The sequence below is a fragment of the Mauremys mutica genome, chromosome 5, assembly GCF_020497125.1.
Source record: "Mauremys mutica isolate MM-2020 ecotype Southern chromosome 5, ASM2049712v1, whole genome shotgun sequence".
In the NCBI taxonomy this organism is placed as follows: domain Eukaryota; kingdom Metazoa; phylum Chordata; order Testudines; family Geoemydidae; genus Mauremys; species Mauremys mutica.
The window spans coordinates 84595320-84883677 of record NC_059076.1 but is presented as its reverse complement, the minus strand read 5'-3'; the positions used below and the strand labels follow the sequence as shown (position 1 = coordinate 84883677).

Below are 288358 nucleotides of genomic sequence, written 5' to 3'. Positions count from 1 at the left end.
TTACCCACCCCTGCCCTGACCGATTAAGCTCATTAACATATATAGGAAGAATCAGAACTAGGCGACATATAAAGTCACAGCCAGAATGTGCCACCATCTTTCAAGAAGGCCAACAGAAGGAGCTAAATCTTTGTTTTATCCAGGATGGTCTCATTCTGATTTCTGATCCTAGTGAGAATGCCCTGCCCCAGACTCAAGCACATTCTAACCCCCTTCTATCAACCTTACTATCCTAGTTTATTTGAATACAACTCGACTGAAGGGTTGAATGGTGAAAGGAGGTAGGCCCAAACCCATTTAAAGTTTTGAAGGTGAGGACCAGGACCTTGTAATGTACCAGATACTGGAAAAAAATAGCCAGTGCAAAATACACAGCATTTGATGTGATATGATCCTGATTGTCTTGCTCCCTTAGCAAATGGACCACTGCATATTGAATTTTCTGGAATTAGCTTATACTATTCAGTCAGCCCACTACTCCATGCTTCAGGTGACCAAAATATGGATAATATGCCTGAGTGCAAACTTGAGAAGTAGTGGCATGATCTTTTGACTACCTAATGATGTGAGAGGGAAAGCAGCTCTGGCTAGAGCTACTATCTGGGCATCAAGGAGCAGTTTTAAAAGACTCATAAAAGAGTACCCCACCATGAAAATCAAAGAACATAGTCCCTAGATTGAGGGTGAGGCTATGACTTCTTAAACTGTTTCTCACTTTCAGCGTCATGACGATCTTTCCTGAACTGAGTGTGAGCCTGCTGTTTCTCAGGCAGGGCGCTATGTCCCTAAGATACATTGGATATTAGAGTGAAAGCAAAGTCTACACTAGGCAAAAAGAGGTAAAGTTCAATGTCTTTTGCATATTTCTGATATGATATAGTCCATGGCATTTCATGATTTCTCCCACTGACCTCACATAAGTGCTGGACAGGACTGAGCCCTGTCAGACTCCACAGGACTAAAGACTTGATCCTCCATTACTGAAGTCAGAGGGAGTTTTACCATTGATTTTATTAGGTACAGGATAAAGCCCAGAGTCATCAGCAGCAGCTGCCCACGATAGTCCAGTGGAATTTATTTCAGATCCATTGTGAGGAAATTACATCATTAGCATGACAGGATACTGTCCTCTGTACAACCCAACAGGCCCATCAAAGAACCTCATGATAGTTGTATGTCTGTCTGCCCTCAGCCCATAGCCCTTATGAGATTGTTCATCAGCATGACCAGCATTGCCTCTGCCAGCTCTTGTTCTGTGGCCAAACTGAAAGATGTTGTAGGAGACAAGATGCATGACAGTATTTTTGGGTGATAGTTTGATTCCAGTAATTAAAGGGGAAGTTTTGTTATGATGCTAATTTAAGAATAATACCTTTAAAACTATTCAGATGAGGAAGTTACGGCCTTGACCTGGAAAAAGGATAATCTCTGACACACGTATGGATCTTGAATGTATTTCAGGCCCTTGAATGTATTTTTTTAAATTAAAAACAGATGGATCAAGTCTGCAATTCATGGGTAAATAATAATGGTAAATGAATGTAATTAAACAGATGCTATCTACAAAATGCTAACTTTTTTTCCATTGGCTTACCCAAATCAATCAGTTGAATGCAATATTTATAGGGATTTTTAACTGATCTCAACAGTTTCTATTGGAATAGGCGCTAACGATGGTAAGTGTACATTGGCAGATCCCAATAAATTAGTTGGCCTAGAGGGCAACACATAATACTAGGAAATATTTTTGTTATTGGGGAACTTGATTGATATTTCTTCCTTTTTGCCATTGTTCTATTTAGTGAACTGTTTTCACACTATTACCTTCTCCCCTAAGGGCAGGTCCACACCTAAAATGCTGCAGTGGCACAGCCATTGTAGCACTTGAGTCAATATGCTACTATGCTAACAGAAGGGGTTCTCTCCTCAGTGTAGTTAGTCCACCTCCCCGAGATGTGGGAAGTACTCCCATTGACTTAGTGCTTTCTACAGAGGGGTTTAGGTTGGTATAATGGCATCGTTCCTCGGTGTGGATTTTTCAGATTGTGAACTTTGCATCTGTTCATGTTTCTGGACCCTCTGTGCATGGATCTCATTTTTCCGCTACATAGACAGGATAGTCAGCTGCTGATGCTGCTTCTGCAGCATCATACTCCACATTTTCTTCCAGACTTCTTTGTGGGTCCAAAGGATATGAGTGGGAAGTAGGGGTTGGGAGCGGATGAGAAGGACAGAGGACCGGGTAAACAGTGTCCCCTCTGTACCCAGTGTGAACACAAGAGAAGAGTTAATACAGAGGCAATAGTATTCACTTTCCTGTGAAGCCCCATCCCTGCTAAGTAATTCTGCTAAAGGAAGTCTAAAGGGCAGACACTGGCTGGGGAAGTCCTAGCAGCAGAAATATTGGGCAGAGTCACAAGAGACCCAGAACCAATGGAGAAGAAGAGGGAGCTGCAGGGTTTGTGAACCAGACTCTCAATTTCTTCTGCAGGAGGGGCACAACCCCCACACTCGCAATAGAGGGATACAAAAATAAATCCAGCAGGTTGCTCTGGTAATTTCTCTAGCAGTTAGATAAGAATTTCCACATAAAGATTATATATATTACCCTGTACACTACAGCAGAAGAATGACATTGCTGTCTCAATGTAACCTGTTCACGAACCCATCATTCTCTGGGGAGTACCATAAATCCACAAAACATCTCTGACTGATGAACTTTATATTTGATCTTTACTTACACCGAAGGGTGTATGAAAACTTGTGTAGCCAGTAGTACTGCCAACGTAGTTGAAGAGGCACAACCCTTGCAACAAGAGTTTGGACTAAATCAAAGTCTATAAATAGGCTCTGCTATACCAGTTTCAGGAACAGGGTATAAAACACTTGTGCATTTTGTTAAATCCTCCTCCTTGTGGATGACCAATGCGTCCTTTGAGAGCTGGGGTTTTTTATTTAATTTGTATAGATCCAAGAATAAAGCCCTCCACTAGATAATCTCAAGAACTGTGGTTTCAAAAATAAGAATCTATGAAAAAATGGTTTCATTTTATATTCAGATTTTTTTGAGGTAGAAATGGCATTAGAAACCATGATTGTTTACTTCTCGCTTCCCACATGCTCTCTTTGCACAAACAATATTTACATTTAATATACATTTATTAAAAAAACAGATTAAATTTAAATTTGAGCTAGAGAGTTTTTTCTTCAACAGCTTTTCTCTGAGTGGAATGAATAGCCAAGAAGAGTAGGAGATGAGTAATGGAATATGGGCTTATCTCCTTTAGGTTACTAGAGTGAGTATATCCCAACTTGTTAGTGACCAAAGCCTGGTCTACACTAGGCGTTTAAACCGGTTTTAGGAGCATAAAACCAATTTAACGCCACACCCGTCCACACTAGGAGGCACCTTATATCGATTTTAATGGCTCTTTAAATCGGTTTCTGTACTCCTCCCCGACGAGAGGAGTAGCGCTAATATCGGGATTAACATATCGGAATAGGGTTAGTGTGGCCGCAAATCGACGGTATTGGCCTCCGGGCGGTATCCCACAGTGCATCACTGTGACCGCTCTGGACAGCATTCTGAACTCTGATGCACTGGCCAGGTAGACAGGAAAAGCCCCGCGAACTTTTGAAATTCATTTCCTGCTTCCCCAGCATGGAGAGCTCATCAGCACAGGTGACCACGCACAGCTCATCTGCACAGGTAACAATGCAGTCTCCTGAGAATCGAAAAAGAGCCCCAGCATGGACTGCACGGGAGGTACTGGATCTGATCGCTATATGGGGAGAAGATTCAGTGCTAACAGAACTGCGTTCCAAAAGACGAAATGAAAAAGTATTTGAAAGAATTTCTAAGGCTATGACGGATAAAGGCCACAGCAGGGACTCAGTGCAGTGCAGAGTGAAAGTTAAGGAGCTCAGACAAGCCTACCGGAAAACCAAAGAAGCAAACGGAAGGTCCGGGGCATGTCGAAAAACATGCCGCTTCTATGCTGAGCTGCATGCAATTTTAGGGGGCTGCGCCACAAGTACCCCACCCCTGACCGTGGATTCCGAGGTGGGGGTTGTAATCTCTGCCATGTCTGAGGATTATGCGGACGGGGAAGATGAAGATGAAGAAGAGGAGGACGACCTAGCAGAGAGCACACAGCACTCCGTGAGCCCCAGCAGCCAGGAGCTTTTTCTTACCCTGACGGAATTACCCTCCTCCCAGCCCTCCCAAGCAACTATCCCAGACAATGACGCCATGGAAGGGACCTCTGGTGAGTGTACCTTTGCAAATAGCAAACATTGTTTTTTAAGCAAGCGTTTTTTAATGATTGATTTGCCCTGAGGACTTGGGATGCATTCGCAGACTGTATAGTTACTTAGAAAAGTTTGTTAACATGTCCGAGGATTGAGAGGAAATCCTCCAGGGACATCTCGATGAAGCGCTCCTGTAGGTACTCCAGAAGCCTTTGCAGAAGGTTTCTGGCCAAGGCAGCCTTGTTCCGCCCACCATGGTAGGACACTTTACCACGCCATGCACGTAGCAAGTAATCAGGTATCATTGCATGGCAAAGCATAGCAGCGTATGGTCCCGGTGATTGCTGGCATTCAAGAAGCATCCGTTCTTTATCTCGCTGTGTTATCCTCAGCAAAGTGATATCGTTCAGGATAACCTGGTTAAAAATCAGGAATTTAAGTAAGGGGGATGGCCATTTTCCTACTGGGTTCGTGGACTGCAGCAGCTTAAAAAAAAATCCTTTCCTGCACGTAGCCAAGCGGGGGGAGGGGAGGAGTGAAATGTCGATGATCTTTTTTGTGTTTGGTCACCGGGGATCTTCCCCAAGCTACCAGCCACGCAGTGGGTGGGGGGGTGGGAAGGGTGTTGATTAGCAGGGAGCTAGCGTGGTACTAGCCATGCGTTGGGGGGAGGGGTAAATCACTACAGAAGCCGAAAGACAGTGGCTTACCATGGCCGCATGCAAGCTGAATTCTGATGCCCGGACCTGTGTCTGTGAGATCTGTAACTCCAGAGCTGCAGGCACTCAGTATTAAGATGAAAAATGCGACCTTGTAGGGAAATCACATGTGCTATGTAAGGTGAATAGTGCTGTTCACTGTGAAAGAGTATAACCATTGTTCTGTAAAATGTATCTTTTTAAATATTTCTCTCCCTCATGCAGCTGCAAATTTTTCAAGCGTCCCTCCTCCATCCCAAAGGCTAGCACAGATAAGGCGGAGGAAAAAGAAGACACGAGATGAAATGTTCTCGGATATTATGGAAGTTACACGCAATGAAAGAGCTCATCTGAATGAGTGGAAGGACGTGGTATCAAATTACAGGAAAGATGCCAGTGAACGTGAGGACAGGACGGACACCCGAGATGAGAGGTGGCGGCAGGAAGACCGGCAGGAAAATCAGCGGTGGCGGCAGGAAGATCAGCAGTGGCGGGATGCAACTCTGGGGCTGCTGCGTGATCAAACTGACATGCTCCGGCGTCTGGTGGAGCTTCAGGAACGGCAGCAGGATCACAGAGTGCCGCTGCAGCCCCTGTATAACCACCCTCAACCCTCACCATGTTCCACATCCTCCTCACCCAGACGTGTAAGAACGCGTGGGGGGAGGCTCCGTGCACCCGCCCACTCCACCCCCGTGGACAGCCCAACCAGAAGGCTGTCATTACTGTGAAATTTTTTTAATGGCCTTCTCCATCCCTCCTATCCTCCTCCCAAACCACACCCTTACTTCTCTCCCTCTTTTTATAATGAATTAATAAAGAATTCATGTTTTTTAAACGAGAGTGACTTTATTTGCATAAGTAAGCTGTACTCGAAGGGGGAGGGTGAGTTGCTAACAGGGAATGAGTCAGTCAAGGGGGGGGGTGTTCATCAACAAACACAGCAGTCACACTGTACCCTGGCCATTGATGAAGCTCGTTTTCAAAGCTTCTCTGATGCGCACCGCTTCCTGGTGTGCTCTTCTAATCTCCCTGGTGTCTGGCTGTGCGTAATCAGCGGCCAGGTGATTTGCCTCAGCCTCCCACCCCGCCATAAAGGTCTCCCCCTTACTCTCACAGAGATTGTGGAGAATACAGCAAGCAGCAATAACATAGGGGACATTGGTTTGGCTGAGGTCTGAGCGAGTCAGTAATGTGCGCCAGCGCGCCTTTAAACGGCCAAATGCACATTCCACCACCATTCTGCACTTGCTCAGCCTGTAATTGAACAGATCCTGACCACTGTCCAGGCTGCCTGTGTATGGCTTCATGAGCCATGGCATCAAGGGGTAGGCTGGGTCCCCCAGGATAATGACAGGCATTTCAACATCCCCAACTGTTATTTTCTGGTCTGGGAAGTAATTCCCTTGCTGCAGCCGTTTAAACAGAGTAGTGCTTCTGAATACGCGAGCGTCATGAACCCTCCCTGGCCATCCCACGTGGATGTTTGTGAAACGTCCCTTGTGATCCACCAGTGCTTGCAGCACCATTGAAAAGTACCCCTTCCGGTTTACGTACTGGGTGCCCTGGCGCTCCGGTGCCAAGATAGGGATATGGGTTCCATCTATCGCCCCCCCACAGTTAGGGAATCCCAGTGCAGCAAAGCCATCCACTATGGCCTGCACATTTCCCAGAGTCACAACCTTTCGTAGCAGCAGCTTAGTGATTGCTTTGGCTACTTGCATCACAGCAGCCCCCACAGTAGATTTTCCAACTCCAAATTGATTCCCGACTGATCGGTAGCTGTCTGGCGTTGCAAGCTTCCACAGGGCTATCGCCACTCGCTTCTCTACTGTGAGGGCTGCTCTCATCTTGGTATTATGGCGTTTCAGGGCAGGGGCAAGCAAGTCACAAAGTTCCATGAAAGTGCCCTTACGCTTGCGAAAGCTTCGCAGCCACTGGGAATCGTCCCACACCTGCAACACAATGCGGTCCCACCAGTCAGTGCTTGTTTCCCGGGCCCAAAATCGGCGTTCAATGGATAGAATCTGCCCCATTACCATCAGGATCTCCAAAGCGCAGGGGCCCGCAGTTGAGAGAATTCTGTGTCTACGTCCTCATCACTGTCATCGCCGCGCTGCCGTATCCGCCTCCTCCTCGCCTCGGTTTGAAGGTCCTGGTTCACCATATACTGCACGAGAGTGCGCGAGGTGTTTAAAACATCCACGATTGCGGTATTGAGCTGAGCAGGGTCCATGCTTGCTGTGCTATGGCGTCTGCACAGTTCACCAAGCAAAAAAGGCGCGAAACGGTTGTCTGCTGCTTTCAGGGAGGGAGGGGTGAGGCTGTACCCAGAACCACCCGCGACAATGATTTTTGCCCCATCAGGCACTGGGATCTCAACCCGGAAATTCCAACGAGGGGGGGAGGCTGCGGGAACTATGGGATAGCTACGGGATAGCTACCCACAGTGCAACGCTCCAGAAATCGACGCTAGCCTCGGACCGTGGACACACACCACCGATTTAATGTGTTTAGTGTGGCCGTGTGCAATCGATTTTATACAATCTGTTTTGCTAAACCGGTTTATGTAAATTCGGAATAATCCCATAGTGTAGACGTACCCCAAATCACATTTATGCACTGAAGTCAAATGGGAGTTTGCCTGAGTTTAGACTTTGTAACAAAACCTACAACCAGGAAAGTTTCATGTGGCCTTGTGTTTCATTGGAAACATTCCTGAAAGTGAATACTTTTCTCTCAATACAAATTCATTAACTTTACAGTAGTCAAATCACAGTTGGGCATCAGAAGATCTATCTGTCATTGCCCACCCACCATAAATTGGGGTCCACCTAAATGTCAAGCTACACTACCCCTCACACTGTTGCTAGGCTGCTTAGTATGGTTTACATCCAGCTCCTGTTAGTAATGATATGCTAACATGTCACAATTTCACTCAGACAGACAGCGTAATGGTCAGGGCCATCCTTAGGCATACAGAGCATTGTGGTTGCATAGGGCACCTGAAAATTTGGGGCACCACTGAGTCTTGGTGTTCACCTCCCAGCTCTTCCTACCCTTGTTCTGACCCTTCCTGCAGGCTCCCACCACAGCTAGCTGCTGCAGCCTGGTGACTCTTACTCCAGAGGGGATCTCTAACTTAAAAGTGAAAAAGCCTTCCAGCCTGCCAGACCTATTAGCACAACATTGAAACGGTTAAAGAGCCATTCAAGTGATAATTAAGCCATTTAACAGGCATTTGCCAGCCCCTAGGTATATACTGTCAGTTTCTGAATTTACTGACAAAAACAGTTGTGCATTACTGTAATATTTACTCAGAACATGTTAGTCTACAGGACCTTAGTTTAAAATTTGCTTTAAAAATATTTCATTAGAAGATTGCTGAAGATTATAAAATCACATTTCTAAAAAATCCTTGCATAAATTTTTAGATGCACAATCTGAGTATTCATCTGTAGCCTTAAACGCTTGGATCTTCAGACATATAGTATTTTTAAATAAATCCTTCAAAAGACCACCTTTATCTAAAATACATGTTTTAATTTTAATTACTATAGTACAAAAAACTTGCTTCCAAAGTCTTCCTGTCCTTTCTGTTCATCCCTTTCTCCCATCACCCACCTGTTGAAGAGAGCCCTTAAAGGGACAACACCCCTTTCTTTCCAGATAGCTGGACAAACGAGTTTCCCTTTCTTTACTTCTGACTATTTGATTAACTAGTTTTAAGAGAACCTTAATATGATATAAAATCCTTTGTTATGCCTAAAATCTTTGGAAACATTTTTTAAAGTTGGTGAAATTTCATAAACATGTCTATTGTTATGGAGATCACACAAAGTAAATTAGTGTTCCCTTTTGTTACGAACACACTAAACCTAGGCAGAGTAGGGGCAGGGCCTAGGGCAGAGCAGGGGTGGAGTATGGGCAGGGCCACAGGCAGGAGAGGTGGGCTGGGAATTTAATTTAAAATAACGTATTTTTTTCAATGAGTTAAATATGTAGTAATCTAGTATGATTACTTTGAAGGCATAAGGGTCAAGGCCGCCCAGGGGTGGGGCAAGTGGGGCAATCCCTTCCCTGGCTAGAGGCGTATTTTTAATTTTTACTCACCCGGCGGCGGTCCAGGTATTCGGCGGCACTTCGGCGGCGGGCCCTTCACTCGCTCCGGGTCTTCGGCAGCACTTCGCCGGCAGGTCCTTCAGTGCTGCTGAAAACGCGGAGCAAGTGAAGGACCCACCACCGAAGACTCGGAGCACTGCCCGGTGAGTACAAGCGCCGCACCGGGTAGCGCCTTTTTTTATATCCGCTCCCCTGCTTTGCCCCAGGCCTGAATCCTCTGGGCGGCCCTGGTAAGATACATTTAAAATCTAAAATCAATTTAGAAATACTGGTTAAGAAAATGTAAAACAGAAGAGTTGCATCATGTATTCCATAATATTTAATGTTGTATTCAGCAGGACAGCTGAATTGCCCCTACTACAAAGTTTTTGCAAATAAATCTCTGAGAGACTTCAGGGTATATCAAAATACTTGTGACTGACATTCTTTATTCCCAAGTTTAGTGCTTTTAATTAGGTACCTTCTGCATGTCCAGTCTTCACCATCTGGCATGCAGTGGAAAACATGCCCCATTTTCTTTTGGGGGGAAAAAAAAACCCACCACACTCTTCTGCAATTTCTTTCTAATGTCATTTGCTTCATTTGGGTTCAGGGATTTGGCTGGAAGGGGGTGGGCAGGCTGGGGGAGGGAAGAGAGGTGGGAGACAGTGGGGAGAGGGCAGGGCCTGGGCAGAGTAGGGGCAGGGCCTGGGGCAGAGCAGGGGTGGAGTATGGGCAGGGCCACAGGCAGGAGAGATGGGCTGGGATGCTAGCCTCCCCAAGCAGCAGCTTCACCCACTGCCCATGACAGCAGGTAAGAACAAGTCAGCTCCTGCACACCCAGAGTGCGCTGCAGTCTCCTTAGGCAGGGGCTGTATTCACAGATCCAAATGTGCCGGCACCGCGCATTCTGCATAAGGAAGAGGATACGGGGGTCCCTGTGGGGAACTGTGACTCTCCACCACCGTGAGGCGGGCCAGGCAGCTCGTCCCTTCCGCCCTGGGTTGCGAGCCCAGGCTGCCTTCGGGCATACGGTCACCAGTTTAATAATACTGCATAGGGCCCCATAAATCCTAAGGATGGCCCTGGTAATGGTATAGAGAGACAAACAGTTAGTTCCACTAGTGAATGAAAAAAAATGGCAGCAACAGATAGAAGCTTTTTAAAACCAAGACAGTTACGTTTAAATACTAAAACAGATCGAGAGGGAATTCAGCCAATGTTCATTATAGCAAGTTGTTTCGACAATGCACAAGTTCTTTTCGCAAGCAAAATCACTCTCTCTCATCTTAATGGTTTGATCAATATCCTTTCATTGAATAGAGTATACCTTATGATGCTGTATTTTGCTATCCCAGTATGGATTATTATGTTTCAGAATATGATAATAGGTTTGCAGAAAAGTGTGAGACTGGAACAAGATCTTTGAGAAACTGAGTAAATATGTCAAGTACAGTATATGAAAAAGTGGCGAGATTACCACGCAGCTAGTAAATTGGTCTCAGTTGGATCTTGTTTCTAGTTCTCACAAGATCACTGTTCAGGAAAACAGAATATGCAAGAAAAATTACTGATTTGCTATGTTACCTTTCACACCAAAGTCTGGCCCTTTGGGGCAGCAATGCAAAACAACCATCGGGGGGAAAAAAGGGTAATTTTCTGGATCTCTGTTCTCTTTTTATAAAATATGATGAACAATTTGAATGAAACTGCATGGTACATTTAACTTAACAAGCCATGAAATTCAAAATAAGTTGCTGTACATCGCAGCTGACCTGGTGAAGAAACATAACTGAGAAAATGCAGACTATCAGATTTTATTGTCTCCTTGCTAATGAAGGGTGGTCTTTTAAACAAGGACCTCTCAATCTATGTTCATTATGTAGGTGCTGATTTAAATGTACATGCATGATTGCTCCTGTTTAATGACTGCTATAGATCACAAAATGCAGAGGAAATTTACAATAGTCTTAAAGAAGGAATAGAAACAGTTGGAATAAGCGTCATTCTTAGAGTGGCTCAAATTTATGATAGGGAAAGTATTATGTGAGGCAACATTAATAGGGTACAGCAAAAATTAGAAGTGACCACCTCACAGTTATTTACATTGTATGGCTCACAAGCTTAACAGTGTCACTGTAGAGACTTTATAAAATAAAACCATGTAGGGATTTTTCAGCTTTTTGGAATCTCTCTAATGCTATTTCCTTAATGCTTGGCTTTTTTGCAATAGACAGCATGCACTAGGAATCAAGCCCATTGAATTGACTAGTTTGAGTGATACACATGGGGCACACATGTGGAGAAGTGTCAGTGCATGTAAATCCACTTTGAAAGCAATCATCCAATAACTGAATAAGCTCAGCCAGCCTGGAAGTAATCAAAGCTTTGTTGAAGCAAGTGGTTCACTGCAGCAAGTGCAAAAGATTGAGACGTATAATAAAATCTATTTTTGACCCTCTACTGTCATTAATTCAAGTTGTTTACAAGGCACTGCAAGTCAAAAAGGCCATGCTCTCCTCAGCAGCAACTTCAGAAAATATGAAAAACCATGGAACCATGCCTGGAACAATGTCACGCATTATGCTAAAAATATTGGCATTTTGATTGAGGAAGACAAAAAGTGTTTGGTGACCAAGTAAGAACTTAAAAGTAAGCAACTTCATTGTTTATTCCAGCTGTGGGGAAGAGAGAGAGTACATGTTCTAACTGACCCATAGATTCCTAAGCAAAAAGTAGTGCTAACAACTTTTCCCTCAATTATTAATGCATTAATGAAGAATTAAAAGAAGATTTTGCTGAGGAAATGTTAGTGCATGCTGTAAGGATGCCATTCTGTCTAGCGAGCCTCTTGTAGTTGACAAGGTGCTGGAAATCCATGAGAAGATTATAGGAATCAATGCCAATTTAGCAAAATCTGAAATGCAGGTTTCTCAGACTGGACATGTCATAACATATCCTGTTTTCATATCCTGGACATGTCATAACATTAGAAAATCTGAGTTCTATGCTGACAGCCTCAGAATACCCCAAATTCTTTAAATTGGGTTAGTTAGCACTTGTGCTGCCTGCTGGTGCAATGAAGTCTGAAATGTCCTTGTCAGTGATGTGTCGAATTAAAACATACTTGACAACCATGAGCCAGAAAAGGTTTTTGGCTTTGGATATCCTGAACATTGTATCTGACACCACCTAAGACATTGAGCCTGCAGAAATTGTCAAAATTTATGCTTCCGAAGAAAAAAGACAAACTTCTTCCAAAAGAAGATAAGAGCAAGATTTTCATTATTTGTGTTCATGCAAACAGAATGCATTTTACAACAGATTTGAGTGGACTAACACAAGCTAAATAGATTCACCGCTAAGATGTGTCCAAATGTTGTACAGAGTAAACAGGAAACATTATTTAGTAATGATCCCTTGGTTTAATGTGCAGCTGTATAGCTCCATGGTTGGGTCTCATAATAGCCTTGTGTCTGGCTGTTCACATTCAGCAGACAAGCTAGTCCTCCTCACCCCTCAACCCTGTCCCAGCCTTTCCCCCTTTGCCTCAGATATTGTGCAGTACACAACATGCAGCTATAATGATTGGATCTCAGTGAGGCCAACTGTCAAGGCTAATTCCCCACTCTGGCACTTCAAGTGCAGAAGGTGGGGGCCCACAAGGATTCTAAAAATTAATACTGGCCACTCCAGGCTTGTATTAAACTCCCAAGGTTACAGCTTTTCTCTGACCTAGGATTGGTAGATGCTGTCACCACCCAAGTTCAGAACCCTTTTGAGAGCCCAGGAAGGCACACTTGGGAATTCCTTCCTGTGGGGCACCCTCAAGCCCTTTCACCACCACCACCCACTCCCGGGGAAGAGCTGAGAAAGAAAAAAAAAAGGGAAATCAGCTGGTGCCACCAGCTAATTAAACAACATGTGCACAAACCTCTTAGGACACAAAAATCCAATTCTGTTCTTTTAAAAGGTAAATTTTATTTAAAATAAAGAAAATATATCTGGGAAATCATGCTATTGATAGATTTAAAAGATCAACTACAAGAATTAAGCACCAAGAATACCTTTCTTGAGGTCCAGCTTAAAGGATAGAGGCAAAACAAAAGCACCTGGTGTTAGCACAGAGGAATCTACAAGCCATAACAAAATAAAGGGGATAAACCTAATTGCATCTTCCTAGATATTTCCTGATCTACTTACATATCTGGGGTTTTAAATGAGTAGTTTCTAGGTATGATACTGATGATTTTTCATACCTGGCCCAAAGCTTCTTATAGGATAGCTGATGCTCTGTCCGCCTCTCCCTGGGAGAACAACAGACAGACAGACAAAAGGGGAGTCTTGTTTCAATTTTAAAAAGTTCTAGCCTTCCCATTGGCTCTTTTGGCCAGGTGACCACTCACTTCCTTTTACCTATGCATAGCAGTGAGACTTTTTAACCCTTTACAGGTAGAGCAATTAGAGAACAGCTACTAAGAGGGATTTTATAGCTGACAGGCTGGCTGGCTGGCCATAAAAGGGAGCTATCCCCCCCTCCCTTCATTTATCTCACCAATATTCCCACTTAGTCAGTAAATATCAGTGACCTTTTAATCTACCAAAAGCAAATTCAACAGTCATCCTGTACCTGCTCAGCCAGTAGTGGAATCTTTCCTTGTCTCTGTCAAGGTGGCTAGCTTAATGAACCAAGGGAGTAATAGGTAAGCTAGGTCCCCCATAATCTCTATTGGCATTTCAGCATAGAGTCAGAGTCTAGAATGTCTGAAACAGTCCTCTTTTCTTAGAGATGTGAACATCATTCACCTTCCTTGACCAGCTCACATTGATGTCACTGAAGCATCCCTGGTGATTCACCAGTACTTACATAACTATTGAAAAGCAACCATTTTTGTTTATGTATTTGCTGGCATGGTGAGAGAGTACCAGAATAGGGATGAGTGTCCCACCTATCGCTCCACTGCAGTTTGGGAGCCCCATTGCTTCAAATCCATCTACTATTTCCTGCACGTTGCCAAAAGTCATAGTCCTGTGTAACAGGACGTGCTTAATGGCTTTCCACAGTGGGGGCCATTGTCATCCAAGTGTTCATATTCCAACTGCAAACAGTTTGGCCACTGACCAATAGCAATCTGGCATTGCAAGTTTCCAGAGCATGGTCATCACTTGCTTCTCCATTGTTGATGCAGCTCTCATTCTGGTGGGCTGGGGTGAGCTCAGCACATACCTTCAAGTATGTGGCCTTTCACATCCAAAAGTTCTGCAGCTACTTTTTATCATCCCAAACTGCATCACGATGTGATACCACCAATCAGTGCTAGTTCTTAGGCCCAGAAGAGTCAATCCAACATATGAAGTTGCTCCATGAATGTCAACCAAAACATAACATTTTTATTTTCCATGTCAGTCAGTATCCAGTCAAATATCTCCTCTTCTTCCTCCTCACACCACCAGTTGTAGTAGTACTCAGGGAAGTGCACAAATACAGTAGCATCATGTGTTCTGCATTAGCAATGGTCATTAGAACTGCGCTGAGCTCAGCAGGGTCCTCACTTCTGGTAAGGGATGATGAAGACTGAAAAGCAGTGTGCATGACTATGGGAGTTTTAAAAATGGCTCAAATATTACAGGATGGAATAAGTATTATAGATGGGAAAAGTGGCATTTTAGCAATTTGACCCCTAGTTCCCAAAAATCACTGGGTGAACTGCTGGTATCCTACAAAGCACTGTGAAAATGTCCCACAAGGCATTGCATTGGACATTGGCATGGAATACACTGGGATATCTACCTATAAAGCACTGCATTTTCCATCAGTGCAACCACTTATGGTGCAGATGCACAGCACCTAAGCAAGCAGGCAATTTTGGCATATTGCTTGCAAAGTAAATTACATTAACCAAACTCTGTAGTGTAGTCATACCCTGACTGTACAGGCTCTTGTTGGCCTCTCTAATACATAAATCATTGCAATTTTTGATCTGCATTTCTGTGTCTGGCTCAGCCAAGGTTATTAGTTTTTCCTTTTCATTAGTACTGCATTCACCCCACACTTAAAAAAAAGTACAGCACAGAAAGTATACTTGACTAGATATTTTTAGAAAGCAGGGACTGTGTAATTTCCTTTTAAAAATCTATTGGCAGGTTTATATTTAAATAAGTGAAAGGGAAGCCATTTAAGCTGGTGTAACAAAATGGTAATTTTAATCAACTCATGACATCAATGGAAATACTATTTTAGTAACTCTGTTCATTAAATGACTGCAGTGTTGCTTTAGATCAGGTGACCATTTGCTTTAGATCAGGTGACCATTTCTAAACTCATACAGTGCACCATATATTGCATATCAAAGATGAAAGCAAGAACATGTTTTGTATTCAGTTTCCCTATTTGTTTTAAATTTTAATTAAGTAGCAGGTAGAGAAAGATTTAATAATTAGTCATGTATATATTCATCCTTTAGTTAAAATGGGGGATTACCTAGAGGACAGAGCTTCACAAAACTTATGCAGAGTGGTGCTCACTGCTCAATATTCAGCATGCTAAAATCTTTACAAAATGTTTTTGAGCTCTACTGATGTAGGAGCTTCACAGCCTTGAAACTCACTTGCTCATTTCCTTCAAAATAAAGCTACTTGAGTAAAATAATTGCATGTGTCTCTTAATCCATAACATTTTCCTATGAGTGCTTTCTAAGATATTTTACCATGTCCAAAAAGAGTGTGGAGCTCTGGGAAATCAGTGAGTGAACAGATGTGTAATTGTGAGCTCTCAGAATTTACATTTTCATTTTAGCTATCTGGATAATGGCTGAAGAGAATGGTGATGAATGAGTCCTGTAAGCTTTCACAGCTTTTACTCATTTAAAATAAATGATCCAATAGACCCAGAATCATTCAGGCTAACTCTGTATTACTATAAGCACTGAACATTCTCAATTCTCATTGCCTTCAGTTAGTTTCAAGCACTCTGTACAGATCAGGATTAGACCCATAGAAGCTAGATTAGGTCACTAATCCTACTCCTGGGGGAATTCCATGCCAAAAAAAAATTCCTAAATTCTTCATATTTTATTTGTCAAAATAATGCAATATAATCACACCAGTTTCACTTATTTTGGTAATTTATCTAAATTACCATAGAGGGGGAAAAAATCACAATAACTGATCAGCATTTCCTAAACACATGAACATGAAGTTACAAGTACTTGGTAACCAAGACCCTGCATTCCAGTTATAATCCTGGATTTTCATTTAAATTACACTACTTTTATTTCAGTGTTCTGTAAATTAGAATGTCGCTTTAAATTGCTTAGACTTTTACAAATGAAAGTCATACAGTTTTGCTAATCGCTGTCCTGCATTTTTTTTAAATGGAGAAATAAAGTAGATCCTGAGCTGTAATCTAACCCCATTGTGCCTCTCTGGCACAGGGGAAAAAAAGCCAGTAAGCACATAGGCCTTCCTAGTCGAAGATTCCGTTACTGTCATTTACCGTAAGGCTCCTTTGGAATGGGAACAATTAAGTAACAATGGAAACATTAGCAGCCTACCTTTTTAGTTGTTACATTTCTGCTGTGCCTCAGTGTATGTCTACACTACGGGATTATTCCAATTTTACATAAACCGGTTTTGTAAAACATTGTATAAAGTCGAGTGCACGCGGCCACACTAAGCACGTTAATTCGGCGGTGTGCGTCCATGTACCGAGGCTAGCATCGATTTCTGGAGTGTTGCACTGTGGGTAGCTATCCCGTAGCTATCCCATAGTTCCCGCCATCTCCCCCGCCCATTGGAATTCTGGGTTGAGATCCCAATGCAAAAACAGTGTCGCGGGTTATTCTGGGTAAATGTCATCACTCAATCATTCCTCCATGAAAGCAACTGCAGACATTCATTTCGCGCCCTTTTTCCCTGGATTGGGAGCTCAGCCAAGAATGCAAATGCTTTTCGGAGACTGCGGGGACTGTGGGATAGCTGGAGTCCTCAGTACCCCCTCCCTCCCTCCATGATCGTTCATTTGATTCTTTGGCTTTCCGTTACGCTTGTCACACAGCACTGTGCTGTGGCCTCTGTCTATCATAGCCTGGAGATTTTTTCAAATGCTTTGTCATTTCGTCTTCTGTAACGGAGCTCTGATAGAACAGATTTGTCTCCCCATACAATGATCAGATCCAGTATCTCCCATACGGTCCATGCTGGAGCTCTTTTTGGATTTGGGACTGCATCGCCACCCGTGCTGATCAGAGCTCCACGCTGGGCAAACAGGAAATGAAATTCAAAAGTTCACAGGGCTTTTCCTGTCTACCTGGCCAGTGCATCCGAGTTCAGATTGCTTTCCAGAGCGGTCACAATGGTGCACTGTGGGATACCACCCGGAGGCCAATACCGTCAATTTGCGGCCACACTAACCCTAATCCGACATGGCAATACCGATTTCAGCGCTACTCCTCTCGTCAGGGAGGAGTACAGAAATCAGTGTAAAGAGCCCTTTATATCGATATAAAGGGCCTCGTTGTGTGGACGGGTGCAGGGTTAAATCGGTTTAATGCTGCTAAATTCAGTTTAAACGTGTAGTGTAGACCAGGCCTCAGGGACAGAACCTGCTTTACACAGCCCTATGCCTCCAAGCCCAGGATGCTGCAACAGCGAGGAAAGGGACAGAGTGAGTCGCATGCAGCCAGGTGCCCAGCCCCATCCCCTTAAGATCTCTCCTCAGGTGCACACAGGCATGCTCAGCAGCCTTCCTCCCACCCACACAGTGATCTGCTCTCTGCTGCCAGCTGCTTCCAGCAGATGCGCCCAGGATGCCACAGAAGCGGTGTGTGTTCCCCACAGATTTCTTTACTCGCCCATTTTTCTGTGTGGGAGCCAAGGAATCATAGAATATCAGGGTTGGAAGGGACCTCAGGTGGTCATCTAGTCCAACACCCTGCTCAAAGCAGAACCAATCCCCAACTAAATCATCCCAGCCAGAAGATATGAATTCTGAGCCTTCGGCAGGGTGAAGAGTTCCCCCAGGAGTATAATCCATTTTCCTGACAATGCAAGATTGTTCCCTATTGTACATTTACTAGTGTTTTGCCACATTTAGTTTGAAATGTGGCAAGTGATGGATCTTCCAGCACTTCCTCTGGGACACTATTCTGTTCTACATCCTAGTAGATTTCACTGTTGAGGAGATTTTCTTAGAATACACTTTAAATAATCCCTTTCTCTACATCATACCACACTTAGCTGATCTTCAGGGCATGCTGATCTTCAGGAAACTCTGCAAGGAGGATCATCTGTTTTGCCCAGATAGCTGAAGAGTTTAGGGCCTGATGAGAGTGACTGCTTATGAGTGTGGTGGAGGTTTGGGGGCACAAGTTCCACCTATTAGTAATAGAGATAGAATTGTGCTGGAAATTTTCTGGGTGTCTTGCTGATTTTGTTTTTTTGTGGTATTGTTATTTTAAACATCAGAAAGGTGCAGATTAGCAGATGGGTTCCTCTTAGGGTCCTCAGACTGGCTGTAGTCATGTAAGCAACCCCTGTACTCAGCAACAATCCTTCAGAGGACCTGAGCTCCATTCTCCTCACAGAGATACCACTAACTAAGCTGAGTTTCTCCTCTATTAAGGCCTTTCCTCTAGACCTGACATGTCTTACAGGGTGGGTCTACTTGAGTCTATAGCAGGTCCTTAACACTGTCCTGTTTGGTCCAGGCTTTGTACAGCCCAGCACTTGCCCTCCCACTCAAAATAGGACCTGGAGTATTGTTAGCCAATTTTCCCTCACTACCTTCACAAGAGAAGTTATCAGCATTGTGGTGCACCTTTCCAGCCCAATGTTGTACACAGAAGTTATAAAGGTGGAGGCATCATTCATGGTGGTCAGCCACCAAAGGGGGACATAGATATTACTTATTAAGGAATCCCTTGTTGTAGACTAAAAGCATCCAGGGCCCACTTCACTTCCAAGGCTTCCTTTTCAATCACTCAATATATCTTTTCTCTAGGGAACATTTTCTTGCTAATGTAGACATAGGTGCTGGAACTAGAGCTGCTGCTGCACCCCCACGTTGAAGCTATTTCCATTATACACAGTGTTTACAGTTTGGTTTGATGAATCTCAGCACCCCCCACTATACAAATTGTTCCAGCACCCCGAACATAGAGGACTGGATGTTCTTCATCTTTCACTTGGGAAAGGACAGTCCCTAGCCCTACATCCAAGAGATCTGTTTGAAGAATAAATTTCAGTGTGAAGTCCAGGTGTAACAGCATGGCACCCACTTCTCACAAGCACCCCTTCTGGCCAGGTGTGTCTGCAGTCTTTAAGTAGTCCTGACATCATGCCATACCCCTAGGATTTCCATCCTGCAGGTAATGGTTTCACCCTCTTGGTCTATTTTGGCCCCAGCTCTCTAGCTGGGCCACTATGTAAGTTTAGTTCCCCTTCTAAGGGTGTTGCACTGTCCAATTATAGCCCAGTTCCCCAGTGGCCTATGGGGGACCCAGACCCACTCACTGCTCTAGGTCCCAGCCCAGGGACCCTAAGAATAGCAGCCACATGCCACCATATCCCTTTAACTATACTGCTTTCAGTTCCCTAGGCCACTTCCCCTTGGTCCCAGCCTTTGCCAAAGCTTCGTCGTTACCTCAGGGCTCATCTAAGTTCAGGCCCAGCAGCCAGTCAGGGGCTCTTCCTCATGGTCCCAGTCCCTGCCAGCACTAAGTTCTCTCTCCATGGTACTGCAGCTCCCTTTAGCCAACTGGGAGCACCCTCTATTCTCCTCTACCTCCAGCAAGGAATTGACTGTTTGGCACTGCAGCTCCTTTTTATAGGCCCTCCTGGGCCCTGATTGGCTGCTACCTGCAGCCTCTGTGATTGCAGTGGATGCAGCCAACCACTCTAGGCTGCTTGGAAGACTCATCTACTGCTCCATTCCTGGGATGGGTATGGCAGGACACTGAGGCCTTCAGCAGGGCGCCTCTGTGTCTAGTCCACCCCATCATACCAGGCTAAAAAGGACCAGTTCACAACATAAACAGTCTTATACTGTATTAAAGGCTGTTTTCCAGGCCTCAGACTGCTTGACTTTCTTTGGTTCATGAGGTTTGTGACAGTAACTGTAACAGTAGCAAATGCTGGTACAAACCATCAATAGCACCCCACCAATCCCAGCAAATAGCCCATTTGCCTTTTCATGTTGTGAATAGAACAGGCTATTATCCAGACCCTTACCTTGTTGCTAAGTGATTGGAGTTGGCCTCTTCCTCTCATATAGATGAGCTATGTGATCTCCCAGTTCCCCACATTACACTTAGTTGGGTGAACTGTTAGACCTGCATCTGCTGGGAACCGAAGAACAACCATGACCTGTCTCACATGATCCTTCCAGTTGTAGCAATAAATGACTATCAGATAGGTAAGATATAGCATATTGTCCATCAGGTCAGAGAACTCTGACCATCAGCTACTGAAAAGTCATACCCACCAAGTAATCACAAGAAGAGATTACTGAGCAATAAATGGCACACAAGGAACTTGTCAATAGCAAGGTACAGAGAAGCCAGTGTGCCACATGAAACAGATCAACAATTAAAGTCCGAATAACACAGAGATATAAAGCAAAAGCTGAACTTGACAAATGCAAAATGACCTGTGCTGCAGCAGCTTGAGAAAATTTCTTTTGATCATCCACCTAGAATTAGAGTCCAGGAATAAAAAATGATTGGAACTATAGAGATAAAATTACTGCATATCAAGAGGTTTTGTACAGTGGACATAGGCCCAGATTTAAAAAAAAAAAAAAGTTATTTAGGCACTGCTGTGCTCAACACTGCGATGCCAAACTGACTAAAGAGCCCAAATCTCATGTTCAAAAATATTAGGTACTTAGGAACTGATGGGATTTAGGGTCCTAAGTATCTAAATCACTCTTTAGAATGAGATTTGGGCTCCTAAATCAGTTAGGCATTGCAATGCTGAGCTGAGTACTGCCTAAATACCTTTAAAATTCTGGGCTTTAATGTCACAGTTCCACACAGTCTGAGGTAAAAAATATTAAGCATTATTCATAGTGTCTATCTGGATATGTAAATGTAAAATCAGAGTCCATGTTGCAGATCTATTTGAATTAAATTGGAAAATTACCTCTTATTAGTGAACTGCTACTTACATCTTTCTGAAACTGAATTGTTGCAGAACACATTAAATAATTATAGCATATTGCATATCATAGCTCGCTCATATAATTTTGTTGGTTGGGGGGGAGGGGTAAATGTGGTTTTTTTCTACATATATCCATCTCTTTAAATCTGGAACTCTGCTCCCAGGTCATCTCAGGTCCGTGGAACTGGAAGTGCTTGGCTGCTGGTGTCCGAGATCCCTTTACACTTCCTTGACCCAGAAATCAATGGGAAGTCTTCCAACTGACTTCATTTGGATCAGGCCCATAAAGAGCCATGTCTTCTTGAAGTTGCAGATGTATTAATCAAGTGTATCTTGCCTACACAACACCATGGTATTTGAGTAACAACCTCACCCCCAGGTCTGTTTGGACTTTGCAAGGTTTGGTCACAAAGGAGTTCACCTTACTGGATCTGCTTGAAGATCTGAATTAAGAGACATGTAAAGTTATGGGTCCAAATGCTACCTCCCACTCTGTGATGCAAAGAGAAGGAAAAGAGTGAGGAAAATGAGCAGAAAGGCTATATAAACAGCTACATGACAATACATAGCTGTGTGTCGAGTGAGTTGGCTGTCCAGCTAGTGAGGCAGTAGCCAAGAAGCAACAGCAGCATGGTCACCTTAGCAATTGGCACTGTGATTGGGTGTCCACCCCATACAGGTCTGGAAGAGGTGAAGGTGGCCAGGTAGGCCTATTAACTCTACAAGAAGCATCTGCAGGAAGACCCAGGGAACAGGGAACTGACTGCAAGCAAGTTCAGCTGTGCAGGAACAGGTGGGGCCTATAAAGCCAGGAAGCTGGCAACAGACAGGGGCAGTTGCTAGGGAAGGGCAGTCACTCCCTGGGAAGAGGAAGAAGGGTCTGGAGCTAGTATTCCCAAAGAAGGGGGGGAACTAGAAGTGGTAGGAAGGAGCAGTGAGGTCTGGGAGAATAAATCCCATTACTGTTGGGTTGAGGGTCCCTGGACTGGAACTCAGAGTAGAGGGTGGGTCTAGGTTCCCCTGCCAGCCACTGAGAGAGTGGTACCTGAGGCAGTGGATGGGAAGACTGCCCAGGACTGCTGAAGTAAATACTTTGATATACCCCCAGAAGAGGGAACACTGAGTGACCTGGGCTGAGTCATGAAAAGGACTCTGCAATTCCTGGACTGAGAGAGGGGCTGCAGATCTGAGAGACAGAGAGATGAGTGAATACATGCAACTATGGGAAGGGGCATCTGATGAGTGGCAAGCTAATCCCCAGAGTGGCCAGGAGGAAGCACCAGACTAGCAGTCAGTGAACCACCCTGTGACAGGCATATTTCCCAGTATAAATCTTCATGAAAGTTTAAGGCTGCTACAAGCTGCTTTATGTTCCATCCTTAGCTCCCATTCCCTTAGAAAAGAGAGAAGTGACCAATCTTTGTGCAGGAAAAAAGTGGCAGCCTGGCTCTTGAGTGAGCCATGCTGCCAGAGAGAGGTACAGAAAGGCATAATGTGGTGGGATGCTCAAAACAGGCAGCTGTTTTAGGATCTGTAGGGACCCAATTTCCCCTATTGTCCAAAATTGTTTGACTACACTTGCGGTTCATTCTTAAAAACGCTTGAGAGATCAAATAACCAAACTTAATCAAATTCTTTATCTAAAGACAAAACAGTACAATACAAAAAAAGAGATATGTATTCATCTTCCAAGAAGCAAATTCTTGCTGTGTGTTCACCTTACAGAGAAGGTATGCTCCTAAATTAAGCATTTCAGCTTGTAGTATTTACAGGATGATTTCATAAGTTAAACTCTTTAAACACACAAAAATTCAACCCTCCAGTTTTTTCCAGTTCCCTAACTTGTTCTGTACCTATTTTATCTTTATTTGGATTCTAGCATTCGAGGAACAGGTCTGTGAAGGTACCTCCCCAGCTTGTACCAGGCAGAACAGTAATGTATTTTGCCTTTGACAAGTTTCCTAATTTCTGTTGCAAAAATTGACTTCAGCTTTGTAAACTGTAGTAAGATGAGGCCCTGAAACATCAACTCTTGTGTCAGAGGCCCATTCTGAAGCCTGAACCAAAGTACTTCCAGGCATTGCTAAACAAAAGCTGGGCTGTGAGCCAGAGACAGGCCCCACTCACAGAAGTTGGTGAGAAGAGGGTTGCTAGAAGCAGGTGCATCCACACGTAAGTGCTAATAAGAGGAACTTGTGCCAAGATGACATCAGAATACTCCAGAGATAATGAGGAATAGGCAGGTGCATCTTAAAGACAGTGTCAAAAGGACATCACAATGGATAGATCTGTTTGAAACAACATGATCAAAGGAGGACACAGCCCCCAGTGAGTCAAGGGGTTGTACTTCAATACATCAGTAGGGATGAGTAATCTGTCCTGTAACTGTATAAAAGTAGGTCCCGGAGTGCGCATCTTTGTCTGGCCTAGGGGGCAGTGGAAAGTCCCGCCACAGACTGAGCCAGTCCATTGCCAGGGGGCACAAATTCATAGTATGTCTTGTAGAGTCTACAGGAAACTATCACTGTGCTTCGTTTGACAATAAACCTGGCTCGGGTTCCTTCGTGCCTTACTCGAGTCTGTGGTCTTTGGGGTTTCTCTCAGGGTCTGCTGTGTCAGCTCTCTGTGCAGAACTGGGGCAGCACACAGAGTGAACGCGTACGCAGCCGACTGTTATCATCATTGAACAAGAGCAGAGTGCCGCACTGGTAGCTACTGACAGCATAAACTATTGTGAAATACTTGACATGAGTGAACAGAATTATCGGGAGAGCATAATATATTCAGTTAACATAACTTCCCAACACATATGTAATGTACATTCGTATCATGCACATAATACTTAATGAGGTATATTCTATGCCTAACATTTATGTATTGCCTAACATGCCATGGACCTTTTGAATCCATAGGGTGTCAATGATATGACCTCTGTTTTCTGTGCATAATCACAACCCTAAAGGGCTTTCCATATTAGAAGAAGCAGTTGGCTTGTGATTCCCATTTATCAATTATAGTATGCAAAAGGAGCCCATTTTTAAACAAATGATTTCTAACAGAGTGAAATTCAGCAAAACTTCACTTATTAAATCATTTATTATGTTCTGCTTGTTCAGAGCCCATGGATGATGGGACGACTATATTTATCACATTTGTTCTGCCAGTGTGACCTTCACTAATAAAAATGTGTGAAATTAAAGAATAAGCATTATATGCAAAATGAGATCTTAATTGAAATGTTCTCTTGTTTTTTAAAGAAACTCTGTAAAAGTTGCACACTATGCAAATATTTTTATCATACTAAGATTCAATAGTACTTCAGAAATAGTTCCACTTTTCCTTTGATGAAAACACAAGAGAATTCACTTTAGGTCTTTATGAGGGAAAATTGATTTTTTTTTTTATAATGCAGATGTTGACTTTCTTTTTATGTCAAACTCTTGTGTGTTTTCTTACAGGGTTATATTTCATCATTTACATTTGGTGTCCTTCCAACAAGGCAGAGTTTTCAGATCTTAGCTTTTGCATCAGAATTTCAGCGCTACACAGTCAAAATGCAGGTATTAAGAATATTTGTATTAACAATATTTGCTGCCACTGGAAATTAACAAACAACAACAAATCAAGTAAAAGTTTGCTTTTTATATCCAGACAAGAAATTTAATTTCTTCCCTGGAAGATTATCAAATAATTAATAGTTAGCTTTCCCACCTATATGAATGGAAAATGACTGTTGCTGTGGCACTGTAACAGAAGAAAGGCAGAAATGAGAGATGAGCTTTCTGTCTTCTAGAGCAGGGGTTTCAACCTCTGGTCTGCAGACCCCTGCAGGTCCACAGACTGTCTGAGTCCATGAAAGGTAACTATGAAAATAAAGTTTCAGATCCCAGAAAAGGCATTCTGTTTTTCTGAATAGCCCCACCTACAGGTCAAAAGCCAGAGGTGGTGGTGTTACCATAGAAGCCCACAATTTAACGCCCTTTCTTATGCTGCACATGCTTGGCCCTGCATTTGACACAGCATTTATAGTTTAATGCTGTTCAGTTTTCAGTCTAAGACTACTATGATAGGGGTCTGTAGACCACAGGTTGAATTTCTAAAGGGGTCTGCACCTCCATTTGAAAATGTTTAGGGGTCCACAAACAAAAAAAGGTTAAAAAACAGTGTTCTAGAGGAGTAAGTAACCACTCTGAGGATTGTTCCCTTATGAGTTAGAGTTTCTGATTCCTAATTATCAGTCCTATGTACTGTGTAACCTAAGGTGACAGACTGTTCCTGCTGCAGTGAAATGTGGGATAGAAAACTTCACTATGCAGTAGCAAGGCTCTAAGTGAACAACAGAAAATGCCTAAATAAAATTAAAAGGTAGCTTGCAAGTGTTGCGTAGGCAGTATAGATGCCAATGTGTAAATGCTCACTGGAACATCACCACCTCTATTTAAATTATCCATAAAGTAGGACAAGCTTTGCAGTGCTGCTGATTGATATGCACCTCATGCCACTAATTTTTCCAGGAAGCACTTTAATCAGCATTAAGACAGTGTGAAGTGTTTGTTTGTAACTATAAAATGGACATTAAAAAGACCATGTCTAGTGTTTAGACTAAGTTAATTGTTTCATAATAGAAAATCATTCGTCATAATTAGAATGGCTCCTAATAAGAATTCATCTATGGAACTACTGTATAGCCCTTCCTGGGTTTCATTTAAAAGCAAACTGGAACATAGTCTGAAGGAACACCAGGGAAGCCTCTGCCTGGCAGAGCACTGAAGAAAAACAAACAATCTGTCTTCAATTTCAGAGTCTGAAGGTTTCCCAAGCACTTTTCCCATAGTCCAACCAGATGGTATATTTCAGTTTGTATTTAAAAAAAAAAACCCTCACTCAAGAACATTAAGCACCTTGATGCAGAACATAATAAAATAATGTTAATTGTTTCATTTTATATTACGATCAATTCAGGCCATATAAAAAGTGCTGAGGAAATATTCAGCCATGTCTAGAGCAGTAAAGGAGGGGAGAGACTGACAGTCTATACTGTTATTGTCATCATTTTTACAAGACTATGACAAATTTTCTACAAAGTATGCCTTGTAAGATATCATTTGAAAACTCAATCTGCTGAATATTGTTCTCCTTGTAAAATATGTGTATCAACATCATATGAGAAGTTATTAGATTCTACTATGTATCATTGTTGTAACATGCTCTAAGGCAGGGGTTCCCAAACTTGGTTCGCAGCTTGGTCAGGATAAGCCCCTGGCAGGGCACAAGATACTTTGTTTACTTGAGCATCTCGCAGCTCACAGCTCCACAGCTCCTGCGCCACTTCCCACAGCTCTCATTGGCCGGGAACGGTGAACCGTGGCCACAGGGAGCTGCGAGCAGCCATACCTGCGGATGCTCAGGTAAACAAAGCATCTCATGGCTCACCAGGGGCTTACCCTGAACAAGCCATGAACCAAGTTTGGGAATCCCTGCTCTAAGGTTAAGACAAGCAGACAAACCAGTTTTTCAGAGACAAAGACACATTAGTACCCCGGCCAGGTGTTGGAGTTATCCCTGACTTAAGCAGCCATTATTCAGCAATGGGAAGGTGTGAATAATAAATTTAGATTTCATCAATGAGACAGTTCAACCCACATGTCCACAAGAGACTACTTGTCGCCTGCACCCCAGTTGGGGGTAATCCTCAAAGAGGCGATGGTAGTATAGGAGAGGGAGAGACAGTGGCCTCCATTTCACCTCTTCTCCTCCCATTGCTCTGCTCCATGACAAGAACTCTCAAAGAATTGAACTAACATGGAGTGGTCCTAGGATGAAAGGAGACCTACCCTGTGAAATTTACAACAGCGTATGGTGAGACAAAATGTTTGCTTTTACGTTCACTTGGCTTGTTAAATTAGGTAATAGCTTGTGTTTTACTCTATTTTCTTTTTGTAACCAATCCTGACTCATCACTTAAGTTTATTCAATACAATAAAAATCTACCTTTCTGTAGTTGTCTATCATAACCAGTGTTTTTGGATTAAGTTGTGTGGGGATAAAGCTGGTGCATATATCATTTTCCCCTGATGAAATGATGGACTTTCTATGAGCTTGCATTGTTCAGTAGTGTACTGGATAGTACAAGGTGATCATTTCTGGGGGAACAAGCCTGGGACTTGAATTTGTGGATGTAACCCTGTATGTAATTCATGAGTGATTGGTCAGAGTGCTCATGTATTTAGCTCAGGTGAATATGCATGTTGACACCTGTGAGAGCAGGTCAGGAGTGGCTGTTCTGAGAGCAAAGCAGTGTAAAAGGCACCCTAGGCTAGAGGATTTAGGGGACACAGCTGTTCAGATGACCAGATTGTACCATAGGTAATCTCACAGAGACACGCAGGAGTAAAGCAGAAAGAAGGTGCAAGGTGGATAATAGACAAAGCCTGATTCAAAGCCCACTGAAGTCAATGGAGAAAATCCTATAGGTTTCTTCAGACCATAAGTCAGACCCTGATGAGCCCAGATATATATAGTTTATAGCCCAGCTATAAAAACTGCACCAAAAAAAAAATCGCAGTTCTCATACTTAGAATCCACAGAATTTTGCTGCCAGACTATCTGCAGTGAGCATGCTCCCTCCCCATAGAAGAACCAAGTGTGCTCTAGCCCAGGGCTGTAGGAGGTGAGCAGGCCTTCCCTTGCAATTGCTCCACTCAGCACCTGTGAAGTGGGGATAATAATACCTTCCTACCTACCAGGGGTGTTGTAAAATAAATTGATTAATGTTTGTGAATCACTTAGATGTCATAGTGATAAGCACAGAAAAGCCCATGAGGTAATTATGAATTCTGTATTAGAGTAGGGTTTTGATGGTGTACAATAAATAAGGCCCAGGGCTACACATTGAAAGATAAAGATAAAACAAAAGATTTAATGGCTGCTTGCTCCGTGAGCACTGTCCACCTGTGCACTCAGTAAGGCTGGGAGCCTGTGGGGAAAAATAGTATGTGATCATGTAATTAAAGACTGTCACATAATGCATATGCACAAGTGGAATATTTAAGATTTCACAGGCAACCTTAATTTTGGCATTTCCTAACTTTTGAGTGCTTGATTTTGGAACCTTAATAATGTGTTTTAATGGAGTTGTTAATGTTATATATTTAGACATCAGAAAAGTCCTACATTAAAAACATTCCTGAGTGCTTCGTTATTCCACTTTGACAGCTAGCAAGTGCCAGAATTAAGGTGGTTCATAGTACCTTAATTTTGCCCCTTTGTTCATACATATTGCTAGATATAGTCTTTAGTTATATGATTCCATTATATCACAGTGGTTGTTTAACTATGTAGTGTAAATAATTCTAAATGGTACACTATGTATTTTTATTCCTGATTATTGTAAGTCAAGTTTGTTTGTTTTTTGTTATTAGCTTTGATTATGTATCCCTTCTGGGTGCCCAGTATAAAAAATAAAAGATCAAGTTATCCTGTGCCAGCAGCTCCTTGGGACGGGGACTACTTTTTCTGCGGTGCTTAACAAATTATAACAACCACCTGCTAGGAGCCCAAGAGCTGTATTTACCATGAATTGCACATAAAATAAATGAATTGCATTAAAAATAAATGTACCCAACCAGAATATTTGAAATGTTTCCTTGCACTTGTACCTCTCAGACTGATTGAATAAAAAATACTCGTGGTTTGAATTTACTAATGCTGAAACCCTGAAGTTGATCAGCTTTGCCAATATTCTAGTTCTAGCAAGATGGCGGTCTCAAGATACATTTTAGGAATTGCCTCTGATCCAGAGGGAAGCTTTTTTCAGTCTTCATAGAAGAAATAGTTATTTCTGCTGTGACAAAGTCCTAAGCAGCTGTCATCTTGATTCTCCTATGTTTTGGCAAGGAGATGGAGACAGACATAATCAGCAACAGTGAATGAGTAACTTCTGAAACTAGACAGCTTTACTGACATCTGAACATAAAAGTTAAATACTGTATCTGATGTGATACTTCAGCCCTAGGGGGGGAAGAAAACTTTCAAACTTGTCATTCTATTTATGGTCAAACTCCTGCTTGTTGTACAAATTTATATAAGCCAAGAAATCTATATATCCACATTTTCATTTCACAGAAACAGTAAGATCTCTCTCCTTTTAAACAAAAAAAAAATCTCACATTTAAAACCTAGTCTGGTCACATTATAAAAATGATTTACAAGTAATTAAAAGATGTTATAAGTGTGTTACAGACATGAGTAGTATGTGTTTGGATGGTTAACTTTGAACACATTCTATTGATGTGTTCATATGAGACTTAGGCTGATAAGCATCTGAAATGAGATTTAGGCACTTAAGTCGTTTAGGCACAAATCCTCAAAGAGATTTGGGTGCCTAAATCCCCCTGGTTACAATGGGAGTTAGGTACCTTTGAGCATCTGGGCCTTAGGCACTTTTCAGAAATGTTGCCTATGTAATAATTTCAAATTCAAATTATAAATTCAAATGCCAGTATCATATTAAGGATAATAATGTCTGTCTGAATTAAAATCTAGGTCTGACAAATTACACTAGTCTAGTCCTCCACTAGTGCTGCCTGCTGTTGCATGTTCTCTGCCAGTGTGTCCACAAATATATTTTGTTCTCAGTCCCCCTGGCCTGATGGGGCTGGAAGGCTGACGGCACCAAGTCCTAAAGTATACTTTGCTTCACATATGGGCATCGGCTTGATTTGATTACGCTCGTTCAGGAAAACAAATCATACTCTATCACGACAGTGCTATAGGACAATAAGAAAAATATTCTTACCAAACACACCTCCCCCTGAAGGGCAGATTGCCCAGTGGGTAAAAGTTACATTAAACATTTAAGCACACCGTTCTTTATTGAGAATTTGATGGTATTAGTGTAATCTAAGCCAACTACTTCCCTCAGTACTAATACCACAAAGTGTTAAACACCCTCACTCCCCATTGACTTCAGCACTCAAAACCAGGGCCGCCCCGGGGGGGGGGCAGGGGGAGCAAGTGGGGCAATTTGCACCAGGCCCTGGGCCCTGCAGGGGCCCTGTGAGCCGCTCTGGGTTTTCGGCAGCACTTCGGCATGGGTCCTTCACTTGCTCCAGGTCTTCGTCAGCTGGTCCTTCAGTGCAGCAGAAGACTCGGAGCGAGTGAAGGACGCGCCACTGAAGTGCTGCCGAAGCCTCAGCGTGCCGCCCAGTGAGTACAAGTGCCACAAGCGGCCGGGGGGGGGGAGGAGGGGAGAAGCCACGATCAGCAGCACTTAGGCTGCTCTACCGCCACTGCTTCATTCTTCGGCTGCATTCAGCGGCGGGTCCTTCCCTCCAAGAAGGACCCACTGCTGAACTGCCGCCAAAGACCTGGCCCTTCCCCAGGCCCCCTAAATCCTCTGGGCAGCCCTGCTCAAAACCTGTGGAAAACAGACTCATACATTTTAGGGTTGCATGTCCATTGTCCTTGCAGCATAGAAAAGAATAAGGACAGAAAAGAAAAAGGAATGAAGTTAAATTTCTGGTTCGCCTCTTCTCTTCCTCTTTCCAGGAATACAGAGAAAATGCAGGTCTCTTGGGATCACTCATACAATTAAGGAACGTGCTCAGATACCACAATGATGGGTGCTGTATGTGTGAATGGCAAATGGACAGACAGATCAAGAGGGACAGAGGGAGATTACTAATTATACTTGTAGTTTAAAATAGTTATGGAGGCTATAGGAAAATTATGGAAAGCATGAAAAGTAAATGCATATTGTACACATTTTCAACTTATCATAATCTTTAAGAATTAACTGAAGAAATGAAAAATGAAAGAACCAAAAGCAGGTAAAACAATCATGTAATAGCTGCTCTTCCGTATGCTTTTTTATATAAAGAGATTCATCCTCTTCCTTAAAACTTTCAATGTTTTCTTCACCTTCCATCAAGGAAGAGTTAGAAACACCTTGTAGAGGTAACTGCTCACCCAGGGTAAATGATGAGGAACTAATTTTAATTTGAAAAGAGAATATTGTTTTTCACATGTCCCTAATAAATTGCTTTCTGACCAGGCAAGCTGACTTTGACATAAATGCTTTTTCTGACAGGTGGTGAAACCACAACAATGCTTAAGCTTACATTGGAACAAAGTTGTTATTTATCTATCACAAGATGGGGAATATAATTCTTTAATACTTTTTTCCTAGCACATAACCAGACTTCATTTAATGTTTAAATATATATATTTATTTAATGGCCCATTACAGGATTTACGTCTGACTACCAGGTGAAAAGTATTTGCTAATATCTTATTCTAAAGAGTCGGAAGACTGATTCAAATTTCTCCTCTTTGGACCCTGAAGAATACACAATAAGCTTAAAAGCCTCGATTCATTTATGGTGTACAAACTAGACCATTGTCCCCAAAAAAGCTCCCTTCAGTACTGATGTCCTCAAAGACAGGTATTCCCAAGCAACACAACTGGTCCTACAACTATTCTGGGGACATACAATAGCCAAGGTTGGGGTTGCGAGATAGACATCAGCAACAAAAACTAACTATTTGTGGTGGGGGGAGGGAGAGAGAAAAGGAGTAGCCTAAAAACTTCATCCATTTTAATTTGAGATCTTAGATTTTTAATACAGCAACATTCAGGTCTTGAGTCCCAAATGAGCCTCCCCTTACTTACCACACCCTCCCTCCCCCATTCACTGTAAATATCAATTTCACTTTCCATTATTCTACAAGGATTTTAATATAACAATGCATGTTTTCCATTAACCATGAAGGAAATACCATAGTCATTACAGCAGACACCAACAATGAACAAATAGGATATTTTGTTGTAGAATAAAATATTGAGGCAGAGTATCATTAAAATGTCACAGGTGATTGACTGGTAAGTAAAACTGGGTTTTGCCAACATCTCACACTGCATGAGTGATTTCCACTATAGGACCAGTTCCTTGGCAAGCATAGACCATCATATCAAAATGATGATGTATTTAGGCCCATACCCAGTCTCTGACAGTGGCCATTACCAGATGCTGAGAGGAAGGAGCAAGAAACCCTCTTGTAGTGAATTATGGAATAAATTGAAAAAAAGTCAGATTGGTTCATGACCTGAAGCATGATGGTTTATATTCCATATAAAAAAGGGAATAGCTTATCCTAGTAGAACTGAAGATGTTCCCATAACTCTCATACTATGGCTAATCCTTCTCCAGGGTGGCCACTCACGCATTCCCAGAATACTGGACATTCCAGTACCTCCAGGAACAGTGTGGACCTGCTCCTGCCAACATGGTTCAAGCAAGGTCATGCCGATGGGGGCAGGGCAGCATGCTCTTCAAAATAGCATCCCCATCCAGTACTGGACAAAAGAACATCTGTTTTTGTCTCTATGAGACAGACGAACCTTAGAAAAGCAATACTGTCCAGCATAAAACCAGACAAATGGCCCGCCTATGTTGTGGCACTGAGTTCTGCAGATTAAGTATATGTAAAATATATTTCATTGTATTAATTTTAAATTGTTGCCTTTTGATTTAATTGATATCCTTGTTCTTGCATTGTGATAAAGGGTAAATAGAACCATCTGATTTACCTTGTTTTACTAATAGTTCTTCCATCAATGTGTAATTCGTCCTGTGTAGACATTTAAAGACCTCTTAGCACTTTTTGTAAAAAAATAATAGGATTTTGCCTTAGTGTCTTGGGTCAAAGATATCCAGTGTCATACACTGTGTTGTGTACCAGTTTTTTAATACCCTCTACCTCCAAGGAGCCAAATTTCAATGGTTCTGGACGTACCAGACGTTTGGACCCTGCAGTCCTTTCTGAATGTCAATGAATATTTTTATTTTAAAAAAAATCACAGAAAATATATATGCTGCATATTTTAAAGTTACATTGGTACAGTACATTCAAAATTGTATGATACAAGTACAATGCTGTCCATGATATGTAATTTGTCATCTAACAGCATTGAAAGACAAAGCATTTATTAGTAAACTCTGGCATGCATTTATGTATTGGGACAAAATTTGCTGCATAAACAGCAGTTCTCTTACAAATGCACTACATCACCTCATCTGCCAGCTGTGGGCAAAATGAGATGCAATTAAGGACCATATTAAATCACAGCTCAGAAAATGGGCCAGCCAGCTCCTACAGATATATACGCTGATATCAATAATTTCCCACAAGGTACATGGTACATGTATCAGCTATTTAAAGTTCAATACTGTACTGGAGATTTCCAGTTCAAAATGTGGGGGCTCTATTGAGAGCTTGGGTGATGGCTCAGGAGGCCTCATTTGGGTGTTGTGTTTGTAATACTTGTTCCAGGCAGGTTTTGCAAAACTAAAACCAAGAACAGGTCAGACTCAAGGTTCTGCTTTATCGGAAATGAAGTTATTAAAAGCTTTTGGTTTCTTCACTCACACAGCAACAATACAACCTTTTGTCCAAGGCAAAAAAGTGTAGACTATAGGAATCACAACATTAATCATTTTGTATTGCACTGGCACCTACAGGCCCCAATCAGTGATGCCAGACACTTTAGCCACATGTAATTAAAATACAGTTAATTAATGTGTTACCTCCCTTGGGGAGGGATAGCTCAGTGGTTTGAGCATTGGCCTGCTAAACCCAGGGTTATCAATTCAATCCTTAAGGGGGCCACTTAGGGATCTGGGGCAAAAATTGGTCCTGCTAGTGAAGGCAGGGGGCTGGACTCAATGACCTTTCAAGGTCCCTTCCAGCTCTACGAGATTGGTATATCTCAAATTATTACCTTTTTATTACAGTGCCTGCCTTTTTATTCTATGTGTGTGACCCCTGATAACAGGAAGAATCCTGCTGAACTTTTCTCCATTAAAGATAATGGAGACTCATTCAGTATCCCTCGTATCAGCTAAAACAACCTCATTTGGAAAAGTTCATGAATCGAAATGTGGAACTTTCTACATCAGATCAGAAATGGGATGGGCGTGTTGTTGGCCAATCCTCACCTTGCAAGACATTGGTACAGTTGGTTAAATGCAGTCTATACCACTCTTCTTGTTGCTCATCAGAATTTCAAAAGGCCATTGAATTTAAGGTCAATCTTTGGGTCTCATTGTTACATTGACTTTACCATCTCATGCAAACTAAGACCTTCACCAAACATTATTGGCAAGCTGCAAGACTTTACTCAGCCAAACGATCTCATTTTGCTCATTATTGTGTAGCCACCATATTCTAGCTCACTTATTGTCTGACCTTGGAATTAAGTGTCTTCTTTTGGGGGGGAAGAGCTATGCAATCTTTTTTCCCCCGGCCCTAGAGCGTCCTATTTCATACTTGTTCCTAACCACCCCAGAAAGCAACACTGATATCTGTCACTTAAAAAAAAAAAAAAAAAAAAAAAAAGGACTCACCCCTTGTAGAATCCAAAGTCTCTTGGTAGCACTGAATCTGAGACGGAGCTAACTGCTGTCCTGGTCACTTGGCAAATCAGTGGCCAAAAATAACAGCTTGGACCAATTTTATTTCACCTGAGATATTTTACAAGACTTTATAGCTGCTTGTCTCCATTTTTGTGTCTTTTCTCTCCTTTTATCTTCTTACTCTAACTTTTAGGATATATTCTATTGGCCAGAGTCTGCTGTGACTTAAATCTGTGAGACTCCATTTATTTTAATGATACCGACCTGGAGTATTAAAATCCCACCAGTCATGCATGGAATATCCTGCCCTGCAAACTGAATCACATGGAATAAGACTAAGTTCCTGACAAAAAGGTGGTGGTTTTATTTTTAGGCTCCGCGGCTGTAAACTAGGGCAAAATTTGCCCCTTGGCATCTAGGTCTTGAATCAGAAAAAACAACATTTAACTACATGCTTAACCTTAAGAATATGTTTAAATCCATCCCTATTCAGCATGTACTTAAGGTACTGAATTGGGGCCCTACCGGTAATCTTACATATAGACACTTAGATAGGGCAGAGTTACGTGTGTATTCTGTTTGGAGTAGGGTGGGAATTCCACATGTTTTAGCTGTTATACAAAGTTATTTTTTAACCAAAATGCATTCCATCAAAAATTAGGAAATTATGTGCTAAATAATCATTCATAGACAGCCATGCACAGTGGCTTTAAACTTTAATTAAAGTTGCCTTAGATTATTTCAATTTAAAATACCTATCTGGAAAAAACACATAGCTAGAATTGAAAACTCTGTGCATAGATTGGAGAGATTTTCTACTTCCCAGAATATGCTATGGCAAAAACACAGTACTTCAAAGCTAAAGATTAAGTAATGGAAGCAAAATTTATGTCTGGTATCTCTCCACTCGCTTTTAAGCAGTTACACCAAAAATGAACTTGACATGAAGAGCCCTATTTTGCCCTATGCTAAATCCTCTTACCACCACTCCTGCAGCACAAAAAAGGATTGAAAGCCACCTTAAAGGGGCACCTTGGGACTTTGCTTGTGTAGGGGAATCTCTGGGTGGAGTAGAGCTGGCATAGCCAGCACTCTGCCACCTGCTCCTGCCCCCCGGAGTACAGGTTTTACCGGGGCAGGAGAGGGCGTAGCTGGAATGTGCTGCACTGACAATCCTTGCTGACATGGCAGTGTGTGCTGAACCAGCACCCATCTGCTCCAGGGATAGAGAGGCAGAAAATAATATCCTTGCTTCCCTTCTCAGATGCATCAAGCACAGCTCTGGTTACCTGAGAATTAAACCCAGAATTCTTCAGTTCAATAGCATTTGATAACCTTTTAACAAACCAGGCCTCATCCTTTTCCCAACACAGTCAATGGAAGGAGAATTTGGACCATAACAGGCTTACAAAAAAAATCACACTGAAATATTAGTTAGTTATACCACCATTGGTGCAATAAAATGCTGATGCTGAATCTACCATAACACAATGTCTTTTTTCCTCCGGAAGAGAAATGCTGCTGTATCAGTTCTGTAAGTCTTGTCATTTAACAATGATTCTACTGTAGAAAAAAAATATTGTTTTTCAATATTTATGACTACATTTAAAACACAATTTTTAATCTAGTCTGAATGTTGCACCTTCAGTTAGGACAACATTTAGCTATCACTTTATTTGTTAAATTTAATTAATTAATTATTTTCTAAGCCCAGTTTGGTCCCCAGTTGTTCTTCCATTAACCTTTCTAGGAGTAGAAACAGCCCTCTGCGTATTATACAGATTGTCTGCCACTTAAATACCAGGTGAAATCCTTCCCCCACAGAAGTCAATGGGTTTTTTGCCATGGACTTCAAAGGGTGCTAAGATTTCACCTTCTGTCAAATTCATCCTTTAATTCTTTTAAAGTCACACTGAGGAAGAATTTGTATTTCATCTATAATCTGAGAAATAATGTTATATGCCACAGCAAAAAGAAAGTCTTTTACATTTATACAGCATTTTGAATTCCAGAATTTCTTTTTCCTAATGAGAAGATATTGTAATGATTCAAAATAATTTAAATCCGTTTTTATTTCATTAAAGTTCCATCACTTATATGCAGCTTTATCAAGGCATTACATTTTCTAGTTTTGGATTGAGTGGATTTTGAAAAAAACTTTATAACAGTGTAAGCAGATGAAGTTCTCACCCTGCTCCAAGTACATGGTGTACACTACATTAAGTTCCACATTTACCAGTTTCCCAGGCTTTGCCCTTATTGTTAAACAACAACAGGTAACATAGGGAGGCAACACAGCCCATGATAGGGCACTAGAATGGGAATGAGGATACCCAAGTTCACTTCCCAGCTCTTCCATTGGCCTCCTGGGTGACCTTGGGCAAGTCGTTTCTCTCCCTGTGCACAGTTTTCCAGTATGTAAGACAGAGATATCGATACTAACTTCCTTAGTAAAGTGCTTTGAGATCCATGGATAAGAGCGAGGCATTATTATAAACATCAGCCCAAGCTTCCTTCTGAGTTTGGCTGTACCTAGAGTTTGTCTGCAGGACACTTACTCTCTCTGTCCTTACCCTTAATTCCCTATGTCTCAGAGCAATACTCCAACCCCTCTCATATTTCTAGATTGGAGTTAATAGGACCCACCTGACCTGATAGGCATGAACTACAACACTTTCACAAAATTCCAGGGTGAAATACCTGGCCCCAGGTATTGAATGAAGTCAATTTGCCTCTAGAACCGACCATCCTCTTTATATGAACTCCTGAAATGTAATATATTCTCACTCTATTGCAGTAGCTGATAATAGGAAAAGATTATCATGGCTAATTAAATTAAAATTTCTGAATTAGTAATGCTTACATGTTAATAATTCAGTGGCCTCAAATTTGCATGATCTCCATCACAACTTAATTTCTTTAACAGTTAAACTGGTGTATATATTCATATTCTTTGCTGGATGTCACTATTTTTAAATAGTAAATAATTAGTAGTTTAACCATACCAAGGATGCTGTTCTTGCAGTACTTAAAATTCATTGTGTTATAATTAGCATATAGTAGCACAAAACTATCAGCAAAAAGGAGTAAAAAGGAAAAGAAAGGCTTCTGGACTGGGTGTGGACCCACAATATGGGGGATCAGTGCAACATAGACTATCTGGTACTCCTTGTTATTGGTGGAGGATGTGTCACTTTCAAAGATATATAGTATGCTACCCTCACAACCAGACTGTGCAGTTAATACTGTTCCTGAAACCATGGGACTGACAGGTGCCTTTAATGAAAGATACAAGGTGGCTGAGGTAATATCTTTTACTGCACCAACTTCTGTTAGTGAAACAAAAGGTGTTTTTAATTAATTAAACATACAAGGTCAAAGGAAAAGCAGAAGCTCTGCCAATTAAACACTGAAAGTTCATGAGAAGAGAAAGACAACTGGTAAAATTATGGACAAATAAAAATGGTCATGTATACAGGGCCTCCCATACACATGCATCTCCAAACACTTAAAACACAAGGGGTATGATTCTGTGCCATACCCTTTAGTCCCTGGCAGTATAAAGGAGCCTTAGTGTGAATGTCACTTCCACATTGCTGGAGCAATATAAAAGAGACTTAATGTGCAAGTGAATCAGGTCCCGTGTGTCAAATCTTGCCACATTTGAAGTTAATGGGACTGGGATTTGTCCCTAAGTGTGCATGGACCACTTCACCTGCATCTGAAATGCAGCTAACAGTTGGGTGGAAAGGCACTAGCAGCCATTCTCTTCTAATAATGCTTCACAGCCCCCTTTAAGATGGAAAGGCAAGAAAAGCTTCTCCAAATGAAGCTGCTACAAAAACATAGATGGGGATAATGTGTAATCAGAGCCCAATGTTGAAATGAAACTAGGATACTAGCATTAAATACCCCTGCTCTAGCAAAAAGCAAGACAGTAGTTGTAAGTAGTCAGGTCCTGGATCTTGCCTCATCTGAAGTTGTCACACAGTGCCCACTAGCACCATTATCTGTTCATTTCCCTCAATTACAGACCAATTCTGTGCAGTGTTCAGGACCTGATGGAACTGGGCCCTTGGTATCATCTCTCTTCTCCTGATTGTATTTATGGAACAATTTAACTCCAGATGCTAGCATGTCATTTTCCTTTCTTCCCTGCCTTATTTGATTCCTGCACTCTGACTGCTAGAATATGTTTAGTCCTTTCAGTTTCCTCCCTTTCTTATCAATATTTTGTTTGTGTAGGTAAGGTTCCATCAATCTTCCTTTCAGCCACATATTTGTATCTTATGTGTATATTTAAAGTTCACTGGAATGACTAGTCTTTCTATCTGCAGTAGTGAGAATTTGTGTTTCCACTATCCGGTCTCTATCCTCTTTCCTTGTGGGTCAGATTAAATTCCTATCTTCCCAGGTACTCATAAAGGTAGCAGAACCCTTATTCAGTCCTCCCATACCAGTACCTCTACTATGCTGCTGTACTTTGATTGTAAATTCATCTAGTAGATAAAGTGGCTTAGCCTGTGTTTATAAAGCACCTTGTAAATTTATGGTACTATGAAAATGATCTCTGAAGTTAGAGGGCAATGATCCAGAAATCAAGGGAAATTTTTATATATAGAACAAGCCAAAAAAACTAAGAAGTTTTTAGTTTAAGCATCAAAATTTGGGTATTCATATTCTTGAAACTGTTTACAATACACAGTGAAAAAGTGTGGGCTCTCTGGATTCTAACACAGGAATGTAATCCTCCTAGGACAAAAGTTCAACACTTAGCACCTTCTGAGCACATGCACCTTCTGCTTAACTGTTTTGGTGGGTTTTTTGCTCACACACACACACCCACACACACACACACCAATAGCAGCTCTGTCTGCAATTTGTGCCTTGTCTATATTCAGGCTACGTGCACTCACTAGAGAGGACCCCCTATGACAGGTGATGAGTGGTTCTAGGATTTAGTCAGCCTACAATTTATACTCTATCCTAGAACTGTGACTTCAGTAACACTGAGCTATCCCTCCCGCCTTAACACTTTACTCCTCAGCACAGTGATGCTTGCAGTGAAGCTTTCAACTTCATCCATTTGTTAAAAAAAAAAAAACCACCTGTAGTCACCAGATGCCTGATCCTCCACTCTTCAGCTATACGCGTATAGCTCCATTGACCTTGGTGGAGTTATTCCTGATTTAAACTAAAGATCAAAAATCAGGATCTGTGACTTTAAAGGAACCTAGTCATATCTCTGAAAAGTGGGAAGCTATTTCATTAGTCACATATTGCTCCATGTCCTGAGACGTTGGGCATGTCTCACCAAAGACAATGACTTTAGAGGCCCTTATGCACAGTGTTGACACATGTAGGCTTTCTGTAGCCAACAATCTAAAGTTAATTCAGGAAATCTATATTTATTTATTCAAATCCCACAAGGAAAGCATTTTTTGCTAAGCTGATGGGCTAACTAGAACTGGATTTGACTGCTGAAGTAACAATCCAACCCTTTAAAGCAAGAAACAGGCTTTTCTGTAGAAAAATAGAAAATAGACACTCTGGGACAAATTCATCCCAGATCTAACTCCATTGGCTACAGAGCAGTCTTCATTTATTCACTCTAATTTAAGGTTTCACATGCCAGTAATACAGTTTAATGTTTTTAGAAAGTCTCTTTCTATAAGTCTAAACTATTGTTGTATGTAAAGTAAAAAAGGTTTTTAAAATGTTTAAGAAGCTTCATTTAAAATTACATTAAAATGCAGAGCCTCCTGGACCGGTGTGAGTGCCACTGAAAATCAGCTTGCATGCCGCCTTCGGCACACGTGCCATAGTTTGCCTATCCCTGCAATAGAGGATACATTTGCAGTTCATGGTTCTTGTCACCTTATTTAAGACTGTATGTATATGCCAAGGCAGCTCACTTGGCTGCAGAAAAAAAAAAGTATTCATAAACGTTCATACAAATAAAAGCTGTAGGTCTGCTAAGGCAGTGTACAAAAGCCCTCTGTTCACTTTCCATAAACACTGGTATGAGTGAATGTATTGACAAATAATGTTTGTGAAAAGCAAGTGCACCACAAATACCTGTGTGAATTCACCCAAATATCCATACAGACATCTTGAAAGCTTTTTGTGAAGAAAGTGTTTTGTTATTTCTATTTTTAAGCCATTGTAATGTGGATGCAATCTATGTTAATCAGAGAAAACAGCTTTTTAAAATCATAGGCCAAAACTTTCAAACTTGAATGCTTAAAGCTAAACGTTGACTTAAATTGCTTAGGTACATAAATAAGTTGCTGCATTTTCAGAAGTGCCGAGAACCTGTACTTCTCATGGAAGTCCATCATACTGTAATGGAGGGTGCTTCGCACTTCTGAAATTCTGAGCACGTATTTAGGTGCCTAACTTTAAACACTCAAGTTTGCCAACATTTTTATCATGACAATATTTTAACAAATATACAAAGCCTACTAAGGCATAGTCTCAAGCATGCCTTATGGTTTCTGAATGATCAAAGAATCACTTAGTTTTCAAAATATGGCTTATCTGTAGTGCAGACAGATATAGACTGTTAAAGCACATTAAATCAGACAAAACTAAATGAATGAATTTTTTCCTGAATATACATTTAACTAGAGACTGTAGCAATTGAAACATGCCAAATTTCTTTGTTTGTTTTTTTAAACAAGCTTTAAACATTCATAAATAATGCAGTGTACAAACACTAGGCACACCAACTTCATCGTAAATGACTAAAAACTTGATCTAATACTTTAAAAATTTTCCCTGATTTTGTTAGATTTGTTTACAACATATTTTTAAAGGGGGAAAAACGCTCCATTTTCTTTCATGTCCTCTAACTTGCTCTTAACAGGCTAACTGTCACGTACCCTAATATGATTAACATCTATCTGGGTGTTTATGCATTAGATACAGAATTTATATATTTTTTCATTTGTATTTAGTAATATTCTGGTGAACTTAACTATTCTTTTGAAGTAAAACTATAAGTAAACCTTCAGAGCTGTGCATTCATTCTACAAACTGCTCTAATTTGCTCTAGTACATCTGTTTACTTGGCTTGATTAGTGTTTGATTCCTTTTAAACATTTCATACTCTAAATGTAGGGTTTCTGTTTTTCAGGGTGTATTTTATTTTTAGCCATTTGAATTCTATATAAATGTCAAATGTTCTCAGGACTGATACTGTAATGAGAAGACTTTCTGGTACTTCCCAAATTATCTATATAGGATCTATTTTTATTATAGATACAATAAATGAGGTTAGTTTAAGCTCTATTTAGTTAGTGAACCCCTGGTTTAGTGTTTGTTTCCTAGTGTACTTCAACATAGTACTGTTTCAAATACCACTACATGAAAGCAGGGCCGGCTCTGGCGTTTTTGCCACCCCAGGCAAAAAAAAAAAAAGTGGGGTGGCCAGAGCCAGGGGGACTCCCTGCACTTCAGACGTGCCCTGGCTAGCGAAGGGGAGGACGAGGGAGCGGGAGGAAGAGAGAGAGAAGAGAGGCGGCCAGGGCTTCAGTGGGGTGCTCACCACGCTGCCCCAACTGCCGGGTGGGCTCCGCGCTGCTCCGGTCGGCACGGAGGGAAGGATGCGGGCTGCCGGGCTTGCTGCAGACCTGGCACTGGCTGGGGCAGATGGAGCACGCAGCCTGCTCCAAGCAGGGTGCTCCCCTCCTCCACGCCGCCACCCCCTACGGGACGGCTGGATCAGCGAACCAAAGTGTGGGGGTTGGAGGGATGGGGAACCTAGCCATGTCTGGCTGGCTGGCGGAGGAGGGAGAGAATCTGATGTGACAGTGAGTTTTCCCCCTTCCACTGACTTTTATTAGCTCTGGATTTAAGCTGTGCAGTCAAATGCCTATTTATTCTGCGCCTGCCTTGGTCTCACACACACACCCTCCCCTGCTCCCAGCAACAACCCTGAGTAAAATTAACAAGGATGCCAGAAATAGCCCCTAATCCCGCAGTTCAGACCGTGAGGTGAACAGCTAAATTTAAACTGTTCTTATGCAGGCAGCAGGCTACCTGGGAATGCTTCTCCCTCAGCCAGTCCCCCTGCTACAAGCTAGAGGGGAGCCCCTGCTGAGTGGGAGGGTCGGGGGAACGTGGAGCCTAGCTGCATCGGGCAGCCTGGCTGAAGGAGGAGAGGGAGAGAAACAAACCAATGTGACAGTGAGTTTTCCCTTTCCAAGCTTTTATTAGCTTTGAGTTTGAACTTTTTGTTATGCAGCCAAAAGAAGTGAAAGTAAGCCAGTACTAAATGCTCCACTTATTTGCCAGTACACTACTGCACCTTTTTTTACCGGTACTCCATACCGGGCCATAGTGGCTTACTTTCACCCCTGGCCTTACCATCTCACTTCTCCCACAGGTGTAAACTATTGGGCTAATTAAGCCAGAAGACTGTTAACCCTTTATTTGCCAGTGTGGGGTATTCATCTCATCAGACCCAGATCTTAGGTTCTTTGGATCTGAAGTGTATGTTTAGCCCAGTCTAACGATAAGGTCCAGTTGTAAAATTCAGATCCAGCTGTAAGTTTGAATTCCAAAATATGTCACTTCTTTCCTCAAAATGTATATTATGTCATTTGGGATATTGGTTGGAGCCAACTGTAATGGTACATGGTAGGCATGTTATGAATCTACCTTTTTGACTTCAGATATTGTAGCAAATAATAAGCTGATTGGATGTCAAGTGCTCCTCCAGGTAATAAGACTCTGGAAACAATTGATTGAAAATAAAAAACGTCTCATTTACAAAGCATTTGAGACTCACCCTGGGATGTGTATCCTTTGCATTCACATAGGGCATTTAATGGGCCTAGTTTTCTGTCTGGAACCTTGTCTGCAATAGATCATATCACATGGCCAGAACCATTACAACCACATAGCATAAGACACCACAATCTAGAGACTGGCAGAAGCCATTGGTCCACCAATACCAGTGGCATAGACATCAGCAGTGAAGTTTTGCCATACTTCACTAATTATTGATTTTTATGTTATAGTAGCATATGGAGGCCTATGCAAACTCATAGTAAGAGATAGTCCTTGAAGCACTGAAAGATTATTACTTGCATGAGGAAGAACAGGAAGTCTATGACAGCTGGGAATTGAACCCAGTTCCCCTGGATCCCATTCTAAACCACAAGATCAGCCTGCCTCTCGCATCTTCCAGTAAGTTTCTACCCTGCCCTATTTAATCTATTTATCTAGGTCAGTGGTCCCCAACCTTTCTGGCTGGCGGGTGCCAGCCAAAGGACCACTGCGGCGGTGGAGCACCTGCCAAAATGCCACCGAATTTCGGCAGCGACGCCTCTCGATGACGCCGCTTGCCGTCGACAAGCAACGTCATCGAGAGGCATCCCTACCGAAATTCAGGGGCGACGCCTCTCGATGACATCTCGTCGGCAACAAGCGTCATCATCGAGAGACATCCCCACCGAAAGGCCGCTGAAATTCGGCGGCATTTTGGTGGGTGCGCTCCTGGGGGCCAGGACGCGGGCGCACCACGTTGAGGACCACTGATCTAGGTATTTCTAATGTTGAACTAAAGGACTGCTTCATTCTGGAATGAAAGTGTAATTATATCTCACTGCCCTTTCACCTATTGCCTCTGCTGAGACTGCCAAAGGCTCTCAATGGTGGTGGTAAGTTTTGTGATGTGGACATTTGTCTATGGAGAATTGGACAAACCACTAACTGTTTTGGCAGGGGGAGAACTTTTTCAAACTTGCAAAGGGTTCTGGTTAGATTTGGTTTAAGTTGAGTTTCGGTGGAATGTCTAGTTTGTATTTTATCTAAACTGACTTCCTCTCCCTCTGGTCATCAGGTATACAAAGTATTGCCAACCCTAAGCATGCAAAAATCATGAGTCAGGCCTCAAAAATTATGATTTATTATTTAAATAATAAATTTGGAGCTCCTTTCTCAGCCTTTATGCTGCACTTGAGTAACATTTCTCCACAAACATGAGGGCTGCAAACTTACTTTAAAAGTTCACAAATAACCTGAAAGCTGAGATTCTCACTTAATCCCATGAAGCCAGGAGCTTGGGCTTTAGGCGAAAAATCAAAGTACTCTGATTTTATCAAGAGATTTGCTATGAGAGTTACCATCATGGTATACATACCCTGTAAAACTCAATATAAAACATTTGTTACATTACTACTTGCTAAGATAGGTCATTGCAGCACACACCTGCATATAAAACATAACAGGATATAGATTTATAGGTTAATTATCCTATCGTTTATTATTTGTATTATACAAGTGCCTATAGGCTAACCAACCAAGAACAAGGTCCCATTGAGCTAGGAACTCTACAAGTAGAATAGTAGATGGTTACTGCCCTGAAGAGCTTACAGTCTAAACAGACTAAACACAAAAGGCCAGGGGAAAGAGATACTACAGGCAAGTAGAGTGAACAGAGTGATGACTGACAAACTTCAGGTTAGTGCCATGATTATTTTGTTTTTAAACCTTTAAGGTAGGGGTAAAGTTCCAGATTAGCTAAATAAAAAGTCAAAGGGGGGCAAAGGCGGGGAGAACTGGAGGCACTTGGGGCAGGTGAAATGAAGTTGAGGTGAGGAGGTTGGCACAAACATCCAGCCAAAACTGGAACAAGAAGTCTGATGATATCCTTGCTGTCTGAAGGAACCCTGGGTGCTTCTGGGGCTGCTCCTGGCAGCTTGAATTTGTCTGGCTCCTCCCTGCCATTTTTCTTCTTCAAGCCCACATGTCTGCAGGGAAGGGGAGCCCAACATGGGTCCGAGTGCCCCCCCCCCCAAGATGATGGGTCATCTCCCCAGCACTGTTCTGGGAGGCTTGGAGGTGGGGGGGAGGGAAATGGCCCTGGGTGAACACATATTACACCGTGTGTTTGCACCAAAATAAAAAGTTATTTTTTCCTCTGGCTGTTATGTTTATGGTGAAGGGTACTCAAAACTTATCTTTGTACCCTAGCCCTTGGGTTGGCTTTCTGCTTGGATGCCTCTGTTCCCACAGGTGAATCTTCAACTAGATTGCTAGCCCATGCCTGCATATTTGTCACATTTAAGCCCGAATCCTTTCTTCCTACCTTTCATTTCCTCCCACTCCACTCCTTTTTATTTGTTCTTTGTTACTTTCCTTTTCTAGTGTTAAAAAATTTCAATTAATTTTTAAAACAAACAAAGACAAATGAAAATGCCCTAAATGTAAAACAGTTATTTAAAGTAAAATGAACTGAGTGAATAGGCAAAAAATGTCTAAAAATAAAACTGATGTTCTTTTCTGATAATTCAAGTTTGAAAAGTTTGCATATATTGAAAGAAAAAGATGCATCTTATTAATTTTGATTGTCTTGTTTGTTTACATTATAGAAACTTTATTCACCTCATCCCCCCAACACCTACTAAAACTCTTCATCTGCAGTAAATGGTGCCACCCTTAGTAGGACCAGTAACTTTCTGAAACACTGAACTAACAGTAAAATTGCAACATATTTACCTTTTCTTCCTGAGGGAAATACTGTAAAGAACATCTTTCTTGAGGTATTTGAATGAAACATTTCTCAAACGTAAGTTGCTCGGACATTCAGATTTGTTTTTATCTCTAATTATGTAGAAACCAATTTTCAGACAGGTACGTGTAAAAAACGTAACTAGCTAAAGAAGCTCTTGTTTTGGGTGTTGAGAACAAGAAATATATTACTAATGAATCTTCTAGATTAGGCTTAAAATGTGATATACATTGTATTTGTTGTGCCTGCTGGCTGAGGAAATGTGTCCAATGTCCCCACCACCTAGCCAACCTGTCTTTCTAATCAGAAAGACACTTTGTGGGCACACTGGCACCCACTTGATGGAAGGTTTCAGTCACTCATTTCCATGGTACCTTCCCCACCTCCTCTATCAAACTTTCTTCTACGGCCTACACTGGTGAAAGTTGGTGTAGATATAGACTGTAAAGTGAGTTTGCTATGTTAACTTCTTTGCAAAAAGAACTATAACTAATTCATAGTACTTAGTCCATAGGCATGCGCAGCACATTTCATTAGGGTGTGCACTCAGGGAATTTTATTTTTTAAGCAAACATTTATTGAATACTCAATCATAAAAGACATTTTTATTCAAACAAACTAAAGGAACTAAAACAAACAATTTTTAAATTAACTTTACTTTAAAAATGAGACAAAATACCAAATTTTCGCTGTAGTGCTAACCAGGTGTATACAAAGATACAGTCAATTTTCATGATCTTGATCTTTAAGCCAAGATCTAGATCTTTGAGCTAACCCAAATTGACCAAAACAGATTAAGGTTTCTTCATCTTCCTGTCCTAGAGAAAGACATCGCTCACCAGGTGTTATGGATTTAAATTCCTCAATCACATCATTGTAATTAACTGACAAAGCCAATTCTTATTCAATGTACAAAATCATGAGTTGGATGCTGTTGGGACATTGTATTACTTAGGTTTTGTTTGTTTGTTTACATATGCTAGTTTCAAAAAGACTCTTTCACATGAACAGCTTGGCTGCTCCTTTTCTTATCTTAACAATGAACCAATCCATATTTTAAAATTAAAAGGGGGTATCATATGATTGAATTAAAATGTAAAGCCACAGGCTTGTTATGCTATTTCAGTAGAGTACACGCAACAAAGATTACAAACACTGTAGACACTGTGCTGGGCACGCCTGACACGGCTGCTTGTATAGGTCAAAGAATTTTCTAGAATAGTAGTCAGAGGAGAGGGGGGAGGACCAATGGTAATGCAGTGCCACAGTAGTGGAGATAGCCTACGTTTGTCACAGCATGCTTCTATATAGAGTACACCATGCAATTAAAATGCAAAGCCACTTTTGTTTTTTTGAGACATTAGGGCAGGCGTGGGCAAACTTTTTGGCCCAAGGGCCACATCGAGGTTCCAAAATCATATGAAGGGCCAGGTAGGGAAGGCTGTGCCTCCCCAAACAGCCTGGCCCTGCCCCCTATCTGACACCTACCCACTTCCTGCCCCCCCGACTGCCCCCCTCAGAATCCCTGACCCATCCTGCTCCTTGTCCCTTGACTGCCCCCCTGAGAGAGACACCCCCCCAACCACCACCCTGGGACCCCACCCCCCACCAACCCCCCCTGCTCCCTGTCCCTTGACTGCCCCAACCCCTATCCACACCCCCACCAAGTCCTGACAGACTCCTGAACACCCACGAGCCAACCCCGTTACCCATCCCCTGACAGCCCCCCCAGAACCTCTGCCCCATCCAACCCCCTTCTCCTGCCCCCTCCCTGTCCCCTGACTGTCCCTGGGACTCCTGCCCCTTATCCAACACCACCCCCTTGTGGCCCTAGCCCCTCTCCTGGGGGCTTAGCATGCCATGTCTAGGAGCTCCTGCTGCTCAGCCCACCAGAGCTCACAGCCCCACCCCCTTACCATGCGGCTCCGAGCGGCTGCAGCTCAGGTCCTGCCAGAGCCATGCCACTGCAGTGCTGTCCATGGCTGCTCCTGGACATGGCACGCTGAGGTGCTGGGGTATGGGGGAAGGTGGGAGTGGGACCAGCAGGGAGCCTCCCTAGCCAAGTGCTCAGACAGGCCAGGCAGGTTGAGCTTGCCCACCCCTACATTAGGGTGTACCTGGGCATACCCACCACACCTCATACACATGCCTATGACTTAGTTTCAAGTCTACAGGTACATTGCAGCACAAGGAAATTACATTTTCAGTGACCTTCACCCTTGTAATGTACAGCTAATAAAAAAGGTGAAGTCATTCAGCCTAGTAGAAAGGCAGCTAAATTAGGTAGAGCATAGGCTGGCCTGGATTCCAACAATGTCCTGACTCTCTATGTGACACTGAGCAAGTCTCTAAACTATTCTGTACCTCACTTGCACCATATGGAAAAGGATGGCTAATGACACTGTAGCGAGGCGATGACTCACCAGCGCAGCTCCTCCTGCTAGCCATGCTGGGAATTAGCTCTCCAGCTCCAGAGCACCCTCTGCTGGCCAGTGGCTCACATGTCACTGGCCCCCTATGTCCCTCCTGGACACCTGTGCTCTTTACCCTGGGGTTCTGCCCACTGCAGCAACCCCCAATCTGGGTCTCCCCATCAGGTGAACCCTCAACCCCCTATCCCCACTGTGCCTCAGCAGCTACTGCCAGTCACCATCTAGCCCCCACTCACTGGGGCAGACTGCATTCTGTAATGGCCACTTATCATTGGCAAGGGTGGTTTGGACCTGCCTATTCCCCATCTATTCCCCTGTAGCCCCAGTACCTTTCGTAGACCTTTAGCTAGGCCTGCAGCCTGGGGGTTTTCCAGGCTGGAGCTCCCCAGCTCCTCTAGCCTTCCCCCCGCCCTGCTCCACTCTCAGTACCTTGCTCAGCTCCCAGACAGGCATGTCCTTCTCTCTTTAGCACTTGCCTAGCAGTTCCTTTGTAGAGCCAGCTGTGGCCTGATTGGGGCATGGCCCCAGCTGAGGCTGTTTCCCCAATCAGCCTAGCAATTGGCTCCTGAGGGCAGCCTTTTTCCCCAGGCTGCTTTAAGCCCTTTCAGGGCTGGAGCGGGAAACCACCCCACAACAGACACCAACCATCTTAAAGCCCTTGGAGCTCTACAAATAAAAATGCTACATATTAACTGTCATTTCTCTATGGTAGATAGAGGTAGAAAAATGTTATCCTCTCAGATCTATGCCACTTTTACCAACTGCTATAACAAAGCCCTATAAAAATGTGAAAATAATTTATCTCTTCTCACCATTTGTTAAATGCAAGACAAATTAGAGCAAAAGTGCCACCTAGTGACATATGGCCACAATGATTTCAAGTTATTTAGGAATATATGAAAAGCAATCTCCCTTTGCCTATAATTTAATTAAGCATCTAGTGGACGATGACTAAGAAACCTGACATTTTCAGATATCTGTGGTAACCTGGATGAGGGCTCCTTTCTAGGGAAGAAATTCATGCTGCCTCTTCTCCTAACATTAAAGTGGTGTTTATAATTTTTAAATGCCTCCATCCGCCCATGCTGACAAGTTCATTCTTCACTATCTGACCACTTACTGATGAACAGAATCAAAACTTTGTTAATCAAACCCAAGGTATTATTTCTAGAAATATAAATACCATGCAGTGAAAGGGATGCATGGATTAGGAGGGTCTGAGCATCATCAGTGGAGCAGACCCTTCCTACCTTAAGGCTACTTTTACTGCTACAGAGGCACAAAGTGGACTTAAAACTGGCCTGAGTGGCCTACTGAAAAATCCACTAATGTGGAATAGCAGAAGTTGACAACTAGCTCCTGCCATCACCCCAGTTCCTGATGTCAGGCTATGTGGGATAACTGCTGTGCTCCAAAAAAAAACACAGGAGTACTTGTGGCACCTTAAAGACTGTGCTCCAGTGATTCCCTAGGGGTTGCTGCTGCAAGGCATCACTTCGATCAGTTCCTTAGCCTAGTCTAAAGGAAGCCATGAAGACCAGGGAAGTATAAAGATGGCATATCTTTGCAACTCACCATCTGGCATGCAGCCACATTCACTCCCTCCTTACCCAATCACCTTGAGCCATTGGCTGGATCCCAGGTCTGGAGTCGTCATGTTGATTGAGGCTCCAAAAGAATATTGTATCAATTGGGTAGCAAGCCAGGTAACAGGCGGAAGCTTCTGTTTTCTCCTTTTGTCTTATTATCCCTACTGGTTTACAATGTATCTTTCATATTGCACATACACAAATGAGTCTGAAGCGGTGTGGCTGGCTGGTTTCACTCTTTTTAATGAGGTTCCCCCCAAACCCAGTTCAGCTCACAAAACAAATTTAAATTTTATACTCAGTACTACTGACAAACAGTAATAGCTTTTTCAAGAAACTACAACTTCATTCACAACATAAAAATCACAGGAAAAATCTATCCACTTATTATTCAAGTAGATGCTGAAGCATGAATATTTAATATCCTGTTTCTAGTATGTTATTGTCCAAGAGAGCTATACTCACACAGCCCTCCTTTGGAAGGGAAGTGAACTTGAAATATTGTATAACAATTATTTTTTACAAATTAAATCAGCCAATGGATTCTCTCTACAAAGTGGAAACTAGACAAGAATTGAGAATCCACATTTCAATTTAATTGGGCAAATACTTCCACTGTAAAGAACTGCCTCACAAATAATTTGTTCTACCCACTCCCATGCTGTCAAACATTTGATGCACAGCGTTTGTCTCAACAGAATAGTCATTTTCTATTGTAAATCACAAACAGCATCCCAAAAAGATTTCCTTTAAAAACATTAAACCTTTAACTTGTAAAATGAGAACATCCTGATTACAATAATTTTTAATCACATTAAATTCCTAAGCATCATTCTTATTTCATTTCCACTTTTTAATTTCTCCTCTGCATTCTCTCTGGGCAGAGGCAGTTGTTTAAGGCAAACTCAGCTATTAAACTGATGGGGGGCTATATATGAACCTAGCTAGCCAAAAGAACAAGAGAAACAAAACAAAGCTATAGCTCACCAGCATATGAACTCCCCATTCTTGAATAATGGCCAGGTTTTTCAGCTGAATAAATAAGCAACCTTATCATTCCTTCCCCTCAATGAACTTCTGCAAAAGGAGAGAGTCAGGCAGTAAATGTCTTTTGATCTTTACTATAGATCATTTTCTTATAATGCCTCCAGGCATCAAAGCTCTGAGGGTGCACCTGTTTCCCTCCCCAATGTGGGTAAGCCTTCAGCAAGCTATAGTAGAGCCCTGAATTATATAAGGTACCAACAATGGTAGGGAAAGGCATTTAATATAACTGTGAAAGGAAGTAGGTTGTTTCTGCATGGTTCATATCTCTTGCTAAAATATGATATCATTTACATTATTATGAAGGGTGGCCTGAAAGTAGAATAGGCTAGTGGCCGGTTAGCTAAAAGGAGTGCATTTTAGAAAGACCTTGGTGGAGAATTAATTTGCTGAATGCATGCAGGGGAGAGTGGCAAAGAACAATTGAGGCCCATCCCTGACTGGAGGCACTAGGACCCATCACAATACAAATAGTAAGTAGTGATGATGGTAGTACAACATAACTGGTGCTAAAACAATTCTTTCACCTTATTAAAATTGCTGGCTCTTTACCAGTTGCACCCACTGAATTGCATTGTGTTTTCAGCATGACTGGAGGCCATTATGAATGTTCCTTTTTGAGAGCAATGTTATTTTGGAAGAGTCCACTATATAACTTTGTTTACTGCCAGAAAGACATTTTTGTAATAACAAGGGTCCAGATCTTTATACTGTAGTCAGAAAAATGTTAACTCTGGGAGATTTAGGAGGTGATGCAAGTGTCAGTTTAATCACAGAACCTTAGTTCGGGGGTGGGGCTATTCTCCAATTAACATACATAACTCCCACAAATGTAACTTGAGGTTGCACTCATAAATCCTTCACACATTAATAGAAGAATAAATTAGTCTCTTTGACTGTAACTTCTATTTTTCAAGTTTCATTTGTAGACCACTCAGCTCAGTCAATCCTCCAAAAAGGTTCATCTGGGTTTTGATTTACAAAGAGTTTTTACTAACATTCATCTTATTCATTCTGCTGTCTATATGAACTCTACAACTGTGGTTAGGAACTCAGCAAGTTCTTCATTTAAAAAAAGAAATTAGCATAGAAATCTCTACATCTCTACAGCAAGAGCTTCATTTGCTGAGAAATCTCAAATTGCTGATCTAAATTTGTCTGAGGCTTTTCATTTTCTGACTGAAGTTGTTGGAATTCTTGTTCCTTTTGTGTATTGACTTTTCTGTATTTCTACCTCTTCCTCTGCCTGCACCACTACTAGTTATCTGCATGGAGAATTATCATCTGAAAGCAGAGTTTCCAAAGATTCTCCTTTTGATTGAAGAGTGGTCTCCAGTTCTGGCTCTTTCACACAAATGCCCCTAAAGAATGGAATTTGCTTCTTTTATGTGCTCATTTGAATGTTCAGCAAATTTTAGCCATACATTAATTTTATTCCTAGTTTAAGCTGAAAAAGCAAATGTTTTGTTATAGCTGGAGCAAAAATTGAGTGAAAATAAGCAGCAACAAGCACGCTGTCTTAGGCCTCTATCTTCTGAAACTCCAAAGTGACAAGGCTAATCCAACTTCTGGTTATTTTATGAAGTAAGGTCTTTAAGCATGCTTAATTCCTATGGACTTCAACAAGACTCAGATCTGATTCCCAGTCAATGCTCTATATGCTGGACCAAACTTCCACTCATAGAATTATATTGTCGCAGCCCTTACACCCCAATTCAATAAACCTTTCCTTTTCAGCACTTAAAAGTGCATGCTTAAGTGTTTTTCTGAATTTTTGCCATAGTTAGCTGCACAGGGAATCAAGGGGGAGTAGAGCCTTATTCCTATCTTTGGCCCTGCTCAGATTGTGACTAGCTGTGGGGAAGAGACGAGGAGAGTAGAGGCTGCTCCCCACTGCAAGCAAATAGGCAGGACAGGAGGAGAAAGACAGGGAGTGGAAGGAGCCTTGAGTGTCTCAGTAGCTGGCTGAGTGTATGGCGGGGAGGGGCAGAATAAGCAGCTCCTGCAAAGGGTTGAAGTAACTGGGGTGTTACAACAATGAGCATTGAGATGCTAATTTTAGGCATCTAGAAAAGCACTGGAAGAACAATGGGATCCACAAACCCTGAGTTGGGCATCCAGGCTTTCAGTACAATGAATGGGAAGAGAGATGCCTAAGAATGGGATTTAGAAAAGCCAGCATGCTGTGCAGGGAGCCACCTAACTAACCAAAGGGAGATGCCAAAGATTCCTACCCCTCTTACAGATTGAGAGGCCTAAATCTGGGCTGCAGGGAGGTGTCTATCTCTGCTTGTGATCCACAACTAGGAACCCCTCTTCTGGAGTCAAGCAGCTTGGACATCTACCTAACTACACACAAAATTGAAGAGGAGCAGGAGCTGCTTATAACCTTTAGCCCAGTGGTTAGGTTACTTACCTAGGAAGTGGGAGACTCTGGTGCAATTCACCCTTCTGTCCGATGAGGCAAAGAGTTTCAGACGCAGGTGAGTGCCTATAGAACTGGGTTATGCGTTATTCTGATGTGAGGTTTCTCCTGTTGAAGTTATTTCACTTTAATTGAGTATCAATTGAGCTAAAAAGAGTGGAAATCACTCTATAGTCCAGTGTTCAGGGCACTCAGCTGAGAGGTAGGGTAGCAAAACCCTGCTCAGATCCCTTGTCCTTGTTAGGTGGAGTGAGGAATTGAAAGGGGCTCTCCCAGTTGCTGGGTGAGTACCCTAACCACTAGGCTGAAGGAAGCATCTACTCCTTTGTCAGGGTTAGGCAGTCTCTAGGCATGCATACCAGATCAGGCAAGATTGGCAGCCCTCCACCTATCTTCCCCTGTTTTATGGATGGTGCTGGCAGTTAGGTAAGAAATAGACATCTGGACACCTAAAGTAAGGGAGTGTGCATGCCCAGAGGCAGAAACTTAGAGAAGCCTAGGGAACTTTTGCTCCAAAACTAACTGAGTTTTGATGCCTCCAGGGTTAGGCAGCAGCAAAGTAGGGGATTTGTGAATTGAAATAGTGCCTAGATCTGGGGGTTAGACACCTACTGGTATGTCATCACAGTGCTTTAAAGTTGTGGCTTGGGCCAGAGGTTGGTCTCTGAAGCCCGCCTCAATCAGTGGCACGAGCCCTGAGAACCTGAGTCTGCTGGCCCAGGCTGGGAGACTCACTGCCATGGGGTGCATGGACATCCCTGTGCCCCTTTGTGGATCTGGCCATTACTTCCTCCCCTGCCTTGGGACCAGAAGCAGCTTTCCACCATCTGCAGCTGCTCCATAAACACCTTGAATTGGTTTTTGCTATGTCTCACAGCAATCTGTCCTCCACAAAATCTTCATGTTCCTCACTGCTACAGTTCTTCTTGCAGCTCTACATGTACCGTAGGATCATACATCCTGTATTTGCAACACTCATGACAATAGTGAAGAGCTGTGCAGCCTCCATGCTTCTGTCAGACAGTGAAAAGTGCCATAAGGGTTTCTGGGATTATTTTAAAAGGTGCAAAAATTATGGGATGGAGAAAGTTACATTCCATTGACCCTTCACTCCCAGTCACCCCTGCACAATTTGTTTCTACCCTACCATGCATCGCCCAAATTTCCCAAAAGAGAGTGCCAGACAGTGGCAAATTGCACACTAGGATACCTACCCAGGGTGCACCTCACTGTGCATGGACACAAGCACTCCTGATGAGAACATGCAGTGCCAGTACAAGGAGTTAAGTATGCATGTGCACAAATGATATACTAACTGTGGCAGCTTCATGCCAACATAACTTACCTCAACCAAAGTTTGTAGAGTAGTGTAATCGGGTGCAGACTCACCTTCTGCTGGTCATCTCGGGAATTAGCTCACCAGTCATCAGAGTGCCCTCTGCAAGCCAGGTGTCCTGCCTGTCATTCGCCCCCCGTATCCCTCCCAGACCCTGGTGCCCTTGTCTTGGGTGCTGCCCCCCTGGCAGTACCTCACTCTCTCTGGGTCTCCCCACCCAGGGGAACCCCCATCCCCTAACCCCATGTTGCCTCAGTCGTGGCTACTGCCAGTCATCATCTAGCCCCGACGCCCTGGGGCAGACTGCAGTCTATCAGCTAATCATCACAGGCAACAAGGGGTTTGGACTGGCTGTCTTTACCCACCCTCAGGCTGCCCCCTGCAACCCCAATACCTATGTGAGCCTAGGACCAGGCCCGGCAGCCTGGAGAGTTGCTGGCCTAGGGCTTCCCAGCCCCCAAGGCCTTTCCCCAGCCCTGCCTCACTCTATGTCCCCAGATGTGTTTCCCCAGAAGCCCAACCGACAGGCCGGCCGGCCTCTCTCTCTCTGAGAGACTGCTGAGCTTCTGGCTCCCCTGGCCTTCTTATAAGGCCTAGTTGCTCAGTTTGGGGCATGGCCCCAGCTGCAGCCACTTCCGCCAATCAGCCGGGATTTTGCTCCCTTCCGCAGCCCCAGCCCTCTGCAGGGCTTTTCCAACCCCTTCAGGGCTGGAGCGGGTGTTCACCCCGCTACAGTAGACACGGCCAAGACAAGTTATTTGCAGAATCTGTGAGAGAACCCAAGAGCCTTGACTCCCAGTTCCCTATTCTAATCACTAAAGGGTAGGAGCAGTATAATAGCAGTGATTGTAATTTACAAGTGTTGTCCAAAGAGCACTTTTCATGGTGTAATGATAATTTGTACAGCAATTTCCCTCTCATTAAGTGAGGGATATTTCACCTTACAACATTTAAAAATAATACTTTCTTGCTGCCTATTCTCCTCACAGTAGTTTGCTGTGATACTGACAGTGAAATACGTCTGTTATCTGTCACACAAAATATATTTGTGAAAAGGAGAAAAGCAATCTCGATGTTTTAAAGATAAAAGTGACCAGGATTCTTCCTCAAGCAATGATAAGCTAGAAACCTGCACAGTACAATATATTGTGCTAAGGAAATAATAACATAGGATGTCTCTGAATAGAGTGATACTTGACTTCTCCCACAGATAGATCACCTATTTCCCTTGCTACCCACACACTCACCAAATCACAGACCATGATGGCCTTACCTTGTGTAAATAGTACCATTTCAGCACTTGGTCGTGTAAGTTTAATTGCTATTGACTGAGCTTTAGCTGGTCTCCACAAACCACCCAGAAGTCCAATGGCATAGAAATAAGTCACCAGGTCCTGATGGTATTCAACCAAGAGTTCTGAAGGAAGTCATACATGAAATTGCAAAACAATTAACTGTGGTATGTAACTGGTCACTTAAATCAGATTCTGTACCAGACGACTAGAAGATAGCTAATGTACCCCTTCACATAACTAAGAACCAGGAGTCGCCCAATTAAACGGATAGGTAGCTGTTTAAAACAAATAAAAGTAAATACTTCTTCACATAATGCACAGTCAGCTTGTGGAACTCACTATCAGGGGATGTTGTGAAGGCAAAAAATATAACTGGGTTCAAAAAAGGATTAGATAAGTTAATGGAGGATAGGTCAATCAATAGCTACTAGCCAGGATGGTCAGGAATGCAACCCCATGCTGTGTGTCTCCCTAAGCCTCTGACTGCCAGATGCTGGGATTGGATCACTCAATAATTGCCCCGTTCTGTTCACTCCCTTTGAAGCATCTGGCACTGGTCACTGTCAGAAGACAGGATACTAAGCTAGATGGACCATTGGTCTGACCCAGTATGGTTGTTCTTATAAGTTCTGCTCCAACCAGCAATTAGTCTATAAGTGTGGAAGAGAATAAACCCTGGTTAGCACCAATTCAAGAAAAGAGAATGCTACTGTTGTTTTTACCACCCCATTACAAGGTTGAAATCCTATTTCAGATTTCAGTCTTAGAAGTAGCCATCGAGGCAACTTTCTGGCAAAGTTACAGAACATTAAAAAAAGAGATACTAATGTTAAGATGTGTAAATACCCCATTCCCTGAAGGAGCACCAAGAGCTCTGACAAGATTCCCTTCCCATCCTTCATTAAAAAAAAAGCATTGAAGAAATAAGTCTAAAGTAAATATACAAAACACAATGTAAAAATTTGCTTGTGCAGCGTTTAGCTGCTACAGGGATGGCAGTATAGAAATATCTTTGTATGAAGTTTGCTAAACAATTATAGAAATTGTGTGCCCTCCTTCCTTGTACTAATCTAAATGTTACTTCAGGAGACTACATATTCCACTAACAATGATCCCCTATCCTATTAACCTCTTCTCATCACCAATGGTAAATAACCATCTTGTCACCAAACAGAGACCATGAAAATCCCAAGAAAGGAGCTGAAAAATGTTTTGATATCGAATCCCAGCCTGAGGCTAATGACTACTGAACCTTGTACAGGCAGCATCAGCCAAGACTGTCTTGAATTTTTTATGCTTTTTTTCTAAACCCAGAATGTATCTATGTCCATTCACCTCTTTCTTATGTTACAGGCTGAGATCCTTCTCTCACTGATGAGAAAGGCAAATCTTCTCACTGATTTCAGTGGGAGAGGGACCAGGTCCAGCAGAACGATTATTGGTATGCATGTGGAAATCAACAGTTTAGAACATAGTCTTTATTATTCCAGATCAGTGACTATAAAACAGGATTTTATTTTTATTACTCTTTTTATTACATACAATTGTAAATCAGTTCATTCTTGCATTTCTGCCTTACTAAACCTATCTGCTGTGCTTTAGATTAAAGAAGACCACAATTTACCATATTTCAACATGTCACAAAATTGCTTTCAGGATTATTGTTTCATGCCATGATTTAGGTATCCACATATTTTCAAGAATTTTCTTATGCTACATGGTTTTTTCTAGAATCCAGTCAGCATATTCCACCACTTTTGTATAAACACCTGGTTGCTCTGGGCGAGCGCATCCTTCACCCCAGCTGGTAATGCCCACCACATACCAGATTTCCTCATGTTTGCATGATAATGGCCCACCTGAGTCTCCCTGTATCACAGAAGAAAAAGACAGGATGTGCAAAAGATGGTTTTGGTTAGTACTTCTTTTACAAAGAAGGGCCAGATTCACCACAACATTACTCCCATTTCAGACCATTATAAATCAATCCATTTCCATGGAATTGCACTGCATAACACAGGCCCAGATCCACGAAGTTATTAGGTGCTTAATTCCAACTCATTTCAATGGGAGGTAGGCACCTAAATGCTTTTGAAGATCTGCGCTACAGGAGTTTGTATCAGGCTCATGTGTTTCAGGAAAGTTAACTTTTACATATTTTTCATTCCGTTAGACAAATTTCTACTTAACACTATCGAGCAGCGTTCCAACCAATATCTACATCTTCTTGTTTAAAGCCTAATGAAATACACATTTGTATTTCTAATTTAGGGGTTTCCTCTCATTTATATGCTAGTGAGAGGAAAAAAGATGCCAATTTACAGGCATTTATCTTGCGATCTTGATCTTAACATCTCTTTGTCCTAAGCTTTTTGACTACGGTCAAATGTAACATAAGCTTTCTATCTTGTTTGTCCTCTGTTAGGGAGACCATCTCCTCCCAATCACTACTGTGCCAAAAAAGCAGGTGCATTATTGTCCCTGCATGTTAGCTGAAAAGAAATCTTTGTCTCACTTATCTATGCTTTTGGCAGATACAAGTGAGAATTTATGTTATAGCCATGTATATATCCATGCACCCATCCACTTCTTAATAGCTGATGCTATTTTTAAAGTGTTGCTACAAGATTGTAGCCAGTGATTAGAATGCATGATTGTGCACTTATCGTCCCATTACCTTACAAGCATCCTTTCCACCTTCTTTATAACCAGCACATATCATCTTGTCGGTTATTCTGTCCTGCTGGTATCTTGTCTGGCAGTCTTTATTTGATATTAGAGGAATAGGAGCCTTCTGAAGAATATCTTGCACTTGATCTATAAGCAACACAATACATGCCAAAGATCACAGAAGTGTCAGTTGTATCAAAACAAGGAAAATAAAACTCTAGGAATCCCAACGTAGAGTTATTACAAAGAGGACGCACTGAACAAGCCCCATTCAACATGAACTTGCAAGCACCATGGGCCAGATTCTGCTCAGATAACACAGTGTAAAGCCAGAGTTATGCCATGGATTGTTGTCTTCTTTGGCCATTTCAACCCAAAGTGAATATTTTTTAGCAAAAAATTTACTCTGTTTTTTTTAGCTGTAGATCAGTGAATTAAAAAAAAGGACCTGATTTTTAGTGAGGCCTCAGCCATACTTATATAATTCTAGCAAAGTGCAGCAGCAAGGTTGGCCAATAAGTAGCAAGACCCAGTTCAGAGGGGTTCTTTTAAAAAAAAAAAGCTCAATTTTTTAAAATAATTTTTTTAAGGAATACATTCCATAACACAACTCTAGCGGGCCCAGGTTCCTCCAAGTGACCCGTCCTAATGCAACTCCCACTCTCAAGTGGAAGCTGGGGAGTTTTACAAAGGGCTCCCCTACCCAGAATCATTTGATAGGAAGAGAAGATCCATCCCTGTCTCTCTGGGTGACTGACAGCTCAGCCAGCCAATCAGCTGTTTTCCCCTCACTCTGGGTTCTACAAGAGCTTCACACCCGTCATAATTATGTTCTGAGAGCCACTTATTTAAGATATCATCCCTCACCGCATTTCCTGCCATGATATGGAGGTTTGCTGAAGTGCCTTGACTCAATAAGCTAGATTGTGAACCATGTCCTCACACTGGTATGGAGAAATATTCATGTGAATAACTGCTCACTAGGATGAGTAAGGGGTTCGCAATCTAGCCCCATGTAAGAAAAAATTACTAAAATGTGTAAACATTTGAAGGACCAGGCCCTAAATGTAGAACAGGTATATGGATGCACTATGGAATGGATGGATATCCTATGGACAAACAAACTGGCATCATCTACCTCATTATCACATTCCCATCAGTGTATGTGACGTATATTTATGACTTGTTGGGAATTCGCTGAGAATACAATGTGAAGTGACACACCACAAGGAGTAAATTGCACTCTCAGTTGTAACATCAGTAAGGCTTCTAGAAGACATATATGTATACATATAAAGGGTTCTTGTATAGTTTAGGAATAGTCTTATTCATGCACACTCATTCTGCTGGAAGCTCATATAAGTAAAATAGTGAGCAAATGACTGCCTTACATGTAGAGTGAAACCTCAGTTCCTGTTCACAGGTATCAGTATGACATGGTCCTTGAAAATATAGGTATTCATGGGTTAAATATTTGTCTGTACCTTGTTCTTTTGTGTAACCCCATCCAATCACCCAGCAGTTGGTATAATTTGTGTTTCTTTCTTCTTTTGATGGCAAGCATATGGGATGTTGTAAATCTAAAATTTAATTAAAAAATATTAGTTTAGTCAGAAGAAAGATTTAACTTTAAGGTTCTTTGTGTCCCCACTGAAGCCCTGATGCTATTCTTCTCCATAGGCTTCTCCCTGGAGACTGTACAGTGCCACTATGTTTCTGTCCAAGGTGGACAGGGTGAGTCTCATAAGAACATAAGAATGGCCATACTGGGTCAGACCAAAGGTCCATCTAGCCCAGTATCCTGTCTACCTACAGTGGCCAATGCCAGGTGCCCCAGAGGAAATGAACAGAACAGATAATCATCAAGTGATCCATCCTGTGTTGCCCATTCCCAGTTTCTGACTCCCCTCAGAACCCATCAGCTGTATATTCAAGTAAAGTAACCCTAGCTTCATGCTCAGCAGTGCTGAGAACTACCGTTAGGTCACCCTACCAGGCTTCCAAATTTAGAGAAATAATTTTATTATAATGTAATATTCTATGTACCAGTAAAATTCATAGGCTTATCAAGTTTCATTAAGGCAATGTCATATCCAGTTTCTGCAATCACATATTGAGGGTGAATAATAATCTCTTGGACTTTGAAGACAGGTGTATCCTCATTTATTTCTGATAGTTTTAAAATGCCAGCATAAACACGCCAAATGTTGGGATTCTCGAGACTAAAGAAAAAAGACAAACAAGCAATCTCAAGTTCAGAGAATTTCACTATTTTATATAGTTTGCAGGTGCCAATGTTTTCAGTTACCCCTGGGTGCACAGAAGTGAGCACTGATGCCATTCTTTCCATTGCTGCATTTTCATAGTGTCAAACTAAAAAGAGATTCAGCTTTTCCCTCTCCTATGCTTTGCATGTCTCCTGTTCCTCTTCTCATTTATATTCCCATCTTCACATCTGCTTTCTCTCTCCTTTATATTTAAATTCTTTCTGGTCCTTTTTCATCTTCTTTCTATCTCTCCCTTCTGGTCTCTTTTTAGTCTCTTCTTTCCTTATTTTCCTTTCTAAAGGCCTGATCTAACCAACACTGAAGTCAATGTGAGTCTTTTCATTGACTCAGTGTGCCATTTTTTATTAGCCAAAATAGAACTGAAAATGTAAATTCCAGTAGAGTATATTCAAGGACTTATCTAATATAAAGATGACTCTTACCACTAAAATTTTTGCTGAAAATATAGAGGAGAAAATGTAATTACATAGAGCTATATGAAAAATTCTGGTTCATTTCTCTAGATTCAAATTTCATATGAGTGCATGTAATAGTGACGTTGTATGCGATTATTTGATTTCAGTATTATACTATTAAGTCATTGTTAAAAGTTCAGTAAGTGCATAAATTAAGTAATATAAATTATCTTAAATTGATTTGCTACAGAAAGTTTATATGTGAACTGGCAAATATCAGTTAACTAATTTTCCATCAATGGAGTGAAGCTATTTTTCTTTTAATAGGGTGCCCTCTTGTCTTTTAAAACATTGGAAAGATTCTACTCCTAGAAATAAACTTTTGATAACATGCATGTAAAGATAATCTTTACACTATTGGACTTGTCATTCTGGGCCAGAGTTTGACAACCTTAGGTAAGATTACTTGCAAAGTAAGGTGCCTGATTTTGAGGTCCATGTGACTAATGGTAGCCATGTTACTGGATCAATGCTCTCCTTCTTTTGGGCCTGTCACCTGTCATCTCCTTCATGTTCAGCATGGTTCCCACAGCACTGGGGGCAGCATCCAGAGACATCACTTTCATCAGTAACTGACAGGATGAGCTGCTTTTTTAAAATGTAGACAACACAATGAGGCAAAGGGAGCAGCTAAATGTCAGTTGTGTATATCTGGTCTCCAAAATATTAATGGCTTCATGTGTACTCACAAACTTGTCAACCATTAAAGGTATGTATTGTATGTTTCTATGCACTCTAGCATTCAGTACTTGCTGGCTGCACTAAATTCCATGGTAATTTTACAAATCACTAATAATTAGAACATAAAAATAACTGATTCATACAAAGAAGCTTTTGAAGTGGGACAGGCTATACAATGAGTCACTTAAATTGAAGCATTTCAGATGTAACATCCTAGTAATTATGCTCTAGACATTAGTTCCAGTGTAAGTCCCTGTTTCCAGGAACTTTTAAACAGAGTAGGGCAGAATCTCTGAGGTGCTCTGGACCCTTGACACTACTCCAGGCAAACAGAATGGAAATTGACCAGATCTTGCCAGCTGTGAGTTCCCCTAGCATGGCAGAGTCCTCAGTTAGCAAAGAGCTAGTTCCTATGTCTCACAGCCAGCATTGTGGAATGTGCTGTGGGAAGAAGAGTGCAGGGATACAGTGCTGCTGTATTCTAGTTATTTTCAACTGGCAACCAGATGCTAGGGGCTATAACCAGTTGTCATAGATTAGAACAAATTAGAGCAATCCCAGAAATTAGCATACAGTTGATGTTCAACACAGTATGCAATTATTCAACACTTTATCTGTAGGCAAACTTTCTTAAACATGTCAAAGACACTAATCTCCATTCATGTCCAAGTCTTTGACAAATTTTGTCTTCAACAAAAACCCTCAGAACGCAACATCCTCTGGGGGGGAAATAACTTGGTGAAAAATACATTTTTTTTCACACTCACTGTACAGTGGCCACACAAAACTTGACAACATTTTCCAGTGAAATTCACCTTTGAGCTGAAAACAAGCCAGAGAAATTTCAGTCTGTGGGGTTTTAAAAGACATTATAAATGACTGAAAATATTGGTACAGGAAGTGTCTTCTCATATAGGACAACACTTCTGAGCTCCAGTTGTGGAAACCTGAATTTTCTGCTTTAAAAATCTCACCTTTTGGTTTCATTAAAATAGTTGCTTCCTGCCTACTCCTCATTTTTACTATTTATATTTATTTTTTGTGAAAGACAGGTGTTAACTGAGACCTCACATGGTGTCAGAAAGAGCTTACACTAATTCATTCCTTTATGACTAGTACTCACTTATCAGTGCAATGCGCAGCTGTTAGAATCCACTGATTGCTGATAATTGACCCTCCACAGAGATGTCTCTGAGTAGATAACTTGACTTGCAAGGTCACTTGCCATGGCCATTCACCACGAAAAGAATCCGTTCCTCCGACAATTCTGTCATCTGGTTTATGACACACTATGGAAAGAATTAAAAGCCTGTATAGCTTTATTTAGCAGTTTGCATCCCAAAAGATCTGAAAGTGTTCTGCAAACGATATATGAACTATATGTTGGAAACATTTCACCCACCAGTGGAATTTCAGCCACGTCTGGAGCCTGAGCTAAGTACTAAGAGGAAGAGTGACACCTACTGAATTCTGATCCCTTTATGAGTATGATCTCAGTGTAAATCTATTGTTTTAACACCGTGCACATTATTTACCACTAGATTTTGCCACTCTTACTCTTGTGGAATAACACCTTGTGGGACTATTCATGGAAAAAGATACCATTTATGTGAATAATTGTGGTAATTAGGTTTACTCATATTGATGTCAATGGAGCTATACACCATTGTGGAATTTTTCCCATTAACTTTGCACAGCTTTATTAAGTGAAACTTTTGCTTACCAGTGCTTACTTTTCTTTTACATAACCTTAAAGTGTAGCCAGAGATCCTTCCTTTCTCATACACTATTCCAGTTGGGGATCCATTTGAGGACATTCTCAAGTAGCATTTGCATTTACTGTAAATCAAATGAATATACAGATTAAATTATAATTTTTTACCTAATATACTTGCTGTATGACTTCTTCAGCAAACTTTAGAACATTACAAAAAATTATCTTACCCTTCTTTGTTGCATGATTCTTGGAGTGGAAAATAAGTAAAAAACTGGCAGCGGACTGTGTCTGTGCAAACTTGCTGACAAGCTTTGTGTCCTTTAACATAGGTAACATTCAATTCATCTCCCAAAAAGTTTGTGTCCGTGTAAGTGCGAGAATGGCAGGCTGTAAGGCATTAACATTGCATATGTCAATAAATCAGTGTGTTCCCTGCACTGGTGTTCCATTCTCAGACTAGTTTTCTATTGCTCATTAAAATTAACCATTGAAATTGATGTGGGTTTTTATTGTAATGCATGCTTTACCAGAAAAAGATCTTCTGCAGTTTAGAAGACTAAAACCGGACATAGCATTTTCCCTTTCTACACGTGCATGTGGTACCCCAGTTCTCGAGGTCTTAAGGAAACAAAGATTTCTAAAAGAAAAATTAAAAATAGTATTAAGTCACTGAACATGGCCTAACACTGATCTCCCAAACTAAATGCCCCCCCAGTATAGATCAAACTGTAAATTGTACAATCTGGCTCTAGGGAAATTAGACATTGTGTAAATTGGCATAGCACAGCGCTGTACCAGCTGAGGATCTGGCCTGTTATTACCAAGGTTTTGAAAAGCAGAAGCGCTTCCAAGTCCTAGCAAGTGAAGCTCCTTTTTTATCTGTATTGTTTTACATTTCTGCAAAAATAATTCCATATAAAAAGACATTAAGAGAATGCTAAGGTTCCATGGTTCGACATCAAAGGTGCTAGATACAAAAGTGTATGGTAGTATTTTTGTGAAATGCCGTGTGGTTATGCTATTAAAAAACTGCATGGTAATAATGATTATGCAAAAGGGGTGAGTTTAGGTTCTGCACAGCCTTAGCTTTGCAAGGAAAGAGGAGGTTACTTACCTGTAACTGGAGGTTCTTTGAGATGTGTGGTCCCTATCTGTATTCCAATAAGGGTGATGCACATATGCCATGCGCCCAGAGTCAGAGCTTTCCAAAGTAGTTTTGCTTGTCGATCTGCACATGCACCCTTGAAATGACAACCTCAACCATAGGCACTGACTCTGTGGGTGCTCTGGTCCCAGAGCACCCGCGGGAAAAAATAGTGGGTGCTCAGCCCCCATCAGTGGCCCCGCCGATCAGTGCTGCTCCCTCCTCCCCCCTCCAGCACCTCCTGCCCACTGATCAGCTCTTCCCTCTTCCTTCCAGTGCCTTCCACACACCACGATCAGCTGCTCAGTGTCAGGGGCAGGAAGAGGCAGGCATGGGGGGGGGCTTGGAAGGAGGGGTGAAGTGCAGGCAGGGCCTCGGGTGAAGCTAGGGTCAAGCACCCCCCCAAGAACTGAGGAAGTTGGCGCCTAGGACCTCAACATTCTTCTCACATAAGACTTTATGGGTATGTCTACACAGCCCACAGCAGCAATTTGCCCAGCCTGGACTGACAGACTCAGGCTAGCCGGGCTTGTACTAGTGCTCTATAAATAGCTGTGCAGACAGTGCTTTGAAGTTGTGGCTCAGGCTGGAGCTTGGGCTCTGAAACCTAGAGAGACTCGTCCAGAGCCCGAGCTTCAGATACCTGTTTAGTAAGGATTCATCTTTATTTAGGAGAACTGGAAGTTTATTCCCCCTTTGATATGTATTTTCTGATTAACTTTTATGGTACATGCCTCTAGATATGCAATTTCAATAATAGCCTCCTGTGCACATCGGAGGAAAAAAGTTGGTCCTTTGAGAGATTAAACATCCCTTTTGATATCATACATATATAAATAAAACATTTGTAAAGCTGTACTTTAGTGAGCATTTCCACAGCTATATTAATAGAACTTTTATTGTTATTAAAATGGACATAAGTATTTTTAATATTTCTAAATAGAATTTTAAAAATTAACTGTCGTAGTCACCTTTGTGTTTCTACTTTCCATTCCCTGGTGAAAAAGGTAAAGAATAAGCAGTTTGGATAATAAGTACAAATCGTTCGACAAACAAAAATATCAGGAGTGAAAACACTTGTAAGATCAGTGCCTGAAAATGTTGTTTGTTGAAAAATGTCCATAAGACAATCTGTATAAAAGAAGGGAGAAAAAATCTAAATTCTAGAAATTACTGATATCAGAAAACTGAGATGCGTTTATATACAAGCCTTATTAGTTTTCCTCTATGTTTGAAGGATAGCATAAGATTTTAATAAGAAATCATATTTTTATGAACATCTTAAAAAAAGATCTCTCTGTGCTCCTTCATTCCTTCTTTCTTTTCTCATTTATTTCAAGAAGCAAAAGGAAAAAGACAAATATTTTTAGGGCTGTCAATTAATTGCAGTTAACTCATGTGATTAACTCAAAAAAATTAATCATGATTAATCACACTTATAACAATAGAATACCAATTGAAATGTATTAAATATTTTGGATGTTTTTCCTCATTTTCAATATTGATTTCAATTACAACACAGAATACAAAGTGCACAGTGCTCATTTTATATTATTATTTTTATTACAAATATATGCACTGTAAAAATGATGAAATAGTCTTTTTCAATTCACCTCATACAAGTACTGAAGTGTGATCTCTTTATTGTGAAAGTGTAACTTACAAATTCAGATTTTTTTTGTTACATAACTGCATTCAAAAACAAAACAGTGTTAAACTTTTAGAGCCTACAAGTCCACTCAGTCCTACTTCTTATTCTGCCAATTGCTAAAACAAACAAGTTTGTTTACATTGACGGGAGATACTGCTGCCCGCTTGGTACTTACAATGTCACCTGAAAGTGAGAATAGGCATTCACATGGCACTTTTGTAACCAGCGTTGCAAGGTATTTACATGCCAGATATGCTAAACATTTGTATGCCTCTTCATGCTTCAGCCCACATTTCAGATGACATGCTTTCATGCTGATGATGCTCGTTAAAAAAGTAATGCATCAATTAAATTTGTGACTGTACTCCTTGGGGGGAGAATTGTGTATCCTGCTCTGTTTTACCTGCATTCTGCATACATTTCATGTTATAGCAGACTCAGATGATGACCCAGCATGTGTTAGTTTTAAGAACATTTTCACAGCAGATTTGACAAAATGCAAAGAAGGTACCAAGGTGAGATTTCTAAAAATAGCTACAGCATTCGACCCAAGGTTTAAGAATCTGAAGTGCCATCCAAAATCTGAGAGGGATGAGGTGTGGAGCATGCTTTTAGAAGTCTTAACAGAGCAAGACTCTGATACAGAAACTACAGAATCCAAACCACCAAAAAAGAAAATCAATCTTCTGCTGGTGGCATCTGACTCAGATGATGAAAATGACCATGTGTCAGTCTGCACTGCTTTGGATCTTTATCAAGCAGACCCCATCATCTGCATGGAAGCATGTCTTCTGGAATGGTGGTTGAAGCATAAATATCTTGCAACGCCAGCTACAATAGTGCCATGTGAATGTCTTTTCTCACTTTCAGGTGACATTGTAAACAAGAAGCAGGCAGCATTATCTCCTGCAAATTGTAACCAACTTTGTTTGTCTGCATGATTGGCTGACTGTAGTGGGGTGGTCACCCGCTCCTGCCTTAAAAGGCTTAAAACAGCCCAGGGAGAGGGCTGTGGCAGGGAAGGAAAATCTAGGCGGATTAGGGGAAACAGACACAGCTGGGGCCATGCTCCAATCAGGCCACAGCTGGCCCTATAAGAGAACTGGGGGCCAGCGGCTGACAGACTCTGTCTAGTGTTGAGAGGGAGGGACTTGGCTGCAGGGAGTTGAGAAAAGGTACCTGGTGTGGAGCAGGGCTTGGGGAAGGCCAAGGGAGCTCTGGCTGGGAAACCCCCCAGGCTGTGGCCTAGTCGAAGGCGAATTAGGTACTGGGGTTGCAGGGGGCAGCCTGGGTAGGCAGAGGCAACAAGTCCAAACCCCCCTTGCCTATGATGAGTGGCTTTTTACACTGCAGTGAGTGGGGGCTAGATAGTGACTGGCAGTAGTCAATGACTGAGGCAAGGTGGAGATAGAGGGTTGGGGGTTCCCCTGGGTGGGGAGACCCTGAGCTTGCAGGGGTATTGCCAGGGGACAGCACCCCAAAGACAAGGGACACTGGGTCCTGGGAGGGACATGGGAGCCAGCGGCAGTGGGACACTGGCCTGCAGAGGGTGCTCTGGAGGCAGGAAATGCTAATTCCCTGAGATGACCAGCAGGAGGCGCCACAGGGGTGAGTCCCACACATCTACACTGACCAAGAAGTAGGACTGAGTGGATTTGTAGGCTCTAAAGTTTTACATTGCTTTATTTTTGAATGCAGTTTTTTTGGTACATAATTCTACATTTGTAAGTTAAACTTTCATGATAAAGAGATTGCACTACAGTACCTGTATGAGTTGAATTTTAAAAAAAAATGTTTTTTACTGTGCAAATATTTGTAATAAAAAATAAATATTAAGTGAGCACTATACACTTTGTATTCTGTGTTGTAACTGAAATTAATATATTTGAAAATGTAGTAAACATCCAAAAACATTTAAAATAATGGTATTTTATTAACAGTGTGATTAATCATGTGATTATCACAATTTTTTTTAATCACACAATTATTCATGATTAATGTTTTTAATCGCTTGACAGCCCTAATATTTTTCAAATGTATTTAGCAGTTTGATTTCAGGACATTTGTGACAGCTACTTGTGACATCACAATTACTGTAACTCATGCAATTCTTTTGATAAGATTTCAAATTGGTCTCAATTTTTTCTCATACTTAAACACATTATATTGCCATAGATCTTAGCCTCCCATCTATGATGGCTAAAACCAGTGAGTGTGAATACACTAAATGTCAATGGAATTTCTTCTATATCCATGTCTGTGTCTATCTAATATAAACTAAATGTGGACAATGTGAAAAGCCATTCCTTAGTTGCTACTGCTTTACGGCTGGTATGGGCACTGATACCACTTAACGTCTTCTCCCTTATTCACACCCCTATCCCATTTCTTCTTCATTATCTTCTACACTTTAGTGAGCAGGTGTCATCACTGATAATATTAATATTGGATTATACTATTTTTGAGATCGTTTCCAGAGAAAATTTCTATAATGGGACTAGCAGAGTCTGATAAGATACTCTAATGCAGAAAAAGACAAATAACAAAAAGATCAAGAAATACAAAATGGTGTTACAATTATGGGAAGAGATTTCTAGTGAAGGAAGTTCTATGGCCTGTGTTATACAGGAGAGATGATCACAGATCTCTTCCGGCCTTGGAGTCTATGAATCTGTGAACTAAGATAATGCATGAAGAAGAAAAATGTCACAACTAAGATAGGAGAATGCCAGACAATATGAGAAGGATGAGAGAGATAAGAAAAGGATGAAGCAGGATGTTACAATTAAGTACAGGAGGGAATAATACCCAGAATCTGAGCCTGCAGTCCTGAGAATTTTGCCTGGATAGTAGGAACAGGCTCAAATCGTACATTAGGCTTAGCAACAGGATTTCCACATTTTACAGAAAACTTATTCTCTGATCAGTTTTATGCTTGCTTTAAAGATCTTCAAGAGCTAGTCTATACTTCCCCACTACATCGGCACAGCTGCACCGCTGTAGCACATCTGGTGAGGATGTGCTATGCCGATGGGAGAGTGCTCTCCCATCGGCATATTTACTCCACTTCAATGAGAGGCGGAAGCTGTGTCGGGAGCGAGCAGCTCCTGCCTACATAACATGGTGTGGACACCGCTTTAAATCAATACAACTTGCGTCGCTCAGGGGGTAGCTTTTTCACACCCTTGAGTGACATAAGTTACATTGACTTAAGCAATAGTGTAGCCAAGCCCCAAGTGTATACACTGCACATAATTTGAAGCAACAAACTTTATTCTATTCCTGATCTGCAGACTTTGATGGAATTTTATCTTACAGTTTTTGTATCTATGATACAAAGGTAAAGTGCAAAAACAAAATTTTGAGATCTTCATCTCCAAAGGCATTTTCCATAGCAATGATAAGAAAGAAAAGTTAAGAGTCAGAACCTGTAATCTGAAGTTTACTACTAGCTACAGGTTCCAAAAAAGGAATGAGTTGATACTAGTGTCTTTTTACATCATGCATATAACGCTTCTACACATGAGGTCTGTATAGAATACCTTGTTCCATTTCCTTTCAATCTAAGTTAAATCAATAGATGTAAATAGTTACCTGTTTGAGAAAGTTGGCAGGGTTTTAATGAAAATCCAGATACAACATTATTAAGCAGTCTTATACTGGTTGGTGTTCCCATCCTGCTATTTTTCAAGAAGCATTTGTTACTGAATTGGGGGGGAAAAATGTATTTAGTATGACAACAAACCAGATTCTTTGATCCAAGAAGTCAACTTTGTGCTACTCAAGTGGACTTAAACTTGGCAGAAATGGCCATCGGAGAATTCTCCCTGCACAAGGTAGCTCTCTGCTCTTGCACCAGCACTACTTGCCAGCCACAGTACACAGGGCAGAACAGGCAGTGAGGGGTTTGGCAGAGCAGAGCCTCCCATACAACAACTGATTAGCTGAACCCTGTTTAGCTTGTAAGATCTGACAGGATCACAGCACAAACACAGTATAACTACTAATCATGTAACTTCTCAGGTCCCAATTCATGGTACCCTGTTTTATAATCACTTCCTAGAGCACTAACCAGAGCTTTGTGGGGTAGGCCTATGAAACAGTGTTTTACTCCAGTCCTCAGCAGTAAGTGATCCCTATTCACCACTGTGCACTGAGCCTTCCCTGGGATTTTTGGGCAGCTTAAGAGGATTCTTTGTGGTGCATTTTAAATTAAATGTATGGGAAGGAGAGGAAGAATATTCAGCCAAATACTGGGGAAGAAGTGGAGCCCAGATACCTGGTCATAATTGTCACCATTTTAAAAGTTTGCGAGAGACTTTGAGCCTATTAAATAGGGAAATTGAGAGCCACAGACCCATAGCTACTGCAGGATTTGGAGTGCATTGGGAAACAGTAACACTTTATATAGGAGCATTTTACAAGCAGGAAATAATTGAACAGCACAATATTCCTGTTAGCAGAAAATTATTATTGTCTCTAAGAATCTGGTATAATATTGCCTTAAAAATGTAGGTTGGCAAATGAACACACTGACATATTGTGTTGGGGAATGAAAGTAATAAAATGTTATATTTAAAAGGTCCAACTTTCATGTAAATTTCACAAAAAATATGCGATGGGACAGAAAAATACAGAAGATATTCACTAATAATGCAATTTGATTATTGGTAATTATTTTTATTATGGTAGTGTCTGTGACAAACATAGCAATTTCCTGCCATATCCTTGGAAAAACCTTATTGTATTAAATGCAAAGTTTATGTATTTTTGTGGGCCAGGATTGTATGTAACCTTTCTAGGAGAGAGATGTGATATGAGGCTTGGGAGTTCAGAGGATTATATTGAAATTGTGCCAGACAAAAAAATGGATTTTTGGATAAATAACCTGATTTTAAAGTGACTTGGGGCCTTCCTTCTGATATAGAAAATGGATAGGACCTTTTGTCCAAAGCGGGGACCCCAACCCTTGCATCAAGGTTGGAAGGACTTGGTCTTCTAGGGCCCTATAAAACTAATGGGTGACTGCTGGTAAGCTTTTTAGCATGTGTGTAAGTTCTTTTATTATTTTTAATGTTTTTTGTAATGCTTTAACCTTACAAATAAATGTGCTAGCTTAGAAAAAAGCTGTGTGATAACTTGTAACTGCTGGCAATTACTCTCTTCATAGCCTCTGGAGAGGAAGCAAAGTACAGACATTGGTTTGCTTAAGCAGTCTGGCTTGCTGGGAATATCACAGTGTAGGAATGGAACTGGACAGCCAAGAACAGGAACTTATTGTGCTGTTCAAATATAGAGTAATAGGATAGGAATAGAATATTTATCAAAGTTTTCTGTAGTGCATCAGAAGTTGTATTATTATAATTGAAACTTAATTTACATTTTTAAATATGACAGCAAAGAAAAAATAACAAACTTTTGGCTGGTCCGAAGGTAGTGGGTTATCTCAATTGATTGTTCACAGTCAGTTACAGATTGATCTACTTGTAATCATAGTAACACTAATGGCAATAATATAGTAGTAATCAATAATTTTAAATTTTAAAATTCATCATAGGTTCCTGATCTTGCACTGAGCTGAATGCATGTGGATCCCTGAGGTCAGTGGGACACTGTTCAGGTGCTGTGCAGATGGAGCTTAGTGAAGGATCAGGGACATAGCTTCCTGAATTGCTTTTTCTGTTAAATAAAACAAAATACTCTAGTAATAACATTAGAATTTAACAATATCCCCATTTTAACAACAACAATTACACCTCTCTCTGATCTAGCACTTGTCATCTAGAGATCTCAGAGTACTTTACAACGGAATGAAGTATCATTATCCCCATTTCACAGATGGGAACACTGAAAAAGAGGGGTGGCAATAAATTGCAATTAACTAGAAAATGATAGCCAATATCACGTGAAATCTTTACATCTCCCCTGCATTTTAGGCTCTCCAGTACCAAGCTTGCCTTTGCACCCAGGAATAAATCTAACTTAAACCATTACAGACCTTTTTCTACCTTTCGGGGGGAGGGATAGCTCAGTGGTTTGAGCATTGGCCTGCTAAACCCAGGGTTAGGAGTTTAATCCTTAAGGGGGCCACTTAGGGACCTGGGGCAAAAATTGGTCCTGCTAGTGAAGGCAGGGGGCTGGACTCAATGACCTTTCAAGGTCCCTTCCAGTTCCAGGAGATTGGCATATCTCCAATTATTACCTATTACCAATAAGTCTAGACCTGATTTGAATAGGGAAAAAGATATTTGTGATTAATTTCTACATTTCAAAGAGAACAATGCAATGTAAATGCTATTTCCTTAGCTTCCCTTTTCTTAAATTTTTCCTATGAATTACAGTGCTAACCCATACTGCTGTTCAGTTAGAGTCAAAATGTTATTTACCGAAAATCTGCACTGTGAAATGCTCCTGAAGCGTACGTAAAAAAATGACAGCTGTTGTCATTGGTGCATCTCTTTTGACACTGTTGATAGTTGTCAGCAGTAGTTATATTATAATTTGTCCCTTGCATATCCAGTCCTGTATGGACATCCATGCTGCAAGCTGGGGAATACAAACAAACTACTATTCTGGAGACATTCTGTTTTAGAAGTGCCAAAGATACAGCAGTTCACATGAAGCAACCTTACCTACTTGATTCTGCAGCTCTTATACACTTGAGTAGCACCTTATTTTGTACATAGCCCTATTCATAATACTGGGATTGCAGAGTCAGGTGCTACTTGATACAAATAAGAGTGACAGAATCTGGTCTTAAAGATGCAGCTGTGTCTTTGCAAGAGGAGAGAGCTGAGGACAGTCAGATCACTGAGTCACCATGATGGGATTTCAGCCATGTGGCAGCTCACATTTGATACATCAGAGTTTGTCTTTCTACTTTCAAAATTCACAAAGCATAAATCAGCACTTTTAACAGGCAAATTCTGTCCTCAGACACAATAGCCAACTCCCATTGGAGTCCATCAGAGTTGTTCACATGCTTCCAAAGGGAGAATTTGGACCAAAGAAATTGAAATAAATCTCTTTCCCCCCCACCTCCTCCCCCAGTAGATGGAGGCTTTACTTTTTACATTTTGGGGCACCAGGTTGTATTCACCCAGCAAATTTGTCAGCTAGCCAGAGCTGTTTCCTTATCATGAATACAAAGGGCCAGATTTTGATCTGAACTACACTAGTCTGATTCCAGAATAACTCCAGAGGCATTAATTAGAATGAACAGCAGGAAAAATGTCCTTATAGCGAGATCTATTAGACTGGGCAAAAGCAATTTAGAATTATGAATATGAGTTATATTCATATTCTCATATATATATACTCTGGCATCAGTATATAATTCAACAAAAAAGGACTTCAAGATAGTAGTGAATGCTCTGTCAGATGAGTGCCTGTAAGAGGTGAGATGCTGAATTTTGAATAAGCTGCAGCCTAGTGGTATATAATGGGCCACATTTAACCTTGATGTAAGCAGGCCTCTCTCCAATGAAGAAAATAGAGTTCTGCCCAAATATGCCAGGCTCTGCTTGGCCCAATATCAGCAAGGGGTTCCTAAAAGAAATAATTGCAAAAAATATAATCTCGCATGTGCAGTGAAAAAGAATTTACCAATCATGCAAAATCTGTTTTGCTGAGCACTAGTCTCAGCTTGGTGATATCTTGATGGTGGTATGAAGAAGTTTTAATAATAGATTTAAAACATGCATCCATTGATATGTCTTAGATATGGCACACTGACTCCCAGACTGGGTTAAATATTTAAAGATGAACTCAGTAACGAATTATCAAAGGGCATCATCAAGGTGGGAGCATCACACAGGAACAACACAGAGCCAATATTGTGAGCTTCTGTTTTGACTGACATATTCTCCATAGAGCTATGGGGCATACATTGCCAAATATCTCATAAGCAATAGGATGGAGTAAAAATGACAGAGCACTCAAATGGAGGAGCAAAATATATTTGAGAATAATCTGGAGAGCTGCAGCATAGAATTGCAGAGTGCTCCGCCTCGTAATTAAACCAAATGGAAGAATAAGGTTGTACTAATAGGATTTCCTTACTTCCCTGTTGTTGGGAATCTAGAAGTCAGGAAGCTGGGATTCAAAAAGAAGCTAGGAAAGGAATTGTCAGTTGTTATTTAAAAGAGTTCCCATGAAGTGATTATCCACCATGGTTATCTTTCTAGTTCAGTTTTTAGTTCCATTCTAACTCTTTGAAATATTTGTTGTGTGTCACACTGTAAAATAGATTCAGTTGCACAGTAGATGAATAACCATATCTTACCCGTGATTTGTGTGTTACATTGTTTTAAGGAATGTCCAGAGATTGCATCTGCCATGCCCACCTTTGGTAATATTTCAGTATCACTGTCTTTCAAGAAGCAGGTAAACCTGTATTTAAAAAGCAGTGCTAGGTAAAATTAACCTACAAAGCCCAAACGCATGGAAAATAGCTTGTGTTCAGTGTAGGGTGACCAGATGTCCCGATTTTATAGGGACAGTCCCGATTTTTGGCTCGTTTTCTTATATAGGCTCCTAGTCCCTCCCACCCCCATCCCAATTTTTCACACTTGCTGTCTGGTCACCCTAGTTCAGTGTTTCTATTCTCAAAGAGCAAAATGTACTTTCAGGGCCAGCACCTCAGCCTCACTTTAGCCCCTTCTGGTGGAAGAAGAATTTAAACTGCCCTAAGGCAGCAGTTATGGGGTCCCCTAACCTAGCCCTTCCTGACCCCTTCCAGCATAAGGGATGTTCTGGGGTAAGAAAATCTAGGCATTCCCAAATTCCCCAGCATCATTATATCTAGGCACCAAATGCTTGCAGATTTAAAATCTTAGGGCTGGATCATGCTGTGTAGTCCATGCTCCATTTTTGGCAGCACTTACTATTCATGTGGGGATTCCAGGAGGCCATGTGGCTCAGGGAGGCAAAATACCTCTAGAATATTCTGTGTGGGGTCTAACCACAATCCTTTTTGCTATATCCCTGGGTGTGAGGCACACCCCACTGGGAGGGGCGCATGCTGGGTTAGATATGGGAAGGGAGTATCTAAAGAAGATCTAGACATTAAAATGAGTAGTCCTTTAACAACACACAGCAGATCTGAAGGGGTGCACAAGTGGTTTCCTTTCTTGAAGGGGAAGTTCAGCTTCCAAAGGTCTGGGAAATGCTGCTTTAGATGATCATTTCTAAAGAAATGTGAGTGTTACCCAAAGCAACCTGCTCTTCTACTGTGAGAGCCACCATTGTGTTCTTCCTTTAAGCACATTTCAGCATTTCCTATGTAATAATATTACATCGATGGAGTGGTGCTGAGTGCCTAAAATACATTATGCATCCGTAACACAGAAAAATCTGCTTCTGTTACAGAGACGTGGTATTTTACCTTTTGGCAGGATCTTTAGTCCATGTTGCTGGAAGGTAGGTGAACAACAGACACCTAGGATGGTAAGTACACACTATTCGACAGTAATCAAGGTTTGGTGTGAAAATTGTAGACACGTCTCCTCCTTTGAAGTACGTATTTTCATAGATCTGAGTTATACATTCTGATATAGAATAGTGAAATGCATTAGTTTGTGTTACTGAAGGTGGTAAATCTCACAATATGTTGACCATATTGGTCTAGGACTAAGGCAGGGTCCCAGAGCCAAATTCACAGGTGGTGGAAATCTGCATAACTCCAGTGGACTCCAACTTTTGATGGACCCTCTATTTCCTCTTAATCCATCCAGGATCTAGCTTTACCTGCTTTATACCAAGGAACAAAACACTCTCTAACACAAAACTAAATACTGAACTTGAAGTGAAGTGAAAAAGTAAAAGTTTAGGAACTGTAGAGAACCTAAAGAGCGATAATATAATCTCAAATTTATAGGCACACATCATCAAGCATGTAGTAACTCTCCTACAGCAAAACACATCCACATAGCTTGTATGTGTGAATAATAGAATAAAGGCTGTAGTGATCTGTTCATATGTTTCAAAGAAGGGGTAGGTGCTAAATCTGAGGGCAGATCTACACTACCGCTTAAGTCTAACTTACGTCACTGGGGGTGAAAAAAACACACCCCTGTGCAATGCAAGTTAGATCGACCTAAGCGCTGTCTAAACTGGTGCTAGGTTGGCAGGAAACGCTCTCCCACTGACATAGCTTCCGACTCTCATGGAGGTGGAGTAATTATGCTGACAGGAAAGTGCTCTCCTCATCAGCATACAGCATCTTCACCAGAAGCACTACAGCGGCGCAGCTGCACCAATGTAGCACTTCTAGCGTAGACCTGCCCTCAGTTTTAAAACACACACAATGCAGGTTTAGAGATGCATACACTATGCTGCTTGTTGTTTTGCCCTCTGGAGTTCTAAGAAGTGTTGCTATGTATATCCATGTGTACATATGAGAGTTTTGCTCGGGATGCAGTTCTACTATTAAAAGAAAAAATGGATAAAGGGAAATTATTCTATTCTGTATGGACTGGAAGGAAATTCCAGTGAAATATATTTACTAAATTGATTTTATCCATTTATTTATAAATATAGCATGTGACTATGGTCTCTCTCTCTCTCTCTCTCTGTATATGTGTGTGTGTGTATATGTAAATAAGTTCTAGTGATAATATATTTTGATATTTTGAGAAAACATATATATATTTATAAAATGCTTTTTTACATAAACAAAGAGATGCACTTATTTTTTGACAAATTGTGAAAACCAAAATAGCTTGGATCCTAACCGATTGAATTCCTTTAAAATATGTATTTTCACTGATATACCTAATCCCCTAAAATATGTTTTATAATAATTCGTATTAATGCATCCTACATTTAATATGTTAGGGGATAAAAATGGTTTTAAAGTCCTGGAAGGGGTTAAGATTTAAAGAGTTTAACTGAGATGAGCATTTTTAAAAGGGTTAAACTTAAATATATTTAATTATTTTCTTTTGTTTAAAGTGTTTTGGACATGGTTTTCAATATAGTGTGAAGGCTGTCAAATAGAGTTATATATATATGTTTTCTCAAAATATAGTATCACTAGATCTTATTTACATAAGCTTTAATAATGACAACAAAAGGAATGCCATTTGCTACAATTTGAAACATTTAGCATAGTAAATACATTTTTAAAATAGTACAAATGATCTGATTCAGATGCTCAGTAACTTATTTACCTTTTTGTACAGACTACAGAAGAAATTAAGAATTTAGCATTCTGATTTTGGGGTGCTCTAATTTAGTAGGGGGCATTGCTTCCACAACCTTTCGACAAAGTTGAGTTTTTAGTTTTCTAGAGCTTCCACTCCAAATATATTTATTTAAAAATGTTAAATGAAGCTGTCAGTCTGTTCTTGTTAAATACTCTATTAGCTAACTCCATCCTGTGTGAAAATAGATAATTCATTAGGAGAAATACCAATTACAGTTTTATGCTTCCTAACTTATTGGCATAGTGCTCATCATGGAAACATGATGGAATGTTTGCCAATCAAGTGAAGTAAATCATTAACATATGCTGACATTGAAAAATGTACACAAGAGTTTTACTTTCCTCTGACTGCTACCTTTCAGCTATTTCAACAGAACCATAATGCACAGTCAGATAAATGGTTTGAGTTATTCAGACTTCTTACAATAGAATTTTCCATTTAATAATAGGCAGATGTTATAAGGATGCTACTAGTATCCTGAACTGTTTCCTCAGCTGTGGGGGTTTTTTTTTTGCTTGTTTTTTTTTAAAAAGCATAATAGTGTCACAAAAGAAATGTGTAAGACTGAAGCTTTTTAAAAGTATGTTGCTGACTTTTAGGCCAAGTTTCTCTCTTCAATATGGCTGCTTGGCTGAACCATTCTTAAACTGTACCCTTCCTCCTACCTGCTAGCATTGGGGAGTGACCAGGGGAAAGGAGACTTGTCTGTGGCTTCCTCACACCATGGAAAGCCACAGCAATCTCCTGCTCCTGCTATGCAGACCCCTTGACAGCCAGCACAAGTTACAGCAGCTTTACGTTGCTCTAACTTACACTGGGTGACTGGCCAGAAGGAAAGTCAGCCCAGGATCATGGGAGCAAAAGAGGTGGGTTAGAACCCCTACCCACAGGAACTGTGCTATGCACTCTTCAGCTGCAGCAAAGAATCTGGGCCCTAGTGTTCTGGGCTAGATATACTTGGTCTGATTCTAATCTCACCTACACTGGTTCATAATAGTTATACTGGAGTTACTTCTAATTTACATCAGTGTAACAGGAGAATCAGGTCTACTGTACAATCAGGCCAGGCTGTACAATCTTTACTAACGTGATTTCAAGCGCTATTCAATGGGATTGCTCAATGTGGGGTAAGAGTAGCAGAATCTAGGACCCTCAGTTTGCATGCAAGTATTTAAGCTGTCATAAATATGATTCCCCTTACTCTTACTTTTTTAAAGTTATATTACTCTGCATGCACATTTTAGGAAGTATGCATAAACTTACCACTGTAAACCGAAGTGAATAAGAAAATGAAATTAAAGGTCTGATAAATCCAAACCATCCTAAAAAATAAATACATCAAAATGTTTCTTTAGGATATAATTAACATGTGATGCAATTAATCTTAAAGAGTAGTAGAGCTACACATTATTGGGTGATTTACATGCAATTTTTCTGCCAGACAGTCATTTAAATAACATGCAAAGTCATAGGATACAATTGGAATGACTGTGCTGGTATATACAATAGCATGCATTAGCAGCAGAAGTTTCATACAGTGTTATGACTGCAAGAATGAATTACATTTACAAATATTGGGACAAACTCTGCTCGGCTCTCCAATGGAGTTACCCTGGATTTTCACTTAATCAAACTGAGAGCCAAACTGGCCTGCTAATTATACATTTCAGTATTACAATATGACCATCTCCTGCTAGTCATTTATTTCCAAATGGTTTTTAATCTAAACAGCTGCTAGCAATCATGTAGGCATTGCATTCATCCTTAGTATTTTAGCAAAATATGAAATCTTACAAAATCTTAAATTCTTCACTTCTAAAAATGTTATGCTGCAAATTTTAGGAGCAGCAAATGAATGTTTGTCAGCAATATAACACAACCCATAACCAGATCAACATGCATTGTGTAGTGGATATTGCCAATCTTTTATTTAATAGCAATTAAAATAATGGAAGTTATTTACCTGAAAGCACAATAGCTGCACATGTGAGAGTAATTCTGGCTGGTTGGATAATGTGCGTGCTCTGCTAGGGTAAAAACCAGCACTTCCAATTGTGTTAAATATTTTGCATGCAATGTTTGCCTGACTTGAATATTTACTTTAATGGGTACTCACAATGTCAACATTGTTTCTGTCTTTGGACCAGATCCTTAGCTGGTGTAAAGTGGTAGCGCTCCAGTGAAGTCAATGTAGCTACAGCAGTTTACACCTGCTGAGAATCTGTCCCTTTTTTAATAAATGTCTAATCCCTGTTTTACAATAGTCAAATCTTCTGCTTAATGTGGGGCCCTGCACAAACTAGTGAAGATTTATGTTTAAGGAAATCTTCAGGGCATAGGCAAAAGAGAATCCCCCTTCCTCTATTCTGTTCTTCCCTCCTTGCCCCCCACCCCAGGAAATAGGCCTGATCTCTCCTCACTTAAGTATGAATCTTACAATTATATGTGTGATAGTGAAATGGTGACTCGAGCCCAAGTGAGTTACAATGGTGTAAATCTGGTGTAACTGAGGAGAGACTCATGTCTAATGTTTCTTTCCTTTGATCACAAATTCCTGAAGTGCTGCATTTAGCAAGTGGAAACCAGTACCCTTTTCATGAGGGGAACTGCAGTCTGCTGTCTCAAACATATATTCAAATTCCTAATTTTCAAAAGGCTCTCCATCAGCTACCCCACCTGTGTCTCCAAACTCAATTTTCCCTACTGTTTTTTCTCACTTGTTATGCCTCCCAACATCCTCTTTCTTAACCACTTCCTTACTATTGGCTTCTGCATTGGGACCTTTCCATTTCTCTCTGTGGTTGATACTCTACTACAAGGGTAGGCAAACTATGGCATGCGTGCCAAAGGTGGCACGCGAGCTGATTTTCAGTGGCACTCACCCTGCCCGGGTCCCAGCCACTGGTCCTGAGGGCTTTGCATTTTAATTTAATTTTAAATGAAGCTTCTTAAACATTTTAAAAACCTTATTTACTTTACATACAACAATCGTTTAGTTATATATTATAGACATAGAAAGAGACCTTCTAAAAACACTAAAATATATTACTGGAATGCAAAACCTTAAATTAGAGTGAATAAATGAAGACTCGGCGCACCACTTCTGAAAGGTTGCCGACCCCTGGTCTACTACCTCTATGCCCAGTGACTTTCCTTTCCTTCTCTAATTTACCCCTGTAATGAGACACATGGCCTTTTACAAATAGACCACAGGTGTGCAGCACTATTCTGTTTCACCCAAAACAATGGCATTCTGGAGGCTGTACATCCCAGAGGGACCATTGGATTATAGGCGATGGGAAGAAATAGCCTATTATCCCTAGCCTACTCTGCCACAGACTCCCTGTGTGGTGTTGGCTGCCCTAACCTTTGGCTTATAGAATGATTCTTGCTCTTACTCTCTGGCCCAATGAATCAGGCAGAGGAGGGATTTGGCCAACAGCCTCCCACATCATGGGTCAGTGGCACCACTTCTTCTGGTTGTGCTTTGTGCAGAGCTCAATCCAGTAAGCATGCTCTGAGACACCTACTAGACTGAGGGCCTCCAGGCAAGATAGGTGGGGGAATGCAGAGTTTCAGAATTCAGCTAGGGTTTAGGCATGAGCTATATGCTGGGCATCTGGACTGAGACAGCACTCTGAATGCTCACCTGCAGAAAGTTAAGTGTCCAGGAAGTTTAGGCATCTACAGGGTTAGCAGAACCCTAGCAGGGGTTTTGAGGAGCTCAGTTTTGGATTTAAGTGCCTTAGGAAGTTAGGCACCTAAATACCTTTGTGACTCTAGCCATTAGCCTCTCTGTGCATCAGTCCCCATTCATAAAATGAGACTAACAGTACTTTCCTGCTTCTCAGGGGTGTGTAAATATAAATAGATGAAAAGATTGTAAGGCACTCCGATACTATTGTAATAGAAGTCATAAAAGTACCATAGATAAAAATTCTGGGAAACGGGGCCAGAATACAAACAAGCTCCTTTTTCGTCAGAACAGGGAGATATGTGGAAGGAGCAGGAGCTCTGCCTTGCTTCACTCACAGACAAAAAGATAAAGAACCCAAGGGAGGCACTGGGTGGCCCTGTGAAAGCCTAGGAAGAGAACTGTTGGATTTATTTATCAGTGGAAATATTGTTGACTGAGAATTTGTATTGGAAGCCCAGTACAGGAGAAAGTTTGAGTAAGGTGAAGGAATGGCCTTGGGCAAAGAGGCAGAGTGGGCTTGAGCGCCCGAATGGGCATCTGCATATTTAGCTGCCCAAGTTTCTGCTCATCACGTCCAGTTCCACCATGAGGAGAAAAAAGCCTGCACCCTAGGTAAAGACTGGGAAAGACATTTTTTTTTAACTTGTTAACATGGAAGGAGTGGAGTTTTTGGTTTAGCTGGATGGGTAAACTACCCAACTAGCAAGGGGGAAGCTGAGGCAATGGTTGCAAGCACTGAGCCACTGCAACACCTTTTTCTAATTTACAAACCTTTGAATTGACTAAATGTAATTCTGTGTCACAGGTATTCAGTGAATAATTTCTTTGTACAAATTTCATCCCAAGCATTTCTAGCACAAATTTTTTAAAGAATGATTATTTGTGCTAAAAACCATTAAAATTTCAACTATTCAGATATTAACATTTTTCACAAAACCTCAGCACCTGTCTGAATACAACAGTAAGCTGAACTTGCTATTTTTGTTCATTAAATAATTCAAAAAGTGGCTTGTTAAGTAATTTGACCAGCTCTAGTAAAGAGTGGATGTGACCTCTGAATTTCATATTAGAAACAATTAATCTTCTGAGTCTTTCATAGACATTTTTCAATTCCTGGCTTGCGCACCCATACACACAGTATGTATGTACTTGTATTTGCATTTCTCAAAGATATCTGTAATTAGAAAAATATTAAATCATTGCATTAAGTGTCACAGTACAAACAGATTATTTAAGAATATATTGTTTTATTGATCTAGGGAGCAATGTAACAAATTCAACATTTTATAAACAAATTCACAACACTGTAGGGCAACAACCTATTAAGTGTCCCTCTTTTGCATTTTAAATCTCTCCATTTTCTAACATCACCACTATGTTTTCACATGGAAATGTTCACTGTTTAATATTTCTTCAGTTTAAAAATATCTTTAACTATTAAACTTTATTGAAAAATAATGTATATTGTCCAGATAGCTAAAAATAGACCAAGGTTAGGTACATTAAATACATTACCAATATTTCCTATCTGAAAGTATTGTAAGGTGGAGGATTCCAACAATTGGGAGAGAGGTCCCAGGTCCCAGCCAGACACCTCTGCACAAACACCAACCCTCTTTCCTACAGGGATCAGAGTTAACCCCTGGAATATGAACTACACTTAACAATAGAACAACAGTTACCTAACCCAAGCAAACCAGGAGTAGACCTAGGTCAGGATCTCTAGCAGGGGTTATATAGACTTTCTTGCCCCGATAGAGCCACAGCTCCTCCCCCACTGGCTGGCTAGACACACACAGACTCTCTGCCCCATGCCAATGCAATCCCATCCCCTCCCCTTTGGGTCAGTCCAACCTGTGAGCTCAGAATAGTGGTCTCAACTGTCCTGTGAACTCCAGGCTGTGCATTTATGAGTCCCCTTTTGCAAGCAATTGGCTCCCTTCCAAGCAGCTCCAGGTTCAGTCTCTCTCTTTGCCTCAGCTTAGGGCTACTGCTTACTGGCCAGCTTCTTCTTTATTCCTTCTCTAAATCTTCCCAGGCTGATGAACCATCCCACCTCCTGTCTGCTCATTGGCTAAAACCCTTTCAAGTTAATTCGGTGTCCTTGTTTTTGAGGGGCACTCCCCCCACACCCAATCAGGGTTGTGCTGCATGGAGTTGGGGAGAGAAAGAAGAGCTTTCTGCCCAGCCCCACAGTACACAATCATCATAAATTGCCATGATATTTCACTTCTGTGTCAGCTCTTTGTCCACCCTATGAGACTAGCAGTAATTTATGGCTGTGGGTCAAATTCTATTCTCAGTTACTAGGTGTAGCACCAACTGACTCAAGTAGGATTTGGACCAGGGGTTGGATCTCATAGCAGACTTTGACCCTGAATGTCAAATTGTTACAATTATTTGTGCTGGCAATCAAAATTCTCACTTTGTGCAGGCAAACACAGATCCACCTTGTGCTAGTGTAACTTCTCTATTAAGGGAGGTAGCTCAGCATCCAGGCTACCTCGATTTTCTTTTTATCCTAAGGAAAGAAGCCCATCTACTGATTGCTTTTGTGAGTCAAGTGCCAGAAAGTGAACAAAAAATCCATTCTAATAATTTATAACTATTTGTAAAGGCCGTCAGTATCATTTAAATACAGAGGTTTACATAAATCTCAACCAGATTTGACTGTTAGCTGAATGTATTATATCATACTGTATAATACAAGTTATGTTACAAATTAATCTGACAATCAAGGCCACAATAACATTCAAAGATAACTGTGGAAAACACATACATTTTGGAAAATATATTTCTCTCCCTTCAATAGGCACACTGGAAGTCATTTATGAAATTCTCCCCTCATTCACACAGAGATAACTCTATTGAAGCCAGTAAAACTGCACTGATTTAAGTGAGAGGAGAGTTTGGGACATGCCATAAATTGCAGAATGAACTCGATAACAAAAAAAAACAATGTTGGATGAATAATCACTAAATATACTGAACCAGATCCTGAGCTGGTGAAAACTCACACAGCAACACTGTAGACCATAGAGCTAAGTTGATTCACACCAGCTGAGGATCTGGCTCATTCTTTTCAGGTAGCTCCAAATTCACATAAAGATTTCTACATTTAGCCTCTCAAGGCTACAATTCCATGCAAGAACTATAGTTGTCTGATTTCTCTCACATAAGCTATGGAGTTGTCCACCAAAAATATTCTAATGAAGACTGTAACAGTACCTTGTGTTGGCAATTAAGAGACTATGGATGGAAGACCACCTTCATACCCTCACCCTTGGGAGAGTGGAAGCTGGACATGTCCCGCAACTTTTCCTCAAGGGGGAGAAGTCAGTCAGCTGACCATTTCATGGAGCAACATGAATGGTGGTCTCAGAGAAAGTGATGTAAAGTACCAAGACAATGATTAGTAAGGATATAAGATGTTCAAATGTCAACGCTACTTTGATACATCCTGAGCCAACTGAATGGGAGGGAAAGATCATATCCTGAGTTAAATATTTATAGTACAAAAGGCCTAGAGGTTCTGAAATATTTTGATATATTTACAATTCTGTTAAATCTTTTTGTGTGATCAAAGATCAGTGAACTACAGGATATTGCTGAGTACATGTTTTAGGATCTAAAATCCTTGTGAACTTTCTTATGACACACTCTCTCTTCTCCTCTTCAGCTGGATCCAGATGCCCTTATTTGGGCGAAGAATTAGTTCTGAGACCAAACCAAGTTCTTCTCTCTTTTGACTTGTCTCCACCCAAAAGTGCCGTAGGATGATGGCTAGAACAGCTTTCTCTTCCATCAGTGCAAAGCGTTGGCCTTCAGGTTATATTGGAACATAAACAATAGTAATTTAGTACTAAATTATTACTCATAATTACACTTAAAAATTTCCCACAAAATGCAGCATGGGAATAACTGTGCATCTGTAGTCAAAGATTATAAGCCAATATGGGCCAAATTCAGGATAGTACAAATGTTACCAAGAACGGGATTTGTGATAGATCTGTTTCCTTCCATATCTACTGCAGGAAAGAATCAGCTTTAAAATATGCATGGCCTCCAAGCAAGAGGAGCTTAAAGTTGGCCCTGTATCATGGAGGAAAAGCTAATACAAAATGTGACCCTGTTATATCACATATAGGCCTAAATGAGGATGAGGAGGAGAAGGGCTCAGCTCCAGGATCACAGCATATGGACAGCAGGAAGAGGAAGAGCACACATAAAAGGAAAAAAGACAGAGCTTTGTTGATTTTGGTTTTATCCTAAAAGTAGAGTGTGCTGGTGAAATAGGGAGGGGATAAATTAAACAAAGCAAAGGTTTAAGAGAAAAGTGGAGGGGGGAGAAAATAGAAATAAAAAGGAAAAGGAATTAAGCAAATTGACAAGGGTCAGAGACCAGACAGTTAGCCAAGGATTATACAGAAAGAGGCAGAGGATTTTAAAAGTTGTGTTGTGCTGTCTGTGAGAGATATGGCAGTTTCCTGCAATATCTTTAGGAGATGTTACTGTATTAAGTGCATGTATCATTCTGGGTCAGGGATTGTATGTAATTCAACAGGAGAGGTAACCACAGCCTCTCTAGGAACTAAGAACAAGGTGATAAGGCAAATTCACTCAGATAGTAAAGCCTCCAGTGAGTTACCACCACCTGGAGAGGCCCGCATATACTAGTTCAGAATGAGTTCTCCAGAGGCCAACAGACAAAGAAAGGATTTTTGGATAAATAAACAGTCTGAATTTAAACTGACTCAGGGCCTTCTTTCCGATCCAGCAATCAGACAGGACCTGCTGTCCACGGGAAGGGCCCCAGTCCTTAGGGAAGGGTTGGAAGGACTGACACCAACCAGAGCCCTTGAGGAGATGGGGATAATCTTTGATGTGCTAAAAAACTTATGTGTAGGTTCTTTTTTTGTTTTTAATATGTTTTCTCTGTAATGCTTTTATCTTAAGAAAAAGTATGATTGCTTAGAAAAAGCTGTGTGATAACTTATAACGGTGGGTCATTTTGCTGTTTATAGTCTCTGAGGAGAAAATCAAAGCAGCTCTGCTTAGGCAGTCCAAGTTTCTGGGAAATTCACAGTAGGCAGGGAACTCTGCAACCTGGAAAAACCCTGGTCAAGAGGGAGAGAGTCATGAGTCTCCACCCCAGAGATGTGATGGCTGAGGAGCTGGCAGCCTAGAATAGATCATAAGCGGGGAAAAAATGTGCAGTTGCCCTGAACTCTGAGAGTGTCTCTCTCCCTTCCCTCAACCCCTTCTCTGTACATTGTCTATTCAGACTGCAAGCTGCCTAGGCAGGAATCTTTATACCTGGAAAACACCTAAAACAATTTGGGTGCGCTAGAAACAATAATTAGCCTGGTTATGATAAGTTAGTTCCTCTTTCAATGCGCAAAGATCTGATCAAGAATAAAGAGTAATCTTTGGCTTTGTTAGTTTGTTTTGGGTTTGTTTGTTTTTAAATTAACTTCATTTGTATTTGGACTCCTGAGAATGTCTACTATAATTTTGCATTGCTGACAGAAGAGTTGCAACAGCTGTTGCTGAGAGCCTTGCCTACAATGGTGCTTCTGGCATTGAGACCAACTCGTTCAAAATGGAATGAAATCCTGAAAATGAAATGAGATCAGAACAACAGACATTTGCCTTCTTCTCAATACTCTGCACCATTCATAGTTAATGTGGTAGAATAGTGCCTCTGGACTAAGGATCCATAAAGGGACAGCTTCTTTGATGTCACACCAACTATATAACACATACAATTCTCCAAAAGTTGTTTATTTTTGATTATACACAACTGTGTTAGGTGCTTCAGAAAAACAAGCGCAGACACAGTCCCTTCCCTGAACAGCTTACAAGTTTTAGGAGCTCAGTGACCGCCCCAGCAGTTACTGCAGAAGGCCATAGAGGGGTCTTAAATTTTCCCCTCCAGCCTGCAGTCGACCAGGGGTTGGGATCAAAGTATCACCAGCAAACATATCCCATGGGGAGGGAGAGAAAGAGTGTCTCATGCTGTTCCCTAGTGAGCTGTTCAGGTGTCTCCCGGTGACTCTGAAGTCTGACGGGAACCATGTCCAGCCCTTTTGAGCCAGAACTGATGTTAGCATGACACTGAGTTACATGTGGATCAAGTCCCAGTAAGGAGGAAACAAAGTGGACTCTGAAGACCCCCCATGAGAAGAAAGAAAATGTAAATATGACATCAGGCTGAAGAATGAGATGCCAGTAAGAATTGCTCTGCCTCAGTTATTAAGCACACAGGATTGACATTGACATTTGAATGCATAAGCTCTGCTGTGGGTACTGCAGCAAAGGTAACTTCATCTAACCAGACTTAGTGGTAAGTTCAATAACCAAGTATGAAGGCTATCAAGGGGCAACCCTGCTTGGGGCATGCAACACAGCACCCTCCAGCAGCAGGCTACAGGATGACTGGTACCACTGCCTCTGTTTCCCCTTTTTGTTCACCCAGGAAACAGTCTCTCAGTGTCCAATACAAAGCCTGCCTCTCAGAGTAATTTATTCAAATATACTAGTGCATTCATTCCCCCAAAAGCCTTGTAGAAAAACCATTCTTGACAAACCCCCAGTAAACATATAAAGGTGCAACTATTTTTCCATTCCCCTCTTCATGGACAACACCCTCCAGGTTATTCACCTGGGAGTCAACAGCAGCACTGTGTTCTCAGACCCTTTGGCCCCTGATCCAGGGCCCACTCTCCAGGCAATGCACCAGAGAGTGACCAGTCTCATGATTCTTCCCATGGCTCCCCCAAGTCAGGTGTCCCACAAGAGAGCTCCCTGCAGTGTTCTATTCCCCAGGTCTCCCTGTCTGGGGGCCCCACCCCTGCTCAGGGAACATCCCTCCAGAGTCCACCCTCTTGCTTCCAAGCTCGGCTTCCCCTGCCCAAGCTGGATCTTTCCTTTTTGCCTAGGGGCCAATGCCCAAGCCTTCTGCTTATCAGGGTCCCAACTTCAGTCAGTTCTTACCAGCAGTTCTGTTCCAGATGTCCTCAGAACTCAGCTGTATCCACCGGGTCTTCTGTAGCTCTCCCAAGCAATGCTTGACAGCTCTTTCCTGTTGCTTCCTGTCTCTGACTCCTCTCAAGCTCTGATACTGCATGTCTCTGGCTCACCAGGTCTCCTTCCCTCTAGGGCCCAAGTACCCTCTTTTAAGTCTAATGGGGATGGGAGGTCAACTATCCAGTCTTAAGTGCACTAATCTCTTCCTTCGTTAAGGGCCAGTGTCACTCTCCCGATAGAGACCTATTACTCTTCGGCGTTTATCAACTACGTACCAATGCAGTTTCTGGATCCAGCAGAGAAGGGCACATATGCATATGGATGCCTTCCACTAGAATTCTCAGGGAAGAATCGCTCAGGCCTGAATTCCTCAGGGTCTGGGAAAACCTCTGGATCTCTGTGCAGTGCGTAAGTAACAATGACTACCTGTGTACCTTTTGGTATCTTAAATCCTTCTGCAAAAAAAGAATCAACATGCCAGTGAAGTAAGTAGCTTCCTGTAAATGGATACAAAGCACAAAAACAGTTCTTTACTTGTGCAACACCTTGACAGCAGATACTTCTCATAGCTAAAAATAATGAATACAGAAAAGGCTGAGATCTATTACCCGAAAACATCCACAAAACTAACATCCTCCTCCTCCTTAAAAACTCTCTTTTGCAGTGAGCCCTTCAAAAACTTGACAATGTCTAGACTGCTGTTGTGCTGACATAAGAGCCTAATCTGCTAACCAATAGGGTCTTATTGCTTTCTTGTACTCCACATTGGTGTGTCTGCATCCATCTCCCTTGTCTAATACCGGTATGTAGATTGTAAGTCCTTTGGGACAAAGAACATCTTTTTGTACTTTCTTTGTACAGTACCTAGTCTAAATGGGTACATGGCAGGGGCTCCTACACACTGTGAAAATAAAAAATAATAATAAATAAATACTACTACTTACTAATATGGCAATCTTCACTTGTGGTCCGGGCAAAGGATGGAACAGAAGGGAAGAGCCGAAGGGCTTCCTTAACAACACACTCAAGATATCGGAGCTTCTTCAAGTCATCCATTGTGACAGGCCGGTCAGAGTTCCCTGATCAGAATCACAACAGGGGTGTGAGAAACAACTGTCCTAATCAGACTAAAGACTCAAGCTATCTTAAGGGGCTCCCAACTCTCTTAAACGCTGACAAAACTACAACTCCACCACTGGGCTTATGTAACCTTTGAATGGGCTAGAGTTTACATAATTGCCCTTCTCCAGTGCCTAAAAGAACCCAACTCCCATAGAAAAGCACCTGGAGACCCAGAATTCAGTCACTGAGGATTTTCAGCAAGGATTGCACAAGATCAACCTCCCCACATTCAAGTCCAAAAAGAATAAAAGGAATTAACATAATTCTTAAGTACCAACTTTACAAAGACAAAAACATAATAATAATAGTCATAATAACAACTTAATTGCTACAACATAACATGGCTCCTTTATAATCCACATACATGATCTTCGCAGTTATACATAAACAAAAATAAAGAAAACAAATTAAATCTAAACAGGCCAGTCCCCACAGAAAGACAGTGAGAAGAGACTCAGAGTTCCAAAAGCTAAGGTTGAGTTCACCTGAGTCTCAGTTACAATCTGCTGAGTTAGAAGCACTGCAGCAATAACGTCTTTCCTCTTGCTTGCAGAAACTTCCAACTGGAATCCATGCAGACTGTTCCTCTTCCTCTATTGCAATCACTCAGTTAGCTAGCATGAGTGCAGGTATAATAGGCCAGGGAAGGCTAAGACTCCCCTAAGCCAAGCCCTGGCCCTGCCCATGCTCTCCCCTTTCCCCAAGCCGGTGTTGAGGGTGGCTGGGGCCTCTCCAGCTGTGGAGAGCTCAGGGCCATGGCAGACGGGAGGCGTGATGTGGCGGGGCCTCATGTGGAAGGGGTGGGGCCACGTGGCTAGCATCCCCAGGGGCTCATATGCCGGCCATGTTAGCTAGTCAGCTAACTAATTAACTGAGCACTCACTTTAAGTATCCAGATTTAAAAAAAACCTGCTGCAAAATACTTCAGAATTAATGAAAATAGTCTGCTTTCAGCGCCTGTGGCTCAGCTTCTTCCAACCCACACGAGGCACGTGGCCTTTTGTAAAGGAGCTGCCGTGACTACTAGCCCTCATGGAGTTTGAGTCTAGTAACAGGGAACCTATTGAACACACCCAAAATTACCACCCACAATTCCAGAAACTTCTGAGTGTGGAGAGTTAATTGTGCATCTGCCTAGCACCAATGACCCAGACATAACTCATTCCTACCCTCTACAGAGCTCTTAAAGAGATATCTCCCTTTTAGAGCCGTGGGTTACACTTATGGGTTTGAATCATTTATCTAAATATTTATTCTTGTGATTTTCTTCAACTACCATTATTACTTATTATTAAGGCTACAATTTAATCATGGGTATTTTTAGTAAAAGTCACAGACAGGTCACATGCAATAAATACAAATTCACGGTGAAACACCCAGCACCCCCATGTTCATCCTTGTAAAATTATTGTGTGGTATCCAATGCAAAGTTTGTCATGTCGAATGTCTTCAGAAGGCTCATGATGCACTGAGCATTGTTGTTATAGGGATGTTATAGTAATTGCTGTTATAGTAATGTTATAGGTTGAAATTTCATGTATATAGTTATGAGGCTGAAAATGTGTCTTCATGGCTTAAATAAGCCCAGGCAAAAAGTTCATACCTCATCAGGGCATGTATGGGACAAACCCAGGCCAGCCTCACAGGAACAAAGAACACTGGCTTAGACAACATCAAAGGATCTGTTGGACTCTCGAGTGAGTCACCTCCCCCTTCCTTTGGTCAGTTTTGGACTGCGATAAGGTAATGCTCACCTGACTCTGAAGGAGGAGTGGGGGCAAAGCCAAGAGGGAAGAAAGAACGTGATAAAAGGGAGAGACGTTTGCCATGCTCTTCCTATCTCTTCCACCTCCATCTACAGACACCACACCAAGCAACTGAAGAACTGATCAAAGGGGAGAGCCTGGCTGAAGGACAACTAGCCAGGCTATGGTAAGAAACATCTAAGTTTGTAGGGGCACTGAAAGTATTAAGATCAGCTTAGAATGCATTTTACTTTTATTTCATTTGACCAAATCTGACTTGTTATGCTTTGACTTATAATCACTTAAAATCTATCTTTATAGTTAATAAATCTGTTTGTTTATTCTACCTGAAGTAGTGCATTTGGTTTGAAGTATGTCAGAGACTCCTCTTGGGATAACAATCCTGGTGCATAACAATTTCTTTGTTAAACTGACGAACTCATAACTGGACACTGCAAGATGGAAGTTCCTAGGGTTGCGTCTGGGACCGGAGATATTGGCTAGTGTCATTCAGTTGCACAATCCAAGGAGCAGCTTAAATGTCAGAGGCTGTGCGTGAACAGCCCAGGAGTGGGGGTTCTGACAGCAGAGCAGGATAAGGCTGGCTCCCAGAGTCAAGGACTGGAGTGATCTAGCAAATCACCGGTCCAGATAACACCAGAGGGGAACATCACACATGGCCCGCGACCTGTCTGTGATTTTTACTATATATCCCTGACTAAATCTTAGCTGGGAGGGTGGCTAGGGGACCACTGCTCAGGGAGGGCAGGGGCCAGCGGCACCAGCTGTCGGGGGCTAACAAGCGGCAGCTGCTCTGGCTGCCCCCCAGGGCCACCCACCCACCTCCGCTCCCACCACTTGCAGGACCACTGCTCAGGCAGTCCCTGGAGCCAGCTGCTCCAGCCACTGCTGGGGCAGGAGTAGCTATCTCCAGGGTTGCCTGAGGAGTTGGCCCCAGAGCCAGCTGCCTGGGCAGCCCTGGGAGTCAACCACACCAGCTGCTGCAGAAGTCATGGAGGTCGTGGAAAATCATGGAATCTGTGACTTCCAGGACAGACATGGAGCCCTACTGATTATTTGTATTGCAGTAGCACCTAGGAGCCCAAGTCATGGACCAGGATTCCATTGCGATAGGCACGGTACAAAGATACAACAAAGAGATGGTCCCTGCCCGAAAGACTTTGCAATCTAAGTGATCTGTCATAATTCCCTTAGCATCAAGCCAACCACCACTGATATATCTTTATACACAGAAGAGTTACAGCATGTACTGTGGCAGGGCAGGTGTTTATTTTCCTTTATTCTCCAATCTCTAGATAGAAATGTCTGTTAAACCATATACTGTCAGTGCAAACTTACACCCACATCCAAGGAAAGAGTAGAAACTTACCAAACACTTCATCCAATTCTCTGTGAACTTTCTTCTGGGCATCAGGATGACATCCAAGTAAGTAGATGGCCCAGTTCATAGCAGCAGCTGTTGTATCATGCCCCTAGAGGTACAGATTTACTCAGATGTTCAGATCTGCATTATCCTGATGAATATGAAATTAAATATATTCAAGGAATTAGGGACATTTTAGTGATGTAGCCTAACTGTACAGATACAGAAGAAAAGGTAAGAATATATGAATCCATGTAAAAATCTGATACCTACGATTGAACAGGAAATAGCTAGTTGTGTAATATAATGGATAGAGACTAAAATGAGGGGGGGATCATAATGTTAACAAGCAGAAGTCTCTTTGCCATTCCTCTTCTATTACTTAGCTACTCTGTTTTGACTGGGTGAAGGGTCTTCCTCTGCATTCAGACTCTGAGGAAGAGGTTTGCTATTGCTTCCTTTTAGACATTAGCTGGTTGACCCACTAAATCTCTCTGGACAGTCACAATAATTTAAACATTATAGAGTAATCTTAAAGTCACTATTTTTCCCCACAGTCAATTGTTGGAGGGGCATTTACCTTTCTTCACTGCTTTACAATGAAATATAAAGTATACAAAGTTACTCACTTATCTTTTTCATCGTGGGATTGTAAATACAGTATTACCATCAATTACCACAAGAGGGCATAGGAATATAATTTCCCTAAAATTATATGTTATAAACATAAAACTGATCCAGTCAGGTACTGTAGGCTAACAAAAACAAGGGAATGTTCACTAGCAACAGATTTTGTCAATATCTTAATTTTAATCAAATTTGCTGTAATCAAGCCCCAGATTAATAGTGATCATGGTACAATTAATTCCACTGCCTCTGGGAGTAAAGACTTACACCAGCAGAAAAACAAGCAATACAGCAGTGAATCAGGCCCAATGTGATCATTTCCAGTTATCCTGTGTCACAATGGATATAACAGGAATGAAAAGGGACTAAAGACACCTAACAACGTGATTAGTAGCATGGAGATATTTCAATGTGAGAACAGATTAGGACCATTCATATCAGGTGCTGCAATTGCTATATTTCTAGGTATATATCTGTCTAGTCTATGTAAATATTATACAGCTTCCTCACTAACAGCCTGCTCCAAAGTCCATTCAAGTCAATGGAAAGACTCCCTTTGACTTGGATAGGCTTTGAATGAGGACCTATGGGTCCAGACCTGCAAACCCTGGCTCCTGGCAGTAGTTCCATAGTAGTCATTGGACTATCGGTGTGAGGGGGGACTGCTCAAATGTGCCATGGTTTGCAGGACTAGGCACATAGTTCTACCAATGGACTTCAATCCTGATTTGGAAATGTGTAACTTTCCACCACAACATTGCAACTCACAATATTGAAGATTTCTTGCTCTGGATATATTTTTTGTTCTGAAGAATGAGATTCTATACTGCAATGTGTGCATCAAGCTCTTCTTACATTGCTCCGACACTATTACAGTTATGACTGAATCATAAAAGTAAAGCTTCTGTTCCAGTAAGAGTAAAACTTCAGTTCTGTAACAGATCTCAAGCTCTGAAAGTCTACAGCTCCTTGGGGTACCTCAAACATGAAAGTATCCACTTCCTCTCGAATATCCATGTAGCTCAGTCTGTTTCCTTTGTCATCAGTTGCATTCAGAAGCATATCAAGAAAAGCTCTTCTCTTTTTGGACCCACTTTGTTCACATTTGCCTTCAAAGTCAATTTTATGTTGTTCATGTATCTTTATTTCATGGGATTTTTCTGCAATAACCTTTAATATAAAAATGTATATATAGTTCATGGCTTAAATTCCACAATCTAATGATGTGTGGCCCCTGTTTGTATGCACTTTAAAATAATTTTTATCCCACATATTTAAAAATTCACTGTATCCCTGGCTCTATACCAGAGGTGGGCAAACTATGGCCCGTGGACCGGATCCAGCCCCTCCGGGCTTTGGATCTGGCCCACGGGATTGCCCCCCGTGGAGCCATGGGGCCCCACGCCACTCTCAGAAGCAGCCGGCACTATGTCCCTGCGGCCCCCAGGTGGGGGGGACAGAGGGCTCTGTGCATTGTCCTTGCCTCCAACTGCAGCCAATGGGAGCTTCGGGGGAGGTACTTGGAGGTGCAGCAAGGGAAGTACACGCAGCCCTCCCTGCCCACCGCCAGGAGCCGCAGCGCTTCCTGGAGCTGCGCGGTGTGGGGCCAGGGCAGGCATGCAGGGAGCCTGCCTGGCCCTGGTGCACACTGCTGCCACCCCAGAGCCACTTTAGGTAAGCGGGACCGGGCCGGAGCCCGAATCCCCTCCTGCACCCCATCCCCCAACTCCTTCCCCAAGCCCCCTGCCTGCACCTCACATCCCTCCTGCACCCCAGCTTCCTGTCCTGAGCCCCCTCCCGCAGTCCACACCCCTCCTGCACCCCACCCTGAGCCCCCTCCTGCACTCCACACCCCTCCTGCACCCCAACCCCCTTCCCTGAGCCCCCTCATGCACTCCACACCTCTCCTCTGCCCCAATCCCTTGCCCCGAGCCCCTTCCTGCACACCGCACCCGTCCCAGCCCTATATACTATTTCCCCACCCAGATGTGGCCCTCGGCCCAAAAAGTTTGCCCACCCCTGCTCTATACTATGCATTGGTTGGTGGTAGAAAGGGATCTATACCATCCCCCTAATACTTGTTTCTCTATTGCATGCTGAGTTTGCACTCATCCATGCAGTGAATCATATATATTCTGAAGTTTTATGTCCTGCTTTTTCACAAACAGGCTACTTATGAGTATGAACCTAGTGCTACAGACAGGAACACTTTGTTGACTCCTTGCTTTGATTGTTCTTCATTTCTGAGCCTCAGCACAGTGCTGCTGCCTTAGCAGGTAACATCACAATACTGTATAGTAACGTGACATTGCACAGAATGCAAATCAGCACCAAAGGGATGAAAAATCCCATTCAGATGTGGTACCTAATTCTCCTGGCCTTTTCATAGGTGTATCTCCATTGAATGACATGGAGCTACAGTGATTTAAGGGCTGATTCCTGCACCACTGAAGACAATGTGCACAGGGACTGGCTCTAAATGAGAGGAAAATCAGGCCCTGTGACTGAACTTTCTTCTTTAAAGGGCAAATTCTGGTCTCAGATATGGGTGCACAGCTTCCATTAACTCAACTTCCTGTCACCACAGAATCTGGTCTTTAGGTATTAATCAGTTTGTATTGCTTGATTAAAACAGATTTAAAAATAAAGGTAGGGCAGTTTTTAAACTCTTTATTTAAAGCATGGAATAATAAAGAGTCTTGGCATTTGCAACAGCTGTGATTTTTACAGCTGTTACAAGACTAATGGTGAAGTGCTAGATTATTTTAAGCTGTTCAGTACACTGTATGTTAAGAGAATTAAGATAATTTTCTATGGCTTCCCCTCCTCCTCCAACTAAAGTATACTAGTATAAATGATTATACTATTCCCATGTAAGGGTTACCCATTAGCTGAAACCAATAGATTCTAAGTTATTGCATCTTTTCCTTCAGGGCATTCCTTTATGGCCTGAATACGATAAACATTCTGTTTTCCTATCCCAGACACATTGCTCAGAAAAGGTGATGTTTCCAATGGTTGAATGCCCAGCCACCAAATGCACAATCTGAAATCTCAATATTTACTACAGTATTTCTCTCCATTGACTGGGACACAATAAAAAAAGGAATAACAGGTTACATTGTCAGTAAAAATGTGAAGAATCTTGAGACTTCTATTATGTTCCCTTCCTTCTTGGAACATATAGTACATAAAGTCAGGCCAAAGCCAAGGACACCTTTGTCTCTGTTGAAGGACGTCACTCATCCTAGGGTAACAAAAATAACATTAAATTATAGTTATTTCTGAAAAACATCCCCAACACATCCACAAGAGCCTAACAGTGTCTAAATTTCCTGGTCCTGAACACGATGATGTAAGTACCATCTGATGTTGCAGACACAATAATTTTGTCTAGTCCTCAGGGATGCCATCAATCCACTTTTTATTATTAATTATAATGCTCAGTATCATCTATCTTATTTTTCATGTTTCTATGGACAGAAATGCTTCTATCAGGTTGTGACAGGAGTGGTTTGTCCCTTGAAGGGTAGTAGGGCCTAAGGATCATCTCACCCCGTTCCATGATGGGGCCCTTTTAAGGTTTGGTATCCAAAAGTCTAGGAAAGTGACAAAAGGCAGATATAGGGAGAGAGGAAGTGGTTCAAGGAGAATAGTCTGCATGTGAGGAAAACCTGTGCTTCTATTCCTTCAAGGGGCCAGAAACAGGAGCCTTGCAAAGAAGGTGGGGCAAGGCTCCTCTCTCCCAACCATCCAGAACCAGCTCAGGGAAATTGGCTGTATCTATGCTGCTGCCTCCTCCCTCAGAAAAGGGAGACACCAGCAGGACAAGGTGACCTGCTGAACCCTTGGAGCCTAGGGGCTAACTGGAGAAAGGGACTAGGTCAGGGGTAGGCAACCTATGGCACGGGTGCCAAAGGCGGCACGTGAGCTGATTTTCAGTGGCACTCACACTGCCTGGGTCCTGGACACCGGTCCAGGGGGGCTCTGCATTTTAATTTAATTTTCAATGAAGTTTCTTAAACATTTTCAAAAACCTTATTTACTTTACATACATCAATAGTTTAGTTATATATTATAGACTTATAGAAATGAGAACTTCTAAAAACGTTCAAATGTATTACCAGCACATGAAACCTTAAATTAGAGTGAATAAATGAAGACTCGGCACAGCACTTCTGAAAAGTTGCCCACCCCTGGACTAGGTGAAGGAGAAGCTGGCTGAAAGCAACAGCTGGGCTGTACATATTTCTTCAGACCAATAAGTGGCGCTGTGGGCCTCATGTGCCCCAAAGGGAACAGCTTGATAGAAAACCTCAGTCGCAAGGGAGAGAACTGTTAAGACCCCATAGCTTTTGGGGAAGCTATGTAAACTAAATAAATCTGAGCCCAGGTGAAGAGGAAATGTTTAAAGACACTGGAGGCAAGTGAGTTTCTTCTGAACTCTGTAGATGGAACTGAGGGAAGTGTGCCTGCCTGACCTCCCTGTGCCACAAGGGGAAGCACTGGCATTGCCCTCTGCCACACAAATGAAATCTATTCCCATCTAAAAATCAGAATTAATCAAAGAAGTTTGTCACTATGAAAAAGGAACACGTGCCCCCGTTTTCTCTCACACCGGTATATTTCTGCAGAAACTCAGATGTCAGTGGGTATACTGAGAACAAAAGGTTGAGGTTTTTTTTAATTAAATCTAACAATTTACATGACCTTTCCTCTGATTTCAACCTCTCCACAATTCAGAAGCATAAGCAATGCCATCTGATAAACAAACTATGGAAAGGTTTCAGAGTAGCAGCCGTGTTAGTCTGTATCCGCAAAAAGAACAGGAGTACTTGTGGCACCTTAGAGACTAACAAATTTATTTAAGCATAAGCTTTCATGGGCTACAGCCCACTTCATCGGATGTATGCAATGGAAAATACAGTAGGAAGATATATATATATATATACACACACACACACACAGAACATGAAACAATGGGTGTTACCATACACACTCTAATGAGAGTGATCAGTTAAGGTGAACTATTACCAGCAGGAGAGAAAAAAAACTTTTTGTAGTGGTAATCAAAATGGTCCATTTGCAGCAGTTGACAAGAAGTTGTGAGGAACAGTGTGTGTGGGAGGAAAAATAAACATGGGGAAATAGTTTTACTTTGTGTAATGACCCATCCACTCCCAGTCTTTATTTAAGCCTAATTTAATGGTGTCCATTTTGAAAATTAATTCCAATTCAGCAGTCTCTTGTTGGAGTCTGTTTTTGAAGTTTTTTGTTGTAATATTGCGACTTTTAGGTCTGTAATTGAGTGACCAGGGAGACTGAAGTGTCCTCTGACGGGTTTTTGAATGTCATAATTCTTGACGTCTGATTTGTGTCCATTTATTCTTTTACGTAGAGATTGTCTGGTTTGGCCAATGTACATGGCAGAGGGACATTGCTGGCACATGATGGCATATATCACATTGGTAGATGTACAGGTGAACGAGCCTCTGATAGTGTGGCTGATGTGATTAGGTCCTATGATGGTGTCCCCTGAATAGATATGTGGACAGAGTTGGCAACGGGCTTTGTTGCAAGAATAGGTTCCTGGGTTAGTGTTTTTGTTGTGTGGTCTGTGGTTGCTGGTGAGAATTTGCTTCAGGTTGTGGGGCTGTCTGTAAGCAAGGACTGGCCTGTCTCCCAAGATCTGTGAGAATGATGGATCATCCTTCAGGATAGGTTGTAGATCCTTGATGATGCGCTGGAGAGATTTTAGTTGGGGGCTGAAGGTGATTGCCAGTCGCGTTCTGTTACTTTCTTTGTTGGGTCTGTCCTGTAGTAGGTGACTTCTGGGTACTCTTCTGGCTCTCAATCTGTTTCTTCACTTCAGCAGGTGGGTACAGTAGTTGTAAGAATGCTTGATAGAGATCTTGTAAGTGTTTGTCTCTATCTGAAAGGTTGGAGCAAATGTGATTGTATCGTAGAGCTTGGCTGTAGACAATGGATTGTGTGGTGTGGTCTGGATGAAAACTGGATGCATGCAGGTAAGTATAATGGTCAGTAGGTTTCTAGTATAGGGTGGTGTTTATGTGATCATCGCTTATTAGCACTGTAGTGTCCAGGAAGTGGATCTCCTGTGTGGACGGTCCAGGCTGACGTTGATGGTGGGCTGGAAATTGTTGAAATCATGGTGGAATTCCTCAAGGGCTTCTTTTCCATTGGTCCAGATGACGAAGATGTCATCAATGTAGTGCAAGTAGAGCAGGGGCGTTAGGGGACAAGAGCTGAGGAAGCATTGTTCTAAGTCAGCCATAAAAATGTTGGCATACTGTGGGGCCATGCGGGTTCCCACAGCAGTGCCGCTGATTTGAAGGTGTATGTTGTCCCCAAATGTGAAATAGTTACAGGTGAGGACAAAGTCACAAAGTTCTGCCACCAGGTTTGACGTGACAGGATACTGTTCCTGATGGCTTGTAGTCCATCTTTGTGTGGAATCTTGGTGTAGAGGGCTTCTACATCCATAGTGGTTTGGATGGTGTTTTTAGGAAGATCACCAATGGATTGTAGTTTCCTCAGGAAGTCAGTGGTGTCTCGAAGATAGCTAGGAGTGTTGGTAGCGTAGGGCCTGAGGATGGAGTCTACATAGCCAGATAATCCTGCTGTCAGGGTGCCAATGCCTGAGATGATGGGGAATCCAGGATTTCCAGGTTTATGGATCTTGGGTAGCAGATAGAATACCCCTGCTTGGAATTCTAGGGGTGTGTCTCTGTGGATTTGCTCTTGTGCTTTTTCAGGAAGTTTCTTGAGCAGATGGTGTAGTTTCTTTTGGTAACCCTCAGTGGGATCAGAGGGTAATGGCTTGTAGAATGTGGTGTTGGAGAGCTGCCTAGCAGCCTCTTGTTCATATTCCGACCTATTCATGATGATGACAGCCCCTCCTTTGTCAGCCTTTTTTATTATGATGTCAGAGTTGTTTCTGAAGCTGTGGATGGCACTGTGTTCTGTACGGCTGAGGTTATGGGGCAAGTGATGCTGCTTTTCCACAATTTCAGCCCGTGCACATCAGCGAAGCACTCTATGTAGAAGTCCAGTCTGTTGTTTCGACCTTTGGGAGGAGTCCACCCAGAATCCTTCTTTATATATATATCTTCCTACTGTATTTTCCATTGCATGCATCCAATGAAGTGGGCTATAGCCCACAAAAGCTTATGCTCAAACTATGGAAAGAAATTCTGCCAGGACAATTTTTCAGTGAGACATTCACACTGTTGTAACTAAATAGAAATTATGGAACAGAAGTATTAGCCTTGCCCTATGAGGGGTTTGGGCCATGCAACATAGCTTCATTCTATTCAGATAGCGTTTCACTCCCACTTTGCACCAGTGGGAATGGTTGTACAAGGTGCAAACCAACAGTGAATTGGGCCCAATGTGCTATGTGGATTCAGTGTCCCACCCTCCAGAGAAGGCTCAAAAGAGCCGTGGTGACTATTCCAGCCAACATTAGCCATGGAGAGGCTGAACTGCAACTGAAACTTGTTCACAGGTTGGAGCAGCTGGCCTTGTGCAGCCATTATAGAGGTCTCATCTGTGCATGGACAGCTTACATAGGTTCTACCGTCGTCCTGACACTCTACCTCCATATACAGCCTCCCTCATCCCCACAGATAAGCAAGGGAGGACTTAGGTGGCACAGAAGGCCTTGTGAAGGTCTACACTCACTTATAAACAGCACGGACATATTCAGAATCCCTATTGTTCTGTGCACCCACATTCTTGCCCATCGCAGTTTCTAGAAAAAGAGGAAAAGAGAAATTTACTGGGTGAAAAGTCAAATTCATTGACAATATATCGCCAAATGTTGCATGAAAGCATTGCAGCCATTTACATCCTCATCTCATGGCGTTTCTCTTTTTTTAGAATGTGTACTCTCTTTGTGAGTCTAGCCCTATTACCCCTATTCCTTTAATTCTCCCTCAGGCCTGGTCTACACTAGGACTTTAATTCGAATTTAGCAGCGTTAATTCGAACTAACCGCTCAACCGTCCACACCAGGAAGCCATTTAATTCGAACTAGAGGGCTCTTTAGTTCGAATTCAGTACTCCACCCCGACAGGTGGAGTAACGCTAAATTCAACATGGCTAGCTCAAATTAGGCTAGGTGTGGATGCAAATCGAACTTAGTAGCTCCGGGAGCTATCCCACAGTGCACCACTCTGTTGACGCTCTGGACAGCAGTCGGAGCTTGGATTCTCTGACCAGCCACACAGGAAATGACCCGGGAAAATTTGAATTCATTTTCCTGTCTGGGCACTTTGAATCTGACATCCTGGCTGGACATCGGGGCGAGCTCCGCAGCACCTGCAACGATGCAGAGCTCTCCAGCAGAGGAGTCCGGCCAATCCAAGAATAGAAAGAGGTCCCCAGCATGGACAGACCGGGAAGTCCTGGATCTGATCGGTGTGTGGGGCGAGGAGTCTGTGCTGTCGGAGCTGCGCTCCAGCAAGCGGAATGCAAAGACCTTCGAGAAGGTCTCCAAAGCAATGATAGAGAAAGGATACAGCCGGGATGCAATGCAGTGCCGCGTGAAAATCAAGGACCTGAGACAAGGCTACCAAAAAGTCAGAGTGGCAAACGGACGCTCCGGAGCCCTGCCCCAGACATGCCGCTTCTACGAGGCACTGCATGCCATTCTAGGTGGGTCTGCCACCACTGCCCCACCAGTGACCGTGGACTCAGTGGATGGCATAGTGAACCTGGACAGTTCCTCCTCGATGTTCGCCGATGGGGAAGATGAGGAAGGGTCTGTGGAGGACGGCGCAGGCAACAGCGAACACAATACCGCTTTCCCTGACAGCCAGGATCTCTTCATCACCCTCACAGAGATCCCCTACCAACCCTCCCCGGCCGTTAACCCGGACTCTGAATCAGGGGAAGGATCAGGCGGTAAGTGCTATAAACATGTAAACATTTATTTTTTATAAAACAGGTATAAAAAAATAGAAATACTATATATAAAATTTTCAATGAAAAACTATATGAAAAGTAGGTCCACACATATAGGGATTGAACAATAATCCTCCAGGGACAATTCAAGAAAGGTCTCATTTAGGTCCTCGAAAAACCTCCGCAGGAGGTTCCTGGGGAGAGGTGCCTTGTTGGGTGCTCCGTGGAAGCACACTCTTCCGCGCCAGGACATCCTTATGTAGATGGGAATCATCGCCTCCACAAGCATGGCCGCATATGGTCCTGGTCTCTGCAGGGCTTCCCTTAGCATCCGCTCTTTGTGACTCCGAGGGACCCGCATCAGGGTGATCTCGTTCATGAAATGCTGCATCTAATTAGGGCAATTAGTGTATTGTTACTGTTGTGAATGGTTGACTTTTACTTTGCATAACAATGACCCTCGCTTAACAGCCACGTGTTGTAGGCCACATAGGAAAAGCATACATTGATCTTTCCCGTGCACTGGCGGGAGTGGCTGGAAAAGGGTCAGAGTATATGATTTCCAGATTGCCTTTAGCGGGAGGGCACAGCTATCCATTAACTGATAAGCAGAATGTACTGTAAGGCTTACCAGGACTGTCTGCTAGACGGATTCAGCTGTCTCTCCCCACTTGTCCGCTCTCCTGTGCAATGCCGCAGCCAATGAGAGCGTATTCCGAAATCTCGAACTTGTCCTGAGATCTCGTGAGACTTGTTGCCATGTATGGTCTTGTTCAGAGAAACTGACTAGACTGTGTTCACTGTTCGCAAACATGTATCTGTTCAAGGAAATCACTTACTTTTCCCATCACACAGCTTCGGCTCTTTCCCGGACTGCCCCGGCATCCCCCTCGCAGAGGCTGGCGCAGATTAGGCGGCGAAAGAAAAAGACTAGGGACGAGTTGTTCGCGGAACTGATGGCCTGCTCCAGAGCCGAGGCGGCAGAGCAGAGACAGTGGAGGGAGACCCTATGTCAACAGCATCGCACACACATCGAACGGGAGGATAGGTGGTGGCAGGAAGACCAGCAGGCGACTCAAACGCTGCTTGGGCTAATGAGGGAGCAAACGGACACGCTCCGGCGCCTTGTTGATGTTCTGCAGGACCGCAGGCAGGAGGATAGAGCCCCCCTGCAGTGTATCTGCAACCGCCCTCCCCCGCCAAGAAGTCCTGCCCCCCCCCTCACCCAAAAGTACAAGACGGAGGGGCGGTAGGGGCCGTGAGAACTGTCACTGCACCACTGCATAGCGCTAATGTACCACACACCTCTCACGCTATAAATTTGTAGAAGTGCTTCCCTTACAGGCTCACCCAGTCCCAAATCCAAGTTTCATCCCCCCACTGTGTATTAGATTATTAAAAGCTGTTTGCTGTTATTCACTGTTTCGGTCACGTCTTTCGTGTCAGAGGATTTTTTTGTGTATGGGGGGGGAGGGGATTTATAATTGCACGGTATAGCCTACATTACCAGGGTACAGACTTGGGGGCATGATCAACTGCAGGGCACACACACACTGCAGTCAGTAGGCACCAGGGTCACTCTGTGTGGTGTATGCTGCCCCGGGTCATTCTGTGATGTGTATGCTTGTCCAGGGTCCTAGCGCCTGCCACCCCCTTAATGTTAAGGCACGCTGCCCTTACCATGCACTTCCACCGTAGCAACGAGCCTCTCCGCTGCCCTGAGCCCCAACAAGAGCCCTCATCCACGGACAGATACTCACCCTTCCCCCACACCCCTCACCCCTTCCTACGCCCAAACCCGCAGCCCACTGCCGTCATCCAAACCCCTATCCAAAGAAGGCACCACTCGCCCCTTCCTGCAAACCCACCCCTTCCTGCAATCCCTCCCCTTCATGCACAACCACTTGCAACCGTCCCCCACCCCAGAGACCTATGTAGGAGCAGGAGGATGTCATTCCTCTATGGAACAAGCGGTCTGTACATCAGTGCACACCGTGCCCAGCACAGTATGCGTCCATGTTTCAACACCTGAACAGAAATGCAAAGTAAAACAAAGATTTATTAATAATGAGTGTAACAATTAATTTGCTTTAAAACGTGCTTTGGAAGTGGGGGAAACTTGGAGAACGGGGTATGTAACCACAGATCGAAATTGACACATACAGACACAGGCCCAGGGTCAGTTTCTCTTGAAAGCAAGTGGAGAGTCATAGGTTACCCTGCTCTCCGAGGAAACTTGCTTTCAAAGCCTCCCGGATACACAGCGCTTCCCGCTGGGATATTCTCTCGGCACAGGTGTCTGGCTGAGCGTAAACTGCAGCCAGGCGATTTGCCTCAACCTCCCATCCGGACAAAAAGGTCTCACCCTTGCTCTCACAGAGATTGTGTAGCACACAGCAAGCAGCAATAACTACGGGGATATTCCTTTCGCTGATGTCCGAGCGAGTCAGTAAGCTCCGCCATCTCCCCTTGAGACGTCCAAAAGCACACTCCACCACCATTCTGCATTTGCTCAGCCGGTAGTTGAAGAGTTCCTTCTCTCTGTCCAAGGCGCCTGTATAGGGCTTCATGAGCCAGGGCATTAGCGGGTAGGCTGGGTCCCCGAGGATCACTGTAGGCATCTGCACATCCCCAACCGTTATTTTGTGGTCCGGAAAGAAAGTACCTGCCTGGAGGCGTTTAAACAGACCAAAGTTCCTGAACACACGCGCGTCATGAACCTTGCCCGCCCACCCAACGAAGATGTTGGTAAAACGTCCCCTATGGTCTACCAGTGCTTGCAGCACCATTGAAAAGTAGCCCTTTCGGTTAATGTACTCGCTGGCCTGGTGGGCTGGTGCCAGGATAGGGATGTGAGTCCCATCTATAGCCCCACCGCAGTTTGGGAATCCCATCGCGGCGAAGCCATCTATGATGTCCTGGACGTTTCCGAGAGTCACTACCTTTGAGAGAAGTTGCTCAACGATTGCGTGGGCTACTTCAATCACAGCAACCCCCACGGTAGATTTGCCCATGCCAAAGTGGTTCGCTACTGACCGGTAGCTGTCTGGCGTTGCAAGTTTCCAGAGGGCTATGGCCACTCGCTTCTGCACACTCAGGGCTGCTCGCATCCGGGTGTCCTGGCGCTTCAGGGCAGGGGACAGCAAGTCACAGAGTTCAAGGAAAGTGCCCTTACGCATCCTGAAGTTTCGCAGCCACTGTGATTCATCCCAGACCTGCAGCACTATGCGGTCCCACCAGTCCGTGCTTGTTTCCTGGGCCCAGAATCGCCGTTCCACACCATGAACTTGACCCATTGCCACCATGATCTCCACGGCGCGGCGTACCCTGCTTTGTGAGAGGTCTGCGCCACTCTGTGAATTCCTGTCCTCACCACGCTGCCGGAGCCTCCTCGCCCGATTTCTCAGCAGCTGACTGTGGAAGAGGTGGACGATAAGGTGCGAGGAGTTGACAACGGCCATAAGTGCAGCGATGATCGCAGCGGGCTCCATGCTCGCAGTGCTGTGGCGTCCGCGCTGTAACCGACCAGAGAAGGGCGCGAACAGATTTCCCGCCGGAGCTTTCAGGGAGGGAGGGCGTGATTGACGGTTCAATGACAACAGTTACCCAAAAGCACCCTCGACACATTTTTCCCCCAGGAGGCATTGGGGGCTCTACCCAGCATTCCAATGGGCAGCGGGGACTGCGGGAACTGTGGGATAGCTTCCCACAGTGCACCGCTTCCAAAGTCAACGCCAGCCCCGTTACTGTGGACTCAGAAATTCGAATTAGTGTATTTACTGTGGATATACAAATTCGACTTCATAAGGTCGAATCCACAAATTCGACTTAAGTAGATTCGAAATAGTCTTGTAGTGTAGACAAGGCCCCAGTTTACTTTCCATATCCCTGTTTTACCCCATGGACAAAGGATTCTCATAACACAATATTTGATTATTCAGACAGATACAAAAATAATTAAAATAGAAAAGATGCATTCAGGGTAGATAATACAGAAGTATTGTTACAAGACAGGCAGGGCCTTTTTGTCAGTTATCTCAACTAATTAAATTGCAGCATTGTAACTGCGCTACTTTTAAGTCTTATCATTTACAGCACGTTATAGCAACTGCTGAATCATCAGCAAGACTTACCACAGATTATATCCAGGGCACAGAGCGTGATGTCTAGAAAGCAATCAAAGGGCTCTTTGTCAACATGCTTTTCAAGTTTATCAACCAAAATATTGGCTTGTTCATTCATAACTTCTAGGAAATCAGCTAAGATTGTGAAGTGGAACGTGGGAGTTATCATTTTCCTTCTGGAACGCCACTTATCTCCAGTGCTACAAAATAAAGCATTGGAAATTAAGTATAAACAACTCATCAAAAAGGAAATAATGAAACTCTTGAGTAGTTACAACTTGTAGATAGATTATTAAAGTTAATATTTTAGAAGGTTGCCAATGGCCAATGTAGTCTCTCTGTCAGCCCATCTTCATTAATGACATTGATGACTAGCTCTAATGATTTGTAACATTTTTCATACATACATTAATGTCAGTAATTGCAGCCAGCACCACTCACTATAAGGGGCAAAGTGGAAGTACATTTTGCTACAAAACTCTTCTAATCATACAGTGCTACTAACAGCTTGGTGCTAACTGTAGCTGCTGCAAGACAAATACTGTGAACAAAGTTACATTAAGGCAAGGGCAGACTGAGAAGGCACTTGGGGTGGAAGTGGATGAGGAGAAGGGTAAATAAAAAGCCCTTTGTTAAATATTTGGCATCCCAGCCTGGCTAAGCCCATCTTCACTGATAATCATAAATGGTGGCTGCCCTCATTTTTCCACTGTGTAGAAAAGTGAGGGCTAGGGATAGTTATAGCCTAATATGGGTCTGGTTTTTGGCATCAGTATCATCTATCAACCATTACTCAGAGAAGAGGATTCATCTCCCACAGAGCTGTTAAGGTGATGGGACAGATGCTGGGCAAGTATATGTTTCTGTGGTCCCTCCCCCATGCAGGGAGCAGGGTGCCCCAAACAGCCCTCTCTGCAGAAAGAATCAGCACACAAGTTGCTGTTTCCATTGCAGTGAGTCCAAATAGTTTCCCCTCTTCCCACGGAGCTCTTTTGGGATACTTGATCCCAGCCTCCCAAGCCATCCAGTTCACTCTGGGGTAGACCAGGTCTACTCCACTGCCCTGTTTGCTAGAGTGTCTAATGATACTTCTTCAGTCCCTTCCTTGCTTGAGTTTGAGGTATGGATGTGCTTGATCGTGTCTGACCATAACAGCAGGCTGGCCAAAGGAGCCAGTGGGACTTCTCCATTTAGCTACTCAACAGCCTGTCTGCTCATTTTGCAATCTTAATAGTAGACCTAGACTGTGTCTCAGTACAGAACATTCTTGTTTTTAGCAGAACTCCCAGAACCCCCTAAATTTCCTTCCAATTTTTAAGTGACCCCAAACAGAGCATTTCCTTGAACGTGACCCTCCCTTTTCTATAGTGGAAATCAGAAATACAGCATTGCTATGAGATCATTTGCATCCTATGTGATCCAGCCACAGTGTTAGTTCATTCCAAGTTTCTAAAACAGTAAAAAAAAATATGAACAAAATCATCAAAATAATTAGAAAATATCTGAAATGGCAGATACATGTTAGACAGGTGCTTGCAAAAGCAGTGTAAGCAAGTACTGCCACAAAAGAAGCAAGTGTCATTCTGGGATTTATTAACAAGTGTCATATGTAAGACATGGGAAACAATTGTTCTGCTCTACTTGGCATTGGTGAGGCCTCAGCTGGAGCACTGTGTTCAGTTTTGGGCACTACACGTTAGGAAAAATGTGGACAAATTGTAGAGAGCCCTGAGAAGAGCAACAAAACTGATAAAATGTTTAGAAGCATGATCTATGCAGAAAGGTTGAAAGAACTGGCCATGTTTAGACGAGAAAAGAGAAGGTTGAGGGAGGACTTAATAACACTATTCAAATATGTAATAGGTTGTTATAATAAGGACAGTGGTCAAGTTTCCTCCATATCCACCTAGTGTCAGACAAGAAATAATCAGCTTAGTTTGCAGAAAAGGAGATTTAGATTGGATATTAGCAAAAAGTGTTCTAGCTATAAGGATAGTTAAGTAGGGAATAGGTTACCTAGGGAAGCTGTTGAATCCCCATCACTGGAGGTTTTTAAGAATACAGTAGATGAACGCCTGTCAGGGACAATCCCTAGATATACTTAATCCTTCCTCAGTGTAGGAGGAAGGACTAGATGACCTCTTGAGGTTGCTTTGAGCCCTACATTTCTCTGATTCTATGCACAGTAGGATGCGGGGGGGGGGAAATGGGGCCCATCCAGGCTCCTCCCTCACCCAGTCACCCAAGAACATTCCAGATGTAGAATTGTGTTAGAGAGACCTCCCTAATTTTGGGGTCACCAGGACTAATGATGTCTCCCCTCCCTCCAGCCACATGTCCTCTGAAGATACTGCAAGATGGAACCAGCCAGAGAATGAATCCGGCAGAGCACCTGCAAAAGCAGTTTAAACAGGGATCTATAACACTGATAATATTTTCCACAGCTTTGACTGGACTTTCTCTGACCTGTGCTAACTGGCTGTTGGCTCCAATCATCTCCTCCTCCTCCTCTCACAGTCTCTTCACTTCAATCTCACGCCACATCTGCCTCTCATGTTAAGAACATAAGAACATAAAGGCCGTACCGGGTCAGACCAAAGGTCCATCTAGCCCAGTATCTGTCTACCGACAGTGGCCAGTGCCAGGTGCCCCTGAGGGAGTGAACCTAACAGGCAATGATCAAGTGATCTCTCTCCTGCCATCCATCTCCATCCTCTGACGAACAGAGGCTAGGGACACCATTCTTACCCATCCTGGCTAATAGCCATTTATGGACTTAGCCACCATGAATTTATCCAGTCCCCTTTTAAACATTGTTATAGTCCTAGCCTTCACAACCTCCTCAGGTAAGGAGTTCCACAAGTTGACTGTGCGCTGCGTGAAGAAGAACTTTCTTTTATTTGTTTTAAACCTGCTGCCTATTAATTTCATTTGGTGACCCCTAGTTCTTGTATTATGGGAATAAGTAAATAATTTTTCCTTATCCACTTTCTCAACATCACTCATGATTTTATATACCTCTATCATGTCCCCCCTTAGTCTTCTCTTTTCCAAACTGAAGAGTCCTAGCCTCTTTAATCTTTCCTCATATGGGACCCTCTCTAAACCCCTAATCATTTTAGTTGCTCTTTTCTGAACCTTTTCTAGTGCTAGAATATCTTTTTTGAGGTGAGGAGACCACATCTGTACACAGTATTCGAGATGTGGGCGTACCATGGATTTATATAGGGGCAATAATATATTCTCAGTCTTATTCTCTATCCCCTTTTTAATGATTCCTAACATCCTGTTTGCTTTTTTGACCGCCTCTGCACACTGCGTGGACATCTTCAGAGAACTATCCACGATGACACCAAGATCTTTTTCCTGACTCGTTGTAGCTAAATTAGCCCCCATCATGTTGTATGTATAGTTGGGGTTATTTTTTCCAATGTGCGTTACTTTACATTTATCCACATTAAATTTCATTTGCCATTTTGTTGCCCAATTACTTCGTTTTGTGAGATCTTTTTGAAGTTCTTCACAATCTGCTTTGGTCTTAACTATCTTGAGTAGTTTAGTATCATCTGCAAACTTTGCCACCTCACTGTTTACCCCTTTCTCCAGATCATTTATGAATAAATTGAATAGAATTGGTCCTAGGACTGACCCTTGGGGAACACCACTGGTTACCCCTTTCCATTCTGAGAATTTACCATTAATTCCTACCCTTTGTTCCCTGTCCTTTAACCAGTTCTCAATCCATGAAAGGACCTTTCCTTTTATCCCATGACAGCTTAATTTACGAAAGAGCCTTTGGTGAGGGACCTTGTCAAAGGCTTTCTGGAAATCTAAGTACACTATGTCCACCGGATCCCCCTTGTCCACATGTTTGTTGACCCCTTCAAAGAACTCTAATAGATTAGTAAGACACGATTTCCCTTTACAGAAACCATGTTGACTATTGCTCAAGAGTTTGTTTTTCTATGTGTCTGACAATTTTATTCTTTACTATTGTTTCAACTAATTTGCCCGGTACAGATGTTAGACTTACCGGTCTGTAATTGCCAGGATCACCCCTAGAGCCCTTTTTAAATATTGGCGTTACATTAGCTAACTTCCAGTCATTGGGTACCGAAGCCGATTTAAAGGACAGGTTACAAACCTTAGTTAATAGTTCCGCAATTTCACATTTGAGTTCTTTCAGAACTCTTGGGTGAATGCCATCTGGTCCCGGTGACTTGTTAATGTTGAGTTTATCAATTAATTCCAAAACCTCCTCTAGTGATACTTCAGTCTGTGACAGTTCCTCAGATTTGTCACCTACAAAAGCCAGCTCAGGTTTGGGAATCTCCCTAACATCCTCAGCCGTGAAGACTGAAGCAAAGAATCCATTTAGTTTCTCCGCAATGACTTTATCATCTTTAAGCGCTCCTTTTGTATTTTGATCATCAAGGGGCCCCACTGGTTGTTTAGCAGGCTTCCTGCTTCTGATGTACTTAAAAAACATTTTGTTATTACCTTTGGAGTTTTTGGCTAGCCGTCCTTCAAACTCCTCTTTGGCTTTTCTTATTACACTCTTGCACTTAAGTTGGCAGTGTTTGTGCTCCTTTCTATTTGCCTCACTAGGATTTGACTTCCACTTTTTAAAGGAAGTCTTTATCTCTCACTGCTTCTTTTACATGGTTGTTAAGCCACGGTGGCTCTTTTTTAGTTATTTTACTGTTTTTCTTAATTTGGGGTATACATTGAAGTTGGGCCTCTATTATGGTGTCTTTTAAAAGGGCCCACGCAACTTGCAGGGATTTCACTTTAGTCACTGTACCTTTTAACTTTTGTCTAACTAACCCCCTCATTTTTGTATAGTTCCCCCTTTTGAAATTAAAGGCCACAGTGTTGGGCAGTTGAGATGTTCTTCCCACCACAGGGATGTTGAATGCTATTGTATTATGGTCACTATTTCCAAGCGGTCCTGCTATAGTTACCTCTTGGACCAGCTCCTGCGCTCCACTCAGGATTAAATCTAGAGTCGCCTCTCCCCTTGTGGGTTCCCGTACCAGCTGCTCCATGAAGCAGTCATTTAAAGTATCGAGAAATTTTATCTCTGCATTTCGTCCTGAAGTGAAATGTTCCCAGTCAATATGGGGATAATTGAAATCCCCCACTATTATTGGGTTCTTAATTTTGATAGCCTCTCTAATTTCCCTTAGCATTTCATCATCACTATTACTGTCCTGGTCAGGTGGTCGATAATAGATCCCTACTGTTATATTTTTACTAGAGCATGAAATTTCTATCCATAGAGACTCTATGGAACCTGTGGATTCGCTTAAGATTTTTACTTCATTTGAATCTACACTTTCTTTAACATATAGTGCCACTCCTCCCCCTGCACGGCCTGTTCTGTCCTTCCGATATATTTTGTACCCCGGAATGATTGTGTCCCATTGATTGCTCTCAGTCCACCAGGTTTCTGTGATGCCTATTATATCTATATCCTCCTTTATCACAAGGCACTCTAGTTCACCCATCTTATTATTTAGACTTCTGGCATTTGTGTACAAGCACTTTAAAAACTTGTCCCTGTTTATTAGCCTGCCTTTTTCTGATGTGCCAGATTCTTTTTTATGTGACTGTTTATCATCTGATCCGGCCCTTACATTATACTTCTCATTCCTCTGCTCCTGACTATAACCTGGAGATTCTCTATCATCAGACTCTACCCTAAGAGAAGTCTGTGTCCGATCCACACGCTCCTCTGCAGCAGTCGGCTTTCCCCCATCTCCTAGTTTAAAAACTGCTCTACAACCTTTTTAATGTTTAGTGCCAGCAGTCTGGTTCCACTTTGGTTTAGGTGGAGCCCATCTCTCCTGTATAGGCTCCTCCCATCCCAGAAGTTTCCCCAGTTCCTAATGAACGTGAACCCCTCCTCTCTACACCATCGTCTCATCCACGCATTGAGACTCTGAAGCTCTGCCTGCCTACCTGGCCCTGCGCGTGGAACTGGGAGCATTTCTGAAAATGCCACCATAGAGGTCCTGGATTTCAGTCTCTTCCCTAGCAGCCTAAATTTGGCTTCCAGGACATCTCTCCTACCCTTCCCTATGTCATTGGTATCTACATGTACCACGACCACCGGCTCCTCCCCAGCACTACACATAAGTCTATCTAGATGCCTCGAGAGATCCGCAACCTTCGCACCAGGCAGGCAAGTCACCATACGGTTCTCCCGGTCATCACAGACCCAGCTATCTACATTTCTAATAATCGAATCTCCCATTACTAACACCTGCCTTTTCCTAGAAACTGGAGTTCCCTCCCCCGGAGAGGCAACCTCAGTGCGAGAGGCAACCCCAGCACCATCTGGAAGGAGGGTCCCAACTACGGGAAGGTTTCCCTCTGCTCCCATTGACTGCTCTACTTCCCTGGGCCCTTCTTCCTCCTCAACAGCACAGGAGTCTAAGCGGAGGTGGGACAATTCTACAGTGTCCCGGAAAGCCTCATCAACATACCTCTCTGCCTCTCTCAGCTCCTCCAGTTCCGCCACCCTGGCCTCCAAAGTCCGTACATGGTCTCTGAGGGCCAGGAGCTCCTTGCACCGACTGCACACATACGCCACCCGCCCACAGGGCAGGTAATCATACATGCGACAGTCAGCGCAATAAACTGGATAGCCCCCACTCTGCTGCTGGGCTTCTGCCTGCATTGTCTCCTAGTTAGTGAAAGGGTGGTTTACGGAAAGTAGTTTTGGAATGTGGTTCGGTTTATAGGTTTTAAGGGGGAGGCCACGGGGAAGGGGTTAGGGCTGGCGAGGGGCTCCCACTCCCTTCCCACTCCCCTTCTAAACTCCCTTGTGAAACTCCCTGTTAGCAGCCCCTGGTCGCTTGTGCGCGGCTTTATAAAGCCCTGGCCTGAGTGAATGCCCCGCCCACTGATTAAGGCTCAGCCAATTACCAGAGGCTTTGAGCTTTCAAACCTGCCTCCAACTGCCAGCCAGAGCACACGGTCCCTCAAACAACCAAACAAACAAACAGACTGACAAACACAAGCTCAGCACACAGCAAGTAACCCCCAAACACAAACAAACACACACTACAGACAGTCACTTACCCCACAGATGCTGTATTAGCTCCTCCTTCACCTGGAGAACTCCCTTGCGAAGCTCCCTGTTCGCAAAGCTCCCTGGTCGCTTGTGCGCGGCTTTATAAAGCCCTGGCCTGAGTGAATGCCCCGCCCACTGATTAAGGCTCAGCCAATTACCAGAGGCTTCGAGCTTTCAAACCTGCCTCCAACTGCCAGCCAGAGCACACGGTCCCTCAAACAACCAAACAAACAAACAGACTGACAAACACAAGCTCAGCACACAGCAAGTAACCCCCAAACACAAACAAACACACACTACGGACAGTCACTTACCCCACAGATGCTGTATTAGCTCCTCCTTCACCTGGAGAACTCCCTTGCGAAACTCCCTGTTAGCAGCCCCTGTTACTTCTTTCCCTCTTCCCCTCACCTTTCTCCCTTCTCTTATCTTCCCATTTAGCACATATATCATTAATCACCACCACCATCCCCCCCCACACACATTCACCCCAAAATAGGAAACTAACATGACAGCGTGTGTGATATCCCTTTCCCTGTGTCTGTCTTGTCCATGCAGGGTATGCTACACTTTGAGCTGGACATGTGAATTCCAGCTCAAGGAGATATCCCCACACTAGCTCTGATCGAGCTACCACAATAAAAATAACATAGCCATGGCAGTGCAAGTGGCTAGTGTTGCCTGATTCTTTAGTGGTTATTACTTATTATTGATTTCCAATTAATTCTGATTTAAAGAGCTGGGGGACTGTAGGGTTCTAGTCCCATAATTAGGCACAATAGAATCAAGATTATTAAGTTCAGTATCTGGTTGGGAATCCCAGTATGCACAATGGAGACGCTCACACTAAGGGCAGAACAAAACGTAACCACTTTTATTAGTAAAAGACAGAAAATTAAAAATTAATAAAGACAATAAAGCTCCAGACCACATAAAAAGACTTAAGGTGATATCTTGCACCCATTCTTCACCTATATGTTCATATATTCACAACCTTCCTTGGGAATTTGGTGGTAAGTGACAAAGGTCCAGCCCTGTCCCTGGCATGCCAAACTTGTCCGATGGTCCAGATCTCCCTCTTACTTGGTGGTCTGGCCTCTTATAGAGCCTAGGGGAGGTCACAAATATTCATTCAAATACCCAGCCTCCCTTGTCCATATTTAACTTCCTCACCCTAATAATGTTGGGGTATCTTTATCTTGTAGGTTAGTATAGTAATGATTTCAACTAATTATCATATATATCAATTCATTGCCAAGGCAAGTTCGTAGTTAAATATTTGCCAACATTTTATCCTAAAATATCAAAATCCAGTATCAATTCAATGTCCTTGTGGTTACCTGGTATAAACTTCCCCTTTAAACACACCTTTCCCAGTTCCCCAAAATGGAGGGTGATCTGTGCCAGAGTTCACAGGCCTCAAAGCCTTATGCTAACTATTTAAGCTAATGTCTTACAGGATACAGGCCTGTAGATTCCTTTGTGTAACTTCTGAGTAAAATAAAATGCTAAAGCTAGCTCCACAGGCTACACTAGCCACCCCAGGTATGTACCTAGCATCTTGGATGGTTACATACTTGGTGCAACTAACCCCTCCCATCTCTCAGAAACACTGTGGCTACACTTTAAATAGCATGCGTATATCTCCTCAAGCTAGAATTTACACCTACAGTTTGAAGTGCAGACACTGCAAGCTCTTCAGGGCATGGCACCAGCATCTGACTGAATTCAGACACCTTGTTCAGAAGGTAGGTCTAGTTCGCTGCAAAGTACACAGGGCCTTATTAACAATTAATGCAATGCTACCATATTAGCTAAGGAGCTGCTCTGCAGCTCCAAAGGCTTGGGGAGGATTCCTTTGCATGCAGCAGAGTGCGCAACATGTGCACTGTTGTCCTGAATTTGGGCGTCAGAGGTTGAGAATGAGCTGCCCATTTGGTGCTACCTGCTCTGAACCTAAGTCACTCTGCAAACCTGAAGGTAGGCAGTGTTATTCAGTACTTTGGGCAAGGAGACAGGAGCAATGGATTCTGTTCCGGGGTTGGCCACTGACCTGCTCAATTACCTTGGGAAAGTCACATCATCTCTCTATATCTCAGTTTCCTAGTCTGTAAAATGAGGATAATAAAATGTATCCTCCTTTGTAAAGGCACTTGAAAATTGACACATAAGAGATAAGTGATTATTATTATGTATATGAATTGAAGCTGTATATTTGTTGAGGAATATATAGTGTCTGTTAAGTGTTTGTATGCTCACCTGATACGATCAAAACAAATGGACCCTCTGACATAGGCCTGAGAACTAGAGGTGCAGGGGGTGCTGCAGCACCATCAGGTTTTACGCAGAGCTCCGCTCCCAGCCCCGCATGTGGGGTTCTGGCCCCCCACGTGAGGTCTGGCTGCCGACCCCGTTCCTGGGGCTCTGCTCCCAGCCCCGCATGCAGACTCCCAGCTCCGTGCCCAGGGCTCCTCTGCTGCTGGCCCTGCGTCTGCCCCCAGCTGTGGCCCCAGCCTTGACCCCCTTACCCCTGTCTGGGTCCCCCACTCTAAGAGACACAGCTCTGCTCCTGGCCCCGGCTCTGGGGGCGGAGGGGGGAGATAGGGGTAAAGGAGCTGGCTTTCAGCACCCCCACTATTAAAAAAGTGTTCCAGCACCACTGCCCTGTGACTATTATTATTACTAGCAATATTATCATAGTGCCAAGGAGCCCTAGTCATAGATCATTGATCTAGATACTGTACAAAGTCAGAACAAAAATATGGTCCCTGCCCCAAGGATCTTACAATCTACATATAAGACATGAGAGAACCGATGGAGACAGATGGATGGGGGAAACTCAAAAAAACAATGAAGCAAATGGGTATGAGTTCTCAGAAACATCAGCCTTACACGCTTTCACATTATTGTGTTCCCTTTGATAGACTGTTCCATGTCCCAGCAATGTTTTGAGCAAGCCACACTCTTCCTAATCTAAGCCCTATGGACAGAGAGCAAAGAGCTCTCCACTCTCTCTATTGGTGAAAGGGTGGGGGGGGGGAGAGAGTGTGCTCTCATAGAAGAGCTTCATTTGCACCCAAAATCCCTCTAGTGACACTTGGGAAATGTGATGGGGTATGTACCCCACACAGACCCAGAAAGGATTAACCTGGGCCTGAGAGGCCAACCATTCTACCTGGCTATACCTAGAGATTGGGCCAGGTTTAACTGATGAAGAAGCCCAGATAGGGAGGGGTGAGTGCTTAATATAAAGGAAGAAGTTTAAAGCAGAAGGGGACTGCTGGGAGAAAGTCTATAGTCACTCTCTGGGAATACACAGCTTGTGAGGGGGAAACCAGGGGGTGGGAAAGTTAGCCCTGAGAGCTTTGCATCAAGGGTGAAGAGATGGAGCAACCACTGGGAGTGGAGCAGGTTCCAGTGTTAAAAAAGGGAGAAAGGTTGGCTGGGAGAAGGCCTAAGAACAGTCATGGTAACAAGAAGCCTAAGGAAGCAGAAGCAAGTATTCTGAAGGAGCAGACCTTGGTGACTGGTTATATGATTCCTGGGATAGAACCCTAGTATACTGGGAGGGCCTGGTTTCCCCTACCAGCCACTGTAGAAGGCGGCACCGCGATGTCTTGTTCCTTTAACTATTTGGGTGCTCTGCACTTGTCCTTCCCAGTACTGAGCCTCACTTCAATTTCAATTTCTTGTTTGCTGCCAGAACAGTGAAGCCATCACAGCAGGCATGTGTTTAAATCGCTCTAGTGGTGAGAACTCTTTCACAGAGAGTTACCATAAACTATTCATGAACTTGGATTTTGGTGAGTAATGGGCTCTCAGAGAAGCTCTGGACGGGGAAAATAGCTCTTATCCTGTGGCAAAGAACGCATTTCCAAGCAGCCAGGAGTCTGCTAAAGCCCCTGAGCTACCGGCCGGAGAGCCTAGTTCCTGGCCCCTCCCCCACAGCCAGGCCGCGCTCTGGCCCACCGCTCCCACTGGGCAGCAAGAGGAGCGCAGCTGGCTCTGGCCAGGTGTTGCAGCTGCGAGCTCCTGCTGCTGGTAAGGGGGCGGGGAGGGGGGGTTCGGTAAGGGAGCAGGGGGTCCTGGGGGGCAGTCAGGGAGGAGGGGGTGGTTGGGTGGGGTGGAGGTTCTCGGGGTGGGGCGGTCAGGGGATGGGGAACAGAGAGGGTTGGGAGTGGGAGTCCCGGGGGGGGGGGCTGCCAGGGGGTGGGGATGTGGATAGGGGGCAGGAGGGCAGTCAGGCGGCAGGGATTAGGGAGGGTTGGATAAGGGGGTGGGATCCCGAGGGGCAGTTAGGGATGGGGGGTCCCGGGAGGAGGTGATCAGGGACGAGGAGCAGAGGGCAATTGGATAGGGGTTGGGAGTCCCGGGGGGGCTGTCAGGGGGCGGGGGTGTGGCAAGGGGTCAGGGCAGTCAGGGGACAGGGGGCAGGGGTCCTGATAGGGGGTGGTATGGGGACAAGAAGCGGGGGGGATGGGTTGGGGGTTCTGAGGGGGGCAGTCAGGGGGGCGGGAAGTGAGAGGGGGAGGATAAGGGGCAGGGGCCAGGCTGTTTGGGGAGGCAAAGACTTCCCTACCCGGCCCTTCTACAGTTGCACAACTCTTATGTGGCCCTCGGGCCAAAAAGTTTGCCTACCCCTGTGCTAAAGGGTGCTAAATCAAGAAGTTTTGACAGAACCATATTCTTTCGGAATCTGCAATTTGTCAAAATTGAAACAATTTGCAAAACTGGGTGGATTTCACCAGAATTTTGTTTCAAAATAAAACTGGGGAGAAAAGTTCTGACTTACCTGATATGTTCCATTTTGATACTCTCAGGATGAAATACTTTGATTTTTTTTGTTTTGAAATGACACGTGATCTCTACCAAAATACAGTCAGTTAACAATGCCACTTACAAACATTTACTTTCAAATACCATGGGAGTTTTTGCTGATTAATATTGTTCATGTATGTAGCCATATTGAGAAATTATACCACATATAGTGTTGACTTTGACCTCACTGATTTCAATGGAAATAAGAGAATTTAGCTCATGAGCATAAGAGGATAAACCAATTTATGAAACAGCACTTTCCAGGAGGTAGTATGTATTACCCCTTATACTGCACATCTCTTCTGATCAACTAGCAGTAAACAAGGGGTATAGTCCACACTCATTCTGCGCATGAATTACCTCTGATAAAATATTTTTTTAAATGTTGAGAGTCTTTCTAGGGGTTTTCAGTATCATAGTTCTTGAGGGTTAGAGGTAGGAGGGTTAGTTCAGCTGCGTCAGTTTGAAATATGAATCTAAGGCAGTAACCAGTAACCAGCAGGGGTGTCCCAAGAAGTTCTTTGCATGGTATGCACAACTGAATTACTGTCACTTTAACTTAGCATGGTGTCTACGCATATACTTTTTTATGTTACATTTAGCAGAAAAACAGGCAACTAATAAAAATAAAATTTAAATGAGTGGCAGTGTGACCCAGTCATGGGGGTGCAGCATGGCTTAGGTTTGGCCTAGTAGCTCCGTCTTGAGAGGTGCAAACAGAGGCACATGGATCCCATTGAAGTTCATGAAGGTGAGTCTGAGCACAGCTGGGAGCTGGATCACTAAGAGTACTTGTGTCATTTGCGTGGAGTTACTAATTGATTTTGCTGGACTATAATTGGCTGATATTCTTTTGTTGAAGAATTGAAAGTTGTTTCTATCAATTATGAAAACTCGAGCTCTGTGCATGGTCTTGCTACATCATTTGCTCTAAAGTCCCATTCACATTCTTCACATCACATGACCTTTTCAAGCACTGCTGTTTTTTCTGGGCTCCTGATAGTGGCAGAGAGACCCCATTTTAGAACACTACAGGACACACCTGGCTCTTTGGGCATCTGTACTTTTTATTTGAATATTTATACCATAACTAAGTTACTATTCTGCCTATTTGCAAATAAAATGTAACATAGTCTTAAGGCAGTCCATATACATTATAACTTAAAATTAAACATTGCATAACTTTAAAGGGACATGACTCTATTTGTATATTACTATACCTCGTTAGAAGTCCTGTGCCAAGCCATGGATGCAGAAATTTGTATAGATAGGATTTTTCAATGTGTTTCGAACTGCTTAGAATAGCCTACCAAAAGAAGAAAAGAGGGAGGGGAAATCTCTCTTTAGAAGAAGTTAGTAAAATTGTTCACTCATTCTATTTTGTATGAGGACACTTGCAAGCCAAAACTATGACACACATGGCTCAGTCAATAAGCTAGTCTGAAAACTTTGACGGAACCATTTTCTGTTAAAAAATGCAGTTCCAGCACAACTGAAATGCTCCAGAAAATCATGTTGATTTCACTGAAATATTATTCTGGAGGGGAAAAATGTATTAAACAAGTTCTGACAATGTCAAAACACTGTAATATTTCAGTTTTTCATTTTGAAATGATTATTATAGTACAAAAAAAAGAAAATTGGACATGAACATATATTGTAATAGCAGTTAAAAGGTCAGAGGAATGAAATGTTAGCCCCATTTTTTGGCTGGATTGTCATTAATGTAATTGCAAAATTGCAAGAGTGGCTCTAGAGGCAGTTTTACTCCTGTCCCTGGCACAGGGCAGAATGGGATTCTGTGGGTAGCATTGTATTAGTTTGAAATTTTGGTATGTATGCTTGGAAACTGAATTGCATACATACCTAGAGGCTGATGGTAGTAGGCACATTTTATACACTGAAATACATAAACAAGTGTCCTGATAGTGACAGAAGGGATACCTGAACAACAGAGCTCCCTTAAGGCTGGTTTAATTACACACCCTCCTTTACAAAATAATGCCAATTGTTTTAATTAAACATGTTTTTTCAGTTTTAATTTGATTGATGTGTAAATTACATTATTTCCATGAGATAGACCAGGGGTTTTCAACCTTTTTCTTTCTGAGGCCCCCCCACAACATGCTATAAAAACTCCAGGGTCCAGAGGGGAAGTGGGGGACTTGGGGCTCTGGGCCGGGGTGGGTGGGTCAGGCATAAGAGTAGTTTGACTTCTATTTTGGGTGGGCAGGGGCCAGCAGGGCTTGAGCCAGCTCTGCACAGCAGGGTCCATGGAGGGGGCACCACGTCCAACTCGACTCACCTCAGCAGGCCACCCAGCCTGTCTGGATTGTGCGGGAGTGGGGGTGTGACAGTGCCCCCCCCATAAGGTTTTATGGAAATATGCTTGTGAATATATATATGACATAATTGGAATATGTTTTATGCTACATATGCCATGTAACATATCCATGTAAAGATTATGATCTACTGAATATATTCATCCTATTTGTATGCATGTATCATTTTTGTATTCGAAGTTATGAATACTGGCTGTGTACTTGCTTGATTTTTAAGTAGCCTTAGTAAAGCATTTGGTCAGCTTCTTGAGAAAGGAATGTGCAAGTTAAGTGCCCAGTCAAGAAGCAATTAATGGACAATGGATCTTGGAAGGCTCCAATCCACATAAGAAGTCTACATGAGGATGTTCAAGCTAGCATGTGAGCCATGGCTGCTACCTGTAAGTTCTGAAGTATCAGAGGGGTAGCTACCCATGTTAGTCTGGATCTGTAAAAAGTGCATGTAAGTTCTGAGTCATGCATGGACATGTGACTTGCCCATGTGACTCCAAAACTCCATCTTGTAGCTGGACTTTGCATAGGAGAGAGGAGGGGGTCTCCACCCACAAGAGAAAGTCTATTTCAACCTGTGGGAGACCCCCCCATTTTGTCTTCATCTGGCTAAAAAGATAGTCTCTCCACCCACAAGGATACCTGAAAGAAACTGAAACAAAGGACAGTAACTACAGGGGGTGTGAGTGATTGCTGGACCCAGACTAGAAGGAGACTAGTCTGTAAAAGGAAGTTTACTGGAATTCCTCTAAGGGTGAGGTTTTTATCTGTACTCAGTTTTCTTACTGTATTAGACTCAGACATGCGTGTTTTATTTTACTTGGTAAATCACTTTGTTCTATCAGCTATTACTTGGAACCACTTAAATCCTACTTTCTGTATTTAATAAAATCACTTTTTACTTATTAATTAACCCAGAGTATGTATTAATACCGGGGGTGGGGGCAAACAGCTGTGCATACCTCTCTATCAGTGTTATAGAGGGCAAACCATTTATGAGTTTACCCTGTACAAGCTTTATACAGGGTAAAACAGGTTTATTTGGGGGTTTGGACCTCACTGGGAGTTGGGCATCTGAGTGTTAAAGACAGGAACACTTCTTAATTGGCTTTCAGTTAAGTCTGCAGCTTTGGAGCACATGGTTCAGACCCTGGGTCTGTGTTGGAGCAGATTGGCATATCTGGCTCAGCAAGACAGGGTGCTGGAGTCCCAAGCTGGCAGGGAAAGCAGGGGCAGAAGTAGTCTTGGCACATCAGTTGGCAGTTCCCAAAGGGGTTTCTGTGATCCAACCCATCATGGGGGGGGGGGTGCAACCAAAAATTATAACTCAAAGGTGGGGCACTCAGCTCAAAAAGTTTGAAAACAGCTCAAGGAAAGGGAAAGGGATACCTAAGAGCTGTGTGCAGGCAAAGAAGTAGGTCATGGTGCAGGCAGGGGGGTAGCTAGGGGTTGTGTGCTGGGAGGGCTCCCCTGGAGCCTCTCTGTTCCCCAAGGGCTCTGCCAGCCATGGAGCTGGGTCCTCCAAGCTAGGTGATTCTTACCGGCTGCATGAGCAAAGCAGGCTGGGAGCAGAGGAGCAGCTTCAACCCCCTGCACCAGCAGCAGACAGGGGAATGCCACGGCTGCCTGCTCCATGGCACCAGCCAGAGCAGCAGATGTCCTGCACTGCCCGGCTTCGTCTTCCCACCTTCGACCTGGCCAGGGGATGAGGAGAGAAGGAGGTGGAGGGGTGTGTGAAGCTGCTCTGGGACTGCGCTGCTCTTGCAGTGTAGTTTGGTGGGGAGGAACACCCCTGTGCCTCCCAACTCTGCCCAGGGGCTCAGGGCTTTTTTAAGACTGGTGTCAGTGCTGCATGGCCAGCTATTTGCAATCTTTTCTGTAAATTCTGGAGATAAAGCAACTTAAAATTTTAAATTAAGGAACAATTATAATGATTAGTTAAATCCCTGAATGTGTCCATATTTGCTCACTCAAGCAAAGAGGAAACAAAACAAAAAAAAGTGGAACAAGATTATCTCAGTATTGCAGTTTACGTTTTAGGGGTCCTGTCTTCCACTGACATGTACATAAGCTTCAGTCAGCGGAACATACAATACACATACAAGTAAAGGGGAAAGAGACCCATTCATGACAAAAACATTAAATACATTTCTTAAATTTTTATACTGGAATTTTCCTTGGCAATTTGCTCTTTATATTGAAATGTATTAGCACCGGTTCACAAATTGTTGCCTTTGAACCTTGAAATTACATCAGTTCAAATATTTTGACACTCTTGATTGATAAATTACACTGAGGGAATGTAGAATTTCTGACATGTGTTGTGCTACAATTGCATGACTTGTACAAACAGATTTATTAAAAATGAGATAGGAATACTCACCTCGACAGTATCTGGGTGATATAAAAACAGAAAAGGCAATGGTCCTAACCAAAGTTTTAACAGTGGTTGATTCCTGAAATCTTCATAGTATTGCATCATTTGTTTAAAGAAATCTGGAAGAGAAAATCTGTTTGAATGGGCCAAAACCAGAACTTCTGTGATTAACTGATTATAAATTCACTGTAGTATTACATTTGCTACTGTAACAAAGCTGGTTTCTTTGCACTTATGTATTATTTTGATTACAGTAGCATTTAGGAGTCCCAACAGAAATCATGGCCTTAATCTGAAAAGCACTCTACAGACACAAAGGAAGAGCCACTCCCCGGCTTGCAATCTAGACAGAAAGGATGTATCCAGAAAGATAATGGAGCAAATAATTAAGCATCATAGAATATCAGGGTTGGAAGGGACCTCAGGAGCTCATCTAGTCCAGCCCCCTGCTCAAAGGAGGACCAATCCCCAGACAGATTTTTGCCTCAGATCCCTAAATGGCCCCCTCAAGAATTGAACTCACAATTGTGGGTTTAGCAGGCCAATGCTCAAACCACTGAGCTACCCCTCCCCCAATTTGCAGACACCTAAAAGATAAGAAGGTTATAAGTTTCAGCATGGTTGCCATGTTAGTCTGTATCAGCAAAAACAACAAGGAGTCCATGTGGCACCATAGAGACTAAAATTTCTTTGGGCATAAGCTTTCGTGGGATAAAACCCACTTCATCAGATGCATGGAGTGAAACATACAGTAAGCAGTATATATATTACAGCACATGAAAAGATGTGAGTTGTCTTACCAAGTGGAGGGTCAGTACTAATGAGGACAATTAAATTAAGGTGGAAGTGGCCTATTCTCATCAGTTGACAAAAAGGGGTGAATATCAAGAGAGGGAAAATAATTTTTGTAGTACTAACGAGGCCAATGCAATCAAGGTGGACGTCACCCATTTCCAAGAGTTGACAAGAAGGTGTGAGTATTGGCAGAAGAAAATTACTTTTTGTAGTGACCTATCCACTCCCAGTCTTTATTCAGGCCTAATTTGATGGTGTCCAGTTTGCAAATTGATTCCAGTTCTGCAGTTTCTTGTTGAAGTCTGTTTTTTAAGTTTTTTTGTTGAAGAATTGCCACTTTTAAGTCTGTTATTGAGTGTCCAGGGAGACTGAAGTGTTCTCCGACTGTTTTTTGAATGTTACAATTCTTGATGTCTGATTTGTATCCATTTATTCTTTTGCGTAGAGACTGTCCGGTTTGACCAATGTATGTGGCAGCGCTTGGGAAGGAACAATCAATTGCACACATACAAAATGGGAAAGGACTGCCTAGGAAAGAGTACTGCAGAAAGGGATGTAGGGTCATAGTAGATCACAACCTAAATATGAGTCAACACTGTAACACTGTTGCAAAAAAAAAAAAAAGAAGCAATCATTCTGGGCTGCACTAGCAAGAGTACTATAAGCAAGACAAAATAATTATTCTGCTCTACTCCACGCTGATTAGGCCTTAACTGGAGTATTGTGTCCAGTTCTGGGCACCACATTTCAGGGAAGATGTGGACAAATTGGAGCTAATGGACACTACCCAGAGGAACTCCACCCAGAGACGTAAACAAATAAGTGATCAGAAATGGGCACCACAGTTGCAATCACAAAGAACGTTCCCATTTCAACCTCCTCCTCAACTGATAAATGGACATTTTGGTCGGGACTAGGAGGAGACCCAGGATATTGTGGGGGCCACAAATAGGATGTGAATAAATTAAAAAAATGAGTGGAAAAGTCCAGCCAGAACCTCAACAAGAGAAGGAGGCAGAAAAGAGGCTTCAACTTGCAGATATGCATGCGCCAGGGTCTCCGTCTGTCACTGTGAGGCTAATGAACATTGACTTATTAGAAGGGAGGTTGTCCAGCACCAGTTTCTCATGGCAGGACTGCATTGTTTTATTTGAGGAATGGGGACCAGCATTAATAGATTGGGCATGGGGCCCTATATTAACAGATTGCTGTGCTATGTGCAGTGACGGTAGCATTAGCTGGGGGCTCAGAGTTCAGCCAGCAGTAGATCAGTGTCTTCAGATCCAAGAAGTGAGATATACTGAGTCATCAGGAGAGACTGCAGGGATGCGTTTGTGGCTCAGCATACCAATGTACTGCAAGAGTAGGTTTAGTCCTTGAGCTAGCAGGTGGTGAGTGTTTTCAAGCCGTACCCTAATCTAAAAAATATACTGGGTGGAGCACAGTCAAATAAAATCAGAAACAATCTCTTTTCATATTATCATAATGTAATTGAATAGTTGCCAAGACTAAATTACAACCTTGAATTGCACAGAATCAAAAAGGGATGTTACTGGGTGTAGCCAGCGAATTGAGGTCCTATGACTCCTGTTAATGAGGGTGTATGCTCCTTAACAGTGCAATGGCTGTACAAAAAAGCCCTCTGTGCAAAGTATCAGTTTCAGGGTAACTGCATCTGTATCCCCCCCCTCCCCCCGCCTCTGTGGTCCATTTCAGGCATGACCAGTCAGGTCTCAGGTCCTCTGCTGTCACCTGTCTCTGGGTAGGGACCCGTGGCCCACTCCATTCTGATCAGGGGATTTAAGGTTGCACAGTTCCCTGCCTTACACTGTGGATGTTCAAAGAAATCCAGCTGCCTAACAGTCAGCACCTTTTTCTCCAAGGGCTATGAACAATGTATTCCCAGCAGCTAGAAGTTACCACACAGCTCTTTCTAAGCAAGCACCTTTATTCCTAATGTAAAAGCATTATAGAGAACACATAAAAAACAATGAAGTTCCTATACACACGCCAGAAGCTTACCAGAGGTCACCCATCAGTCTTATGGGGCCATAGTAGGCCAAAGTCTTTCCAACCCTTCTGCAAGGGTTGGTGGCCCTCCTTGGAAAGAAGGTCCAGTCTGTTTGTTTCAGAAAAGAAGATCCTATGTCAGTTCACGTTCATCCTTTTATACCAAAAGACTTTTCTTTGTACCCTAGTCTCTGGAAAACCCAACTGGAACCAGTATATAAAAAACATTCCAGAGGGTGGCACCTCTTTAGAGTTGTTTAGTCTCAGTGTTTCACCTTAATCACCTCCTTCCGTTCTAGTTGCTGAAGGAGCAATGGTAAACCTCCCCTGTGGAGTGGAATACAATCATACATACAATTCCTGGCCCACAGTGATACATAACTTAACACAATTCATCCCCCCAAATATACTACACGTGGTTACATTATCTGTCATGTCTCCCCTAGAAATAAATGGGTGTCCCTAGGGTTTCTGACAGACGTCCTAGGAGCACTCATGGGGAATTTTCTTCCCTTACCCTTCATAATTTCACATTTTAACTATTCATATAATAAACATTCTTACAATCCAGCACACATCATTCAAAAATCCATACAGAGTAATTTGACAACCCTCCTGTGTAATTTCTCTCTTTAGGCCCGTAAGGGGATCTCAATCACCCTCTCTTACCCTTATCACACCAAAGTTTTTGGATGTGAACTTGATACCTGATGCTCCCACATCCACCTCCCATCCGACTCCTAGGGAACGTGTGTGACGCCTTTTTGTACCTCAAGATACTGGCTGCCCTGAAGATGGGTGAAGTTTCTTCATCCCTCTTTGGAATATTCCAGGAAGCAAGTATTTGGACAAAAGCGAGAAAGAAGGCAGGGCTGGCTCCCTGGAAAGCAAATCTTAACCATTCTTTTAACAGCAAGGGATGAGGGGTGGGCAAGGGAAATTCCTCAAACCTCCCCAATAGCCAAATTGTTTTCTCTGCTCCACCTCCTCAGAGATTGAGGCATGAGGACCTAAAATTTGACCTTATCTCAGCGAGGGGAATGAGTATTGATCCCCATACACTGAGTCATGGTGAGCAACTGTTCTTTCCCAACCAGATTCAAGGTCCTTTACATTTTCACAGACCACCAGGCAGCTCCCTACCTTACACTGTTCATAGCCCTTGGAGAGAAAGCAAAGCACAGGCACTGGCCTTTATGCACATTGGCTTGCTGAGGATATCAGTGTAAGAGAGGGAGCTTTATAGCCGTAAAACCTCCAGTCAGAAAGGAATGAGACAAGGGACCCTACCCAGAGCCAGGTGATGGTTGGAGACCCGAGACCTAACTGGGAACTCCTGAAGTGGACCAGACCATAGTGGGTGACAGAGTCGGGAGGGAGGGAAGTAAAGGTGCAGTTACCCTCAAACTGACACAGAGTATTTGTTACAATCAGGGTAAATAATTCCAACAATGGCCAATGCTGAGTGCTTCAGAGAGAATGAACAGAACAGGTAATCATCAAGGGCTAGTCTACACTGGCAATGCTAAAGCGCTGCCGCAGCAACACTTTAACGTGCTTTATGTGGTCGCAGCGCAGTGCTGGGAGAGAACTCTCACAGTGCTCTTAAAAAAACACCTCAACGACAGGCATGGCTTTACAGCGCTGCAACTTGCAGTGCTCAGGGGGGTGTTTTTACACACCCCTGAGCGAGAAAGTTGCAGCGCTGTTAATTGCCAGTGTAGACAAGCCCCAAGTGTTCCATCCCATCACCCATTCCCAGCATCTGTTTGTTTCCAAACAACTCTTATCCCTACGAGGGAAGCAACTAAATTGGTAATTATCCAACAACTTTAGTATGACTCCTTTGTTTTTGCAAGAGATTCTAAGACATGTATCCTGGCAGTTGTTTTTAAGCATATAAACCAAGAAAGTAGACGTTTCAGGTCTATCTCATTTTAATTAGATGCATGGTTCCATGCATCTGAAGAAGTGGGGTTTTTACCCACAAAAGCTTATGCCCAATTAATCTGTTAGTCTTTAAGGTGCCACCGGACTCCATGTGTTTTTGTGGATACAGCCTAACATGGCTACCCCTCTGATACTCATTTTAATTGTGCTACTGACCTGACTGCCCATTTGACAAACCATCTCTCCTGTATGTCTTAATTTGTACTGATGATATGGGCCATTATATATATATTTAAAATATAAATGTGTGAAAAGGTGGCCTCTGAAAAAGGCTAACTTTTATGTCTTCTTGAACACCCAAAACAAAAAATAACAAATAAATTAGGGAAAACTTGGCAAAGATCAAAACAAATAATTTGTCCACAGTTAAGAGATTATTTACATATTCTAACAATAAAATCCTTAGAAATAGGGATAAACTGCCACCACACACTGAACCATAAAGACATGTCAGAGGTTTCTGGGGGAGGTTTTGGTTAGTTGAAGTAGAGTTTCGGTAATACTGCCTAGCTGTTTTGTCTGGATCTAGAAATGCTGAGTATTAAACAGTTTTTAATATTCAGCTTGGAAAAAAAGTCTTTAATGTAAGAATAGCTCACTCCTACTCTGTTGTTCTACAACAATAATTAGTGATGGTGCCAGTCCAGCTCCACTGCTGCAAATAAGCTCCAATTATACAGCCCTCAGAAATCCCCAGCCACTTCCTGAGCACGTTACAAATGTCTACACCGCTGTACACCCTACTGCTGGGACTCATGCCAAGGGCATTGGGGTCACCCAGGAGAGAGGGTGCTTTAGTCAGCAACTCCAAGAGGGAGAGGGGGTTGCAGGCAGCTACTGCTACATGTCTGGGCAGCCGTTACCTTCCCCTTTGCGCTCGAAGACCAAAGCATTTCCCAGCAGAGGGTAACAGGGACTGACCCCTGGAATCAGCTTTAGCGCCTTCCACTTCCCCAGGTAATCCAGCAGCAGGTGGCACGTGAAGGCTGCCAGCAGCGTGAAGAGCAGAGTGATGACTCCGGCCCCCCAGTAGAGCAGCTGGTCCCCATCCTGAGCCCCCATCGCTGCCCCGAGCCCGGCCGCTCGGCGTGCACTGAGCCGCAATCCCGGGACGCTGCACTGAGTGTAGAACCCAGGCTCCGACTCCAGACGAGGGAAGCGGAACCTGGGGATAGGGCGTGTGGAGGTAGGGGAGAGGCCTGGGAACAAAGTCGTGGGAAGGAAGGAGGGATCGCCAGAGGCTGCATGAGGAGGGAGCAGAGCAGCAGAAGGCGTAGGTGCTGGGGGAGCTGCTGCACCCCCTGGCTTGAAGTGGTTTCTTTCACATACAGGGCTAACAGATGGTTCCATGGCTCTCAGCATCCCACCCTCTACAAATTGCTCCAGCATCCCTGGGGAAGGAAACGCTGCTGTGATCTGTGGCTGCCCTTTTTCTCAGGGTATGTCTACACTGCAGTTGTCACCAAAACTTTTGACTTTCATGGGTACTTAAAAAAAAAACCCGCGAAAGACAAAAGTTTGGCCAAAGCAAGCGGCAGTGTGAACGCGGCTTTGTTGGCAGGGGCGCTTTCCTGCTGACAGAGCTTATGCCACTCACAGAGCTGGAAGTATTTTGTCGGCAAAAGTGCTGACAAAATACTGCAAAAGAGCGGTCACACTCGCTGACTTTTAGCGACAAGGCTGTGTCGACACAGCCTTGTCACTAAAAGCTCCGTAGCGTAGACAAGCCCTCATTGTGTAACCTGGGATCTGCAGGAGAGTTTGACAAAGCAGCTTAGGATCTGAACTTGGAGGGTCAGGTGAGGTCTCCCTGTAGTTGTCAGTGACCCTAACTACTACTGCTCATAGTGAGAGGGGTCAAACCATCTTTCACTCAGCTACTGCAGGGCCCAGGGCACAACTCCCAGCCTTGTGGGCAACACTGAGAATTAGGGTGACCAGACAGCAAGTGGGAAAAATCAGGACAGGGAATGGAGGGTAATAGGAGCCTATATAATAAAAAGACCCAAAAATCAGGACATCTAGTCACCCTACTGAGAATACCTTCAGGACACAGGCAATATTACAGAGGGGAGGAGAGAGAAACCACAACAACCAACAAGAATCAGGACAAGTATGAAAAACTGGGATACACATTCTAGAAGGAACAACACACAACCACACTGAATTGGATCCATGGGAATGGAGGAGACTACCCCAGCCATCTGTCACACAGAGCCACCAGCATGGCCAACAAACACTGGCTGTAACCAAACAAGTGCATCACCTGTAGACTCCACTGCATACCCCACATAGCCCAGACATACACATGTAAAGAGCTGTACATATGAAGTGCTACTGTTACCAATAAGCTCAGTCCCACAACTGTGACTGCCCAGGGCCTTGTTACAGAACTGGCTGAATCAAGAGGACTATAGTGATGGTGCACAGGAAGAGAGACTGAGCAGGTTGCCACTGTTACTGACCAAATTCTCTGGTGGTGAAATGTGGTGCTGTGACACTTTACACCAATGAAGACTTTGGCCAGATACCTGTACCAAATGAGTCACTGACCCCAGCTCGGTTTCTCTGGATCCAGCATCCATTGTTCAATGTCTAGTCGTGACTCATGGATCCACACAGCCAAAGGAGCCACAGCAAGCAGAGACGAGCGTAGGTACAGGAGCCAAACAGGGCAAGGGGTAGCCATGCATTGCCTGAGCACCTCCACGTACACCAGCACACATCTGTGTGTATGAGTATTAACTGTATTACAGCAGTGCCTACACACCCAGGCGAGAGTGGGCCCAGTGTGCTAGGCCCTGTGCAAACAGACCTAGTAGCACAACCCTCTATAAGAGGCAGACTGCCTGTCTGGAACAGCTGGGAGTGAAATCACAGGGACTGGGGAAGAAGGCTCTGGTGACTGAAGGCAGCTTATGTGAGAAAGGAGCAGTCAGTCAGTTGGGAGATGTTGGATCAGACTGGGAAGAGCAGGTGTGAACTGCTGCCACATAACTCACTTGTGCTGCTGCCTTTGCTGCCTGAGGAGGTTTCAGAGCTGTCTGCCACTGCACCATCTGGGAGGCTGGGGAGTGTTTGTTGCTCCTGATTCCCCATAGGGTTTGCCAAGTCAGACTCCTGTGAGACACCAGTGTAAAGTCAGACAACTCAGACAGAGAGAGGAAAGAAATCTTCCTGAATGAAATAATGCAGCCATATCCTTTAGGTGTGTAGCAACTATTGCTTATTTACAAGAAGATGGGAAAAGCTAGGCAGCTTGCTGCCAGCTCAGCCAAGTCAACGGTTCCAACCTTTTATCTTCCAGTCACCACATGTACTTCCCCTGTACGTCCCCTTGAACCACGTTATGCCAAAATCATCCCTTGTGTAACTCCACAGACACCTTTGCAGTTAAACCTATGAATTTGGCCCCTTAACTTTTATTGTTGTCACTTGGTACCTGTAGACATTCCTCTGAGTTGTGGGGCTAGATTCACAAGGAGGACTTAGGTGCCTAAATGCCATGGAGGGTATTTCTACACAGCAATGACAAACCTGCAATTGGTCCAGGCCATCTGACTTGGGGGACTCGGGATTGTGCAGCGGCAATGGATTCTCCCTAAAAGGGGGAGGGGGTCAATCCCTGCCTCTTCACTTCCCCCAGATGCCTGACCCAAGCCAGAAGCTGGAGCCACACCAGGGAACCTGGGCTCCTCCACCTGACTGGGGTGCGGGTACACAAGAGCAGCCCCTACCCTGTGTCCTGGTCCCCCCCAGCCCATGGCAGGTGGAGGGTCCATGGCTCCCCACAGCTGCCCATGTAGCTCTTACCCCAGCCTGGCCTGGGGGTGTTGCTTTGGGGACCAAAGAGGAGAGGCAGGGAACCAGGACTGTGACACAAAGTGGGAGGGCCATTGCCCATTGTCCCCTTCCTCCTCCCATTCCAGTGCCTCTGCTCTGGGACCCTCTCACCTCAGAGAGTCCTAGAGCCCAGACTCCAGCCCAAGCCTGAATATCTACATGGCAATTAAACAGACCCTTAGCCTGTCAGATGGCACAGGCCAGCCTCAGGTTTTTAATTGCAGTATAGGTACACCCTTAGGTGCCTGAGTCTAACATCTAGGCACCACTGGCCTATATGTTCATGAAACCACTTCCTGGCTGCTGCTTGACCCTGTAGGTGCCCTGAAGTCCCTACGTGCCTAAGTTTCTGCTGGTAAAGTCCCCTACATTTCTGTCAGTGGGCATAGGCAAATCTAAGTTCTGACACCACCAAGTTGCTCAGCAACTAAGTCACACCTAAGCCCTTGTGGGATTTACACACTGATTTCCTCAACTTGGCCTGATCCAGTAAGTGTGCTTTGTGCACACTCAACCACACAAAAAGGGGTAGAGGGGTGTGCTACTTCCCTTATAGTCAGTGTCCTGTCTAAATTTCCTGGAAGGCATGGAAATTATAAAAATGCCCCCAAACTGATTTTTTCTTTGTTTTTTTCCCTTCTCCTTTAAGAAAAGTGGCTACATAGTCTTTAATACAATAATTGTTTTAGCTAGTTAATTTTAAGGATGGAATGAATTTTACAAATAACTAGTCAAAATTGACTACGGTTACTTCTAAATTTAATTCTGTCCTAGAAATTCAGCAGCATTACTTGTAAAATTAATTCCATGCAAAATCTGTGAAATTCAATACTTTATCATTTACAGTCATGAATTTTCTAAAAAAAAATATGAAAATCATGATGTATACAAGGCCCTACTAATACTAAATAATGAATAGTTTGAGTACTTGGCTCACATGTGGAAGACACAAGTTCAAATCCCCACTCGGCCTGATTTGGGGCAGGGATTTGAAGCCAGGTCTCCTACTGCCCAGGTGAGTGCCCTAACAAGTGCGCTAATGGTTCAGCAGGCCTCCTGTTGGCATAAGTAGACTCTTCATTAAGTGCTCTACAGCACAGTAATTGTAGACAAACCCTGGGAAGCCGCAAGGAGCAGAAGTGCCAGGCCCAGAGATGCTTGGGAGGGGCAGCCTGGACCCAAAGAATGAGTTAAGATGGTTTTTCTGAGGGTATGGCTACACTTGTGATTTGCAGCGCTGGTGGAGGCTTTCCAGCGCTGCAATTAGTAACTGTCCACACCTGCAGGGCACATCCAGCGCTGCAACTCCCTGGCTGCAACACTGGCCGTACACCTGGGTCTGCTTGGGGAATAAGCATTGCAGCGCTGGTGCTGCAGCGCTGGTCGTAAAGTGTGGCCACACACCAGCGCTGTTATTGGCCTCCAGGGTATAAGGATATATCTCAGAATGCCTGTTCAGCCACTCTGCTCATCAGCTCGGACTCTACTGCCCTGGCCTCAGGTGACCCGCCCTTTAAATGCCCCGGGGATTTTAAAAATCCACTTCCTGTTTGCTCAGCCAGGTGTGGAGTGCAATCAGTGAATCTTTCCAGGTGACCATGCCTCCACGTGCCAAACGAGCCCCAGCATGGAGCAATGGTGAGCTGATGGACCTCATCAGTGTTTTTGGTGAAGAATCTGTGCAGGCACAGCTGCGCTCTAGCCGTAAGAATTATGATACCTTTGCCCAGGTATCAAAGGCCATGCTGGAAAGGGGCCATGACTAGGACGCACTGCAGTGCAGGGTTAAAGTGAAGGAGCTGTGGAGTGCCTATTGCAAAGCATGCGAGGGAAACCGCCGCTCCGGCGCTGCCCCCACGACCTGCCGTTTTTACAAGGAGCTGGACGTGATTTATGGGGGTGACCCCACTGTCAATCCGAGGACCACGATTAACAGTTCAGAGCAGGGAGAGGAGAGGGAGGTGGAGGGTGGGATCGAAACAGACAGTGAAGGTACTGGGGTGGGGGGAGACACCCCGGAGTCCCAGGAGGCATGCAGTCAGGAGCTCTTCTCAAGCCAGGAGGAAGCTAGCCAGTCGCAGCACCTGGAACTTGGTGAAGAAGAATCACAGGAGCAGGTCCCAGGTAAGCAGCTTTTATTGCAATGGAAATGTTTTTGGAGAGGAGGGGGTGGGGGTATGGCTGCATGCATGCATGCCTAGACGTGGAATATCCCATTGATGTGGTCTATCATGTCGCGGTAATCGGCCTCGCTAATCTCTTCAAAAGTTTCAGCAAGAGCATGGGCAATGCGCTTGAGCAAGTTTAAAGGGAGAGCCAGTGTGGTCCTTGTCCCAGTCAGGCTAACGCGTCCGCGCCACTGTTCCAGGAGGGGTGGAGGGACCATTGCTGCACACAGGCAAGCTGCATAGGGGCCAGGGCGGAATCCGCATTGTTGTAGAAGACCCTCCCTTGCTTCCGAGGTAACCCGCAGCAGGGAGATATCTTCAAGGATTAACTCCTGTGGGAAATGGAGGGACACTGTTCATTGCAGGTCCCAACAGCAGCTTTCTGCTTTTCCCAAAGCACAGAAACACCAGTGCATCCCTGAACCAATCAGCCCCCCTTCCCAGGCAACCCGCGGCAGGAACATATCTTCCAGGATTAACTCCTGTGGGAAATGGAGGGACAGTGTTCATTGCAGGTCCCACTAGCAGCTTTCTGCTTTTACTAAAGCACAGAAACACCAGTGCAGCCCTGAACCAATCAGCCCCCCTTCCCAGGCAACCCGCGGCAGGAACATATCTTCCAGGATTTATGAACTTCTACACTAATGTTTTACCTTTACTCACCATGTCTGCGAGGCTGTGAATTCTCTAGTTGTGTTTGGAATGTGTGAGGAATGCTACAGTGTGAGACTGAAAACTACCTCACTGAGATTATACACAATGCTGGCTCTCTTAAAATGTATCATTTGTTGTATTTTTTTTAGTGTCCTTGACTAGTCCTAGAAATGGACTGGCCTTATCAGAGACTGACAAAAAGCTTCAAAACCTAAGAAGGAAACCTAAAAAAAGCAAGGAAGATATGGTGAAGGCAGTTATGAATCAGTGTGCAAGAGACAATAAAACTACACAGGAATGGAGAGACAAAATTCAGCACTGGAAGGAAACACAAACCAGGAGAAAGGAGTTGTCACTGAAGAAAACCACGGGGCAGCTTATAAGCCTCATGGCGCGCCAAACGGACTGTATCCAGTCACTGGTAGCCATGCAGGCAGAGCACTACCGTGCCAACCCCCCCCCCCCAAACCTCTTGCCCTTGTGCACCAATGTCAGCTCCAAACCCCGTTCCCCAGCATCCAGGTTCTTACCTACACCACCACCAGCTGCCCCCGACACCTGTACGGTCACCTATGATCCCAGAGAACTACAACCCTTACCCTCTGCACTCAACCCCCATCACCATGCAGCATTATAATCCTGAAGTGCACAGCACTCCTGGCAGTACATATGCAAACCTATGAATGTACAGTTCAACAACCAACCCCCCTGCCCTTTTACTTACTTTTTTTTTTTAAATAAATGATTTCTTGGCGTATGAAACAGTTTTTATTATTGCATAAAGTGAAAGATAACAAACCCCAAGGAAAACACAGGCACTTAAAATCACTGTACCCACTGCATTTCACTCCCGTTTAAGGCAAAAAACATTACTGTTGGCTTTCAGCCTCAAATTCCTCCCTCAAGGCATCCCTAATCCTTGTAGCCCTGTTGTGGGCCTCTCTAGTAGCCCTGCTCTCTGGCTGTGCAAATTCAGCCTCCAGGACTTGTACCTCATTGGTCCATGCCTGGCTGAATGTTTCACCCTTCCCTTCACAAATATTATGGAGTGTACAGCACGCGGATATAACCGCAGAGATGCTGCTTTCCCCCAAGTCTAGCTTCCCATAAAGCGCTCTCCAGCGTCCTTTTAAAAGGCCGAAAGCACACTCCACAGTCATTCGGCACAGGCTCAGCCTGTAGTTGAAACGGTCCTTGCTCCTGTCCAGCTTCCCTGTATAGGTTTTCATGAGCCAAGGCATTAACGGGTAAGCGGGGTCCCCAAGGATCACAATGGGAATGTCAACGTCCCCTACTGTGATCTTCCGGTCTGGGAAAAATGTCCCGTCCTGCAGCTTCCTGAACAGGCCACTGTTCCGAAAGATGCGTGCATCATGCACCTTTCCAGGCCAGCCTGTGTAAATGTCAATGAAACGCCCACGGTGTTCCACAAGCACCTGGAGAACCATAGAGAAATACCCCTTCCGATTTATGTACTTGGAAGCTAGGTGGGGTGGTGCCAGAATAGGAATATGCATCCCATCTATCGCCCCTCCACAGTTAGGAAAACCCATTTCTGCAAAGCCGTCCACAATGTCCTGCACGTTCCCCAGAGTCACGGTTCTCCTTAGCAGGATGCGATTAATGGCCCTGCAAACTTGCATCAAAACGATTCCAACGGTCGACTTTCCCACTCCAAACTGGTTCGCGACTGTAGCAGTCTAGGGAACCTTGGAAGATTTTGTTATGGCTTAGCTCAGGCAATTCCGCTTTCTCAGCCTCCGGTTATTGTAGAACACAGCATGCTAGCTTTGACCTGTTGTAGCCGGCTGGGACTGCTGTGTGGTAAGTCCCTGGCTGTTGGCCAGGGAGGCAGCCCCGGAGGGCGGAGAGTGTCTATTGCATTATGTATGAGCTGATATGCTGCTGTTTGTATAAAATGAGCATGCTTTGTGTTTGTTTTAGGACTTCACCCCAGGCCGAGCTACAGGGCGCTGGGTCCCCGTCTCAGTGACAGCAACGTTTGGGGTCCCCGTTGCAGATGTGTCACTTTACCTTCATTAAAGCCAATTACTCTCAGTGTGGAGTCGGTCTCGTTCTTGCAGAGTACCTCGGACCCTTTTGGGCAATAACAGCGACCGATTGGTAGCTGTCTGGAGTTGCCAGCTTCCAGATTGCAATAGCCACATGCTTCTCCACCGTCAGGGCAGCTCTCAATCTCGTGTCCTTGCGCCGCAGGGTGGGGGCGAGCTCAGCACACAGTCCCATGAAAGTGGCTCTTCTCATGCAAAAGTTCTGCAGCCACTGCTCGTCATCCCAGACTTCCATGATGATGTGATCCCACCACTCAGTGCTTGTTTCCTGAGCCCAAAAGCGGCGTTCCACGGTGCTGAGCATTTCCGTTACCGCCACAAGCAATTTCATGTCACACGCGTCAGGCGACTCCAGATCATCGTCGGACTCCTCACTGTCACTTTAGAGCTGAAGGAATAGCTCAACTGCCAAACGTGATGTTCTGGCGACACTCATGAGCAAAGTCCTCAGCAGCTCAGGCTCCATTTCACACAGAAATCGCACTGCACTCACAATGGCAAGAAATGTGGACAGGAAAACTGTGACTGCTGGGATGTGAAGCAATGCACCATGGGCCATTGGGACAGGAAGCGGAATGACCCGCACCCTTCCTTCCCCTTCCCACAATACTCAGCACCAAAATGGGACGAGGTGCTCTGTGGGATAGCTGCCCACAATGCACCTCTCAATACAGCGCTGCAAATGCTGCAAATGTGGCCACACTGCAGCGCTGGTAGCTGTGAGTGTGGCCACACACCAGCGCTGTCCCTACACAGCTATACGACCAGCGCTGTAACTCCCAGCGCTGCAAATCTCAAGTGTAGCCATACCCTGATTGTCTGTTCACTAACTTCTCTTTAGAAAAATAAACTAAAAGATTGGGTGTAGCAGTGCATGCTTTGGACGTGGGGCAAAGCCTGGCCCAGTGACAGGGAGTGATAAATATAGGAGACAAACTACGTGGCTCATATGGTAAATTAGGTGTCAGCAAACAGTGTGTGTTTCAATACAGCTAAATATGAAATCACATCTAGGAACAAAGAATGCAGGTCAGATGTACAAAATGGGGGGGGGCCTTTATCCTGGGAAGCAGCAATTCTGAAAAAGACTGAGGTCATGGTGGATAATCAGCTGAACACAAGCCCTCAGTGCGATGCTGCAGCCAAAAAGGCAAATGCAATCCTTAAATGCATAAACAGGGGAAGATGGAGTAGGAGTGAAAAAGTTCTAGTACCTTTGAATTCGGAATTGGTACAATGGCTACTGTGTCCAATTCTGGTGTCACTGTTCAGGAAAGATGCTGATAAATTGGAGAGGATCCAGAGAAGGGCCACAAGATTGCTTAAGAGATCAAAAAATCTGCCTTATTGTGAAAAATTCAAGAAGTTCAATCTATTTAGCTTATCAAAGAGAAGGTTAAAGGTTGGGTTGCTGGAACAATTTGTATAGAGGGGATATAGATATGCTCTCGTTCAAACAGGAAGTAATTCAAAAAACTCTTATAGCCTGCACTGTGCAGGAAGTTAAAACTAAATAATCAAATGACCTTGTAACAAGGTGGCTTGCATATGCCCAGGAGAGTCTGGGCCTAAGCCAGCCCTCATTACAAGCTGAGCCCCAACTGAGATGAATCAGCTGCTTCCAATATAAAAGACGGCAGGGAGCTGCAGCTGGGGTGAGACTGAGAGAATAGTTAAGTCTGCCAAAGGTAGACAGTCTTGTAAGCTGGGGCAGATGGAAGGGGCAGCTATGAGGAGTAAGTGTGGCTCCTGCAGGGCCCTAGCTAGCTAAAGCCTCTGAATAGGAGGGAAGATGAGCTGAAAACTTTGTGTTGTTTTGACTTTTGAGTTTTATTTTTGATAAACTCTGTTGCTAGCCCGAGGAGAGCTGGTGAAGAGTGAATTAAAGGATTGAGTTTGGAAGATCAGTGGGGACAATGAGTTCTTATGGGGGTCTGCATGAAGGGGAAATAGAGGTTTGATGGCCACCGAGGCAACTCCACCCACAAAGGGGTGCTTGGGAGGCAGAAAAAGGCCACTGTGCTACAGGTGTTACAATCTATTAAATCACTGTACTATTTCTTAAGGGGCCATAAAGACCATAAAGTGGTCATATTATGCTCCCAGTTGCTCAAAACAGTGAACAAACAAACTTTTAGAATGCAGTAGTGTGGCGAACTGGGAATGTTCTTAATGTTTTCTCTGAATACTGTGTTGGTGCCTCAGTGTCCCCTATGCAGTTCTTATGTATCTAGGTGGTGGAATAAGGGTGTGTGATTGCTGCAGAGCAAGGGCCAGTGCACCTAAATGCCTGACACTCTGTCTCCTAGCAACTGATGGCCTGGGCCCCTTCTCTGCAAAGGTGCCAACTGAAGGTGTTGGAGACAAGGAGGTCAGGTGACCTCCTGGCCCGGGGAAAGGAACTGAGCAGAGAAGGAGGGGCTGGAGGGGGGTTTTGAGGCTGGAGGTGGCTGGGGATGGGGAGTGAAGTGCAGACATGGGGGTCTGCCTCGCTGGGCCCCAGAATGGACCCGGGCGAGGGGTCCGGTTTGCAGTATCTACAAGCTCTGTTTTAGACTGTGTTCCTGTCATCGAATAAACCTGTTTTATTGGCTGGCTGAGAGTCATGTCTGACTGTGAAGTGGGGGTGCAGGACCCTGTGTAAGGTGACCATTTTTTTCAAATTTAAAACCAGGACATTTAAAATTGGTCGATTTTGGCGGGCTCTGTGTGATGACATCATCATCGAGTTCCCACGGTCGGGCTGTACGTAATGCGCGGGAGTATTATCGAAGAGTCGCCACGGCCACAATATAGTGAGAGTGCGTGTGCTGAATGCCGAGTATTGCCGAGATCCAACGACGAGAACCGTCGTGTAAAATAAAATTAAACTAGGATAAATTAATAAAATTGATTTAGGCTGGTTTATCAAGGATTGATTTGATGTACTCAATCTTTTGATAAATTAATAATTTTTGATTTTGTAGTCCTAAACTGTACTGGTTACATCTCACGACTAACCAGACCAATGTTCAAAAAACCAGTACTGTACTGGTAAAACCAGTACGTATGGTCACTTTAACCCTGTGGCTTCCCCAGGACCCCGCCGGGGCGGGCTCGCTGTGGGAAGCGCATGGAGGGGCAGAGGATGCTGAATGCTCCAAGGAGAGACCCAGGAGGTGAAGATATGTGAGCTTCTTGCCTTGAAAACAGTCTGCTCCAAGGGAGAGGACTGGCTTTGTGGGGAGCAGTTCCAGAGCATTGCCCGGGGACTCCGTGACAAGTAGTAACAGGGATCCAATGTCAGAAGCCCTGCTAAGAGAGAATGACAATGATGGAACCTGGGGATGGTCATGACACCATGTGTTGTTGTTGCAAGGTCCTAGTCTGCACCCACTCTGCCACTGAAAGTACAGAGATAAAGGGATGCCAGGATCCTTAAACTGACTCCACCTGCATTTCAGTACCTTCAGTAAACATGACAATAAGGGAAGAGTTTGTCTGGTTTTTCTGAGAAGGTGTAACGGGTCCGACTCACCCCTGCGGCGCCTCCTGCTGGTGACTCTGGGAATTAGCTCTGTTCCAGCCCAGAGCGCCCTCTGCAGGCCAGTGATCCACCTGTTTACTATTGGCCCTGTGTCCCTCCCAGGACCCCGGTGCCCCTTTGACTGGGTCTCCCCCTCCCAGGGGAACCCCCACCCCACTATCCCCACTTTGCCTCAGTAGTGGCTACTGCCAGTCATTATCTAGCCCCACACTCTGGGGCAGACTGCAGTATCAGCCTACTCATCACAGGCAAAGGGGTTTGGACCTGCTGCCTTGGCCTACCCCTGGGTTGCCCCTTGCAACCCCCCAGTACCTTTTAGCCCTCTGCTAGGCCACAACCTGGGGCTTTCCAGGCCAGAGCTCCCCAGCTCCTTAGCCTGTCCCCAGCCCTGCTTCCCTCAGGTACTTGGTCTAGCTCCCTGCAGCCAGGCCCATCTCTCTCTACAGGCAGAGAGAGACTGTCTGGCTTCTGGCTTCCCTGCCTTCTTATAAGGCCCTGTTGCTCTGTTTGGGGCGTGGCCCCAGCTGCAGCCACTTCCCCAATCAGCCCAGCCAAAAGCCCCTTCCCAGGGCTGTTTTAAAGCCCCAAAGGGCAGGAGCGGGTAGCCACCCCGGTACAGAAGGCTATAACAGTAATACATGTAATGCCAACAGCACAGAGCTAATAATATTCACTAAGTATTTTTCTAGCACAGACAGTGAATTTGCAGGTTCCACAGGTACGAGATGTAATTGTATACAATTAGCATCTTTGTGCTTTTTCTGATCACATTTCTAAACAACTGTAAGCTATGTCTACTTCTGTAATAGGCAGTCATAACCACCCTGCAAAGTTATGAACAACAGCTGAGTGACAGTGTAGAAATTGTATCTTCTGGCAGACCTGTCAGTTTTTCTCAGCAGCTGCTGGTCCAGAGAAGCACATTTCATTTTGGAAACACCACCAGGCAGTGTTTCTCAAACACATTTTTTTTCTTATTGAAGTGAGAACCCGAAAAGCTGTAGGTTCACCCAACTTTAATTTTTGTTCTTAAGTTTTCTGTTTGGTCCCTGAACATAAGAACACCAAATTAATCATGAAACACCCAAAAATTCCCAACCTATAAATATTTCCCACCGGACAGATGACCATGGATCATTGATTAAACACAGTATCACTCTCTGACATAAGAGCAACTTTTAGTGGCTCCTGTAAGCCACAGTTCTGACATCACTATATAATAAGAATAGTTTGACCATACTACAACTCAGGTACATAATTTAGTGCTGTTCCGAAGGTTATTCAGTCATCCATAAAAGGCACAAAGACACAGCAACAAAGGATCAGCAAGGCAAATTGCTTCACCTGGTTACTTTATCCTAGTATGGTAAGGCATTAACACACTGCAGTCTAGTTGTCTGCATTTCATAGCCATGTGATCTGCTAATGAATAGTAGTGACTACATGGGACATATTCTAAGTCATCCTGTCATTTGTGTTATGACATGCTAACTTCACAGATCCCTACATGTGACAGCCTCCAGCATTCTATAGGGAAAGATGGTGCAACAGACCGTCAAAGCTGGTGACCTAGTTACACAATATTTTCCTTTTTGCATAATCTTGCCTGCTTCCGCATAATACTCCTTTTATGGGAGTACGTAGGCCCAGCATTACCCAAGGGATTATGGCTACTTGGATTCCAAACATATATTTTTCTTTTCCCCCTTCTGTGAGGTGTGGTATTGATTGCTTTTGAGTAAGATAGACAGCCAAGTTTTCTAAGAGACTAATGATTGTAGGCACCTCTATAAAGTATGCAGATCACTATAGAGTATCTGTACTCAAAAGTGCATCAGTTTTTCTCTCATTACTATTGCACACGCCTTACCATTGGATAAAGAAACCACTGCAAGTTAGTGAGCTCAATAAAAGGTAAGTGACAAAAAAGGCATTTTAAACTACTATGGATGTTCTCAGTTTTGTGGATTCCCTACACTGACCAAATCCTGCAACTGGCATTAAGCAGAAATCAGTGAAAGCTGTGGGTACTCAGCACTTAAGGCCTGATCCTGCACCATTAAAGTCAGTGAAAGGTTTGCCATTGACTTCAATCTGCACAGGATCAAGCCCTTATAGAACTAGGTGCCTTACTGTAGGCCACCCAGTTTGAAAAGTTTTGTCTAGGGAACTCCATCAGGATTGCAGGGGGAGATGGTGTCAAAAATGGAATCAGTCCCTTGCATAGGGAACGTTCTTCCTCACATGGTAGTGAGCTTCCTCTTAATGGATATTAACAATTAAATCTACTGAAACAGTGTATTGTAAAACAACATGTTATAAAATATGCCTGAATAGTCATCAGAATTTTGGACCCTATTGTGAGAACTGAAGGGCTCAAACCTGGCCATAGTTTTCCCACCTTGTTGAAACCTATTATTATGTTAACCAAAAAAATTTAAACTTTTTGCAGGTCAAGGCCATTCAAAATCCCTTAAAATTTGTTGACACCCACTCTTGACCTTTTGGTGGCAGCCACTTGCTCCCAGAGTTCAGTACATGATGAAAATCTGATCCAAGCTCTTCTCTGCATTCCACTTCTGTAAATAAACAATGTGCATGGTGACACTTGCCTGAAAGACTACATGGGTAATTAGCACTTACCCTTACCAGATTCATTTTGGTGGGGTTCCTTTCAACAATACACTTTGATGTACCACATGTACTACCAACAGGCAGAGAAGAGACTAGGGTGCTTAGGTGAAGCTAGTGATTAAGTTAGTGACTTGCTTTCACTGCGCAGCTGAGCCCAGAAGATACAAATGCCTATTGGGATCCTCATCAAAGTATACTTCTTATAGTTCTCCATAGAAGGAAATTGTTAGTGCAAGCCAAATGTAAAGCACACACACAACGGTAAGGAGACCAGAATAGAAATTTAAAAATATCACGGGTCTAAATACAAAAAGAATGGGGCAACGAGAGCTGGGGGAAGAGAAAGTCCTAAATTTGGGGCCGAAAAGATCAGAATCATAAGAAAAGCACCTTTCCAAAGAAGCTTGCCTTCTTTGTATTTATTATAAAGCGGGAAGGGATGGGCTGAGACCCATGCCAACAAGAGCAAGTTTCATTCCCTAGGTCCCACTGAAGCAAAGTCATGATAGTCTCAACTTGTTGGTGCTCAGCTGGAGACACTTTAAATGGGGCTTGACTTTCATAGACTGCTGAGCACTCTGAAAATCAGAGCACTCTCCAAAAACTGAGGCAACCAAAATCATAAGTTGCTTTGGAAAATCTTGGCCAATATAGAGTTTAAGGCCAGAAGGGACTACCAGATCATCTAGATTCAGTGTTACAATGCCTGAGGTTTAGGTGCCCTGCCACCTCATGCCTGGGGAGAGCTAAGTGGCTAAGAAGGGGATTCATAAAATCCAACAAGCTGAGCAGGGAGCCACATAAGCAAGCCAGTGGGAAATGCCTAAGTCCCCAGCCCTTAAAGGGATATTGGGCCTGAAAGACAGTGAGAATGACTCGATAGCCCAGGGACTAGAGCACTCACCTGGGTGACCCCAGCTACAGTCCCAGTGCTAATGAATACTTAAGTATGTTATACAAGTGGAACAGCTTCATCAGGAGATGCTGAAAGACAACCTCACCAGAATACCCTACCCTGTAGCCTGGGGCTTTAGGCACTCACCTACAAGATGAGAAAATAGAGGGGGGGAAGGGAGTTTCAGATGTCTGCTTTGAAGCAGGCAAAGTGGGGATATGAATCCATATCTTCCCCATTCCAAGTGAGTGCTCTAACTCTTAGGGTATGGGGTGGGGGCAGCAGCACCTCCCTCAGCTGTGTTTTGTTTGGGGTACAATCTGGTAGAGAGCTAGTAAGCATGCCTATCAGATCAGATAAGATAGGAGGGAGACCGCCTAGACTGAGGCTCCTGCTGGGGTTTAGATGTCCAGCTGCTCGGCCATGTCAAGACAGAGGTTGCAATTCCTAGTCATTGGATAATCGTAGGCTAGAGAAAAGCCAGACAATGACTCCATAGCCCAAACCCTGCACCTAAATATGCCATAACTGAGAAGCTAGGACACGTTCTTGAATCTGGAGAGTATTAGTGAAGTTCAAATACACTGTCTATATCAGCAAGGGAGAGAAATGAATCCGCGTCTCCCACATCCTAGGAAAGTACCCAAACCTCTCGGCTAAAGGTTACTAGGAAGCTCTTTCCCCGACCCCCTCTCGTGAATCCAGGCTTTGTTTTTATAAAAATGCCCAAAACTAGAATGAAAAATTTCAGCTCAAAACATTGTGTTTTGTCCCAATTTAAAATTTGTTGATTGTTCAATACTCTGAATAATTTCATTAATGGTTCAATCCAAAACAAAATGGTTTTTGTCATTTTTTTTGAATTGCCAGCAAACTTACAAATCCATTATTCATGCAGCTCTAAGTACGATACAGTCTTTAATTACATGATCAACATACTTGTTTTTCCACAGGACCTGGGTATTGCAACAGATGTTGGCCCTGCGTGCCAAATTATTAGTTATTTGTGCTGGCAACCAAACTTCTCATTTTGTGCACAGACTAGGCAGATACAGAATCCCCACCTTGTCCTCCAGTTCCTGCTCTGTTAAGGGAGGGTGGTTACGCTCGACACTACCTCTGTTTTCATTGTATCCTAAGGAAAGAAGCTCATGTGGTGAGGATTGTTGTGTGAATAAAGTGCCAGAAACAGTAACTGAACAACAAGAAAAACCCCTTCTAATAATTTGATACTTAGTTCCTTTGTAAATGGTTACAATCATTTAAAATGCAGAGATTTACATAAATCTCAATGAGAATCAACTGCTTATTATATCATACTATAAATTACATGACAAATTAATCCAACAATCAAGGATACAATAACATTCAAAAATAACTGTGAAGAACACATACATGTTGGAAAATATTTCTTTTCCTTCAATAGGCACACTTGAAGTCATTTGACAAATTCTCCTCTCATTGTACTGCAACCCTACTGAAGCTCGGAGGGCTGCAGTGCTGTAAGTGAGAGTGGAGTTTATTTAACACATGACAAATTACTGAATGAATTCACCAAAAACTCCCAAACATAATAACTAAAAATATACTGGTCCAGATCCTCAGCTGGTGTAAACTCACCCAGCTCCATTGAAGTCAATTATTATTTATTATTTTATTTAAGTCCCCAGAGATAAGCTGATTCACACCAGCCAAGGATCTGGTTCATTGTTTGCAGATAGCTCCAAATTCACATAAAATCATCTACATTAAATCGCCTGCCACAGTTCCAGGCGAGAACTACAGTTGTCTAATTTCCCTCAAATAAGGGAACTCATCCACCAAAAATATTCTAATGGAGACTCTTAATTGCCAACACAAAGTGCTGTTATAGACTATGGTTAGAAGACAACCTCCATAACCCTACTCTTGGAGAGTGGAAACTGGGCATGTCCTAAACTTTATTAACTTTCCCTCAAGGGTGAGAAGTCAGTCAATTGACCATTTCAAGGAGCGACATGAATGGTCATCTCAGAGAAGATGATGGAATGTGCCAAGACAATGGATGGTAAGGATACAAGATTATCAACTGTCAATGCTACTTTCTGAGACATCCTGCCATCTGAATGGGAGGAAAAGATCATATCCTTAGTACGAAAGGCCTAGAGATTCTGAAATATTTTGATATATTTACAATTCTGTAAAAAGATTTTGTGATCAGAGTGCACTACATTATACTGCTGAGCACATGTTTTAGGATCTAAAATCCTTGTGAGATTTCTTCTTCTGACACACACTCTCTTCTCTTCAGTTGGATCCAAATGCCCTTATTTGGGCGAAGTATTAGTTCTCCCACGAGGCCAAGCCCTTCTCGCTCTTGACTTGTTTCCACCCAAAAGTGCCGTAGGATGATGGCTAGAACAGTTTTCTCTTCCATCTGTGCAAAGCGTTGGCCTTCAGGTTAAATTGGAAAAAACCAGTAGTAGTTTAGTACTCGTAATTACACGTCAAAGGTTTCCCACAAAATGCAGCATGGGAATAACTGTGCATCTGGTGTCACAGATTATAAACCAATATGGGCCAAATTCAGGGTTGAATGGATGTGCACACACAAGAGGAAGGACAGAATTATGTCTATTTTTTATCCTAAAAGTGGAGTGTGCTGGTGTGGTAGGGAGGGAGAGGAATTAAGCAGATGATCAAAGGTTTACAAGAAAAGAGGAGGGGCAAAAAAATAGAAATAAAAAAAAGAACTAAGCAAATTGATAAGGGTCACAGACCAAACAATTCGCCCTGGTCTACACTAGAAATTTACATCAGTATAGCTTCATCTCTCAGGGGCGTGAAAAATCCACTCCCCTGAGAGATGCAGCTATACCAACCTAACCCCTGGGGTACACAGTGCTAGGTTGACAGTGTTTCAAGTGCAGACAAGCCCTTAGCCAAAGATTTAACTCAAAGAGGTGTGGATTTAAAAAAGGTGTCTTGTGCTGTATCTCACCCTTCCCTCAATCCCTTCTCTGTACATTGTCTATTCAGACTGCCAACTATCTATGCAGGAATCTTTATGTCTGCAAAGCGTCCAAACTTCTTTGAGTGCTCTAGAAACAATAATTAATTAGCCTGGGTATAATAAATTAGATCATCTTTCAACACACGAAGATCTGATCAAGAACAAAAGAGTAATCTTTGAGGGGGCGGGTTAATTTTAGCTTCACTAAATATTTGGACTCCTGAGAATGTCTACTATAACTTCGCACTGCTGACAGAAGAATCTCAGCACCTGCTGCTGAGAGCATTGCCAATTGTGGTGCTTCTGTCATTGGGACTGACCCATACAAAATGGAATGAAATCCTGAAAATGAAATGAAATCAGAGCAATGGAAATTTATCTTCCTTTCAGTATTTTGACCCATTTGAGGTAGAATAGTGCTTCTAGATGAAGGATCAATAGAGGAACAGCTTCTCTGATGTCACATCAACTCCAAAAGTTGTTTATTTTTTAATACCCATAGCTCTGTTAGGTGCTTCAGAGAAACAATTGCAGACACAATCCATACCCTGAAAAGCTTACAAGTTTAGGAATTCAGTGAACACCTCACCAATAAGTACAGAAGACAGAGGAGGGTTCTTAAATTTTCCCCTCCAGCCTGTTGGTTGAGATCATTGTATAGCCAGCAAACATATCCCAAGGGAAAGGAGAGAAAGACAGTGGCTCGTGTTGTTCCCTAGTGAGTTGTCAGGGTGTCTTTGATGGGTTCTGGAGTCTTGAGGATGTGTCCAGACCTCTTGAGCAGAACTGAAGTTAGCATGATACACTGCTACATATGGAGCATGTCCCAGTAAGGAGGAAAACAATAAAGTGGGCGTAATGTGGACTCTGAAGAACCCCACGGGAAGAAAGAAAATGTTGTGACAATGATAATGTGAGATACTGGTAAAAGTTGCTCTGCTGCAGTTATCAGCCACAGAGACCTGAAATTTCCATTCAAATTCATAGGCTCTGTTGTGCGTACTACAGCAAAGGCACCTTCACCTAAGTGGTAAGAAAATAAACATATACGGGACCTATTACACTTTACTACATACCAATACAGTTTCTGGGTCCAGCAGAGAAGGGCACATATGCATATGGGTGCCTTCCCTTAGAATTCTCAGGGAAGAATCGCTCAGGCCTAAATTCTTCCGGGTCTGGAAAAATCTCCGGTTCTCTGTGCAGTACGTAAGGAACCACAACTACCTCTGTTGCTTTTGGTATCTTAAATCCTCCTGCAAAAATAGTATCAACATGCCAGTGAAGTAAGTGGCTTTCTCTAAATGGATACAAAACTTAAAACCAATTCTTGATGCGGGCACCACCTTGACGGAGCAGATATTTATCATATCTAAAATGATGAATACACACAAAAGGCTGAGAACTACTTACTAATATGGCAATCTTCACTTGTGGTGCGGGCAAAGAATGGAACAGAAGGGAAGAGACGAAGGGCTTCCTTAACAACACACTCAAGATATCGGAGCTTCTTCAAGTCATCCACTGTGACAGGCCGGTCAGAGTTCCCTGATCAGAATCAGGACAGTGGTGTGAGAAACAACTGTGCTAATCAGATTAAACACACAAGCTATTTTAAGAGGCTCACAGCTATCTTAAACAACGACCAAACTACAACTGCCCCACTGTACTTATGGGTTTGAATCATTTATCTCTATTTCATTCTTGTGATGTCCTTAAACTATTATTATGTATTGTTTGTATTGAGATAGCATTGAAGAGCCCCAGTCATGGACTAGGACCCCATTGTGCTAGGCACTGTACAAAGATAGAAGAGATGGTTCTTGCCCCAAAAAGCCTACAATCTGAGTACTGAAATTTGTCACCACTCCCTTAGCATCCAACCAACTCCTAGTGACATTGAGTTCTCCGCAGAAGAGTTACAGCACATACAGTGGCAGTTCTGTGGTTTATTTGCCTTTTAAACCTCTACACAGAAATGAATATGTAAACCATATCCTGTACCGTGCAAACTCACACCCACATCCAAGGAAAGAGTAGAAACTTACCAAACACTTCATCCAATTCTCTGTGAACTTTCTTCTGGGCTTCAGGATGGCATCCAAGTAAGTAGATGGCCCAGTTCATAGCAGCAGCTGTTGTATCATGCCCCTAGAAGTACAGATTTACTCAGATGTTCAGATCTGCATTGTCCTCATGCATATGAAGATAAATATATACAAAGAATTAGGGATATCATAGTGGTGTAGCCTAACTGTACAGATACAGAAGAAAGGGTAAGACAATATGAATCATGTAACAATTTGGTACCTAAGACTGAACAAGAAATAACCAGTTATGTAATAGGATGGATGGAGACTAAGATAAGAAAAAAACGGAAGCAAATCATAATAATTAATAAGCAGAAGTCCGTTTGCCAGCCCTCTTCTATTACTTAGCTTTTCTATGTTGGCTGGATGAAGGGTCTTCCTCTACTTTCAGTCTCTATGAGGAAGAGGTTTGCTATTGCTTCCTTGTAGACATAAACTTGTTGACCCACTAAATCTCTTTCAACAGTCACAATAATTTAAACACTATATAGCAATCTTAAAGTCACTATTTTTTCCTCAGTCATCTGTTGGAAGGGCATTTGCCCTTCTTCACCGCTTTACAATGAAATGTAAGTATACCTGACTTTTAGTTACTCACTATCTTTCCTATCCCACGATAAAATATACAGTATTACCATCAATTATCAGAAGAGGGCAAGGCAATTTAATTTTTGCTAAGATTATATATGGCAAACATAAAACTCAGCCATTCAGGTACTATATGCTAAAGAAAACAAGAGAATGTTCACTAGCAACAGATTTTAGTACAAGTAGTTTAATTTTAATCAAATGTACTCTAATTATGCTATAGAGTAATAGCAACCACAATACAATTAATTCCATTGCCTCCAGGAGTACAGATTTACACTAGCAGAAAACTGGAGCAGTACAGCAGGGAACCAGATGCAGTGTGATCATTTCCACTCATCCTGTATCACAACCAATATAAGTGTAATGGAAAGGATCCAAAGACAGCTAACAAAAGTGATTAGAAGTATAAAGAGATTCATTGTGGGAAGAGACTGGGACCATTCAGTTTAGTTGGAGTACCTCAAACATGAAAGTATCCACTTCCTCTCGAATATCCATGTAGCTCAGTTTGTTCCCTTCATCATCAGTTGTACTGAGAAGCATATCAAGAAAAGCCCTTCTCCTTTTGGGCCCACTTTGTTCGCAGTTGTCATCAAAGTCATCTTTCTGTTGTGTGTGGTTCTCTATTTCATGGGCTTTTTCTGCAATAACCTTAGATATAAATCAATATATTATTTTTTCCACAGTTTAGATTCCACAATCTAAGTGTGTGGCCACTGCTTTAAAATACACGTACTTTAAAATAAATTTTATCCCAGATATTTAAAGACTGACTCTACCGCTGACTCCATACTATGCACTGGTTGGTGATATTAAGCAACATCTATACCCCCTTAGTATTTCCCTTAGTATTTGTTTTCCTATTGTAGACTGAGTTTGCACAGGTCAGGGTTTTGACTCATGTAGAATCTGAGTTTTTAAGTCCATGCTGGCTCTTTGCTTTGATTGTCCTTCATTTCTGAGTCTTCAACACCGTGTCTGTAGTAAGCAATATTATAATACTGTACAGTGATAGTGCCTCACACAGAATGCAAATCAGCATCAAATTGTTATAGAAAGAAAGACAGGATTTGACTGGTAACCCATGTTAAGCACACCATTATAGCTGGAGAAAATGAATTAAAATCAGATGTTACTTCTATGGATTTAAAATTAAGAGAAACTAGTGGACTTTTATAAAAAATAGGTCATCTCCATGTATTTTTTCCTTCCTGAAGTGTATTCATTGGGGTTTTTATATTTAAGTTTTCCATGCAGTCCAAATTTCTATCATTTTCTCAAAATTCAGATCTGAACTGAAATATTTACGTACTGGACAAAGCACCAGAACAAAGCAAAATGTATATATATAAATAAATATAATTATTATAAATATAATTATTTATGTAATACATCTACAAACTTTGCCCAACTAGTTCTTTAGGGACTGAATATCATAAACATTCAGTTCTCCTATTATATATGTACCACAGATAAGGCGTTGATCCCAATGGCTGATTCTCTGTCACCACATTCACAATCTGGAATCTCTATATTTATTACATTATTTCTCTTCATTGCTGGGAACACAATAGAAAAAGGAATAACTGGTTACGTTGTCAGTAAAACTGTGAAGGATCTTGAGGCTTCTATTATGTTCCCTTCCTTCTTGGAACATAGGGTACATCAAGTTAGGCCAAAGCCAAGGAGACTTCTGTCTATGATGAATGAGGTCACTCATCCTAGGGTAACAAAAATAGCATTATAATATTTATTTCTAAAAACATATTCACAACATGTCCACCAGAGTCTAATAAGGTCTAAATTTCCTGGTCCTGGACAGGATGATGCAAGTACCACTTGATGTAGCTGACACAAACCATTTTGTCTAATCTTTAGGGATGCCCTCAATCCACTTTTAATTAATTATAATGCTCAGTACCAGCTATAATACTTTTCACATTTTTATTTATAGAAATGATTCTGTCCAGTGAAATCTATTTTCCCATACAAATCAGTATTAATCCAAGAAGTTTGCCACTATGAAAAAAACCCTAAGGCCAACTTTTTATCTTGGTCACACTAATGTAAATCTGGAATAACTCTACTGAAGTCCACAATATTAATCTGTGTTTGCAATAGGATCAGTCACAAAACAAATCATCGTATTACCAATGCAATGCTTGGTCTAATATAATCTGATGTAGACCTGTATGGTCTGATTCTTATGGTCACTAAGGCGCTTTTATACTGCTGTGGCAATAAAAAGGGGCCTTGGAATTAGAATAAATTACACTTACACCCAATGTAAGGTCACTTTACACTGCTACGGTGTGACTCTAATTTATTCTTACTTCACTGTTGTGTTGCACCTCCTGTAGTCTTTTACACTAACACACGATGAGTGAAAAACATTACCATTCTAACCTGACATCATTTCACACTCACTTTGCACTGTGTAAATGTTTATACAAGGTGCAAATCAACAGTGAGTTGGGCTCAATGTACTATGTAGATTCAGTGTCCCCCCTCCTCTGCCTCCACCCCAAACAAGGCTCAAAAGGAGCTGTGGTGACTAGTCCAGCCAATATTAGCTATGGAAAGGCCGATTTGCAACTGCAACATGTTCACACATTACAGGAGCTGGCCTTGTGGAGCCATTACAGAGGTCTCTTCTGTGCACGTACAGCTTGCATAGGCTCTACCATAATCCTGCCACTCTACCTCCATATACACTCCCCCATCCCCACACATGGGCAATGAAAGACCTAACTTGCACAGCGGGCCTTGTGCAGGCCTGGTTGTCCTACCAGATTTTGCTTTAGAAAGATCTGAGGTGCTATAGCTGACAGTGGCATTCTCAATCCTACACCAACAAAACTATAAGACAGACTTGAAAGATCTACACTTACTTATAAACAGCACGGACATATTTAGAATCCCTATTGTTCTGCGCACCAACATTCTTGCCCATCGCAGTTTCTAGAAAGAGAAAAGAGAAATTTATTAAGAATACGTTAGCTGGGTGGAAAGCCAGCAGTACATTGAGAACATACGGCCAGGAGTTGCATGAAAGCATTGCAGCCATTTACAGCCTCATCTCATGGCGTTTCTCTTTTTTTAAAATGTGTACTCTCTTTGTGAGTCTAGTCCTAATATTCCTGTTCCTTTAACTCTCCCTCAGGTTAGATTCCATATCTCTGTTCCACTCCATAACACAATATTTGATTGTTCAGATAGACACAAACATAATTAAAACAGAAAAGATGTGTTCAGTGTTGATAATACAAAAGTAGTGGTGGAAGACCAGCAGGACTTTTATGTCAATTATCTCAACAAATGAAACTGTAGCATTGTGGACAGCTGTAGTCTCGTCCTCATTTACAGCACTTCTATAGCAACTGTTGAATCATCACCAGGACTTACCACAGATTATATCCAGGGCACAGAGAGTGATGTCTAGAAAGCAATCAAAGGGTTCTTTGTCAACATGCTTTTCAAGATTATCAACCAAAATACTGGCTTGTTCGTTCATAACTTCTAGAAAATCAGCTAAGATTGTGAAGTGGAATGTGGGAGTTATCATTTTCCTTCTGGAACGCCACTTATCTCCAGTGCTTCAAAATAAAGAGTTGGAAATTAAGTATAAAAAACCTCACCAAAAAAGAAACAGTTTTTTGATTGAGGAAGTGATCAGTGACTATACAATTACTTTCACTAGAGTAGTTAAAACTGGTAGAGAAATTCTTAGAGCTAATCTTTTCAAATGTTGCCAGTAGACCACAGGGCCGCCCAGAGGGGGGGGCAAAGGGGGAAATTTGCCCCAGGCCCCGGGCTCTGCCGGGGCCCCCAAGAGAACAGCGGAGGCTCCCACCTCCGCCCCTCTCCTGGAGTCTCAGCGCATCAAGCGCCGTGCCTCCGGCGGAGCCCCTGAGCCCCGCGGTGAGGGGGCGGGGCTGCGAGCTCCGGGATGAGCTCTGCTCCCTCCGCTCGGCGTGGAGCTCCCAGCCCCGCCCCCTCCCCATGCGGCTCTGAGCGGGATGGAGCTCAGGCCCCGCCGGCCGCACGCTGCGGCTGTTCCGGCGAGGCGCTGAGACTCCGGGTGAGGAGGGAGCCGGGGGTAAGAGGCTGGGGCCGGGGCGGAGGGGAAGCGGGACCCGCCGCCGAAGCGCAACCCGGTCTTCGGCGGCGGGGGGCCCTTCCGTTCCGGGACCCGCCGCCGAAGTGCCCCAAAGACCCGCAGCGGGTCCCGCTTCGGCGGTAATTCGGCGGCAAGGGGCTCCCGCCACGGGCCTTCGGGGCACTTCGGCGGTGGGTCCCAGAACGGAAGGGCCCCCCGCCGCCGAAGACCCCGGGCCCCCGGAATCCTCTGTGCGGCCCTGGTAGACCATGTAGTCTTTGTTAGTCCATCTTCACTGATGACAGTAAAGAGTGGCTCTAATGAATTGTAACATTTTTCATATATAAATTAATGTTGGTAGTTGCAGCCAACACCGCTCACCATAAGGGGCAAAGTGGAAGTACATTTTGCTACAAAAATCTTCTAATCATACAATGCTACTAACAGCTTGGTGCTAACTGTAGCTGCTGCAAGACAAATACTGTGAACAAAAAATTATCCTAAGGCAAGGGATGATATTGTGAAGGCACTTGAGGTGTAAGTGGATGAGGAGAAGGGTAAATAAAAAGCCCTTTGTTAAATATTTAGCAACCCATCTCCAGCTAAGCCCATCTTCACCCACGGTGGCTGCCCTCGTTTTTCCACTATGTAGAAAAGTGAGGGTTAGGGATAGTTACTGCCTAATGTCCAATTTATTACATCGGTATCATCTACCAAATGTTTCTCAGAGAAGAGGATTCATCTCCCACAGAGCTGTTAAGGTGATGGGATGGAGACTGGCCACGTATACATTTCTGTGGTCCCTGTCCCCTGCAAATAGCTGTTTCTATTGCAATGAGACCAACTAGTCTCCCTGTTCCCATAAAGCTCTTTCAGGGTGCTTGATCCCAGCCTCCAAAGCCATCTGGCTCATTCTGGGGTGGGCCAAGTCTACTCCACGTTCCCCTCTCCTGGGGTGTCTAGTGGGTGTCACTGATGCTTCTCCAGTCCCCTCTCCCAACTACTGCTAGTCTCTGAGGTATGGATGTGCTTGATCTTGCACCATCACAACACAGCCTGGCCAAAGGAGCCAGTGGGCCTTCTCTCCTCAGCTACTCTAGCCTGTCTGCTCCTTACGCTGAATCCCTGCTGCAGTCTTAAGAGGAGTCCTAGCCTGTGTCTCAGATGGTTTCAGCAGGGAACACAGTATCTTCCTGTTTCGAGCAGGGGAGCTCACAACTGCCCCTCCCGCTGAAATCTCCTATTTTTTAAATGTCCCCAAACTGATCATTTTCTTGAATTGACCCTCCTTTGTCTATAGGGTGAAAGTCAAGAATGCAGCATTGCTGAGATCCAGCCACAGTGTTAGTTCATTCTGAGTTTCTAAACAGCAAAAAATTATGGGGGAAATAATCACCAAAATATTTACAAAAGATCAGAAATGGCAGATATGCTATTCTGGAAGCACAAGTCTAATATAGGTAAGTAGGTACTATTGCACTGGGGGAGGAGTAAAGTGGGGCCTAGCCAGGGCCAGCCCTCCCTCATGAATGCCATCCCCAGAACTGTACAGGGGAGACATCCACAGTGGACATTAGGTGCCTTCCCTCCCCAGGCACATATCCTCTGGGGAAAAAAACAGCAGAGAGGAGCCAGCCAGAGACCGAAGCCAGCAGAGCAGCAGCAGAAGCAACTGAAGCAGGCACCCATGAACACTGATAATATTTTCCACAGCTTTGACTGGACTTTCTTTGCCTTGTGCTGACTGGGGGAAGGGACTGGAGCAAACAGCTAATGTCTCTATACCTCAGCTTCCCTCCACATCTCACCTGCCCCATATACCTTTCTCCCTTCCCTCTTCTCATCTGCTCTATCCCTCTCATCACTCTTCTTTCCTGCCTTTTCTGTTGTGTGAATCTCCTCCTAGCCTCCTTCAGAAAAAATTATAGCACTAGTATGACATTTGTGCTTCCACATTATTCACCTTGCTTGTGGGGTCACATCCCTTTCCCTCACCCTGTGTCTGTCTTGTCTACTTATACTGTAAGCTCTTCTTCAGGGAAAGGAGTATCTACTGCTGTGAATGTGTATGGTGCCTAGCAAAAAGAGGCCCTGATATTGGTTGGTCCCTTGGCATTACCCTAATAATCATGATTCATAATAATAGGATAATAATAATAATATCCCTTCAGCAGAGGTGATAAGTGCGTATAATTGATAAAGGTGGTGTGTTTATGTATTTGATATAACACATAAATCCAAGCTGTGAGTCAGTTTCTGTCTGCAAACTTGCTTTTCATTACACCCCAGCAGCCACACTTAAGTTCTAAGAACAATAAAGCTCTAAGAGCTCAGAATCTGTGAATTTATGAATCCCTTTGTCCCTTTTCTTCATGGACCATGGGGAGAACAGGTGTGTCTGCATTGCCCTCAGCATGCTCATTTACACTTGCGGCTCTGTGTTAAGACAATGATTATAATCAAAACTCATTCTTCAGGGTTTCAGCCAGTCACCTGAAAGCATCAGGGAGGAATTTTTTTCCCAATGCACAATTGGCCAGTTTTCTTGTGGGGAATGGTGCAGGTTCACCAGGGGTGAAAGTAATTTAAGGGACTTACTGGTATGCAGGGACCGGATCCTGAGCAGGAGGAGGGGCCTCAACTGGAAGGGGCAGGGCCTTTAGATCCCTGGGCCCTTTAAAATCACGATCTAAAGGGCCCTGGGGCTCTAGTAGTGATTTAAAGGGCCCAAGGCTCCCGGCCGCCACTACAGCAGCAGAGCCCCTGGCCATTTTCAATCACTGCCTGGGCCTCACAGCCACTACCCCAGGGCTCCAGCAGCAGGGCTTTGGTGGTGATTTAAAGGGCCAGGGGCTCTGGCTGCTGCCCGGAGCCCAGGGCCCTTTTAAATTGCCAGGCAGAGAAGCTGCCCCCTGCCAGTATGGTCGACTGTGTATGCAGTACTGGACCGTATCGGCTTACTTTCACGTCTGGGGTTCACCTTCCTCTGAAACATTAAGGATTGGCCACTACTGGAGACAGCACACCAGACTGGGTGGACCACTGCTCTGAGTGGTACAGAAAATCCTCTCTCAGACAATCATTTGCTCTAAAGTCCCATTCACATTCCTCACATAACATGATCCTTTCAAGAACTGATCCTTTCTAGACTCCAGATGGTGGCTGGAGGACCCCATTTTATGGCCCTGCAGGTGATACGTGGGTCTTTGGGCATCTGTACTTTAGATTCTAATATACAGAGCATAATTATGCTTTTATTCTGCCTATTAGCAAATAAAATATAACACATTCTAGTCTTCAGGCTGTAAATATACATTATATCTTAGAATTTAACTTTTTATAACTTTAAAGGTACATGACTATTTATATATTACGCTACCTTGTTAGAAGTCCTGTGCCAAGCCATGGATGTAGAAATTTGTACGGAAAAGATTTTTCTATGTGCTTTGAATTGTTTAGAATAACCTACCCATAGGAGAAAAGACAGAGGAGAAATATCTCTTTAAAAGAAGAAGTTGATAACACTGTTTTTTAGGAGGAGGGCACTTGCAAAATATATTTAAAGTTATGACTGCTGTCCTATAAACGTAAACACTCATTTACAATCAGAGATTGCTTTGCATTGCTCAGTCAACTTTACAAACCATGGAGGTACAGGAGAGGTCATTATCAAGGAAATATTTATCACAATAAAAATACATCACTTTGATACTACACTGTAAGACCAGGAAAATGTTCTGATGGATTGTAATAGTCAATAGTATGAATGTGACATTCCTTATTATTGTATTGCAATATCGCCCAGGCCAAAGGAAAGATGGATGCTTGGACTGACAACCTGAACTGAGGGGGGGAGGGATAGCTCAGTAGTTTGAGTATTGGTCCCCTAAACCCAGGGCTGTGAGTTCTAATCCTTGAGAGAGCCACTTTAGGGGCAAAATCAGTAGTTGGTCCTGCTAGTGAAGCAGGGGGCTGGACCAATGACCTTTCAGGGTCCCTTCCAGTTCCATGAGATCAGTATATTTCATATATTTTATTTATTTAACAGAGGTTCTGTCTCTCTCATGTACTGGTAAAGTACATCTTCCTAACAGTAATATTAAACAGGAGACACAGAATATAATTATGTATGTAATACATCTACAAACTTTGCCCAACTAGCAGGGCAGCTCTAGCCATTTTGCCGCCCCAAGCACGGTGGCACGCCACGGGGAGCGCTCTGCCGGTCGCCGGTCTCGCGGCTCCGGTGGACCTCCCGCAGATGTGCTTGCAGAGGGTCCGCTGGTCCCGCGGCTCCGGTGGAGCATCCGCAGGCACGCCTGCAGGAGGTCCACTGGAGCTGCCTGCCGCCCTCCCAGCGACCAGCAGAGCGCCCCCCGCGGCGTGCCGTCCCAAGCATGCGCTTGGCATGCTGGGGCCTGGAGCCACCCCTGCCAACTAGAATAGGAGTCTTTCTTGGGTGAATGACACCATCTTGTGCAGAATCTAAGCTTTCATTTTTAAAGTTAAGTTTCTAGCCCTTCGGACTGTGAAGATAATTGATTTCTGGTTGGACTGTTTACACCAAGGCAGCGATGTCTTCCCAAACCCAAGGGAGGTCAGTCTCCGAAGTGGAGCTGAGAGCGATAACCACAAGTTTGTGAAGAAGAGTCTTTTCAGAGGAAAAAAATTGATTGTTTTCTTGGGAAAGGGTGGGGGACAAACACAGACTCTTATTACCAGTAAGGTAAGTCATTTTGTCAGCCTCCTGGATTTTTAGTTGGCCTAGTAGATTTTTATAGGAATTCTGCAGGTTTAAGCCGGTGCTGTGCTTCCAGCAGCTTCCTCAGCAGCTTATTCAACTACCCCTCTTAACTCCACAGAACTGATATATCCCCAGAGGTATTTCCATGGGGTCAGGAGGAATGGGGGAGCATACTGAAGAGGCAGATTTACTCCAGTCCATGGCAGAGGGTAGACGGGGCTCCTAGGGATAACACTGGGTTAACCTGAATTTCTTGGATGTATAAAGACTAAATTACATACACACCTAGAGGCTGATGGTAGCAGGCACATTTTATACATTTTAATACATAAACAAGTGTCCTGATAATCAGTGGCAGAAGAGATACCTCAACAACAGAGTTGCCTTAAGGTTACTCTAAATAATGCATCCTCCTTTATAAAATAATGCCTATGATTTTAATTAAAACACTTTTTTCAGTTTTAATCTGATTGATGCAAATTATATCATTTCCATCAGTCCTCAAGTCCTGTTGAGAGATTTCTTTGTATGCACTTTATTTAATAAATACAGTAAAATGTATCTCACCCATATATCACTTGCTAATAAAAAACAACTGTACCTCGAAGATAATAGCACAACACTGATGTTTTAAACTAGTGGATCATTAACACAGTATCTGCTGTCAGAACCTGTTATGTTGATAATGCGAAGTGAAGTTCAAGGTTTTCCACAGTCCAAAACCTGGATAAACATTTTCTCTCACTTAGTCGAGAATCTCGGAAGTATTTTTAATCAATGTAAAGACACAGAAGAAGAAATTTTGCATTTATCTCTAAGCGAACTACAAACCATTCAGGGCTAGACTGCACTATTTGCACCTGCCATAGTAAAGGGGATGCTGTACTCACACCCCTGCAGTGAGAACACCGAGGGCACTGTGTCTGAGTTGCACTGACAGGGAGTGATTTGTGTCATCCCTTTAGCTCATGCAACATACCACTGGGAGGAGCATCTGGCATGCAGTCCCTGTGCTCCCCTGAGTGCCTAGAGTTATAAAGCACCTGCACAAAAGTAGGCAGGGAGGGCAGGCAGGGAGGGCAGGCAGGGTGGAGGAGGAGACCAGCATGAAGCCTAAGCTCTAGATGTAACAAGAAGTTTGGTGACTGGCACGTGTCCTTCATGACCAGCCATTTTTAGTGTTTACTATAAAATCTGGAGATGAAACAAACACAAAATTTCAAATTAGGGAATAACTGTCATGAATTGTATGACTTGTACAAACAAATCTATTAAACATGAGATAGGAACACTCACCTCCACAGTATCTGGATGATATAAAATCACAAAAGGCAATGGTCCTATCCAAAGTTTTAGCAGGGGTAGATTCCTGTATTCTTTGAAGATGTGTACTAATTGATTAAAGAAATCTGTGAGGTGGAAAAAATCAATTTGAACAGGTCAAAAACAGAACTTCTGTAATCATGTAATTGATCATGAGTTCACTGTAGTGTTAGTTTTGCTGCTGTGACAAAGCAAGTATGTTTTGCACTTATTTATTATTTTGATTACAGTAGCACTTAGGGGTCCCAGTTGAAATTGTGATAAGCACTGTACAGACACAGGAATCTTGCAACCTAAATAGAAAGGACAAATGAAAGAGAGTATAAAGGAAATATTTTATCTCCTTTTTACAGATGGGGACCTGACACACAAAGAGACTATGTGACTTGCCCAAGGTCACATAGGAAATCTATGGCGAAGCTAGAAATTAAATACATTTCTTCGGATTCCCAGCCCAGTGCATTAGCACAAGCCCATCCTCACGCTGATTAATTTTTCTGAACAACATGATAGATGGAATATAAATCCTTGGGGTTTAGGATCATCTATTAAGTACAAGAGAACCTCAACTGATTGACTTTAAAGACCTTAACTGAGTCCCTCTAAAATGGCACCAAGAGCATCTGAGACAAAAGGGGAAATGAGATTGTGCAGATTAATAAATCATTCCACAATCATGCTAGAGTCCACATTCGAGAGAAATTTCTACACAAAAGACCAGAGTGTCACCACCTATTATTAACGTTGCCTGACACTTTCCACTATAAGGCCTCATTTTTAGTTGCTTATAATTTTGGCAAAAATTAACAGTTTGGGTTGCAATTTCCCATGCCAGGTGCTCACCTCAAGCCAAATTTCAGCCAAAACCGTTCAGTTGTTTTCAAGGACAAGGCTAAGTAAAAATATGTTGTTGTTGTTTTGCTCATGTTATAAAAATTCTTGAGGCCTTTACTTTTAAATAACTTAACACCTCCATGCAGAGGAGTGGACTGTGTGTCAGGAATGTACCTTATGCCATCCCACTAAAAATCCACCCAAATTTGATCATTTTTAGCTTTTGAAAAAAAACATTTTGTACTTGTTCAGTAGAGACTTGCTTTCTCTTAACAGCTAAAAATCTCTGAAGATTCCTTCTTCACTGAACATGCTTGAGTATCTCACAGCTCCTGTGTGTGACTTGACCAGCCTCTTCCATCCCCTCACAGCTCCTTTGTGTGACCACATTGTGTATGTGCCATCCTAACAGATTTATTTGGACATAAAACCCACTTCATCAGATGTGAAAGCTTATGCCCAAATAAATGTGTTAGTCTCTAAGGTCTCTTCTGGCACCTTAGAGACTAACAAATTTAGTTGAGCATAAGCTTTCATGGACTACAGCCCACTTCTTCAGATGCATAGAATGGATCATAGAATGCATGGAATGTTTTATATCTACAAACAGCCTTCTGTCACAATCATGCCTGTTCTTCCAAAAATAGTTGCCTGTTTCTAAGTTTTGTGACAGAAACTGGCGCTGTAGATTTATAGTATTGTCTTCTTCAGGACAACCACCACATCCCACCCTGCAGCAAAGTTAAAGCAACTAAATAACCCTTTTTCTTCATTCCACTTCAGGTATAAAACTTACCTGAAAGATCTCTTTTGTTAAAAAAACATCAAGGCTCAATAATACAGCACAAAAGCCCATATTTGCACAGGTACAATAAGCACAGAAATCCATGCAGATTGATATTTTTACTATCTCACTGTGGAGAAAGGCACAATAACTTCAGCACCTTACTAAGACTCATAGAAATATAGAAAAATCTCACAGTCAAAAAAGAACTAGTATTATCTGATTTGTCTTGAAAACCAGAGGAGCATAATGAAGGGCTCATAACACTGTAATGTGGAACTGTTCCAGTTTGGAGTAAAAACTGCCTACACTTTGAAAGTTTGTTCTGAAACAATAATTCTTATAAACATAAGAGGCTCATCTAATTATGTAACTATCCAGCGCTTTAGCATGACTCCTTTACCTTAGAATGTAGCGGGAAAACATCTACCATGGCAGTTGTTTTTAAATGCATTAACCATAAAGAGGCTGACCAAGGGTATCTAAAGTTTCACTGAAAGACAAGAAATGGATTTCAAAGCATACAGGGGTGGAAAGACACAGGGGGGAGCTGAAAGCAACACAGCTGTCTGCCATAGTAACTATTATTACGGCTGCAGAAGAGAAAGTAACACAGAACGGAGGCTTTGCAATGGGGAGAGGGGAGTGCTCAAATAGTTAAAGGGACAGGACATCACAATTAAGAGCTTGTTTTCAAGAAACAAATTATAATCAAATTATAAACTCATTGGAAATAGCGCGGGAAATACCCCAGGAACCATAAAGACTTGTCAGAGGTTTCTGGAGGAGGTTTTGGTTGGTTGAAGTAGAGTCTCGGAAATACTGCCTGGCTGCTTTGCCTGGATCTAGAAATGCAGCAGGATGCTGAGTATTAAACTGTTTTGGTTTTGTTTGCAGCTTGGAAAAACGTAAGAACAGCACACTCCTACTCTGTTATTCTACAACAACAATTAGTGATGGGGCGAGTCCAGCTCCTACTTATACAGCCCCCGGAAATCCCCAGCCACTTCCCGAGCACCTTACAAATGTCCACACCGCTGTACGCCCGGTTGCCGGGGCTGATCCCCAGGGGCATTGCGGTCACCCCGGAGAGAGGATGCTGCAGGAGGGAGAGGGGTTTGCAAGCAGCTACCGCTACGTGTCTGGGCGGCCGTTACCTTCCCCTTTGCGCTCCAAGAACACAGTATTTCCCAGCAGAGGGTAACAGGGGCTGACCCCCGGAATCGGCTTCAGCGCCTTCCACTTCCCCAGGTAATCCAGCAGCAGGCGGCACGTGAAGGCTGCCAGCAGCGTGAAGAGCAGAGTGATGACTCCGGCCCCCCAGTAGAGCAGCCGGTCCCCCTCCTGAGCCAGCTGCAGAGCCCCCATCGCTGCCCCGAGCCCGGCGGCTGGGCCTGCACTGAGCTGCAGTCCCGGGACGCTGCACCGAGTGTAGGACCCGGGCTCCGACTCCAGACAAGGGAAGCGGAGTCCAGGGGTGGGGCGAGCGGGGGTGGGGGAGAGGCCTGGGAACAAAGTCGTGGGAAGGAAGGAGGGATCCCCAGAGGCTGCAGGAGGAGGGAGCAGAGCAGCAGAAGGCGTAGGTGCTGGGGGAGCTGCTGCACCCCCTGGCTTGAAGTGGTTTCCTTCACATACAGGGCTAACAGATGGTTCCATGGCTCTCAGCACCCCACCCTCTACAAATTGCTCCAGCAACCCTGGAGAATGAAACGCTGCTGTGATCTGTGGCTGCCCTTTTTCTCGCTGTGTAACCGGGGATCTGCAGGAGGATTAGACTAAGCAGCCTAGGATCTGAACTTGGAGGGTCAGGTGAGGTCTCCCTGTAATTGTCAGTGACCCTAACTACTGCTGCTCATAGTGAGAGGGGTGAAACCATTTTTCACTTGCCTACTGCAGGGTCCAAGGCAGAACTCCCAGCCTTGTGGGCAACATGGAGAATAGGTTCAGGACACAGGCAATATTACAGAGGGGAGGAGAGATAAACCACAACAACCAAGAAGAATCAGGACAAGTATGAAAAGCTGGGATACACATTCTAGAAGGAACAACACACAACCACACTGAATTGGATCCATGGGCATGGAGAAGACTACCCCAGCCATCTGTCACACAGAGCCACCAGCATGGCCAACAAACACTGGCTGTAACCAAACAAATGCATCACCTGTAGACTCCACTGCATACCCCACATAGCCCAGACATACACATGTAAAGAGCTGTACATATGAAGTGCTACTGTTACCAATAAGCTCAGTCCCACAACTGTGACTGCCCAGGGCCTTGTTACAGAACTGGCTGAATCAAGAGGACTATAGTGATGGTGCACAGGAAGAGAGACTGAGCAGGTTGCCACTGTTACTGGCCAAATTCTCTGGTGGTGAAATGTGGTGCTGTGACACTTTACACCAATGAAGACTTTGGCCAGATACCTGTACCAAATGAGTCACTGACCCCAGCTCGGTTTCTCTGGATCCAGCATCCATTGTTCAATGCCTAGTCATAACTCATGGATCCACACAGCCAAAGGAGCCACAGCAAGCAGAGACAAGCGTAGGTACAGGAGCCAAATAGGGCAAGGGGTAGCCATGCATTGCCTGAGCACCTCCACGTACACCAGCACACATCTGTGTGTATGAGTATTAACTGTATTACAGCAGTGCCTACACACCCCAGGCGAGAGTGGGCCCAGTGTGCTAGGCCCTGTGCAAACAGACCTAGTAGCACAACCCTCTATAAGAGGCAGACTGCCTGTCTGGAACAGCTGGGAGTGAAATCACAGGGACTGGGGAAGAAGGCTCTGGTGACTGAAGGCAGCTTATGTGAGAAAGGAGCAGTCAGTCAGTTGGGAGATGTTGGATCAGACTGGGAAGAGCAGGTGTGAACTGCTGCCACATAACTCACTTGTGCTGCTGCCTTTGCTGCCTGAGGAGGTTTCAGAGCTGTCTGCCACTGCACCATCTGGGAGGCTGGGGAGTGTTTGTTGCTCCTGATTCCCCATAGGGTTTGCCAAGTCAGACTCCTGTGAGACACCAGTGTAAAGTCAGACAACTCAGACAGAGAGAGGAAAGAAATCTTCCTGAATGAAATAATGCAGCCATATCCTTTAGGTGTGTAGCAACTATTGCTTATTTACAAGAAGATGGGAAAAGCTAGGCAGCTTGCTGCCAGCTCAGCCAAGTCAACTGTTCCAACCTTTCATCTTCCAGTCACCACATGCACTTCCCCTGCACGTCCGCTTGAACCACATTATGCCAAAATCATCCCTTGTGTAACTCCACAGACACCTTTGCAGTTAAACCTATGAATTTGGCCCCTTAACTTTTATTGTTGTCACTTGGTACCTGTAGACATTCCTCTGAGTTGTGGGGCTAGATTCACAGACTTAGGTGCCTAAATGCCATGGAGGGTATTTCTACACGGCAATGACAAACCTGCAATTGGTCCAGGCCATCTGACTTGGGGAACTCGGGATTGTGCAGCGGCAATGGATTCTTCCTAAAAGGGGGGGGGATCAATCCCTACCTCTTCACTTCCCCCAGATGCCTGACCCAAGCCAGAAGCTGAAGCCACGACAGGGAACCTGGGCTCCTCCACTTGACTGGGGTGCGGGTACACAAGAGCAGTCCCCACCCTGTGTCCCTGGTCCCCCCCAGCCCATGGCAGGTGGAGGGTCCATGGCTCCCCACAGCTGCCCATGTAGCTCTTACCCCAGCCTGGCCTGGGGGTGTTGCTTTGGGGACCAAAGAGGAGAGGCAGGGAACCAGGACTGTGACACAAAGTGGGAGGGCCATTGCCTCCCCTTCCCCCATTCCAATGCCCCCTGCCCCTAAGCGAGCCCTCATTACAAAATGAGCCCCAGCTGATACAAACCAGGTGCTTCCAATATAAAAGACGGCAGGGAGCTGCAGCTGGGGTGTGACTGAGAGAATAGTTAAGTCTGCCAAAGGTAGACAGTCTTGTAAGCTGGGGCAGATGGAAGGGGCAGCTATGAGGAGCAAGTGTGGCACCTACAGGGCCCTTCGCTAGCTAAAGCATATTATGCTCCCAGGTGCTCATAACAGTGAACAAACAAATTTCTAGAATGCAGTAGTAACAGGGATCCAATGTCAGAAGCCCTGCTAAACGAGAATGACAATGCTGGAACCTGGGGATGGTCATGACACCATGTGTTGCTGTTGCAAGGTCCTAGTCTGCACCCACTCTGCCACTGAAAGTACAGAGATAAAGGGATGCCAGGATCCTTAACCTGACTCCACCTGCATTTCAGTACCTCCAGTAAGCATGACAATAAGGGAAGAGTTTGTCTGGTTATTCTGAGAAGGCTATAACAGTAATACATGTAATGCCAACAGCACAGAGCTAATAATATTCACTAAGTATTTCTCTAGCACAGACAGTGAATTTGCAGGCTCCACAGGTATGAGATGTAATTGTATACGATTAGCATCTTTGTGCTTTTTCTGATCACATTTCTAAACAACTGTAAGCTATGTCTACTTCTGTAATAGGCAGTCATAACCACCCTGCAAAGTTATGAACAATAGCTGAGTGACAGTGTAGAAATTGTATCTTCTGGCAGACCTGTCAGTTTTTCTCAGCAGCTGCTGGTCCAGAGAAGCACATTTCATTTTGGAAACACCACCAGGCAGTGTTTCTCAAACACATTTTTTTTTCTTATTGAAGTGAGAACCTGAAAAGCTGCAGTTTGACCCAACCTTAATTTTTGTTCTCCGGTTTTCCATTTGGTCCCTGAACATAAGAACACCAAATTAATCATGAAACACCCAAAAATTCCCAACCTATAAACATTTCCCACTGGACAGATGACCATGGAGCATTGATTAAACACAGTATCACTCCCTGACATAAGAGCAACTTTTAGTGGCTTCTATTTGTACAGGGTTCCCATATCAACTATTTTTATGCAGTTAGCGGCATTACCTGAATGTTAAGACACAGTTCTGATATCAGTATATGATGGTAATAGTTTGATCATACAACTACTCAGGCTGTCCAAAGGTTATTCAGTCATTCATAAAAGGCACAAAGACACAGCAACAAAGGATCAGCAAGGCAAATTTCTTCACCTGGTTACTTTATCCCAGTATACTAACACATTAACACACTGCAGTTTAGTTGTCTGCATTCCACAGCAATGCAATCTGCTAATACAAAATAGTGAGTACATGGGACATATCCAAGTCATCCTGTCATTTGTGTTATGACATGCTAACTTCACAGATCCCTACATGTGACAGCCTCCAGCATTCTATAGGGAAAGATGGTGCAACAGACTATCAAAGCTGGTGACCCAGTTACACAATATTTTCCTTTTTGCATAATCTTGCCTGCTTCAGCATAATACTTCTTTTATGGGAGCACGTAGGCCCAGCATTACCCAAGGGATTATGGCTACTTGGATTCCAAACATATATTCTTCTTTTCCCCTGTCTGTGAGGTGTGGTATCGATTGCTTTTGAGTAAGATAGACAGCCAAGTTTTCTAAGGGTATGGCTACACTTACGGTTTGCAGCGCTGGTCATCCAGCTGTGTAGGAGCAGCGCTGGTGTGTGGCCACACTCACAGCTACCAGCGCTGGTGTGTGGCCACATTTGCAGTATTAGCAGCGCTGTTGGGAGTGCTGCATTATGGGCAGCTATCCCAGCATTCAAGTGCAACAACGTGCTTTTCAAAAGAGGGGGGTGGAGGGTGGTGTACTGTGACAGGGAGCGGGGAAGATAGAGTGGATTTTTGGAGCCAACACTGTGTGTTAGCTTCCTGGATTGGAAAAATCACAAAATGTTCATGAGCCCTTAGTCTTAACTCTTAATTGCAAACAGCCTGCCTCCAACACGGACTCCCCGCTGTTTCACTCACTCCCTGTGGTGTACTGTGACAGGGAGTGGGGAAGAGAGAGATTGGAAAAATCACAAAATGTTTGCGAACCCTGCATCCAACGCTGTTTCCCCTGCCTCTCATTTGATCGTTCACAGCCAGGTACAGATAGCTCCTGTTTGCTGTGATCAGTGTTTGTTTTTTTAGATTAGCAGTTCAACGGAGCTCCGATCGGCTCCGTTCTGTTTCATTCACTCTCCCTGCCTGCCTCTCATTTGATTGTTTACAGCCAGGTACAGATGATCACAGCAAACAGGAGCTCTGTTTGTTCGGAGCTCCGATCGGAGCTCGTTCACAACAAAACAAAGAGAGTAATTTATAAAAGCATTCTGGGATACACCTTATACCCTGGAGGCCAATCACAGTGCTGGTGTGTGGCCACACTTGATGACCAACGCTGCAGCACCAGCGCTGGAATCCTTATTCCCCATGCTGAGTGAGGTGTACGGCCAGCGCTGCAGCCAGGGAGTTGCAGCGCTGGAAGTGCCCTGCAGGTGTGGCCACTTACTAATTGCAGCGCTGGTGGAGGCTTTCCAGCGCTGCAAATCGCCAGTGTAGCCATACCCTAAGAGACTAATGATTGTAGGCACCTCTATAAAGTATGCAGATCACTATACAGTATCTGTACTCAAAAGTGCATGAGTTTTTGTCTCATTACTATTGCACATGCCTTACCATTGGATAAAGAAACCACTGCAAGTTAGTGAGCTCAATAAAAGGTAAGTGACAAAAAAGGCATTTTAAACTGCTATGGATGTTCTTAGTTTTGTGGATTCCCTACACTGACCAAATCCTGCAACTGGCATTAAGCAGAAATCAGTGAAAGCTGTGGGTACTCAGCACTTAAGGCCTGATCCTGCACCATTAAAGTCAGTGAAAGGTTTGCCATTGACCTCAATCTGCACAGGATCAAGCCCTTATAGAACTAGGTGCCTAACTCTAGGCCACCCAGTTTGAAAAGTTTTGCCTAGGGAACTCCATCAGGGTCGCAGCAGGAGATGGTGTCAAAAATGGAATCAGCCCCTTGCAGAGGGAACGTTCTTCCTCACAATGGATATTAACAATTAAACCTACTGAAACAGTGTATTGTAAAACAACATGTTATAAAATATGCCTGAATAGTCATCAGAATTTTGGACCCTATTGTGAGAACTGAAGGGCTCAAACCTGGCCATAGTTTTCCCACCTTGTTGAAACCTATTATTATGTTAACCAAAAAAATTTAAACTTTTTGCAGGTCAAGGCCATTCAAAATCCCTTAAAATTTGTTGACATCCACTCTTGACCTTTTGGTGGCAGCCACTTGCTCCCAGAGTTCAGTACATCTGAAAATCTGATCCAAGCTCTTCTCTGCATTCCACTTCTGTAAATAAACAATGTGCATGGTGACACTTGCCTGAAAGACTACATGGGTAATTAGCACTTACCCTTACCAGATTCATTTTGGTGGGGTTCCTTTCAACAATACACTTTGATGTACCACATGTTCTACCAACAGGCAGAGAAGAGACTAGGGTGCTTAGGTGAAGCTAATGATTAGGTTAGTGGCTTGGTTTCACTGCACAGCTAAGCCCAGAAGATACAAGATGCTTATTGGGATCCTCATCAAAGCATACTTCTTATAGTTCTCCATAGGAGGAAATTGTTAGTGCAAGCCAAATTAAATGCATACACACAAAGGTAAGGAGACCAGAATAGTATCTTAAAAAAAATCATGTGTCTAAATGCAAAAAGAATATATAAAGCGGGATGGGCTGGGCTGAGACCCAAGCCAAGGGGAGCAAGTTTCATTCCATAGGTCGCACTGAAACAAAGTCATGATAGCCTCAACTTTTTGGAGCTCAGCTGGAGACACTTTAAATGGGGCTTGACTCTCATAGACTGCTGAGCACTCTGAAATCATGCCCCAAAAACTGAGGCAACCAAAATCATAAATTGCTTTGGAAAATCTTGGCCAAGATAGAGTTTAAGCCCAAATCATCTAGTCTGACCTCTTGCATATCACAGGCCTCTGAGCTATTCTCTGCTCCAGGGAAGTAGAAAACTATGACAGGCCTCAACTGGTGCAGTGTTCTTTAACAACCACTCTGGCCAGTGCATTGAGGGTGCAGAGCCAAGTCCCTGACCTTTTCCCACCTCCTCCTGCTTCCCTCTTGGGCTGCAACTAGTGGAATAAGTATCCCATGCAAGAGAACAAGATGATATCTTACACTCCCTTCCACCTATGCACAGGCACTTAGAGCTAGTGACAATTTAGCCCATAGCTCTGTAAGGTACTTGGAGATGGAATCATGTCTTCTTACATGTTTTTAAAGCAGCTGGTACACCTCCTATTCTATGCAATTGATTTATAAAACAATGGTTATTGCCAGCCGCTCATTATACAGAATAGTACAACAGCAGCCAATGGAACGTATTTGGGATAAAATGCTACAGTGTGCTCACTGGGCTTGATCCAAAGCCTACTGAAGTCAATGGAAGGCACGACCTAGTGGTGCTGGGAGGGGGGCGGGGACTTGGGCGGCGTGGCGCTTGGGGGGGGCGAGGACTTGGGCGGCGTGGCGCTCGGGAGGGGCGGGGACTTGGGCGGCGCGGCGCTCGGGAGGGGCGGGGACTTGGGCGGCGCGGCGCTCGGGAGGGGCGGGGACTTGGGCGGCGCGGCGCTCGGGAGGGGCGGGGACTTGGGCGGCGCGGCGCTCGGGAGGGGCGGGGACTTGGGCGGCGCGGCGCTCGGGAGGGGCGGGGGGCTGATAAAGGCTCAGGTTTTTGATAAACTGAGAAACATTTTGCCCCTTTTTTCCTTTTAATGTTTATTAAGCATTTTTTTTTTTAAATAGAGGCTTAATTATTCGGTTTGTCCATCTGTCCAACCAATGTTTCTAAGATCAGATAAAACAGAGACATGAAATTTTCAGAATAGATTTGTACACGACAGCTAGATGATTTTTCAGTCTGGTTTCAAATAAAAATGCATTAAAATGTTGATTATAATTTTTATTATTACAAATCCAAAATCATCCATTACACTATCCTGCTTTAACTCCCAAAACCACCACATCCAATATAGAAAGAAATAAGAAAACTCTTCAATGAACTTTAACCTGTATTTACAAAACACTCCAAATAAAAAACACTCTGTGCTCATAAAACATGACTTTTCTTGCTTTAAGTTTTGAAAATTCTGTCACTAGTTCTTTTAGAATCAGTTTTCCAGCTATTTCATACTCTATTGACATTATGGCACCATTGTTGAACGCAGATATGTTTTTATCAATTTTAACTTTGAGAAGCTACATTCCCCACTAGCTACGGAAACTAGCAAAGTTGGAAAACTGTCTGAGAGTTTATTTTCACAAACAAACTTCAGTACTTCTTCAGGAGTGGAATGTTTCCTAAGTCGTCTTGAAAAAGCCTGAAGCTCACTACACAAAGCTGTAGCATCAATGTCTTTTGAATTTTCATGAGTCAATGCCAACTCCATTTTTATACAAAATTCTCTTATCTGTTTTGCTGTTTTCTTTTGCAAGCTGTGGATATCATATAGAAAGCCAAATACTGACTCTAGCTGCTGCATCTGTTGAAATCTTTTGTCAACCGAGTGAAACCGAGCAGTATCAAGGACTACAAAGTAGAAATTCACTTTGAACCTTTGTTTTGGGTTCTGAATGGCTCTGGCTCGTCCTTCATACGAAAACTGCTATTTCTTTTGCCGAGTGCAAACTGGCTCAAGCTCGAATCTACCAGTGTTCTTTTGAACCCTTCATCACTTCTGAATTCCTCCAGAATGTTTTTAGTTTGCTGCAGTTTTTGAATAGCAGAATGTATGTTCAAGTTCTTTTCCTTAAGCTGCTTACTAGTGAGGTTAATATTGAAAAGGATATTATACCACAAAATGTGTGAAGTCACAAATTTGAACTTGGAAAGGCCATTTGCAAGAGCTTCTGCATCTGAACGTGCCGTATTGCCAGATGATCCAGTAAAGGTAGTATCATCAGAAACTTCAATTAGGGCATCATAAATGTTTCCAAGTTCATATCAAAGAGGCTTCAAAGCATCTCTGTGACTCTCTTATCTTATCTGACTAAGTGGTTTCACAGTTAGAGAATTCACATAGCGAGTCAGAATCTCTCAACGGCATGTTGAGCCTGAGAAAAAACACATAAACACATTGCACCAGGTCAGAGAAACTGCTTGCCTCCAAGCAGCATCTAGGAGCATCATTGACAACCAAATTCAGAGAATGCACAGTGCAAGGAACAAAAAAGGCCCTAGAACTGATTTCCATCATTCTCCTTTGCACACCATTGTCTTTACCCTTCATATTACTCCCATTATCACAACCTGGGCCACATAAGTATTCAACAGATAATGACATTGTTTCAAGCTTTTGTAGAATAGTTTCAGCCATAAATGCTCCTGTCGTCTCCTTCAGTGGTCTCCTTCACAAAACTGTTCCTTTATGAGCACTTCAACATTATCTTCATCTGCAGACTTTTCCATATCCACAAAATGAATGATCATCATCATTTGTTCAACATGACTCCCATCTGGTGTACAGTCCAGTATTATTGAAAAGTATTTTGCAGAATGGGCAGCTTCTACCATTTTCTTTTTAATGGCATTTGCTAGGATTTGAATCAGTTCATTCTGCATATTTTTTCCTGAGTAATGAACCTGTGTTTCATGATCAGTTATTTTACGTAGATGCTCCTTCATGACTGGATCAAACAAAGCTAGGTATTCAACAAATTTTAAAAAGTTTCCATTACCTGGTGTGTATAATTTTTCATTTATACCATGGCCGCAGAATGCTAAATTTTGCCCACCGAGAACTCTCACTAAAGCAATCAGACGCTCTAATATTTGTTGTGTGAAAAAGCTCCAAGCCTGTATTGGTGGGTCCCGTGCTTCCTGGCAGATACAGTGGCCTCAGAAGCTCACTAAGGTCCTCAAGATGACCGCCCTCTCCCGGTATGGTGGCAGAGGTTACAACTTATTGAGCTATTTTCATCACAGGCCAGTATGGGAGGTGGGAAGGTGGAATACCCACAGTCTCTGTTGCTCCTTAGAGCTCCGTAGGCACTGTTTGGTCTCCTGCTTGGACCAAAGTCTGTTTCCCCTTTGAAAGGGATCTCTGTAGATCATGCGGGGGGAGGGCGGGGGAAACCCGGGCCCACCCTCTACTCTGGGTTCCAGCCCAGGGACCCTAATGGTAGCATCTGTTATAAGCTTCCCTCCTTCACTGACACTGGTTTGATTCCCTGGGCCACTTCCCCGTGCTCCCCTTTTCCAAGCTTCACCCTTACCTCAGGGCTCAGTAATGCTTCCTCTCCTCCAGCTCCTTTCACCTGGGCTCCTCTCGAGAGAACTGGAAAGGAGAGCTTTTAAAGCAGTATAAGTGGGACCTTAATTGGTTCCAGCTGTCTCCATTAGCCTAACAGCCTTAACTCTTTCTCAGTTAATTGAGGTCAGGTGCTGGCATTAGCCTAACGACCTTAACTGGTTAAATTGGCGTCAGGTGTCTTGATTGGCCTGGAGTAGCCCTTGTTTGGCTATCCAGGGAACGGGGACCTGCTCATTCTGAGGCTGATATACCCGCCTTCCACTACCCTCTTATATCCTTCTGGCCTGAGTCCATCACAGTTGCCAATAGTCTTCTTTTTCCTTGATCACACATAAATTTTCTTCATCGATAGTTTTTCCTTTTTTTCAATCATAATTCAAGTTCTTTCCAATTTTGAAAACATTCCAAATGTTCTGTACTCGTTTCATGTGAAGAGAGAATTGAAGATATGCTTTTCCAGTCCTTTGAAACATTTTCAGTAAGTGATGTACCAAAAACTGTGCTCCCGACTGCAAGCATTATAGCGTTAAGGATGGCTGACACACCCATCACATAGTTGGCGATTTAGACCACATTGCAGACATCCCAACACATCTTTTCACTGCTTAAAGGTTCAATGATTAGTAACATACACTCACTTACCTATTTAAAACAGTTAGTTACCGCATTTACATGGAAACAAAATGACCTTTTTCAACATTATAACCCAACACCAGTTGTTTGGAAAGTAATCCCCTTCCTCATGGTTACCTGCTTGGAGTGTGACATCATCACTTTCGTAGTCTATTAAGCATTAACTCTGTTACTTTTCTTGTATGGACCTAATTACATGTGAACCAGGTATAACAAAGAAAAGTTCATAATTATACAGCCTGATAATAATACTAAGGTTTAATAATGCTTAAAGATACTCACATTTTGGATTTATAATGCTGAAAGATGTTATTCTTTATTCTTTGGCACCACGAAACACAATTTTCCACAGTATTCACTTGATTCGTAACCATCTACCTGTGACGTGTGTTAAAATGACCGTTTGACATGTATCAACTTGCAATATCTCCGCTCTACATGAATTTCCAGCTATGCGACCTTGATGTATATTCGAGTTAGATGTCACTAGCATTGCAGCTCTTGCTGCTGGCAGATGTGTTTCATTGTGGCTGAGTTATTGCTTATCAAAATTGCAGAGTGGGTCATCTTGACCCTACGTTGCAAATTGAAAAAAAAATCACTAAAATATTTATTTTTGCAGTAAATAAAAGATTTGACATATTAATAAATTCTCAGAAATGTAGAGAAATTAATTATAATTCATATTCCTCCATTTGCGCACAGGAATTGAAATAATTACATCTTTGTTATTATATTTGTATTTTTTCATTTTTTTTTCTTTTTCTTTATTTGATTTTTTTCCTCGAATTTGGCACCCTGTTTAACTTGACACCGCCTAGTTCACCTATATGGACGGGTCACCCCGACCAGGAATAAAGAAACTGTGCTTTAGAAGCAGCTGACTCTCATTACAGAGTAGCTGGGAGGGAAACAGCTGGCAAGCCTTTGCCACCCAAACAGCTTTACCAAAACCCAAAAAGACCTTTGAAAGGGGAAAGGGGCTCTGAAACTGCCTGAGGGTGACCCCTGAGACAAGCTCTGCCTATCACAAACTTTTTGATGGGAAGGTTGAGAAGTGTTTTGATGGCTGTGCTTAGGTACTTACCCATGGAAAAGATATCTGATAGTGGGGAGTTTTTCAATTATGCTGACACAGGCATAACAAGATCCAGTTGCTAGAATGCAGTGAGACAATTTAACCTTGAAATAGGATGCAATTCCTTAGGTCAATTCACAATCACTTAGAGTCTTTAAAGTGAGATTAGACATGTTTTCAAGAGATATGCTTTAGTCCAGCTTCTGGGAGAAATTGTATGGCCTATGTGTTTGAATGGGTGGGCTGCATGGTCATGGTAGTCCCTTCTGGTTTTGGAATCTATGAATTTTATGAATGCCCTGTTCATGCCCTTCCTTTATGGGCCATGAAAACAATACGATTACTGCACTGCTTCAACATGCTCATAACACTTGCAGCTCTGCATTAAGACAATGACTATAATCAGCTCTCATGTTCCAGTTGGTCACCTACTGTGGCCAGAAAAGAATCTGTTTCCCTGATGCATAGTTGGCCAGATGTATTTTGGGGTTTTTTATGCCTTCCTATGAAGCATCAAGAATTGGCCACACCTGGAGACAAGACATAGGACAGGTTGGACCAGTCATCTGAGATGGTACAGAGAAAATCCTTTTTCTCACCTGCCTGGCTGGTGTGTCTTTCTCACAGGCTCAGGGTTAAACTGATTGTCACATTTGGGGTCAGGAAGGAATTTTCTCTAGGTCAGATAGGCAGGGACCTTGGTGGGGTTTTGCCTTCCTCTGCAGCATAGGGAGTGGATTGCCTGCTAAGATTATCTGGGCACAACTCACCTAAATGATTCCTCGCTCTTGCAGGAGACTCACACCCATTGGTGGCACGTAGGGGCTAGGAACCAGCTCCTTAAAGATATTTAGCTGCCTAACTCTCAGGAAAATCAGTTAGAATTAGGTACCTAAATACTTTTGAAGATATGGGCCTAGGTTCAATACGGGGATTTAGATTTGGTGTTATAATGCCTGAGGTTTAGGGCCCTGCCACCTCATGCCTGGGGAGAGCTAAGTGGCTAAGAAGGGGATTCATAAAATCCAGCAAGCTGAGCAGGGAGCCACATAAGCAAGCCAGTGGGAAATGCCTAAGTCCCCAGCCCTTAAAGGGATATTGGGCCTGAAAGACAGTGAGAATGACTCGATAGCCCAGGGACTAGAGCACTCACCTGGGTGACCCCAGCTACAGTCCCAGCGCCAATGAATACTTAAGTATGTTATACAAGTGGAACAGCTTCATCAGGAGACACTGAAAGACAACCTCACCAGAATACCCTACCCTGTAGCCTGGGGCTTTGGGCACTCACCTACAAGATGAGAAATGGAGGGGGGGATTCAGATGTCTGCTTTGAAGCAGGCAAAGTGGGGATATGAATCCATATCTTCCCCATCTCTAGTGAGTGCTCTAACTCTTAGGGTCTGGGATGGGGGCAGCAGCACCTCCCTCAGCTGTGTTTTGTGTGGGGTACAATCTGGAAGACAGTGAGTAAGCATGCCTACCAGATCAGATAAGATAGGAGGGAGACCGCCTAGACTGAGGCTCCTGCTAGGGTTCAGACGTCCAGCTGCTCAGCTGTGTCAAGACAGGTTGCAATTCCTAGTCATTCATGATGACAATGGATAATCATAGGCTAGAGAAAAGCCAGACAATGACCCCATAGCCCAAACCCTGCACCATAGCTCAGAAGCTAGGACACTTCCCTGAATGTGGAGAGTATCTGTGAAGTTAAATACATTCTCTATATCAATAACTGGCTCTGCGGCTGAGGGGAAAGCAGTGGACGTGTTATTCCTTGACTTTAGCAAAGCTTTTGATACAGTCTCCCACAGTATTCTTGTAGGCAAGTTAAAGAGGTCTGGGTTGGATGAATGGACAGTAAGGTGGATAGAAAGCTGACTAGATCGTTGGGCTCAACAGGTAGTGGCTCCATGTCTAGTTGGCAGCCAGTATCAAGAGGAGTGCCCCAAGGGTCGGTCCTGGGGTCGGTTTTGTTCAATATCTTCATTAATGTTCAATATCTTCATTAATGATCTAGAGGATGGAGTGGACTGCACCCTCAGCAAGTTTGCAGATAACACTAAACTTGGAGGAGTGGTAGATACGTTGGACGGTAGGGACAGGATACAGAGGGACCTAGACAAATTAGAGGATTAGGCCAAAAGAAATCTGATGAGGTTCAACAAGGACAAGTGCAGAGTTCTGCACTTGGGATGGAAGAATCCCATGCATTGCTACAGACTAGGGACCGAATGGCTAGGCAGCAGTTCTGCAGAAAAGGACCTAGGGGTTACAGTGGACAAGAAGCTGGATATGAGTCAACAATGTGCCCTTTTTACCAAGAAGGCTAACAGCATTTTGGGCTGTATAAGTGGGGCCACTGCCAGCAGATCAAGGGACATGATCATTCCCCTCTATTCGACATTGTGAGGCATCATCTGGAGTACTGTGTCCAGTTTTGGGCCCCACACTACAAGAAGGATGTGGAAAAATTGGAAAGAGTCCAGCGGAAGGCAACAAAAATGATGAGGGGGCTGGAGCACATGACTTATGAGGAGAGGCTGAGGGAACTGGGATTGTTTAGTCTGCAGAAGAGAAGAATGAGGGGGGATTTGATAGCTGCTTTCAACTACCTGAAAGGGGGTTCCAAAGAGGATGGATCTAGACTGTTCTCAGTGGTATCAGATGACAGAACAAGGAGTAACGGACTCAAGTTGCACTGGGGGAGGTTTAGATTGGATATTAGCAAAACTTTTTCACTAGGAGGGTGGTGAAGCATTGGAATGGGTTACCTAGGGAGGTGGTGGAATCTCATTCCTTAGAGATTTTTAAGGTCAGGCTTAACAAAGCCCTGGCTGGGATGATTTAGTTGGGGATTGGTCCTGCTTTGAGCAGGGGGTTGGACTAGATGACTTCCTGAGGTCCCTTCCAAACCTGATATTCTATGATTCTATGATCAGGAAGGGAGAGAAATGAATCCGAGTCTCCCACATCCTACAAAAGTACCCAAATCCCTCGTCTAAAGGTTACTAGGAAGCTCTTTCCCACCACCTCTCGTGAATCCAGGCTTTGTTTTTATAAAAAGGCCCAAAACTAGAATGAAAATTTTCAGCTCAAAACATTTTGTTTTGGCCCAACTTAAAATTTGTTGACTGTTCAATACGCTGAATAATTTCATTAATGGTTCAATCCAAAACAAAATGGTTTTTGTCATTTTTTTTGAATTGCCAGCAAACTTACAAATCCATTATTCATGCAGCTCTAAGTACGATACAGTCTTTAATTACATGATCAACATACTTGTTTTTCCACAGGACCTGGGTATTGCAACAGATGTTGGCCCTGCATGCCAAATTATTAGTTATTTGTGCTGGCAACCAAACTTCTCATTTTGTGCACAGACTAGGCAGATACAGAATCCCCACCTTGTCCTCCAGTTCCTGCTCTGTTAAGGGAGGGTGGTTACGCTCGACACTACCTCTGTTTTCATTGTATCCTAAGGAAAGAAGCTCATGTGGTGAGGATTGTTGTGTGAATAAAGTGCCAGAAACAGTAACTGAACAACAAGAAAAACCTCTTCTAATAATTTGATACTTAGTTCCTTTGTAAATGATTATTTGTGCTGGCAACCAAACTTCTCATTTTGTGCACAGGCCAGCCAGATACAGAATCCCCACCTTGTTCTCCAGTACCTGCTCTATTAAGGGAGGGAGGTTACGATCGACACTACCTCCGTTTTCATTGCATCCTAAGGAAAGAAGCTCATTTGGTGAGGATTGCTGTGTGAACAAAGTGCCAGAAACAGAAACTGAACAAGAAAAACCCCTTCTAGTAATTTGATACTGAGTTCCTTTATAAATGGTTACAATCATTTAAAATGCAGAGATTTACATAAATCTCAAGAAGAATCAGCTGCTAGCTGAGATTATTATAGCACGTTTTAAGATCTAAAATCCTTGTGAGCTTTCTTCTTATGACACACCCTTTCTTCTCCTCTTCAGTTGGATCCAGATGCCCTTATGTGGGCGAAGTATTAGTTCTCCCACGAGGCCAAGCCCTTCTCGCTCTTGACTTGTTTCCACCCAAAAGTGCCGTAGGATGATGGCTAGAACAGCTTTCTCTTCCATCTGTGCAAAGCGTTGGCCTTCAGGTTAAATTGGAACAGAAACAGTAGTAGTTTAGTACTCGTAATTGCATGTCAAAGGTTTCCCACAAAATGCAGCATGGGAATAACTGTGCATCTCGTGTCACAGATTATAAACCAATATGGGCCAAATTTAGGGTTGAATGGATGTGCACGCACAGGAGGAAGGACAGAATTATGTCTATTTATTTATCCTAAAAATAGAGTGTGCTGGTGTGATAGAGGGGGGAGGAATTAGGCAGATGATCAAAGGTTGACAAGAAAAGAGGAGAGTCAAAAAAATAGAAATAAAAAAAAGAACTAAGCAAATTGACAAGGGTCACGGACCAGACAATTCGCCCAAGTCTACACTAGAAATTTACATCAGTATAGCTTCATCTCTCAGGGGTGTGAAAAATCCACTTCCCTGAGAAACGCAGCTATACCAACCTAACCCCCGGGGTAGCCAGTGCTAGGTCGACGGAAGAATTCTTCCGTCGCCCTTGCTACCCCTTCTCGGGGACATGGATTACCTATCCTAAGGGGAGAATCCTTCCCATCAGCAAACGCAGTGTATACACAGAATGCTGCAGCTACACTGCTGTAGTGTTTCAAGTGCAGACAAGCCCTTAGCCAAAGATTTAACTCAAAAGAGATGTAGATTTAAAAAAGGTGTCTTATGTTGTATCTCACCATTCCCTCAACCCCTTCTCTGTACAATGTCTATTATTCAGACTGCCATCTATCTAGGCAGGAATCTTTATGTCTCCAAAGCGTCCAGACTTCTTTGGGTGCTCTAGAAACAATAATTAATTAGCATGGGTATAAGAAATAAGATCACCTGAAGAACCCCACAGGAAGAGAGAAAATGTTGCGACAATGAAAATGTGAGATCCTGGTAAAAATTGCTCTGCTGCAGTTATCAGCCACAGAGACCTGAAATCTCCATTCAAATTCATAGGCTCTGTTGTGCGTACTACAGCAAAGGCATCTTCACCTAAGCGGTGAGAAAATAAACATATATGGGACCTAGTACACTTTACTACGTACCAATACAGTTTCTGGGTCCAGCAGAGAATGGCACATATGCATATGGGTGCCTTCCCTTAGAATTCTCAGGGAAGAATCGCTCAGGCCTAAATTCTTCCGGGTCTGGAAAAATCTCCGGTTCTCTGTGCAGTACGTAAGGAACCACAACTACCTCTGTTGCTTTTGGTATCTTAAATCCTCCTGCAAAAATAGTATCAACATGCCAGTGAAGTAAGTGGCTTTCTCTAAATGGATACAAAACTTAAAACCAATTCTTGATGCGGGCACCACCTTGATGGAGCAGATATTTATCATACCTAAAATGATGAATACACACAAAAGGCTGAGAACTACTTACTAATATGGCAATCTTCACTTGTGGTGCGGGCAAAGAATGGAACAGAAGGGAAGAGACGAAGGGCTTCCTTAACAACACACTCAAGATATCGGAGCTTCTTCAAGTCATCCACTGTGACAGGCCGGTCAGAGTTCCCTGATCAGAATCAGGACAGTGGTGTGAGAAACAACTGTGCTAATCAGATTAAACACACAAGCTATTTTAAGAGGCTCACAGCTATCTTAAACAACGACCAAACTACAACTGCCCCACTGTACTTATGGGTTTGAATCATTTATCTCTATTTCATTCTTGTGATGTCCTTAAACTATTATTATGTATTGTTTGTATTGAGATAGCATTGAAGAGCCCCAGTCATGGACTAGGACCCCATTGTGCTAGGCACTGTACAAAGATAGAAGAGATGGTTCTTGCCCCAAAAAGCCTACAATCTGAGTACTGAAATTTGTCACCACTCCCTTAGCATCCAACCAACTCCTAGTGACATTGAGTTCTCCGCAGAAGAGTTACAGCACATACAGTGGCAGTTCTGTGGTTTATTTGCCTTTTTAAACCTCTACACAGAAATGAATATGTAAACCATATCCTGTACCATGCAAAATCTCACCTACATCCAAGGAAAGAGTAGAAACTTACCAAACACTTCATCCAATTCTCTGTGAACTTTCTTCTGGGCTTCAGGATGGCATCCAAGTAAGTAGATGGCCCAGTTCATAGCAGCAGCTGTTGTATCATGCCCCTAGAAGTACAGATTTACTCAGATGTTCAGATCTGCATTGTCCTCATGCATATGAAGATAAATATATACAAAGAATTAGGGATATCATAGTGGTGTAGCCTAACTGTACAGATACAGAAGAAAGGGTAAGACAATATGAATCATGTAACAATTTGGTACCTAAGACTGAACAAGAAATAACCAGTTATGTAATAGGATGGATGGAGACTAAGATAAGAAAAAAACGGAAGCAAATCATAATAATTAATAAGCAGAAGTCCGTTTGCCAGCCCTCTTCTATTACTTAGCTTTTCTATGTTGGCTGGGTGAAGGGTCTTCCTCCACTTTCAGTATCTATGAGGAAGAGGTTTGCTATTGCTTCCTTGTAGACATAAACTTGTTGACTCACTAAATCTCTCTCAACAGTCACAATAATTTAAACACTATATAGCAATCTTAAAGTCACTATTTTTTCCTCAGTCAACTCTTGGAAGAGCATTTACCATTCTTCACCGCTTTACAATGAAATGTAAGTATACCTGACTTTTTAGTTACTATCTTTCCTATCCTACGATAAAATATACAGTATTACCATCAATTATCAGAAGAGGGCAAAGCAATTTAATTTTGCTAAGATTATATATGGCAAACATAAAACTCAGCCATTCAGGTACTATATGCTAAAGAAAACAAGAGAATGTTCACTAGCAACAGATTTTAGTACAAGCTTAATTTTAATCAAATGTTCTCTAATTATGACATAGAATAATAGCGACCACAGTAACATTAATTCCATTGTCTCCAGGAGTACAGATTTACACCAGCAGAAAACTGGAGCAGTACAGCAGGGAACCAGATGCAGTGTGATCATTTCCACTCATCCTGTCACAACCGATATAAGTGTAATGGAAAGGATCCAAAGACAGCTAACAAAAGCGATTAGAAGTATAAAGAGATTCATTGTGGGAAGAGATTGGGACCATTCAGTTTAGTTGGAGTACCTCAAACATGAAAGTATCCACTTCCTCTCGAATATCCATGTAGCTCAGTTTGTTCCCTTCATCATCAGTTGTACTGAGAAGCATATCAAGAAAAGCCCTTCTCCTTTTGGGCCCACTTTGTTCGCAGTTGTCATCAAAGTCATCTTTCTGTTGTGTGTGGTTCTCTATTTCATGGGCTTTTTCTGCAATAACCTTAGATATAAATAAATCAATATACACCTCTACCTCAATATAACGCTGTCCTTGGGAACCAAAAAATCTTACCACGTTATAGGCGAAACCGTGTTATATTGAACTTGACTTGATCCACCGGAGTGCACCAGCCCCCCCTTCCCCCCCCCCCCCAGAACTGCTTTAACGCGTTATATCCAAATTGGTGTTATATCAGGTGGCGTTATATCGAGGTAGCAGTGTATTATTTTTTCAACAGTTTAGATTCCACCCTCTAAGTGTGTGGCCACTACTTTAAAATACAGGTACTTTAAAATATACATACTTTAAAATAACTTTTATCCCAGATATTTAAAGACTGACTCTACCGCTGACTCCATACTATGCGCTGGTTGGCGATATTAAGCGACATCTATACCCACCCCCTTAGTATTTCCCTTAGTATTTGTTTTCCTATTGTACACTGAGTTTGCCCAAGTCAGGGTTGTGAATCATGTAGAATCTGAGTTTTTAGGTCCATGCTGGCTCATTGCTTTGATTCTGAGTCTTCAACACCATGTCTGTAGTAAGCAATATTATAATACTGTACAGTGATAGTGCCTCACACAGAATGCAAATCAGCATCAAGTTGTTATAGAAAGAAAGACAGGATTTGACTGGTAACCCATGTTAAGCTGGAGAAAATGAATTAAAATCAGATGTTACTTCTATGGATTTAAAATTAAGAGAAACTAGTGGACTTTTATAAAAAAATAGGTCATCTCCATGTATTTTTTCCTTCCTGAAGTGTATTCATTGGGGTTTTTATATTTAAGTTTTCCATGCAGTCCAAATTTCTATCATTTTCTCAAAATTTCAGATCTGAACTGAAATATTTAAGTACTGGACAAAGCACCAGAGCAAAGCAGAATGCCATTTTAAAATATTTTAGCTGTTACAGGCCTTAGGGTGAAGTGCTCCAATTATTTTAAAATGTTCAGAAAATTGCATGTTAAAGGAATTAGGATGATTCTATGTGGTTTTTTTTTTTACCACCAGTTACAACTAAGTTATACTATTACCATGTGAGGGGGACCCATTGGCTAAAACCAACACTCAAGCAACAAGTTCTAAGTCACATTATCTCTCCTCTTCAGAGGATTTCTTTAGGGACTGAATATCATAAACATTCAGTTCTCCTATTATGTATGTACCACAGATAAGGCGTTGTTCCCAATGGCTGATTCTCTGTCACCACATTCACAATCTGGAATCTCTATATTTACTACATTATTTCTCTTCATTGCTGGGAACACAATAGAAAAAGGAATAACTGGTTACGTTGTCAGTAAAACTGTGAAGGATCTTGAGGCTTCTATTATGTTCCCTTCCTTCTTGGAACATAGGGTACATCAAGTTAGGCCAAAGCCAAGGAGACTTCTGTCTATGATGAATGAGGTCACTCATCCTAGGGTAACAAAAATAGCATTATAATATTTATTTCTAAAAACATATTCACAACATGTCCACCAGAGTCTAATAAGGTCTAAATTTCCTGGTCCTGGACAGGATGATGCAAGTACCACTTGATGTAGCTGACACAAACCATTTTGTCTAATCTTTAGGGATGCCCTCAATCCACTTTTAATTAATTATAATGCTCAGTACCAGCTATAATACTTTTCACATTTTTATTTATAGAAATGATTCTGTCCAGTGAAATCTATTTTCCCATACAAATCAGTATTAATCCAAGAAGTTTGCCACTATGAAAAAAAACCCTAAGGCCAACTTTTTCTCTTGGGGCTTGGCTACACTGGAGAGTTGCAGCGCTGGTGGTGGGTTTACAGCGCTGCAACTTAGTCACCGTCCACACTTGCAAGGCACATACAGCGCTGCATCTCCCTGGCTGCAGCGCTGGCTGTACTCCTGCTCTGCCTGGGGTATAAGGATTGCAGCGTTGGCGATGCAGCGCTGCTCCGCAAGTGTGGCCACCAAAAGCGCTGTAATTGGCCTCCAAGGTATTTGGAGGTATCCCAGAATGCCTGTTCAGCCACTCTGCTGTTTTGTTGTGATCTCCGGGCTCCCGGAGCACCTTATCTAAAAAATAAACACAGCTCCTGTTTGCTCCAGCAGAGGCAGGCAGGGGAATTCTTTTGGAATGTTCACAGCTAGTGTTTGCTTAAGGAGAGAAGCAACACGGCGGTGGGGGGGGGGGAAGTCCGTTTTGGAGAAGCTGCTTATCTGGTCTGAAGGCTATTTGCATTTAGTGAATCAGAGAGGGGTGGGGGAAGGGGTCCAAACTTTTAAAATGATTGAAGGTTGGTGCTGTGTATCTTCCAGTCCTTAGAACTTGCAAGGCAGGGAGCTGACACAGTGTCAGCTCCAAAAATCCACTCTCTCTGGCTTTGGCTACACTTGCATTTCAAAACGCTGCCGCGGCAGCGCTGCCGCGGCAGCGCTTTGAAGCGCTAAGTGTAATCAAAGCACCAGCGCTGGGAGAAAACTCTCCCAGCGCTGTCCGTACTCCACTTCCCTGTGGGGAATAACGGACAGCGCTGGGAGCGCGGCTCCCAGCGCTGGGGCTTTGACTACACTGGCGCTTTGTAGCGCCGCAATTTGCAGCGCTGCAGCAGGGTGTGTTTTCACACCCTGCTGCAGCGCTGCAAATTTGTAAGTGTAGCCAAGCTGTCTGTCTCCCGCACGCTCCCTGTCACACTCCACCCCACCGCCGTCTTTTGAAAAGCACGTTGCAGCCACTTGAATGCTGGGATAGCTGCCCATAATGCACCACTCCCAACAGCGCTGCAAATGCTGCAAATGTGGCCACATTGCAGTGCTGGTAGCTGTCAGTGTGGCCACACTCCAGCGCTTTCCCTACACAAAGACAGCTGTAACTCCCAGCGCTGCACATCTGCAAGTGTAGCCAAGCCCTTGGTCACACTAATGTAAATCTGGAATAACTCTACTGAAGTCCACAATATTGATCTGCATTTCCAATAGGATCAGTCACAAAACAAATCATTGTATTACCAATGCAATGCTTGGTCTAATCTAATCTAATGTAGACCTGTATGGTCTGATTCTTATGGTCACTAAGGGTACGTCCATACTTACGGCCGGGTCGACGGGTAGCGTTCGACTTCAGGGAGTTCGAACTATCGCATCTAATCTAGACGCGATAGTTCGAACTCCGAACGCGCTCCCGTCGACTCCGGAACTCCACCACCACGAACGGCGGTGGCGGAGTCGACAGGGGAGCCGCGGACTTCGATCCCGCGGCGTCTGGACAGGTAAGAAGTTCGAACTAAGGTAGTTCAACTTCAGCTACGCTATTTGCGTAGCTGAAGTCGCGTACCTTAGTTCGACCCCCCACCCTAGTGTAGACCAGGCCTAAGGTGCTTTTATACTGCTGTGGCAATAAAAAGGGGCCTTGGAATTAGAATAAATTACACTTACACCCAATGTAAGGTCACTTTACACTGCTATGGTGTGACTGTAATTTATTCTCACTTCACTGTTGTGTTGCACCTCCTGTAGTCTTTTACACTAACGCACGACGAATGAAAAACATTACCATTCTAACCTGACATCATGTCACACCCACTCTGCACTGTGTCAATGTTTATACAAGGTGCAAATCAACGGTGAGTTGGGCTCAATGTGCTATACAGATTCAGTGTCCCCCCTCCTCCCCATTCCCCCCCACCAAAGAAGGCTCAGAGGAGCTGTGGTGACTAGTCCAGCCAATATTAGCTATGGAAAGGCCAATTTGCAACTGCAACCTGTTCACACATTACAGCAGCTGGCCTTGTGGAGCCATTACAGAGGTCTCTTCTGTGCACGTACAGCCTGCATAGGTTCTACCATCATCCTGCCACTCTACCTCCATATACACTCCCTCATCCCCACACATGGGCAATAAAAGACCTAACTTGCACTGCGGGCCTTGTGCGTAGGTGAACTGTTGCTCTTGTGCAGGCCTGGTTGTCCTACCAGATTTTGCTTTAGAAAGATTTTAGGTGCTATAGCTGACAGTGGCATTCTCAATCCTACACCAACAAAACTATAAGACAGACTTGAAAGATCTACACTTACTTATAAACAGCACGGACATATTCAGAATCCCTATTGTTCTGCGCACCAACATTCTTGCCCATCGCAGTTTCTAGAAAGAGAAAAGAGAAATTTATTAAGAATACGTTAGCTGGGTGGAAAGCCAGCAGTACATTGAGAACATACGGCCAGGTGTTGCATGAAAGCATTGCAGCCATTTACATCCTCATCTCATGGCGTTTCTCTTTTTTTAAAATGTGTACTCTCTTTGTGAGTCTAGTCCTAATATTCCTGTTCCTTTAACTCTCCCTCAGGTTAGATTCCATATTCCTGTTCCACCCCATAACACAATATTTGATTGTTCAGATAAACACAAACAATTAAAACAGAAAAGATGTGTTCAGTGTTGATAATACAAAAGTAGTGGTGGAAGACCAGCAGGGCTTTTTTGTCAATTATCTCAACAAATGAAACTGTAGCATTGTGGACAGCTGTAGTCTCGTCCTCATTTACAGCACTTCTATAGCAACTGTTGAATCATCACCAGGACTTACCACAGATTATATCCAGGGCACAGAGAGTGATGTCTAGAAAGCAATCAAAGGGCTCTTTGTCAACATTCTTTTCAAGTTTATCAACCAAAATATTGGCTTGTTCGTTCATAACTTCTAGAAAATCAGCTAAGATTGTGAAGTGGAATGTGGGAGTTATCATTTTCCTTCTGGAACGCCACTTATCTCCAGTGCTACAAAATAAAGAGTTGGAAATTAAGTATAAAAAACCTCATCAAAAAGGAAACAATTAATTGCTTGTGGAAGTGATCAGTGAATATACAATTTCTGGCACTAGAGTAGCTACAACTGGTAGATAGATTCTTACAGATAATCTTTTCAAATGTTGCCAGTAGACCACGTAGTCTTTGTCAGTCCATCTTCACTGATGATAGTAAAGAGTGGCTCTAATGAATTGTAACATTTTTCATATATAAATTAATGTTGGTAGTTGCAGCCAGCACCGCTCACCATAAGGGGCAAAGTGGAAGTACATTTTGCTACAAAACTCTTGTAATCATACAGTGCTACTAACAGCTTGGTGCTAACTGTAGCTGCTGCAAGACAAATATGGTGAACAAAAAGTTACCCTAAGGCAAGGGCTCACATTGAGAAGGCACTTGGGGTGTAAGTGGGTGAGGAGAAGGGTAAATAAGAAGTCCCTTGTTAAATGTTTAGCAACCTAGCTCCGGTTAAGGTAAGCCCATCTTCACTGATAATCGTAAATGGTGGCTGCCCTCCTGTTACGGGATGGTCACCCGCTACGGCCCTGAAAGGGTTACAGCCAGCCCTGGGAGAGGGCTGGGGCTGCGAGCCAAAGACTAGGCTGATGAGGGAGGCAGCCACAGCTGGGGCCACACCCCAATCAGGCCACAGCTGGCCCTATAAATGGTTGTGGGCCAGGAGCTCAGAGAGTGTCTCTGTAGCTGTGGAGAAATGGGCCTAGCTGCTTGGGAGCTCAGCAGGGTATGTAGAGTGGAGCAAAGCTGGGGAAAGGCCAGAAGAGCTGGGGAGCTCCAGGCTGGAAAACCCCCAGGCTGCAAGCCTTGGTAAAGGCCAGGAAGGGTAGTGGGGTTGCAGAGGTGCAGCCCAGGGTATGCAAAGGCAGCAGGTCCAACCCCACCCCTTGCTGATGGTGAGTGGTTTACAGACTGCAGTCTGCCCCAGTGTGCCGGGGCTAGATGGTCACTGGCAGTAGCCACTGAGGCAAGTTTGGGATAGAGGGTTGGGGGTTCCCCTGGGTGGAGAGACCCAGAGAGTGGGGGTACTGCCAGGGGTCAGCACCCATGATAAAGGGGCACCAGGGCCTCGGAGGGACACGGGGGTCTGAGGCATGCGGGATACCAGCCGGCAGAGGGGGCTCCAAGGCTGAAAAAGTTAATTTCCTGGACGACCAGCGGGAAGTGCCGCGCTGGTGAGTCGTCACCTGCTACACAGTGGTGGAGAATGCAGGCAAGTGCAGTCCGCCCCGATATAAGGGGCAAGGCAAGGATTGGGACGATTGCCAAGCGGAGAGAAGAAAGGGGTGATGGATCCCCGATAAGCGGAGGTATTCTTCACAGAGGGTTCCTGTGCCATTCCAGGCTGGGCTCCCGGGTCTGGTCCCCTGAGGAAAGGGGCATTCCGACAGCCTGAGAGGCTGGAGAGACTTGTACAAGAGCTCAGGGAGACTCAGCAGAGACAGTGGGAGGTACAGTGGACTTTGAAAACACAGTTGGGGCGGCTAGCAGAGGGGCAGCAGGCCCTGGGGAAACTCCTGTGGAGGGAGTTCCCAAAAGATCGCTGAGACTGATGGGAGAAACCCAGTACTGGGGCCAGGAGGCCCGGGGTAGAGCACCAGCCGTGTTACACCTGTGGGCAGTGTGGACATGTAAGGGTAACTTGTCCCTTTTGGGATGGGGCCAGGGAGCCGCACCCATGCTACACCCCCTTTTTCCACTATGTAGAAAAGTGAGGTTTAGGGATAGTTACTGCCTAATGTTCAGTTTATTACATCAGTATCATCTACCAAATGTTTTTCAAAGAAGAGGATTCATCTCCCACAGAGCTTTTAAGGTGATGGGATGCAGACTAAATGAATTGCGGAGAAACTAAATGAATTCTTTGCTTCAGTCTTCACAGCTGAGGATGTTAGAGAGATTCACAGACCTGAGCCGTCCTTTTTAGGAGACAAATCTGAGGAATTGTCACAGATTGAAGTATCACTAGAGGAGGTTTTGGAATTAACTGATAAACTTAACAGTAACAAGTTGCCAGGACCAGATGGCATTCACCCAAGAGTTCTGAAAGAACTCAAATGTGAAATTACGGAACTATTAACTATGGTTTGTAACCTGTCCTTTAAATCGGCTTCTGTACCCAATGACTGGAAGATAACTAACGTAACACCAATATTTAAAAAGGGCTCTAGAGGTGATCCCGGCAATTACAGACTGGTAAATCTAACATCAGTACCGGGCAAATTAGTTGAAACAACAGTAAAGAATAAAATTGCCAGACACATAGAAGAACATAAATTGTTGGACAAAAAGTCAACATGGATTCTGTAAAGGGAAATCATGTCTTACTAATCTATTAGAGTTCTTTGAAGCAGTCAACAAACATGTGGACAAGGGGGATCCAGTGGACATAATGTACTTAGATTTCCAGAAAGCCTTTGACAAGGTCCCTCACCAAAGGCTCTTACGTAAATTAAGTTGTCATGGGATAAGAGGGAAGATCCTTTCATGGATTGAGAACTGGTTAAAGGACAGGGAACAAAGGGTAGGAATAAATGGTAAATTTTCAGAATGAAGAGGGGTAACTAGTGATGTTCCCCAAGGGTCAGTCCTAGGATCAATCCTATTCAACTTATTCATAAATGATCTGGAGAAAGGGGTAAACTGTGAGGTGGCAAAGTTTGCAGATAATACTAAACTGCTCAAGATAGTTAAGACCAAAGCAGACTGTGAAGAACTTCAAAAAGATCTCACAAAACTAAGTGATTGGGCAACAAAATGGCAAATGAAATTTAATGTGGATAAACGTAAAGTAATGCATATTGGAAAAAATAACCCCAACTATACATACAACATGATGGGGGCTAATTTAGCTACAACTAATCAGGGAAGAGATCTTGGAGTCATCGTGGCTAGTTCTCTGAAGATATCCACACAGTGTGTAGCGGCAGTCAAAAAAGCAAACGATGTTAGGAATCATTCTAAAAGGGATAGAGAATAAGACAGAGAATATCTTATTGCCCTTATATAAATCCATGGTACGCCCACATTTTGAATGATTAGGCGTTTGGAATGGGTCCCATATGAGGAGAGATTAAAGAGGCTAGGACTTTTCAACTAGAAAAGAGGAGACTAAGGGAGGATATGATAGAGATGTATAAAATCATGAGTGGTGTAGAGAAAGTGAATAAGGAAAAGTTATTTACTTGTTCCCATAATATAAGAACTAGGGGCCACCAAATGAAATTAATGGGCAGCAGGCTTAAAACAAATAAAAGGAAGTTGTTCTTCACACAGTGCACAGTCAACCTGTGGAACTCCTTGCCTGAGGAGGTTGTGAAGGCTAGGACTATAACAGGGTTTAAAAGAGAACTAGATAAATTCATGGAGGTTAAATCCATAAATGGCTACTAGCCAGGATGGGTAAGGAATGGTGTCCCTAGCCTCTGTTTGTCAGAGGGTGGAGATGGATGGCAGGACAGAGATCACTTGATATTTACCGGTTAGGTTAACTCCCTCTGGGGCACCTGGCATTGGCCACTGTAGGTAGACAGGATAATGGGCTGGATGGACCTTTGGTCTGACCCAGTATGGCTGTTCTTATATTCTTATGACTGTCCAAGTATATGTTTCTGTGGTCCCTGTCCCCTGCAAATAGCTGTTTCTATTGCAATGAGACCAACTAGTCTCCCTCCTCCCATAAAGCTCTTTCAGGGTGCTTGATCCCAGCCTCCAAAGCCATCTCGCTCATTCCGGGGTGGGCCAAATCTATTCCACCTCCTGCTGGGGTGTCTAGTGGGTGTCACTGATGTTTCTCCTTTCCCCTCTCCCAACTACTGCTAGTCTCTGAGGTATGGATGTGTTTGATCTTGCACCATCACAACACAGCCTGGCCAAAGGAGCCAGTGGGCCTTCTCTCCTCAGCTACTCTAGCCTGTCTGCTCCTTATGCTGAATCCCTGCTGCAATCTTAAGAGGAGGCCTAGCCTGTGTCTCAGATGGTTTCAGCAGGGAACACAGTATCTTCCTGTTTCGAGCAGGGGAGCTCACAGCCACAACCACAGACCCCGCGCCCAAAATCTCCTATTTTTTTAAATGTCCCTGAACTGACTCTCCTTTGTCTATAGAGTGAAAGTCAGGAATGCAGCATTGCTGAGATCCAGCCACAATGTTAGTTCCTAAACAGTTTCTAAACAGCAAAACATTATGGGGGAAATAATCTCCAAAATATTTACAAAAGATCAGAAATGGCAGATACCTATATTAGACTTGTGCTTCCAGAATAGCATAAGTAGGTACTATTGCACTGGGGGAGGAGTAAAGTGGGGCCTAACCAGGGCCAGCCCTCCCTCATGAATGCCATCCCCAGAACTGTACAGGGGAGACATCCACAGTGGACATTAAGTGCCTTCCCTCCTCAGGCACATATCCTCTGGGGAAAAAAACAGCAGAGAGGAGCCAGCCAGTGGGCAAAGCCAGCAGAGCAGCAGCAGAAGCAACTGAAGCAGGCACCCATGAACACTGATAATATTTTCCACAGCTTTGACTGGACTTTCTTTGCCTTGTGCTGACTGGGGAAAGGGACTGGAGCAAACAGCTAATGTCTCTATACCTCAGTTTCCCTCCACATCTCACCTGCCCCATATACCTTTCTCCCTTCCCTCTTCTCATCTGCTCTATCCCTCTCATCACTCTCCTTTCCTGCCTTTTCTGTTGTGTGAATCTCCTCCTAGCCTCCTTCAGAAAAAATTATAGCACTAGTATGACATTTGTGCTTCCACATTATTCACTTTGCTTGTGGGTCACATCCCTTTCCCCCACCCTGTGTCTGTCTTGTCTACTTATACTGTAAGCTCATCTTCGGGGAAGGGAGTATCTACTGCTGTGAATGTGTATGGTGCCTAGCAAAAAGGGGCCCTGATATTGGTTGCTCCCTTGGCATTACCCTAATAATCATGATTCATAATAATAGGAGACTATCCCTTCAGCAGAGGTGATAAGTGCGTATAATTGATAAAGGTGGTGTGTTTATGTATTTGATATAGCACATAAATCCAAGCTGACTGTGAGTCAGATTCTGTCTGCAAGCTTGCTTTTCATTACACACCAGCAGCCACACTAAAGTTCTAAGAACAATAAAGTTCTAAGAGCATAAATGAAGGCAGAAATTAATAATTCTGAATCAGATAACTGGCAAGGTGCTCAGGGTGTGCTTCCCAAAGGGGAGTTAGGTGCTGAATTCAGATACCTTGTGCAGAATTTAGGTCTAGTTTGCTACAAAGAACAAAAGGCCCTAATAATGAATGCAATGTTACGGTGGTGGCTAAGGAGTTGCTCTGCGGCTTTGAAGGGTGGGGAAGGATTCTCCTACTCCAATCCCCCATACAGTAGTGCTCAACATGCGCACTATTCTCCTTCTTTTGAGCCCCAGGGTTTCAAAATGAGCTATGTTTATTGTGCCACTTGCTCTGCATCTAAGCTGCTTGGTAGTCCTGCAGAGAGGCAGTGTGGTCCAGCCGATCAGGTATTGGAATAGGAGTCAGAAGACCTGGAGTTTTGTGCCAATATTCTGCTAGATGACCTTGGGAAAGTCACTTCACCTTTTTGTACCTCATTTTTCCAATATGTAAAATGAGAATAATATTTACCCTTATTTTAAAGGCTCTTTGAGATCTACAAATTAAAAGTGATACGTGAGAAGAAAGTAGAAGTAGCAATCAAACACACACACAAATATTTAAAGGATAGAAGGAAGGGGAAGTAAATGGCAATGAATACAAGTTAAAAATGTAGGCAACTGATATGTGAAGATAAAGAAATATATGAAATATCAATGTCCAAATGGGTTAGAGACAATAATAAGGTATTTTAAACATATTAGGAGCAAAACAACCCTATGTCAGGTATCAGAACATTGCTAGATGTAAATGATTTAATTGTAAATACTGATGCAGAAAAGGGAGAAATGTTCAACAGATATTTCTGTTCTGTTTGGAACCATGCAGCAGCTGTGAGGCAGTGACACTCACCTCTCACGAGCACTCTCTTCTGGTTGGATGTGTCTGCAGTCTTTCAGTTCTGGTGGCCCCTGTTGGTGGCTTCTCAGGTGGTTTTTCCAGTGATTCAGCCCTCTGGCCGAGTCACTCACTGTCTATATGTGAATCAGAACAGACCCTTTCTAGGCTATACAGTCCACCAGAGGCCTGTCTCTCTACCCCTCCCCAAGCTCAATCTTTAAGTAGTCCCGGCCCTGGTATGGGGCCATGCCCCCAGGGCTTCCTCCCTTAAGACACTATCTTCCTGCAGCCCTCCCCAGGCTGAGTCCCAGCAGCCAGCAAGGAGCTCCTCCTTAGCTCCCCCCGGCACTGCCCAAACTGAGCTGTCTGTGGTCCTGCTCTACTTTCAGACAGCCAGTAACCTAGTCCTTTCCCTTACAGGTCCACGCAGCAGCTGACTGCTCTGGGCCTGTTGCTCCTTTTTATATTGCCCTTCTGGCCCCGGATTGGCTGCTCCAGCAGACTCTGACTGCCTCCCTTGCAGCACTTCTCCTCTGCTCCTCTCTGGGACAGGGTGTTGCAGGACCCTAAGGCCTCCAGCAGGGGGCCTCTGGGCCTAGTCTACCCTGTCACACAGCATCTGCTTAAATTAAACATTTCCAAATCCATAGATAACTTACACCCAAGAGCCTTAAAGAAACTAGCTGAGGAGCTCTCTCAACCACTAATGTTAATTTTTAACAAATCTTAGAACAGGGGAAATGCCAAAGGATTAGAGCATGGCCAACCTAGTTCTAGTATTTAGAAAGGGAAAAAGGGATGACCCATGGAACTATACACAGGATAGCCTGATGCTGATCCCAGATAAAATGATGGAATGGTTAATTTGGGACTCTTATTAAAAAAAGAATTAGAGGCTACAAATATAATTAATGGCAGTCAACATGGTTTCATACAGGGTAGGTCTCATCAAAATAATCTGCTGTCTTATTTTTTTTTTTAAGAGAACAGTTCTTGTTGACAAAGGCAACTATGTTAATATAGTATACTTGGATTTCTCCAAGGCATTTGACTTAATACCACGTGACATTCTGATTAAAAATATCACATTAACAGGGCATACTTTAAATGGATTAAAAACTGACTCACTGACATCTCAAAATGTAGTTGCTAATGGGGATATATTAGTGAGTGAGACCATTTCTAGCTGAGACCCCTGAGATTGGTTCTGGGTCAACAGCTATTCAATATTTTTATCAGTGATGTAAATGATAATATCAAATCTTTGCTGGTAAAGTTTGCAGATACACAAACATTGGTAGGGTCATCAATAATCAGGCAGACAGGTTACCGTTACAGAGTAATCATAATCCAACTAAATGTGTTTTAAGAGAGCCAAATGAAAGATAATACTTCTGGGAACAAGGAATGCAGGCTATACCTACAGGAGGGTCACCTGGAGAGCAGTGACTCTGAGAAGGACTTATCAGTCATCATAGAAAATCACCTCCAGATGAGCTCTTGGTGCAATGCTGTGGTAACAAGGACTAGTATGATCCTTGGATGTCAAGAAGGACATTTGGAGCAGGGGCTGTCTTCTTATTGTATGTTTGCCCAGCACGTAGCACAATGGGGTTCTGATCCATGACGGGGGCTCCTGGGCACTATGATAATACAAGTGGAGGAGGAGGAAGAGGAGGAAAAGGACAGTTTGAAGGAGGGCCACAAAAATAAACCAGAGGCTGGAAAACAAGACTTACAATGTGAAGCTTTATGAGATCAATTTGCTCAGCTTATCAAAGAGAAGGATGAGAGGTGACTTGATCACTGTGCACAGGTACTTACACATGGAAAAGATATCTGATAGAGGGGAGCCTTTTCAGCCTTGCTGACAAAGGCAGAACACAATCCAATAGCTGGAAGTTAGACAAATTCAACCTTGAAATAAGATGCCATTTCCTAGCCGTGAGGGTAATTAGACTTTGGAACAATTTACCAACATAGGTGGTAGACTCACCATTGCCTGGAGTCTTTAAAATGAGATTCTATAGCTCTCTAAAAAATATGTTTTAATCCACCTTCAGGCTGGATGGTCATTGTGGGCTCTCTGGGCTCAGAATCTGTGAATTTATGAATCCCACCCTTCGTCCCTTTTCTTCATGGACCATGGGGAGAACAGGTGTGTCTGCATTGCCCTCAGCATACTCATTTACACTTGCAGCTCTGTAGTAAGACAATGATTATAATCAAATCTCATTCTTCAGGGTTTCACCAGTCACCTGTAATCATCAGGGAGGAATTTTTTTCCCAATGCACAATTGGCCAGATTTCTTGTAGGGTATGGTGGGGGGGGGGGGGGAGGGTTCACCTTTCTCTGAAACATCAAGGATTGGCTACTACTGGAGACAACACACCAGACTGGGTGGACCACTGGTCTGAGTCGTACAGAAAATCCTCTCTCTGACAATGGCTGGTGTGTCTTGCACCCGAGCTCAGGGTCAAACTGATCACCAGATCTGGGATCAGGAAAGAATCACCAAGTCAGATGGGAAGGGTACTTGGGCATTTTTGCCATCCTCCACAGCACAATGTGTGGATCACCAACGAAGATCATTTGTGCATAGCTTACCTAATCAATTCCCTGCCATTGCAAGGGCCTTGGGTATTGGTCAGTCTTTCTTGTTCTCTGCCTCTGGCACACAACAGTCTCCCGAGGACTGACATACTTTAGTTTAACCCAAGTGTGACAGATATGGCAATTTCCCGCAACATACTTGGGAGACCTTAGTGAATTAAGTTTACATATCTTTAGGGTCCATTGCATTAAATGAATGGTGGTGGGCTTGGATGATCAAATGACTATATTGAACAAATTGGCAGATAAAAATGGATTTTGGGGATAATACCAGTGAAATGGATTTCCTAGGAAATATCTAGGGGGGCGGTGAATGCAAATTTCACTCCCACCCCCACGGTTATGCAACTGCACCCTAAGGACAGGACAATCATCAGCTGATTCCCTAATCTCTGAATCCCAAGATCAAAGGACCAAGCTGTGTAAAGGAAAGATGAACCTATGCATGGCTGTGCCTGTTCTGAGCAAAAGCTGTAATGAACTTGTCACTACAGAAAAACCCTTTGGTGGGATTGGAAGGACTGATTCCTACCAAAGCCCCTGCTGGAGTAGGGCATGGTGGGGGTCATCTTTGGTAAGCTTTTCAGCATGTGTGTAGGTTCTTTTGTTCTTTTGAATATGTTTTCCCTGTAATCCTTTCACCTTAAAAATAAATGTGCCTGCTTAGAAAGAGCCGTGTGGGAACTTAGAACGGTGTGCAATTCAACTGTCTATAGCCTTTGGAGAAAAAGCAAAATACAGATATTGGCCTGTTCAGGCAGTTGTGGCTTGCTGGGAATATCACAGTATAGACAGGGAACTGTACAGCCTAGAAAAACCTCATCAGGAAGGAGAGAGACACAAAACGGTGATGGGTGAGGAGTTCGGAGCCTCGAGTGGGTGCCCTTGCACATGGCTCGCCTTGAAGTTCATGAAGCTGAGTCTGAGGACAGCTGAGGGGTACATCAATAAGACTACATGTGTCATTTGTGTGGGGAGAATATTTGATATTGCTGGATTATAATTGACTGATATTCTTTTGCTGAAGAATTAAAAGTTGTTTCTACACCCCTACCATGATATAACACCACCCGATATAACACTCTGGGGGCGGGCAGGGCTGCGTGCTCCGGTGGATCAAATCAAGTTCAATATAATGCTCTTTGGGCACCTGTACTTTAGATTCTAATATTCAGACCATAATTATGCTTTTACTCTGCTTATTAGCAAATAAAATATAACACATTCTAGTCTTCAGGCAGTAAATATACATTATATCTTAGAATTTAACTTTGCATAACATTAAAGATACATGACTCTATTTATATATTACTATACCTTGTTAGAAGTCCTGTGCCAAGCCATGGATGTAGAAATTTGTACGGAAAAGATTTTTCTATGTGCTTTGAACTGTTTAGAACAACCTACCAGCAGGAGAAAAGACAGAGGGGAAATATCTCTTTAAAAGAAGAAGTTGGTAACACTGTATACTCATTCTGTTTTTTAGGAGGGGGATATTTGCAAAATATATTCAAAGCTATGACTGCTCTCCTATAAACCTGACCACCCATTTACAATCATAGAGTAGAAGGGTCTCAGGGTGACACTGGGTCAACCTGAATTTCTTGGGCATCTATTTAAAGACTGAATTATATACACACCTAGAGGCTGATGGTAGTGGGCACATTTTATACATTTTAATACATAAACAGGTGTCCTGATAATCAGTGGCAGAAGAGATACCTGAACAACAGAGTTACCTTAAGACTACTCTAAATAATGCATCCTCCTTTATAAAATAATGCCTATGGTTTTAATTAAAACACTTTTTTCAGTTTTAATCTGATTGATGCAAATTATATCATTTCCATCAGTCCTCATGTCCTGTTGAGAGATTTCTTTGTATGCATTTTATTTAATAAATACATTAAAATGTATCTCACCCATATATCACTTGCTAATAAAAAACAACTGTACCTCGAAGATAATAGCACAACACTGACGTTTTAAACTAGTGGATCATTAACACAGTATCTGCTGTCAGAACCTGTTATGTTGATAATGCGAAGTGAAGTTCAAGGTTTTCCACAGTCCAAAACCTGGATAAACATTTCCTCTCACTTAGTCAAGAATCATAGACGCATTTTTAATCAATGAAAAGACACAGAAGAAGAAATTCTGAATTTATCTCAAAGCAAACTACAAACCATTCAGGGCTAGACTGCACTATTTGCATGCTGTCAGTAAAGGGGATGGCCCTCACACCCCTGCAAAGAGAACACCAGGGGTATTGTGTCTCAGTTGCACTGACAGGGAGTGATTTGTGTCATCCCTTTAGCTCATGCAACATACCACTGGGAGGAACATCTGGCATGCAGTCCCTGTGCTCCCCGAGTGCCTAGAGTTATAAAGTACCTGCACAAAAGTAGGCAAGGAAGGCAGGCAGGGAGGAGGAGGAGACCTGCATGAAGCCTAAGCTCTAGACCAGTGGTTCTCAAAGCCAGTCCGCCGCTTGTTCAGGGAAAGCCCCTGGCAGGCCGGGCCAGTTTGTTTACCTGCCGCATCTGCAGGTTCGGCCGATCGTGGCTCCCACTGGCCGCGGTTCGCCGCTCCAGGCCAATGGGGGCTGCAGGAAGCGGCAGCCAGTACGTCCCTCGGCCAAGGGCTTTCCCTGAACAAGCAGTGGACCGGCTTTGAGAACCACTGCTCTAGATGTAACAAGAAGTTTGGTGACTGTCATCTGCCCTTCATGACCAGCCATTTTCAATGTTTACTATAAAATCTGGAGATGAAACAAACACAAAATTTTAAATTAGGGAATCAAGTATCACAGGGGTAGCCGTGTTAGTCTGAATCTGTAAAAAGCAACAGAGTCCTGTGGCACATTATAGACTAACAGATGTAGTGGAGCATGAGCTTTCGTGGGTGAATACCCACTTTGTCAGACGCATGTAATGGAAATTTCCAGAGGCAGGTATAAATATGGTTAGGGAATAACTGTCATAAATTGTCTAACTTGTACAAACAAATGTATTAAACATGAGATAGGAACACTCACCTCCACAGCATCTGGATGATATAAAATCACAAAAGGCAATGGTCCTATCCAAAGTTTTAGCAGGGGTAGATTCCTGTATTCTTCTAAGTTGGTTATTATTTGTTTAAAGAAATCTGTGGGGAGAAAAATCAATTTGAATGGGCCAAACCCAGAAGTTCTGTAATCATGTAATTGATCATGAGTTCACTGCAGTGTTAGTTTTGCTACTGTGATAAAACAAGTATGTTTTGCACTTATTTATTATTTTGATTACAGTAGCACTTAGGGGTTCCAGTCGAGATTGTGATAAACACTGTACAGACACAGGAATCTTGCAACCTAAATAGAAAGGACAAATGAAAGAGAGTATAAAGGAAATATTTTATCTCCTTTTTACAGATGGGGATCTGACACAAAAAGAAACTATGTGACTTGCCCAAGGTCACATAGGAAATCTATGGCGAAGCTAGAAATTAAATACATTTCTTCGGATTCCCTGCCCAGTGCCTGAGCACAAGCCCATCCTCACGCTGATTAATTTTTCTGAACAACATGATAGATGGAATATAAATCCTTGGGGTTTAGGATCATCTATTAAGTACAAGAGAACCTCTACTGATTGACTTTAAAGACCTTAACTGAGTCCCTCTAAAATGGCACCAAGAGCATCTGAGATAAAAGGGGAAATTAGATTGTGCAGATTAATAGATAATTCCACAATCATGCTAGAGTCCACATTCGAGAGAAATTTCTACACAAAAGACCAGAGTGTCACCACCTATTATTAATGTTGCTTGACACTTTCCACCATAAGGCCTCATTTTTAGTTGCTTATAATTTTGCCAAACTTTAACAGTTTGGGTTGCAATTTCCCATGCCAGGTGCTCACCTCAAGCCAAATTTCAGCCAAAACCGTTCAGTTGTTTTCAAGAACAAGGCTAAGTAAAAATATGTTGTTTTGCTCATGTTAAAAAAAATCTTGAGACCTTTACTTTTAAATGCTTTAACATCTCCACGCAGGGGAGTGGACTGTGTGTCAGGAATGTACCTTGTGCCATCCAACTAAAAATCCACCCAAATTTGATCATTTTTAGCCTTTGAAAAATCACATTTTGTATTTGTTCAGTTAGGGGTGGCTCCAGGCCCCAGCGCAGCAAGCGCGTGCCTGAGGCAGCAAGCTGGGGGGGAGCAGCATGCCGGTCGCCGTGAGTCTGGCAGCCTTCGGTGGCGTTTCTGCGGGAGGTCCGCCGGTCCCACGGTTTCAGCAGCAATTCGGCAGCAGGCACGCCGTAGGCGCGGGACTGGCAGATCACCCACAGAACCGCCGCTGAATCCACGGGACCAGGGCGGACCTCCCGCAGAAACGTCACCGAAGACTGCCTGACTGCTGTGCTTGGGGCGGCAAAAATCATAGAGCCGCCCCTGTGTTCAGTAAAGACTTACTGGATCTTAACAGCTAAAAATCTCTGAAGATTCCTTCTTCACTGAACATGCTTGAGTCTCTCACAGCTCGTTTGTGTGACCAGACCAGCCTCCTCCATCCCCTCACAGCTCCTTTGTGTAACCACACTGTGTATGTGCCATCCCTACAGAGCAACTGAGCCTCCTCCTCCCACCCTCACAGCTCCTACATGTGACAGGACTGCACATGTGCCCTGTCCACAGAGCAACTGGCTATGCTGCATCCCCTCCCTGCCCTCACATGTGACCACACTATGCATGTGCCATCCTCACAGTGACTGAGATGCCTCCATCCCCTCAACAGCTCCTGCATGGGACTGGACTGCACATGCCCTCTCCAGCCACGGGTTAGGAGGCTAAAAAGAACTTTACCCATAATGGCTGCTTCAGCCCAGGGTGCAACTGGGCACCATAACTCAGAGCAGGGAGCCTCTCTCTTCTGTGCTCTCCATGACCCTACTGCTGGTACCCAGGCAGCATGGAGGAGGAAGCTGCAGACGGGACAAAAGTCAAATGGGGTAGGGGGGGAAGAGAAGGAAAAGAGTAGATTGGGACAAGAGATCTCATGAAACTGGGACTGGGGGGGAGAGAAACTCTGACTAGGACTGGCCAGGAAAGACTGGGCAAGGAGACTGGGAGCTAGGGAAGGAAGGGCATGTTGGGATTTGTTGGGTGGGGAGGCTAAGACTGGTTAAGTCGGGAGACAGGAACTAATTGGGCAAGGAGACAAGGAATCATTGAGAGAAATGAGAAGATAGGGGACTAGGATACAGTTAGCTGGAGGGTTGAGTGGAGGGAGGCAACCTGGGACTCTCTGGCCACAAGACGAAACAAGGAACCAGGGGGAAATGGGAGCAGGTGAGAGAAGAGACAGATCTGACAAGGAACTGTGGTAGGTGGAAAGAAATTAGACTGGATCGGCGGGTAGTGATCGATCTATTGGGGATCGATTTATCATGTCTAGTGTAGATGCGATAAAATCGATCCCCGATCACTCTGCGGTCGACTCAAAATCAATCATTCAAAAGTTAGGAAATGCCAGAGTTAAGGCTCCCTGTGTATCCTTAAGAATATATATTATGACACAGTCTTTAACTACATGATCACATATTTCTTCCATGGACCCCGTGCCTGATTCAGTACATGGAATGGACCTGCTCTGAGGATTAATCAGGGCCACGTAAGTGAAGGAATCTGCTGTCTATAGGATCCGTGCCTCATTTGTTATAGAAGTTGAAAGGTGCATAGTTAGGGCCATACCAAATTCACGGTCCACTTTGATCAATTTTATGCTGAGAGTATTTTAAAAATAATAAATTTCATTATTTCCGTTATTTAAATCTGAAATTTCACAGTGTTGTAACTATAGGGGTCCTGACCCAAAAAGGAGTTGGGGGGGGTCACCAGATTATTGTAGGGAGGTTTGCAGTACTGCTACCTGCTCTGCTGCTGGTGGGGAACTGCCTTCAAAGCTGGGCATCTGGCCAACAGCTGCTGCTCTCTGGCCACCCAGCTCTGAAGGCAGCGCAGAAGTAATGGTGGCAATACCGCGACCCCCCCCCAAAATAACCTTGCGACCCTCCTGCAAGTCCCTTTTGGGTCAGGACCCCCAATTTGAGAAACACTGGTTCCCCCTGTGAAATCTGTACAGTATAGGCTAAAAGCACACAAAAGACCAGAGTTCATGGGGGGAGACCAGATTTTACAGTCCATGACGCATTTTTCATGGCTGTGAATTTGGTAGGGCCCTATGCATAGTGAACGAGGGCAGGGGGTTGCAGGAAGAGAAAGGAGTATCTGGTGGTTAAGATAGTGGAATTCTGCCCTGGAGAACTGGCTTCTATCCCTGCCTCTGCCACATAGTGTGATGCTAAGCAGGTCACTTAACCCAAATTTTCCACAGGTAGTCACTAATTGTGTGTTCCTCATTTTCTGGGGGCCCAAGTGAGGCCTGCTCAGGAGAAGTGCTGAAGTCAGCAAGAGCTGTGCTTGAATATATAAAGGGTGATACATTGTTAAGTACTATAAAAAAATCACGTCTTCAGCATCTCAGATTGGACACCTAAAATTAGTGGACATTTTTAACCTTAATCTCTCTGTGCCTCACTTCCTCATAATAATACCCTCTCACTTCACAGTGGTGATGCAAAAATAATTAATTAATGTTTGGGAAGCAGATGGATACTACTGTGATCAGTATCATAGAAGAGCCCCTTCATATCACAGTTTGACTAGCATGCAGTAAATACGGCCTATGGCAACATACTGAACTGTGTGGTTAAAATAAAACATTGAACAGCTGCTCATTAATTGAGCACTGTCCATCCTACAGCAGAATGAGGCCAGGATCCAATGCAAAATATAGTATGTGATCATGTAACTAAAGTCTATATCATAATCCATACACACAAAGGAGCTCTTTTAAGTTTGCATAGCCAACCTTAATGCTGGCATTTCCTAACTTTTGAGTGCTTGATTTGGAAACCTTCATAAGATTCCTTTAAAATAAATGTGTGTGTGGGATAGATATAAATGTAGCAAATGCTGTCTTAGGCCCTGAACTTGCAAGGAATTCCACACAGGCAGCCCCCTGCACTTGTTCAGAGCAAATGGCAGGATTGTGGCCCTCGTGTATGGTTTTTTAACCCACTTATATCATAGAACAAAGTCAGAAATGACGTAAAAAGAGCAATTCTGCCAACTAGATCTTCATCAGAATGTATGATGCAAAATAAACATATTTAAACAACCCAGAGCCTTGAAAATTTCCCTGGCACTGGCAAGACATTCCTACAGAAGCATTATTTATGCTTACCCTGATCAAAACAAAATTCTGCTTTTAAAGACACTCATTGGCTTTCCAAATAAAATACTATAACATTTCCAAAACTGAGACCTGTCCGCTCTATAAGTGGTTTCCAGGCCCTGGGCCAGGAATTCAAAGAGGAAAACCTGGAATCTTCCCTAAGTGAGAGCTATTGGTTTCTGTAGAATCTATGCTTTCTGCTCCTTGTGGTTGTGAAGATAACCTTCCAAACCTGACCCAAGTATGATTTGATGCAGCACTGCCTGGTCTTTCTAAATCAACCGAGAGATTGTGCCAGTTAGGCTTTTGGAAGGGGGAACAGCTGCTACCGTTAGGAGCAGGGTTCTGTGTGTATGAGTATGTAGAAGGGCTGCACTTTCCACCTACTGGAACAGAGGTTTGAGTGCAGTCTTACCTCCTGAAGCAAAAGTCCATGGGAACATTCAACCACCCAAGTAAAAGGCTCTTTGGGTGTAGGTGAGGACATCAACGACACCTCATTGCCCCTTAGAGACAGTTCTGTGGAGAAGAGTGTCTCTTGCCACAGCAACAGAGGATTCAGGGAGGAGGATGCCAAGTCCACCAACCACAACCCCAAGCAGAGGTTCATCTAAAGGGGCCCCAACACGGGGCTCTGTGCTGGAATGTCTGCTCATGGTTTTAATTGGCCCTCACAGGAGTTTGATTAAAGGATAAAGGGCCCCTGGGTCTTTGAGGCCTCTTGAGGGGCTGGTGCTTCAAAGCTCCACTCCCAGACGACCTGTGCTGGCCTGGTGGCTAATAGAAGCTGCTCTTTGTGAGGAGTTGTGCACCAACTGGGATCCAGAGTCTCTAGATGGGTTCCCTGCCCAAGTGTAAAGGTCCAGGCCATTGTAGTTTCTCATGGTAGCTGTGCTGCGGCAAAGAGCTCTGGGGCAGCTTGGAACTTTAAAGCTCTACATCTAGAAGGCCTGTGGTGGCAGCTGTCGGGGCCATGGAGTGGGAGGTGCTGAGAGGAGCCAATGTGCCCGGCTACATTCGCCTTAGCTCCAGGAGGTAGGGAAGGGTCCAAGAGGTTACATAACAGTTATTTATAATGTGCTATAAATGGACTTTGTTGTTTCTCTAGTAAGAGAGTTGTGACAGATGTATGTTAATTACACATAAAATAATTACATAAGATACTAAGTTCAGGAATTATTTAGTTCTATAAAATGTGGACTTCATATTTTACAGATAGACGAACACAACGTGAAATACAGCTCACAATTTATAACATTATTAATATCTCTTTAGAACCATATTAGTTTTTGAAACTAAGTTATTCTATCCCTCTTATTTCTATATCATCTAAAGAAAGCAGAGAGTCATTTAGAGTCTGTCTAGGAGATCGGCTTGCAGCTCATGGTCCAGTATATGCAACTGCTGGCAACAGAGCCAAATGGAAAATTCTCTCTTACCTATAGTACATCTACTATAGTTCTGTTTTGCCACAGAAGCATTTTGAAGATGCAAGACTATATTTTAATCTATACTTTAATAAAAATTCTACAAGTGTGAGAAGGGCAGGACTGAGCCTGTATATTTAGCAAAAAGCTGGGATATCCAGACACCAAATAAAATTCACCACGTTAGATGTTCAGTTGTTGTAAATCAGCAGCGCTCCATTGAATACACTGGATTTACACCAGCTGCAGATCTGGCCTACTGTTTTCCCAAATGACATCAACAAGAAAAAACTTCACCAGCAAGAGCATTAAACCTACAAAATTTTGCAACACACCTAGAACTTTGGACAGTTATTAATAAGCTGATGTTAACAGAACAATATATTAATAATGTCATAATGTAAACAACAATTTGACAAGACTAAAATACAACCTCAATTTGCTTTTCTAGGATTACACAGGATAAAGGGATGACTGGGCACATTAATAATTATTATTATTATTTGTATTAACATTTGTATTAACATAGCACCCAGGTGCCCTAGTAATGGAACTAGACCCCACTGTGCTAGGCACTGTACACAAACAGAGCTAAACGGCAGTCCCTGCCCCTCAGAGCCTACAATCTGAAGCCAAGGGGCGAGGTCTTGTGACTTACCTTAATGTGGGTGTGCAACTTCCTGACAATGCAAGGATATCTACAAACAGTCCTCTGTCACAATCATGCCTGGTCTCCCAAAAATAGTTGCCTGTTTCTAAGTCTGTGACAGAAACTGGCCCTGTGCATTTATAGTATTGTCTTCTTCAGTACAACCACCACACCCACCCTGCAGCAAAGTTAAAGCAACTAAATAACCCTTTTTCTTCATTCCACTTCAGGTGCTCTACCCCGATATAACACTGTCCTCGGGAGCCAAAAAAATCTTACTGCATTATAGGTGAAACCGCGTTATATTGAACTTGCTTTGATCCCCCAGGGCGCGCAGCCCCACATGCCTGCAGCACTGCTTTACCGTGTTATAACTGAATTCCTGTTATATCGGGTCGCGTTATATTGGGGTAGAGGTGTATAACTTACCTGAAAGATCCCTTTTATTAAAAAAAAATCAAGGCTCAATAATACAGCACAAAAGCCCATATTTGCACAGGTACAATAAGCACAGAAATCCATGCAGATTGATATTTTTACTATCTCACTGTGGAGAAAGGCACAATAACTTCAGCACCTTACTAAGACTCATAGGAATATAGAAAACTCTCACAGTACAAAAAGAACTAGTATTGTCTGATTTGTCTTCAAAACCACAGGAGCATAATGAAGGATTCATAACACTGTAATGTGGAACTGTTCCAGTTTGGAGTAAATACTGCCTACACTTTGAAAGTTTGTTCTGATACAATAATTCTTAGGAACATAAGAGGCTCATCTAATTATGTAACTATCCAGTGCTTTAGCATGACTCCTTTACTTTAGAATCTAGCGGGAAAACATCTACCTGGCAGTTGTTTTTAAACGCATTAACCATAAAGAGGCTGACCAAGGGCTATCTAAAGTTTAGTTGAAAGACAAGAAATGGATTTCAAAGCATACAGGGGTGGAAAGGCAGCTTCTGAAAAAGGCAAACTTCAAAATGTCCTTTTGAACTCTTGAATGTTAAAAAATATTTGACATCAGTTAGGAAATATTTGGTAAAAATCAAAACAAACAATTCGTCCAAGTATAATGTTACGTTTGGACCAAGACACAGGGGGAGCTGAAAGCAACACAGCTGTCTGCCATAGTAACTATTATTACGGCTGCAGAAGAGAAAGTAACACAGAACAGAGGCTTTGCAATGGGGAGAGGGGAGTGCTCAAATAGTTAAAGGGACAGGACATCACAATTAAGAGCTTGTTTTCAAGAAACAAATTATAATCAAATTATAAACTCATTGGAAATAGCGCGGGAAATACCCCAGGAACCATAAAGACTTGTCAGAGGTTTCTGGGGGAGGTTTTGGTTGGTTGAAGTAGAGTCTCGGAAATACTGCCTGGCTGCTTTGCCTGGATCTAGAAATGCAGCAGGATGCTGAGTATTAAACTGTTTTGGTTTTGTTTGCAGCTTGGAAAAACGTAAGAACAGCACACTCCTACTCTGTTATTCTACAACAACAATTAGTGATGGGGCGAGTCCAGCTCCTACTTATACAGCCCCCGGAAATCCCCAGCCACTTCCCGAGCACCTTACAAATGTCCACACCGCTGTACGCCCGGTTGCCGGGGCTGATCCCCAGGGGCATTGCGGTCACTCCGGAGAGAGGATGCTGCAGGAGGGAGAGGGGTTTGCAGGCAGCTACCGCTACGTGTCTGGGCGGCCGTTACCTTCCCCTTTGCGCTCGAAGAGCAAAGCATTTCCCAGCAGAGGGTAACAGGGGCTGACCCCCGGAATCGGCTTCAGCGCCTTCCACTTCCCCAGGTAATCCAGCAGCAGGCGGCACGTGAAGGCTGCCAGCAGCGTGAAGAGCAGAGTGATGACTCCGGCCCCCCAGTAGAGCAGCCGGTCCCCATCCTGAGCCAGCTGCAGAGCCCCCATCGCTGCCCCGAGCCCGGCGGCTGGGCCTGCACTGAGCCGCAGTCCCGGGAACAGTTCCGCTCTCCCCGCCCCCGAGCTGGGGTGCTGCGCCAGGGGACTCCACGAGGCGGAGGCGGAGCCCGAGGGGAAGAGGCCGGGGACAAAGGAGTGGCAGGGAAGGAGGGATCCCCAGAGAAGTTTGAATGAGGGAGAAGAGCAGCAACTGTAGCAGCAGAGGAAGGAAACGCTGCTGTGATCTGTGGCTGCTCTTGTTCTCCCTGTGTAACCTGGGATCTGCAGGGGGTGACACGACCACACGGCAGGGGAAAGACCACGAAGGTGGGAAGCATCAGGGCGGACAGACGCTGCGAAGGCACAGACCCCATACAACTCCCTCAGCTTCAGTTAGGCCACATGCCTGCAGCAAAGGGCAAAGTGTGGCCCTAGGAGTAAATGCTTCAGCTTTCAGCAGCCCTGGACCAGGAGCCCCAACTCTGAATGTGACACCCCTGAGCCTGTGCAGCCTGGGATCTGAACTTGGAGGGTCAGGTGAGGTCTCTCCGTAGTTGTCAGTGATCCTAACTACTGCTGCTCATAGTGAGAGGGGTGAAACCATTTTTCACTCGCCTACTGCAGGGTGCAGGACACAGAGCACAACTCCCAGCCTTGTGGGCAACACTGAGAATACATTCAGGACGCAGGCAATATTACAGAGGGGAACAGGGAGAGGGACAAACTACAACCAAGTGTAGTCATGAGTTGATACCCTGTGAGGTGGAGGGTCCCAGAGCTTGGTCCTCCACCCCAAGCCTGGAAGTCTACACCACAATGAAACAGCCCTGCAGCCCTACCTGTGAGCCCAAGCCCACTGGCTCCCCTTAGGTCAGTGGAAGCACTCCTGGTGAGGATGCGCACCACTGACTCAAGGAGGGTAGCTGGATGTGAATCAGTGCAGAAATTACTGCGGTGGCTGTTGTAGTACTGTAAAAAGTAGTTAGATGAGACCCTGAAACATAAACCCTTGTATCAGAGGCCCGGTATGAGGCCTAAGGCCTGAACTAAACTAATGGTCAAGACTTTAACATAAAGCAAAGTTAAGCTGTGAGCAAGAGGCAGGCCCCGCTCAGAGTCTGGCAAGGAGAGGGCTGATGTTGCAAACACACACATACCTAAAAGGTATTGGACACTAGAGATATAAACGTGCCAGGATGATACCAGAACACTCTGATACTTGCATGTTCCACACAGATAACAAGGAACAAGCTGACCCATCCTAAAGGCAGGGGCAAAAGGGTAATATGATGGATGGGGTTGTTTTGATCGAACCAACATGTACAAGGTGATAGGCGGAACCTTACTACGTAGAGGGGTTGTACTTCAATATGTCAGGAGTGAGGTGTAACTTGTTTGCACCTTTGTATAAGAATGCACCGCTGAGGGGTTGTCTTTGTCTGGCCTAGGGGGCAGTAGTAAATCCCGCCACTGACTGAGCTGGTCCATTGTCAGGCAGCACATATGTACTAGCAGAACTGCAGACATCTGATCCGGGGAGCTAGAGACTGTGTTTCATTTGGCAATAAACCTTGTCAGTTGCCTTCATACCTTATCAGAGTCTGTGGTCCTTGGCATTTCTCTCAGGGTCTGCTGTGCCAACTATCTGCGCAGAGCCGGGGCAGCATGCAGAGGGAACACATAACTGACTGTTATCAACATAGATAGATATTGGATAGAGCAGACCACCACGCTGGTGACACTTGATGACAGCTGTAAGTCAGCTGAATATAGGTCAACTTTCTAGTGTAGACATACCCTAAATCAGTGCTTCTCAAACATTGCAGGTTGGCAACCCTTTATTTGAAGTCAACATTTTTCACAACTCCATTACATTTACTATAAAAGGTAAGGGTAAAAAATGTATAGATAGTAACAATCATAACCCTATGTACTTTATAATTTATTTGGGTGCGTGGTTTCAGAGGTTGCCATAGAATACTTGATGTTATATGGTAAGGATGTGTGGGGAATGAGATTTTCTTTACAATAGATTGTAATAAAAAATTTTATGCTTTGTGACTCCTCCACAAGGGGATCACAAGCCACTGGCTTAGAAAACACTAATCTAAATTGTGTAGGAAGTCAGACTAGAGATGATCATAATGACCCCTTGTGGACTTAAAAATCTATAACTTCTCAAAGTTATTGATTTTCTTTCCGATCTTAGTCTAGTCCTTGTTGCTGAGGTACACAGCTTCTGGCATATCCAAGTAACTTAACAATATTTTAGTACATTAGGTAGAGATCCCTCCTTCAATGCCCTTAGTGTAGCCAACTCTGCTACATTTCCTCCGTGATGAAAACTTGTCTCTTTCCATCCAAAAGCACATTTAAGCCTGTCTTTCTGACATCTCCTTGTGGATGCCTAGCTAACAATTTATCTTCAGCATGGCCAAAATTGAGCTTACCATCTTCACTCACAAATTTTCCATCACAGTGGATCACACCACCATCCTCCCAGTCACTCATGTCCATAATCTTGATGTCATTTTTGACTCAGCCCTCACCCTGGATGTGTGTGTGTCTAGAGAATCTCCAAGTATCACCACTTCTGTCTGCATAATATTTCAAAGTTTTAGCCTTTTTCTGTCTCTCTGGATTGCCAAGGCTGTTGTTCAGGCTTTCATCAGCTCATGCTTTTGTAACATGTTTTTGTATATGAAATAACGTATATAAGTTGTTTTGTACTTTAGAATAAGTTGTACTTTATGCCTTTACATTTGGTTAAGGTAGTTGACCATGTATTAGACATGGAGTCTGAAATTCAAAATGGCGTGTCTGCCAAACAGCTCGACTCCATCTTTGTTTAGCTTCTTGTTGAAGTTTTCGTGTCCTTTTGGAACTTTGGCGGGAAAGGCAGTAAATGGTTAGCACAGAATTGGTTCAAACAGGTTCCAGCAGGGGAGCTGCCAGTTTTACTTCAGAACTTTGGTGCGCTTGTTCCTATATAAACTCTGAGCGCCCGTGGCCTAGTTGCTGTCTGTCCTAGAGGCAGCCACGGTACCGTTGTATTTGTGTGGCCACATGGACCAGAAGACCAGCATCTGAAGACATCAGCATTAAAAACTGTAACTGTGCTACCACTCTATGAACCCCACATTATTTTCAGAGAAAGGTACAGAAGTCCTGTTGATTGCTCACCTGTGCGTGATCGCAGAGCCAGGCCTCTTTTCAGCATCAGCAGATCCTGTTGATCTCCCACTAAGAAGCGGTTGAGACCCATGGTCCATCAGTTGACTGTGACAACGGTGTCGTACCATCTACTGCCTATCAACACCTAGAAATGGTGGAGTATCTGGGGTATTTTTGTTTTAGGTTTATTTGTTTATTACCAGGGTATCTGTTTGGTTGGGCCTGGATTTTAAATCCAAACTGTCAAACCACATCTCGCTGTTGTTTCTTATTAAGTTATGTGTTCTAAATAAAAGCTGTCATCTGTTTACTTTATTCTTCTCTCTTCTTTATCCATTTGCATTACTATCTTTCCCTATACAGCATAAGGGGCCAATAACGTGCGACCACTGGTAATTAGTACCGAGGGTCAATGTTGGGATATTGAAAGTCTTTTTCCTGAGTGTCTGGCTGGAGAGTCTTGCCCACATGCTCGGGGTTCAGCTGATCGCCATATTTGGGGTCGGGAAGGAATTTTCCTCCAGGGTAGATTGGCAGTGGCCCTGGAGGTTTTTCTCCTTCCTCCGCAGCATGGGGCAGGGGTCACTTGCTGGAGGATTATCTGCTACTTGAAGTCTTTAAATCAGGATTTGGGGACTTCAACAGCTGAGTCAAGGGAGAGAATTATTTCAGGAGTGGGTGGGTCAGCTTTTGTGGCCTGCATCTTGCGGGAGGTCAGACTAGATGATCATAAGGGTCCCTTCTGATCTTAAGTTCTATGATTCTATGATCCTGCTAATTAGCTGCAAGGTATAGGTGGCCTATAGCATCCTCACCATCATAGTTAACGTTGCAGGGTTAACACTTTCACTACTATAATCTACTTTTCTCTGGCTTTGAGGCAAGACAAATTGCCATCTTAAAGCCATTTAAAGTGTTCCAGCTAGGATTATCTTCCTGGCTCATCACACTCAAAACTTCTGGGCTGCTACTGACACAGTTCTAAAAATTTCTCCTATTTTAAGGGTCTAACTGAGCATTTCAACACTCTGCTGCATGATCGAATTGCCACTTTTGAAAATCACCATGCCTGTGGCTTGCTGAAGGTCTCACATCAAGTTAGTAATACGGCTGGTGTGGTCCAGAAATACAAATCAAGAAATACCAATTCTAGTCATAGCTCTGCCACTGATTTGTCTTGTGACCCTTGGCAAATCACATACCCTTTCTGTGCCTTCGGGATTTAAGAATACCGGTGAAGGAACAGGAATAATCTGTGAGACTGATAGTTAGCTAGAGGGATTAGAGACAAGAACATAAACTAAAATGAGATTCAGCTTGGTAAAAGGTATGTTGATACCACAGTTAACTCTGATTACGTCTGAGTATTAAACTGAGGCTACAGCCTAACTTCCTCAATCCCTGTAACTCTCCTCAAGGGAGATTTCAAGGGCAATCACAGTAGTTATCTTCCTCCCTACTTAATTGCTGTCCTGAATAACAGTGGGTGAGGTTTAGGTTGGATATTAGGAAAAACTATTTCAGTAAGAGGGTGGTGAAGCACTGGAATGGGTTACCTAGGGAGGTGGTGGAATCTCCATCCTTAGAGCTTTTTAAGGCCCAGTTTGACAAAGCTCTGGCTGGGATGATTTAAGTTGGTATTTGTCCCGCTTTGAGCAGCGGGTTGGATTAGATGACCTCCTGAGGTCTCTTCCAACCCTAATCTTCTATGATTCTTACATAACATGAGGGAAAATGGAACAACCAAACAGGAATACAGGACTAAGTCTGTCATAAAACTATTGGTCACATAATTGTGCCTCTAGCCTGCTTCATGAATAATAAAAAGCCCTACCCTTACAGTGAGCTGCAGTAGCCACAGGGCCAGCGCTTCCATTTAGGCGACCTAGGCAGTCGTCTAGGGCGCAAGGATTTGGGGGGGCGGCATTTTGCTGGGAGGGCGGCAGGCGGCTCTGGTGGACCTCCCACAGGCGTGCCTGCGGAGGGTCCGCTGGTCCCGCGGCTCCAGTGGAGCATCCGCAGGCACGCCTGTGGCAGGTCCACCAGAGCCGCAGGACCAGCGGACCCTCCGCAGGGACGCCTGCGGGAGGTCCACCGGAGCCGCGGGACCAGCGGCGAAATGGGTAGAGCCGGCCCTGCGCCTAGGGCGCCAAAAACCCTGGCGCTGCTCCTGAGTAGCCAGGAGGAGGAAGAGTGTCTCTCTCTCTCTCTCTCTCTCTCTCTCTCTCTCTCTCACTTGTTGGCATGCATGTACACTCAGCCCTGCCCCGCTGGTGATCATGCAGGCATGAACCTCCAGCCCACCAGCACACTGGAACAGACGTGCTTCTGGGGAAGAGGCACGTGTCCCCCGGCAGAGCTTTTTTGCATTTTTCTGCACAAGGGTCACAGAAAAATGTGAGCCATATGAATTCTGCGCCCCTGCATTGACGCAGAATCCCCCCACGGGTAACATATGTATAAGAAACATAGGGGATTAGGAAAGTAGGTGTGAACTCTATACACCACAATCATAGTGAATAGTTTGTAGATATATGCAAATATGTCCCCATTTGATTAAACAGCTATTTTATTATTATTTTTATTTATTATTAAAGATGCTATTTGTGATTATCATGTATTTTACCATCCAGCTCTTATTCAGTATTGAACCCAGAAGGAAGCCTCTAACAGACAGAATAATTTTCCGTCTCTTACTCCTTTATCCATGATAAAGGATAGAATCTAGTAAAGGTTCCTACTTATATTAAACTGTTTAGGAATCCTTATTTCTTTCTTATTTTTCACTACGATTTCTACCACCTTAAAGTTAGAGTCTTACTGCCCCTCACAAACACAATCTTCATTTGTGTCTTCCTATTTCTGAACTCCCAGAGTTCATCACCCCTCAAATCTCATTTGCTTTGGCCTGTGTCTATTCTCTACATGAAGTGGAAACAATTACCAAGGCCTCCTTAAAGAAGATACCTAGGATATTATTTCTCCTTTTTCTCAGAATACTTGTCAGGATTCTTAACTAAGTTCTACAATAGCTGTACTAAGAACGTAAGAACGGCCGTACTGGGTCAGACCAAAGGTCCATCTAGCCCAGCATCCTGTCTACTGACAGTGGCCAATGCCAGGTGCCCCAGAGGGAGTGAACCTAACAGGCAATGATCAAGTGATCTCTCTCCTGCCATCCATCACCACCCTCTGACAAACAGAGGCTAGGGACACCATTCCTTACCCATCCTGGCTAACAGCCATTTATGGACTTAACCACCATGAATTTATCCAGTTCTTTTTTAAACGCGGTTATAGTCCTAGCATTCACAACCTCCTCAGGTAAGGAGTTCCACAAGTTGACTGTGCGCTGTGTGAAGAAGAACTTCCTTTTATTTGTTGTAAACCTGCTGCCTATTAATTTCATTTGGTGACCCCTAGTTCTTGTATTATGGGAATAAGTAAATAACTTTTCCTTATCCACTTTCTCCACATCACTCATGAATCTTACTGGGACTCTCCTATATCACACTGTGACACAAAGACTCCTTGCCAAAGGGCCCCCCTGTCTTTGCAAACAACTCTCACCCCAGACCTGATGAACACTACACCAAAGACATCTAAAGGATATTTATCCATAAAGAGTAAAATGTAAGGTATCTACAGAAAGCTCATAACTTCTCAAGATTCATAATCATTGCAAGATGTATGTACAGGTAATATTTAAGGCATAATGTATTTATACAGAAAGTATGCTTTATAGACTTGGAGTAAAAGTTAGTCATCAAGGGATAATATATCTCAGTGATGACCCATTCAAGAATGAGGGAGTTGCCACCTTGCCCTGGTTAGCCAGTGATGCAATACCAGGCTCAGTTTTCTAGCCTTGCTCCATCCCTAGACTATCAATGGAAAACATCAGAGACAACCACAAACAGTCGAAACCACTTGGATGTAAAAAAGGAACATTGCAACAGACAGGGGGTTGCCATGGCTGTGAATAAAGACAAAAAAGACTGATTCAGAATAATGGGTGGTGAAGAAAGACCCTCTGCATCCTTTCACTGGTGACATCTTGGGGATCAGGGTTGTTCTCAAGAAAAACTGGATCCTGGTTCCTGTGAAGCCAGCCAAGTCTCCAAGAGACTGACCGTGCGGGGGTGGGGGGGAGTAGGGGGATGACCCACTTGTACTTTATTAGCTAGGAAAGGTAACTATTAATAAGTATAGACCCAGGTTTGCATTTTACTGTTGTGTATTACCACCATTTATTTCCATCACTCTCTCTGTTTTTTTCTAATTAACTCTTCTTTCTTAAATAAACCTACTTTGTTTTATTGTAAGTGCTCACAAGCACTATATGTTACACCAGAGTTGGGGGGCGGGAGGGGATGAGGGTGTTTAAGGTAAAACTGGTAAAAGGATACGCAACACTGTTAGGTGCACAGGATCTGGGATTTTTGTGAATAGCCACTGTCAGGGACTGGATATCACAGGAGAAAGATTCAAGGGACTGGTTTGCATATATTGTTAGCCTGCAAGTCAAAACCAGGGCTGGCACAGCACAGAGGAGAGTGCTTGAGTAGCTGGTGGTGTTAGGCTGCTGCCACCCAGATAGGGGCAGGCAGGACTCCCTCAGGCTGGAGGCAGGGGGAACAAGGTGACTCACAGGCCTGGGTGTTCTGAGAATCATCACACACACCTCTTATACAATAAAGTTGGGGTCTTTTTCACCTCTATTTTCCACTATTCTATGTCTCATACAGTGAAGCAATACTATATAATACTAACTAAGGCTAAGATTATGTCACGGATTCTGTGACTTTCAGAGACCTCCATGACATTTTCCAGCCCCAGGGTGGCAGGCAAGAGCTGTCAGCCAGTGGGGGCCCTGGAGCTCTGAGCCATCATGGGAGGTGGGGGCCCCACAGCTCTCAGACGCAGTAGGTGGCAGGGGGACCCAGAGCTCTGAGCCACTAAGGGTGGCAGAGGGACATTGGTGTTCCCAGTCACTGCAGCTCTGACCTGCCACGGGTGGACCCCAGAGCTCCCAGCCACCCCAGGCAACAGGTGCTGGACACCCCCCTTCCAAAGTAGGGCTCAGGCCTCCTCCCATCAGTCCCATTTTGTCAGTTATTTTTCTTCCATTAATTTTTATTTTTAATTGCTCGTGACCGGTCCCTGACTTTTGCTAAAAAAAACTGGGACAAAATCTTAATACTAACTAATCTATATTTTTGTGAGACATGGCCTCTTCTATCAATAATCTGGGTTCTTGTGTTTCCATCTCACTTGGAGGCGATGCCTTGTGACTTTTAGAGCAAGACCTAGACAAATTTCTCCATTTGACCTGTCTCCAAGGCTTCAGACACTAGGAAAGAGCAAAAAGTATTAAGGAGCTTATGGCTAATTGCTTGCTAGTCTGTTTGGAAATGTTTATACAATCTTGAATCCAACAGAAAACATATTTAACTTGAAGTAGAGTACTCAAGAAGTGTCTTAATTTAACACAGGCATAATATTGAGTTTGACACTCAAACACCATATCCAAGATAAACACAACACTCCTCTTATGAGTTAAATATCATCACATATTTGCCTTAGAATGTTTTAATACTTAGAAATGCTCATTAAAAAGGTTATTTTCCCGTAAAACTTGCTACTTTAAAAGGCACTATAAGTGTAGACACTCTTTTAATTATAACAGATTTGTACTATAGACTCTACCCTCAGCTAGACTTGCTCAATTTTTTATTTTTTTGGGGGGGGGTCAAATTTTTGAAAGACTCCTACCCATTCTACTTTCCACCCAATTTCAGAAGTGGTTTAATAAAACAGCACTAGTTCTGTTAGCATAGTATTGTTTCCCTAAATCATGTATAGTCTCTGTCTCAGGAGAAGTTTTGTCCCCCCAGACAGTTCACCCTCTACAGCTGTGACTAGTGTTGCTTCAGCCAACCAGTGGTGTTCATGCTGTGTCAGTAAGATTGCCATTTTGTTGAACAAATTTTGCTTTTGCTGTCAAAAAATACATACCAACTCAGCTTCCTCTCCACTGTTCTTTTTCCATCAGCCATCTAATTCCTTCCATACTGGCTTTTCACCAGTTGCCTGGCCCATTCCCTGTTATTTCTCATCCCAGACACTTTAGTGATCCATACACGACATAGTGATCCCAGGCTCAGACTCAGGTTTAAGCCGAAACTCCATTGTCCACACACAAAGCCTTATGACCTGTGTCAGAAACCTCTCAGGCCTGTAGCCTCACCCAGGCATATGGATCCAAGCCAGAGTCCTACTGTGGCATGGGTAAAAGCGAGTCATTTTACAGTGTGGACACAGCTGATGCCTGGGTTGCCAAGCTCACATCCAGAGAGTCCGTCAGCACTATCTCACAATCCCCTAGGCTTGTGTCCCCCAACCCTTCTACCCCAAACTTAACACTTGATTCCCAGGAACCGGAAGCACGCTCCTGGTTCAAACACAACTCTCTGTGTTTAACCATCCTTTCCACGCAGACTGCTCAACTGTAAACACAGTTAACCTACTGTGTGTTAGCTATGTCCGTCACTAAGAAGAAACCCTACATCAAGCACACTGCTAGCTGACCAGAGGAACACAGCCAGATTCTGGTAAAATTGCAGTGGAAGGAGAGCAAGACATCTGACTTCACCAGAGCACAAGAAATGATCATGAGTACAAAAGTATCTTGGAAAACCTGGGAGCGTTGGGGAACCACCAGCATGTGATCAATACCGGGAACCAGTTAAGCAGCTGAAGACCACTTATTGCCAAACCACGGGTGCTAACCACACCTCAGAGCACTCCCCATCAGCGTCCCCTACCTCTTCTACAAGCAATCAGATTGGCTGCTGGGAACTGTGCCAAGCAAAGAGCCCACAGTGCTGCATGACAATTTCCTGAGCAGGGACGGCTGATAAGAAGTAGTGTTGTTCCATGAACAGGGGACAGGACTGGGACTCAGGAGACCTGGATTCTATTCTCACCTCTGTTACTGACCTGCTGGGTGATTTGGGAAAGTCACTACATTTCTCTGTGCCCATTTCCCCTACAACTTTTAGTCTGTCTTGTCTATTTAGACTGTAGACTCTCTGGGGCAGGGATTGTCACCTATTGTATGTATGTACAGGGCTGACACACTGGAGCCCTGAGCCTGCCAGTGCACTCTAGGCACTACTGCACTACACATAATAAATAACAAAAAATTTTAAGTTACTTTTTTGTTTTTTTTGTATGGTCTAAACAGATGCAAGGAGTATGAAATGCTGCCTCTATTCATTAAGTAAATATTTTAATGTTAAAATAAATCTGCTGAAGGATTAGATACAGGATTTTTTATTAGGTTTCACATTAGTATGTGACATTAAAAAACTTCAATAATAACTGGTTTGGTAAGTGAGAACTGTCTTATTCACAGGTCAGCAAGCAGGTTCAAATCTTGAGAATGTATGGAATAATTCAGCCTGACAAGACAACTGTTGTTTCCTGAGAACAATTCCATTTGAGCTACAGAACACTTAACATACTGAACAGCTTAATTAATAATAATGAATGAAATACAGTTCTCTAATCACTGTTCAGATGAAGATAAATTAAACAAGGAAGAAAGGCTAGGGAAAGGCAATTTTTACAAAGAGCAACAGGAAAAGTCTGACACTAAAAAAGAGAAAGGGCATAATAGGGATAAACACAGGATAGTACAAACTCTTATTTAAAAAGACGTTAACTTTGTACATAATCAGTGCAGGGACAATCCAAAATGCCTGTAACACTGGAGAGGGGAAGGGGAATACAGCTACAGGGATTTAAGCAGGTTGTTACTTGCTTCTGCCAACAGAGAAGCAGAACTATGAAGTTGCTTCCCAAATGAAGGACTAAGTCAGTGTATGTGTGTGAAAGAGACAGTGGCCTCATCTTTACCCTGGAAAGACACCAAATCCCTACAGTCCAGATTTAAACCATTGGTTTTATTTTCTTTTTCTTTCATTTTGATCCAGTCTCTGCTGATGCTACTTTTGAACAAGGCCATACACATATGCCCCGGACTGGAAGACGAAGCAGCATACAGTATGCTGCAATACTCTTTCTTTATTCTTTGTGACGATAGCTAGTAGGCCAAGAAGTATAGTACTCCATTTAGTGCCATGGATTTTCTGTCTCTTTCCAAGTTGTATTAAGAGGCTACTTGAAATCTCTTCCTGGAAGTGGATGGATTTCTTTGAAAGGATTTGGAGTAATGTTGTGAGCCTGAAAATACAAAACATTATTTGGTAAGTGTACTATAACCAAAAGTCACACAAACCCTGTATTTGGGTTGCTTCTATAGGCCTCCTTTAGAAGAACATTTATTAGCTGATTGTATTTTCACACGTCACCATTTTTTATCCAAGTAGTTCTTTTGGTTTGTATTAGTTTCTCTGCACGATGCGTTAACTAAAGAATTATCCAAAACTCAGGAAAACCTACAATTCTCAGAAATGAGAATGGACACACAATGTGTGGAATGGCAGGCTTTCATTAGCTGAATGGAAACTAACATAAAAAGTACTGCTTTATCCCAGAAATTAGAGAGCCCCATATGAATAGTGAATTCCACATCCAGTACCTGCTTGCTTTGCTGGTACAGCAAAGGAAAGACCTTAGCTGAAATCCAACAATGATGTAATTTAAGATTTGATTTAAAGAACATTATAAACAAAAAAATTCCATTTTCTTTTTCACGTTAAAATTACTTGATTAAATTCAATACACTAATAATGAATGAGGGACTTGTACACTTTGTAGCTCATGTAAGCCAAGCTTATCACACACACATCAGGGGCTCCTTGCATCCCTCCATTTCCTCCCACCTCCAGCTTCTTGTGTGTCACCATATCATCCCCCTCTTTTTCAGGGACTCCCTGCAACTACCCCCCAATCTCCTCACTGCCAGGGGTTCTGTGTGCCCCCAATTTCCCCTTCCTCCCATGTAAGGGCCAACCCTTTCTACCCGCTAATTCCAGTGGCTCTGTGCCTCCCTATTCCCACTTCATCCCATGCACTCCTCCCCCATCTCCCTATGCCAAAGGGTCTGTCTCCCTCCTTCCCCCCATGCAAGGGGCTCCCAAATATCCCCCCCACCACCAGGTTTCCCCCACCCTCCCCATCCCCCTTGGCAGGGACTCTGCTTGCAAATCTTTCACCTTTTCCCCCATGCCACCCATACCAATTGCCACCTATTCCCTCTCTTGCCCTATACCAGGGTCCCCCTGAGTGGCAGGGGCTCCGTGTGAACACCCACATTCCCCACATCATTCATGTGTCAAACTCTCTTGGGAGGATGAGCAGGAGTACTGTGATGCAGGAAAGTACCAATGGGTGCCATCAACCAGATGTTTGATCCACAGACAACTGCAGAGGTGCTTGAAGCTGTGTCTGTGCTAGACAGATGGCAGTGCCCACACTTCCTCCCTTGCAGTGTTCTGATTTCCCCCCAAAAAACAATAGGGTTCTGGCCACTGATGCTTAGAAGGGACCCTGATATTTTGGAATTGATTAGATTCAGTGTTCAAAAGTTTTCGAATTACATAGACAGACAGACAAACAGAGAAATGCCATCAAGTTGGGTGTAAAGCTTTTTCAACCTCAGCCAATGAAAAAGCATAATTATATGGAGTATGTTTAGACATTTTATAATCTAGTGTGGAATGTCATGTGCAATACACATCTATGAGTGTCTGAAAAGATTTATAAACAAACACTGCCACTGTTGCCATTTATATGGCACCTACAATGAAGGGGTTGCACACTTCATAGCTTTTGTAGGCCGAGCTTATTATACACACCAGAGGCTCCATGCATTCCTCCACGCCCCCCATCTCAACCCCACAAAAGCTCCCTGCTTGCTGCCCGCCCATTCCCCTCTATTTCAGGAACTCCACCAATCTTCTCCCTGCCAGGGGCTCTGTGTGCCTCCCTATTTCCCTCTCCACCCATACCAGGGTCCCCATTATCCCCACCATTCCCACTTCTTCCATGCCTTCCTTTCTCCTCTTCCCCCCCCATGTCAGAGGCTCTTTGTGCTCCCCCACACCAGGTTCCCCCAATTTCCCCCTCACCAGCAGTTCTGTGCAGTACAGCTTTTTTAAAATTAATCTTTTGGTTTTGCTTACCTGTTAAAAAGCCCTGACCTGTCCATGTATTGTTTGCAAAATCCATAGGTGTCAATGACCTTTTATGAGGGGTGTCTGACTGTAAAAAGGGAGAAAATATTTTTGTTCATTATGGCTCTCTCACAGATTAAGGATTTGGTTGTGACTTTCGCACCACAGCCCAGCACAGAGGTCAGTGGTGGAGTTGCACTGCTCTAGAAGGAGTATAAGAGAAATTGTGCCTCCACAGGCATCTTTCTTGCATATGGAGGTGGTGCAATTTGCTTCATTCATTAGGATACAGCAGATCTCTCTTCCCAGCACACTAACCCCACTCTTCAGACCAGTGCAGGAACGTGGTCCCACCCTCTTTTAGACATCCCGCTCTCTGCTCTCTGCTATTAGTGGGAGGCTGTTTTGCAGTCATACAAAAGTGGTGGTGGCGGCGGCGGGGAGGCAGGTGTCCTGCATCTCTTTCTGCCCCAGCCTTCCACAGATGTCTGGCCCAACATCTCTAATCACACAAAAACCCACCCTGAATGTGTGAGTTGTGTTGGGTCTTGAAAACTGATCAATGAGGACAGTTCGTTCTCTAAGTGGTCGTCGCTCTGCACTGTCAGGTACTGCGCTTGACACTCTACTATGAGGATATCGGCCTCTATGCTGAAAGAGAAAAAGAAAATTGAGCAATGAAATAAATGCAAATATTGGCATAGCTAAAATAGCTAAAATAAGAATCTTTTTGCCCTTTGCTTTAATTAAAAGAGAAGAAAAAAGCAAAGAGCTAATTCTCCACTAAGTAAAAGGCTCAAGTTAAGAGTTTTTTAAATTACTAGGTTGGGATTTTCAATTGGATTTCAAGTGTCTACAAATTAAGGTAACATGTTTTATAGAGAGGGTAGGAGAGGGGTAAGTGTAATTGCCAAGAGGTTTTATTTAAGACTAAGAATGATAGCTGTGTTAATAGCATGTGTCTATGTCTCATGTTCTACATAATTTGAGAGGGTTATGCTAGACCCCACTGTACCTATGATAAAAGATGGCTAGGAGGGTCTCTCACCTCCCAGGTGAGTCCTCTAACTACTGGGTTTTTAGTAGAAGGAGTGGGGGTGCAGGAACACCACCACCACTTTTCATGAGAGAGGACTGACTTGGCGATGATGCCTAATTCCAGGAAAGAGGTTACTGCAAGGAATCCTGAGCAGAGGGAAGCACCTCCCTCCCAGCACAGAGTTAGGCACCTAACATCCTTTGAGGGGCAGAGCTTAGACCTCACCCCTCTCCTCAACATTTCTACTGGCTAGGTTACACAGCGCCTGCTCAGTTCACTGACTTCTGTGAATCCCTTTTTAGGCATCTAACTCTCTCCAGGCATTGCATAGGGAATCTGGGCACCTAATTTAGGGTTGCAATTTCCACTAGGCGACAGGATGCGAAGTGCTAGGTGCTGCTACCTCACAATCTTTAACATATCTATCCTCACAACACTCCTGTGAGATAGAGCAGTGCTATTATTTCCATTTTAGAGATGGGGAAGTGAGGCACAGTGACGCTAAGTGACATGCTCACAGTCACACAGGAAGTCTTTGCCAGAGTAGGGACTTGAACCAGGGTCTTTTAAGTCCTAGGATAGTGCCCCAACTGCTACACCATCCTTCCTCTCATAAAGGACCATAAGAAACATACAAAGCCATAAAGGTTATGGGTTTCTTCATGTATGTCCATATTTATCATTTTAAAAATATTGGGAAGTATATTATTCAAACTGAAATAATTTCAAAATTCTAGTTTACTTCCATCATTTTTCTCTTTTCTTGTACTTCATGCTTCTTGGACACTTATTTATATTCACTTTTAGTCTATTTCATTTTCTACTTCTACTTCTCACACACTAGCACAATGTAACAAAACACTGCAAGACAATATATAAATCTAAAACACAAATACAAAATTAATTTATATCTGCTCTTTAAAAATTCAAGAAAAAATTATTTTAGAAAAAATGTCTTTAAAATGACCTACATTTGGGGCCTAAAATACCTTGCAACGTCCCTTCAAATGTAACTATAAACTCTCACATATGTTAAGGCCTTGTATCACAATAAAATATGATTGAATGCAATTCTCCCAAAGTACTAATTTCAAGTAGTGATACAAAGTGGGTTTGGGGAATTTTTTTGTCTGTTTGTCTTGTTCAAGTTACTGATGTTCTTTAACAATATTAACAAGTACACATCTTACAAAGCCTTGCCGTGATCGAGGTACTGAAAGATACTGTTCAACAGTCTCTGTGTTTATTGGTGGTAACTTGTTCCGGGCTGTATGTACAATAGGAGAGGACAAGCGATCTAAGCCAGTATACCTGTAGGATTCAAATTAAACAGATTTCATATTCCATCTAATACACTGGGGACAACATTTCTTAATACATTTAAGTTACTGTAAATAGCAGAACACTTAATGCAGCGGCAGCTCTCAGAACAATGCTTTATTCTGCTTCATTTTTCTGTATGAAGTGTGGAATCTTTCAGAAATCTCAGGGCTAGTTCCCAAATCTTTTACAGTTCTTCACTAAGCCCTGTAACAATGAATGCTCTTGTTCAAGTTCAACAAGGTCTTGACCTCAAGGAAGAAGAAAGTGAAACTAAAAACTCACAGTTTAGTTCCCCTAAGGACTTCATCGCTGTACACATTAGGAGTCTTTGAACATAGTGGGTCTGAAGTGAGAGATGGTAGCCTACGATGGGTTGGCATTTTCCTAGAAGATGCCAGCAGTATCCGAGATGATGAGAGAATACTGTTATCAGTAATTCGCCCCCGCCGATTCCGCACTGAGTTGAGAACACTGGAGCCTATGCTATGTTGTTTGTCTTCTTGTTCATTCCTAGAGAGAAAACAAAACAAACACACACTTTTTAGAAGACTATAATTGTTACTTATACAAATTAAAACTCAGTCATATCTATTATTGACAGAAAGGTGTCTGCATTTTTAATTACATTTTTGAAATCCCAAAGCATATTTTATATGGCCAAAATGACAAAGTACATCATAAAAAAGTATACTATTTTCATATCAATATTTACTGTATCTTGTCTGCCAAGCTTGCATGCCTCTGTTGGAGTGGTTTAGCTTGAATTGTCATGACGCCATTCAAATCACTATAAAAATTGCTGGAGAAACGGTGAACCTAAAGAGAGCAAAAAAATAAATGCATTTAACCTTTCAGTCTCATTACCTTCTTCAAAGCAAGGCTTCAAAAACCCCAAAACCCACATAGTTAGGTCAAAATATGCTTAAAAACTATGCAAGAGAAATCCCACTTCAGATCACAATGGAACATTTCTCCCCTATATAAGATAAAATGCAAACAAATAAGGGTCAATACTCCACAAAACAAAGCTTGAAAACTAAGACTAACAATGAATATTACAAGAAATAATTATTTAGTATTATCACTGCAAACATAAGTAATATGTACCCCACTATTTATTTCTATTATAGGCGCAGTTGGCAGCAATGACTATAATTAAGGTTGCTTTTCCATTCTATTGTAAGTAATTGAAAACAGGGCCCTATAACTTTGCCTAAAGTTTTTTCTTCAGGCTAATTTTTTTTTATTATGTGTCCACTTCAGGCTATTATATATAATTTATTTGGTTACTTTCTGAAAAGTTTCAGATAAAATGGTTCAGCCATTTCTGAGAATGAGGTTAGTGAAAAATATGTTTTGTTAATATTAAAAAATTCTTACAACCACTTTACAGAGAAGCTCTACCATGCTTTGGAGTAAGGACTCAAAAATTGAGCAGAGGAGTTGCTGTGGGGACAGAAAGGTGACTTGAAATGCCCCCATGAAAATCCATCTAAATTTGGCTACATTATAAACCTCTGACCATTGCTGTCTGCATTTGCTTCAGTAAATGTTTGTTAGAGGATGGCAGCCAAATTCTCAAAATATTCCATTTTCACTGGGCATACTGAAGCTCAAGGCTGCAGGGGCTGAACAGGACTTTTTTTTGGTTGCAATTTACTCCTGGCTGCTGGGCTACTACAGTACCAAGCACTGGAACTACACTACAGGGGAAATACGTGAATAGCGTAACTCAAATTGACGTAACTTAGATCTACTTATTGCAGGGTCGACATTACGCGATGTCGATGGGAGATGCTCTCCTGTCAACTCCCCCTACTCTTCTCAATCCGGTGGAGTACAGGAGTCAACAGAGGAGTGATCTGCAGTCAATTTAGCGGGTCTAAGACCCGCTAAATCGACCACTGATGCATCGATCACCACTCATTGATCCCCCATTAAGTGTAGACAAGCCCTAAGAGCAGAGAAGCTGTCTCTCCTATGTTCTCAAAGCTCCCCCTGTGGATGCCTAGGAAGCATGGAGGAGAATAAGAAAGCTGCTTGAATGCAGGGGCAGGGACATGATGGATGGAATAGGGACAGGCTATGGGAAACAGAAGCATAGGGGACGGAGTCAGAAAGGGACAAGCTAGAGGAAAGAGGCAGAAGCGTATGTAACTGCTAGAGCATACTCACCTCCAGAAACTCAAACAGAACCCAAGATTCCCAAGTTCCAACACTGAGGCAGACACTGAACAAGTCTCTTTGTCCACCAACCCATAATGCAGTGGGAAGCGGAGAGAGAAGAGGACCAACTAAGACAATCTGATGTTAGGGGTTTTGAACGAGGGGAGTTAGGCTGGAACTTCACATGCACCTTGCAAGGAAGAGTTCTTTCATGGTTCTATTGAAAGGGAAGGGTTGTCTCTCAATATAAAGGGTATGATTTTCTGGGAAAGAATAGGGAATATTGTGATCTGTTTTTATAGCACCTAACACAATAAGGTCTCAGTTCTAATTGGGGTCTTTGGGCTCTAATTGGGGTCCAAATAAAAAGTGGTTATAACAATGATGTAGACTTGTGTTTTTTTAAAAAACAGACTCAAAGGTGGAAAGTCAAACTAAATACCTTAAATATGCATAATCAATAAAATGGAAAGTTTTCTGATTTAAGTTAGAAAAGGCCTAGGCCAACTGAAAATAGAATTCTGTTTTGTGGAACAATATTTTACCTGAGATGGAACAAAATGCGAACCAAAAGATGTGCTTCGTGCCTCAAAGCCTCTTGATGGGGGGACGCTTGCTGTATCTGCTGTAATACGGGAGACTAGTAGAGGTGGCAATTTACTTGTAATAGCTTTCAATTTCTCCACCTGCTTATCATTCTCTGCACCAGTGTAGAATATACAAGTGATTAAGAAACAAAATTTTCTGCAGTTATACAAACTGATAGTAGGAAAATATCAGTGACTCAGATTTGACATATCTGCTAGATAAACAGTATTCAACATTTATTATAAATGTTATGACATTTTGTCTTAAATCATTTTAATTTAAGTCTTTATGACATTTAAAAATAAACTAGTTGTCAGATTAAAGGCATTTATTTCTAAAAACATTTTCAAAATGACTATTTTCTCTGTCAATGATAAATCAGTTGGGCCATGTATGTGGAAGAAATGTAATTTGTTTTTATTTTTTAGAAAACACTGGTAAAACAACCGGAACATTATTGAAACATTCTCTTGTAAGGTGTGTTAGAAACAGAAAAACGTATGAACAGAAGCAACCAAACGTCCTCTTAGTCCATTCCTGCCTGCCAAAAGCTGCATTGCTACCTTTCCAAGGAGTATAAGCCATTATTTCTATCATACCCTTAAATTTCTCAACGGTCCTAGCCCACATTCTTTGCTTGGCATCCTATTCTCCACAAGTGGATGTCCTTCTTAGAGGAAAACATAGCAAACCTAAATCTCCTCCTCTTTAATTCATAATATTGAGCTAAACAATTCACTTGAGGCCTGAACAATTCTTGTGTAGTCTGGCAATAACACATGCAACACTCAGTTCTACCAGCATAGAATACTGCAAATATTTAACTTCTTCTGCTTAGACCATGTCTACACTACAGGGGCTATAGTGGCATAGTTACAGCACTGTAGCTATGCCAGCATAACTCCATAGTGTAGACACAGCTTAGAGCAATGGAATGGGTTTCTACATTGCTTAGGGAGGTGATGTTCCTCCTGAAATAGTAACTAGGTCAATAGAAGCATTCTTCTGCCAACCTAGCTGTGTCTATGCCAGTGGTTAGGTTGCATAGCTACACCACTCAGGGCTGTGAATATTTAAGTGTAGACCAGCCATAGTTTTAAAATGAATTTGAAGTTGATTATTTTACTAGTTTCCATTTATATATTTTCCTTTTTATTTAAGATTGATTTTATGTATGTTTTTCTGGCATTGTTTCTTCTGTTAATACACATTTTAAGAAACAATGCAGATCCCATTAGCTTCTAAAGGCAACCCCATGCACATGCCAAAGCACAAAATTTCACCAAGAGTTAGTTCTTTACCTTCTGCTTTTCTGTGCAACAGTCTGTTAAAAACACCAGGAAGAATTAAATTTAATCACAGTGAACTATGTTCTTTCATCCTGTGTTAATCGCTGCATGACCCACAGTCAGTGTGGCTCTCTCTCTCCCTCTAGTGGCTGGACCACACAGTGTTTGATGAGTCTATACTGTGATTTTGCTAACAAACTCGGGTCTTTTAGCTTAAACACTAGAGGGAGCTTTTAGATACCCAGGCCTCAGATTCAATCTCTACTGCTGAAGAGCTTCCGAGGGGCATCATGTTACATATTGCACCAAGGATCTCTTTGTGCCTACTTGCACTGAAGCACTTCTTGTGAGAGACCTCCTCTCTTTATGGGCCTGATCCAAAGCCCACTGAAGTCAGTAAGAATGTTTTCATTGGGAGCATGTGCATGCATTTTATAAAGTGCCATGTAAACACACAGTGATATTTAAGAAGAATAAAGATCTTTGCTAAGCCATATTTAATTAACACTAAATTACTGTTCCAAGTTCAATTCTATAAGTGCCATCTACAAAAACTCTGAGTACCTGTGATAGCAGTTTCCCAGTTTTTTCTAATCAGCTCCTCCAATATTTCAACTATATTGCTCCAGACACCATCAAACACTTCAGCAGCCACTGCATCTTTGATACAGGCATTGGGAGAAACAGGAGGAATGCCACGTTTATTCTTCTTTCGAGCAAGCTGGGCTTTCTTTTGTTCCAAAGTCTCATCATCACTAATGATTGAAGCAAATTCAGCTTTATTAACAAGTTCTACATGTTTTTGTTAACAAAAACAGTGAATCTAACATACTTTCTTATGGGTCCAGAAAAGCATAAAATAGATTTATATTTAAAAGATCAAGTTTCATATTATACATGATCCAAGTACTGTCGGAAGAAAACAGAACTGCTCCAAACTGAAATTATGAATTGGTTTTACTTTGCTTTGTTGCCTCTTGCTGATTGAATGGCGGTGGTAGCAACATGAAAAATTAAACTGGGGCATTATAGCAAGTAATTTTTGAGACTCTTGATATAGCAGCCATACACATAGATTGTATAGCAGGAATGAGACAAAACTGATGGACTTGGGCATTTGGGGCTAGAATCCCACACCCCCTTACCTCACCACCACCTAAGGAAAATACCATTCCACCATCTTTGAAGGGGAGAATATTGTGTAGAGCAGATTCTTAGCTCTACATCCTTTTCATCCAGACACATTTGCCATGACCATGTGGAGTGACTTGGAGGGATTTCTGCAGCTTTGCAGAACCAGGGGACCATGTAACCTCATGTGCCACACCCACCCTTCCATTATATTATTATATGGACATTTTCACCCCTCTTTATTTCTCTCTCTTCCTGCCTGGACTGGGGAACAGGTGCATCACAGAACCCTTACTCACTGCCTCATGAACTTAGTATGAAAAGAACTTTCTGGAACTAAATTTTATTCTATGCTTGTTCTAACATTATATCATATTACAATTTAAGAAAATGAAAAAAATATATATTAAAAACAATCTCTATAATCTCAATTCAGAAAGGTCCCATCCTTGGCTGCATTCTAGATGTGCTGGTGGAAAGTGATGCTAAAAATGGTGTAGCTGGCCCCAGAAGGATCAAACTAGTTCAGGAACAGGGGATCCTCTCTTGTGGAGAGGGCATAATGGTTCCTTTACCATAACTTCCCAACCTTACAGCCAGCGCTGGGGATGTGGTTTCCCTGCACTCTCACAACCATCTTCAGGCTGCTTTAACTTATTCTGGGGGACACATAGGTAGCCCAGGGTTGGGAGGAACAGAAAGGGGGCTTAAAATCACTTTTGCATCTCCCCTTTTTGAGCTACACAGTATACTTCTGAACCACAGCTGAGAGTGAGGACTAAAGAATTTTCTAAATTAATTGGAAGCAGGTTTAGAGAAAAGCAAAGCACAGGTTTTAAGCAATTTCATGATAGTTTCTCATTATATTCTTCAAAAAATATATAATTTATTTACAGCTCCTTGTTGTCAAAAGCAAGATATTCTTCAATTTTTCCATCGACCTCATAGATTTCTTCTTCCAGGAATGAATACTCAGATGAGCCAGAAACAGAAATCCTTGGGGAACCACAGTCTAATGATTTGTGTACTGGGGATGCTATTGGAACTAGTTTAGATCCCGAAATGCACAGCCTGAAACAAAAGAATTAGAATTAAATATACATGGAAAGAAGTGTAAATAGGCAGCTGCTGCATTATACTGAGGTGTTTTAAGGTTATTAAAATAATATGCGTATACATTTATGAAAAGATATGATAGATCAAAGTGAAGTGCTTTTGACTAAGTAAATTTTATTTCCATTACACAAAGACAATATACTGAAATGATAGCCTAATAAGGTCTTAAAAGCCCACAGTACAATTGCTGCACAATCAAGGAAACTCTTTGATATAATATACAAACTTTTCACTTATTTGATCATCTATAAGAGGTAATGTTTATGTATTTGTGACTGAGGTTTTTCATGTTAATGTAGTTACAGTTTAGTTGCTGTAAATATTAGAAATATATGAAAAAAATGTAATGTCAATAGAAATGCTTAAAAAGTAACATATATGAAAATGTTAACATACTCTTTTGTGTTGCTAGTGCTTTCACAGAGGCCAAGTAAAGATTTGGTGTACACCGAGCAAGTCGTTTGGCTCTGAAAATGCTGAAAGCCTTCATCTCTAGGAAAAAGGAGCTGTTTTCCTAAAATCCTGCAAAATATAAAATGTGAGGTAGTTACACATAATCAAATCTGAATAACAGGATGTGCAACAATGTGAAAAACACAGACACCTGCAATACAAACAAACAAACAGGTAGAAATAATTTAATAATAGCTCCCATACATTTATTCTGAGTAATTAATGGATATAAGGGGCCAGATCCTCAGATAATGTAAAGTGGTGTAGCTGCACTGATACCAGTAGAGCTATGCTAATTTAAACCAGTTGAGGATCTGGCCTATAAGCTTTAAAAATAGCCAGGCATTTAATGAAAGGACAACAGATAACACCCACACTAGCTAAATGAACTATGTTATAAAAGTTGATTTGCATACAGAACATAAAACTCTCTCTCTCATATCAATAGTCCATCAGACGACATAGAAAGATAATTTTTTAAAATAGATGGAGAACACAATCCCAATAGGGTTACTTTAAGATCACTCTGCACAACTCTAGTAACACAAAAGTGACCTCCATGGGGACAAAGGTTCTGACCCAAAATATTTATAAAGGTGGCTGCTAATGTACGATATTGAAATTGAGACCAGATAAGGCTTCAATGTGTAGGTTGCAATTGGGGGAAAAAGTTTATTTTTCTTTTAATATATACACAATCACTTTGTGAAATAGAAAATTTCAGCTCATTATCTGATTAATGCTCATTACTTATTGCATTGCTTTCCACTGAACATTTGCAAGGGCTCTTGAGGGGAGTCTACAGGTAATAAGCAGGAACTTGTATATTTCAATCTGAGATTTTCAGGTTCTTTCAAATGCTTGGAAACTTTTCCTTGAGAAACTCCTACTTTTTCACTGAATGTTCTGAGTCATGTTCATTAGTCACTAACTCATTAATCATTAAAAATTCTCTACTTTATAAACTGACTCAGTAAGGAAAGGCCTTTTCTTTTAATAGGTTTGATCCCGTGCCTATTGAAATCAATGGCAATGTTCAGACCCAGTCTTAGCTACTAAATATGTTTACCTGTTCATATGGAGACCAGTATAACTTACCTATTTTACAGAAAATGGAAGGACTGATTGTGAACCTCTTACTCACACTGGGGAACAATTACTCACAGCAGCAGTACCACTAGAGTCAATGGGGAAACTCCTGTAATAGCTCAACAATGTGAGTAAAGGTGTTCACAATCTAGCCCTAACTAAGGACTAAGGTTTTTTTTTAAACCTCAGAGTTAATTATTTTTGTACATGGCACACCATGCATTTTTCAATATCAGGTGGTACAAAATTACTTAAAATAAACTTGCTTAGCACCTGTAATTCAGCACTGGAATGTTCACATAACTTCTCGTACCTGTAAATTTTTCTTCTAAAGCTGACATTCATGTCAGACAGGCTTTTTCTATATCACTAGAATTTTTCCAAACCTTTCCAGTAATTCATAGATTCCGAGGCCAGAAGAGACCACTGTGATCATCTAGTCTGACCTCCTGTATTACACAGGCCATAGAACTTCCACAAAATAATTCCTAGAGCAGATATTTGAGAAAAACATCCAAACCTGATTTTAAAATGATCTATGTGTGTGGAGGGGAGATATAGCTCTGAAAAATCTACATGACAGAATTTGCAAGAGTTTGCAAGAATGTTCCACTCAAGTGACAAAGACAAGGGGATATGAACTTGGAAGCCCAAAGTCCACAGAGAACTGAAGGGCCAATGCAATGGACTCTCAAGTATCTAAAACGACAGTGCTGTGTGGCTCTCTTGCTAACACCTCCCCTAGTAGGATGGCTCCTTCAGAAATCATGTTGCTATAGTGCTAGAGCTGTGGCACTATTCCGCATTTGACAGGGTATTAGGTTGCAGAGGCAAAGTTAATGTTGGTTCACTCATTAACTTGTACAAATTTCCAAGCAGAAATCTGCCAAGTTCCCAAGGGAGGCAGTCACTCAGAACAACTGCTTCCAACCTCCATCCCCAGTCCTGACAAACAGTTGCAATCCTTAACAAGAGGGTTTGGCAGATGACTGGAAAAGAAATGGAGCATACAGAAACAACCCAGACTAGAGAAGAAAATGAGAACCACAGTATCAAGCTTACTTTTCTACTATACCCATATTTTTTCAAAATAACTTAACAAAATAGTTAATGACACTCACATTCCATATCTAGTCTACCCAGTGTTGTAGCTATGTCAGTCCCAGGATATTAGAGAAACAGAATGGGTGAGGTAATATCTTTTATTGAACCAACTTGTCCCTCTCACCAACAAAAGCTGATCCAATAAAAGATATTACCTCATCCAGCTTGCCTCTCTACTATCTAGTCTATAATCTTTAAATTGGCTCAAATTAAGTTGATATATTTCCCTCCTGAATCATGTACCGTAGGCAGGTTCAATCTACCTATTTCCTGGTGCTCATTAATAAATTCCATTTACTTTTTACCATCATTATCAGAGCTAAGCCAGGAAATCATAAGTACCCAACTTTCATATGAAATCTAGTCCACTGAAAATACTGTAAAAATATAATCAGCTGAGAATGAATATATTGAATTAGCTACACTTCTACAAAACAGCTGGATTTCTGCATATCCTGTGAACTGTTATAGCATTTAAAGAAAGGAAAGATTTTGTATAACACTATGGAAATGTTGCTTCAAGTTTATGTATTTAACATATCCTGATTCACATAAAGGGTTGTAGTATTTATTAGTTATTATTATTGTCAACCTTAACAACACATTCTAAACCTTTTTTCATTGACATCTGGTAATTATGATTGTCTGGAATCTTAAAACTAAAATCCTTTTAAAGATTAAGGGCTAGGTTGTCCAGATACACATAGGCTCACATTAGAATGGGTGGAGCCACCCTATGACCGTAAGAGTGTGCATATGTGCGCACACAAAGCAGTACCACTTTAATGATGTTGTGTGACCCTCTGAGCACATAACAGGGTATCATCCCATGGCTAATTCTCTTCCCTGCCGTCGTTGGGTGGTTTGCTGTGCTAGGGATCGAAGGAAAGAGCAGTCCCTGTGTTCCGCAGGCACCTTGCACCACCATGAAAGAGCCAAGGACACTTTCTCACTAAGTACATATTTCTCCATTTATAGAACTACTTACTGCTTTGCTAACATTTCACTTTGGTTCATACTGGTTTACATGACCCAGGATGGTGACATCACCATGGCCAAACACTGTTCCTGCAGCCTATGGACACTCTTTTCCTCACTACTCCTAAAAAAGACAGCATTCAAAGGGCAGTGTCTTTGTATTGACTTCAGGGCAGTCAGGATTTTGCTGTATGTCTTCACTGAGGTTAGTTTTTATAAATATAGTATTAATTGCACTATTAGATGTATTCTGTAAATATTAAAAGTCACTACTGAAATATGTTTCTTCTTTTCTCATATTAATTTTCACATGACTATTCTCATGATACTGCATTAATATAAAATCTTTTGCAATTATTACATTACTTAGGATGAATATCATGAGCAGGTAGAGGGCTGAGAGCCCATGCATGGCCAAGGACTAACACACAGTTTGACCACTGACCTGCAGATGAATTTGAACACAATTCTGAAATTAATACTACAAATACAAGCCAATAAGAACAGCTCAGATTAAGATACCTAGAAAATAAATAAATTAATCAAACAAAATTCTCATAACTTAGAACTAATTCTAGTAAGCAATTCCCTTACCTCAGATGAAGAGACCGTTTGGTCCACTCTTTACATTCTGCCTGCAGACTCTGGGTTTGAGAACTCACTTTTCCTTCAAACAACATTTCATCCACATCCCAGAATGACTGATGCACTCTTTGTGTATTAGCGTTGTCAAATTCCTACAAATTATAAGACTATATTTAGGAAATACATTTAAAATGATAACCATATCAAATATACAACCTTTTAATATTTTTAATTATAATAATAATAATTATTATTATTATTATGAGTCACTGGAGATACAGTTGAGTTAACAAATGACCTAGTTACTAATTTGGTTTTCTTTACTGCTAAAGCAGCTGTCCTGCACTGGAAAAAAGTAACTTTTCGATTACAAGTCATGTGCTATATGACAATTCAAAAACTTAGTTTTCTGTAAAACAGTTTAATCTTTCATCAATAAATTAAATAAAAAGTACTATTAATAAAAAATTCTGTGACATACATCATCCCTCCAAGAGTAAATTGAGCTTCTTTCAGTGGACAAACCAGTAGTATAGCTTTGTATTTCAGACCAAGAATTATTCAAGTCTGTTGGTGTTATAGGACTGCTAGAAGACAGTGACGAAACAGTTTCACTGTGGAAAGAAACAAAATAATCAAATATATTTTACACAAACATACTAAAAGTAATATTGCACATATTCATACCATATATACGGTAGTGATGTATGCCAGTGTGTGACACACGTGACTTTCAGAACATGCTGTGAAATCCATCTGTTAGCTAAGGGTGATGAGATGGGTATTGGTTTTTAGGCTGAGTGGGATGGGTGTATGCTGCAATCATACCTATCACCCAAAGGCTGATAGGTAGGGCCCTATCAAATTCACAGTCCATTTTGGTCACATTCACAGTCATAGGAATTTAAAAATTGCTAATTTCATGATTTCAGCTATTTAAATCTAAAATTTCATGGTGGTGTAATTTTAGGGGTCCTGACCCAAAAAGGATTTTGGGGGGGAGGGTTTGCGGTACTGCTGCCCTTACTTTTGCATTGCTGCTGGTGGCAGCGCTGCCTTCAGAGCTGGGCAGCTGGACAGCGATAGCTGCTAGCCACGAGCCCAGCTCTGGAGGCAGAACCGCCTCCCGCAGCAGTGCAGAAGGAAGGATGGCATGGTATGGTATTGCCACCTTTCCTTCCACGCTGCTGCTGTAGAACTGGCCCCTCAGTCAGCAGCTGCTGCTCTTCAGCCACACAGCTCCGAAGGCAACCCAGAATTAAGGGGGGAAATACCGTGAGCACCCTAAAATAACCCTGTGACACCCCAACTCCCTTTTGGATAAGGACCCCCAATTTGAGAAACTGTGGTCTCCCCCTGTGAAATCTGCACAGGATAGGGTAAAAGCACACACAAGACCAGATTTCACAGGGGGAGACCAGATTTCACGGTTTTTTGAATTTGGTAGGGCCCTACTGATAGGTTAACTTTTCTACCATATTACACTGCTGGGTGATTATCATTTTAACTATTACCAGGACACCCAGAACATGTGTATAGGCATTTACTTTACACATGCGCCCATGTATATGCATACATCCTAAATATGTGAAAGGTGCTGAAAGAATGTGTCCCCTTCTTCACAGTAAAGTCAGTGCAGCCAAAACTGTACAAGTTATAGACAAGTAAATCTTTCAAAATCTATTAGAAACTGCATTATTTCTTATAGTAAAGTGTTTAAAATTATAAAAGTTTCAATTAGTATTGCTTTATTATATTTACTGCTATGTATTATATTTTACTCATACAGAGAGTGGGCTTATGATGGCTTGGGCCCTTTGAGGTGTCACCTGATGTGCTGCGGTGCCAGAGTCAGTCTATTCTGCCAGCCTGGGTCCCCTTTACCTGGCCTTGCTGGGCTAGGCTCACAAGCCTCTTCCAGGCAAGCACACAGGCAGGGCCACACCCAGCTGCATAGAGAGACAGAGAGCCGCTCTGGTGCCCACTCCCTTTAAGGGGTACAAACCCAAAGGTTTTATGAAATTCGCCCCATCCCTCAATGTGGAGGGAGATATGCACAACTTCTTGCCCAACCCCCAGTTAGCAATTACATAAACTGGGTTATATTAAGCAAGAAATAAGTTTATTAACTACAAAAGGTGAATTTTAAGTGAATATAAGAGATAACAAACAGAACAAAGCAGATTACTGACCAAACAAAACAAAGTACACAAGCTAAGCTCAATATACTTAAGAAACGTTACAAAATGTAAATTCTCACACTAAATGTTATTTTAGGCAGGTTGCAAAGTTTCTGTGGTTCAGATTTCCAGTTATATTTCCTTTTCAGACTGGACTCCGTATCAGTCTGGACTCCCCCTTGCCTTCCCTTCAGGTGGCTTTAGCAGTCTTTCTTCTTGGGCAGATAGGCCATGAAGAGGAGGAGTCTCGTTTGCCTTCCTCCCCACCCTTAAATAGGATTTACATAAGGCAGGAATCCTTTGTTTCCCAAATTGACTCCCCTTCCCTTCCAATGGAAAGTTACAAGAAGTCCCAGGTAATGTTTAGTATCAGGTGACAAGACCAGCTGACTCTGTAGTGTTACAGTGTCCATAAGTCAGTGGCAGTATGGATTGTTCCCAGGAAGGCCAAGCCTTTTCACAATCCACTGTCCTCGTTGATGGGTCATCAGCCCTGTCTGGCTTTTCTATTGTCGTACCTGAAGTGTTAGCAGAGGGCGTCACTCAAAGTAGCATAGTTGAAATACAGATACACAGTCAACATTCCTAACTTCAGATACAGAAATGATACAGGCATACAGATTGAATAATCACATTCAGTAAATCATAACCTTTCCAATGACACCTTACAAGACCCCATCTTGCATAAAATATATCTCAGTTATGTCATATTCATATCATAAGCATATTTTCATAAAGAATATGCAGTGAAACATCACAGAGCCCATTGCAAACTTTCAGTTATGGGTTTTTAGTTTGTCAGGAGACTTTTAAATGGCTATACTCTGGATCCTCCAACACTGGAATGCAGTGAAGATCCAGGCAGTCATCTTTGCAGACCAGCCAACTTCTAGGCAGTGGTAGCTGGAGTGAGGCCTCTTTAAAGTTAGCTGATCTACAAAAACAGTTAGCTTTTTCTTCACTGAACTCTGAAGTTTCAACCTGGACTCTCCATGCTGGCTGGTGCCTGTTCATTTTGCTCTGAGGTTGTGGAGCCCAAGAGCATAGTTCAAACCCAGAGATATTTTACAGGAGATCTGATTAACGAGAACTTGGGTAAATTAGGGTTATTTGTATTTTATGCAGTACAGAGCCTGTGTGTTTCTGTTCCTAGATTAAATGCTTTGAGATACAATAATAATAGTTTTATTAAAAAAATAAGAATGTGGGATTATGTTACTCAGCAAGTGGGGGCAGAGGTGCGGAAAGGAAAAATAAACTCTGAGATGCAAAGAATCATAGTTGTACAAAATATTAAGTACATTGGAGAAAATGCAGACCATAGGTAAATGTGATCAGCCTGAAATGCAGAGAAGACAAACTTTGAGTTAAGCAGACTAATACATAAAAAGGTGAATTTACTTGCTATCTCAGCTAGTTAAACTGCTGCTTCCCTTGCATGGCATAATGTTTATTTGGAAAGTTGAAGTCCTCACTTAACACCTGTTATCCATGAAAATGACCTGGAAATGACCAATGAAATCCAAGAGGTAATCTGAAAATAATCACTAGAATTAAGAGATGATGTTTCTTGATCCATTACTCCTGCTGGAAAAACTTACTGAAAAATGATTGATGACATTCATTTTAACTATGTTAGAGAAGGTACTTTAGTGAAAAGAAACTGCACTACATTTGTGTAAAAGCATAGTATTAAATGTAGCCACTTTTTTTCCAAAATAATAAAGCAACCTGTTAATTATCCAGATTTGCTGTAGACACATTGTAATATTTAGTTATAATGGATTATATTATCATACTTAGCCCAATGTTCTATTATTAATAAGTACTATTTCAGAAGTTAATGCATACCAGGTAAAATTGTCAATGGCGTCCTGCACATTTCTCATAAAAATTGCTGGAAGATCTCCACTCTTCCCTGGGAAACAATGATCTGTAGATCCTTTGGACAGCCCCTTTCTGAAAACACCACAAGAAAATAGTATTTATTCTACAGTCTGTACATAATCATAACTCATGTCTCACAATCAAAAACAAAGGGTAGAAACTAACTACTGGTACAGCAGTCTACTGTATAGCCAAATGACAAGAGCGGATCTGATTTAAAAGAGGTCCAGAGCAAATGATTTTCACACTGGAATTGATAATGTAAATTCCAGTCACAAGTGAAAGAAGAGAACTCTGGATTCCTGTACAACACTCGAGAATGTGCACTTATGGTGAGAGTGGTAGTACAGCGCTGTAAGACAGAATGAATTTACTCCCAAACTGGCAAATAAGAAGGCTTCTGCCTAGGAACTAGTACTATAATCAGGGATCGGAGAGGAGATCCTACAAACCTTTTGCACACAGTCATCAGAGTCAATGGGATTATTCGTTTAAAGGACTGGAGGACTGGGTGCCAAGGTAGCAACGAAAAAAGAAAATAAATTAGCTTTGCATTTAGTCCATTTATAGGGGGAAAAAACAGTATTATTTTTCATCTTCCTGCAACCTGTTTTTCTTTATGGACTCAAACAATATATTTGCAGGATCTGGACCGACGACTGTACGATTGCAGAATAAAGCCTCTCTCACCACTAGACAGGAACATTGGCTGAAAAGTATCTGATCAATGAATTCAGAACAATTACTTGAATTTCCGCCTCGGCCAACTCCTTAAAAGTGTTAATTACAAAAATGTTTGCTCAAACAATTTTAAAATATAGTAAGTCAATTTACAAGAGCTTTCCTGAGGAAAAAAAAACGGAGTGTACTTTTAATGGAATTAAAGGCTTATTTTCAGAGTGGTATTAATCTGTACAGAAATCTACATGTTTATTCTTCAAACATTTCTTTACCCTGTATTTTGCAGTTCAGAAACCACAGGAAAAACACTCATGTAGTATTCCCTCCCGGCACCAGAGGTACTTCAAAAGTACAAAACAGTAATTGTTCACACAGTACTTAGTTAAATAAATGTTGTTGTTCAATCATTAACCTGCAGCTGGTTTCACCACCTGTAAAGTCTGCAGGAAAAGAAGTTACAAATATGCTACTAAGTGGAATAGGGCCTTTTCAGAGTCTTTAAACAGTCAACTTAACATTTTCATTAGGAAATCTGAGATGCTAGTTAAATATCAAGATACGTGCACATATCAAAATTTTCCATGAGCTGCTAAAGCACCATTACTTCAGTTCTGAAGAAATGTGGATCATTTGCATTAGGGAATAGGCCATAAAATTTTTCATTACTCTGCCCTTTCCAATGTAACAAATGTAAGTACTGATCTTCTGACTCATTTTGATTGCTTCTTATAAAATGTAGTTCAATGTCACCACCCTCAATAACTTAAAAAGTCTATAAACCTTAAAGTACATACTTTAAAATACACAGATGAGGAAAACTCTACCATTGCTTTATTGCTATTTCTACTACAATATCTTACTGTGGAGAGAAAAGTTAGTATTTTTTAACTTGAGTAGTTGTTAGTTTACAATCCTAAAAGGCTATAATCTAACTCAGTTGTGCAATTATTAAACTCATCCATTTAGAACATACAACACTGAAAACTCCCATATAATAGCTCTAAGAGTACCCTGACAATCATTAGACTTATGACAATCACCCAGCGACCTTACTGCTAATATACAAATAACATTACTCTGCCAACTAGCACCTTAAATAGTCAAATTCATGAAACAATTTACCTCAGCCAGCAGACAATAAAACGAGAAATACTCCAGAAAAGCATCTCACTCTTAGATCACACACAGTAATATAACCAAAAACCCTATCCAACACAATACTAATTTTTTTCCAATATTGCCATGATAATATAATCTCAGATAACATTTTAATTTTTGATACTTAGTTTTAGTTAAATTTGAACACACAATTTCTATTGAATATAGTATTGTTAAATCATTATATATCAGTTTATGAAGTATAAATATTTATTCAGAACACATACAATATTTTGCACAGACACAGGAGAGGGTTCTATTTGAATAGGAGAAGCTATTTGAATGGTAGCTTGATGGGACAGCTGTGTTCTATTTTGATGCAGATACTTCTTAGGCATTTTTCTTAGATAATAAAAATAAATGAGCTAAATAAATATATACAAATAACTAAACTCTGATATTTATTAGGATCTGCTGTGATGTTTTCATGAGCTCCCCAACATAAATTATTCCCTAAGCTCCTAACTCTAACACTGCATGTAATACTACAAAATAGCTTTCTTTAGAGAAATCATCTTGCTCAGAAAAAAACTGGAAAGAAATCTCTTTAGGAGAAATACATGCATTTGTAAACACAATATATAGACTCAATCCTGCAACCTTTTCTGAGATAAATAATTACTTACTTAAGTAATACCCATGTAAAGATTGTATGATCAGCCATACTATTTTCCAATTTGTTTTAGCGTTGACTGGGATTGAATGCAATCCATAAAGCTACTGTCTATGGTTATGAGAAGAGTTCTGTGAAGAATGACATGAGCACTGATTTCAATTGTACATATTTGTTTATTTCTAAAAAACAAAGGTCAAATACAGCATTAAGTCACTACTCAGACATCAAAATTATCATTACATACCTGTACATTCTTATTTAATCCTGCATCTATTATGCACCTTTGACTGCCTCAGCCGCACTCTGCCCTCTACTCCATCTCCCCAGCGAATTCTAAAATTCCAAACTTCTGAACAGCTTCAAAACAGACACCATTACTTTAATTAAATCCACTGGCCACAGAAATGTTTCCTTTTTTTTTCTTCCCAGATTTGAAACTCACACCTTACACGCCTATGATTAAAATAACCTGAGGCCCCAGTTGGACAACAGTCAGTCTACAATGGTGATGGTATTCATGGTCAGGTATCTTGTGCCTCCTGAATGCTAGAAAAAGAATCTCATACTTTTCAAAAGCAGACAATCCAAAAGATGCTGAGATACTGAACTGGAAATCATGACATCTGTATTAATAAACAAAATCTATTTGTACAGAATTTTTAATGTAAGAGATTTTCTCGCTCCCTCAGAGGTCTGTGTGAGTTGTTCTCCTGGCACTGGGAGAGCCTGGAGCTACAGGCTGAGGTATGAAAAAGTAACAATAAAAAAAATGTAAGTGCTCTAAAACAGGCTTTTTGGCCAGGAAAAACACTTGGTGGTATGGTATAAAGGTTTTACCGGTGATCCTCTGGAATGACTTATAGTTAGTAATACAGTCATGCCAAATTTACACCAATACATCTTGCTGCCACTCCACCCCATCATGTATTTTATATACACCATTCACGTACCCTATTCATAATAAGCTGTACACACTATCCATATTTGCATACGTGTCCACACACTCCATATTCTCACACACACTGGACACGTGTAACACAGCCCCGCACACGCACTGCCCCCGAGAATTCTGACCTCCGCCTGCACACGCGCGGAGACTGAGGCTGGTGTCTCTGCAGGGAGGGAGGCCCGAGGAGCGCGCGCAGCGCAGCCCCCCCTGTTTTCCAGCCTTACCCTATGACCACCAGCTCTGGATCTGGGGCACGCCGCGGCGGGTCGGAAGTCACGGGCGGGGGGCAGGGGCGCCGCACCCCGCTAGCCACGCGCATGAAAGGCGCAGAGAAGAGCGGCGCCCGGGCTCGCAGCAGCCCAGCAGGATCTCTGCCCCTCCTGGCGTCCCCAGCGCGGACGCGGCTGCAAGCAGCGCCCCCCTGTCATGTCTCATTGTGACCCTCCATCTCCCGTCGGGAGAGAGGCCAGGGCGGGTGGGGAAGGGGTCTGCGGGGTCGGGCTGCTCCGGAGCCGCTGCAGCTTCACCCTCCGCTCGCTGCGGGCTCTGAGCGCCCCTTCGCGCCGGCCGCAGGTGGCGGGGCGCGGAATTCCGCAACAGCTGCAGTAAGCCGGGCGGGCGGCTCCTGTCCAGGGCGCGGCTCGCCCCGGGCAGATACTGTGGCTCGCGGGCCCACGCGCCAGGAAACCCCACTCTAGCCAGCCTCCTCCATTGCCCGAGCAACCCTCCCCACATCCAAGTGACCGACCCATCCAGCTGCCAGACCCTGCCCTCCTTTCTCATCCCTAGGGAGAGCCTTGACCACTACCCCTTCACCCCCCCACCTCACACCCGCCCCTTCCTTCCTACCAATTATTCCCCTCCTTCCAGGACCAAGAGCCTTAATGCCCTAATGCCAATGCCCCCTAAACCCAACAAAGCCCTAGCCATCCCCCAGGCCTGCTGAAGTAATTTGTAATTTGGGGGTGCTGAGAGCCATTGAACCAAACTGTTAACCCTCTATATAATGGAAACCACTTCAAACCAGGCGGTGCTGAAGCTCCCCCAGTTCCAGAACCTATGCCACCCCCCACCTTTGTGTTAGCCAATAAGAAAAGCCATTTTCACCATCCTAACACACACCTGCCAAGTCCTTCCACCCCACATGACATCAGAATAGGTTCCCATCCACAAGGGGGGGGGGAAGTAGGGAGGAGTTTTAAGGAGACCAGTGACTCACAGAAACCTGTGCAGGTCAAGTCCATTATCTCCCTTCTGCCCCTTCTTCACAGGATTTTCAGAGCATGACTGCTGCTGGACTGCTCACGGGGGTCCAGATTCTGCCAGCATTGAGTAGCACTTTACTGCCCTCCTAACCCTACTGAAATGACAGGATTACTCACAAAGAAAAGTACTACTCACTGAATACTAGTGGTTGAATCTGGCCCACCTTATTTGGATGGGAGAAATGCAAAAATAAAACAAAAAGCAACAGAGGTAGGAACAATTGCTACCAGAAACAGTGGTTAAAAATATTCCTGTTCTGGAAATAGTACCAGGCATAGGGTTGGAATGAGCTACAGCATCAGTCCAGGCAACAAGAATGTATGCACACCCTTGATGCACAGTAAACCATAGATATATGGAGAAAAGAAGATAATTAGTGTCACTCTGGGGAATGATGGTGATTCCTCCTTTGTCCAGGTGTTAGAATTTTTATTTCAAAAGCACCATTTAATAAAGAAATTCCAAGGGAGATTTCCACCAATTGACTTTAAATGAAGGTTTATTTCAGAAATGAGTTTCTAATGCAGTTTATTTACTACAAAATTCCTGTGCTTGCCCATGGTCCTGGCAGGTGTAGCCTATTGAGTATTTCCTAAATGTACCATTTAAAAATTTCTCTGTACCTAATGATATGCCTTATTAAATAATTCCACACACTCCCACTCCTACCCTCATTTCCCCAGCTGTTTCTGAAACAATTCTTTTATGCTTGGTTTGATGCAAGAGAAAGGCGAAACACCAGGTAACAACTACATCAGGCCTCGGCTTTCCTTTGCAGGGGTTAATGAATTTGGGAAAACAAGTCAATCCAGAGCAAAGAGTTGGCTAGCAGCCTCTCCCTCAAAATCCTGCTGTGGGGGTAGGAGGAGGGCCATCTCAGATAAACTGGTATGGGTTAATTTTCCCCTCCACTATCCCGGTTTAAAGTATAGCTAATCTTCATGCTACGGGCAATTGGGGAATGTGTGTGACTGCATATTTACTCCAGAGCACTTCCCACTGCTGCCAGTGTACAGGTTCCAACAAAACATGTACATCTCAGATAAATACTGTAAATCTCTCCATAAACAAATACTACCAGGAAAGGGAGAGGTCTCAGGGGAGTTAAAATAAACTGCTAAAATAGGAGGAATATATAACAATTTGCTAAGCTATATTAAAATAATATTTAAATCTTGAAAATGTAATATTTAGATTATAGGGTTTTTTATTTTGGTTTGTTTTAAAAGGAATGAAAAGGAAAGTATGCAGAAATATTTCTAATGTTTACAAATACAGCTATCCTCACAGATAAGATTGAAAAACATTTACTTTACACATTCTTCTGAACCACTACAACACTAAATAATAACAAACACATTACACAATCCAGACAATAAGCACAAAGAGCATTGCAACATAATTTTAATTGTAAGCCACTATGAATAAAGACACTAACAAATGCAACTTATGAACTGCACACTGTATATCTGAGTATAAATGAGAAATATTTGCTTTGTTCTAAACTATAATGTAGTTTTATAGTGCCACTAGGTGGCTATTTTGTTTATCAGAGTGTTACACTAACACCACAATACAGCAGCCCTTATGGACAAGTCACTTCAGTTATAAGACCCTAATTTACAGGTCCTTATGACAGTCTTGAAAAAAAAACAAAACCTAAGGCTGACATTTTTCATATTTGGTCACAGTCTAGTGATGAATTTTATGAGGAAAATTTGACAAAAATTCCATTTGGTTGCCTGAGATACTGGGGACAGGGGGATTTTCACCAGGTAAAACTCATTATTTTTAACTCTACTTGGATATCACAAATACTGAGGGGAATCGGGGAAGCTGAATCAGATGGATCACAAAGGGAGGAACCACTAAAGCCATAATTCCAATGTGGAGCTCCACTAGTGGTAGCAATTGTGAAAGCTGCAATTAGGACATGGTTACCATGGTATCTTAAAACACTTATGAAATGGACTAGGAAGAGGACAGGATTGTGGCTAAAAGAGAGCCAAATTTTCATCCCCTACATGGAGTTCAAGTAAATGGGTTTTGCACAGGAGACTTATACAGTGGCTTGGAGGACAAAAATCCCCTCACCCAAAGAGGAAGGCAGGGCATGAAGCATCTGCACAGGTTGAGGTGCAGTGAATTTCCTAAGGAGGGATGAGATGTTAAATACAGTATCATTCAGTGGTCTATTAAGGGCTACACCCTGCTCTAAACAAGGAAAAAGAGAGAGAGAGAGAGAGAATGCATGGCTCTTGAGGCCTCTACAGAGTGTGCTGGGCCCTTCTCATTGCTTCCTAGCCACTCACCAGGCAGCATCTCTTTCATGACCCGTACTGTCAAGAGTTTCTACCAATCCCTCCAAGTGGAAGGAGTTTGGTGTGGAAGTCAATGCAGACTGAAGCATCATTAACTCCTGTCTCAATATCCTTCACTGTTGGAGTAGAGTGTTCTGCATAGAGTGATTGCTTCCCCCCAGCTCCATCCTCAGCATGTATCCTGAATACTAGCTGAAGCCCAGCTGTACGGAGCTGGTGCAGAGCGCCTTTTGCTGGCTCAGAGAAAATGAAGAGTGCATTGTGTGTAGACTCCACTGTACCCATGGGCTTAGAACCCCTCCATGTTCTTTTTTACTCTGTTTTGTTTCAACACCTTGACGTAGAGGAAAATATAGGGCCTCAAATCAGAGAGCAGAAGCATATGGTAGTGCATAATACCAAAGAAGTTGCACAGAGGGTGCTGAAGTACTCATGGAAGAATTTTTGGACAGGAGAGAATACTGGGCTCTCTATAGGAAGGGTGCAAGAAAGCACCAGAGGTTTATATAAAAGAGTACAGAACTGCTGTGTTTTACATAGGGTATTTTAGATTATAAACTCCTGAAGGCAGGGACTGTCTCCTTTTGTGTTTGTACAATGCCTAGCCCAATGGAGTCCTGGTCTATGACTGATCCTTCTAGGTGCTACAAATGCAATACAATAATATCTATGAAATAGGTCTGGGAACACATAAGGGAACACTTTAGGGGAATGTGGGAATATCTCAAAAATTTCTAAAATGTGTCAGCAACCTTTGAGAAGTGGTGTGCCAAGTCTTCATTAATTTAAGGTTTCGCGTGCCAGTAAAAGGTTTTGCATGCCAGACCGGCAGTGCAGGCAGCAGACGAAACCCCAGACCAGCAGTGGATGGGGTTCCAGCCGCCAGCCCCGCTCAGCCCGGGTCTGGGCTGTTGGCCCCACTCAGCCTGCTGCCGTCTGGGTTCCATCCATCTAGGCCGGCAGTGGGCTGAGAGGGGCTGGGACCCTGGTTGGCAGCAGCGTGCCACTAAAAATCAGCCCGCATGCTGCAGGTTGTTGACCCCTGCTCTAAAAGGAGGTTTGTGAGCATAATAGGAATCTTAGGAAATGGACATATTCAGGAAAATACTGAGGAGCATCTACAAAGCTGGAGCACTTAAATTAAGTATTAAACAGGAGGGGTGCAGAAGAGGTATTCACAGGGGATGTTGAATTACACGAGGGAACTCTGAAAATGTGGCTGAAGTGCACAGGAAGGCTTCTAAATGGTGTGCAAAAAGCATCAAGAATTTAAAAAGAAATAGAGGAACAAAGGGTATCTCTATAAGAGAGGTGTGGTAAAAGTTTCTAGGGGAGCACTTCAAGGTCTCTAACCAGGAAAACAGACTACTGAAATTTTCAAATGAATTAACAGAAGTGTATGGCTGTGATAAAGAATTGGGGTCATTAGAGGAAGGGGACAAAAAGGACTTGGAACTTCTACAGTGAGCATATATGGAAGTGTATGGGTGATCTCCAAGAGAAATGGATACTCAGAGCAAAGGAAAGTAAACAAAGGAGCACAACATTTTTAAAATTAGGGTTGTTGGATATACAGGAACTACAGTGCTTCAAGCAATCTTTAGAGTAGTAACAAAGCACATTGGAGAGAAAAAGGGTGTGGCAACATGAGGTCTTTACAGGTGAATTCAAGAGCACACTGACTGTCCTTAAAGGGCAAGGCAACTTTGTCTCTTTCTTCCTTTTCTGACCCATTTCTCCCTTCCATTACAGCATACTAAGCCACAGAAGAAAATTAACAATCAACACGAATTTTCCCAATACAGTCTTGAGCAATATTTTCCCAAAAGCACTGTAGTAGTAATAAATTAAACTAGTAGTGTAAATTAAACTAGTTTTGACTAATCATCTTCAAGCTGCTGCTGCAAGCACATCTGAGGAAATAATACTCTGCAGGAGGACAAATACAATGTTGCTGATGGGAGAATCCTGTGGAAATAACTATTAGTGTGTGTGGGGAATGTGATGGGGAGGGAAACTGCAGATGCGGCAAATGTAGGATAACTGCAATATCATATCTTGTTTAAACTCCTGTATCCTCAGAGACTATACTATAATAGATGTTAGATAACTGACTATGCTACAAAATGAAACGCTAAGAAAAAATCAGTGGCAAGCTTCCATGCCTGAAATGACAACTGCAGTCACCTCAACTTCCTTTTTTTCCTCCTCTCAAGTTATATCTTGTGCCTTAAAATATGCATTTTATAGTGGTTTGCAAAGATCTAAAGAAAATATATTTCTAGAAGGAAGATTGTAAATTACAACTCTGTTACATCAAGAAATATTTAGTGACTCTAATATGATTTATTGCAGGCTGTAACATACATGCTCTAGTTTGCCAAAGGCAATAAAACCCAAAGAGGAAGTTCAAGATATGGAGAATTACAGATGGAAAAGGGAAGTGAAAAAAGGCTGTCTATAAAGCTACTATGTGAAAACTTAAAGAAAAGAAAGAAAGAAAGAAAGAAAGAACGAACAAACTGCAGATGCTAATTCCTTTTATTTCTCTGAAGCCATGCAGTTTGTTGAATGGCCATTTTACCACATTTATTAACAAAGAACAGTATGACCTAGATTGCATGTGGTAACAAACAGTTCAACAAAGCTTCCTTTAAAAGGGGGGGCATATTGCACAAAATCACTATCATCACTCCAAAAAATAATGCAAATGGGAATGCCACTTGAATTTACAGTCCCAACAGAGATACAAAACCTTCACAACTGTATTTAAAACTTAAGTTAGGCTCAGTACATTATAATTTACACAATAAATATTTGCAGTGCAATACAAGGGGACAAAAGAGTCCCTCCCCTGAAAAACTTGCTACCTAAGTTAAGAAGAAATTGACCAGCACAGGTACACATACATAAAATCATAGAAGTGTAAAACTGGAAGGGACCTCAGTAGGTCATCTAATCCAGTCCCTTACACTCAAGGCAGAACTACATAATAACTTGACCATTCTTGATAGGTGTTTGTCTAATCTGTTCTTAAAAACACGCAAGTATGGAGATTCCACAACCTCTCTAGGCAATTTGTTCCAGTGCTCAACAACCCTGACAGTTAGGAAGTTTTTCCTAATGTCCAACCTAACCCTCCCTTGCTACAATTTAAGCCCATTGCTTCTTGTCCTATCTTTAGAGGTTAAAGAGAACAATATTTCACCCTCCTCCTTGTAACAACCTTTTATGCACTTGAAAACTATTGTAATGTTCCCTCTCAGTCTTCTCTTCTCCAGACTAAACAAACCCAATTTTTTCAATCTTGCCTCATAGGTCATGTTTTCTAGACTTTTAATAATTTTTGTTGTTCTCCTCTGGACTTTCTCCAATTTGTCCACATCTTTCCTGAAATGTGGCACCCAGAACTGGACACAATACTGGAGTTGAGGCAATATCGGTATGGAGAAGAGTGGAAGAACTACTTCTCGTGTCTTGCATACAACACTCCTGCTAATAAATCCCAGAATTATGTTTGCTTTTTTTGCAACTGTGTTACACTGTTGACTCATATTTAGCTTGTGATTCACTATAATCCTCAGACTGCTTTCCTCTGTACTTCTTCCTAGGCAGTGAGGGGAAGGTGAGAGAACAGGAAGAGAGAATGAGAGTGATCACAGTAAGATCACATTATTACTATTTTAGGGATTAATGCATATAGCATTGAGAGTTTCATGATTCCTCTTCAATGACACTACTTAGCAGGGAAAACTAAGGTTTATAGATCTCACACTATGTGAGGGACTTGACAGAGTGGAGAGATGGCAGAGAGGGTCAAGAAAGGAGTTCCAGACTTAGGAGTCACATAAAAGAAAGTGAGGACAAGAACATGTGAGGAAGAAATGAAAGAGGTTATTAAAACTGTGGCTTAAGCTGAATGAAGAGGTGAGGGGAAGAGTGAAGAGAATGGGGAGGAGCATCAAAATAAACGCAAACGGAGAGAGATGCAAAAGCTAAGACTATGTCTATGCTACAGACTTCTGCCAGTATAGATATATGTTGATTGGGGCATGAAGAGGTGTGATCACTGACTGATACAGCTATGCTGACAGACATCAGTAGCGTAGATACAGTTATACTGGTAAATCTGTGCTTTTACTGGTGTAGCTTGCTTCACTTGTAGGGGGTGGTTTTACCATACTGGTACAAAGCACATCTTTGCTAATATAGCTGTAGCCATACTAGGAGTTCTTCGTCAGTGTAGTATACCGGTATTCCTAGACCAGTAAAGCGCTGCTAGTGTAGACTTAACTTGAGTTGTGCCTGGCCTTAAAGGAGTTTGAATTTGTTACAAAAAGCAAGAGAAAGCCAGTGAAGAGTGACTGAACATAATAAGAGAGATAGGTCATTTTCCCATCTAATTTTGGACAAACTAAAGAGGAAGAATAATCAGGGAGACCAGAAAGGAGGAAGTACTTTAAATTCAAGAAAAGAGACTGGAATAGATAAGAATGGCTTGAGGTGGACAGCATCACAACAGCAACCATCTTATTTGATTTAGACAATGTGGGGAGGATGATGTAGGGTACCCCACTTCGGCAATACTAAGGGTATGGTCATTGACACTGCCTAAGTCAAAGTTCCCCCAAGCCAATGGTTCATTGGGCTGACACAGTGAAGGCAGGTCAGTTTCATAGTCAACAGTACACAGGGGAGTGACGTGGCCAACATCATGTCTGACTGTAAGGGATCAGGGCATAGGCAGTCTTGCCTAGAAGTCACAGCTGGGCCAACCCACCTGTCAAGGATGGCTACAAGGCAGAAGTCAGCAAGCAGGGATCAGAATAATCACTAGAGACAAGATCAATAAGCAGGAGTCCGGGTCAGAGTCAAGGCGGGGTCAGAGATCAGAGGTAGTTAGGCTGGAATCAGGACGCAAGAAGAAAAGTGAGAGTCAGGCAGGGGTTGGAGACTGGAGATCAGAAAAATAGTGAGGTCTGGAGTCGCAGCAGGCCAGAAATCTGTGTAGTTACCCAGACAACTTCCTGTTGTACCCTCTAGGGTTAAATAGTGAGTATGGGCCAATCAGAGGGTCGTAGGTTGCTGTCACTCTGGACAGTACTTCTGGCAGCACCTAATCTCCATAGTGCCCCTTGGATGTGGCAGTGCATGGTCTCCTGGTGCAACATCACCTGTCCCAGGTTCTGCAGACCTGGGTTCTAGTCACATGGATCAATACATTACACACACACACACACCACTTCCTCTGGGTTGGCCTCAGGCCTGTTTTATCCAGCTGGTCTTGAGGAAACCTTTTCACCAGGTCAGGGCATGACATGGGCAGCAGCAATGCTCTTCAGGATCATAGCCCTCCCAGTCACTGAGATAGTACAGTCTCCCATTCTGCAGTTTAGAGTATGGGATTGTATGGACTATCCTCATGCCCTTGGACCTGGAATGGTGGGGGTGGCTGTTTGGACTGGTCAGGAAAAGGGTCCTCCATGTCAGGCTTCAGGAGGGATACACTGAAAACATGATATGTCTTAAGGGATTGAGGGATCTGCAGTTTGAAGGTTACAGGGTTGATTTGCTGATAAATCCAGAATGGTCCAAGTAACTGGTGGTCTAGCTTGCAGATCAGCCTGTTCATACAAAGATGTTTTGCTGCAAGCCAGATTATTTGGCCCACTGTGAGAGCTGGGCCTTCCTGGCATCAACAGTCCACATACCACTTGTAGTCCTTTTCCTCGATGGTCTTTAAGCTCCTCCTGGATAGGATTAATTCATTGGATCCAGTCAGTGGCTGCTGGGTTTGGGCAGGCTGTCGGCAAAGCTGGGTGGAAGTGAGGGTGGAACCCATAATTTGCAAAAATGAGACTCTGCCCCGTGGAGGCATGGTCAGCATTGTTGTATGAGAACTCAGCATAAGGCAGGGGGGAGAACAGTTATCAGAATGGTAGTTGACAAAGGACGTTAGGTATTGCTCTAGTACTTGATCCACCTTCTCTGTCTGCCCATCTGTCTGAAGGTGTTATGTAGAGGAGGTAAAAGCGCAAATGTTCAGTAATTGGAGCATTTCACGCCAAAAGCATGAGACAAACTGCTGACCTTGGTCCAAGATAATACAGTCCAGAAGGCCATGAAGATGGATTAACATGAACCACCAGCAGTTGAGCCATTGCTTCAGCAAAGGGCAGGGCACCAAAGGAGATTAAAGGCATCATTTTGCTCACTTAGTCCACAATGGTCAAGACTACTATGTGGACATAAGAGTCAGGGAGTTCGTGGAAATCCAGGGTGATCGAGGCCCAGGTTATAGATGAGGAGAATGCCAATGGGCTTAGCGTGGGGTATCTTGGTGTGTGCACCCAGGTCACAAGAATCAACATAATCCCAGACTTCAATTTGTATATGGGGTCACCAGAAGAAATGGAAAGCCATGTGGGAAGTCTTAAGGCAGCAAAAATAGCCCAACAATGGAATGTCATGGCACATATGATGCACTTCTAGCCTGGGATGCCCTGGTGGAATGTAAATACGCACATTGAGTTATATGATTGTATTCCATGTGAATCATTGCATTTTGGTTCTGGCTCTCATTTGTTCAGGCTGTTCCGTCACCTCCTGGGTTTACAGATCATCCCACAAAGCAGATCAGATTAGACCAATAAGGTCTTTGTGTATTGCAACACTAAGGAAATTGCAAGCTTTTAGGAAATAGGGTGCCTCCTCATCCTCTTGGTAGCATTCACCCTTTTGGGATAAGGCATCGTCTTTCCCATTCCTGGCTCCTGTGTGATAGGTAATGATGAAATCAAACCAAGAGAAGAACAATGCCTATCTGAGCGGTCTTTGGTTCAAGGTTCAAGTCTTATGAGGCTAATCAAGGTTATTATGGTCAGAAAAGACTTGCATCAGGTGTCAGATTTCCTTGAGGTGATGGCACCACTCTTCAAAGGCTGATTTAATCGCAAGCAGTTCGTTGTCTAATATTTCGTAATTCCATTCAGCAGAGGTGAGTCTTTGGGAGGAGTTTGAGCAGCAGTACAGCACGTGCTGTAGCCTGCACCTCTGAATGAGCATGGCCTCAATGACAACATTGGATGAATCAGCCTCCACTATGAATGCCTAGGACAGATCCATATGTACTAGATCAGGAGCAGTCATAAAAGTGGGTTGGGCTATTCAAAGGCAAGGCGAGCTTCAGGCATCTAAACAAATTTGATGGCTTTCCAGAGGAGGTTTGTCATGGTGGGTATTTGCCCTGAGAAGCCTGGAATGAACTATCGGTTAAAAATTTACAAAGTCCAGAAAGCTCTGTAACTCCCAGGGGGACCTAGGAACAGCTGCAGATGGCCTCCACCTTTTGCGGGTCCATCTTAATGCCCTCTGGGGAAAGGATATCACCCAAACATTCTGAGGAGGACTGGTCAAAGGTACATTTTTCCAGTTTCACATATAATCTGTGCTTCCGTAGTCTTTTGAGGATGGAACGAACATAGTAACAATGTTGATCAGGGTTCTTTGAAAACACAAGTATGACCCCAAGATAGGTGACTACATACTGGCCCAGAATGAAATGTTGAAAGGTTATGGGAGCATTGGTCAGACTAAATGCCATTACTAAATATTCATAGTGCCCATAGCAGGTTCAAAAGGCCGTCTTCCATTCGTCTCCTGCTCTAAGGTACACTAGGTTGTAAGCCCTCCAGAGATCCAGTTTGGTGAAAATTCAGGAAGACCATACATGATCTAATAATTCTGAGATTAGGGGCAGAGGATACTGGTGTCAGACCATCACGTGGCTTAGGGCCCGACGGTGTACACAGAGGCGTAGCATTCCATCCTTTTTCTTAACAAAAAGGACTGGAGCCCCTGGCAGGGAGGTGGAGTGCCAAGTGAAGCCCTAGGCCAGATTTTCCTGGATGTATGAACAAAGGGCTGCCAGTTCTGGCTCAGACATTGCATAGATCCATCCATAAAGGACCTTCATCACAGGATGCAGGTCTAAGGGCTATTCATAGTCCCAATGCAGATGTAGCATGTCTGCATTTTTCTTGGGAAGCTTAGGAGCAATTCCTTCTGGCTAGCCAATGCCAGAAATCTGTATGGTTGCCCAGACAACTTCTTGGAACACTCTCCAGGGTTAAATAGTGATCATGGGCCAATCAGAGGGCCACAGGGTGCTTTCACTGTGGAACCTGTGTGTGGTATTTCCTGTGGCGCCTAAGCTTCACAGTGTTCCTTGGATGAGGTTCTGCATGGTCTCCCTCTGGTGATGTGGAAACATCTGCCATCCCAGACTCTGCAGACCTAGGTTCTAGTCCCACATATCCTTACGCTTGCCTTTGACTGCCCTAACCCAATGGATCAGGTATTCATTTTGCAACTGGGTGAACTGGAGCTGGCCGTTCAGTGTAATATCAAGAGAGATTTAAACACATGATCTTCAGGCTTCTAGTCAAGCACCTTAACCACTCAGCCACCAACAATTTTGTTTATTTTAAACTTAACTGGGTTTTTATTCCCCCTGACAAGCCTTCTCTCAATAGTGAGGATTTAAGAACCTAGCATAATTCCTGATACATATATAAAATTAAATTCTACATAATAGCATCTGAATAAAGGAGAGATGGAGAACGCAGTCCCTTACGTATGAAATTTAATGTTTTTTAAATGAGTATTTGGCACTTACATCCCAGAGTGATAAGCAGATTAGAAATACATAGACAGAGAAAGAAAAGGGAAAGTTATCTTGCCATTGAACATTTCATGAGTTTTCTCTCTGAGTCTGGATGTCATATCAGGGTTCTAAATGAAGGGAAAACTCAGGAGAAGTGTAATTGCATTTGTAAAAAGATGTTTATTACATTAAATAACAGGAAAGCGCATGGCTGATACCCGATGCCAGTTTTCAAACTGTATGCATACTCAATATGAAGATACTGGGTCAGATTCTCAGCTGGTTTAAGTCAGCACAGCTCTACTGAAGTTAATGCAACTACACCAATTTGCACTAGCAGAAAACTACCTCTGTTTATGTGTAGAATACAGCACTGTATAATACATTTGTTAGTCTCTAAGGTGCCACAAGTACTCCTCGTTATTTTGCTGATACAGACTAACACACTACCACTCCGAAATCTAGCACAGTTATAGTTACAAAACTAGATGGTCACTAGATGTCATTATTGTTCCATAAAAGAGTAACAATATGCACTGACATTTCACTCGAGAAATTCATGGATGTCTTCCATAGTAACATCTACATGGCTAAAAGGAAACTTTAATACGACGGTATTTAACTTGTCACAGAACACTGTGATGAAACTAAAATGCTTGAAATATTTGATTCTCCACTAGAGATGGATCTGCATCCAAACCCAGGATCTGATCCCTCTTCCCACAAAATTTCAGTGGGGGTGGGGTGGGGTAAAAGGGGGAGTCAAAATCTAGATCTGAATTTTGCAGCTTTCAGGCCTATCATGTGCCTCTACTTTATAGCAGGGGGACTAGAGGTCAGTAACACGGAGTGTTATTCTGAGCTCTTTTACTGTCCTGCTATGTAAGTTTGGGAAAGTCACTGACTCTTTCTGTGCTTCACTTTATACACATAATAAATGAGTATATTACTATTACTTGCCTCACAGACTTTTTTTTTATAGAGAGCTTTGAGATCCATGAATGAAATCCGCACTATCAGAAGCTCGTTCACCTGCACATCTACCAACGTGATATATGCCATCATGTGCCAGCAATGCCCCTCTGCCATGTACATTGGCTAAACCGGACAGCCTCTATGCAAAAGAATAAATGGACACAAATCAGATGTCAAGAATTATAACATTCAAAAACCAGTTGGAGAACACTTCAACCTCCCTGATCACTCAATTACAGACCTCAAAGTCGCAATTCTCCAACAAAAAAACTTCAAAAACAAACTCCAACGAGAAACTGCTGAATTGGAATTAATTTGCACACTGGACACCATTAAATTAGGCTTGAATAAAGACTGGGAGTGGATGGGTCATTACGCAAAGTAAAAACTATTTCCCCATGCTAATTTTTCCCCTACTGTTACTCACACCTTCTTGTCAACTGTTGGAAATGAGCCATCCTGATTATCACTACAAAAGTTTTTTTTTCTCCTGCTGATAATTGCCCATCTTAATTGATTACTCTCATTACAGTTGGTATGGTATGGCATTTTTTCATGTTCTCTGTGTATATATATCTTCCTACTGTATTTTCTACTGCATGTATCTGATGAAGTGGGTTTTAGCCCACAAAAGATTATGCTCAAATAAATGTGTTAGTCTCTAAGGTGCCACAAGCACTCCTCGTTCTTTTTGCTGATACAGACCAACACGGCTACTACTCTGAAACTTGTCACTATAAACTTAGTCATCTTGCTGAACAAATGAACCACACGATGTCTTTAACATAAAAGCAATATATACAATCTATCTGAGGAGACTAAATATTGAAAAAAAATCCTTTGACACTAATTTGGAAGAATAAATATTGATACCCAGTTTTTGTTTGTTTGTTTTGGTTTACCCGATTAAAAGTATGTTTGTTATTTCACAGAATCACTTTGCTAAGTGTAATGCTCACTATGAGTAGTCTCAAGGAAGTTAATAAGACTACTCATGGTAATGAGTGGCATACCTGATAGTAAGTGCTTACAGATCACTTCCTCAAGCAGAAGCACTAGGTCTTGGGACCTGTAATGTAAACTTAAGTTCCTTCCTTTCTAGTGCATAACAACAACTAACACATCTGATTTTAGCTTATACTTTTGAACTATTTTTATTGTCTTTTGTTTTATTTTGTCAGTAGTGCACTAGCCTTTCACAATTATGGCCTAATCCTGCATGCCCTCATTCACATTCTATGCAAATAGTATCTGAAACCTTTCTCGCAGCTGAATGACTGCCCAAATTTTGGACATCATCCTGAGGTACTGTACAAGGTTTGAATCTAACATTACCCAAAAATAGAAATTGGGAAACAAAAAACTTGGTAACAAAACTGCCTGAAAGCAAATACTAAACTATAACATGCAATAACCTGAGCATTTGCTGAGTATTAACTCATGCATTTTTTATCTTGACTTGGTGCAAAAAACTTGTATTTCCCAAAGCAACAGGGTCATCTGTCAGATGATGTATTACATACGTTATTTCTTAGACTGAGCTTCTGAAAGCTACTGAGATAAGACATACATACATAGGAGTTCATTTATCTTGGGAGGCAAATCTGACATTTTATCATGTTTTTACATAAATTATTAATTAATGTCAAGAAAATGCCATCATCTTGATTAACTACAATAATAAAGAAAGCTAATTAGTGTTTTGGTAGAGGTGTTTTTTTTCTTTTGGATCTGATAGGAAGCATTTACTGCAGCAGGATCAAGTGTCCCTGGAACTGAAGGGAGAAGGAAAAAAAAAAAAAGGTTGAATAAAATTCTTGGAAATGGTCCATAAGGCTTTTAAAGCACATCAGTAATAAGAATACAATGATAAAATAGAGGGAAAACACAATTACTATTATTTTCTCATACAACGGATTTCTTTTATCAACATAATGATTATATCAAAGTGGTCAGTAAATCTTTTCTCTTTTTCTTAACCCAAAAAGCCTTGATAATACAGCCATCAGAACTATTTGATCTACTGTATATCAGGTACTACTGAGCAGCTAAGATAAGGGTGTATTTTAGAGTTTGCATTGTTTCAAATAAACCTCCACCACTCACAGGAGGTCTGAGCACAGCAGGAGTGCTCAAGCTATGTTTGGAGCAGGCCAGAGGAAGAGTCTGCTCTAACTTGTGCAAGGAGCCAGACTAGCCCCTGGCAGTCAGGGCACAGGAAGGGCCCATACCTTGGTCACTGTACCAGTCTCACCAACAGCACATGGGGTAATTTGGTCCAACATGTGTGCAGCAACAGACCAGATAAAAACTTGGTTTAATCTGGATGGGTGTTCAGAGGTGCAACAGGACAGTCTGTGCCCCAGAGCAACAGCTATCCCAAGACATGCACACAAGGTGAGTATACTCCAACAAATCAATATTTAATGTGTGATGCCTCAGGCATTTGATGTCCCTGACCTTCTTGCAACTCATATAGTACCAAATACCAGACTGAAAACTATCCCCACAGGCATACTACTGTATATTTGCCTATTCTGGGGATTGACACCTTCTTTAAAGGATTTGGGTGCTTTAGAAAGGGCCAATTTCACAAAGCTGAAAACAATTATGAGCCAAATCAGCTAGGGAGGTGGGAGAATTTAGAGAGAAAAATGCAAATAAAATGGTTTATTAGATGCTCAAAAAGCAACAACAAAGAAAGAAGTCTGCACTGTTTAAAAAAACAACCTGGCTTAGAGGGGAAGTGGAGGCAGCTATAAAAAATGAAATATATGTAACAAATGAAGGAAAGTAAAGATAGTAATGAATATAAATCAGAAGCTAGGAATTGCAGAAAATTGGTAAGAGAAACAAAGGACACACAGAAAAAACAATCTATGGCCAGCAGAGTTGAGGATATTAAGAAAGATTTTTTAAGTACATTAGGAACAAAATGAATCCTGAAAATGGTATTGGTCTATTACTAGATGGAAATGGTAGAATTATCAGTAATAATGCAGGAAAGTCAGATGTGTTCAATAAATATTTTGTTGTTCTAAATACAGGGGAAAACAGTGATGTAGTCATATCATATGATGATAAACTCTTCCCATTCCACTACTATCTCAGCTTAGGTGGTCAGTGTGCAACCGCAGCCCCTGGCTTGAAGGGGTTTCCGTCATATACAGGGTTTACAGTTCAGTTCAACGGCTCTCAGCACCCCCCCTGTATATTGTTCCACCCCCCATCTCAGCAGCTACCACATTTGAGATTTTTAAATCAGCAGGTCCAGATAACCTGCATCCAAGTGTTTAAAAACAACTGGCCCCAGAGCTCATTGGACAATTAATGTTGCTTTCCACTAATTCTTGGAACACTGAGAAAGTTCCAGAAGATTGGAAGAAGGCTAATGTTTTGCCAATATTTAAAGAGGGCAATCAGAATAACTTGGGTAACTACAAACCTGTCAGTCTGACATCGATCCCAGGCAAAATGATGGAGTAGGTGATACGGGACTCAATTAATAAAGAATTAAAGGAGGGTAATACAATTAATGCCAATCAACATGGGTTTAAATAGATCCTGTCAAACTTTCTTGATGAGATTACAAGTTTGGTTGATAAAGGCAGTAATGTTGATGTAATATATTTAGACTTCTGTAAGGCATTTGACTTGGTACCATATTATATCTTGATTAAAAAATTAAACAAACGAAAATCAACATGCTTCACATTAAATGTATTAAAAACTAGCTAAATACAAGGTCTCAAAATGTAATTGTAAATGAGGAATCATCATGGAGCATGTATGTTTCTAGTGGAGTCCCATAGGGATTGATTTTTGACGCTATTCTATTTAAAATGTTTATCAATTACTTGGAAGAAAATAAAATAATCACCAATAAAGTTTTAAAAGAACAAAAAGATTTGGGGAGTGGTAAATAATGAAGAGGACAGGTCACTGATACAGAGCAATCTGTATTGCTTGATAAGTTGGGTGCTAGCAAACAAACATGTTTTGATATGGCTAAATATCAATGTACACATCTAGGAACAAAGAAAATAGACCACACTTACATGATTGGAGACTCTATCCTGAAGCAGTGGCTCTTAAAGTGACTTGGGGGTCATGGTGGATAATCAGCTGAACATAAGCTCCCAGTGTGACACTGTGGCCAAAAGGGCTATTGTGATCCTTAGATGCATAAAGCAGAGGAATCTCAAGTAGGAGCAAGGAGGTATTATTGCCTTTGTATTTGGCACTGGAGCAATCGTTATTGGAATATCATTTCTAGTCCAGGCATCTGCAGATAAAGAAGGATGTTGATAAACTGGAGAGGGTTCAGAGAAAAGCTATGAGAATGATTAAAGGATTGGAAAACATGCCTCATAATGATAGACTCAATGATTTTGTGTCTATTTAGCTTAACACAAAGGCGGCTAAGGAGCAACTTGATCACAGACTAGAACTACCTACATGGAGGGCAAATATTTGATAATGAACTCTTTAATCTAGCAACATAGGTATAAAGAAGAGCCAATGGCTAGAAGATGAAACTAACAAATTCCGACTGGAAATAAGGTGTAAATTTCTACACGTGAGCATAATTAGCTATGGGGACAATTTCCCTAGGGTCATAGTGGATACTCCATTACTAGCAATTTTTAAATCAAGATTGTATGTTTTTCTAAAAGAAATTCTCTGTTTCAAACTTGAATTATTTTTGAGAAGTTCTATGCACAGAAGATCAAACTAGATTATCAGAATTGTCCTTTACAATCTATGAATCTAATAGTGGCCAGTGCTGGAGACAGGGCACTAGTTTATCTGCATCATTGATCTGATCCAGTGTGGTGGTTCTTATTTTTCCTCTGAAGAAAGCCAATATAACAAAGAGCTAATAACTTCATTTGTTCAGCTCTCAATTTTACATATAAAGTCTGGGGTCACTTCCCTGATCTAGTTATGGATGGATAAAATTTTCCTGGTCACAAACATTGCATTAAATTGCATAAACACAAGAATACGGTCACTGTTAGCAGATACTCACTTTGCTTTCATACATAAACACTTGAAAATAACTCACTCACACATAATATGCTACCCACACCAAGATCAATAATCTTCTGCTATCAGGATGGCGTGCCTGCCATGTTTGAATGTTTATTTATTAATTTTTATGGGAAAGTTGGGTGTTTGGGTTCTGCTGTCTAGCATGGATTTAGTGGCAGGAGGGCCATAGTACATTGTTATTGTTCCAGTACAGAGGTCTCTAATTGTAGTGAGTGGAGGGACCAAGAAGAATCTCAATGGCTATCATCCTGAAAAGTGCTTGGATTTCAAAGTCTCTTCTCTACCACTCTAGAGCTAGGTCCTGTTAGTGAGTGATGGAGCAGAGGCCATGGTGAAAGATGTTTACAGAGAAAGCCATGCATGAGTCTCTCAACTTACCACCATTCTTTACAAAGGCCCAAGACACAAGATAGCAGCAGCATATCCTGAGAAGTCCAGGGGATGCCTGTTGTTATGTCTCCTTAATCATCCATTATATAAAAAAAGAAAAAACCCATGAAGGAGATCCCATGGTACACTCCACAATCATCAACCAGGTCTCAGGGAGCCCTGCTGGTAGGCCTGATGGAAATAACTCATATATAGACGCACCAGAAAGTATATGGGGTTCCCAGTACAGGGCCACAGAAGCAAAATGTTAAGAACACTATTCTCTATGCAAGTTGCAGAGTCAGCTGCCAAGGGAAGTCCTCTCTGCTCTAGGGCAGCTGAATTTCAGAATAGCTCCCCCATCCCACAAGGATCATGGCAAAGGTGTCTGTGAGGGAAGTACTAGTTATTTAGTTATTTCTCTTTTTAACCTTTTCCACAGTGAGTGGTGCCAGAACATTAACATTCCAATCCTTTCTGAGTCAAATATCCAAGTGCACTCTTGTCACCAGCCAATTCCAAATAGAACACAAGATGACCTATCACAGAGAGGCAAAAAATGTCATTCAGTAAACTTCTTCAACTTGTTGCTACCCAATAATATGAGGTAGTGGGAAAACTATAATTTGGTGATAAAGGTTTCAATTCTGTTTTCTTCTTGGCAGTTTGCTAGAGCCCTCATTCTTTAAAAACACATAAAAACAACAAAATGACAGTTAAGACAAATAATTTTCAATTGAAAAATTGCTAAAGGTTACAAACTACATCCTGACTTGTCTCTCTATTTTCTTAAAAAATATGTTCTGAAACTCCTGGATTTCACAGCACTCGTGTACTCATTTTCAAAAACACCATTCAGTATTATGGTCTGTCAGCTTACAAAGTACTAATTTTCTTTCAAGTGGTAAACTTGTTCAATAACTTTATGTCTATTGAGGCATCTATTGAGAATATTGAGGCATCTAACAAATGGAAATATAAAACACTGATAGAGATTGGACCTTGGTACAGTTGTCATCTTTTAAGAAGCATATCCTTGCTTTCGTTTATTGTAGGCTACTATATAATAATACTCTGTCTGCTGAGTTGACAAGTACTTTTAATATCAAGCTTCAATGAATGTAAAATTCCTTTTCCACAATATTACATTTTACGAAGGAGCACAAGCACATCTTCCTAATCCGCCCATCTCTGGAACAATTACTACTAAAACTAAGAATCCAATTTAAATTCTGCAATTGCCATGGACATAATACAGGCCTGAGTATACTTTGAAATTGATGTTAAGAGGTACTCTTCTTCCAGAGCCTCTTAACTCAATTCTAATCATAGAGCAAGTTCTCTTCTCGGATTTACTTGACAAATCTTTACTCCAATATTCTGCTCTCCCTTTGTGTAAGGAAACACCTCTCCTTCACAAGCACTGCATCAAAAACATATACATTTTTAAAATTAGATCTGTTTGATACTTAATTTCATTATGGTGAAATGGAATTGTCTCAGCCAGAGTGAAAGGAAGATGTACAGTTACTGACTGTAAATGTACAATCATTTTGCAGTTATGCAATTCCCTGCACAATGGTTGATGTGAGTCTAATCTGCATAATCTTTGCATGGTTATTGAGCAATAATCACTTGTGATTATGCAAATCCCTCTCTCTCACTGGATGCAGCCTTCACCACTCTGTATCCAGAAGCCAAAAACAAAGCCACATCAATATCTGATCCCATTCCCACCTATTGTCAGCACTTAAATACTACAAAAACAATGAGGAGTCCAGTGGCACCCTAAAGACTAATAGATTTATTTGGGCATAAGCTTTCATGGGTAAAAAAAACCCCCACTTTTTCAGATACATGGAGTGAAAATTACAGATACAGGCATAAATATACTGGCACATGAAGAGAAGGGAGTTACCTTACAAGTGGAGAACCAGTGTTGACAAGGCCAATTCAGTCAGGGTGGATGTGGTCCACTCCCAGTAATTGATGACGAGATGTCAATACCACATTCTACAGGGCACTATCCTCTGATTCCACTGAGGAGTACCAAAATAAACGACACCATCTGCTCAAAAAACTCCCTGCTACAGCACAGGAACAAATCTACACAGACACACCCCTAGAGCCCCGACCAGGGGTATTCTATCTGCTACCCAAGATTCATAAACCTGGAAATTCTGAAGGCCCCATCATCTCAGGCATTGGCACTCTCACAGCAGGATTATCTGGCTATTTGGACTCTCTCCTCAGACCTTATGCTACCAGCACTCCTAGCTATCTTCAAGACACCACCGACTTCCTGAGGAAACTACTATACATTGGTGATCTTCCTGAAAACACCATCCTGGTCACCATGAATGTAGAAGCTCTTTACACCAATATTCCAAATGAGGGTGGACTACAAGCTGTCAGGAACAGTATCCCTGATGAGGTCATGACACACCTGATAGCTGAGCTTTGTGACTTTGTCCTCACCCACAACCATTTCAGATTTGGGGACAACTTATACCTTCAAGTCAGTGGCACTGCTATGGGTACCCACTTTGCCCCACAGTATGCCAACATTTTTATGGCTGATTTAGAACACCACTTCCTCAGCTCTCATCCCCTAGTGCCCCTCCTCTACTTGCGCTACATGTATGACATCATCATATGGACCCACGGGAAGGAGGCCCTTGAAGAATTCCACCTTGATTTTAACAATTTCCACCCCACCATCAACCTCAGTCTGGACCAGTCCACAGAAGAGATCCACTTTCCTGGACACTACAGTGCAAATAAGTGATGGTCACATAAACACCACCCTATACCAGAAACCTACTGACTGCTATACTTACCTACACACCTCCAGCTTCCATCCAGGACACATCATATGATCCATTGTCTACAGCCAAGCCCTAAGATACAACTACATTTACGCCAATCCCTCAGACAGAGGCAAACACCTACAAGATCTTTATCAAGTATTCTTAAAACTACAATACCCACCTGGGGAAGTGAGGAAACAGATTGACAGAGGGACACGGGTACCCAGAAGTCACCTGCTACAGGACATGCCCAACCAGGAAAATAACAGAACACCACTGGCCATCACGTACAGCCCCCATCTTAAACCTCTCCAGCACATCATCAACTATCTACAACCTATCCTGGAAAACGATCCCCCACTCTCACAGACCTTGGGAGGCAGGCCAGTCCTCACTTACAGACAGCCCCCCAACCTGAAGCAAATACTCACCGGAAACTACACACCACACCACAGAAACACTAACCAAGGAACCAGTCCCTGTAACAAACCCCGTTGCCTACTCTGTCCCCATATCTACTCTAGCCACACCATCAGAGGACCCAACCACATCAGCCACACCATCAGGGGCTCATTCACCTGCACATCTACTAATGTTATATATGCCATCATGTGCCAGCAATGCCCCTCTGCCATATACATTGGCCAAACCAGACAGTCTCTATGTAAAAGAATAAATGGACACAAATCAGACATCAGGAATGGTAACATACAAAAGCCAGTAGGAGAACACTTCAATCTCCCTGAACATTCAATAACAGATTTAAAAGTAGCCATCCTTCAACAACAAAAAACCTTCAAAAACAGACTTCAAAGAGAAGCTGCAGAGCTACAATTCATTTGCAAATTTAACACCATTAATTTGGGCTTGAATGGGGACTGGGAGTGGCTGGCTCACTACAAAAGCAATTTTCCCTCTCTTGGTCTTGATACCTCCTCATCAATTATTGGGAGTGGACAACATCCACCCTGACTAAATTGGCCTTGTCAGTACTGGTTCTCCACTTGTAAGGTAATGCCCTTCTCTTCATGTGCCAGTATATTTATGCCTGTATCTGTAATTTTTGCTCCATGCATCTGAAGAAGTGGATTTTTTACCCACAAAAGCTTATGCCCAAATAAATCTGTTAGTCTTTAAGGTGCCACCGGACAACCTCATTGTTTTTGTGGATACAGACTAACACGGCTACTCCTCTGACATTTAAATACTGTAAAAGTTGCAACAGAAATAATGAAGCTATATTCCCAGATATTAAATGCAAGTGGATTAACAAAGGAATTTCTCTTACTGAGTAGAAGAAAGGGGACCTTTATACAGCAACTAGACATCCATGGCTGGTCCATGCCAGCTGACCTGGGCTCACGGGGCTTGGACTGTGGGGCTGTTTCATTTCTGTGTAGACTTCTGGGCTCAGGCTGGAGCCTGGGCTCTAGGACCCAGCAATGTGGGAGGGTTGCAGAGATCAGGCTCCAGCCCAAGTCCGAAAGTCTACACAGCAATGAAACAGCCCCGAAGCCTGAGCCCCACAGACCCAGCCAGCTGGCACAGGCCAGCTGTGGGTGTCTAGTTGCAGTGTAGACATATCATCCTAACGCTATCTTAGAGTAAAGAGGGCAATGAAAGATGGTGACAGGTTGGAGAGTCTATCAGAAGCTATGGGGACCACGTTTATTGAGATGAGATGTTCTGAGGCTAGCAGCCAATCAAAGTAGAGGTAGCTGTTTTAGGGTTCTCTGTTCAATTTCTTAAGGTGAAAAGTTTAAACAAGCCCAGAACACAAGGCCTGGAAGGAAACATTAAGGGTGAAAGGACTTAGTGGCCAAGGTACAGATGGTTGGGAAAGGCTATAGGAGAAAGGATGATTAAAGGGGAAAAATAAAAGAAAACTGGGTATTATATTATAGCCGTTGTGGTAAATAGATTTTTAATAGAGAGCAACAGATAATAGTAAATATATTTTCTTCTCCTCCAGTTTCTTATATTTTTACCCATATGTGATTAACTGGGGCTATGTCTATACCACTTATGAATTCTAACGGATATTGTGAAGTTGTATTATGAAAAAAAATGTTCTATTGTGAGTGCCTATATGTATGTGAATCCATCTTTTGCTGACAGTGCCTTTAGCATGTACATTCCAGACAGACACAAAGAGAAACACTTAAGGTTAACAACAGTACTTAGACCGCACAAGGTTATGCAAAAAAAAAAAAAAAAGCATCTGCATCCTTCAAGAAACCTGTTTAGCTGATTCCTCTGAAGAGAAGAGGGCAGGTGAGCAGTGGAAGTTACCCTGAGGAGAACAAAAGAGGCCAGGAGACCAGACGGGGTTTAAAATCAGGGGTGAGCTGCAGACGTTGGAGAGAGGGCAAGGGTCCCGGGGAGCAGTCAGGAAAGAGCAGGGTTGGATGAGGGCACTCAGGGACAGAGAGAAGGGGTAGTTGTATGGGGTAGGGGTTCTGGGGGGCCATTGAGAATGAGAGGAGGGGTTGGGTGGGGCGGCAAGGGGTTAGTCAGGGGACAGGGAAGGGGGGGATGGGTCAGGGGTCCCGGGGGAGGGTGTCAAGGAACATGAGGGGTTGGATGGGGAACGACCCCCCCCCCCCGAGGGGAGGGGAAGGAGGGAACCCGTTGTTAAAATTTTGGAGGGAGGAGGGAACCCGTTGTTAAAAATTTGGCAGCTCATCACTGTTTAAAATATATGAACACACACAGAAACGGAACAAGCAGCATGGGGCAGGAGAAAGCAAGATCACAGATGCTGGATAAAGGGTTTCATGAGGGAGAGAGGCAAGATAGCATGCAGCAGACTGAAGGAGGAGGGAACATCCTGCTTATCTGCCTTTTGGGACCCTAATTGTTCCCCAAGAACTCACAAGGGACAGATAATCTAGAAAGTGAAGGACATTTGCAGTTTGAGATGTTCATTATTTTTGATCTGTATTCTCCTGTTTTACATGATTAAGTATAAATGAGAATAAAGGTTTTACAGCATACAAAGTGTGTGTGTATATATGCTTCACAACTACTGGGTGCCCCAAGAGAGTTAAAGTGTAAACCAGAAGCTTGACACCTTTGGGGAGGAGTGTTGGTCCATTTAAGTAAGTGAGATATTTCAGGGTCAACACTGGTCCCAGGGCCTAGGGCACGTAGACTAAGGAGACCCATTTCCAAGAAGTAATAACAGACTGTGGGTACGTCTACACTACGGGATTATTCCGAATTTACATAAACCAGTTTAGCAAAACAGATTGTATAAAATCAAGTGCGCGCGGCCACACTAAACACATTAAATCGGTGGTGTGCGTCCACGGTCCGAGGCTAGCATCGATTTCTGGAGCGTTGCACTATGGGTAGCTATTCCGTAGCTATCCCATAGTTCCCGCAGCCTCCCCCGCCCCTTGGAATTTCTGGGTTGAGATCCCAGTGCCTGATGGGGCAAAAATCATTGTCGCGGGTGGTTCTGGGTAAATGTCGTCAGTCACTCCTTCCTCTGGGAAAGCAACGGCAGACAAGCATTTTGCGCCTTTTTTCCCTGGATTGCCCTGGCAGATGCCATAGCATGGCAGTAATGGAGCCTGTTTTGCCTTTTGTGACTGTCACCGTATGTGTACTAGATGCCGCTCACAGAGGCGATTCAGCAGCGCTACACAGAAGCATGCTTTTGCATGACAGCAGAGATGGTTACAAGCCATACTGTACCATCTACCATACCATAAATTGGTAATAAGATGATCATGGTTACCAGTCCTTTTGCACTGTACCATTTGCTGCTGGCAAAAGCCAAAATTGGGAATGACTCCCTGAGTCAATCCCCCCTTTTTGGTATCTAAAAATAGAATCAGTCCTGCTTAGAATATGGGCAAGTGTACTAGAGAACCACTGTATCATAGAACCAGAGAGCACAGCTGCTCTGTGTCAGATCCTGCAGAAATTATGAGCTGTATGCTATTCACAGGAGGTGCTCCTGCAACAACCCCACCTGTTGATTCCGTTCTTCCCCCAGCCTTCCTGGGCTACCATAGCATTGTCCCCCCACTTGTGTGATGAAGTAATAAAGAATGCAGGAATAAGACACACTGACTTGTTAGTGAGAAATGAGTGGAAGGCAGCCTCCAGCTGCTATGATAGTCCAGACAGGACAGTAAGGAGTGTGGAGGAGAGGAGCCCAGCATCCCTCTGCTAGTCCAGGGGCAATTGAATCTTTTTTTTACACATGAAGGGTGGGGGCTGATGGAGCTCAGCCCCCTGTTGCTATGATGAGGATGGTTACCAGCCATACTGCACCATCTACCAGGAAAAATTAGGGCCAGGCGCCCTTGATAGACCTCACGGATGCTAGTTGGCATGGTTACCAGCCCTTTTGCACTGCCCCATGTGCCAATAGGCTGATGATGAGGACGGATACCAGTCATATTGCACCATCAGCCACCCATGGCGTGGGGGGAGCAAGGATGTTGGTGTTGAGTGCTGCAGCATCGCGTCTATCTGCAGCATTCAGTAAAGATAGGGTGACATGTAAAAGAGTCAAGAGAGGATTGTTTTCCCTTTCACTTCTGGGGGTGGGGGGGGTGCGTAAATTGCTGAGCTATGCCCTGACCCACCGCAGACACTGTGTTTGACCCTAGAAGCATTTGGAGCTCAGCCAAGAATGCAAATGCTTTTCAGAAACTGCAGGAACTGTGGGATAGCTTGAGTCCTCCAGTCCATGAGCGTCCATTTGATTCTTTGGCTTTCCGTTACGCTTGTCACGCAGCAGTGCGCTGAGTCCCTGCTATGGCGTCTGTCTGGAGATTTTTTTTAAATGATTTTGAATTTCGTCTTCTGTAACGGAGTGCTGATAGAACAGATTTGCCTGCCCTTACAGCGATCACATCCGCATGGTCCATGCGGGAGCTCTTTCTTTATTTTGATTTTTAACTGCATCACCACACGTGCTGATCGGAGCTCCACGCTGGGCAAACAGGAAATATTCAAAAGTTCGCGGGGCTTTTCCTGTCTACCTGGCCACTGCATCCGAGTTCAGATTGCTGTCCAGAGCGGTCAGTGGTGCACTGTGGGATACCGCCCGGAGGCCAATACCGTCGATCTGCGGCCACACTAACCCTAATCCGATATGGTAATACCGATATTAGCACTACTCCTCTCGTTAGGGAGGAGTACAGAAACTGGTTTAAAGTGCCCTTTACACCGATATAAAGGGCCTCTCAGTGTGGACGGGTGTGGCGTTAAATCGGTTTTATGCTCCTAAAACCGGTTTAAACGCCTAGTGTAGACCAGGCCTGAGAGCCAGTGCCCAGGAAACGTGCCAGAGAGACCAAGGGAAAGGCCAGTGCTGCAATCTGTTGACGCTCTAGAAGCTTAACACACCCCAAGAGATCCACAGCACAGAGACCCAGATTGTTCTCAAAGCAGTCCTAAGTGGATGCCAGGAGGGAGTGCTTGCTAGAGCTGCAGGTATTTATTTTGAGGGAGAGAGGGATGAAATCCTAGTTATGTTCTATTGGGAGTTGGTGCATGGTTGTGCCATCACCAAAAAAGCCTAAGCACCCTAAACAAACCCATGGCTTTGAACAACTAGTATCTCCAACCATACTCTAATAAAACTCATTTCCCAGTCACGAACTAGGTGTCTTTTTTAATTGTCTGCTGAACTGCAAACATGTATTCTCTCAAACCCTACACATGACCTGTTTTTACTGCACCTCAGTATTTATGCATTATTTAATGTTTTCTTTCTGCATCACATAGGTAGTTGAACATGTTCCAGAGAATGACTAGTGCAAGTTATTGTAGTTCTGTTGATAAAATAAACTAGAACTTGTTCAGCCTTGACATATGTAACCAGATACTTTTAAACCATTAAAATTTTAAAACACTTTTATATGGGCTTCTAAGTGAAGGTTATATCTAACTTTTGTCTCACGATGAAGGTTTCAGTCTGGATGGAAACACCACAACAATATTCTCTGAAATAGTTAAACTGGTTCATTGCAAGATATTTTGTTGTGCTGTTCAAAGTATTGTATTTAAGATTCCACTCTTAAAGCTTACAGAATATAAGCTTTTACACTTTAAGCTCTATCAGAATAATGTGCATGATATTTATTCAATTATTAATATAGCTTGATCTAGCTCATGCAAAAATGTAGTGCTGATTCTAACATAGTTCCATGTTTTTTTTAATAAAATTTGTAAAAATGAAACAAACATGTGAAGCAGTCATTAATAAATATGCATTCCATATTTGAATTTTATTGCAAATTTCTCTTTCAGAAGAGAAATCAGTTTGACTTCACAAAGCTTTTAAAACATTGTAAATAAAGGGCCTGATTATCAACATCATTTCCAACCTAGCTTTTCTCTGGGCACATGCAACTTTGTGCACAAGCATGCACATACATTGTTTCTACACTATCACCAGAATATTCTAGTGAACGTTATAAACTAATGCACATGCAGGTGTGTGCACCTACGATACGGCTCACACACAAATGAAAGCCACCTTTAAAATATAATTCCCTACGTGTTTTTTGTTGTGGTGGTAGTGGTAGTATAGTTGATTCCATTTTGTTTATATGCCTGGTACTATGGGAACATCTTATCACAGTTTATCAAAACTTTAGTTGGTTACTCAATATGTTTTATTTTTATGAATAGCAAGCTAAAGCCACAAACACTACACATTGATCAGCAACTGAAAATACATTATAGGCTTTATAAAGTAAAACATACTTCTTACACACTAACTCACATATCTTAGAGGAAATCATGATCAAGGTATCTTTCATAATACCATCTACTAATAGATTAACTACTTGACTGTTCTCCAACATTCCAGATATACCCCAGGTAGACAGCACCTGCTATGCAAAGTTTCAAGTTTAGCAAAACATTCTAGTTACTTTAAAAGAATGTTAATAGAAAGAAAGGGATTAATCATTTTTATAATACAGTTAATAAAATCAAAGGAGCTGTTGCTTTGTTAAGAACTGTTTCACAGTTTATAATAAGGTAATCTAACAGTAGAGCTGGTCAAAAAAATATTCAGTTTTGAAATTTCAAACTTTTCCCACAAAAACAGGGACTCCACGCCCCCCAAAAAAGTGTCCTGTTTTTCAACCAGCTCTACGTAACACTTTTGAACAAATGTGCATCATTCAACAGATATGATTTACAATGAAGTGTAAGGCAATTACAGAAAGCATATTAAAAAGATAAGGGTTTGATTTAACCACACACAAGGCAAGTCTAAGTTATGTCGACATACAGGCACCACAGTAAGTGAATCGATTTTACATGTCCAACTACGCTCCTTGTGTCAGTGGCGCATGTCCTCACCAGGAGCACTTATACTGATTTAACTGCCAGTCTGGGTATTTTGGGATGGTTTCTGAAAGGCAGCAACAGTCCATGTAAGCAATGCAGTGTCTACACCAGGGGTCGGCAACCTCTGGCACGCGGCTCGCCAGGGTAAGCACCCTGGTGGGCCGGGCCAGTTTGTTTACCTGCCGCATCGGCAGGTTCAGTCAATCGCGGCTCCCACTGGCCGCGGTTCACCGCTCCAGGCCAATGGGGGTGGTGGGAAGCCGCGGCCAGCACATCCCTCGGCCCACGCCACTTCCCACAGCCCCCACTGGTCTGGAGCGGTGAACCGCAGCCAGCGGAGGCCGCAATTGGCTGAACGTGCTGACGCGGCAGGTAAACAAACTGGCCTGGCCCGCCAGGATGCTTACCCTGGCAAGCCGCGTGCCAGAGTTTGCCGATCCCTGGTCTACACTAAGTACATCAATTAAAGCAGTATGCCTCTCTCAGAGGTGGAGTTATTAAGTCGGTGTAGTAGATGAGTTACATCAGTCGGAGCCACATTTTAGTGTAGATGCTTACAGTGTTAGGTTGATGTAAGCTGCCTTCTGTCGACCTAACTCTGTAGTGTAAACTTGGCCACAGTTAGAACATGGAGAAATTTCACATTTGCCATGTCCAAACACTGAAACACAAATAAGGGCAAATTCCTTTAAATCAGTGGGTTCTCCAGAAAATGAGGGAAGCAAAGATATCCCTATAGAAGTTATATCCTTCCTTTAGCACTCTGATAGTTCTACTGTTTTCCAGGAGGAACTTTTTAAAAAATAATGTTTAAGAAATTGATTTTTTTGTGAAATAAATCTGTTTCTTTATAATTCCTAATATTAATGAGAATTGTGTGCAAGGAATGAGTGTACAATTTGGCTCTATTTATTTTTTAAAGTTTGCTGGAATATGGGAATATTTGTACAATACCAGCAATATGTTCAAAAATATTCTTAAGTATGCATTCCTTTTAATTCAATTTCACACTGTCAGAAACATTTTACAAGATTACTTAACACATCTGACTCTACCAATATTAAGGAAATTTAGATAATAATTTTAGGTGATGAATGCTTACTACATTTATTTTATTTCTAGTAAATCATAATTTTGCTGAAGTTCACAGTTTTATCAGTCTGCTAAACTAAAAAGCCTGAATACTCCAGTTTACTTCTGCTATTGTAAATTATGTAGATTTTGCCAACATGAATCTGCACAGAACAATAAAGCAAAACATGTTCATACACAATTTATTGGTAACGAATTGTATATTCTACAAATTTGCCTCTATTACTGATTTTTAAAAACAACTCTTCTGTTCCACATTAAAATTGTTACTCTTGGATAATATTCAAGTCATATCAAATATATTTCTTACTGGTCCAGTACCCAAAACCACTGCAGCCAGGAGTTGCAATTGCAGGGAAAGTCCTGGTCAGCAACTACAGTCCTTGGTTGCTGTGAAATTCTGAACAGATTAATCTTTTGAGAATTTGGCTGCAAACTCTAACAAGTCTCCACTTAGAATTTTCAAATTGAGATTTTTCAAAGGCTTATCATTTGGATGCTGTTTCCAAAAGGCACAACTCTGACACAAACCCAACCCCCCAGCCAAATTTCAGGCCCTTTCTCCAAAGCATGGAAGCACTAGAGATTCTCAATAAAAACAATTGTAAACATTTTTAACATGGGAGAAATAATATTTTTCTAATATTGTTCTCAGAAATGGCTGAACCATTTTTGCTGAAATTTTCCAGACAAATACAGCTGGCACAAAGTATGGAAATTTTAAGCCTAAACCAAGTGTGGCAGAGTTATAAGGTCATGTTTTCAGTTGCCTATAACAGAAGTATCGGGCTACCTTAATTAAGGATGGTGCTGGTAGGGATACCTATAATACTCTGGTTCAATATTTCCTGAACAAAGCTCACATTATTAATCAAAGTCTTAACTCGCAGCAACCAAATCAAGAGACAGTATTGTTTTATTTTTTTATGTAAGCAGAGTCAGGATGAGCTCTACCCTGACATCTGGTGGTGAATTATGAGGAGTGTGGAAAGGAATTTCAGGTATTTGCATTGGCACACCCACCCCACCTAGTATAGCGCATGGCCGCCTGGGATGGTTATTTTGACAGCTCTGGGATCCCCAATTTCTTTGTTATTGGGGCAGGAGGAATAAAGTGTCACCCTGATTATGTGAATGAGAAACTATGAGACTGCTTTATGACAGAGATGTCTCAACATCAATTAAGTAGCACTCGCTAGACAAGGGACATGGGTGCCAAAACCCAGTGAAATGAGAGAGGTTGGGGACTGGTGTGTACACCTGATGGTATGGGCCCCTTTTGAGGGCCTGGAACACCAACTGCACATCCTCCTCTCTCCACTGTTAAAGAGCAGAGCTGATTTTAATTCCATTAGGAGTCCATCTAGAGGCTGCTGAGCTGAATTCATGTTGGGCCAATGGTGCACCAGCACCAGGGCTCCCCTACTACAAGCTGAAATCACTAAGAGCTGAAATCACTAAAAGAGCTAAGCTTACTGAGCTGAGATCACTGAGTGCTGTGTTAACTAGTGGGGGAGCCTGAAGATCTATTGCTAAGCGGCTGGCAGAGCGGAGCAGTTTGCAGCATGTTGGAGCAGCCCACGAAACAGTGAGCAGAGCGGAGTGGAGCGGTTTGCGGGGATGGTTGGCTGGTGGAGTGGAGCCAGTCGTGGTGAAGGCTGCAGCAGAACTCCACGGAGAGGCGGGGCAGTCGGCCCCGGCCCACGTAAGGTGCCCCTTAACACCGTGTGTGTGCCCACCCCCATTTCCACCCAGGTTGGAGGGGTAAAACTCTGCAGATAAACTTTTGAACTCTGGGGTGGCACTGACCAGAGACTTTCGGGTTGTTGGACTTTGGGGTGATTGGACTTAAGATCCTAAGGGGGAAAGGACATTGCCAAACGTACTTGGAGGTGGGTTTTTTGCTTATGGTTTGTGTTATAATCCTGTTTGTGGTGTTTCTCCAATGTGATGCCACATTGTTTCCCTCCTTTATTAAAAGGATTTTGCTACACTCAGACTCCGTGCTTGCGAGTGGGAAAGTATTGCCTCCTAGAGGCACCCCGGGGGGGGGGGGGGTATGTAATTGTCCCAGGTCACTGGTGGGGGGGGGGCTCGAGCCGGTTTTGTATTGTGTTATTAAAACGGAACCCCTGGATACTGAACCCAGCCCTTGTTGCTGCCAACTCAGAGGGGAAGAAGGGTTACATTTAAAAATCACCACGTGTTCAGTCTTTATATGTTCAGCTGACAAATGGTACAATACTTGTTTATGGTGAATGGAGACTCTCAAGAGTAGCATTACCAGCAGTAAATAAATATATTTCACTGTAATTATATCAGCTATTTGCATGATATTCATATAGTTCACCTCACTGCAGTATATTTTCAGCCAAATTAATAAAGTATATCTTCATAATGCCCTTCTTATAATCATTGAACTGAATTTTGTAACCCTGCCATTACCAACAAACTACCTCAGAGACTAGAAGGACTATATACTCTGTACTGCACTCTGCCATATCAAGGTCATAAATACAAGTGTATTACTGCTTTTCAGAATAGGCTATTAGAAGAAACAATTGAAAATACACTACAGAAATACTGAATGAGCTATAAAGGGAAAGTTAAAACGTACAACTTTTTTACTTGTGAGTTTAGCTGTCTCACAAGTAAAATAAAAACCTACTGTAGAGAGGGGGAATTTGTTTTTGTTTTTTTACATATACCAGATGTATTAGCTTGTAAAGTGCTCAGATATCATGGTGATGAGCTCAATATAAAAACAATAATGAGGTGAAATTTATGTTACATCTTATTCTAGGAGAGGAGAATTATTTAATCAGATTGCAGGAATATATTTTTCACAAAGTAACTTTTTTCCCCAATCCATAAATTGCAGCCACAGCAACAAATGCTTCCTTTCCATGGCAAAATTCCACACCATACAGAAGCTTGACTGAAAAAAATCTGTGTGGTCATCTAACAGAAGCACCCTGTATTTCTTCCTTCCAGAAGCAGGGGAATGTGGCCATGTGAAGAGCAGGGTTTTACCAGCATTCCATCTTGATCAGAAGAAAAACCTTAATTTTTGGTAAAAATGGAGCAAATGAAGCTACACCACATACTGGAGGCCGAAAGATTTTAAATATGAAAAAGTACAGACAAGGTATTTGTGGTCAATATATGCAGAAAATAATAGCAACACTTAATACAGACACCATCAAGAAGTAAAAAAGGGAATTTGAAAGAAACATTCAAACTAGCAGTATAAAACTTTCTTTCCCTAAAGGCAGTATGTTTCACAGACAATCCAGCAATGGGCTGCCTTCCAAATTCACTCCGGCTGTAATTCTTCTGTTTCAGAGTCAATTTCCATATCAAGGCAAAGATAACTCTTTGGTACTTCTGTCAGACAGGGCCTGGATGCTGCAATCAGCTGCACACTGTAGTGGTATTTTTTCTATTTAAATTTTAGTTATGGCAGCAAAGTGGCCATGTAAAAAATCTCTCCCTTCCAACAGATCCTTTTATTATGAGTCATACTGTATCTGTTTGTTGTACTTTAGTGACAAAAAGTAATTTTTTTACTCCTGTTAACACTATGGAGTTCATCCAGCTATGGGAATTGAGCTGGCTTCTCTTATGGCTCATGCATCATCAACATAATTGTTAACTAAGTGCTAAATTACACACATTTATTACTGATGTGTGAATATAGCTTGATTTCCAGATCTTAGGAAGGATCCCAAATCATGTGGTCACTTTCTGTGCATGCGTAATGCCAACAGACCCCTCAAACTAGAGACCTCTGGAGCTTAGTGGCGTGAGCCTCTTCTGCATGAGCTAAAAGCCAACAGGCAGTTAGTTAAGGCTGTAGAGCAGACTCATTTTCTCTCTCTCTAAGTGGTTTCAGTGCCACTAGATGGAACAGAACACCATACCCACAAGGTGTGTGGGTTACAGATGGAGTGTCTAGAAACCACACATGTACTTGGTTGTCTAAAGGTTTGGTGCAAATTCTCTTAAAACGGATGTTTTGGGCCAAAGTTCATGATCATTCAGCAGAGTAGGAGAAACCACATTTGTCCATGGGATGATCAGTCTTATACTGCACAAATTGAAATGCACTTTCTATTCCCTTTCATGTCCCCAAACCCCTTCCCAAGGAGAAGATGCTGAACTGGCAATGAGGAAAATGGTTCTTTTACTGTGAACTAGAGTTGTGAATAATTTTTACCCTTTTTTTTTTGCAATTCCCCCCCCCACACACACACACACACACAAAAAACAAACTTTTTTGCCCAGCTCTACTGTAAACAAAAGTCACCTTTAAAAGTAAAAGAGAGGAGGTTAAAATTAAAAGAAAATCCTACATCACAAACTGGGTAGGAGTTTTGAAACCATAAGATATTGACCACTCCTCTCAAGCATTTCCAAACTTTTTGATATCAGTATTTCAAGTGACATCACCTACACAGTTATATATTATTGTTTTGTAATCAGCTTTCTGGCACAAAAGGAGGAGGAGGAGAATTGAATAGAAATACCAATCTTAAGGGTGGGTAAGTATTATTGCTAAAAAAAACCCCAAAACGATATGATCTGTACAAAATTAGTAGCCAAGAAAGAATAAAAAAGGGCTGTTTATTAGAAGGATATAAAGTTTGCTATAGTTCTTAGCCACAATATTCAAAATGCTGTGAAGTGCTTTCCCTCGCTCCCTACAGCCTATGCATACCAACACACACAACACTGGAAATTCATCTAATACTGTCTTTTTTCTGTACAGAGAAGGAGTAAATTATACACCCGTGCCCACATTTTGAAATACCAGAGAAATCACATGAAGATAAATGGAACACAATCCTCTCAATCCAACAAGGGACAGCAAGTTCTGTGCTGCCCTTCCTGATGGTACGTCTCCACTACACCCTCTTTATGGTGGCATTTAGAGTACATACACTGCACACTTCCCAGCACAGGTATAAATACCAGTGTAGATGGTGAGCCACTGCTTATGCGAATACCTTTGGGTATGTACCCTGCATGGCTCTCTACACACTCAAGCAGTGCCTCCCCTGTCTACACTGCTATTTTTAGCAGGGTTGTGTCCCACTGCCAGAGCCTTTCCCCACCACAGGAGATGCCAGAAGCTTTCCCCGCTGCTGCCCCAGCACCAGAGCCTTTCATTGACACATGTAATTAATGCCACAATGTGGGCATAGCTTGCTTTTCACTGCAGTGTGTTGCTACATACATCCTACACAGAGCCGCCAGTGGTGTGCCGTGCAGACATATCTTAAGAGGCTCAGAAGGCACAGTTCAGGGGGAAAAGGAGAAAATGTGGCATTAAGCTTGTTTTCCACTGCCCAGATTCTGGCTTCTGTGACTTCTGCAGCAAGCAGCGTTGCTGACCCCAGGGCTGCCCAAGCAGCTGGCTCTGGGGCCAGCTGATCAGGTGGCCCTGGGGACAGCCATGTTGGCCGCTGCTGGAGCAGCCCCACAGCCAGCTGCACCAGCAGTCCCAAAGCCAGCGGCAGCTTGAGTGGCCCCAGGGCCAGCCAGACTGGCTGCTGTTCAGGTGGCCCTGGGCAGGTAGCCCCGGGGACCAAACCTTCTTTTCATGAAGAGCACTATCCAAAGAACAGCTATATAGGAGCAAAGCCTAGTCCCAGGCAAGTTAAAAGGAGAGTTCCCATTGATTTCGGAGGTGTTGTGTACTTAGAATTTAGCACTAAAGGACTTAGCACTAAATATTTTGTTACTGATATATTTTCACTCAATCCCAAATCCAAAAATATCCTGCCAATGCACCACAAATTATTTTAAAGCTTTCTTCAACAGTATTTTTAAGTGACACTATAATGTTATGTATAGGATACTACACATTAGAGTGAAAAAGATATATGTTAATTGTCTAGCACTTAGAAAAGGAGACTGGGACTCAAGGGATTAGGATTCTGTTTCCATCTCACTCTGTCACCTTCCGCAAGTCACTTATGCCCCCTTTTTCAAAGTGACCACTGATTTTGAATGCTGAAGCCAAGACTAAGGGGAACAAACTGGAGGTGGAAGAGGACATCATGGATGGAACCTGATCTTCTAAATTCTGACATGAAAAGTTAAGTGCACAGTTAAACAGAACCTCCAGGGTTTAGTACCACTTTGACAAATGGGGGCAGATGCTTTTGATAAAAGGGGGAGGTTGGCTGTGACTCAATAAGTTCTTCAAAGTATTTTCCTCTTCCAACCAATATCACTCCTGTCTTGTTCACTTTAAGTTTGAGACAGCTGTTCTTCATCCATATGCTGATCTCCTCTAGGCATTTTTCATCCTTAAAATAGCACTGGTTGCAACTCTGGAAGAGGACATATACAGCTGGGTGTCACTAGTGTATTGCTGATGGTGGAGTCTATGGCATCTCATTTCCAAATAATTTCATACTGAATAGTGCAGAGCAGGATAGATTTTACAGAACTCTGCAGGGGAGGGTGCTTTGTTTTGGGGTTGGGGGAGAGGGGTTGGGGGGGGGGGGGAGGAAGACAAACAATTGCATATTATCATTCTTGGGCCCTGTTGGAGAGGAATTCATTATATACTAGCCAATCAGGCAGTGGGGATGGAAGGGTGGAATCCTTTTTGACCACACAGCGGTTTACACCTCTTCCAGTGCTTCAGACTGTTCTCTGATTATTATGGAATTGAAAGAATTTGAGTGATTGGCATATTCAATATTCAGCCTACGTAAATACAGTAGGGAGAACTGAATTCCAGATTGTATGTCTTTTTGGTATTTCAATTTATTCAGGATGCAATCATGCTAAAGTAGTTGAGGAAAACTATGATGAAGTAGAATATGAATACTTATTTAGCTGAATGATTACTTTTCAATAAATGTTTTTTAAAAAAGACCAATCACATTTTAATATTAAAAAAAACTCATGGAAAAGGATTTTATGTTTGGATGAGCAGAAAACTACCTCATGTGCTTAAATACTAAGCGAAAAAAATATACTTTGTAATTTAGACCAACTTAAATCTGAACTCAAGGTAAGGAGGACTATAGTTATCAATATTTAATCTGGGTGCTTCTAAAAGCTTAAGTGGAATCATCTAATTAAAAAAATGCTAATGTAGAGGTATAGACTTTCCTTCTCCAAGTACCATATCTTATTCCTTCTGCTGTGTACCTTTTTGGTACTTTTTTTTCTTTTTAAGACAGACAATACATGTTTGTTACATGCCTTGTGGGTATGAATAAAATATTTGATTTGCTATTAAAAATACACAAAGAACATAAATTATATCAAATAGAGGGGTCTGAACTCTGAAGGACATAGTTTAATAAAAGGAAGCAAGCATTTTGTAGTGCATGTCTATCTTAGATCTTAGCAAGAATACGCAACCAATTTTAAATGACAGAAAGTATATTTCAAAGTGTTTACTGATCAGCCCTTGTAAGATAGGCAGCAATTTCTCTTCAACAATTAACTAACAATAATCAGATCTGTCTTTTAATTTGTCTAATAAATTACATCCTCTACTTTTCACTAGGAAAATAAATTCAGATTGCATTATATTCTGCTTTATTTTTCTTACTCAAAAAAGAAAAAAAAAGATAACTTTAGAATTCATGAAATTAGACACACAGCATTGACTTGATTCAGGCATGACGTATGCAGGCACTGCACAACCTTCCTCAGACAACTCTGCCGATGAACCTCAATTCTGACCTACAGCAAGCCTGCTATGCCAGTCCTGCCTTCTTTGAGCAGAGTGAAAGTCATGCACTTGTGCAATTATGTGAGCTTTTGTGATGTGCACAAATGGAGATGAGGATCAGATCACTACACTCATTTTTAACCATTATTGATATTTGTATTGCAGTAACACAGCTAGGAGTCAGGTCCAGTATAAACCTATAGAGAGCACAGGCAATGCCCCAAAAAGCTTGCAAATTATTTTGAAACAAGACACAATGTAACAAAAAAGGAAGGGAAGTGGGCAGGGAGGATCAGACATAAAGATGGAACCATACACTTATGTGGGTAAGTGTGAAGGGGCACACCCTCACTTTAGTATAGTGGAGACTAACAAACTCTTCTGTGCTTCTTCAGCATAACTAGGCACACCTGTAAGGCTTGCTATGCTTGGAAGAGGAGCTTAAAAAGGGAAAACCTGCCACAGGAAGGAGTGGTGAACAAGAAGATGACTGCTGTACCTCAGAGACTACTGAACACAGAAACAGCTAAGCCAACAGAAAGACAGTTGCAGGCCTTACCACCCCTGAATTTACATGGACCAGCTTTAAAGCAAGGTGCCCCCAGGAGGAGGGGCAGGAGGCAGACCCTAATTATAGACACTATACCTGCTGATAAACCAAGCCCCAGAGGGGTGACCCCCAAAAAAGACTGACTACCTAAGAGACAAACCACCTTTGCCTTTCTTTTCTTTTACTCTGATTCCCCTCTCTCTTAAGGAGAAAAAAGACCTTTCTTTTGTTTGTGTTTTTTTTTTAATTTTTTTTGGAGAACTCCCTTGTGAAATTGTTAGGCAAAGAGGTTCTTTTCCCCAAGAATCAGGCAAGCACAGACAATACTGATGGGGGTTTATTCACGGTACCGGGAAGACTGACAATCAGCTTCAAAAATAAGGTGCTCTAGTGGCCAGTTATATACATTCTCTTATTAATTCATTTGCATTTATCTGTACATACAAAGACAAACATTGTTATAAGTCAAGCGAGAACCTTGAAAAAAGAAAAAAATAAGAAGAGTACATACATACAGAGGTTACCCTAATTGCATTAAACGTCTATGACTACCTTGCAGGGGAAGGAGGTGGGATGGGAGGGGGGTAAGGATAAATACTTACAGATATCTGGTGAGCTGTGATGGGAGGGTTTATTCTGTTCGAAGAACTGAGTTACTGGGAGGGCATTGACCATATAAGCTTATTAATTGTCTACAGTTGTCAGTGCCTTTTGAGCTACTGAAATATTCTTGCTTGTTCTACGTTTTTTGTCTTAGCTGTTAGCTAAATTATCATGTATTGACAGAAACTATATCCTTGCTTCTTAGCAGCTTCTGGTTTTTTCTGCTGGCTAAATTTTAACTCCTTCCTGACAGTACAAACAGGGGAAGGACATCATTAACAACTCGAATTGGAATCTGGTGGGGACTCAAAGGAGTCCCAACCATCACCCCACCGTTAGCTATTACGCAACTTTTAGGTTCCAAATCATCTGTGTTGTTTTGGTTCTAATAAATAACTATGGGTTGTTTTTGTTTTGCTTTTTATCTAGCTGTATTCTGTACTAACAAATACACTTAGAAGTGTCCTATGTATGTGGAGAGCACCCGATACACACTGAGGCCCAAACTTGCATTTTGGATGAAAGAGTGGGAAAATGTGATCTTAGAGATGTCTCAATTGTTCAAAATTTGTTGACATTCTCCGAGTGTTCTTCTTCAATATGAATGCTTTTTAACTGGATTATGAAGCTACCGAGCACATGATATTGGCATTTTGATAATATGCATTTTTATACAACTCCTCTACAATTATCTGTGTTTGTGGATATATTTTAACTTTTTAATAGGAGCTTCAGTAATATCTATCATTTTGAAAGCTTACATTTATTTTTGCTTTGCCTCAATAGAGCTTAGTTTTATTTTGTATAGCTATTAGACTTGATAGCGATGAATAGGTAGCTTAGCCTGAGTGTTTCTGCTGGGATTTCCCAAACCCTTGGCTTAAATTATGCCAGGTGAGATTTTAAACTATGCATTTAGTCGATAAATTAGCAGTCTTTTATTTTTAGGGTTTGTTCATATATGTTCTAGTGTTTTTCCATAATTTATTTCTAGCCCCAAGAGGTAATTCAGGAAATCTTTTGTTTACAGGGGCTATTACTATCAAAGGCCCCAACTCAGCAAGGTACTTCAGTAAATGCTTGTTTTTAAGTATACAAATCGTCACACTGAATCAGGGCCTAAAATCACGAGCCAGAGTCACTGAAATCAATGAGAGTCTTTCAACAGCTTCAATGACTACTGAATCAGACACTAATTTAATCAAGTCCTAGGTGGTTAGTATCCTCACCTAATAAACTGCTCATTTAATGGCCACAAATCCTTCCCTGTTTTCTTCTGCTAGTGTAACCCTTGAGTATCTAAAAAGCAAACAGCAAGTCTTTAATTATTATTTGCATTATGGTAGAATCTAGAGGCCTCAGTGAAGGATCAGGCCCCCACCATAGTAGGCACTGTACATACACACATAAAATGGAAAAAGATGTCCCTACCAAAACCTCTGAGATACTAAATGTCTTCATAATTATATTTGGTTATAATCTGTGTAATAATTCAATGTGTGTGTTACTTTCTGTTCCTATTTTTTAAAAAAGATGGATGATACTTTTCAACTTCTCAAAGAGAAGACTATGTTCAGGTTAATTGATACAATCCAATAAAAGGATAATTAGTTGCAAGTCTTGTGTCTGTATAGTGCTGATCAGACTTTCTGCACTGCATAGTGCCCAAAACACTGAATTTGGATTTTGACAACTACATAACAATTTTGAAAAATCTAACCTTTGAAACAGACACAAAGTTGACAAGGTCATTAAAGTGTAACGAAATAAATGTACACTGTTATAAGAAAATGTAAAAACTTTTTTTTTGCTGTGTACGTTATTGACACAGCTTTCAAAGGTTGCATTAAAAAAGCTAGAAAGTTAGTTTGTCTTTTCTACAGTGGATTCTTGGCCTATGTAGACAACAGGGCAAAGTGAAACAGACAATATGTAATTTACTAGCCAGATGCAAGGAAGAATGACTAGAGAGGATAATCACTGACTGGACAAAACTAGTCAGCAACTCCAAGGCCATAAGAAGCACATAAGTAACAATAAGACAACTGTTGTAAGAAATAATGAATAAATGAAAGCAATGAGTTAAAAAAGATAAAGAGCCACCAATTAGAGCATTAGCAGAATAAGTAAAAACATATTAGAAAATATATTTAGAATGAACTATTTACAGATGAGGTAGTTTTAATAAATTGCACCTATGCAATGTTACAAGACAAGATAAAGGATGTGTGTGTTTAATGGAGAGGGGGCTGGAACAATCCAGATCAGACCACCTTTATGATGACAAGTGGCTTACCTGTGCCACATTATGGTACCTTGCTCTATCTGCTTTACTTATGTTTTATGCTTGATTAAGATGGTAATTTATTGTCCTAAAATATAAAATAAATATAAATTATGCTTATTAAAGCTTTAAATTAGTTTGGCTTAGTAACTGGTGTTGACAGTGCTTTTCACCCCCCAAAAATGTAGTATCACTGATAAAAATCACATCTACTAATAAACAAATGTGAATCACAAGACCAAAAGAGAGAGAGAGAGAGAGAGAAAATCAGATCACAGTAAATATAGTGTTGGAGACTTTACTGTTCAATTTTTTAGATAAGCAGAAACTGTTAGCTGGATTAAAATAATACCATTAAGATCATGTCATCCACATGACAGGGTGCTGTTGTTAAAACTTACTGCTGGTTAGCTGGCAATAAGCAATATTTTTTCTTCTTATCCTAAAGGACGGGTGGTCAGTCATGTGTCTATTGTAATACAGTTTTCAACACTGCGATTACTACTCCATCCCTGCATAAATGCATACCAAATAAAAGGTCCCCAGAAATAACATTAACTTCAAAGGCATCCCACTGCAACAAATCAAAAAGCACAAGGCAGGATGTGAAGTGTAAACCCTAAGTACTTGCCAAATGGACTTTCCAGATTACAGATAAGCACCTTTCTATCACCTACATGATATTTTCTGCTTTAAAAGGGAAATATCACAAATACCATGATAAATTCAATTACAATGCTGTGGTATATGTTCATAATTTTAGTGGATAACACCAAGTCTATTCTTTCACCAAGGCCTCTTTTTGTTCATGTAAAGACCAAGTTTTGCAACACACGGCAATCAGACTACAGCCTTCTATTACAGCAACAGCATTTATGTGGGCACTCAAGTCCAAACATAACCATTATGAACAGGAATTTCAGGAGTTATGCCAGAGGAAATTTTCTAACACACAACTCGTCATACAACTGTATAATACAGAGCACAGGCTATTCCAACTAAGAGTAGCTTTAATCTTGTTTTGGGCATTTGGCACTTAGGTTCCAAGTCCTCTCTAATTTCCTTTAAAAAAATGTGCAAAGTGTAAGTCTCATTCTCATTGACCTTTCTGCTGCTTTGCCTCTAATTCTTTTGTCCTTTTTCATGACCTGTCCTTTCTCAACTCAGGACTTTCCTCCTTCTCCTCTTACCTTACAACTTGTTCTTTCACTGTCTCTTTTGGTGGTTCCATCTCTTCTTCCACATCTGTTTGAGCCCAGTCTATTCTACAAACTTTTGCCAGAATAGCTATGCTGGTCAGAGCTGGGTGAGCTATGATCTCTGACTGACAGCTATGCCGGCAAAATCCCATACTACAGATGCAGTTATACTACCAAAACTGCACTTCTGCCAGGGCATGTCTATAGGAACACTTAGTTGCAACAAGCTGGAGTATAAATCTACCTGGCTTTGGCCTCCCACATTCTACCTGTCCTTGCGGACCCTGCTGCCGCACACTGTAAGTTCCCTAGTATACTTAAATCTTCTCCCATTTTAAAGCGGGGTAGATCGGTGTATATCCATATACCAGCAAAGTGTCACTAGTGCACACTCAGTCCGAGTCCTATAGGATCCATCCACTGTCCCTTCTTTTTTCATACTACACTCTGTTCAACTATGTGATCTCATTCATTCCCTTGACTTCAACCACTGTCTTTATGCTCATGACTCCCAAATCCACTTCTCCTTTCTTGACCTCTCATCTTATACTCCTGCCTCTCTCCAACACTTCCCCCAGATCTCTCCCCAGAACCTCAACTCAATGAATCAAACTGATTTATTTTCACTCCTAAATCTTTTCCTCTATCCCTTTCTCGGTTTCTGTTGATTTTACCACTATGTGTTATTACCAAGAGTTATAACCATGAGTCATCATCAACTCCCATGAAGTCATCTTCAACAGCCTCTCCTCCCCTTCTATCTAGGCCCTTACCAAGTCCTTTTGTTTCTTCCTCTACAATACCAAACTTTGCCACTTCTTTTATGATTACTGCCAATATACTAGCCCATACCCTAGTTTTTCTCTCTTCTTGACTACTGTAGCCTTCAGCTCTCTTATCCAAAACTGTTCCCAAAAATCATAGAAATGTAGAGCTGGAAGGGACCTCAAGAAGTCAGCTAGTCCATCTTCCTGCACTAAGACAGGGCCAAGTATATTCTGACCTTTTATCTAACCTGTTCTTAAAAACCCTCAATGACAGGGATTCCACAACCTCCCTTGGAAGCCTATTCCAGATCTTAACTATCCTTACAGTTAGAAATGTTTTGCTAATACCTAACCTAAATCTCCTTGCTGCAGATTAAGCCCATTATTTCTTGTCCTACCTTTAGTGAACATGTAGAATAACTGAACCTCTTCATAACAGCCCTTTAACACATTGCAAGATTTATCAGGCCCTGCTCAGTCTTTTTTCATGATTAAACATGCCAAGTTTTTTAAGTTGTCCTCATAGGATCATGCTTTCTGAACCTTTTATAATTTTTGTTGTTCTCCACTGGATTCTATAAATTGTCCACATCTTTCTTAGCGTGTAGCACTCAAAACTGGACAAAGTACTGCAGCTGAGGCCTTACCAGTGCAAAGTAGAGCAGGACAACTACCTCCTGTGTCTTACTATATGACAATCCTGTTAATACACCCCAGAATTATATTTGCCTTTTTTGCAACTGCATCACATTGTTCACTCATATTCAATTTGCCATCCACTGTAAATATGTGTATTTGTTTTTCCTTCCTAAGCACAGTACTTTGAACTTGTCTTTATTGCCTTTCATATTGTTGACTTCAGATCAATTTTCCAGTTTGTCAAAGTAGTTTTGAATTCTAACCCTGTCCTAAAGTGCTAGCAAACTCCCCCAACCCGGTGTCATCCACAAATTTTACAATCATACTCTCCACTCCATTCTCATGGCAAGTTATGAGAATGTATGGCATCCCTGAAAAATTGATCAAGCTGATAGAAAACATCTACAGCGAGTAGACAAGAAGCTGATGAAATGGTTCGGTATCACTGGAGGAGCGACAAAAGGATGAATGGTATCACAAGATTTGTTCAACTTGGTACTGGAAGCAGTAATAGCTGTAGCACTGATAGATGAAATGGGAAGAGTCATGTTAATATGTAGAACAACAGTGCATAGCCTTAGATTTGCAGAGGATATTGACCTCATGGTACTGAGCAAGAAGGATTTACAGAGCATAACTGACAAGTTGATGATAAAAGCAGAAAATGCATATTGAACATCAGCATGGAGAACACAAAAAATTATGGCACTTGGAAGACAAGAGAAAGAGGTAAAGATTAAACTCAGAGACAAAAAACTAGAACAAGTGGGAAAATGTGCATAGCTTACATACCTCTATCAAAGAATGGGAATTGTGAAGATGACATAAAAAGAAAAATCAGACTGGCCCTACTGCATTTGCAAAACTCTGCAAGAGCTGTAAGGCTAAAAACATTTCAATAAAAACAAAAATCAGCATATACCAGACAACTGTCATGCCAGTAATGCTCTATGGGGTCAGAATGCTGAAGTACAAGTATATCTGACAATGAAAGATTTTGACTGCAGAAATTAACTGGCCCGGGGTTAATACTGACAGTTTCAAAACTGCAGAAAATAAAAAGATGAAGAGATAAGAAAATGGATAGAGCAAGAAATAATGCTATTACAGAAGATTCAGAAAAGACAACTGTGGTGGTTTGGAAATGTGTTCAAGACTGCAGCTTAAAAGTATACCATACATGACAGTACATACCACAGTGCAAAAACTGGAAATAAGAGGAAGACCAAGGATGTGTTGGATAGATATGATGAAGAATGATATAGAACAGGGGTAGGCAACCTATGGCACGCGTGCCGAAGGCGGCACGCGAGCTGATTTTCAGTGGCACTCACGCTGCCTGGGTCCTGGCCACCCGTCCGGGGGGACTCTGCATTTTAATTTAATTTTAAATTAAGCTTCTTAAACATTTTTAAAACCTTATTTACTTTACATGCAACAATAGTTATATATTTTAGACTTATGAAAAGAGACCTTCTAAAAACATTAAAATGTATGACTTGCCTGGAAAATCTTAAATTAGAGTGAATAAATGAAGACTCGGCACACCACTTCTGAAAGGTTGCCGACCCCTGATATAGAACAAAAAGATTTCAAGATGTACCAGCTTCACAGCTTTGTTCAAGACAGAGTTGAACATTCTTGCCATTGTTGCTTTTGAGCTGACAGACAGGAATCAAAGAAGACAAGTCCTCCACTTCATTATACAAGTTTTCATTAATGGAATATTGAATATTATCAGACCCAGGACAGACCCTTGCAAAACCTCCTAGATGCACCCCCCTGGTTTGACAGCAAACCTTGATAACTACTCTTGGAGTACAGTCTTTCAGCCACTTGTGCACTAACCTTATAATTTCACCTAGACCACATTTCCCTTGTTTTCTTTATGAGAATGTCATGAGGCACTATTGCAAAAAGCTTACTAAAATCAAGTTATATCACATTTACATCTTTCCCCTATCCCATAGGCCAGTAACCCTGTCAAAGAAGGAAAATAGATAGCATTGGCATGATTTATTCTTGACAAATCCATGTTGGCGATTACTTAAAACCCTATTACCCTGACACTCCTCTGCCTTTTCTACCAGTGTGACTTTCTGCAATTCCAGAATTCCTGTTTTCCTCACAAAGTTCAAGTTACTTTACTTTCAGAACACTGCACATTCTCCTCCTCCACATGCTCCCATCTTATATTTAATTACCAAAAGTTATGAATATTAATATAGTATCACATTGATATATATTCAATTTTTATGCTGAAAAAGTCAAGAAAATTGAAATTATAAGTGACCTCAGCAATCAATGTTACAGCTTTGTTCAGCATGATTTTCACATCAAAATAATAGTAGATTTCACATATCAATTTTATATTATATATTAAGGTCTAAAAGAAATCCAGACACATATTTTGCAACACAAAGCTGTTTTCAAATACCCCAATTAAAATATGTTCTCACTAGTAGCGTTACCAAATATTTGTTTTTCTCTGTTCATAACTGTGCTAACTTTAGCCACAACTGAAGCATGATATGGGCATAATATAATATCCATAACTTTATAATTTTAGCATGTATTTTTCTTTTAAAACTGTAGACAAGGTAATTAGCTGCCAAATCAGTTTAGCTACACTTGATGTTATTGGAGCTCTGCTGCTTTACATCAGCTGAGAAACTGCCCTGTTTTCTAATGTGGCACAACTTTCTGTAAGCAGAACATCCCACAAAATGCACATTTAAGTTGTTGGATATGTGTAGTTGTCTTTAACTATAGTCGAAGTTAAACATTTTCAAACTCAATGCTGGAAAAGTTCAGATATAAAGAAAGTTTCCAATCGGTTTTAAAGTATCTTTTTAGATTATATGTATGAATATAATTCAAATGTGTACTTCAACACACAGCAGGCATGTTGAAGCAGCCTTTTACAATGAGCACAAGTGTAAAAATAATCGTATGGCAACACCTCCTCATTTAAACTAGCAGGCCCTTTTACTCTCTCCTTTGCCTTAGCTGGTTTCTCTGCTGAGCCCCATTTCTAACAGAATGATTTTACCTTGCCAAGTTAAAAAGAAATACGTGGAACTTCATTTAGGAGAGTATTACACATCCTGGGAGGACAGAATCTGATCTCAGCTACCCTGGCATAAATCCAGTCACCTTGTTGATGGTGGTAGAGTTGCTCTGGATTAATTATACCTGTGTAACCCAGTGCAGAATCCAGGCCTCTGTCCCTAGGAGCACAGCTGATTTGCACAGGAGCATTTTAAACCTTTCCCCCAAAACATGGGTCCTTCCCGGAGGGGAAAGTTCATTAGCGCTTTGGGCACCCCAGGGGCTCGTTGCATGATAGGGGCGGTTAGGTTACCCATTAGGTGGGCAGGACGCAAGCTCCATACTTCTAAGGGAGGGTAATACCCCTTACCCTAGCGCCGCCCCCCCGCCGCCGCCACCGCACACAAAGCTGAGCCTTTCCTCGACCAGAGAGCCAGGCTCTCCCAACGCCCCCACCCCCTGGCTGCCTGGGCAGGGGGAAATCCCGCGCCATTTGAGAGCCAGACACAGCCCCCCCCCCCCCGACCCCTCAGCCATTCCCCACTCACGCTAGGTCGGTGGCCCCAGGGGCGCAGGCTCCGCCCTCGGGGTCGCTCTCGGCCACCCCCTCCTCGCCGATGTCGGGCAGGGTGACGAAGAGCAGCGGCTTGGCGCCGGGGGCTGCCCAGGCGCTGGGCTCTCTGTCCGCGGGAGCCGCTGCCTGGCGCGGGGAGCTGCCGCCTCCGCCCGGGGGCTGCGCCACCCCAGCCCCGCCACCGGGAGCCGCCCGCCCCGGGAGCGCCGCGGCGGCGGAAGCCGGGGAGCCCCCCGCTAGTGGGGGGAGCGGCCGGGGGCTGGCGGGCAGGGAGTAGGGCACGGGAGCGCGGGGGAAGGACGGGGCGGGCAGAGGGTGGAGGGGAGACGAGGGAGGCAGCGCCCTGGACGCGGCAGGGCAGCCGGGAGCCGCCCCTGGCACAGGGGAGCAGGAGGCGGCGGGGCCCGGGGCTGGAGCCGCGGACGGCTTGAAGAGCCTGGCGAAGATGGTGCCCAGGTCCAACACCGCCACCTTCATGGCTGCGCGCTCGGCTGCAGCCGCTCGCAGTCCCGCGCACAGCGAAAGCAGAGCCCGGGGCGCGGAGGGCTGAGCCTCCTCCCCCCACCTCCGGCCAGCCGAGCCCGGGGCCAAGGCGGGGTGTCCCCCAGTCACTGGCGAGCGGTGCCGGCCGCGCTCGCTGCTAGGGGCTGCGGGCTGGCAGGTTGCCGCAGGTGCCGGAGAGAGACGCAGCAGGGAAGGGGGGGGGCGGGGGTTGCTAAGCTAAACAAAAACCGAGGAGGTGCGGTAATTGGGCGCTTGACTGTAGCTTCGGGGCCTGGGCCGTGCGTGGAAATTGACAGTGTGCATCACTCACAGATCCAGCCGGCATAGCCCTTAACAGGGGACCTGTTGCTGAAGAAACAGACCTGTCCAAATTATACATCATCTAGGCTGGACAAAAAGAGTCTGCTGGAGCTGAACAAACCCCCTTGGAACAATTCCTGGCTGGCCAAAGCAAGAGCTCTGTGGGAGGCGGGGAAGGGGAACGTGCAAAAGAAAATGGGACTATTTCTGCATGGCAAACAAAGCATGTTTCTGAAAAGGCTTTTGGTTTTAAATAATGTAC

At 42.8% G+C, this 288358-nt stretch overlaps 5 protein-coding genes and 1 long non-coding RNA gene across 15 annotated transcripts; 1 reads left to right on the top strand and 5 right to left on the bottom strand.

The window, feature by feature from the left end:
* Positions 1-57761: 57761 nt before the first annotated feature.
* Positions 57762-80138, bottom strand: LOC123371509 (coagulation factor XI-like). The gene is made up of 15 exons (XM_045019211.1): positions 80043-80138; positions 79343-79401; positions 76258-76420; positions 75157-75263; positions 73259-73418; positions 70467-70576; positions 66193-66352; positions 64605-64714; positions 64305-64464; positions 64084-64199; positions 63484-63649; positions 60983-61158; positions 60421-60516; positions 58944-59083; positions 57762-58135 (listed from the first exon to the last, which is right to left on the bottom strand). Exons 1-15 carry the CDS (start codon positions 80063-80065, stop codon positions 57980-57982), a joined length of 1902 nt encoding a protein of 633 aa, XP_044875146.1. The 5' UTR covers positions 80066-80138; the 3' UTR covers positions 57762-57979.
* Positions 80139-83116: 2978 nt separating this feature from the next.
* LOC123371619 (cytochrome P450 4V2-like) lies at positions 83117-131955 on the bottom strand. The gene is made up of 12 exons (XM_045019398.1): positions 131913-131955; positions 131102-131219; positions 123351-123463; positions 119855-119940; positions 106745-106935; positions 101388-101457; positions 96804-96930; positions 94662-94853; positions 93063-93165; positions 89750-89884; positions 89081-89260; positions 83117-85598 (listed from the first exon to the last, which is right to left on the bottom strand). The coding sequence occupies exons 2-12, from the start codon at positions 131196-131198 to the stop codon at positions 85426-85428; spliced, it is 1467 nt and encodes a 488-aa protein (XP_044875333.1). The 5' UTR covers positions 131199-131219; positions 131913-131955; the 3' UTR covers positions 83117-85425.
* A 13214-nt stretch (positions 131956-145169) lies between these two features.
* LOC123371618 (cytochrome P450 4V2-like) lies at positions 145170-165098 on the bottom strand. Of its 2 annotated transcripts, XM_045019397.1 has the most exons (12): positions 165056-165098; positions 164250-164367; positions 159704-159816; positions 157043-157128; positions 152970-153160; positions 152456-152525; positions 151159-151285; positions 150024-150215; positions 148932-149034; positions 148297-148431; positions 147960-148139; positions 145171-146324 (listed from the first exon to the last, which is right to left on the bottom strand). In XM_045019397.1, the coding sequence occupies exons 2-12, from the start codon at positions 164344-164346 to the stop codon at positions 146131-146133; spliced, it is 1488 nt and encodes a 495-aa protein (XP_044875332.1). In that variant the 5' UTR covers positions 164347-164367; positions 165056-165098; the 3' UTR covers positions 145171-146130. The 2 variants fall into 2 exon arrangements, with proteins under 2 accessions (XP_044875331.1, XP_044875332.1); XM_045019396.1 differs by lacking the exons at positions 164250-164367; positions 165056-165098 and adding an exon at positions 162506-162716 and having other exon boundaries at positions 145170-146324.
* On the top strand, positions 162194-164993 carry LOC123371620. Its single transcript, XR_006579870.1, has 3 exons — positions 162194-162599; positions 162986-163157; positions 163245-164993. It is a non-coding gene; the product is annotated as an uncharacterized LOC123371620 (long non-coding RNA).
* Positions 165099-178112: 13014 nt separating the features above from the next.
* Positions 178113-206459, bottom strand: LOC123371897 (cytochrome P450 4V2). Of its 3 annotated transcripts, none has more exons than XM_045019774.1 (11): positions 206186-206459; positions 198152-198264; positions 196432-196517; positions 186270-186460; positions 185758-185827; positions 183001-183127; positions 181510-181701; positions 180427-180529; positions 179791-179925; positions 179454-179633; positions 178113-178424 (listed from the first exon to the last, which is right to left on the bottom strand). In XM_045019774.1, the coding sequence occupies exons 1-11, from the start codon at positions 206394-206396 to the stop codon at positions 178252-178254; spliced, it is 1581 nt and encodes a 526-aa protein (XP_044875709.1). In that variant the 5' UTR covers positions 206397-206459; the 3' UTR covers positions 178113-178251. The 3 variants fall into 3 exon arrangements, with proteins under 3 accessions (XP_044875709.1, XP_044875710.1, XP_044875711.1); XM_045019775.1 differs by lacking the exon at positions 206186-206459 and adding an exon at positions 192513-192634; XM_045019776.1 differs by lacking the exons at positions 196432-196517; positions 198152-198264; positions 206186-206459 and adding exons at positions 192513-192634; positions 194497-194514.
* Positions 206460-216881: 10422 nt separating this feature from the next.
* On the bottom strand, positions 216882-287853 carry FAM149A (family with sequence similarity 149 member A). Of its 7 annotated transcripts, XM_045020058.1 has the most exons (15): positions 258699-258734; positions 257324-257550; positions 236599-236706; positions 233049-233181; positions 232577-232719; positions 228755-228880; positions 228137-228313; positions 226676-226866; positions 224780-224940; positions 222781-222884; positions 222351-222578; positions 221936-222056; positions 220229-220357; positions 219716-219794; positions 216882-217811 (listed from the first exon to the last, which is right to left on the bottom strand). In XM_045020058.1, exons 3-15 carry the CDS (start codon positions 236634-236636, stop codon positions 217738-217740), a joined length of 1704 nt encoding a protein of 567 aa, XP_044875993.1. In that variant the 5' UTR covers positions 236637-236706; positions 257324-257550; positions 258699-258734; the 3' UTR covers positions 216882-217737. The 7 variants fall into 7 exon arrangements, with proteins under 7 accessions (XP_044875993.1, XP_044875987.1, XP_044875988.1 ...); XM_045020052.1 differs by lacking the exons at positions 257324-257550; positions 258699-258734 and adding an exon at positions 287267-287853; XM_045020053.1 differs by lacking the exons at positions 257324-257550; positions 258699-258734 and adding an exon at positions 287267-287844 and having other exon boundaries at positions 224780-224934.
* Positions 287854-288358: the final 505 nt, after the last annotated feature.

Bases quoted from the DNA above. Each gene is read 5' to 3' on its own strand.
- FAM149A (XM_045020052.1), bottom strand. From the start codon at position 287,769: ATGAAGGTGGCGGTGTTGGACCTGGGCACCATCTTCGCCAGGCTCTTC. The intron at 228,881-232,576 runs GTAAGGGAATTG...TATATTTTGCAG, and splicing joins AAACGGTCTCTTCATCTGAG to GATTTTAGGAAAACAGCTCC. The intron at 222,885-224,779 runs GTAAAATATTGT...TGCTCTCTTTAG, and splicing joins CGCATTTTGTTCCATCTCAG to GTTCACCGTTTCTCCAGCAA.
- LOC123371618 (XM_045019396.1), bottom strand. From the start codon at position 162,716: ATGGGGGCTCTGCAGCTGGCTCAGGAGGGGGACCGGCTGCTCTACTGG. The intron at 150,216-151,158 runs GTAACCAGTTAT...TTTATATCTAAG, and splicing joins TTCACAGTTTTACTGACAAC to GTTATTGCAGAAAAAGCCCA. The intron at 149,035-150,023 runs GTACTCCAACTA...CTGTACTTCTAG, and splicing joins TGGATACTTTCATGTTTGAG to GGGCATGATACAACAGCTGC.
- LOC123371509 (XM_045019211.1), bottom strand. From the start codon at position 80,065: ATGTGCAGCTATTGTGCTTTCAG. The intron at 79,402-80,042 runs GTAAATAACTTC...TTTATTTTTTAG, and splicing joins TGCAGCTATTGTGCTTTCAG to GATGGTTTGGATTTATCAGA. The intron at 73,419-75,156 runs GTAAGATATGGT...TGTATTCCCCAG, and splicing joins ATGTAACACACAAATCACGG to CTTGCAGCATGGATGTCCAT.
- LOC123371897 (XM_045019774.1), bottom strand. From the start codon at position 206,396: ATGGGGGCTCTGCAGCTGGCTCAGGATGGGGACCGGCTGCTCTACTGG. The intron at 186,461-196,431 runs GTATAGTAATAT...TTTATTTTGTAG, and splicing joins GGCACAGGACTTCTAACAAG to CACTGGAGATAAGTGGCGTT. The intron at 178,425-179,453 runs GTACGTAGTAAA...TTTAACCTGAAG, and splicing joins TGGACCCAGAAACTGTATTG to GCCAACGCTTTGCACAGATG.
- LOC123371619 (XM_045019398.1), bottom strand. From the start codon at position 131,198: ATGGGGAATCAGGAGCAACAAACACTCCCCAGCCTCCCAGATGGTGCA. The intron at 123,464-131,101 runs GTGAGTTATGTG...TTTCTCTTCCAG, and splicing joins CAGCAAAGGCAGCAGCACAA to ATTTCTTTAAACAAATGATG. The intron at 93,166-94,661 runs GTACCCCAAGGA...CTGTACCTCTAG, and splicing joins TGGATACTTTCATGTTTGAG to GGGCATGATACAACAGCTGC.